Here is a 288358-nt window from a genome sequence, read left to right on the forward strand (position 1 = left end):
GCCTTTCCTACACCCATATTTATGGGTTGCTGTGTCAGGTTACACTCATGTCATAATGGGCAGCTCAGGTTACCTGGTCACTTGGTGTGTCAAGTTACACTCATATCATATTGGGCAGCTCAGGTCACCTGGTCACTTGGTGTGCCATTGTCAGGCAGTTGATCTTGATTAGGGCACAATGGCATTCAGTATATCCCAAAACCTAGAAGTCTACACTATGATTCTCCTATTGAGATTTGCCAGAGGCTTCACACAGCATTCTCATTTTCTACAGATACCTCCAGCATCACTGGATCTGCTGGATCACAAGGCTTGATTGACAATAGGGCACGCCAGCCCTGGACTTGCTTCAGAGACCTTTGTTGTTCTGGGCCTCACTCAAAATTAACAGCCTAACAGTTTACTCAGTCAATGAATTAGAGTAGCAGACCCAAATGTGGTATATGTTGCTTCTAGAATCCAAACGTGCCATGATGGTTAATTTTATGACAACTTGAACAGGACACCCTACCCAGATATTTGGTCTAATCTTATTCTAGATGTTTCTATGAAAGCATGTTTTAGATGAGATTAACATTTGAGTAAAGCAGATTATCCTCCATAATATGGGTGAGCCTCATCCAATTAGTTGAAGGCCTTAGTAGAGAAAGTCTGACCTCTCCCAGAAGAGGGAATTCTGCCAGCAGATTGCCTTGGGACTTGAACTGCAACATTGAGTATTCCCTGGGTCTCCAGCCTGCTTACCCATCTGCAGGATTTGGTCTTGCCAGACTCTGCAATTATGTGAATTAAGAAATCACCAATTCCTTAAAATAAACCTCTCTCTCTAAATATACGTACATCCTATTGGTTCTATTTCTCTGGAGAATGCTGACTACTAGAGATGCCTTTTTCTTACTTTCTTATTTTGTAGGAGTTGCAAAATGCAGCAATTTAGCCTTCACTAGGGGAACACATTATAATATAAGACCAAGGAGGGACGGCAGTAAGAAAATAGAAGGTTCAAGTCTGTATCCTGAGGATCATCAACAGAAAAATGATAGAGAAAATAAACCCACAAAGAGACGGAGAAATAACTTTTTGATAGGGAGAAGGAAAAGAGCCCTGTGGGTGTGTTCACTGAAGTCAAGGCAAGAGCACTTAGCGGTGTCATATAACAGGTATTGCTAGATAAAGACTAAGCAGCTCCATTGCAGTTAGCAGCAGGGAGATCCCTGTAACTTTGATGAGAAGCATTTCAGAATTCAGGTGTGGGTGCAGAAGCAGGTTACAGTAGTATGAGGAGTGAGTGAATGGGTAGTGTGAATAATAAGCAGTCAAGTGAGTGCCTCTTACCTAACCAATCAACAAACTGCCGTGGTGGGAGATCGGGTAGATGGGGTGGTCTGCAGTTTGAAGAACGCTTTTCCTTCTCATTTAAGTGGCTCTCGCCCTGAATGCACTGATAGACAGGGAACGGTTGAAGATACAGACAGAAAGGGCTTTGCTGATGCAGTGAGGTCCCCAAGGAGGATGAGAGGGCTGACATCCGGAGCTCTGTGTCATGAGAGCTGGCATCTAGAGGAAATATTCTATAGCCTTCACACAATAATGATTTGTAATGTACTGGCAGTCTGTTTACCTTTTCTCATAAATATTAAGTTTCCAAAACAATACATGGAAGTACCAAAAGGTGGGTTTTAAAAACTGTTGACCCAGATCAAAGGAAATTGGTAAGTTGGAGACATGGTCAGAAATAAATGGAACAAAGCCTGGGAAAGGTTAATTATAGGGTTGTCATACTACGGTACAGGGGAGGAAAAAGACTAGCAAGGACTGGCTGGGATCTAAGAGTTATCATTAGTTTATGAATATGAGCCAGCAAATAGAAGTGTGGTCTAAAAAGCGAGCACCATTCTGGAGGACAAAAAATTTTAAATGCACATTTTATGTTCAAACACCTAACATGATGCCATGCATGTTGCAACTATTGCTGACTTGGTTTGATTTGTTGCTACTGATCTGCCCTTGCCAGGTCATACTCTTAAGAATTATTTGGGCAGCAGTGGTGATGGTTTATGCTGAAATATCCATGTTCTCTTGCCTGATTCCTCAGGCCATGGTTCATTCCTGCAACATGGCTGGCTAGGGGGAAGCTGTGTAGGCAGTAGTGGTGAAAGAGTATTTTCTCTGCTTATGTGACACTTAGGCAGCCTGCATGTTGACATATTTTTAACTTAGGCCTCATTGAATAGCTAATACTAATCAACTGATCTAACCTACCTACTATACAAATAAAACTTGTCATGTCAGAACTGAAAAATGATGAATTAATATTTTACCCTGTGCATCATTTAAGTCTCTTATTAGTAAAAATGTAGCATTGACTATTAAAGAGTGCCATGAAAAATATTAAGAGAAAACCCCAAAGATGAGGAGAGAACCAGAAAATAAGACCTGGGAGTAACTGGGTTAGAGAAAGGAGAAGACTGCCAGGTTGATTTTAATAAACTCTTCAAGTATTTACCAAGAAATGTGACCATCACAAAAGATATAAGAAAATGTTTAAAACCATATTGATTCTGCCCTTATATTTTTCTGTTTTCTGCAAAATTTCTACAATAACCATATGTTTCTTTTGGGTTTTTTCCTTAGCGTTTTATTGTGAAAAATTTCAAACTTACAGAAAAGTTGAAAAATAGTGTAATACCTGTAACCTACCTCTTAGACTCAACAATTGTTGGAATTTTCCTATATTACCTTTATCTATGTATGTTTTTGCTAAATCGTTTGAAACTGTGTTACACATATTATGATTTTTACTCCTAAATACTTTCATAGTGTTTCTAAAAATAAAGGTATTCTATATATTGCAACCACATATATTATTACACCAAAGAAAATTAACAATAGTCCACTAATATTATCCAATATCCAGTCCATATTCAAATAATCCCAGTTTGTACCCAAAATATCTTTTATAACATTTTTTTACATGAGGATCCAATTGAGGATAACTTATCACATTTCTTTGTTCTGTCTCTTTAAATACATAATATTCCTGCCAACATCACGAGTTGATCTTACAGTCCAAAAAAATAGATGTTAAAAAAACAGGATGCTATCTAAAATTTTAGCACGTTACTTCATTTGGTATTTGCAATCATAATTACAATAAAAACATGCACAGATTTTTTTAAATGGAAGAAATTTAACAAATGTAACCTGTGCTTATCTCTAAATGACTCTATATGAATCTATACGTGATATATATATATATATATATATATATATATATATATATATATATATATATTCCTTCCATTTATTTATTTTTATTTTCCAAGTGTTTTTAATGATGAGCCTGCAATTAAAAATGTGTTCAAGGAAAAAACGAAGCTGCAAAGCTGTCATTCTCTGAAGCATTTGAGATCTTGCTCCCTGGCCTATGTGGTCAGTTTGACTCAAATAAACTCTTATAAAAATTCTCTAAAAAAAAAAAAAAATGTGTCCAAGATTGAGGTTAGAACATAGAATAATTACACAGCAGTGAGGGACAGTAACTATTTAAACACTGAAGTAGCTGTATGAGGAAGATGTTGAATTATATGTAAGGTTTTTGGAGATAAGAACGATTTCTATCTATTTGGTGGAGGGTAAGAGTGGTTTGGCCTGAGGTGAGAGGAAAGATGTCAATTCTCCCTTTTTTATGCTGTACAAGCAGGTTATAAACTAGCCCAGTGTGTGGGGCAATCTGGTAGAGTGGAAGAAGCTTGGGTTTTGCAGTTTCAGACTCAGCCCTGCTATTTACTAGCCATTTGGCCTGCGCAAGTTGCTGATTTTCTGATCCTGCTTTCTCAACTGTAAATAGGCATAATTATATCTCATTTGATAGTTGTTACAATTAGCAATTATATACAGTATGTGAAATTAGCTAACATGGTAGTTAGTATTCAGATATAATGTAGGTTTAATAATGTCTTATTTAATATTTATATTAAGAACCAATAATAAGGTAGTTAGTCTTTAATAATATAGTTATATACCATTTTATAGTTTATAAATATTTAAAAATACATGATCTCATTTAATTCTCACACTAACCCTTAGAGCTAAGTATTTTTATCCTCATTTCATCAGAGAGGAAACAAAAGCTCTGAGAAATGAATTGACTTGTCCAAAGTCACATAGCCAGAAAGAAGCAGAGCTGGGGAGCAAAACCAGATTCTGTGACTACAAATTCAATATTTAACAAAATCCTTGTAAGAGGTGTATAAAATCATGAAATGAAGAAACAAAGAAGATTTCAAGGTTGTTTCTTCCAATTGCTAGGTGTACTTGGACAAAATGCACATATTTTAATACTAACTTCTTTCTGTTAGGAGAGCACATGATGCTGGCAGCAGAAACTTTACAGGAATACATTTAACCAAAGAGGGGAAAGACTTGTACTCTGAAAACGATAAGACACTGACGAAAGAAATCAAAGATACAAATAAATGGAAGGATGTACCTTGCTTATGGATTAGAAGGATTAATATTGTTAAAATGTCCTTACTACCCAAAGAAATACACAGATTCAATGAAATCCCTATTAAAATATCAATGGAATTCTTTTCAAAATTAGAATAACTAATCCTAAAATTGATATGGAACCACAGAAGACCGCAAATAACCAAGAGAATCTTGAGAAAGAACAAAGTGGGAGGTATTACACTCCTTGATATCAAAGTATGCTACAAAGCTACAATAATCAAAACAGTATGGTATTGGCATTAAAAACAGATACATAGATCAATGGCAAAGAATAGAGAGCCATAAATAAATCCTTTCTTATATGGTCAATTAATCCATACCAACGGAGGCAAGGATACACAATAGGGTAAAGACAGTAGGAGTGTTGGGGAAACTGGACAGATACATGCAAAATAATGAAATTGGATTACTTTCTTATACCACATATACAAATAAACTCAAAATGGATTAAAGACTTAAATGTAAGACCTGAAACCATAAAACTCCTAGAAGAAAACATAAGCAGTAAAAGTCTTTGACTTTGCTCTTAGCAATATCTTTTTGGATATGTCTCCTTGATCAAGGCCAACAAAAGCAAAAACAAAAAACCGAAAAACAAATGGGACTACATCAAACTAAAAAGCTTTTGCACAGAGAAGGAAACCATCAACAAAACGAAAAAAAGACCTACTGAATGGGAGAAGATATTTGCCAATAATACAACTGGTAGGGGGTTAATATCCAAAATATGTAAGGAATTCATACAACTTAACAACACCAACAAAATAATCCAACTTAAAACGGGCAGAGGACCTGAATAGACATTTCTCCAAAGAGGACATACAGATGGCCACCAGACATATGAAAAGATGCTGACCATCACTAATCAACAGGGAAATGCAAATTAAAATGACACTGAGATATCACCTTATACCTTCTAGAATGGCCATTATCAATAAATCAACAAATAATAAGCGCTGCTGAGGATGTGGAGAAAAGGGAACCCTTGTATACTGTTGGTGGTATTGTAAATTGGTATAGCCACTATGGAAAACAGTATGGATATTCCTCAAAAAATGAAAAATAAAGCTGCCATATAATTCAGCTGCCATACACTTCTGGGTATTTATCCAAAGAAAAAAAAGAACACTAATTGAAAAGATATATGCACTCCTATGTTCAGTTCAGCATTACTAGTACTAGCCAAGATATCGAAGCTATTATATCTAGATGTACATATATACAATGGAATATTATTCAGTAATAAAAAAGAATGAAATCTTGTCCTTTGCCACAACATGGATGGACCTAGAGAATATTATGCTAAGTGAAATAAGTCAGAGAAAGACAAATACCATATGATTTCACTTACATGTAGAATCTAAAAAAACAAAACAAATGAATAAACAAAACAAAATAGAAACAGACCCTTAGATATAGAGAACAAGCTGATGGTTGCCAAAGGTGAGGACCAGTGGGAGTGGGTGGGAAAATACAGAAAGAAAAGGACTTGAATAAAAGAGCAGAGAAAGGAGAGAATGAGAGAGAGATGAATACTCTTTTGGTAGTGTTACACTTTATAGTTTCAATAAAATTTAATTTCTTAGTTGTTACAACTAGAAAGTTGCCTCAGATACTGGAAGTGCTAATCCTGTTTTGCAAGTTAGTTGCTGGTTTTAGTAGCATTGGAGGGTAGTAAGCAGCAACCAAAGTTAATTATATCTTAGATTAATTATATGTGTTAATTATAGTTAATGATATTGTTATACTATATTTCAAAATTTAGAGGTTAAGTCTCTATTCCTAATAGGGCTTACCATGTATAATAGTTCTAGTAAATCTTTTTGTTTTGATGTGAATAAATAGATAATTTCCCTTTCAAAAAGTCAATCACCCAGAAAAGTTGAAATAGCTGATACATTTATGCTTCTTTGTTTCAAACAATGGAACACAAAAATAAGTGACCTCTGACTGTAAGTAGTATATTTAGGGTAAACATGTCTTTAAACTCCACTTACTGTCTTATGTACATACCTAAATATTCCTGTCTCTAAAATGACACTGTGGTTTTACTGGTCAGGAAAATGACAGAAATTTTTATTCTAACCGAAAACTTGCGTTAGTACTAACCGGAGGAAATTAGATGTTTGTCAATTAATCAAGAGTCCTTAAATTCCATTACAGAAATGATACATTTCCCCCTTTGTACTAAAAGAATAATGGCTTCCCTCTTCACTAAAGCTGGATCCTCTGGCACATGCTCAAGAGATAGCCAGTGGTTTAAGAGATAAATTGCTTTGAGGGCACTGGAACCAAGAGAGGCTGAGTAACCCTAGTGAGAGAGGAAAAAGAGGACGCTTCTGGAGCTAAAACGAGGCAGGGTGTCTCTGGAGAACTCAGTGGCTGAAGACTGGCAGAATTCTCATCATCAGGCTACTACAAACTGTTCAGTTTTCATTTATACTTCAGAGGTGCTGTAGAAAGCTCAGACAATAATAATTAGAATACAAATGTATGGTACGCTTTTAGCTAGCCCATATAAAGTAAATTCTCTATTGGAGTAGAAACTGTTCTGCCGTTCATTCCTTAAAGATTGCTCCTGTTCCCCCTTTGTCCGGATGTAGGGGGAAGTGCTAGTGATGAGCCCGAGTTTCGTGTTTCTCGTATCCACAGTCCCAAAGCATTGGCATCATTTTGAGCTCTCATAACTTTTGAGGAGACCTTGGAGTATTTTGTGTATGTTCTGAGCAGTGCCTGGAATTCTGCGAGAAATTGATAAGCAATAAGTGATGATAATCAACATATCTCATTTGCCAGTGGACCAGGAAGACCGCTGCCATCCTTTTCAGCAAAGAGCAAACTAATAAGCTGGGAATTCTGGCCAGCCTCTCCTTTCCGGTGCAACGCCTAGTTATTTACCCTAGCTTAATGAATGCCCACCAGCTGGCAGACACACAGCTTCATAATATTTGCACACGATTTGTGTGGGTAGGTTTTTTATTTTCTCTCCCTTTTGCAGCTAGGGTTGCCTGAAGGAGAGAACTCAGAGAGAAACTCTGGAGACGGAGAAACGGAAGATTTCCAGCGATTTCAGGGGAGGAATCTGGGACGGGCAGGGTGAAATCGAGTACCATTTACTTAAGATTCAAAAAAAAAAAAAAAAAAAAAAAATTATCCAGGGTGGTGCTTTGGCGGCAGGGCCAAGCAAGACGAAACCAGCTTTGGGGGAAGGGGAGACAAAGTGAGAAAGAGCAGGGCTAACGAACGAATTCCGCTGAGCCTCCAACTCCTGAGCAGCCACCTAGCTGCGGAACTTGATCTCGGGAGGAAAGCCCCGGAATCCCGAGCTAGCGGGACTAGCAGGCTCACCAGAGCGCGCGGGGCCCGAGGTGGCGGGTGCCTGTCCCTTTAAGGGGCGGTCTCCGAGCACCGCCGGCCCAGACGCCGGGACGTGCGGGGGCCGCCCCGCCCTGAAGCCGCCCGTTTCCTGCCGGGCGGCGCGACGGCACCTGAGCAACTGCGGCGGCGGCGCCTTGGATCGGGGGCCCGGGCTATAGTGCCGACGCCGCCGTGTCTTCCCGTTCTCCTTTCTCGGCCGCGCACGGTAAGGGCGAGCCGGCTGTGTCGGGCGCCGGCGCCGGCCTCAGGGACCGCGGGGGGAGGGCGGCGCCGGCCTCTGGGTCTCAGGGCGGGAGGGAGGGCCGCACCGGGCGGGGGGCGCGGCCGCGGGGCCCGTACACCGCCCGCCGTGGCCGCCTGCCGGGTAGGCCTCGGGCTACGGCTCACCGCCGCCGGGCTCCGGCCCGGGACTCCGCAGCGGGCGGGCTGCAAGGGTCGCTCGGCCTCGCCGGGCCGCCCAGGGCCCGACCCCAGCTCTGCCGCGGCGCCTCCGAGCGCGGCCGAGGACTCCCCGGGGGACGTCTCCCGAGGGCGAGGTCGGCGGGAGAGGGCCCTGGGGTGACCGAGGCGCCTATTTTTAGCCGGGCCTGAGGGAAGGCGGATTACCGCCTCCTCGGACGGTGGACTGAGGGAGCGCGTCTCCCCCGGCGTCCCTGGGCCGGAGCTCGGCCACGCTTACGCCATGCTGGAATTTCAGTCCTCGCCGTTCTCTCTGGATATTTAGGGAACCCGCGTTGGCCCGCGTCCCGGAATCCTCTCCCCAGCCGTGTGTATGTCCCGGGGTCGTGATGGGGGGCGGTTGGGGATGAGAAAGCAGCGTGAGGGGAGACTTTTGGAAAAATCTGTGGACCGCCCTCGAGACGGGGGAAGTTATCCTTTCCTCTCCCTGAGGGGTGTGTCTTCTTTACCGATCCTCCCCTCACCCCCCTTCAGTTTCCAACAATGAGATTTTTGGCGTTGGGGACCTCGGCAGAAAACCAAACTGGCAGTCTAGAGAAGTCTTTTGGTAATCAGATACTTGGTGTGGGCTGTGCAGCCCCGTACGTCGGTCGTGAAGGAGCATGTGTGCACCGGGGACCCGCGGCCCCAGACGCGCGGAGCGGCGCTGACCTCGTCCAGCTGCACCTTGGTTAGGTTGGAGAGGGCTGTTTAACCTTAACCATTCCTTCTGGAAGGAAGGAGGAGTCTAAATTCGTTTGGGCCTATACCAGAAGAGGATTCCTTAGCAAGTAGTATCTGAGTAAGCACTGCTGAAGAAGCTACAGTTGAAGTTGACTGTTCAAAGTTGTGTGTGTGTGTGTTTTTCCAAAGATGCTTTGAAAAATGTAGACACCCATAGCCTGCTACAGATAACACCTTGGGGTGAACTGAACACTGTGAATTGTATAAGAATTGACCTAAAGTTTGAGTTCCTGCTAAATTAGGTTGCACTTGTTCTCCCTACCTCACCTAGCAGGCACATGGCAACACTGTCCCCAGTTTGGCTAAAGCAGTTGCTGATGACACTTGGAATGATCCTCCCAAGAATAACACTGGAGCACTATACTATTAAGTTGATCTGTATTTTGGGTGTACGTGCCGTACTATAGATTTTCATATTTAATGTGTTCTCTGACAAACAAGGCTCTCCCAACCCCCTTTAAGTTAAAGGATCTAGGAATAAATATGTAGTTTGTAGGTTTTAAGAAAAATATTTCTCCTTCCTGCTGTAACGTTGAATTAGAAACGTCTCATAATTTTGCAGCATCAGCAGTCAACATTCTCTAAGGTGTGCTTAGAGAATGAGGTGTTCTACCTACTTTACCTTTTTGAGACTCATACTGAAACTTAAAATGTAACAAAACCTAATGAAATTTTTTCTTAAATGTATTAGGAAATTTAAAATTATGAAGGATATTGAGTATTATTTAACCCTTGTTGACTCAGGATCAACATGAAGAGCCATTAATACATGATTCTATTTACAGTTTAATTTTCTCTGTTAATACATCCTCCCTTAATATCAATAGTCTCTTCTGCTTGTCGTGTTTTCTTGGGGCTCTCAACCCAAGCCTCCTTCTAGTTTATAGACTTTAATCTGCTTATAGTAGGGAGAACATGTTAATAATTAGATGGTAAATAACAGTCTGGGGCTTTTCTAAAGGACTTAAGAAGTGAAAGCTTTTTTTGAGGCTTAACATCTAAAGGACCTGTATTAGAATTGTAACTGTCGGTAAATTCTAAACTTGAATTTTACTTGAAATATACAGATGTATTTTCAATTTCATGCTTTTTTTTTATAGCAAAGGAAGTTTTAATCTAAAAGAGCCCAATACTTTGTAAAGATTTAAAAAAATTTAAATTTTAATAAAAATTAAACTGAATGGCTCCAGGAAACTTTTGGGTTTCCTAGGAATCTTACCTAATATATAATAAGAAAATGTAGAGAGACTATACTTTATAAGAATATTGAAATATTTGATGACATTTTTATAAACTGCTTCTGTGTACTGTTTGTTTTTAGTTATTCTGAAGGTAAATCCAGAGTTTACTTAGAGACTAGAAGCAATAACTGGTTCTTTAGAAATGATCATTGATGATCATTGTGCATAGAGTTGAGTTTCACTTCATCCTTTTTCAGTTTTGTGAACATGACTTTGAGTATTCTGATCTTAAAAATGTAGTTTATGTGCAAATTACAGTGAAAATGTTGGTGTAGATAGTAATATAAGCTTATTCTATAAACAAAATTAACTAGAGGGGAAAACCCTACGTACCGTAAACTAAGGAGTTTAATTAACTTGACCTTCTGTATCGGAGCTCTAGAAAAAGAAAAGCAATGACAATTTATAATTTTGCATGCCACGCTGTTGAATTGGTGTTTAAAATCTTTGAGTCAGATGATACTGTACACAATTTAGGCTTTTGTATTAAATGGTATATAGCCTTTTAATTTGTTTTATGTTAAAAAGATAAAATAGGCAAAATATGCTTTTAGTATTAAGAATACTTTTAGTAGAGACTCCAATAGGAAATATAGTATTCCTAGGAAGTATTTAAGAAAAAGTTCAGCTCTATTACAAAAAGTTATAATTTAGTATTTTACATATCACTTTGACTACTACAGGGTGATTTTAGAACTTTTAACCTTAACTTAAATCTGGGTTCAACAAAGTGCTTTGTACACTAAGTGGAACTTAAATTGTTTACACTCCCCTCCTTCTAGGACTTTGCTTTTTGGATTTCTCTCCTTACTAATTGCTTTGCTCATTCTATCTTGATGATTTGTTCTCTACTCTTGAAGTTGAAGTGCTTGGTCCTTGGTTCTCTTTTCTTTTTATACTTCCCTGGTGATCTCATCCAGTGTGGTGGCTTTAAATACCTATATTCTGATGGCTCTCATATTTATATCTCCATTCCAGACTTCCTCTTGCACTCCAGACAACCTGTTCCACATTTCTACTTGCATGTTAGGTAGTCAACTCAAACTGAACTTCGACATTTCTCTTTAAACCTGCCTAAGTTACTGTCTCATTTGATGTCATCTCATTTGATGGCAACTCCATCCAACATTCAGGCAGAAAACATGTTGGAGTCATCCATGATTTATCATTTTCACACTTGGCATTCTTGGCTCTGTCTCATCTTGAAAAGATAACCAGAATCAAATCACTTCTTACCACCTCCACTGTGCACGACGCTGGTCCAAGCCATTGTTATATCTCTTGCCAAGGTTTTTGCAGTTTGTCTCCTAATCTCCCTGTTTCTCTCCTGGCTCCTTCCAGTCTTTTTCAACATAACAACCAGATCCTATCACTTCTGTCTTTAAAACCCTGCTGTGACTTCCAATATGCAGAGTAAAAGCTAAGTGCTTACTGCCTCCAAGGCCTTCCAGAGGCTGAGGATTCTTAGTCTCCCCATCCCCCCTTGCCTCTCTTGATTTAGGTCTACTCTGCCCCCTGCTTTTTCCCTTCAGCCCCACTGGCTGTCTTTGGGAGGCACATTGGCTGTTGGTCCTCCTTTGATCATCTTTTCCTTAAGATATTTTCATGGTCGACTCCTGCCTCTCCTTCAACTCTGCTCTTCAAATGTTTTTCAAAAGGCCTTCTTACTACTTTACTATTGTATTTGAAGCTGCACTCCTCTACTTATGCTCTGTACCCTGCCCTGTTTTCTCCATAATACTTACCACTTTCTGACAAACTGTGTAATGGCCTTGTTCATTGTGTTGATTGTTCCTTCTCTCTAGTCCCAAACACACACTATAATGTAACCTCTATGAGGGCAGGGCTTTTGTTTGTTTTGTTTATTGATAGATCAAAGGGTTTAGGCAGTGCTTGGCATGTAGCATGTGCTCAGTAAAGACTTATGATGAATTAATCCTTATTCTGCAGTTCCTTACTGTAATGGGTACCTCATTCTTGGACACATGTGGTTTTCAGTTTTCTCCTTTCCTAGGAACAGTCAGAGAGTAGAAGAAAAGTGGTGGGGAGCTTTGGGGAACCCTTGGTGGAGGGAGTGATATTAGAATGTGGTGGAGACCTTACCAGCCCATGTGGTTAGAACCTTTGTTAGGTGATTCAAACAGTTGGTTAAAGCAAGAACTGAAAGTATCTGTACCTCTTAAGTGTTTTATTTTAACTAAAACATTCACTTTTATTTTCCTATCTTGTTATTTGGATCAATCTCGTCTTGAGTAGGGGGGGTCTCATGATTTTTTTCTCTATAAATCATACCCTAAAAGCATTGTTGATGATTTCTAGTGTTGGCTTCTTTAAAGTGGAATGAACATGTAGGCATTGGGAAACTTTCCTAGTTCAAAGTCATTCTAGATTCTTCCAATACTTCATCAAGGCCTTCCAAAGGATTTAACTTACTTTTCATAGAAATAACAGTTTTTGTCTTTATAGTCTCATATTTAATGGATTTACAGAACTGAGTACACAGGAGAGTAGGTTGCTAGCCAGAAGCATTAGCTTTCTGTAGACACCAGTCCATGTGTTTTTACCAAGGGGAGAAATGTCATTTAATTCTTTGAAATGTCCTTTAAAATAGCTTCCATATTGAATAGGTTTTATAGGGGCCATACGATCCTAGCTGCCTATTGTTATTAGAGGTGAATGTCATTTATGCACATTTCTTTATATTACTCCGAGTATAATCTACAATATGTTATCAGAACTTACATGATTTTCATATAATTGTCTATCAAGATACCTGATGTTATGCTACATGCTCATTGGAAAATGTGGGACAATCATTGTTTATTCTTACACATGAGTCATTTAAGTTGTCAAGGAAACAGTCTGGTCTGATGTGATAAGCTGGAAGTCATTAGTTGGGAGACCTACAGGTCTTCGATCTTATTAACTCTAAAGTTTTATGCAAGTTTCTATTGCTCAGTTCTTTATAGAATGTGTGACATAGTGAAAACAGCGTGGGTGCTAAGGAGTCTGAAGATCTTGGCTTTGGATTTGGCTTTGCTAGTTAGTACCACTTACTGTATATGTGAACTTATCTATCTTACTTAATAGGCCTGAGGTCCATTGCTTATTCAGAGGGTGCCAAAAAACTGTATTAAAATTATGTGATGGTAACCACTTTGAGCACCTCTTGTCATTGCAGAAGTCACACGTGACTTGTATTCATCTTTTGTTATCGGTATATATTGAATATTACAATTTTAGTACAGTTTTTTTTCTTTCTTAAAATGTGTATACATTTTTTTTGGCACCCTCTGTATTAGTAGTTCCTACATAAGTGATAGCTAACATTAGAGTGCTTATTTGCTGTAAGGCTCTGTACATACTTTATGTATAGTAGCATTTAATTCTCGCAACAACCTTACGAGATAGGTGCTAGGAAGGCAGGTTAAATAATTAGTTCAAAGACACAGAGCAAATAAGAGGAACCTGAATTTGAACTGAAGTGTTCTGACTCTAGAGCTCATTCTCACCCATTGAGCTCTTTTGTAAGAATGCTTTCTGAAGAAAATAAAGCACTGTTCATGTACAGTTATCTGATGTTAGGTATTAGCTACATTAAGGTTATAAAGATTTTTTACCCTGAGTTAGAGGATTAACTCTGAAAGGTAGTGACTTCAATTTGAGGACTTGAAGTTTTCCAAGTGGAGAAAATAGTAAAAGCTATTTAACACCAAGCGCTATAAGATGCTTTATATAGAAAGCAGTGGATAGACTATATAATCCTTTTGGTTTCCAAGAAATTTTTTCAGTTTCTGTTCTTGAGTATGTGCATTATGAGTTACTGCCCTGTGATCTTGTAGGCATTGCTCAGAGATTGTCTCAGAAAGGCTAACCCCAGTCACCCTACCTTAAATGCATATCCTCTCTGTTTGTCCTGGTCTTCACTACGTAACATTGTATGTGCCTGTTTATATGCTTGACATCTGAGTCACCTATAAGAATATAAGCACAATGAGGCAGGAATTTTGTCTTGTTTAACATTGTGAACTATGTTTTTGGCACGTTAGTGCTGAATTTGATGAATGAGTGACTTGCTTGATGTTTGAAAATAGGACTCGTTGAGCCTTTTGCTTGTCATTTGTGCCATCCTCCAAGCATGTCTGGTTGGTTTGTATGGAATGGCATAAAGTGAGATTTCAAGAATAGGGGTTTGAGGTTTACTTTTGAAAATGGAATGGAAAACAAAATTTAATACACGAATTTCAGCAAAATTCGTCCCAGTTAGTCTTATTGATCAGCAATGTAAATGTTCTGAGTGAAATATGTACATAAATAATTTAACGATTGATTGTGTTTCAATTTAGTTATCTTTGAAATAAATTTGAACAAAGCCAAGCTGTACATTTAAAGTTCCCAGTGTTCTGAATGCTATGTTGCTGAACATTTAAGATATTTCCTTCAATCTTTAATATCCACACACAGGCTGAATTCTTTTAGGTGCCTTTGACCTGTACTTGCTTTTTATTGGGAACTTGTGTTCATTTGAAATGTGCTCTGTAATTATTTTACATATTTTTCATAATTAAGATGTCTGAAGTTGGCTGAACGTCTTGATTTCTGTGAAGTGCATTTCTCAAGCTTGTCATATCATTTGGTACTCTCTGGATACAGTTTCAGATACTGTGGTGCATTAATCTTTGTATTTAGTACACTGTTGCTGATGGGTGGGCATAATTTCTCAAATGGCTTCCACTTTGACCTAGGTGTTAACTGTAATTTTAAGTTTAAATTGGATCCTTTGTAAAAGTGGCTTAGTTCTTTTGCTCCTTGTGTTTTTTTGGGGGTGCGGGTGGGAGGTGGAGGGATTCTTAAAAAAAAAAAAACGAAAAAATACTGCAGTTAGTTTTAACATGAAGGAAGTCTTTCTGAGCCTGTAATTTTTGGAGCACTTTTCAAGTAAAGTACATTTAAGATTAGCTTTGGAATTATATGTAAAGTATAACCCATGCAATTACCTTGTCTGATGGGAGAAGGAGAAAGAGAAATGCTTTATAAACATAAATTAGTTGTAAAATGAGAATGGCTGAATTCTTGTCTACTCTTCTAGCATTATTTACCTGGCATAAATAGGTGAGTAATTATATTCCATTTATTTTTAGTTTTAGTTTTATGTAGCCTTCGTTTAAGCAAAAAGTCCCAGCAATAACCTTCATTTAAGCAAAAATTTCCATCAGCATTTAAAATAACATACTGCTTTTGGTATAAAGAGGTTTTAGTTATTACTCTTGGATACTAGTCTATCTGATTTCTTAAAGTAACTTTGTGCTAAGTCAAGAAAATCCTGGATATTTTCTGTAAAATTTCAGTAGTTTCTTATTTTAAACTATTTGCTTTTATTTTCTTTTTGGGAAATTTGTTCCAAAGCACAACTTTCTAGATGTATTCAGCACTGTCATAATTGTATTTGTGTAAATTTAAGAAGCAGGGAAATGTATGCCTGTTTGCTTACCTGTTTTTAATTCATATTTACTTCTTCCTACTTATCATTTTATTTTTTGTTGAATGTTAAGTATTGAATGATTCAAGTGTACAAGAGAATGTAGAATGTGTCTGTACAGTTTGAAGATTAAATATAAAATGAATACCTGTGTTCCAGATACCTTTCAGTCAGCTTTATTTAAATTTTTTTCTTTTTATAGTTAAGTACATGTTAAATAATATTTACAAAATATGTGTAAGTTAAAGAGTAAAGATACAATGAACAGCCCTGTACTTAGTACCCAATTCAAGAACATTATCATAAGTTTTCATTTATCTGCTCCTTCCCCCAGAAGCAACCACCATCTATTATAGTTGCTTTTTTTAAAGTTTTGCCACATCTATTTGTATTCCTAAACTAATTTTTTTGTTTTTGTTTTTTAATTCTATAAATGGGATCCTTCTCTCTGAGTTTATTTGCAACTTCCTTTCCCCCCTCAACTTTATAGACCTGATAGCCCTCCATCATGTCATATATAGCTCTGATTGATTCATGTACTGCTGCATGGAATTTATTGTATGAATATTTTCCAATTTACTTATTACCTGTTGATGGTATGAAATTAAATCATGGAAACCTAATCCAAAATGGAGGTAGGAAGCAATGAAGAGAGAGCTCTCACACATGTACCACTCCTTGCAGCTTACTTTACGTACTCCCCAGCACGAAGGAAGATTTTTCTCTTTGCCCAGCAACAACCCAGCCAATGAGAAGCTGCAACATCCCAGTCAATGAGAAGCCACCAAAACTTTGAACCTTTGTTCTCCTCCTGTGAATTATTGTTCAAAACAGCTCCTACCAATTTCCTCCTTTCCTCTATAAAAGAGTATTCCTTTCCTTTGTTCTCTGGACTTGCCCGTGGTTTGTCATAGTTTGCTTGACCTGAGTTGTAATTACTCTTTTCTGCTGTTTCTGAATAAGCTCTGTTTTGCTGGCTGAATCACTTATCTTTTTCTTTTAAAAGGTTGACAATAGGTATTTGGATTGTTTCTGGTTTTCTTTTGCTGTTATAAACGATGGTGCTGTGAACACTTTGCATAGGTCTGTTGATGCAATTGCATACATACATGGTTTTAGGATCGAATTTTTAAAAAATTTTGTTACCACTTACAGTAAGAAATAAATTTTACATTATGAGACTCATTACATTAACAGATACATATATAATGAGTTTTTGGGGTATAAAAAACCCTGTGTGATGCTAGTCTATTTCATTAAAAATAAGAATCCTAATCAAAACACACTAAGTTGGTTTTTACTAACCCACTAATGAGATGTGCAGTTATAACAAATAGTTTTGGACCTTATCTCTAGCTAGGAGTGGAATTACTGAATTGTAAGAGAGGTACACTTTCAATTTTAGTAGTTATTGCCAAATTATTTTCCAACGTATTGCACCAGTTTATTTCTCTCACTAGTGTATATATGCAGTGGTTCCACAGTCTTGCCTGTACTTGATATTGGCAAATACTAAATTCAGACACCCTATTGGATATGAGTTGATGTCTTGTAGGTTTTGCACTTCTGCTTACTGAGAGGAAACGCCTTTTCAGATGTTTGCTGGCCATTTTTGTTTCCTTTTATCTGGAATGGCCGTTCAATTTTCTGGTTGATTGTTTTCAATTGATAGCAGTTCTTTATATGTTCTGAATAATTCTTTGCTGATTATGTATCACAAATGTCTTCTTCCACTTTGTGGCTTGTCTTTTTACTTTCTTACGGTGTCTTTGTTAATAAAAATTAAAAACTTTAGTTGAATTTATTATTTTCCTTTTATCACTTGAACTTTGTGTCTTGTTTTAGAAATCTTTCCTTTCCTCAAAGTTACAAAGATATTCTTGCATGTTGTCTTATAAAATTTTATATGGCCTTTCACAATTCTTTCCCTAGAATTGAGTTTTGTTTCTTCCCATTTATGCTAAAATGTGTGAATTTGGTAGCTGATTTGAGATAATGTATGCTCTTGCATACATACATGTTTCTAGGAGAGAGTTTTTTAATACTCTTTGAATTATTTTATGCATTGTCTGCACGTTGTCTTTAGAGTCATAAGAAAATAATTAGGTAAGAATGCTAAAGTATAGATAGAGTTATTCAATAAACTTTGAAGTCTAAACCCTCTTCCAAATCCCATAGGCTATTATGAAAGGTTTGTAAAGTTTCAGAGTGATGCCAGTGTTTGAATGTGGTTTTCTTAAGTTATGGACATTTGTTGTGAAACAGTCTGGTTAATTATTTCCTTAAGATAGTTACCGCTGGTATTTTTTTCATTAAAGTGCACTTGTGGGATGACCTATTACTGTATATCCAGCTAGTACTCAGAGTATACATTTAATCTGAGGAATAGATTTTCAATTTTGGAAAATTTTCAGCTCTTTAAATATTGCTTCTGTTATTTTCACATTTGTTCTCTTGATAGAACTGTGTTGGAGTCTTAGTTTATCCTCTATGTAAATATCTTAATTACTGTTTTCCGTTTTTCCCTCTGTTTTTCTAGGTAACTTCAGTACTGTGTAGCAATTTACCAACTTCTGTGTTCAGTCTAGAGTTTAATTCTAGTAAGTCTATGTGCCAGTATCTGCAATTTTAATTTCTTAGATTTGGAATTGCTTTTTCATATATACCTGTTTCATTTCTCTCTGTTTTTGTTTTATAACCTTTTTGCTACTTATAAAAAGACCCTGACCCCCTTATCTCTCTGACGTATTGAACGTATTCAAATTTTAAGAACTTTGTCGGACTGTTTAATAAAACTAATACCGTCTGGTGTGAATTCATGTTTTCGTTGATTTTTTCCCCTCATCACATTTCTTTCTGTTTTGTATTATTGGCTTGTTAGTCTCATTTTGAGGGGAGGTTTCTTTTTTTGTCTCTTTCTTGTGATCATCTCTTCCCTGCCTCCCAAATTATTTCTTTTTCAGCTGTTCCTACCGGGCCCGCTGTGCCTCGAATCACAAACTAGGTCTGTTCTGGAAGTTAAAAAAATCAAGGTTAAGAGAAGGGTTTATAGAAATATGCAGTCATGTACTAGTGAGAAAGAGGGAGCTGAGAATATATATATTTACATATAAACGAATATGTATATTTTTACATATAAACAAGTGTGTGTGTACATATGTGTGTGTGTGTGTGTGTGTGTGTGTGTGTGTGTATATATATATATATATATATATATATATATATATAGTTTTATTGTGAAAAGGTATTTAAAGACCACAATATGGTACCATGGTACTAAGAGTACTTTTTGCGACTGGGTTGGTTATTGTTTCTAGGTCTTTTTAGGCTACAGGGGCAGAATGCATATATTTTTAATAAGCTAAATTACTGCATGAGTACATACAGATGTTTCTACTCCAATTTAGTACTGTGGAGTTTTTACTTAATTTCATTGACCTTTAAACTACATCTGCTTTAAAAAGCCAAAAATCTGAGCTTCCAATTTTAACATAATCACTCATTTCAGTTAGCTCACAATACACACGTTACGTAGTACTGGAATAGCAATATACACATTGTCACCAAAATTATGATTATAATAGTGGAAGATTGACTTCCCTTTTTTTTGCCATTCTTCCTCCACTCTTTTCCAGTGGGGATGTACAGTCAAGTTACCATGTGTTAAAGTCACTTGGCGTAGTTTCACTCTGGTGGTCACCAAGTGAATACACGGAAGGTTCTTTTGTTTCATTTCACTTTTGATTTTTTGGGATTTTTAAAGATTTTTAAGGCAAATTCAAAGCATGTCCTTTAACCATTTTCCTCTTCGGTTCATCTTTTTCTCACATTTTAAGTGATATTCATGTTAAGGCAACCACCTTTTTCATTTCTTAAAATCATTTATTGTTTGTCATAAAATATTTCCTAGTCATAGTTCCCAATCTTTTCCTATATGGCTCTGGGTTTTACATGAGACATAGAAAAGCCTTTTATAAGGTAAGATTATTTTAAAATGCAAAGAAATACACTTGTGTCTTGTAGTTCTTTCATGGTTTAACTTTTTATCCTTTAAAACTTTGATCCATATGTAATTGAGGTAGGAGCTTAATTCCCACCCACCCACATGGCTGTCATTTGTGCCAGTACTACTTCTTAAATAGTCTGTTCTTTTTTTTTTAACTGATTGATTCAAAATGGCCTGTTGACTAAATTTTTCGTATGTATTTGGGATTATTTCTGTTGTGTTTATTTGGCTGTCCTTGGGCAAGTTTCTAAAATTCTTGTTTCATAAGTGAAGCTTTTTCATTAGTTCCCTTAGGGTCTTTTGGGATAGTATTTGACATTCTTGTCTCGTCATTTCCAGTTTATGTTTAGTTTGTGAAATGATGTTTTTAAGTATTATGGCTTTTCTGGGAATAGGCAAGAATAAATACAACATTTTATCATTTTAGTACTTTCATTGTTAGTGACCTAAGGGGATGTACCTAAGCTATTTTATCAAACTGTTGTATTCAACTTTTAGTACCCTAGCCAAACTTTCCTAAGGGATGACAGGTTTTGAAGTAGGTTTTCTGTTTGCTGGTAAATTTAGCTGACACCAGACATCAGTTGTTAGGACTACCTTGTTGTAATGGAATTGGACGTACTTGGTGAGGTTAGGGCAGATACAGGGCCACAGGGAGGAGTTACAGGAAGATAAACTAGGAAGACTCTTCTCACATATTTCTAAAGATACAAAAGGTCCTAATGGGAGGTGAGAGGTGAACATCGCTGGTTTCAGGCACAGGCTCCCTAACTGTTTAACTATGTCCAATCTTTGGGTGGCTAGTTGGATTAGAGGCCCTTTTCAATACAGAAATCATGTGAAAAAGAAAAAACAGGTCAAGATTGTAAATTTTAGGGGGAGAAAGATAAAGTCTCTATACAGTATACCATGTTTCCCTGAAAATAAGACCTAGTTGGACAATCAGCTCTAATGTGTCTTTTGGAGCAAAAGTTAATATAAGACCCGACTAGGTCTTATTTTCGGGGAAACAATAGCTGTTTTACAATTACTACGTTATTGGTGTGAATTTCATGTTCTATTGTTAATTTCTGAGTAATGTAAATGATTTTTTGTTCTTTGGAAACTGATTTTATGTATTGATTTGAAATACTGAATAGCAAAATGTGTTAAGTTTCTGGTATTAAAACTTTCAGTCTGTCAAATTATAAGTTTGATGTTTTTACAGAATAAATTTTTAACCATGTTATCTCCTGTGGAGGTATTTTTAAATGAGTAATGTCTTTTCCTGAGAAAATGAATTAGTTTGGGCTTGATGGGTAAGCAAAAGTCTGAAAGATAACTGGTGTAACTTTTAGCAGCTGCCTTTTCAATTTCTTGGAGAACCTGTTCAAATTGATTTATCTATTGTATTTAAAGGATAACAAATAAACTTGGTTAAAAAAATAAAGTTTCATGTGCTGTGACTTGATATCTAATGGAGAAATTAAATTTCATTAGTCATCTCTGGCATTAGATGGGTTTGTTTCAGATAGGGGTAGCAGTACTTTAGAATGGCATTTGTAAAATATCTCAGGGGTGTGGTAATAAGATGTAAGTCATAGAAATAACTATTCTAATTTAAAACTGGAATTGCACCACAACTTTGAGATTTTGGTATAGTCTCTAAAGTTAGTGTTAGAAAAGCTGTTGTAAGTGCAGTTCCCGTGTCAGGCAACTCAGTGTTTGATTTACTAAGTTATCTTGTCCTTTGGTTACTTTGAATCTTTTCCCTCTTATTTTAAAAGATAATTTTATAATTGTATTGTGGACCCTGGGACCATTATACTTTAAGTGTAGTGACTGACTAGAGAATGTAAATTTAGATGAAGTTTTATATTTTGTTGGCTGTTTCAGGAAATGATTAATGTTTTATCTGTTTTTTATATTGGTATTTTTTTCTCACTGATTTATAGAATCAGGTTTTAAAAATTCTTATTGCAGATGTAATACACTTGTAAACTTTTAAACATAAGTGTGTAAAATAATGCGAGTCTACTTATTTTGTGTTTTCTTCAAGTACTTTGTTTTCTTATGTTTAAAACTTTAATCTGTCTGCATGTCTTTCTTTGATATGAATGATTCAGCCTTTTGTGTACTGATTTGAAGTAACTTACAGTTAACTAAAATTTAAAAATCTTATTTGGATCTATTTTAGATTTTGAGTTCCATTGTCCTTTTTATCACACTGCAGTATATTGCTGCTTCCCAATAATTGTTAGACTGTCTCCTATCTCATAAAATGTTGTGACTGTGTATAGAGAAAATACTTATGCTTTAGGCTTTTAGGAGAAGGAGAACTAGCTGTAGGCAGGGTACTTGAGCTGGAAGAATAGGACCACACTGAGGCTCAGGTTAGGTATTTTTTCCCGCCTCTCTAGTTTATAGATACTATGTACTTGGCACCTCAGCTAGATTAAAAGTTCATTTAAAGTAAGTTAATCTATGAGGTGTGATTGAAAAATACAGTGAATGTTTAAAAAAGCATTTATTACAGTAAAAGACATATTGCCATTAATCCTTCTCAAAATACTCCCCCTCAAAATACCCCCCCTCGCTTCCAACACACTTACCCCATCGTTCTTGCCACTTTCTGAAGGCAAGAACTTTCAGAAAGTCCTCTTTCGTGAGTGTCTTTAGTTCTGCTGTTGTGGCTGCCTTGATATGCTAAATTGATTCAAAATGTTTTCCTTTCACGGTCATTTTGACTTCGGGAAAGAGCCAGAAGTTTCACTGTGCCAGATCCTGTGAATAAGATGCATGAGGACACACCGTAATGTTTTTGACAGAAATTGCCATGTACCAGAAGCAATGTGTGACATGGAGCGTGTCATGATGGAGGACAAAGTAGAGACACTCATGAAAGAGGACTTCCAGAACTACTTCAGAAAGTGGCAAGAACGATGGGATAAGTGTGTTTGAAGTGAGGGGGCGTATTTTGAGGGGGATTATAATGGCAATGTGTCTTTTACTGTAATAAATTTTTATTTAAACATTCACTGTATTTTTCGATCACACCTTGTATTTGTGCAACACTGCTAAGCATCCTGCATTTTCCATCCAAATTTTAAAATTTACGTGGAGTCTCAAAATGAACAAAATTTATAAAGAATAAAAAAATTGACAATATAGTAATTATAATGTGTTTTATGTGACCTCCAAACACCACCTTTTCCACCCTTAACTCAGAACTAATACTTTGTCTCCCATTTTGTTAAGAAAATAATAGCATTAGGAAGCGCATTTTCACAAACTTCTACACCATATCTAACTCCTTGCGGGCCTCTGCCTTTTTCCTTTTTTATGTTTCTATAGATGTCTGCTTCTGTCTAAGACCAGTCTCTACTTGTACACCAAATTCTAGTTCCTCTTGCCATTTGAAAACATTGCCCCTCACTCTCCTGCATCACCAGTATTTCCCTTTCTACTGGATCATATTTGTCAGCATATTAACATGATGTAATTTCCCGCATCTTTAAAAACCAAATTCAACCTTCTGTTTCCCTCCAGCTTCCATTTAATTTCTCTCATCCCTTCACAGGAGATTTCCAAAGAGTTGTCCATACCTGCTGGAGTTCTCACTTTTGAATTCATTTCAATCAGTGTCTGATCGCCACCGCTGTACTGCTGTGGTCACAGTCACCCGTAATGTCTGCGTTGCTAAATCCAACAGTCAGTGCCTACTTTTCATTGTGCTTTATTTACCACCGTCATTTGACAAATTGATCAATCTCTCCTTGATACACTTCTCATTTAGCAACATGTTCCTAATTTTCATTCTCCCTCTCTTTCTTAGTCTGCTCTTCCCTCGTCTCAGTTCTTTATCTTTCTGTTGTTGAATTGTCCAGCGGCTCAGTCTTGAGACCTCTATTTATACCCATTCTGTTAGTGGTTGTATCCAAGCAATGGCTTTAAATATGATTCATACGCTGAATACACCTGAATTTATATCTCCAGCCTGCATGACTTACATGTCCAAACACTCTTGTTTAGCTGTCTATGACAGCTCCACTTGTCTGAAACCTAACTCCTGGTGGTCAACCCCAACCATGTCTTGTTCACATTTCCCCCATCTCAATAAAGGGCAATTTTATTGTTTTTGGCTTAGTCTAAAATCTTTGGAGTTGCCTTTGTCTTTGCTTGTTCTCTGATACCCCATATTATAGTCTTCAGCAAATCATCTTGTCTTCACCTTCATAACAGATTCAGAATTTGACCACTTCTTACTATTTCCCTTCCTACCAGCTTGCTCTAATCATCTCTTACCTAGATTATTTCAATTGTCTTAACAGTTTTTCCTGCTTTTACCTTCTCCCTACAACCTTTTCTACTCAGAATGCTTACTAGTTTCCCATATTACTCAGAGTACAAGCCACAGTCCTTCTGTTTGCCTGTAAGGAACTGATTTATTCACTGCCCCTTTGCCCCCTTCAGATGATCTCTTCAACCTCATCTTCTGCTTATTTTCTTGTTCATTATACTTGAAGCGTATTGTACTTATTGTTCTTGCTCAAATATGCCGTGTACGTTCCTGTCTTATATACTGTATATTAATTGCTGGCCTGACTTCCTTTTAGTAGAATGTTAGCCCTGTTAGGGCAGGGGTTTTGGCCTTTTTTACTGCTGTTTCTTCAGAACACCCTAGAAAACAGTGCTAAATAACTGTTAGTAAATGAATAATAGACTATTGGGGAAGACAGTTGAAAAAATATATTTTCATAGGTATGATTTGAACTAGTTTTGAAGGATGAGTGAAGAACAGACACAAAGGACAAAGCAAAGTTTTTAAGATTTGATAGTAGGGAGGAGGCAGAATTGGACTTTTTAGAAAGTGGCTCCTTTTGGTCCTTAATTTAGAACCTGTAGTTGCCTTTTACTGCTGATTTCGTCGACTCAGCTGACTGCTGATCTCTAGTTGCTTGTATTTTATATTCTTCAAAATCATATCTGAAACTGAGACAAGAACCTGTCCCTATATTCTTGATCTTGACAAGTGGTTTCATCATTTAAGGACTCTTCCAAGTTAGAAATGTCGGCGTTGTCTCAGATTCCTCTCTCACTCTCACTATGCTCCAAAATAGTTGCCTTGTCCTGTTGGTGGTTCCACCCAGGCCTCTTTCTGCATTGAATTAATTCACTCTCATCAGATGTGGCCTATCGAAATAGTCACTTTAATTGGTCAGCTTGCATTTATGTTAACGTATCCATTGGCTTTTAAATTTTGGTTATATATTTTTTATTTGTAGAAGGCCTAATTGATTGATATCTACCAGTCACTTTTGATAGTTTCTGTTCTTTGCTCATTTTCCCAAGTCCCTCTTATTTCTTTGTGTGTATGTCGTAATCTGTATCTATTACTTTCAGTATCTTAAATCTTTAGGGATCTAATTTCTTAGTTTGTTTCCGTTGCCTCTGGCTCATGGTGACTTATCATATTGTGCCATTTTGGGTTGTAGGCTCTTACCTGGGTGATAGTCTTTGGCAATCTTGAGGAGCAAGGCTTGAGGGAGCATTCCATCAGAGGATGTACAGTTGCTTTTGCCCACGTGCACGATAGGCACCACCAACATGGGAGCACTTCAGTTTTTTGGCTTAGCATTTCCAAGATCATGCAAGTAGTTTGCACCTTAAAGTTATGTCAGAAGAGATTTTTGGAGCCAAGGCAGAATCTGCACCAAAGTTAATTTCATTTTAGTGCTTCATTGTATTGCTACTCATCAATCTTAAAATTCCTTTTTACTCAGGATATATCCTAGTTGAACAGGCTATGTAATCTATCGATGGTGATGTTAAAACAAACAAAAAAACCCCAAAAGTACAACAGGTTTCTGCTCCCTAAAAGCATTCCTGGTTGACCAGTAGCATTAAGGCACAGTAAAATATATCTAATCAATTAAAAACCTGGATAGTTCATGAATTATCAGGGAAATAAAAATTCTGTATAAAGTTTCTTTTAGTATTTTGTTAGCACACGATTCCTTTTCCCCTTCAACTTAATACCAGGGCTGTGCTAATACCATTTTTAAAATTGGTTATAGAAATGCAAAATGTTAACAAATGCCGTTTTAATCACAAATGTCAATAGTGTGCCTAATAAACATCTTTTTTCTCAGGTTCCATTTATGGCTGTTCTCATACTTGGGCCATTATTGGTATAACTTGAATAAAGTATATCTACATTTTTAAATGACATACAAAATTAGTTGAAAGACAAAGTTAAATTTAATAAGCTTGACTTTATTATGTTATCAATATAAGATTCCTAGGTCTGTCTGTCTTGGCAATTAACACATAGCTCTGACTGGCTTTATTTTGTCTTGGAAAATAGTCCTATTAAAATGATTCTGGTGAAACCTTATATTGGATAAACTCAGATTTATCCAACTTTAAAGCAGATGTTTTCTAAGATCCAAAATAATTCTTAGAATAATGATTCTTCTGTTTAGGTGGAATTTGGTTCTTTTACTACCCTTCAGATGAGGGATATCATGTCTATATTCAAGGCTAATCTGGTAGTCAGATCACACCTTTTATTTTCTCTAGTTATTGGGTTAATCTAAAAGTAGGGCTGATATTCTGTTGATGAGGCAAATTCTTTTTTAACATTTGGGAAGGATGATGGTGATGGCCATCTTTGTTACAGTGTAAAGTTTGCAGAAAGGGACACCTTGAAAAAAATGGAGAAAAACATCTAATTTGTAATTTATTTTAATGCCAAATGACACATCCTAAAATTTTGATTTTGACTTTATTTCCATATCCTTGATGTATCCCACCAATTATTAGGCCGTTAGTCACTGGAATAAAGGTGCTAGCAGTTTGTGAATGGGCTTAAATCTCTAAATGAAGGCATGAACTACCTCTTTTTTTAAAAAAAATGAAAGTATTTTATTTTCTTGTGCTGAACAAAAGAAACAAACAAATGGGGAGTAAAGTAGATAATGAAGATTTAGGAAAGAAACACAGAGAACTGCTTTTTATTTTTTTGGTCATTAAGAGTGTGGTACTTTTAGTGAATATCCAGTGTGTTGGTAATAGCTAATGCCTCTTTATTTCCACATAATAGTAGTATTTATGAACATTGGACAATAAAAGAAAAGCAAAATGCTATTAAAGTGTCAAAAGTGGATATTTGGGGAAAATCGTGGATATCTTAAGTTTTTTTTCTCCTGTTGGGATCTTTTCACATGATTTAAAAATAAAAGGATGTGTTATACTTTTCCTAGTTACCACAATTTTTTTTCAGAGTATATTTGAACTGTAGTTTGCAAAGTAATCAAGTATATGATTTAAAAAAAAAAAAAAAAAGCTAACCTGCTTAGATTTGTAGGTCAGGTTAGATCTGAAATACCATTTGAAAGAGAGAGGGTTTCTGTGTTTAATTTTTATAAGACTGACTCAGTTTTTTTTCTTTCTTTCCCATTTAGGTTTTATAGGATAACATTAACAAAAGCATGATGGAGTTTTATGAGTCAACATATTTTATTGTCCTTATTCCTTCAGTAGTTATTACAGTAATTTTCCTCTTCTTCTGGCTTTTCATGAAAGAAACATTATATGATGAAGTTCTTGCAAAACAGAAAAGAGAACAAAAGCTTATTCCTACCAAAACAGATAAAAAGAAGGCAGAAAAGAAAAAGAATAAAAAGAAAGAAATCCAGAATGGGAACCTCCATGAATCTGATTCTGAGAGTGTACCCCGGGACTTTAAATTATCTGATGCCTTGGCTGTAGAAGATGAGCAAGTTGTAACTGTTCCATTGAATGTGGTTGAAACTTCAAGTAGTGTTAGAGAAAGAAAGAAGAAGGAAAAGAAACACAAGCCTGTATTAGAAGAGCAGGTCACCAAAGAAAGTGATGTATCAAAGATTCCAGGCAAAAAAGTAGAACCTGTCCCAGTTACTCAGCAGCCCACCCCACCCTCGGAAGCAGGTGTCTCAAAGAAGAAACCAGGGCAGAAGAAGTCTAAAAATGGAAGCGGTATTGTAATCTATTTAACTTCATTGGATGATTGTATTTGTTTTAATAACTTTAGGGCTTGAAATTCAGGTATTTTGTTAGGTGTGCATGTAAAGTGTTAAATACTGAGTCTGAAACCAAGATCATTATCCTTTTCACTGTGTTTACTATTATTAACATTAATTGCTTATAGAAATAATTAGTATTGATCATAAAACAGCATTTAAAACTAAACTTCATATGACAAATATGACTGAACGTCATATTACAAAAGATGTTTAATGGAAATATATAAAATCTGTTTCGCTAACACCACTAAGGACATGTAAGTACCAGCAGTTAGAAACTTTTACATTTATTTCAATCAGTACTTTCTAATCATGTGATTGGAATTAAAGATGAAGAGGTAAATCAGATATTTTTTTTTACCCTTGATAATTCATTTTGTAAACATTTAGCATAGATCTGTTTTATGCTAGGCTTTATACTAGGTATGGGGACCACAGAGGTGAATTGTGCATTTTCAAGGTATTCACATGCTAGCTGTGGCCACAAACATAATTATTATAATACGTATAAAAAGTTTTGTATCATGATCTAGCTATGTCTAAACCAGTGTCGGAGTTCTAAGGTGGGCCACTTAGATCATATAATGCCTGAAATTAATCTGAAAGGTTGAGTGGGTACTAGCTAGTTTTTTTGTGTGGCTGGGAAAGGGTGGAGACAGGGTATTCCAAGGAGAGGGGTTAACAGGTGCAATGGAAAGGACAGGAGAAATGGCTAGTATGACGTATGGAACTGCACACAGTTTGCTCTGAATGAAGGGACTTGAGTGTACTTTGTACTTGGTCACGTATCTTAACTTGTGATGTGTTAAGTTAGTTATGTTGTTTTTTAAATATTTGCTTGCCAGCTGTGATCGAAGTATGGTATTTACTAGAGGAATAAGAACACACCGTATGTTTTTGTGGGGGAGAAGGACGTAAGCCAGTCATAAAATGGGACTTATACAAGAGATGTATCAAGTACTGGTATAGAAGTACCAAAGCCCAAACAACTACTGCTTATGGGGACCAGGGGCAAAAAGCTCTATGGAGGAGGGAGTGCCTGAGCTGGGTCTTCCAGAGTGAAGCCCTTCACCAGGCAGGTAGTGGGGTCTCATTCCACATTGGGAGGATAACGTGTAAAGGCACCAAGGTATACGATTACAGTGTATTGTTGAACCATAAAAATGTGAGGTAGGAGGTGATAGGAAACAAAGCTGAAAAGATACACAGTGGTTAGATCATGATGGTTTTTGTATACAGTGCTAAGGAGCTGGGATGTTGTAGTTTAGCCATTGTTGAAGATTTTCAAGCAGGTTAGTTTACATGGTCAGATTAATATTTTAGAAAGATATCTTTGGCAGAACTTGGGAGTACAAATTTCATGGGACAGAATTTGATGTAGACAGACTTGTTAAGAGGTTATTGTTTTCCAAAGTTAAGTTGAATGACTGAACTATGGTAGTGACAGAAGATACAGAAAGTAGATTAGAGAGGTCTACCAAGTAAAAATGACATGACTAACTTTATTGGCTATGGTATGACATAACAACTTGAAATGTACAGTGAAGACATTGAAATTGTTAAAAGATTTTGCTTATCTTGGTTCAGTCATCAATTAACATGGAGACCACAGCCAAGAAATCAAGAGATGCCTGAGACTCAAGGGCAGCAATGGAAGAATTAGGAAAGATCAGCAAGAGCAAAGACGTGTCATTAGAGACCAAGGCTAAGATCATCCACACCCTCATTCCCAATTGCTATGTATGGATGTGAAAGTTGGACAGTGAAGAAGACTGGTAGGAAAAAAATGGATTCATTTGAAATACAGTGTTGGAAGAGAGAGCTCTGTAGATACCCGAGACTGTCAGAAAGTTGAGCAAGTGGATTCTGGAGCAAATTAAACCTTAAACATCACTGGAGGCAAAAATGACAAAACTGAAGCTGTCTTTGGGTACATCAAGAGAAGGCAGGATTCTTTGGAAAGGACATTAATGCTGGGAAAAACAGAAGGCAGCAGGCAAGGAGGCAGAACAAATTTGAGACAGGTTGATTCCATAAATGAAGCCATAGGCATGAGTGTGCAGGAGCTGAGCAGGGCCATTGGGGACAAGACATTGTGGATGTCACTCATTCATAGAATCTCCAGGAGTCAGAGCCAACTCAGTGGTACATAATGCACACATAGCAGATAAAGGAGAAGGTATCAAAGTCGATTTCCCAAGTTCTCAGTTTGGTCAGGGTTAGCAAACTTCAACCTGTGAGCCAATTATGGCCTGCTTCCTGTTTTTATGGCCCATGAACCAAGAATAGTTCTTACATTTTAATGGTTCAAAAAAATAAAATAATATTTTGTTAAATATAGAAATTAGATGAAAGTCAAACCTCCACATTCATAAAGAAAGTTTTTTAAATGCAGCCATATTCATTTGCTAACACATGTCTATGGCTGGCTGCAACAGTAGATGAAGCGTTGTGACTGTATGGCCTGCGAAGCCTAAATTATTTACTATTTGACCCTATACAGAAAAAATTTGCCCACCTCTAATTGATAGATGGTTAGTAGCACTAAGACGGAATACTGGAGAGAGAGTGGATGTGTATGGAGAGGAGAATGCTTTTAGTTGGTGTTTTGGGTGCTTCTGAGGGCCATTCATATAGGGAGCAATTCAGGATGCAGTGGAATATGTAAGTGCAGAGGAGTGAGGTTAGAAATAGATTCAGAAGCCTGAAGCATGAAGGTTGTAGTTGAAGTCCTGGGTATAGATGAGATCATCCCAGGGGGAAGTATTTAAATAAGACACAACCCTGAGGAATACCTGCATATGAGGTATTTAGTAGGAGCAGCTCACAAAGGATATTCCAATATAAGAAAAGGATTGCAGTGGGAACTGATAGGAGAGAAGTTTTTATTTTATTGTGGTAAAATAAACGTAACAAAATTTACCACTTTAACCATCCCCCTTTCTTCCGCCCCCCACTCCGGTTCAAGCCGTTGTTTCTCAGTCTAGTTGTGTAGGACACAGCTCCCTGGCCCAGGCTTGTGTTATGAGCCTTGTGCTGCCCCTGGCTGAGGCAGTCGGCCGCCGGTCGTTGGTGGGTCCAAGGCAGCTCACGGCAGCTCTCGCCGGTTGCCGGCCACTCACTCTGGCTGCTGGCCGCTCCTGGCAGCACACAGTAGCCCAGGGCAGCTCATGCCGACCTCCAGCTGCTCACCGCAGCCCAGCTCCAGGGAGAGCTGTTGTTCACAATCTTAGCTGTAGAGGGCACAGCTCACTGGCCCATGTGGGAATTGAACCAGCGACCTCAGCCTTAGGAGCACGGCGCTCCAGCCACCTTGCTGGCCCAGCCATTTTAACCATTTTTAAGTGTGTAGTTCTGTGGCATAAAGTATATTCACATTGTCGTGGAGTCATCACCATCATCCATCTCAAGAACTTTTTCATCTTCCCCAACTGAAACCCTACCCATTAAATACTAATTTCCCATATTCCTCGCTACCCTTAGACCCTGGCAACTCCCATGCTCTTCTATGTCTCCTTGAATTTAATTATTCTAGGTACTTCATATAAGTGAAATTATACAATATTTGTCCTTTTGTGACTGGCTTATTCCACTTAGTGTAATGGAGAGGAGAGAATTTTAAGGAGGTAGAGACCAATAGTAGGAAATGCTGAATAGAAGTCTAATAAGGGTTAAAGGATATTATTGGCAGAGTATGGCATTTGGGACACTAGGGACCTTAGTAACTCCTTTTGTGGATATAATGGAGGAGATAAAAATCAGGCTGCAATTAGTTGAGAAATGACTGGTAGAAAAGGAAGTACAGACTATACGAGTATTTTTGTCAATGTAAGAAAAAATTCGGTTTGGAAGGCTAGGAATTACAGTGGTGGGAAGGATTTTATTTTTTAGGGTGATAGAGCTTTGACCATGCCTAGAGATTTGACCAGGCCTATAGGCTGAGTAGGGCTAGGAGTGGCTGAGAAATGGGATATAAAAGAAGGAGCAAGTACTAGAAATCTTGATGAAGTTAAGGAGCAAGTATAGCTGAGTAGGAAAATTAGAATGACAAGTTAGTAAGAGAATTATATATTAGAATTCAAACTTGGTGGTAAGGCATTCTGGGAATTATTCATTAATAATTGAATCTTTTCTTGTATGGTCATTGTTTTCGTTTTTTATTTTGATGGTTTTTCATTTATTTTTGATAAAGATGACCAGGATAAAAACGTGGAAACTCTTATGGCACCTTCAAAAAAGCAAGAATCATTACCCCTCCACCAAGAGACTAAACAAGAAGGTGGATCAGGAAAGAAGAAAGTGTCGTCAAAGAAGCAAAAGACAGAAAACGGTGAAATGTGTAGATGTGTATTTTATAAATACTAATTCTAGAGAAGTACACTACAATAAGAACCCTAGAGACCTCACATGCTCTTTAATTCTCAGCTTAGTGTGTACTATAGTAACTTTAATATTAATACAATTCCAGGGTTCTCTTTAGTCTTGTGACTTTGTAGTGCTTTGACAGATGGGCCAGAGTGTATATAAGTTTGTGATTAAGAAGCTCATTTGAAATTTAAAAAGGACAAAACATTTATACATATTCTTAACTGAGTTTTGAAAATGATGTAAATAGCATACAAACTCTAGAACAAAAGTATTCCTGAAATATTTATACTTTTTAATATCACTTAAAGATTTTGCTGAGGACATGAGCTTGATCTTTCATTATCCTACAGTCCCAATTATTTCCTGAACATAATTTGCATGTATATATGGGAAGCATCCAATTAAAAGTGATGGTGTGATTTTTGTACGTTCAGAATTGTCCAGGGAAAAGTTAACTATGAAATTTATGCAGTTTAAACAGTGATTTTCAAATAATATTGGGCAGTGGTATCAACTAGTGCTACAAAATAGTAAATAAAATTGGAAAGAAAAAATAAAATTCTATTATTTGCATTAAAATTATGATATACTAAGCAATCAAGTATAGAAAAGTATTACCCCAAATATTTGATAAGATTACATATTTATTATGTTTTAAATAGAAGAACTATGCACGTCCAGTTTTTTTTTTTTTAAAGTAGGAATATAGAGAGGTTTTCATACAGATATGGAAGTTCGTATTTCTAACCAACAGATATCAGGCTTTAATATTCAAACTCTTAAGAGTTTTTCCCATTAAAATTAGGAACAAAATGAGGGTTTCTTCCTCCACTTTAAATGTTCTGGAAGTTTTAACCAGTGTAGTAAAATGTGCCATGGCAATTAGAGGCATAACTCTTAGAAATGGGAAGATACCTGCAAGGAACAATGACTGATTTTTATAGCTAGCATCTCAATTAAAACATTATCAATTGCAATAAGAATTCAGTAAAATACCAACATAAATAAAAATTAAGTTTTTCTTGAGCACTAATTAAATGTGAATGGATTCTTAGTTAAAACAGGAGAAAAATGTAAAGGATGTATAAGAAGAAATTTTCAGATATTATTAGAAAAGACATGCTGCAAACTTTTAGATGATGGGAATGGTTTACTGTACTATGAAATAATATTAAACTGGTACTATGTTTTGACTTGTTAAATGATAAAATAGGAATTTACAGCCAAATTGAGCTGGTATTAGAGATTCGAAAATAACGGCATGTATCATTAAACTGAAGTGTGCTTGCGTGTTATTACTCTATTAAAAACACTGAATAATTACAATTCTCTTGAACTTAAATTGCAGTCTTGGTAGATGAACCCCTTATTCATGCAACTACTTACATTCCTTTGATGGATAATGCTGACTCAAATCCTGTGGTGGACAAGAGAGAGGTTATTGATCTGATTAAACCTGACCAAGTAGAAGGAATCCAGAAAACGGGGGCTAAAAAACTGAAGACTGAAACTGACAAAGGTAATATACAGAATGCGACAATCTATTGTATGGAAAAAACACGTTTTTGAGTTCTCGTAGAGTCAAGTATGTTCTCTAATAGAAACGGTGAATTGCAAAAGCCTAATAGAATACTTGTAGTAAAGGGCTTATTGATAATTTTCTAGTCCAATCCCATCAGTTTTGTAGAGCTGGATACTGGTTTTGACTTGCCCAAGCTCTCACAGCTATTTTGCTGTCTGGTGTTCTTTTCCCTTCTATGATTGTCTTCTGCAAGGTTTCGTATGCTAATTCACATTTGCCTTTTATTATTTTTTCATAGACTTTATTTTTGTTTTAGAGCAGTTTTAGGTTCACAGCAAAGTTAAGTGGAAAGTACAGAGAGTTCACATACACCTCTTGTCCCCACAACATGCACACGGTGCCTTTTTTAAACTTAAAATGTAGTTGGAGTACTAAAAGCCTTGGGCTGTTTTGGGTCTAATGGGTGGCAGTAGCTTTTAAGAAGAGGAAGTTGGTGCCTAATATGAGAGCATTGGAGGAATTGAGGTGGGTGAGTCAGCAGATGTTTGATGCATGGAGTTTTCAAATGTCAGGATTGCTCGTATGTATTTGATCTTGCAAAAATCAGATTTCCTTTTAATATCTTCAAGTTTGTTTTCTCATTTGTAAAATTTGGTTTATATGTCATGAGTATTAAGGTTAAATGAGAATCAGAACATACCTAGTTTAGATACTAGCATATACTAGACATTTGAATGATTTTTTGTTTTTAAAATGAAGGCGTATTGGCAGTTTAGTATTCTGCATTTTAGTTAATGTAATTATTCCTTATTACATTAAAGATAAACACGTTTTTCTCTCTTGACTATTTATTGTTGTTTGACCTGAAATGTAAGTCTGTTTTCTCTTGGCTATTGATATTCTGGGTGAAGAACTCTTGATGCTTATCTTTGCTGAAGTTATTAGTTGTGTATTTTAAATGCCAATTTCTTACTCCCCTTCCTTTTTTTTTTTTTTTTTTTTTAAGAAAATGCTGAAGTGAAATTTAAAGATTTTCTTCTGTCCTTGAAGACTATGATGTTTTCTGAAGATGAGGCCCTCTGTGTTATAGACCTGCTAAAGGAGAAGTCGGGTGTGATACAGGATGCTTTAAAGAAGGTAAGCAAGCATATTTTTGGTTTTGGGCATATGTAGGAGCAGTGATTTGAAGTTCACCAAGCAAGACTTCTGGTAGAGCAATAAATTATTATCTACTTCCATCCTTCATTCCCCAAAGCATATAGTTACATATAAAAGTTCTAGAATGTCCTCAGAAGTTATTTCATATACCCATACTAATCAATACACTTAATTAGGTATCTAAGTCTTCTGATGTTTTGACAAAAGTGCATTGCTTATAAGTAAGATGATTGACATGACTTCAAAGTCATTTGGCTCTTGGCTGTGTTGCACCTTGCTGTGCTGTGATTGGAAGTATTAAATGCAAGGTCAGGGGAGTCTGGGCAGCATATATGAAATGTTTTTGTGACTGAAGATAGCTCCATTCAAAGAACCTAGGAATCGTTGCATATATGTATGTGTAATATTACCATTCTAAACTAAGTGATTTGCATGGTAGAATCACTGCTATAACTGACTAAAATTTGTGGAAAAACAAAACAAAACAAAACCCCCCCATAAAATCCATGGAGTAAATATTTAATTTCTCATGGCTCATGCTCACTCTATTATCATGTACACGTATAGGATGTCATACTGGGAAAGGTGACACGTTTTGAAGTGTTCTTTGTGTAAAATAAGATGACGTGATGTCTGGTATTCACTATTAGGTGGTGGACTTAACTGTTCTAAACACACACACCCACCCACCCACCCCCCACCACCACTACCACTTACCTGCTTTAAAATCTTGAGTGGCTTCCGTTTTTTCTTAAAGACTATTCTAGTCTAAACCATCACTTCTTACTACCTTCAGTAGTCTCCTAGTTGATGTTTCTACTTTCTTGCTTAGCCCTTTTATTTTTTCCATACAAATTCAAGGTGACCTTTTAGAGATCAATCAGGTCATATTACTCATTGCTTTAAAAACCTTTTGTGCCTTTGTCTTTGCACCTAGAACATAATCCAAATTCCTTGGCAGGCTTCTGCCTATTTCTCTATACAACCTTATCTCATGGCACTTTCCCCATCCCCTCACCACATTTCACTCATACTAGGTCTTTTCTGGTTCCTCTGGAGCATACCAAGACTTTCTTCTGTTTGGACTGTCCCAACACTTTCCCCTCAATCCCCCAATGTCTTCCCTTGGTTAATTCCTCTTTCAAGTCTCCACTTAAATATCCTTTCCTCATATAAAGCTAATCTGAGTTCCCAGTTTAAATTGTTCTCCCTGTTGTTTCCTATGACTATTTGGACTTTTTTTCATAGCATTATAAGTCTGTCCATACTTCCCAGTATCTGTTGACAGTGTGTTTTACAAATCTGTGGCATCTTACAATGTAGTATGCTTGTTGGATGGTCTTCATTTGGTGCTAGCAATGGTCCAGAGTAAACAACGTGTTCGAGGGTAATCAGAGCAAGTGTGTATAGATGCCTCTGTACAACTTCAGATACAAAGTCAGATTATTCTGTGGCAAGGAACTTACGTGAAATTCTTGATTGATGAATTTGTCACTTGATTTACTTTATTTTAATTGGGTAAGTATAAATCTAAAAGGAGTTCTTAGTTATTGTGGTGATCGGAAAAAGCTCCTAGCAGGAAAAAGCCTCCAATTAAAATTATTATGTTAGTACCTGTTTGAAATTGTAGCTTTTTAAAATTAAAAATAATTGCTGTGTTTCTCTTCTGACTAAGGATTTTGGTGTGGCTGATGGGGGCAAGAGTAGTCATTTTATTTGTCTGAGATGGCTTTGAACTCTAGAGACTAGAGAATCAAGCTCCCCTTGATAGGTATTTTAGGCAGGCCAAAGAGGAAGTTGGGGACTGTTAAAGATAGTGTTTTTGAAATAGAGTAAGTATTTTGCAACTTCACATTTTCTCCCCTTTCTTGGAACGTTGAGCTTTTGACTAAAATCTTCTTGTTCTGGGTCTTTCATGGAGTGCTTCTATTATCTGCAGGGACTTAGTGCTCTTGTAGGTCCCCTGTGTCTGGGAAAGACCAGGTAAGTTTAATTTCTCCCTTTTTCTGGCATAGAAACTGAGTCTTGTTCAGATCTTTTAATAGATTTCAAGGTTCCAGATGGAAATGAATCCCCCCACGTAATAAAGACCACTTGAGAGAAATGGGAAAGATAAATGCAGGAGCACCAGCATAGGCGTAGGAGAGAGAGAAGTTAGAGGCCTTGCTGACCATATTACATAGAGTGGCTAAAGAAGAGTCCAGAATGAATGCCTGTGTTTGCTCGAGTAACTGGATACATTGTCATGACAGTGGTATTTGTGAACACTTTGCAGAGGAAGACAGAGTAGAGGATTGTGAAAAATTTTAAGAAGTTTGGATCATTTAGGTGAATGTAATCATTTCACAGTTGAATATGTATTTTTCTCTGGCGTTGACAAAAGATGGGAGTGATTTAGGAAAGTTAGCCACTATCACCAATACATGTGGTGGATGTATGTTAGACCAGAGAGGTTCTGTGGAGTGATAAGAAAGTTCAAGAATGAACTCTGAGAAGCATTACCATTTAGTAGGGAAAGCCACCACAAAGCAGGAGGAGAAACACCAGGAGACAGTGGAATCACAGCCGCTTAAGGAGGGTGGAGAGTTCAGAGGTTGGAGGGAAAAGTCAACAGTGAAGTGCTTTTAGAGAGATCAAGGGGATATGGATTGAAAAACTAGATTTGATATCCTTATTGAAAACAGTTTCATTGGAGAACTGGACGGTAAATAAGTGACGAATGGGCAGGAAATGTGACAGTAAGAACCTTAGCTGGGAGGGGGAATAGAGTAAAAGCTAGAGGTGTCACACAGTTAAGAGAGGAGGAGGAGGAGAGAGAGAGAGAGAGGTGTGTGTGCATGCACATGCCTTGTGTTTAAGCTACAAGACACTTGCGTTGTATATTTAGAGTGTAAGTTAAGACCCTGGGCTCTAGAGTCAGATTTCCTGCATTCAAATCTGGGCTCTGCCACTTTGTGCTTTGTGGCCTTAGATAAGTTACTTAACCTCAATACTTCAGTTTTCCCGTCACTAATTGAGAATGAAAATCAGGTTTTGAGAATTAAAATGAGGTAAGACAGTGTAGGTGCTTAGAGTTCCTAGAATACAATAATTCCTCAAAAATGTTAACTGTTAATGTTATTACTAGTAAGAAAATATTGAAGATTTACTTGATTATTTTAGTTGATTATTTATTTCTTAGTATTGACCTTTAAATATACTTGTTTCAATTATGTGATTGTTCAACTTTAAATTATTAACTGTTGTGACCCGATGCTATGTAACAGGAGGAAGCCTGCTTACTTACATTTTTTCCTACCTTCTCTCTTCCTTTTCAACTTTCATTAATTATAGCATTTGTTTATCAGATATTTACAATGTTTAATGTTTGTTTTGTGACTGTAACTTTCATGTTTGTTTTAGTCTTAATTCTACAGTTTAATGGTGGGTTCAAAGCTTGATACCAATTCTTTTGCCATAGCTTCTGTATTCATCTCTTGGTTGGATGAAGTTGTTTTTCCTGGAATTTCTTCAAGAAGGGCTCATGGAAACTGTATTTCCCAAATTCTGGCAAGTTAAAATGCTTCTTTGTTGTCTTTATACTTGAATAATGATTTGGTGAGGTATAATGTTTCTGGATATTTTTGAGAATTTTTTCATTCTTGCTTTACCATTCTCTTCATTCATACTGTTGGATAGAGGTCTGAGACCAGTTTGAATTTCGCATTCTTTTCATGTATTTATATCAAACTACACTCACAATAAGAACATCCTTTGGGCAATCAACCTAGTGTTTATTATTTATTGAACCTTTCCACTGTCCACCCTACTGTACAAACATCAAGAGATTCAGCTTCTTTGAAGTCCAGCAGGATTTTACTATAATATGGCTGGGCATTGACTCCTCTATCAGTATTACTTGGCATAAAGCGTGGTTTTCCATCATGAGATTCAGTGTTCCTTAAAATAATTGAAATAATGGGTGTCAATTAAACATTTGTTGGATCTTCTTTGCCTGTTTTTGTTGTCTTTCATATTTTAGTCTTAAAAAAAAATAAAAGCTTTTTTGGTTTATTTTTTGTTTTTTTAAATTTACTTCTCTTCACCCTGTACTTTATGTCTCTTACTGTATTTTCAGCAGCTTGTCTTTCTTAGATGGTGTTACTTTTACCTCGGGTTTCGCCAGCTCATATTTTATCTCATATTTTATCTTCTGCAGTCTTGTCTTTCCTCTCAGGTTTTTCTTGTGAGCTCTGTTCTTTGCTCTTGTTTTTCCAGAAATGCCTGCTGTATTAGATTTTTATAAATCACGGTGACATGTTTTTAATCACAATTTTTGTCTGCTCTTTGACAGTCATTTTTCTGGTGATTTTTCTTCACTTGCCATTGGTTTTTCTCTTACTGTTTTCTTCCTTTTTCTTGTATCTTGCATAGACTTTGTTTTATTTCTTTTTGATCAGTACTCCTTTTCCATTGAGGGGTGTTCCTCTTGGATCATCTCTGTGCCTGGAGATTGATAATAAAGGACCAAGGCTAACTGGTGTTCTCCTTGGGCTGTGTGTGTAAATGAGTTCCTTTAGCCTTTCCTTCTTCCCAGATAAAAGGTTTGCTATAGAGTGTTTCCCTATAGCGAATCTCCCTTGACAACTGCCTCACTGACTAGCTGCTCTTTTTAAGTAAAAGTTTGTATGGTTTTCTCTTCATTTCTACTTATTCTGCTTCTTGAGACCTCCTTCCAAGAAAATGCTTACCGTCTATCTTTGCGCTTTTTCCTGATGTCAAATGGGGGGTTGTTGGTTTTACCTCCCAAGGTATGCCTGTTAACTTCAGAGAAGTATGCACCCGTGGTACCTCTGTAGTTTTGGGTATATTCCGATAGTGTTGTCGAGCCACCTGTGTTTGATTTCCACTACTTTTGTCAGTCTTTCCTGATATGCTTTGACATGACAGACGACTATTTCATTTTGGTTCATTTTGCATTCTGGTTTCACACTATTCTTTTGATCTTTTAGGAGGAGAAGGGGAGATTGCTATCTTGCTCTGGGTTTAAAAATGTAAGATCTATAATTCTTAGTACAAATTTGTTTTTTGATTAATATGTATCTTATGCATCAGAATATATAATGATACAGTGACTTTCCTGAATGATATTTTACTGACCAGTAGTTGACAGTCATTGTACTTTGTATGTAACAGTGGACTCTGTATTGGCCTAAGAACACTTGATACTAGATACTTCATTTTCATAATTTTCATTAGTCCATGTTAAGTATTGCTAATTCTGTATTGATTTCTCAATTGTAGTCAAATAAAGGAGAGTTGACTGCACTTGTACATCAGCTTCAAGAAAAAGACAAATTACTTGCTGCTGTGAAGGAAGATGCTGCTGCTGTGAAGGATCGGTGTAAGCAGTTAACCCAGGTGAAGTCATTCTTCTATTTAAAGGAGAGATTTTCTGAATCAGAAGCAATGAAGGATTTTAGAAGTTGTCCATAATTACTGAGTTAATTGTTTGTGTAAAAAATTGATACCCAGTAAAAGTCATTTTCTTCTAGAGTTTTGGTGGTGGTGGTAGTGACTCAGTCTTTCATGTTATTATAGCTTACAGATGAATTATGAATTTAAAATAACAGTACTTATCGATATCCTAATTTCGGAATAACAGGAGCATTTGGAACATTGGGAACATTGTTCAGTTGGATCTGACCTAGAATTATTCTCTATAAAAGCATAAAACTCGGCATGATCTTGTTTAAATCCAATTTATAGGATAAATTGAAATTCTTATGTAGGTAATTTATTTGTGAAGGTTTTAGTGATATTTATAATTTTTAATCATTGAAGTTCTTCAAACCCCAGAAATGTTACTCTGAGAGGTAAAGAAAGACCTTTAGAAATCATGTCAAATGATACAAACTCGCAGTTATAAAGTAAATAAGTCTTGGAGATGTACGAGCAACATGGTGACTATAGTTAATAATACTGTATTGTATGTTTGAGAGCTGCTAAGAGAGTGGATCTTAACAGTTCTCATCACAAGAAAAAAGTTTGCAACCGTGGTGATGATGTTAACTATACTTACTGTGATTACTTCTCAATATATATAAATATCGAATCATTGTGTTGTATACTTGAAACTAATGTAATGTGCTGTGTCAATTAAATCTCAAAAAAAAAATCATGTAGATTGAGAACATAATTCAAACTATGGAAAATGTGGTCTCATTCCTCCTGAAGTGCTGTTATTCCTTTTAGGAATTAAATACAGTAGAGCAAATAAGGTTTATTTCTACATCATTCACATAGCTACTTGATGACTTGTGAATGGCCTCTTTTGAATATAAAAAAATCCTTTATATGAATTTGAAGTAAATAAAAATAAGTCATTGGAAAAACTTGGTCATATTAAGATTAATCAAAGTTGTTACTAAACTAAACATGTTTCCTTAAAATTAGAAACTTTAGTATATAGTTTTATGTTGCTATAATTTTCTGGACTATATTTTAAATATTTAAAAAGGTAACTACTTTATAATTTATTGAGCTGTACACTTAAGATGTGTATACTTTTTTCTAAGTGCATTATATACATCATATAACAATTTTCAAATGTAAAGAATTAACTTTTATGAGTCACCATAAATTACATAAAAATACTAAATTTTTTCAGATGGTTTCTTAGAGCAGGGGCATGGGCTGATCATCCCTGCACATAACTTTAAAGTTGCTTGGCTTTTTTGTACTTTGATAATTAATATTTGTTCTAGAAGTTCAAAGTACTTGCAACATAAAATGGAATCACCCTTTTAATGAAATTTGACTTGGGAAGATAATAAAATTTTATTTTCTTTTACTCTTATTCTAAACTTCCATTCTGCTAGAAACATATCCTTATCTCTTCCCCTAGGAAAGAGACTTATTTTTTTCTCTTCTAGGCTTTTTTTTTTGCCTTTTTCTGTACCCTAAAAGAGACCTAGTACCTGCAAATTATAGTGAATTAACTGTTTTGGTTTAAAAATCTTCTTATGTATCGCTTCTTGGCCTTTTGGCTAAGATCAAGTGTAAAAATCTTATAATCAAGTTAGAATGTAGGATTTATCCCAGGTTCAACTCTTTAACTCAGACTAGAAAGTACATTTGAAATAAGAGTAAACAAAACAGCAGTGTTTACGAAGGGTACTGGGTATAAAGACAAGGTAAGATGCAAAAGACAGTGGGTGTTTTTTTAACCTTTGACCTTGCTTTTTAAGTAAGTACTTATTTTAGAATTCTTGGTTGTTTTACTGATACCATATTTTCTGATGTTAAAAGTGTTTTATTATTAAGGTACTCATTTTTTTAATAACAAGTTTTTCATAATTTTTTTCTGGTTTACTCTTCTAGGAAATGATGACAGAAAAAGAAAGAAGCAGTGTGGTTATAGCAAGGATGAAAGATCGGATTGGAGCATTAGAAAAGGAACATAATATATTTCAAAACAAAATGCATGTCAGTTATCAAGAGACTCAACAGATGCAGATGAAGGTATATTTTCATTCTTTGAAAACAAAATGAAATGTTTGCGTCCATTTAAGTAGCAAGGTTTTAACTACTTAATATGTACAAAGCCCTGTGTTGGGCCATGGTACAATGGCTAGTTAAACTGGCTCCCTCCTAAGTTAGCAACTTTTGTTGGTGGGGCAGCTGGAAGCTGACAAGTAAATACTCCATTACAGTAGAGGTAAGCATTGGGTGCTTTGGAACAGTGGAGATGGAAGGTGGGGAAGAGAAAGATTGATAGGGAAGACTTGTTAGAAATGATATGCAGACTGTAGTTGAATCTTTTGAAACAGTTGGGCTTTGGCAGGTAAAAGAGTGATGGAGTGGGCACTGGGTATGAAAGGTTATTACTTGGTGTGATTCCTTAGTCCCATCCCTAGAGATGGTTCAGTGGGTTTATTTTGGGGCCCAGGATTGAGCTTTCTAGTGAGTACACACAAGGTGTTTCCAATACAGGTTGTCTAGTGATAACAGTTTGTGAGAAATACGGTCGTACTTGTGGTGTTTGGGAGTCAGGGCTGGAATGTAGAAGATCCAGAGGAAAAAAAAAATAGAGGTCCTGTCTTTTTTTTTTTTAAGATTTTATTGGGGAAGGGGAACAGGACTTTATTGGGGAACAGTTTGTACTTCCAGGACTTTTTTCCAAGTCAAGTTGTTGTCCTTTCAGTCTTAGTTGTGGGGGGCGCAGCTCAGCTCCAGGTCCAGTTGCCGTTGCTAGTTACAGGGGGCACAGCCCACCATCCCTTGCGGGAGTCGAACCAGCAACCTTGTGGTTGAGAGGACGTGCTCCAACCAACTGAGCCAATCAGGGAGCTCAGCGGCAGCTCAGCTCAAGGTGCCGTGTTCAATCTTAGTTGCAAGGGGGCGCTGCCCACCATCCCTTGCGGGACTCAAGGAATTGAACTGGTAACCTTGTGGTTGAGAGCCCACTGGCCCATGTGAGAATCGAACTGGCAGCCCTCTGAGTTAGGAGCATGGAGCTCTAACCGCTTGAGCCACCGGGCCGGCCCCGAAGTCCTGTCTTAAAGGGCTTTGTATAACTGAAGACTGAGGAGCCAGTGAAGTATAAGCAACCCAGCAATGTGATTATATTAGTATTCTTAATTATTACTCTGGCAGCATTGTGAGAATGGAACACAGGATAGTTGGAAGGCTTTTGCAGGAATCCAGGAGAAGAAGGGCCTGAAATCAGATGTTGACAATGAAAGGATGAGTTTGAGTGATACAAAAAGAGTTAGTAGGTAGAGCTTGGTGACAGTGAAGGAAAGAAGGAGAGAGAAGTGATAATGAAGGAAAACTCATAAGGTTTTGGCCTAAGTGATCTTTTGTTTCTTGTTCTTACTTTCACCAGTCTTCTTTCAACATTTCAGAAGGTTCAGGTCTTACTGTCTGTCTTTCTATGTATTACCATTTTCATGATTCCGGTTAGGTCTGGCCCAGTGATATTTGTTTGTGTTCTTTTTTTTGAGATTGAAGTATTACCTTTATTACTGATAAACAGGCATTTGAAGAATATAGTTCGGGTTTGCTTGTCAAGTGAGCTCACTCCCGCTAATTGAACTTTCTGGACTAAGGATTCTTTTTTTTTGCAAATTATTTCCATTGCTGGCTAAAGCTTCAATTTGGAAGCTCTTTTCATCACCTCAAATTTTACATATTTCTAAAGTCATACTCTTATTTTTGATCAGGCTGTGTTTATTTTCCAGTAGTTTTAGGCATTATTGTCCTTTGACTTTTCTCTCCCTTACCCAATATATAATTTATTCTGAAATCTTAAAGATACTTTATTTCTAATTATTCTTGCATTCAGTTCTTAGACATCACCTTAGTTTATTATTTCATATTAACATAATTATAGCGCCTTCTTAATAGGTCTCTCATTTCCATTCTAACATGTAATTAGTACCAGATTTTTATTTGTAAAATATTACTTTGATCACATTGCTAGTCTGCTGAAAAATTTTAAATTATTCTTCATTGCTATCAAAGTCCAAATGTTTTTCATGGAAATACACTAACAGCAAAAAAGAATTGAATGACTCCGTTGTCAGATTCTTACGCCATCCATGGCTGCTCCTATGCTTTCATTTGGCCAAGTCCTCTATCTTCCCAAGCCCTAACCATTTGAAGTATTCTTCCCTGGAGATCAGGTTATTGAAGAACTGATTTTTCTAGCCTCAAGTAATATTTTGTTAGGGTTCATTTGAAAATTAACTAAGTACATGTAGCAACTTCTTTTATTGAGTGTGAAGTGATTCATCATTTTTTATTTTATTTGTTATTTGTTTATAGAGGTCAAGATACAGATTTTATATAAGTTCTTGGAAAAATAGAATTTCTTTTATTTGAATAGGTTTACTAAAAATTAAGATTATTTCACATATTTAGGTAAGACATATCCTTATGGGGATATAAGATTCAGTGTTGTTTATCTTTTTGATGGTATAATTCTGAAATAAAAAATTAGAGGCCAGAATATTTTAGCAAGTAGATTACTGTTCAATGAATTTGCCATCTATTTGAGTATGGCTCAATTTGTAAGTTAATATAAATGTATTGAATATATTTTTAAACTTGATCACTAAAATCTTTCATTAGAAAATACTAACATAAAATTAACATAGGATCAAGACAGGCTTAATTCTGTATGAGTCTAATGGGTAGGGAAGTATCCTAAATCATCTTTCAGTTCTGAAATAGTATCTATGTGTATTTATTTTTCACTTCAAATATGATAGCAGCTGGCATCTACTTGCTTTCTTGAATGCTGTGGCAGTTTGTATTAGGTTTGTGCAAAAGTAATTGCGGTTTAAAAAGTTAAAAATAATTGCAAAAACCGCAGTTACTTTTGCACCAACCTAATACTTCGCATTCATCACTATCAAAATGTAACTCATCGTTTAAATTTGTTTATATTTATTTGAGAAGGATGATGTAAACTTCGTTGTCTTGATGCTTTTTACATTCTCATCATAATAAAGTTTCTTTTAAAACTTAGCTTTGGTAGTCATTGTTTTCTAAATCTTATGTTTGTAAAATAATTTTAGTTTCAGCAAGTTCGTGAGCAGATGGAGGCAGAGATAGCTCACTTGAAGCAGGAAAATGGCATACTGAGAGATGCTGTCAGCAACACTACAAACCAATTAGAAAGCAAGTATGTTTCCAAATGCTTTATGTTTAATTGAATGGCAGAGTAGTTTCTTGAATCATCAAAATGATGTTTGATAGTAATTGGCTAAAGTTTTTTACATTTGTTTCTAAAATGAGTTGATTTTCACAAACAGTTCTCTTGCTGTGTGAAGAACCTTTTCAGCTAAACTGTATGGTAAATACTGTGCCACCAGTAGAACAGTCTACAAATATATGAGACTGAATTTACCATCTACCCTGTTTAACAGTAGTTCTCAAATTTCATTGTTCTGAAGAGTGTCTGCCATATTCGTTAAAAAAAAACCACATTCTTGTGTCCTACCCCTAAAAGATTATGATTTAGTGGCTCTGAGGTGGAGCCTACAAGTCTACATATTAAGACACATTCTTGTGATAATTATGTGGTTTGCTCTGGGCTATACTTTGAGAAACAGAACCCTAGAGAGGGGCTAGTAACATAGAATAAACACTGACTGGTTGACTTTAATAGATTTTCAGAACATCAGTTTGAGGGTGGCACTATTGATTCTGTTATTAGTGTGTGGTCATCCATTTCTTGATTATATTATAGTGACTTTAGAATTTGTGTTATTGCCGTCAGAATGATTCAGAAGTTACTCTCAACCATACTTCATTTTAGTAGTTACTTATAGCCTTTTCATTTGGCTATTAGTGGAATTACTAACTTAGGAAAACATGTAAAATATGTTTTATCTTTTCTTTCTATGAGTTTGTAATAATGGAAGGTTCCTAATCTAGTTACTATTTTCAGGCAGTCTGCTGAACTAAATAAACTGCGCCAGGACTATGCTAGATTGGTGAATGAACTGACTGAGAAAACAGGAAAGCTACAGCAAGAGGAAGTCCAAAAGAAGAATGCTGAGCAAGCAGTTACTCAGTTAAAGGTTATATATTTCTACCTTTATCATTTCATAAATAATGTAGATATTCAATTCAGTGACCTAAATGTGTATATATAGGTTTGAGAAATGGAGTTGGAGGCTTAATGGGACCTGTAGTCTAAGTGTTCTGCCTATGCAGAAGTGTGTGGACTAATGTAAGAATTGAATATAGGCTGGAGTTTGAAGGTGAAGACTGTTAGAAGATATGAAATATAAAATTAGCTGATTGACAGGTATAAGCAGTAGAATTTCATCTTGTCTGTGGAGGTTAAGCTCTGCCTGCATAGGGCAAAAATCATGTAGTTAAAATTACCTTCAACATAACTTACCATCCGTAAGTTGGATATCTTAGTAAGTTTAGTAAAGTCTATTTTTCTTCCAACATCAGAATAGATGATTTTCTTTTGCTTGAGTATAAGACCAAGTAATGCTCCAGTAGTTTTTACTTGAGCCATAGTATACATTGTTTTTTTAGACACTTGGTACCATGAGATTCTCATACTGAGAAGAGATTCATGGGGTTGCTCAGGCTGACTGAGAGAGGAGTAGATTCGTTTTTCTTGAACTTCATAGCCTATGCACATTGAGTGGAATGATGAGTAAAATTGTCTGTTCCTCCTTTTACTGAGGAGAGGATTTGTTGGATGTATACTTCAATTTGTGTAAGTTAAATGTATTAGATCAATTCCTACATAGGTATTTAATATAATCATACCTTGATACTAGTTCCAGAATAGTAGAGATTAAAGGGGCTTTGGGAATAATTGAATGTGGAAAATAGTGTAATTTTTGTTTTTGTGAAGTTCTCATGGCTCCTTGGGGGAGATTGATATAATTGTCCTTTCTTTTATTTAATATTTGACTTGCTGGTTTTGGTGTGCTTTCTGCTGGCATTTATAAATATGAAAGTTCTCTGTGGATATGGATAAGTAACTAAATGACGTTAAAGATTAAAGTATTGTACCTTACCTCAAAATACAAATTTTAGGTAGTACCTACTGAGATTTAGCAATAAAGATACCATCCTGTCTTTTGAAAACCTATCAGCTGAAGGAAGATGAATGGAAAACAGATTATAGCTGAGTGGATGAGATATATACATAGTAGTAGCTATATTGATCCACCAGCACAAATATTGTTTCTGAAATAATCTCCAATCTGTAAGTCCTGTATTTTTGGAGGGTAGAATGTCTGTGGCTGATAATATCAGTGCATGTTATCAAGCTAGGCATATTTGCCTTATTCAAATGTAGACTAGTCGTTGGACTAAGTGGGTTTATGACACAACAGTAAAGGTAGAGGATACTTTTTTTTTAAAGATTACGATCCTGTGTTTGTGCTGAATAATGCTTTCTCCAGGTTCAACTACAAGAAGCTGAGAGAAGATGGGAAGAAGTTCAGAGCTATATCAGGAAGAGAACAGCAGAGCATGAAGCAGCACAGCAAGGTAAACGGAAGAGGTGCTCATGTAAATTAAGTGTATAATTCTGGGTAACATTTTCTCCCCTCTCTGTATATGGAGAAAGTGTAATCTGGCATTTTGGTTATAGCTCAGTAAAAATAGCTTTTACATTTTGCAGTATCTGTGGTTATTTAATATTTCTTAGGGTTTTAAAAATAAGTACCAGCTTTGTCTGAAGCATTAAGTTGCCGATAAAATTATAGTCCATAATAGGGTAATGGGAGCCTATATGTGTTTCCTTTCTGTAGTTATTTATTCCCTTTGATTCCTTGATCAACTTTTCATTTTATATTTTGTTTCTAAGGAAGAACTCACTTCTTATATTATGAAGAGAAAAACAGCGAGAGCATTACCATCAGTTAGTTCATTTAAAACTGCCTACTACTTACACACTTACTTCCACTACTTACCTTAATTTGATGAATCCATCTGGGAGATAACGGAGCTTGTATCATGTGTATTATTTATGTCTTCACTATTCCCTTTCTCCCATAAAAGAGGCAGTAAACTAATAAAATAAGGTTTTAAACAATAGGAGAGATGGTGCAGATTTGGCTCTTTAGACCTTTAATTTCCTCTGATTTTTTTGTTTTTCACCCCTAGTTATTTCCTTTCGGTTCAATATTTAAATATACCCAAGATATTTGAAGACATTTTTCTTTGTATTATATATGAAGTTTATATTTTTGTTAAGATACATTAGCTTATTTTTAAAATTAGTATTTTATCAACAAAGTACACACGAATTTTGCCAAAAGAATTGGAACTGTAAACTATATATATAACTATAAACTATAACTATAAACAGTAAAACCTCACTTTGACCAGAAGCAGTTACTTTTGCTTTTAGTGTTTTCTATCATATTTCTAACTAGGCATATTATTTATACTGCTATCTCTTGATAGGCATCTGTTGACTTTCTGTTATAGAAAATGAGGGCGTGACATTCTTGCACCATTCCTCCCACCCTCTCATTCTCCTGATACGGTTCTGCGTACTTTGATTATATCAGTAGTCATTGTTTATATCATTATGACTCTGTACTCAGTGCTGAGCCAAGATAAACAATAAAATGGCAATTCTTTTCTTGAGCAATATTTTTTTTAAGTTTTCCTGGCGCTAATTATTGCTTTATGTTTTTAAGTTGCTTGATCTTTGTTTTATTGTTTAAAATTTTACTTGTGGTTAACTCTAACCCTTTCACCTTTCCTAGCCTCTCAACACAGTAGATACTGGAGAACCTAACTGTGTTTCCTGGGGCTGTCCCTCTGGAGTTGTCAGTCTTCCTGTTCCAGTACTTGTTGCTCTCTAGGTTGGCTCCATAGCTATCTTTCTGAGACTTTCTTTAGTCTCTCTATCCTGTTCTCTGGATCCTGTGTCACTACCATATTTCTTGCTTTCCTCCCTCATTTAATGGCATATCATTTAGTAGCTTCACAAGAGTATGCCTTGAAGTACATTTGTTGAGGCCTTTTGTATCTGAAAATGTTTTTATTCTTTCTAGTTTTCATGCTTGATTGGCATTTTGACTGGATTTAGAGTTCTGGGTTGGAAATAATTTTTCCCACAGAATTTTGAAGGCATTAATTCAGTGTTTTAACTTTTACTGTTCCTGGTAAGAAATATTATGCTCTTTTGAGTTCTAATCCAGGACATTACCATTATATGTTTCATTTTTAGGAACTCTTTTTATGAATTGTATTCCATTCTGATTTTAGTGTCTTGTTATGGAAGTAACATTTTACTTTTCTTAAAACTTCTGTCATATACACCCACATAGTGTACACGTTTCCTCTTTCTCGCTGTATTTGCCTCTCTATCCTTGAGGGTAGTGATCCGTGTCTCGTCCTCATCATGTGTGTTGTGTCGTCTCCCTCCCTCACCCTGCCCCCAACATGACTGTGTTATGGGGCCACGAGGCAGCTCTCATAATACCTGGTACCTCCGTTTCCTGCATCATTCTGGGTTTCTGGAATACTTTCCCTTTCCTTGTCTCTGCCAAGTTAGTGATCATCTTTCCATTCACTTTGTTTTAATTTCTTGTGAGTTGGAGTTATATTTGTTTTCTGATTTCATCAGATAGTTTGTGTTTGTTTCTCATTTTCTTTGTTGTTTTGGGGTTATTGCTAAGAGAAACAGACAGAGAAAAGTTTTACTTTATTTTATACCAGGAGATTTGTCAGCCTTCAGCATCTTTCTTTGTTTTCCAGGTAGAAGCGTACAGGGAATTGATAAGAAATTCACTAAATAACTTATTAAAATACTTACTAAAGTATCTGTGGGGAAATAAAAAATGCTTTCAAGAAATGGTATAACAGTTTTAAACATCCATGTACTATTCAGTTAACACATTTATTGAATGTGTTCTGTGTGCCAAGCCTTGGGCACAGCTCTGGATATAGAGAAAAGGTAATCTCTGTTTTCAGAAAGCTGGGAGAAGAGATGGATTAGTACAGTGTGGCAGGTACTATGATTAAAAGTAAGTATAGGCTCTTCAGGAGAGCCATATGCAGGAGGGGAAGCAGAGGAGAGATTCAAGGGGGGTTTCTAGAGGAGATAATGCCTCCACTACAGAGGAGTGGCAGTAACCAGGCGAAGGAAGAGAACTTTGTATAATGCAGTATTTTGTTACAGATTTACAGAGTAAATTTGTGGCCAAAGAAAATGAAGTACAGAGTCTGCATAGTAAGCTTACAGATACCTTGGTATCAAAACAGCAGTTGGAGCAAAGACTAATACAGTTAATGGAATCAGAACAAAAAAGGGTGGAGAAAGAAGAGTCTCTACAAATACAAGTTCAGGTATCTAATTTTCTTTTAAAAAGTGAGAGTGAACAGTGGTTGGGTTGGTGATGAGTAATTAAAACTTAATAGTTGAGCAGTTGTCACAATATAGTGTGTTTGAATATGTATTCAAAGATTACCTCACCCATAGTCTTCTGGTTTTTGTTTTAGATTAGGACCAGCGCAACCTATTCTTAATTTCTACCTTGTAAATTAAGTCTCAGAAAAGAATACCCAGTCTTTGTTTTAAAATGATGCCTTTCGGAACCTAAGAATGCCTTTTTAAAGAAAAACATATACCTGTAACTCATTTTGTTCACATGCATTGGTATATTTGTTAACAGCACACTTTTTCCCCCTTTCCTTTTTTGATTGCTATTTATGAAAGGATGTTTTGGAGCAGAATGAGGCTTTGAAAGCTCAAATTCAACAATTTCATTCCCAGATAGCAGCCCAGGTAATGGTGCTTTCTTATGGCTTATTATTACTAATAGCTTCCTAGGTGTGTAAATAACCATGTGAGTGCCAAGCATGGGATTAGTAGTTGGGAGACTAGTCAGTGAATCAACATTGATGATCCTGAGTGCTAAACATTTGATTATACACAGTGCTGTGGGAAAACACTAAGAAGTCCAAATCCAGCTAATGGGGAGGTGGGTTAGACAGTTTTTATCAGAGGAAAAAATGTCCACAATCCTATCACAAAACTGGAGGAATTAGTGAAATGGTGTCAAGAATAGGGGTTTATGTATTAAGTGTTCACTAAATATTGCTAGCCATAAAGGAAAACTATATATACCCTCAGGTAGTAGCAGTATGTTAACCATAACTCTCAGAGTATACATGCAAAAGGATCATTTCAAGATTTATATTTCAGTTTAGTGAGTGCGGAAACCTTCCAGAGTTTTGCAAGTGGTATTATAAGACCTGTTTTTCTTGGGCAATGTTGTTATATAACATGATAGATAGATACAGATAATAGATATATTGAGTCTTTAGAACATAATACAATGTTGAGAAAAAACTTCCAAGTACTTAACTTGTTTCTGTAATATAGATAGTATGAATTTCAATTTCAATTGCTGAACTTTAAGAATTGTAGAAAGAGTATTAGCCTAGAATAGAAGTCCCCTTTCTGTATAAAAAATAGTTTTAATATTAAAAACTTACTTTTAAGGTTCATTCAAGTTCAAAGTCCCAAATCTTTGAGATTGTAAACATTTTTTTTTTCTAATTGCTTTCTTTGTAGAAACTATAGGGTAAAATTAATTGGGGAAAATTATTTAATAGAGGAAAAGATGTTTGTGTGTATGGCTGTATATGTAAATCATCAATTCAAATTGGATAATTGGATTGAGCTCGAGTTATTAGCTAAGAGGTAGCTCTAGAAAATTTATCAGGAATTAAATACTTAGTGCTATAAATACCTTTTAAAAAGTAAAGATGAGCATAGGTATTACCAAACAATTTTGTCTTAATCATGAACTGTACCATTTCATTATTGGAAGTTCTTACTAAGGAAAAGAAGCACAGGGATGAAAAATGGACTTGGTGGCTGTTTTTTCTATGTTTTGTTGCTTGTCAGTTACATAGTTTCCAGACCTGTCAACTTCTTTTATTTAAAATGTCTTATAATATGTAGTTCCCTAATACTGGTTGTTGGTGATCAAATTTGCTTTCAGAATAATAGCTACTATTTATTGAGCACTCATCATGGGCCAGATACTGCTATAACAACTTTATATATATTAATTTCTTTTAATTTTTAAAGCTTTGTTGTGATAATTATTGTGCAACTTTTAAACTTTCTCTTAAGTGCTTTTTTGTTGACACTGTTTTTCTTTCTTAGACCTCTGCTTCAGTTCTAGCAGAAGAATTACATAAAGTGTAAGCCTGCCTTTCTACACCTCTCTTCTAATTGCTTAGTTACTATTAACTGATACCTGTTAGATTCAACACTTATGATTAACTTTATATTCTAACTTGTTCAGAAAATCCTCTCAACTAGATTTGGAGCAGCTTTTGCTCCTCTCCTCCTCCCCAGTGAGTTGGGTCCCTGTTACACATTCTGTGTTTTTCTGTCTTTATCGCAAAAAAAATTGGGGAAATTTGTTTTCGTTTGGCTTTAGCAGTTATGTGGAAGAGATACTTGTGATTTGAGATCAGTGTAAGTAAATTACTTTTTGTGTCTAATAAGTAGTTGTAGCTATTCTGTATCTAACTATACGGTGGTATGCCCAAAACAAAGTTCTGTGTTTTGTGTGTGTGTATCGTATAATTGCATAGACATGGATCACTTGAGTTCAGAAGCCCTGAAATCTGTTTTTGACATTGCCAGGCTTATGAGCTTAAAAAAATTACTTATCTGACCTTAAATTTTAAAATAGGGGTAGATAGTTTCAGGAGTTGTAGTAATGCATATGACAGTAATTACTACGGAAAAGGACTGTAAAAATGTAAAATACAGTTACATGAGAAACTACTAAGTAAGGATGACCGTTTTTAAGGCTTTTAATCCTTTGACTTGACTTCTAAATGTTGATTGAATGTACAAATTATTTCCTGTTAAAGGATTGCAGAAAAGGATAAGCAGATAAAACAGACTGAAGATTCTTTAGCAAATGAACATGATCATTTAACAAGTAAAGAGGAGGAACTTAAGGTACAGTAATTATTATAAGTGGCTGCAGTATTTTATAGGCATTGAATTACCCTTATCTTATAATCAGTTTAAGTTTCTGTGAAGAATGGAAAATACTCTAGAACTTATTTGAAAAGTGTCTCTTTTCTAAACTACAAAATCTTCTTTTACCTTTTAAGAAAAAACAAGGGTTTTTCTCACACAATATAATTCACAATAATTTGAAAAATATGCTAAATAACGGGAATTGATTGTTTCTCTTTCTGATTTAAGAAATTGTAATTTGAGACCTTTGCTCTGAGACCTTTGCTTAAATAGAGGAGATATTTTACAAATTTCAATGTCAGCTATATTAAATATTTCTAAATCTGTTTTCTTTCTTGTTCTAGGATATACAGAATATGAATTTCTTATTAAAAGCTGAAGTGCAAAAATTACAGGCCCTGGCAAATGAACAGGTAGATTTTTATTGCTTTTGATCATTTACCTCAGAATTTCAGTTCATTTGTACTTATTTTCATTGGTGTTACAAGCCCTAATTTATTCATGTAGATAGTAAATATAATGGTTACTTGTGTCTGGCTACATGTTGTGTCATTGAAAGCCTCTTCTATTTGACTATGACTCTCACAACCCACCTAGAAGTTAACTATTTTCATGTTGAAGTTAATGTTTGAGCCAATGCACTGATCACTTGTGAGATATCACAGGAACAATTAAAACGTTCTTAATGTACTGATTTGTTTTAGCCTTCTCTCATTTAAATAGAAAAGATGTATCTTTTTTTAGGATACAAATTGATCATTAAGAAGTACAAAATACTGGACAGAAAAAAATATTATAGCAATGTATGATATTTCTTTAACTTTACTCCCACTATATGAAAATGTAACTTTTTAATATGTAAAAATAAGTGAAAGAATAGTTTTGAGTGCTTCCTGAGAAATGATATAATTCTCATCTCCTTCCAAACACAGGCTGCTGCTGCACATGAACTGGACAAGATGCAAAAAAGGTGATTAAAGTATTGCTGTACAAGGAGCCATTCATACATTTATGTTCAAGTATAATTGCAGAAAATACTGCTGCTTTTAACTGGTAGTTGTACACGTAATTTGTGTAAGCTTTCTGAATAAATGAAGTATTCTAATTGATTTTTTTCCTCATAGCGTTCATGTTAAGGATGATAAAATAAGATTGCTTGAAGAGCAGCTACAATGTGCAATTTCAAACAAAATGGAAGAATTTAAGGTGTGTGATTAAGCTTTTCAACTCAGCTTTTTTTGAGCAACCTAGTATAGTTTTCAGTTTTAATCACTCTGAAATAGTGTTTCTATAGTTTATTTGGGGCTTATACAAAGAATGAATTTTATCATAAACTTTTGGCCTAGATTGTCTTAGTTTATCTCTTCTTATAATAAGACTTTTGAAATTTGTTTTGCCCCAAATGTTTCTCTATAGCTTTTAGTTGGTAGTTTGGGATGGTTTTATCTGCCTCTATTGTGGGTGCAGGGCCAAGTTGCATCTCTGCATGTAATATGATTTGCTTTTTTTTTTTAACCTTTTATTTAATAGGAATCCTATAAGTACTCACTTATAAAAGCAGGAATTTCCTAGAATTCCACTGACACAAACTGTTCAGCTCTTTGAAATACACATGAAACCGTTCCAAGCACAGGGTTAACACTGTTTTGGGAGAAACCACATGACTGAATTAGGGGGCTGGTAGAAACGATGGTTTTAGAGGTCATTGTACGTATACTTTATACTAGTACTGCATTCCTATACTCTGGAATATATTCATTGAAACTGTGAAACATGGAGCCATGTGAGATTTATATTCTTACGTCAGTATGTAATTTGCCTGTCACTTTATTGGTCCTTAAAGCAATAATATGGGTTTGATTTTTTTCAAAAACCCATTCAAATGATTGCTTTGTTACCTTTTCTAATAAAACGTTAAATTGCGATTCTTTCTTCCAGATTCTAAATGACCAAAACAAAGCATTACAATTAGAAGTTCAGAAGCTACAGACTCTTGTTTCTGAACAGGTAAGGCTTTTCATGAGTTACAAGGTAGAATTATCCAATATATAACAAGATCTGGTTCTCAAATAGTAACCAACTCATTCATTTTGAGAAGTTTGGCTTAAGTCTAGATATGTCTTTTAATTGCATTTCTATTCATCTTGTGCTTAGCAAATACCTAAATTACAGAAAATACAATTTTTCTTCCTGAGAGGAAGTTAATGCTAAACTATTTATAAGCACGTTCCACAAAAAAATTTAAAAAAGAAAGTGTAATAGGATACATAAACAGAATTTTTAAAGTCATTTTGATACACCTGGCTGTCAGGATAAGAGTCCTTAGACTTTTGCAGCCTCCCTTTCTCTAAGGCAGCATGATTTCTTAAAAAGAGAAGAATGGGTTTGAAACTTACTACCAGCACTTAAAGCAGAGTGATGTTGATCAAATTGCTTAACCTTTCTGAGACCTCTCGTTCCAAGTCTCTCACATTTTATTTACATCACAAGCTTGGTAGATTTAAATGGGGAATTTTATGTATAGTGCTTAGCCTAGTGCTTTGCATATAGCAGGCATCTTAAACCTTAATTCTTTTCCCTTAGAACATTTATGTTTTCTGTCTCATTTCCACCCCCTACTGTCATCATACTTTTTTTCTGTATTTATAGCAAACCATCAGAACTGTAGCAGCCTGAATAAGCATGGCTCCCTCCATAAACTAGAACTCCAGGCATTGTCCATTCTGTGTCTGTTCCTAAGAGTTGCCTTCATACCCTTCTGCAGAACTTTTCTAATTGCATTGTTTATAAGCATTCTAGAGACTCTTGATATTAGATGACACATTAAAACAGAAGCTTTGCATGTTTCTCTAATACCATTAAATTTTTGGAACATACTTTTATTAGAAGCTGAAATGTAAGTTATTGCAAATGATAGCACTTCCTTTAGCAGGTGCATGCTTTCTGTTTAATTTTAAAATTCTCATATATGCAGGTATTGAATTGGTGTAAGTTGCTGTGCCAAATACTGTGGAAGTATTTTGTTAACATCTGTTTACTTGTCAAAAAATAATCCATTCTTCTCCCCACTTCAATACGATATTAAGTGCTTTGCATAATCTTTTTTACTTTGTATGTGCTTTACCCTTGCAAACTAAAGATAATAGAGGAGAAAATGCTGAACAAATGATATTTAGAGCAATAACATGACTTCATGTCACTGTAATCCTAAAATGGTATTTAATTTTTAAATCTTATTCTTATTTCCCTTTGTTACGGTGTAGCTTGTAAGAGAGATGATATTTTATGAATTGTAAGCTTTTTTCCTACCCCTTAATTTACCATCTCTGAAGTCTTGATATATCTTATAGTCTCTAGTTACAGTTAGTTGGCAGAATTTTTACTTTCTAGTGTTACATAAAATACCAGTTGTGAGATAACATTGATGAGTTGGATTAGATTAAGTATGGTAGATGTTTTTTGGTTGTGTTAATTCTTACCCAGAAAAGCAGAATGTAGTTTTTGTGAGTTTGTGATCAGCATTCTGGAACATCTATTCCAATATATGTATACAGTTTTAAACTTTGTAAAACTAACTTCATGGGTAATAAAACAAATGCTTCTGAATCTGTCTTTAAATTCCAATATTAGAGGTGCTGGTAACGCGTACTTAGGTTTAAAATTTTCTGTTCTTTAAAGATAATATGATGCCGTAAGAATTGCCATTCTAATAGCTTATGCAAAACTATCACATGTGGAAGTTAATAATACAAATATTAAAAAGAATTTTTTAAAAATCTTCTAATTTCTTGACTTTATTGAGTCAGCCTTTTATCCACTGTGAGGTTTCTGTGTACTTTTAGATACTGTTAAAATAACAACTTTTAGCATGAGATGGATTTTTTAAATGAAGAATAGTTGTATAAAGTTTTATAAATAGTCCACAGAACAAAATATTATAGCCACATTTTTTTTTCTGGGTTATTTGTTGTTTTTATTCCTTTTCATCAGATATATCAAGAAATAATTTTATAATTATAGCCACATTTTTTGATTTATTTAAATGAATTATTTGGTAAGAGTAGAACCTCATTTTGTGGCACTAATTTAATATTTGCTCTTTGGTAATTCTTAGAATTTTTCTCTTTTTCTGAAAGCTGTTTTTTGTTGTTTTTTTTAAATAGTATAGAAAACATATGACTGATGTTTTGATTATAGTTCTGACTTATCTGTCTCACCTGGGCAGACCAAAGAACCATCTTTTTGCCTTTTTTCTGGTCATTTTTATTGCTATTACTAATGAAAGAAGAGATAAAGATTAATGTACTTTTAATTTTTTCATTTCCACCTTTATTTAACCCCTCCCCACCCAGCATTCAGAATTCCAAGTGACAGTTGAGAGATGAACAGTTTAGTTATCTAAAACCATTTAGTCCTTTTTCCCCATGGATTTTTATCCTGGAGGAAAAGATTGAGTTTATTGAAGCAGAAACCAATAATGGTGCCAAGTTGTTGTTTCTTGAGATGTAGGAAGCAGAAAGAAAACAAATACCAGGTAACATGTTTATACACTAAAGAAGGGAAGTCTTAAATGAAGACTTAAATGTAAATGCATATAGGCCTGTGGATGGGTGATACACATAAATCAGTTATTAAAATCTCATTTATTTAGAATAAAACATTTTTGGGGGGAGGGTTCTTAGATGTCTTTTTTTTTGGAACATCTTGACTTTTTAGCAAAGGAGCAGCATGCCTTTTTTTATTGTCACTCTGGTAGAATTTTAAGATCAAGATTATTAAGTAAAAATTACAGGAGTAGGAAGTTTTTTCTCTGCCCTGCTGCCTGGTTGTATTTTATTGCAGAAGAATAAATGATTATATAAGACGTAGTTTTAAAAATCACCTAGGGAGGAAAAAATTGGATTAGATTAGACCAATAATGTATAAAGTAAAAATGTTGGATAGATGATAAGCTGGTCAGTTTTGTGCAGTTGGATATTCAATGAGCAACTGACCAAAGTGTATTTGTTAAAATATGACCTTGTTAAAGGAAATCCACTTAATTAAATATTTACTAATGAGCATGCTAGGAACTATGCTACATGCTGAAGCTACAGAAATAATGAGACTTGGTTCCTGTCGTCAAGAATATGGCTTAGAGTGGAGATAGATGTGTAATACAGGAAAATGTGATGAGTAAAATTCTTGAACTGTTTGTACAGGTTAGGAAGAAGAGATAATTCTTTTGGAAAGAGAGTGAGGGTAAAGAGGCACCAGAGAGAGGGGACAATTAAACCTGGTTTTGAAAAATGGCCATGAATTTCCCAAACAGCTAAGGGGCAATCAGGCTGAAGTGGGGGATAGTGTTAAAAGTTATGGCAGTGTGTGGCAAAATTGGCATATTCAGAGCATTGCTAAAGTGCAAAGTATGAAGTACAAGGAATATAGGTTCACTAGGGCTAATCATGAAGGACTTTGTATGCTGTGTAAGGACCGTGAACTTGATTTAGCATGTGGGTGAGCCACTGAAGGGTGTTGTAAGAAGGAGTAAGTATGTTTTGTCTAGCATTTTAGACAGATCACTCTGGTGACAGTGAGCTGTTTGTATTTATATAGTGGAGAAGTATGTAGGACTAAAGGTAAAATACAACTAAATGATTAAGGTGCAGATAAACTTGGACTTAATAGTGTTGTCTTTTTTTTTTTTTTTTTTTGCTATAATTGACATATAACATATTAGTTTTAGGTTTACAACATAATGACTCAATTTGTGTATATTGCAAAATGATCACCACAATAAGTATAGTTAACATCCATCACCTTACCTAGTTACAAATTTTGTGTTGTATTTATGTGAGATGGTATTTATAAAGATGGACAAAAACCATCTTAATGGAAAATTTATAAACCTGTTGCATGGTTTATTATTCAGTTTATAAACCTGATTTAATGTACGTTTGACAGCTCCTATCTCCTTTCTGATGGTAGGAAAATTTTTTCCCATTTGGAAGTTCTAACTGTACTCACAAAATAATCCTGTGGACTAGAGGCAGTGGGAAGAATTATAAGAGTATTGTGATATTTGAAATGAGTAAAGCTGAGAGCCTAACTTCGGGCATTGAAGAAAAGGGGGTTGATTTTAGAAATATGTAAGTGGAATCTTGGGATTTGGATTTGGCAATGGAAAAATTAATAGTGTTTGTGAAAAATAGTTCAGATAACATTGGAAATAAATTAAGAAACTAGTGAAATTAGGAGAGAGCAGGTGGGAATGGATGGAAGAGAATGTTCAAGGAAAAGGACCCCAGGTCTGTTTTGCCAGGGTGCTTAGTTGCCTGAAAGCCTGGGAACGCTTAGGGGAAAGCCCTGCTTCTGGACACACAATGAATTATGACAGTGGGTACTTTTGTATCTGTGGGGATGGCAGGAAGGGGTCAAAGGCAGGGTTATCTTACATGGCATGTTTTAATGCTTTGCAAGAAGAATGTGTTCATGTGTTGTTTCTGCAATTTGAAAGTATTCTATGTATTAGTCTTGGTGGTGGTTATATAATAATTCATTGAATTGTACACAGGATTTATGCACCTGTCTATTATATATGTTACACCTTTTGAAAGTTTTGACAATTAAAAAAATCATTTTATAAAAAGAAAGAACAAAGCCTCCTTCCTGATCTGTGAGGCCTTAGAACCTCGGAATTTTTATATTTGAAGAATTGAATTAATGTAAAGGAAGTAAGGCAGATTCTCTTCTTATCCTTAAGATTTTCTTTTATAGTAATTAAAAAATTATTCATAGCATACTAATTCATTTTGCCAGCTTATTTTATACTTTTTCTGTCTTTTGTATAGCTGCTTCTCTTCTGTCTTGTGTTATATAAATTAATTCTTTAATTATTAGCAGTCTTCAACTATGGATCATCTTCCTAAATTTTGGCTCTGATGAAAACTAAACAATTTTCATAGTAGCATTCTATTTCTAAACTAGTTTTATGTCATGCAAATTTGGTAAAATTAAACTTTTTTTGGTGATTTTTATTTTAGCCTAATAAAGATGTTGTGGAACAAATGGAAAAATGGTAAGAGTTTAAAATTTTCTTTTTTATGTTTTAATGACACTTCTACCAAATTTGAGGTAACAGAATTACTAACTAGGTTAATCTAGATTTTTAAAATTCTTTTTGCATTTCATAATGGCAGAGTGGTACCGTTGATTAGGGATTACATTAGGTTTGTGGGTGTCATGTGTGACAATGATTTATTTGTTTAGGCCAGCACGTAAGCATGCATTACTTGAATGCATGTGTGCATTTACTTATCGGTAAAGAGTAAATAACCCTTAGATCCTGAGAAACGTTTCTAGAATTACAAGTTTGTTATGGAATGATAGACACAGGAGTTGATCCACGGAGAACATTCATGAATGATACCATTCATTTATTTACCTTGAAAAATAGTTCATACAGTTTTTAAAATTTATAATTTCAGCATTCAAGAAAAAGATGAGAAGTTGAAGACTGTGGAAGAATTACTTGAAACTGGACTTATTCAGGTGGCCACTAAAGAAGAGGAACTGAATGTAAAGCATTTTGTAGATTTGTTTTTCTTGTGGTTATTTAATGAACATGAAGGGGTTTCACTGTAATTTGTGTAAGATTTTTCCCATAGCTTTTAAACTTCATGTTAGTTATTCACATTTTGTGACTTTATATGATTTTTTTCATTAAATTTAAAACTTTATTAGAAATACAAAAATGCATAGTTGATTGTAGCTTTCATTCCCTTAATTAAGCAGTTACTGTTGTTAAGGTTTGTAGTATATATTTTCCCACCTCCACTCATGCGCAAATTATAACCAAATGATAACTAGCAGACTTCATAAGTTCATGAAATAGTATTGGAGGCCAGAGAAGGAGAGACTGCAGTTCTATTTTATAATTATCATTAACTAACTTGATTAGGATAGATAGGGTTACTGGAAAAAAATAAACGATGTATTTGAGTTTAAAGTGACAAGTGGTATGCTATGTATTGGGAGGTTGTGGAAACAGAAATACTTGTGGGGATAATTGAATTAAAAATCCGTTTGGCTAGCTCTAGAAGTTACACAGCTATAGACATATGAAAGAAGTGAGATTTCTGGGCCTTCCAGAGAGAAAGAAGCAGCTAAAGAAAAATGACAAGCTAGTTTGTTTTGAAGCTAGCTATTTTTTCGGAAAATAAAAGTATGTTGTGTTTATATGTCTTTGAAAAAGGCAATAAGAACAGAAAATTCATCTCTGACCAAAGAAGTTCAGGACTTAAAGGCTAAACAAAATGATCAGGTAATGTTTTTAGTAGATCCTGCAACCATTTTCTTTTAAACAATGGACAAACCTCTTATATTCAGACTTAGCAAGTCTGTTGTTTATTCCTCCCTTCTCCAACATGTTAATTTTCAATTACGGATTTAATCTGTGCATGATTAGTGACTTGATTATCTGTAATAGAGACTGATTATCAGTATTGGATGCTGATGTATCCCAAGCACTAGGTGGAGTACTCTGGCTAGGATGCCATTGCTTCTTACAGCAATGATGAAAGGTGTTGAGTATACACATATCAGATAAGACACTAAATAATAGTAGAAAGCACTGTCTGAAATTAGGTAATCTTTTAGTTGTATTTTCTCTTTGGTTAGAAATATTAATTCAATAATTTCAACATCTATCTGTTGATTTTTCTTTTGGCCCACACTTACCATGATAGCTTTGAAGCTGCTTACTTTCAAAGTGCTTTTCTTTTTCATAATTATGACATTAAAAAAATCTAGAGAGAATTAATACCTGGGTTTACTTTTCCCATTTGGATTTTGGTGTAGTGGAAAATTTAAAGAAAACATACATCCCTGTTTCTGACTCATTTATATTTTGAGCAAATTACTAAGCAGTATACCTTCATATTTCCAGGTTTCTTTTGCATCTCTAGTTGAAGAACTTAAGAAAGTGTAAGTAATGACATTATTAAACTTGATCTTTCTCTTTTGGTCCATTTTTCTTAGTGTTGATAAATCTGGTGTTGTGTAGTTGAGATAGCTGATGTATGTTAGGTTAACCTTCAGCCAGATTTTTCATTGACGGGTTAAGTTGTGCTTTTCCAGTGCAACATGATAGTTAAAAAATTTATTTTCAGAATTCCATTTATTTTCTTAACTTGCGGCATTGAATTATTAATTTTCTGTTTCTGTGGTAGGAGCTGTTAAAGAACAGGTTTTATTGAATAGAGAAGTCAGTTCCTTGCTTGCACCTCTTTCTGAGGCATCTGTAAAGTTAGATGCCGTAATTGTGTGTAAGTTCTGCTACAGCTTTCAGAGCCCTAGAAGCCAGTATTATTGAGAGGAGCTTGATTCTCCTTAGTGTTCTTCAGGGTACAGATCTTAAATTTCCTGTGTACTTTTGAAGCACGTCACCAGCTTCTTGTGTGCACAGGCTTCAGCCATTTGGTAGTGACTGATTCTCATTTAGGAAGAGCTTTAAGTATTTTTTCCCCGTGTGTCTGCAAGATATATTGCTATTTTACTTAAATGGGGAGAGTTCATTTGGTGAGCTTATTTATGATTTGGTGCTATTTTATATTGTAATTGGTGGCACTGGTGATTTCTACTTAAGTTTAATACTGTGTTTATCTAAGGATCCATGAAAAAGATGGAAAGATCAAGTCTGTGGAAGAGCTTCTGGAAGCTGAACTTCTCAAAGTTGCTAATAAGGAGAAAACTATTCAGGTATTGGGAGATAGAAAACTATGTGTTTGTTTTTTTGTTTATCAACTTTAGTGAATACCATTCAATTTCATGTGTTCATCTGTACATTGCATTTTATGTCAATTTCTGTGTTTCCATTGTCCAATCTTGTCTTGTTTTGTCATTGTCAAGGATTTGAAACAGGAAATAGAGGCTCTAAAAGAAGAAATAGGAAATACCCAGCTTGAAAAGGCTCAACAGGTAAAAATCTCAGAGCCATAGCATGATAGATTTGTTAGTGTATGTGAATTTATGAGCTACTTGGTTTTTTTCGTTACTCAGAAAAAAACTTTTAGTAGTGTGCTGTAAGTATATTGGGTTATGTGCTTATTTTTTTGCCTGATTTGAGAAAGTGTTCTTGATATTTTAATCATTATATCTTTTAACTGTTAAAGATTCTTTCCTAAAAAGTTTTCTGTATTAATGATTCATTTTTGTTTGCCAACATAAAAAAACAAAACACTTTGGTAAATCTTTTTTTTTTTTTAACTGCATGGACCATAATGTTTTGTGACAGAATATGTATTGCTCAACCTTTGCCTGTAAAACAAAGTACAGATTTCATTGGGGGATTTCAAGGTAGAAATGGTTACTGAAAACAGTTGGGTTTTGGTGAATTTAATCTGATAAGGCTTCATTAATAAAATGGTGAGATTGCATGGAAGAGATGATTAATTCATTCATCCAGTAGATTCACTCAACAATATTTATTGAGTTCCTCCTACTTGTCAAAGCACTATGGTAGTGATTGGAGATAATGTGTTGAACGAACAGGGTATGATGAAAAGATCATACTCTTTTAATACATAGATTGAGAGGTCATGAAAGTCTTCTCTTGGGGAATTGACATCTAAGTCAAGATCTGAAGGGACTATGAGAAGATAGTGGGGGATAAAAGGTACTATTGAACTGTGTGAGATTGAATGAGGACAATGGGGAGTACTGTTGAGTAGCTGGCCTTGAAGACTAGGAAGGAGAAGAGCTCTGATGTGGTAGGGAGATAAGTGGACAGTTTAATATTCTGATTTTCACAATTTTAGAGGTATCACATTATTTAGACTTATTCTTCATAACTGTATTCCTTGTTACCACCTCCCCTCCTACCTTACATTTTTAGTTTGTTACTCTTACTCTCGTTAGAGTCAAGAGAAGGCAAAAGCAAAACACATCTAATTTTGGCATGAATAATTCAGCTAGGATCTTTGTAATTGGAAGTGTACACATTTTAAAATTCATCGTAAAGCTTAATAAGATAAATTGAAAGGATTATGAATTGCTTTTTTTCCTGCCTTTTTCTTTGTATTTCAGTTATCTATCACTTCTCAAGTTCAGGAGCTTCAGAACTTGTAAGTAACATTTCTCTAATTTCCCTTAAATATCACTTTTCCGTAAGTTAAATACAATTACGAAAATCGTAGCTTTTTATTTGATTTCAAGTAATATTTTAGGGAATATCAAATTATACCTCAAAAAGACCTCAAGAACTTGAGTTTTTCATTAAGACTTAACCAATAGGGCTTTTTGATGGGGATAGAGTGGGAAGTTTTATGTTTCATGACTCATAATCTGAATATGACCTTAAATTGACATGTTGCTCTTTGCTCACTGTAAAACTTGGCTATGTATTCATACCCAAACCGTTATAATAAGCTGTCTATACTTGCTGGTGTTGAGTTAAACAGGTGATTTGGGGTGAGAGTAGAGCTACCCTAATTTACTCAATGTTTGGATTTTCAGTGATAGATGAAACTCTTTTCTTTAATCATCCAATGCTTCTTAATTTAACATCTCCAAAATCTTGTATGCCTTTATACTTAAAATATTTATTTTTTAGTTTATTTTAATCAGTTTCAGCTGTGAATGCAACTAAAATAAACTTTTCCATTCTTCATTATTTTTGCTTTGTATAGTCCTGTAACATTTTAATTGATAGCTCTTGTTAACTTATTGTCAGGTTAAAAGGAAAGGAGGAACAGATGAATACCATGAAGACTGTTTTAGAAGAGAAGGAGAAAGATCTAGTCAACAGAGGGAAATGGTTACAGGTGAGAAATTAAAAACAAAATGAATACCTTTTTTATACTTGAATATCAATTCAATTCATACCTATTCTTTTTCAGGATCTTCAAGAAGAAAATGAATCTTTAAAAGCTCATGTTCAGGAGGTAGCACAACATAACTTGAAAGAGGTATAGTATAAACAGATTAACAGCATATTACATAAGTAATGAAAAATCTTTGTTTTACTGAATTAGAAAGCAAAGTAATTAATGTTCTGTGAGTTTCTATGCCATAAAAATTTTGTTGTACTATAATTTTGTTGTTATTGATAAAACAAGTTAACTTTTATCTCTTTCAAGTCTGTTACTGCCTGATTTGTTAACCTAAGCCTAAAAGCATTTTCTATCCTTACATTTTCATATGGACTCTTAAGTTCATTCTTAGGTGTCTGTTTAATTGGTATATTAATCTGTAATGCTTTAAGAAGTGGATATTAAAAATTAAGTTAAAGTTCATGTCTTTGTTTTATACATAGCCCAATCTTAAATTTACCATACATACTTATGTTTTTATTTGATTGTGTGTGTGTGTGTGTGTGTGTGTGTTGTAGTACCTTATCTTTTTGATGTTAAAACTAAAAATGTGCATCTGTTTCTTAGGCATGTTCTGCATCACAATTTGAAGAACTTGAGACTATGTAAGTATACTTTTAGCCAGCATTTTAAAGAGGAAGTTCTAATTTTCCAGAATGTGCTTGAATGTTATGAGTTTCTTCTAAGTCATTAACTTTCTTGTTAAGTAGAATTATAGTCCAGAGGCAAATAAGCTAAGTCTGTTTGGTATAATAAAACAGAGGCCCTTTAAGTGCTTTCAGATACCAGGAGCCTTTATCCAGTTTTTTAAAAACAAGGAATGCAATTATTGCAAAGAGAGGTTAGATTTATTTCAAATTTAAATTATTTTAGTATTTGAAAGAATATCTTTGAATTAACCAGAAGATAATATTTAGCCAAAATCTTGATAATATGAATCTTTCTATAAAAGTAACCTGGTTATTGGGGAAAAGGGTACCTGTTATGTCAGTTATACTATGCTTGAATAGTAAAAATATGAATCTGATCAGCATAAGAAATACCAGTCTTTGTAGACATTTATCCTAGAAAATTTTTTATCCTATAAAGTCTGCTCCCTTAAACTAAATCAGTTTACAGTTGTGAGAAGGGTATCTGGACTTCATCTTTTTGGTCCCCTATACAATTTAAGAGATTTTTGCTTTGATGTGATGCCATTAGTCTTTATTGGTTTAAGAAGTGAACCTTTGAATCTGTGTCTTTAAAGTAAGATATTGCTGTGCTCGCTTCGGCAGCACATATACTAAAAAGTAAGATATTAAGGATATCTAGTTAGGTCATTGTCTTTACAAAGACAAAGGCGATGTCTCTGTTCTTGGCACCAAGATTGCTCATTTGTACTTACAACTGATTATCTCGTGAGCATTGTGTAACTGCCAAGGTGCTGTTGTCACATTTGCTAGTAGAAAGCTTAGAGACGTTTGTGGCCTATTTGTAGTAGGCATGCAGATTACTACAGTATATGCTTTTAGATTTATTTCTACCTCACATTTTTTTTTCTTTTTTAAAAAACTAATAGAATATTTTTTGGGGGGAGCAGTTTTAGGTTGACAGAAAAATATTAAAAATAGACTTTCTGTGTCCCCCATATCCCTTGTTATTTACGTCTTGCATTAATATGGTACAATTTATTACCATTGATGAACCAATATTGATACATTATTAACTAAAGTCATAGTTTCCATTAGGGTTCACTCTTTGTCTTGTACATTCTATCGGTTTTGACAGATGTATAATGACATATAGCTATCATTACAGTATTACAAAAAATAGTTTCACTGTCCTAAAAATCTCCTGTGCTCCACCTATTCATCTTTCCCTCTCTCCTTTCCTCCCTTCCCAACCTCCAAGTCCTGGCAGCTGCTGATTTTTTACTGCCTCTATAGTTTCACCAGAACACCATTTAATTTGAATCATACAGTAGCATGTACCCTGTTAAGATTGGCTTCCTTCACTTAGCCACATGTATTTAAATTTTGCTGTTTCTTTTCAGTTTTTAATACCAATTTTCATGTATGGTTTTTTTGTTATTTTTTAAGTTGACCTATAAACATCTTGAAATTCTTTCTATATTAAGGTGGGATAAAAATAACATTCAACTCAGCAAATATTTGAGAGACTATTATACTGGGAATACTGAAATGGCTAAAATGGGTTCCTGTCCTGAGGATATAGATAATTAAACAGATCATTTTAGTAGTTTTAAGTGTTATGCTAGAGAGGTCTGTATTTAGGATGACAAGGGTCAGTGGGATTCACTTGGGCTGGATACAGTAAGACATGTCTGTGCTGGGTCAGGGAGAACCAGATTAAATTTTATGTAGCATCTCTTCAGTACAAAGGGTTAAGAGTAAAGTTCCAGGGTGAACTAATTATGATTGTTATTTCAGATTTCCCTCCTATATACAGCCATACTTGCCTAAGAAATATTACGTAGGAAGTAAACTGTAGCAGTTTTATGATGTACTTGACTTTAAGTTGAATAATATTGGAAATAAGTGTCTTTTAAAACAAATTTATAAGTTGATATAATATGGGGAGAAAGTTGATAGGCATTGTTTCTGCCATCTTTTTTTTTTTTTTTCTTACATATGATATTGGAGTCTGGTTGTCCCTTTTATGTGTATAACTAAATATAATGTCTTTGTAAAAATTCTAGGTTGAAAGAAAAGGAAAATGAAATGAAAAGAGTAGAAACTATACTGAAAGAGAGGGAGAATGATCTGTCTAGCAAAACAAAGCAGTTACAGGTGAATATGTTTACTTAAAATTGTGTAAATCATTATCTTTGCATGTTTTTAACACTATTTTAGCTACTACAAAAGAAAATAGAATACAGAATGACTGTCCTTTCTACCCAGATATTGGTTCTTATTCCTGAGATAATTGACCGTCATACTATCATTTGTATATCTTTTGAGAAAGTGCCCATGCATAAAATGTGTTTGTGTATACTTGCTTTTTAAACATACGATATTTAACCGTACATACTTTAGTATTTTGCTTCCCCTACTCGCAATTAATAATGTTTTTGAGATCTTGTCAGTAAACACATTTCCATCTTTAACTTTTAATAGCTTCATCATATTCTTTCGTATGGTTGTATCATCATTTTACAACCAATTCTAGTATATGGATTCTAGTTTACAGATACCTAGATTATTTAGAGTTGGGTTTCTTGTTACAACACTTCTACAGTGAATATCCTTGGCCACACATTTCCAATACTTCAATACATTTCCTAGTATATCTGCCCTTTAAATTTCTGGAAGTGAAATTTTGGGTCAAAGGTTTATACAGTTTTTGTTCTTTGTTTTTTTTGAAGAGAGAGTTAAAATCGAAAACCGGCAACTCCTCACCTTCATGTAATTAATATTGAAAGTACTTGCAGAACATTCATTTGACATCATAGCAAATTTTAGATGCCTGCATTGCCTTGTACTAGTCTTGCTCACATTTCATGCTCCAATGGTTGGTTCCATCACATTTCCTCTCCCTCCCAACTAGATTTATTTTAAACTTTGTTAGATAATGCTAACTCACCCTCCAAAAGTGTTTTTACTAATTTATATTCTCACCAACTGAGGGCCATTTTATTTCATCCTCTCCATCACTGACAAGATTGAAAACATTTGGTATTCTTTACAGATGGTTAGATTATTTAATTTGCTTTTGATTGTGAGAAAAGTTAAGCAGTTTTCATTTGTATATGAATTGGCCTTAAATTTTCCCACATTTCTTCTGGGTTGACCTTTTCTTACTAATTTATAAGATTTTTTTTTTTTTTTAAAGATTTTATTGGGGAAGGGGAACAGGACTTTATTGGGGAACAGTGTGTACTTCCAGGACTTGTTGACTGTCAGTCTTAGTTGTGGAGGGTGCCATTCAGCTTCAAGTGGTTGTCCTTTCAGTCTTAGTTGTGGAGGGCGCAGCTCAGCTCCAGGTCCAGTTGCCATTGCTAGTTGCTAGTTGCAGGGGGCACAGTCCACCATCCCTTGTGGGACTCAAGGAGTTCAACCAGCAACCTTGTGGTTGAGAGCCCACTGGCCCATGTGGGAATCGAACCAGCAGCCTTTGGAGTTAGGAGCAGGGAGCTCCAACCGCCTGAGCCACTGGGCAGCCCCTATAAGATCATTTTTAACATAATAAAGGAAATTAGTCTTTGTCAGATGTTAGGTGGTTTGTTAAGTTTTTCTTTTGTCGTCGTTTGTATGTTTCCGCCTCTTTTGGAAGTTTGAAATTTTGATGTACTCATATATAAGTAATTTTTTGACTTTTAAGTCTTGGAATGAAATGTATCTCTCTGTGATCATAAAAATATTTTCACATGTTTTCTAACATGTGCATAATTTTTTTTGTTTAGATATTTTATTCATATGTAATTTAAGTTATGTAGATAACATTTCAACTTTAAAAAATGGCTAGCCACATTATTAAAAAATCCATGATAACTGCAGTAGTTCTTCCCCCCCAGGGGACATTTAGAAATATCTGGAGACATTTTTGGTTGTCACAGCTGGTGGGAGAGGGGTGCTGCTACATCTAGTGGTTGGAGACTATGGATACTACTAAACATTAGACAGTATGTGGAGAGCCCCCCACAACAAAGTAACATCTAGCCCAAAATATCACTAGAATTTGTCCTACTGGTTTGAAATGTCACCCTGTTCTAAATTCTCATAGGTAGTTGGTCTGTTTCTGTATCCTTTTTCTTCCATTGAGACATACCCACGCCCAGGCTGGTACTAAATAACTTAATTATTCTAATTTTATAATGTGCTTTAATATAGGGCTTATTACATCCTTTTAAAATTATTACTATTTTAGAATTTTCCTGATTGGTATGATACGTGTCAAAGTTTATGTGGAAAATAAAAATCTCTGTTTAGTTATTGATGTTTAATTTTTGTTTAAATAGGAGGTACAAGATGAAAACAAATTGTTTAAATCCCAAATTGAGCAGCTTAAGCAACAAAACTACCAACAGGTAGGTACTATTAGATGGCTTGCCTTTTATGTGGTGAAAAATTATATAACCCATGACTGTCTATAAATACTGTACCATAAATACCATTTTGCCTTTTCATTGAGAATAAAGTATGTGTTTTTATTTGTAAGTGTTTATTGAACTTCCTGAAAAACAAAGCAGTTTGCTCCGCCATATCCAAAATTTAAAATTTACAAAGTATACACAAATAATATTACTATCTGTATTCCAGCTCTGTATGTATTTGTGTGTGTATTTTTCACATCCTCTAGAATTGCTTTCTTAGCAAGTCAGTTAAAATCCTGTAGAGGTCAGTTTTAACATATGTGTATACCCTACTACCCCTTACCCCAAACAAAACATCAGTAATTGGAGAGAAACTAAGAAATGTGTGCTGTTATAAGCAATAGTTTACCACTATTTAAAATACTTTTTTGAGGACAGTTGTGTTTTGGAAAAAAAAAAAAATGTTTTTCTTAAAGATGTTACCAGAATATCCTTTAAATTAATTTATTTTATGAATGTATATGGATAAACTAGAAGGCATTTTGAGGGGCAAAAAAACTAGTTCTTGTTGCTAAGAAGCTTATAGTAGTTTAATTTGGGATGTGAAGGGCTATGTAACCTTTACATATTATGTAAAATTAACTTTTTGGTACATACAAGTTAACTTTTTCTACTTTTTCTTTTGAATTCGTTTATGGTATTTTTTGACTTTTAGAAACTTAATGTAGTCAAATGTGAAATGTGCAGTATGAAAATTTTAAGGTATTAACTCAGTGCTTTGCACATAGTAGGAAATTGATAAAAAGGTTTAAGTATGTAGTGACAATGAAGATTTTATTTAGCACTCAGTACCTTTCATAAATTTGTACATATTTTTATTAAAATTACTTGGTGACAGGCATATGGTATTTTTTTTACCTTTGGTGTTGCCTTAATTTATATCTGAGAAGAATTAATTTTTTGAAATCTTCTAGAAAGCTTTGTTTTGAAATAACATTTAACTTTTTTAATAGGCATCTTCTTTTTCCTCTCATGAAGCACTATTAAAAATGTAAGTAATAATTTTGATTCGTAATTTGGGAAGTGGTAACTTTTTATGTGCTAATTAGTTCTCAAATAAGCAATTTAATATTATGCAAATGGTCACATAATTTTTAGAGTTCTATTTGGATTTCTTAAACTGTAGGCTTAGCTGTGCCTTTGGCTGAGCTAATGTACCTTTTTGTGGCATTTGGATTTCTTTGAACATTTTGTTGAGGGAAATGCTGATTTTTCAGGCATTCCGAAAACACTAATCAAATTAAACTATACTTTGAACACTACTTATTTGGTTTAAATTATCTCTGTTATTACTTCTGACATAATTGTAGAATTGAATGATCCAAATTTTGGTTTAGCTTCTGCGTTAAGAAAAAACAAACTTATCAATAATCTTTATGGCTGCTCTCCTTTAGACTTTTACTAAAATATTTTTCTTTTATTGTTGGCCTTTATTTTTCTTTAAGAGGTTACATTTAAAGTCATTTCAGATAAATGTCAACCACTTTAAGAATATTAGGTGATAAAAGTAACTAAATGTTATTCCATCATGATTGTTTTTCAGAGTTGGTGGTTTACTAGTTTAGAATTATTTAATGTTAAATTGAATCGAGTTTATATAGAGCAAGGGTAGGCAAACTTAGGTCTCTGCTTCTTTTCTCTTTTTTTAAAACAATTCTTTAAAAATGTAAAATCATCTCTAGGCTTTTGGGCCATACAAAAACAGACTGTGGGTCAGACTCAGAGTCCTAGTTTGCCACCCTCTTATTGTAGAGCCTTATCCTTAGGGAACAGCTATTTGTTGTTCAACTTGCTACCTAAGCTATTTCAACGATAACAGAATTGAATTGTGAATGTTTCCCATTGCTTTCTACATTTCTGGGAAATAACTAACTCATTAGACAGGAGGAGAAAAACATGAATCCTGAGACTGTTATGAAAATGACAAGAGAAGACCCACCTCACATTAATAGCATACTTTTGTTGTGGGCTAGCCACTTAAAGTCACAACTGATTTTATTACCTCTGGGAGGAAAAATATATTTAAGGGATTGAATGCTTCTACGTCAATTTTCATTCTTTTGAAAATAGCTACTTCACTGCACCAGATAGAAATAACTACAGTATAGCAGTTCATGTGTTCATGAACTGTTTCTTAGGGGGTGATTTTTTTTTTCTTTTTTAACACAAATGTCAGCATGTCATATTGTAAAAGATTATTTAAAAAATTATTTCTATAAATTAGAATTCATGGATAAGCTTTCTACGGTAACAGCTAAGCTTAAAGAGTTTGCATTTTTCAAAGCATTATCTACTTGCTGTTTTTATTTTGTAGTAACAAGTATTATATGCACTGTTTACCTAAAATATGGCTATATGTATTCATGTTCTGGTTTAGAATTTCAGAAAGAGAGAAAGAAATAACTGATCTCCAGAATGAGTTAGATTCTTTGAAGGATGCGGTTGAACACCAGAGGAAGAAAAACAATGTAAGCAAATCTTTATCAGAGTAAAACTTGTTGTTTTTCTTTTGTTATTTCACTGAAATACCATGGTTCACAATTTTTTAAATCTACTTTCACGTTAGGTATTTTCTGAATCTTCTAAGAAAGTGCTCTTTTGTGTGTGGATTTTTGGGATTATTGGGGTAATTTTATTGGAGAGCAGATTTTTTTTTAAATGAAAAGACCAATTGGTACACTTCTGAATATTATTTTAAATATTGAAGCTATAATTATAGCTTCAGGTTTAAAAAAATTACGAAAATACTGTTGACTTTCTGTTGACCTTTTATTTTGAAAAATTATTCTTTCACCTCAACATTTTAAAATCAAAGTTTTCCTTTTATTTTAATTGGGCTAGCCTTTTTGTAAACTAAAAGTAATGTCAGTATTCAAACCTGCTATTTTCAATAATGTCTTTCAAAACCTTCTGGAATTTCCCTTTTTAAACTGACAAATGGTTCAAATTTTGGTAATTGAGAATGTTAGAGGTCTGAGAACCTGAATACATTTATGCTTAATGAGAAAGGAGAGTACCCTAACAAATACAAATCCTGATACTCTTACTGAACAGATAAATAGTGAATTAAGGTGAATTTCTTAAGTTCTCTATGACCGGAAGGTGATACCTGTGATTAGAAACATATTTGCTAGAGAAGGAATTTTTGCACATAAAAATATGATTGCTAAGACTGAGCAAAGTTAAAAATGTTATTGAAATCTAAGGGGATATTGATAGTAAATCGATAGTGTTTTCTAATGAAAGTAAAATTTTTCAAAGTTTGCACTAATTTGTTAATTTAACAAATCGAAATGTTCATGAACCCCTGAGTTTGTCAAAATTAGGTATGTTAATTTCCCTTGTATGTTTGCGTAATGTTACTGTACTAACAGCATCGCTTGGCCACAAAACCTGAGGTGAATTTGTGAAGATACTGCTAACATCTTAACTGTTTTCTTACCGGGATTCTGAGATAAAGGAAGGCATAGTAAATTCCAGTCTAATATAGCAGCAGCAGCAGCGCTGGAGGCATTGATGTGTGTGTGAAAAGGGCCAGGACACTGGAAACTAGCAGATTTCAGCGTCAGTCCATTCTAGTTCTGCCATTTCATTTGCTGTATACACTTGACCAAGTTTCTTAACCTACCTGAACTGTGGTTTCTCCATCTATAAAATGGGAATAAGTATCTCTTAGGGTTGTTCTGAGTGTTAACGAGAATTTGTGTGAAGCGCCAAGAGCATTATTGGGTACATAAGTCAGCATTCAATAGATGGTGATTATTGGCTTTTTATTTTTTGTTTTTAATATGTTTAGATTTTTAAATCTGAAGAAAGACTGAAATAAAGCAGATTATCCTTTTTGTATTTGTTAATGAAATGCTGTTATAATAGATCTTTCAGACCTCAGTTTCCAATGACCTCTGTTTATCTTCCAAGAGACTGTTTTATAGCTTTCCAGCCTCCCCCTTTGCCTTGATCAAGTAGCTCATACAGTTCATGTCAGGTTGCTTTATGGTATATACGTTTGACCGTGCCAAGAAAGATAAAGAAGCACAGTGAGTTACTATGTCATTCCTAGGTAGACTTGGAATGTGTTTATTCAGTAAAACATGTTTAGAGAAATGTTACGCTGCAGTGGAAAGTCCCACAAGTGATACTAGGCCTTGCTTAAAAATCACATGTAAAGCTTTTTGCAATACTTGTGTGTTTATTTTTAATCTTGGTTTGTGTGTTTACTTTTGAATGCTTTCTCCTCTGTCACATGGGCACAATAATTACTTTAAAGCTGGCATATTTGGTGGTGTGTAAACTAAAACATGGGAAGTGGGCATCTCTATTTTCTCATTCAAACTTCTAAACATTGCTTTTTATTTTTTTTGCTAATGCACATACTTTCCCATTGAAATGATTTTGCAGTAACCAGCATTTAAATGCAGTGCAAAATATTGATGAAGTAAAAAACAAAAAATTTTCAATAATGGATAAACTGAAATCATTCTTTCTAAAAATGATTAGGACCTTCGGGAGAAAAACTGGGAAGCAATGGAAGCATTGGCATCAACTGAAAAAATGCTGCAGGAGAAAGTGAACAAGACTTCCAAGGTTGTAATGCTGACTCCTAGAAACAATCCGTTGAACTGAGAAAATCTGCAGCTTGTTTTAAAATCAGACTAAAGCATTTAATTATACTGCAATTTAAATATAAAATCTCCTTATCATCCTCATTTATCATCTCTGTCATCTCTGCTTTTTTCATCTACTTGAAGCTTTAATTTTGGGCATGCTAGCTTGTTGTGATTACCTGATTGTTTGAGCTTTGGTGATGACTGCTTTCAGCTGAAGAGTCTTGGGAGACCTATCTCCATGTAAGCTCTTGTCCAGATAGTATATGCCACTTGGGTTGGTTAAGAAAACTGCAAAAAAACCTGAGCCAAAAAAATCTAACTGAATTAAGTACGTTTGAACATGTAGGGTGTACCTACAGTGTATAGTGAATTCTTCCAGGTTTTTGGGGACACACCCAGATGACTCAGACAAGGTGGAAAATGGTAAAAGTCTTAAGTACAAGGAAAGGGTCACTTCTGGGTATGTTATTGGGGATGGTTCCTTAGGAGAAACAGAATTAAACTAGAAGTTTTGGAGTGGCTGGATAGTAATGATGCATGTGTTATGTTTAGTGTGGAATATTAATATAAGGGATAATTCTCTTGGCCAGAGTATGTAAAATACTCCGGAAACACTTATCTCCCTGTCTTCAGTGTGATAAAGGATATTCTCCCTGAGTTCAAGTTCCACCCGTTTGAAGATTTCTAATGAATTATAAAGAAGTAGTTTTCTAAGATTGAGAGGAATGAATGTGCCAGTTCAGTCATGCATTTTGAAAATTCCTACCAAGAATAAATGTGGAACAGGAGTATTGAATTTTACAGATGGGTTAATAAAGTTCGTCAATTACGTGTTTCAGTTCAGTATTCTGTAAGTATTTTTTGTGCCAAGGTAATCTGTTGATTTTTAAATGCAAGTCTTAGTGACATTTGAAGGATATTTAGAGCTTTCATAATATTTTTAATCAATTATATGTTTATAGTTACATTTCCTCTAGTGTAATGGAAATTTACTTACATACCTATTCATCTGGCCCTAATTTTCACTAAAACCTAAACTTGAGACAACTGGCAGATATTGGGACCAGAGAAATTTAGGCCAGGTAGGGCATTGTTGTTTCACTGTGAGTGGTTGCAGTCAGTTCTGGCAGCAGTGGGCATAGTTTCTGCTTGTTTTTATAGCTTTGTTTTTCACTGGTAAGAGCTACCTTTTAGCTTTTATTTTGTTAAAGAGACTGGGTACCTAGGAAGTACTGATTTCTGAATATCATGTCATTCCTGCAAGAGGTTATGTGCCACCTGTGATAGGCATTCTTGCATATTATGATTCCAAAAGAAAGCTAGAATTTATCTGTGTTTCATCATGTGCTTGGTCATGAGTTTAAGAATTTATTCATATTTCAAAACTGTTCACCAAGTTCATGATAGCTTCTTGCATAACTAGTAACATACAGAGAACAGAATATATAATAAATGTAGTCTTTATTTCTAATGGGATCTATTAGGTTGGTGCAAAAGTAATTGCAGTTTAAAAGGTTAAAAATAATTGCAAAAATCGTAATTACTTTTCCACCAATCTAGTAGATAGTTCTCAGATAGCATAGGTGATATTGATTGACACAGGACCACAAGTTGTGCTGTAAGGAGTAAATATTCTTGAGAAGCTATTATAAATGACAGGTGCACATGAAAGATAATTTATATATTATTATATTACACTTAGATAAAAATAGTAAGGAAATTATTATACAATTTTCAATATTGGATCTTCTCCAGGTGTTAAAAGTGGAATGGAAATTGCTAACCACAACCAAACTACTATGTCAAATGAAAACTTTTTAGCTGAAATTGTTATCACAGACTAAAAGCAACTTTCTCATCTTGGTGCATTTTGTTTAAAAGTTAGACACTCAATTTCCTTTAGTTAGATTCTTTTTCCCTTGTGAAGTTTTCAAAACACTTCTGTTCCAATGTCTCTTTTTCACATTTTCTTTAGCGATTGCTCTACCATTTCTATGGTCAGATGATAAAAATTACCTCTTTATTATCTCTGAATTGGCATTTAAACATTTTCCTTGAATGAGTATATCTTATTTTATGCAGTTAGGTGGGTGTATTCCCTAAAAACAGTAGACTTTATTGAATTATTGACAGTACTCCATTAAAACATCCATTTTAAAAATCCTGCCACTAATGCTGAATAAAGTCACAGCTTTTTGTATATACAGAATATGATTAATCTCTAGCTTTTATTGAGTAACTTCAGATTTTCATGTTATTAGATTTTCTTAAATTGAAGTGTGTGCATCTTAAATCTGTAATAGATTTCCAAGATCATATTTAAATCGTGGGGGAAAAATAGGATTGAGATCTTTCTAGCTTGCTTGCCTTCTCATCACCTGTTGAACTCACAAATGTTGTTTTGAGATGATTTTCTTGGCTTGGTTTAGATGTGCATTTTTATAGGTGTCAGGTTTTTGTCTTGTAGAGATAGTTTGAATATTAGATTTTTATTTCGGAGTGTGAACAAGTCATTATCCTAATTTTGACAAACCATGGTTTTGAGTTAATAATTGATACCCATTAGACTTGAATTTAAAATCACTAAATTTAGACATGTGTTTGTAATACTTAACTTTAAATTTACAGCTGACAGAGTCCATACACAGTGTCAGAAATTGTCATCTTGATGGCTTGGCATTGGCGAAGTAATATGCCATTAGTTTTCCCTTCTCTTTTTTCCCATATGTACCACCCATCAAATTTTGTCTCTCTCCCCCCGCTTTGTTTAGCATAAGTAGCTTCACTTGACCTTGAAGCTGGAACTATGAAAGTTGCTATTTTAATCCTTTGGCATTATAGTCCATCAGTGATGTGTTTTTTTTTTGTTTTTTTTTTTGTAGAGAGATTTGCCAGCCAACAAGCCTGTTATGTTGTCCAGATGTGTACTTTAGTTTGTAGTTTGTTTCAGCTATAGAAAGTTTTTTTTCTGTTTGTTTTTTTGTACATGTAGTTTAAAGTTTCAGCTGCAGGAAGTGTATTCTGGGTTTTTTTTTTTTTTTTTTTTTAATTTGTCCCTGGAAAGTCAAATCACTTGATTTCTAATGGCAAGGAAAATGTCAGAATTGTCAGATGTTGCCTTGGCTTGATTAAGGTAAAATATTATTTGTTATTTAGGATGCTTTAGAGATTTTGCAGATTTTTTCTTATGGAAGTGTTTTGACATTTATAATGAGAAATTTTAATGTTCATCACTAGTAAGATGAAGTTTTTAAAAACTATGACTTTTTCCTCCCTTAGAGCTTAAAAGACCATACATAGCCTTTTTTAAATTTTTTTAAATTCTGTGATCTTGTAAGTTTGATTTGGTTCATCTTCTGCTTTAGGAAAGACAACAACATGTGGAAGCTGTTGAATTGGAAGCTAAGGAAGTTCTCAAAAAATTATTTCCAAAGGTGTCTGTCTCTTCTAATTTGGTAAGATTTATTTATTTTTTTAAACATGACATCTTTCTCATTGTTCAAGAAGTTGTGAATGAGCAGCATCTGTACTCTGTGCTTGGTTTCAATAGTGCACCAATTCCTTATTCCTTTCCATTTTTAATGTAGGGTGTTTTTGAGTAGTTAAGATCAATAAGTTGATTCAGAACTCATTTCTGTTTATTCAGCTGATACTTTTGTATTCTACAAAATTTACATGAGATATATTATTTAGAGGATAGTAAATGAAAGAATTATTCTTAATGGTTAATAAACCAATAATGTTTTTAATGGCTTTTTTCAAAATATAACTTCATTTTGAGTGATTGCTTCATAGTTTTAGGAACACTTTATTTTTTAAATTAAATGTATTTAATGCTATGAATGAGGCTCTTTTCATTTCAAAACTCAAGATTTTGGTCTTCAAGTAAAAGTCTTGATAATATAGAACAATTTGCTTTACTTGAGGTTATGTGTGTTTTAAGTAGGAGAGAACAGTTGCTTCGATTCAGAGAATTAACACAGTGAATATTTGAGGCCAGAGAAAGTCAGTGAGTATGCTTGTAGTTTCCTAAAATGATGATGTAGGTCTTTCTTGTTTTTAATGGAAAATTGTATACATACTCAGAGAATAGCATAATGAGCCTGATATGCCCAATATCCCACTTTAACAATTACTAATGCATAGCATGGATCAGTAACACAAACAGTCTTGTTTTACCTCCAACCCTGCACTTCTAGATCATTTGGAAGGAAGTCAAACATCAGAACATTTTTATCTGTAAATATTTCTGTATACATATGTCTAAAAGATAAGGATTCCTTTAAAAAAACTATTACCGTATTTTGCCGTGTATAATGTGCTCCTGTGTATAATGCACACCCACATTTTTGGCCTACACTGCCACGGAAAAAAACCTTTCGTTTTAATTTTTTAATTCAAACTTATTTAAAAAAAATTTTTTTAATTGGGGAATATTAGGGAACAGTGTGTTTTTCCAGGACCCATCAACTCCAAATCAAGTCGTTATTTTCAATCTAGTTGTAGAGGGTGCAGCTCACTGGCCCATGTGGGAATTGAACCAGCGACCTTGGTGTTTTGAGCATTGCGCTCTAACCAACTGAGCCAACCAGCCACCCCTAATTCAAATTTTTATTTGTTTGCAATTAGGTAGTTATTTTTTGTATTATAAAGGAATTTTAGCATTTGTGTTTTAATAATTGTGGTACAAAAAATTTTGTATAACAAATAATTATAAAACACAAGAACAGATACAAGGTCCCAGAAATTTTAGGTACCAGTAACAAATTTACGATATTTACACGTCATTGGAGGCCAAGAACTCTTTATCATTGCAAATTCGTTGTAAACAAAACTGATTATCATATTCCAGGGTATTATTTTGCATATGGATATTGCTACTGATTTCTAGAGTTACATGTTTAACTCATAAGCATAAATAAAAAATTAAAAACATTTATATAGATACGGAATTAGTACTACCCATATATAATGCATATCCTTATTTTTCCTTTGCAAATTTGGGCAAAAGAGTGAGCATTGTACATGGCAAAATATGGTACATTTTTTAAAAATCCTTAATTTTATACATTTAGTCAGTACTCACAGTTCTCCATTGTCATAAATTATCTGTTTTAATGAAATAATAACTACTTATTGTAGGTTGTTTTAGTCAGGACCCAAATAAGGTTAACATTTAATCCGTTTAAGATGTCTCTTAGATCTTTTTTATTACCTTCTATTTGTCAGCAATCCCCCACCCCCTTTTTAAAAAACCTGGTGGTTTCCTATGCATTTTCTCTGTCTGGATTTGGCTGACTGGATCCCAGTCATGCCAGTATGTACTTCTGTCCTGTGTGTATTCCATAAGTTGGTAGCCAGTAGAGGCCTGATTTGTGGGCAGGATGAGGTAGGGGCAAGACAACTTCATGGGCAGCGTTGTGCACTTCCATCAGGAGATCTATAAGGTCTGCTTGTCTTTCCATGGCCATTGGAGCTTCTTTAAGCTGGCTGCCAAATCCTTTGACACAGCCCTGCTAAGCTTTGGTAGCGTCTTTGTTTTGTGGTATGATGAGATGTTCCCAGTTTATCGTCTAGTATATACATTTCCTGCCCCAAACTTAGAATCAGCTATTCTCCAAGGAGCTCTTGGCTCTTTCTGTGGGCGATGGGTGTGGTGTCAGTAAACTTAATGGCCTGTTCTATATGTAAGTCTGAGTTTAGCTGCCTATTCTCTTAGATTATATCTCTGTATAGTCTGCATTTAACTTGCACAAGAAGCAAAGGATTTTTTGTTTCTGTCGGAACCACTAAGGATATATTCAGGTTTGATCAATTAGTAGATACCTACCGTTGTGGGTTGAACTGATGAAATAACTTGCATTGGGCAAATATATGAATACATTGCCAGGTCTAGTGTTGTTCTTATGTTAACCTTAGAAGAAGGGGTTGTTCTTCATATAGTTCATATTTTTTCCTTTGTGGCTATACCTGTTTTTATTTATTCCTGCTTTATATTTTATTACTTCATGGAAATGAAATTTGGGTATTTATTTATTTGGCAGTATTTTATGAACCAAGAGAGTTAATGATTTATAATTTGTATTCTTTAAAGATTGGGTAAGGTCACCAGCATTAAAATTTCTTTCTGATGTAACAAATTCATTGTTAACAGCAATGTTACCTACCCTCAACATCCAAATCTTTTCGACACTGTAACTATTTATAAATCACTGTAAGACATAGGTGATGATAATGGCTTTTGTTTACCTACTTGTTAAAAGTTGAATATTGCTGCATGTACTCTGTATTTAAGAAATACATTATACTTCCTATGTGCTACGTAGGGTCTAGCAGTTTAGGTTTCAAAGATATGAAAGGTAATGAGCTATTTACCTTGAGATAAAGTGATAATTAAATTTAATATGACAAGATGATATAATTAGATATAAAAGGGCTTTTATACGTGAAGTAATTTTTTTATTATAATATTTCCTATTGCTTTTTTGCTAAGCAAATCAGCAAAGGGGACATCTAAATTATATGACCTAGAAGGTTTATAAACTTTAAAGAACTAAATCTGTTTTTCAGCTGACTAATTTATATTGAATCCCAGTATTTGAAGCTAAGTGGGATTTTAATAGTGTCCATTTAGTCTTGGTTCAAATTTATATATGAGGATGTAATTTTTTTTTAAATAGGAGAGGCCTTTTTGACTAATTTGTGCTATAGGGTATTATACTATTGTACTATGGGGTGATTTCAGGATCTAATTTTTTTGTTTTCTATTTTTATTTGATAGAGTATAGAAAATCATGATTCAGCTACATAACTAAAGCTTTAAATTAGAACAGTTAATAGAAATTTCACTGTGTTCTTTTTTCTTGGATTAAACTAAACCAAGGACTTAAAAGAGGAATAAAAGGAAATTTGATTTAAAGTATCTAACAAATACTCTGAGTTTAAAATTCAGAGAAGTATCAAAAATATAGACTAATTTATTCCAAAATTTAGAATAACAACTTATGTTTGCATCACCTAACGTATCAAGACAAACAGAGTTTTTGTTGGTTGAAACAAGTAAATGTTTTTGTAGTCTTATCATTTCCCATTATGAGTTTAAAAGCACTGTATAACACATATTTCTTTTGAAGTATTTTCAGAATCCCTGCAGCACCTTCATAGAATTTGAAATCTTCTGAATAGAGTATCTTCAGTTAAACTGTTAGTTTATGAAGTCAAAATACTTGGTTTCAAGAAATGGTGAAAAAAAGTTTTGAAAAATTATTCATTCTAGGTGTTTTAAAGATCAAATCTATTAGTTCTGGTGCTCGTAAGTGGGTGAGGCTGGATTTGAGCCCAGATCATCTACCTATAAGTCCGGAATTCAGTTGCAAAATCCTTGATCTGGGTAAATAAGATTTAATTTTGATGGTAGTACATATGTATTTTTAGTGTTTATTTTCAAAGCTGGGTTATGTACAACTTGCAACTTACATTTTTTTCTTGAAGTTTCCAGAGGGGTGCTGTTTATTTAGGTTTCTTTAATAACCATCTAGTTTGGTTATTTAAAATTATTCACCTATTTCATTTAGGTATTTTCTGAAATTGGTTATTTTTATTTTTCTTCTCTACAGAGTTACAGTGAATGGTTGCGTGGATTTGAAAAAAAGGCAAAGGAATGTGTAACTGAAACTTCTGGTTCAGAGGAGGTTAAGGTTCGTTTAAGAAATGAAGTATCTGTATTTTAACCAAACTTGGAAAAAAGAAGTAAATCAGAATTTGTCTTTATGAGCTTGGAAAAAAAAGATGAAAGATATATTTTGAGTAGACTATGATTTTTTGAGAGTATAAGAAGGTGATTTCATTTTGTGTAAATTGTGGTGGAAATGTTGTTAGTCTTCCTTGCATTTGATTTGTATGCAAAGTTAGTGTTTGCCATTCCTTTAACTCTGTATATTAATCATTTCTAAAACTGAATATTTAACTATCTCTTACTCTTTTTTGCCTGGATTTAAAAAGTAAAGATCAGTTGAGGTAGGTGGGGAGAAACTGACTGGTTTGCTAAAGTATCCCCAAATACATCATTAAGAGTGTTGAGAACCTAGACGTGTTGCAATTCTTGACTACTGAAGTTTGGGAGATTAAAATCCCCTCTCCCGGGGTGGCCGCTTAGCTGAGGGTGGCCAATTAGCGCAGTTGGTTAGAGCAAGATTACTGGTTCGGTACCCGCATGGGCCACAGTGAGCTGCGCTCTCCTTAAAAACAAAAAAAAGAAGAAGAAAAGAAAGAATTATTTAATAAAATCCCCTTTCCCGTGGTGTAGCATAGGCATTAATTACACCCTTACTTCATATGTGAGTCTACTTTGATTTTACCATCCTGCTAAAGAGTAACAAGACTATTCATTATAAAATTGTCTAATATGTTTTGTAGTAAGCAGCCTTGGAGAATTTTATTAGCAAATAGCAAATGACCAACAATGTCATTGAGCTTCATTACTCTTTAAGAAGGTTGAAATGTAGTGTTTCATTATAAAATAGTTAGAAACCATTTGTTATAATATACCAGTAAGTACTGAAACAAATTTGAGGCACAGAACTCTCTGATAAAACCAGAGAATTTTTCTTTATTTCATTTTTTGCAGGTTCTAGAGCACAAGTTGAAGGAAGCTGATGAAATGCACACATTGTTACAGCTAGAATGTGAAAAATATAAATCCGTCCTTGCAGAAACAGTAGGAAATGATTTTTAATCTATGTTTGGTTTCATTTTTAAATAATTAACTTATTCCTTAGTGGCTTAAATAGTTTGTTATGGCAATAGAACATGAATTTTTCATTACAACTGTACTTTTGTCCATAGGAAGGAATTTTACAGAAGCTACAGAGAAGTGTGGAGCAAGAAGAAAATAAATGGAAAGTTAAGGTCGATGAATCACAAAAGATTATTAAACAGGTATTTAAAAAAGAAGAGCTTAGAGCAGTGATTCTGAGTGTGGGCCTTGACCTGCAGCATCAGCATCACCTGGGCATTTGTTAGAAATGCATGTTCTTGGGCCTCACCCAAGACTTACTGAATCTGAAACTCTGGGCGGCCAGCAATCTGTGTTTAAAGAACCCCCCAAGTGATTCTGATTCCCACTCAAATTGAAAATCACGGACTTAGAGTATGACTAAAGGGGTAATGATAAAAAGTGTGAAGTGCTTTGAAAGCTGCAGAACTGTGAGATAACATGAGGTAAAGAATTTGGGGGTTCAAAATGAATTTTAAAAAATTGTATTGTGGTCCATGATACAATAGTCAAGAAAAGGTACATAAGTCCTACTACTCTTCCTGAAACCAGAATGTTATGGTGCAGTCTTATTTTTCTCCCATTTATTTGGGTGGGGTAAAAAGTGTCATCTGTTGCTCCTTTATGAGGTATGATCGAAAGGTACAGTGAATGTTTAAATTTAAAAAAATTACGGTGAAAAACATGTTGCCATGAATCCCCCTCAAAATACTCCCCCTCGCTTTGAACACACCCCATCATTCTTGTCACTTTCTGAAGCAGTTCTGGAAGTATGAGTGTCTTTACTTTGTCCTCCATCATGACAGTGCTCTGTGTCACACGTTGCTTCTGTTATACAGCAATTTCTGTCAAATAAAAACATTACGGTGTGTCCTCATGCACCTTATTCGCTGGCTCTGGCACCGTGAGATTCTGGCTCTTCCCCAAAGTCAAAATGACCATGAAAGGAAAACGTTTTGAATTGATTCAGGACATTGAGGCAGACACGACAGCACAACTAAAGACACTCAAGAAAGAGGACTTCCAGAACTGTTTCAGAAAGTGGCCAGAACGATGGGATAAGTGTGTTCGAAGCAAGGGGTAATATTTTGAGGGTGATTAACTGCAGTGTGTCTTTTACTGTAATAAATTTTTTTAAATTTAAACATTCACTGTGTTTTTTAATCACATCTCATATTTTCCTGTGCCACCTGTGCAGAATTTAGGGTTGCTGACGGTGTTATATGTTGACGCATTTGGAGATTAAATATAACCAGTTATCAGTTTTTTTAAAAAATTGAGCCCTTTTAGCTGGGCCTAGTATAATGCCATGCAAATGGCATAGTTTTTGACCTCAAAAATCAAGTTAAATATGATTCTTTCATTTTTAAGCTCTTTTAAAATTTAGTATGGCTTTAAATGAGATGCATTTCAGAAACCTCTGAAATGTCTAATTGGTTAACATTCTAGAAAATAGAAGCCTCTATATCTTTGGTGGTTTACTTGGTTACATAATTGTTTCACATTTCAGATGCAGTTGTCATTCACATCTTCGGAACAAGAGCTAGAGCGATTAAGAAGAGAAAATAAAGATACTGAAAATGTATGTTATTTCATTGTTTGACTTAAAAACTATGGCCTCATTTTTAAGGCCTCATTTTGTCTTAAGTTCTTTGTTTTAAGATTTCTTTAATCTGCTGGTGCAGTTGTTATGCATTTAAGAATATCTTGGGTAGTGTTTGAAATGATACAGTTTTATATTCATAAGTGTCAGAACTCCATTGTGAGGAAGCACGCAAAGAAATCTTAAATGTGTTTGTTAACTTTTCCTTCTTTGTTGCGTTGCTAGTTGAGACGCGAACGAGAACATTTGGAAATGGAACTAGAGAAGGCAGAAATTGAACGATCTACCTATGTCACAGAAGTCAGAGAGGTACTTACAATAGAATTTTTTCATCCTTTTCAATTTAAATGAAGTTTATAACAGAGTGATACAATATTTCAATATAAGTTGTTTGTGGCCGAGCTTCCACGTAGCATACGTAACATGGGCTATCACAAGATCAATCTTAAACTCTAAACTTCATTGCAGCTGAAAGATCTGTTGACTGAATTGCAGAAAAAACTTGATGATTCATATTCTGAAGCAGTAAGACAGAATGAAGAGCTTAATTTGGTAAGAAGCTTATTCTCCACTAGGTATCAAGTAGGCTCTGGAAACACTTGTGTTGATGTGGAGAAACCATGCAGACTTTACCTCCTTGCTAACATCTTTAGCTTGGCATTTTATAAGTATAAGATGATCTTCATATTCTGGTGACTCTTAAGATGATCTTTCTTTTCTTGACTCCTAAGATGATTCTTCCTTTCTTAGCTCCTAACAGTGGCATGTTTGGCTTGCAACTCTTTTTCAAAAAAACTGTCTGTGTTTTATAAAACCTAATTTCTTGAACAACATTATTTTCAGTGAATAAATGAAACAAACAGGTAAAGATTGGCTGAGTTATGGAAATTCTCAGAGTTACCATAGTTAACTGGATCTTTCATTTTTTTAACCTGGAAGATTATTAAAGGTTGAAGATGTGTACTCCATTCAAGGGCAATAATCCAATTTTATTGGATTATTTTAACTGGTCTTTCTATAGATAATAGATAACAAAAAGCTTGTGAAATTTTTTATCGTCAACATATTATTTAGAGTGTAGTAATCATACAACTGTAGACTAAAGTTAGCTAAATGTCTTATAAAGAAATAGAGTATCCTGTATTCCATTCTTGTTTTCTGGAAATTTATACTGACTGTGACAGACTTAATTGTTAAATATGACTATCTTGTAGTATATTTAGAAAACAATCATGTCTTTCTGTGACTTAAAAATTGTTATAGCATATGATTAAATTTTTTTAAAGTATGTGAATAAACTCTAGGAAGATTACAGTAAGTTTTCTTCTTACCTCAAATTATCTTTGCTCAGTTTGGAATTTTCTTATTAGTACTGCTGTTACCCTGTTTCCCCAAAAATAAGACCTAGCCAGACAATCAGCTTCTAACATGTCTTTTGGAGCAAAAATTACTATAAGACCCGGGTCTTGTATAGTAAAATAAGACTGGATCTTACAGTAATTTTTGCTTTAAAAGACGCATTAGAGCTGACTGTCTGGCTAGGTCTTATTTTCAGGGAAACACGGTATGTACCAAAGAAAACTTATTAACGCATTCATTTGTGGTTGGTCTTCTGTGTTATGCAATGATTTATGGGAATCACTTTTCAGATTAGGGCTCTATGAAATGTAGACCTAGAGCCTCCCACACTCCTGTTTATTTTTTAAATAAAATTTTTGTTTTATTCACTTTCGTTTTGCCTTAATTGAATCATTCCCACTACAGTGTAAGACTAGTTTTATACATATGTTTGCTGCACATTATGCAGATCAGGACTGTGCTATGCCACCAGTATAAACTTTATAATTTGTTTTAAAAAAATAATTTCTAACTAGTTATTGGGAGATACTACTTTTAACTTTGGTGCTTGGTGGCTAACTCAGTAGCATCAAACCCACAGGATTCTGGTTGAGTCTTCATTCAGCCTGATGTTCTCTTTGCATTTGTTGTTCCTTGACTTCTGTCAGGAGGTCATTTTGAGTGGACTTCTTGTTTGTTTCTTTGTGTTTTTTTGCCTTGAGTTTGTAATCTTTATTTTAGGTTTTCTGTTACTCTGTTTGCTTGGGAAAACTGTTGCCACATTTTAAGATAAAATAGTTTTGTTTGCCTACACATACATTGTATGTTCATAGGCCAGAGAATAACTTCTCTGTTGTATCAAATTAGAGTTAAGTAAAGGAGCAAAAACGGAAGCATTTGGGTATTTAAATAGAGTTCTAAAAATAAAATTTCCAAATGGAATGTCCTCCACTAATTCTCTCTCCAGTTCAAAATGTCAGCATCTTTTAATTCCCCTTTTTGGGTCTCTAGAACTGTTTGGAATGTCATGCCTATGGGTGGGAGGCTGAATCAATTAACTTGATGAGTTTAATAAGAAAGTTGTTTTTTTCTCAGTGTAGTTCATTTCCCTTTTTCATGTTTAATTGGAACAATTATCAGGAGAAGAGACATATTGGCACTAGAGTTTTATAGAGCTTTATTACTGTTTTGACAGATTATTGAGAAGTATATCTTAAGACATTACTTGTAGGTATAATTAGGCCAGTGTAAGCTTGCACTGATTTCTTCAGCGATATCTTAAATGATAATCAACCTTTAAATTTTTAAAGTTTTCATTTTACTAGATTTGTAACCTTCTGTTCAATGTCTTGAAGTATTAAACAGTTGACTCTTAACTGAACTGTATAGGTCAAGAAAACGTAAAAACTAATTAGTAAAATTTCTGGCTACTTGCCTTTTAAATATGAATGTACTACTTTATGAATAGTAAAAGACACTTTACTGGAATTTGATGCTTTTGTTTTTACATTCCTAGCTTTCTACTCTAAACTCTAGTTCTGTTTTATAGCTTTTCTGATGTTTAGCTTTACAGATGGGAACCTCCACTGCTTCGCTTTTCTATACTTCTGGTGCAGCAAATTGGCTAATCCACTGTGCATAATAACTGTTAGAGATCCCATTCTTTCTCATTCATTCTTTACTCCTAGGGATCTCTGCATAATCAAAGAAGGATGCAAATTAAGTTAATTGTAATGTTCCTTTATTTTTACAGCTAAAAACACAGTTAAACGAAACAGTCAAAAAGCTTAGAACTGAACAAAGTGAAAGACAGAAGGTAGCTGGTGACTTGCATAAGGTAAGACACTGCTTGTCTAGAAGGTGCCATATCATCGTGCTGTGTTGTGCCTTGAATCTTAAGCAAACAGGGTGCTAATTCTGGATTTATTCCTTTGCATCATTATATTAATTTGTTTATAAATTTAAGCTGTTACACAATTTTTAGAACTAATTCTTTTGGGTTCTTTTTCCATTCTTAATTTACTTCATTGTTTCATAACATTTGTATAATTAATTTCTTTATAAAGTATAGATTAAACTTTAAATTTAATTGAAGTTATTCTTTTTTAAAATTTGGTTAACATTCCTATTTTTTTATTGGGATTTGCTTAGTTAATCAATCGTTTGTGCTTATGAACCTAAAAGATATGTATAGATAGACAGACCTCTGATGTTTCAGAAGTGTGTTCTTTTCATTTATTTGTAGAAATACATTTTTCTTAATCTCATATAATAGGCAATTTTTAGGATTGCATTTTTTATTCTTTACATTAGGTTGAAAAATATTTGTTAATCTGAAGTATATTTGATAGTGTAATTTGTGTATGCTTATATTAAAGCTGCTTTAGAGCTATGATTGTGTTTATGGGAGATACAGTCATTAGCAAAACAAATACGTTACTTTTTCAAAAGTTCGAAGAAATATTTTTGTTGATTCTGTGTGATTATAGCTTACGATTGTTATGCATAAGTCTAGGAATCCAGAATTGCTTTGCATTATTTTGGTGTTAGTGTTACCAGTAAATAAAATGGAAACTTAAGTTTGTTTTAGAGCTCAAACTTAGGTACATGATACACTGTCAAGATTGAACAACCTGATTTTCTTTGATAAGTGATTTTAATTTTTGACCTTTTGATCAAAATATAAAACATGCAGTTTTAGCCTAGCAGTTTAGTTTCTCAGAAGGTACTTTAAGGATACTAAACAGGTGCTCAAAGGTAATGGATATGCCGTGTGTTGAAAGTAAACTGACATCTTAAGACACTTAACTATAGAGAAGGGAGGACTATGGGTCTGTGGGTGGAGCTGGACCCCTTGCTGGCTCTCTAGTCTTGACTTCCTATTGAACTCTATGGTAACCTCCGAGGAGGGGGTGGGTGGAAATAAAGGGAAGAAGCCATGTTGGGTCTGCACCCGCCCACCCCACCCCCCTTTTTTTTCCCTGCTTGCCACAGAGGACTGCCCTCCGGGCAGGAGTGTGGTTGCACCCCTTAGTGGTTCCATTTCTTTTTCTTTTCCCGAATAAACTGTTTTCTTTTGGTGGATTATCTGGAGAATTATTTTGGCCAGACGGCTCGTTATGTATGATGGCTAAAATCACCAATAGTAGGTTACAGTGAACCGGCCCATATCTGTAATAGAAATACTGTGCAACATTTGATTGGAAACACACATAATATTTATTGACATAAAAAAGTTAACAAGCAAGTATAAAACAGCATGTATGTTAAAAGACCATTTATATAAAAATTTCTGCCAATTTATTATTCACCCATATATGTACAGAACAGGGATCTAATAGATCCAAACTATTTTAGGATTTGTGGCCCATATGTGCTTTCTCTCACATACTCTTCTTTGTGTCTAACATGAGTCTTTAAATATGTAAAAACCATTCTTATGAGCTGTACAAAAACAGGCTGTGGCTAGATTTTGCTGATCTCTGATCTAGACTAACATTAACCTAAATATCAACTGTATATTGTTTGAACTTTCTTAAATAGTGAGCCATGTGTTTTGTAATCTGGTGGGGGAGAAGCAGTTTTCATTTTGGAGAAAAAAACGGAATAGGTTGGCTTTACATTGTATTGTTAGAAGACCTTTAATTTTGTACAAAATATGTAAGAAAATCACTATTTTTTTCTTGTGTATATTTGATTATCAGTTGTATTTGGAGGCTACCTTATTGCTTTCCTTACAGGCTCAACAGTCATTGGATCTTATCCAGTCAAAAATAGTAAAAGCTGCTGGAGATACTACTGTTATTGAGAATAGTGATGTTTCCTCAGAAACGGTATGCATTTTCTTTAACCTCAAATTTCTGAGCTCATTACCTTATAAATTATGTGAAGAATAAAATATGTACAAGATCCATCTCTGACTTAAAAATGCCTTTGTGTTGTTTCTATCAGTTGTGTTGCATTCTTAATTGAAGGTCATCTTTTCCTTGAGATACTCTCTCTCTTAAATAATAACACTTAAAGAAGTGTTGTTATTAATGTTTGTTTTCACTTTAGCTTAGTGAGATATGTTAATTTTAAGGTTTGTGTTGGGAAGTATTGGAGTATACTGCTCAAGAGTATAGACTCTTGTTAGATGGCTTCTGTTAAAATTCCTTGCCCTGCTACTTAGTAGCTGTATGACTTGAGGCAAATTCCTTAGGTTCTTTGTGCTTTAGTTGCCCCTTTTGTAAATGGCAATGATAACAGTACCTATCTTGTAGAATTGTTGAAAGGAATGAGTTACTATATAAACCGCTTAGAATAATTGGTAACACAACAGTACTTAGCACTTGGTAAGAGCTCAGTCTATGTTTACTCTTATTTTTACTGTTATGAATGTGCTCTCCTTTGATGCCTTGCAATTCTTTTTCTGAAAGGAGGAATGGATTTGTATCTGATATTCATAGATTCTAGATTTTCCCCTTTGTGGCCCAGTGACAAAATTTATGACATTGCTTTCTTTGGTGCAAACTAATTTGCACCACTAGGTAGCAAACACTATTTATGTGGTTTTTATTCCTGATTTTCATGTCATTTTCCAGATTTTTCACGTTAGTATTTAAAACAACAATAAATTACTTTCAGTTTTTGGTTGCAAATGCCCTTTCCTTGTGTTTGGAATTTTTCATTACTTCCATCTTCTTTTTAGGGGTCTACTGAGAAGGAGACAATGTCTGTAAGTCTAAATCAGACTGTAACACAGTTACAGCAGTTGCTTCAGGCAGTAAACGAAGAGCTCACAAAGAAAGAACACTACCAGGTATTAGGTAAGAATAACTGAAATATTGCTGTCTGTCTGTGGGTAATTGATGTAGTGTATGCACGAGAGGTGTGTGCAGTGTGTTTACCATTAGTATAGGACCTGTCATTGCACTAGTGGAAATATTCAGTCTTATCACTCTCAGAACTTCAGATGACAGCTTTCGCTTTCTTGGAGTTTTATTTCCATCTTGTATATATTTTGGACTTGTAGCTTGGAGGAGGAAAAAAATAAACAAAAATCCCTATAGGCTTTGCCTCTTTTGCCCTTTATATAAAACAGATGCTCTTCTAAGAAACTTGTTTACCTAGGTTTTGTTCATTGCCATGTCTGCAGCTGCTTCTTTAGTTTATCCTGATCTTAGTTCTGGTAAAGTATCACTGTGACGGTTGTTTTTGTGGGTTTTTTTGTTTTTGTTTTTGTTTTTTTTTTGGACTTTGTATAATAAAGTGATTGTAAAGTTTTTACCAAGTTAAGATGCTTAACTGAAAATCAAATCATCACAATTTCTTTTAATTGGAAGCTGGGTTGTGTTTGCTTATAGTTAATCAAATCCATTTATTTTACTTCTGAAGTAAGTCTTAATTGAAGATAAACCCATCATTAACCAACCCATGTTATGAAATTTTGTTGCCCATATTACTTGGGAAAGTTCAGATTTGTTGGCATTTAAAAATGACTTGTGGGGATGTAATGTACAGGCAGAGAGAATAGAGTCAGTAATACCTCTATAATTGTTCGGGGACAGTTGCTAGATTTATTGTAGTGATCAACTTTGTAAGGTACATAAATTTTGAATCATTGTGTTTTACATTTGAAACTAATATAATATTGTATGTCAGTTATACTTAAAAATTGTAAAGAATGTTAAAAATATTCCAAAAATGACATGTATTTCAGCTGGTGAATATAGATTGATTGGTTGATAGAGTCCTGGGTTTTACCTGTTTTAAGGATGACTTAAATCATACTGCCTTGGGTAGTTAGGATCTTCCAGTATGCACTGACTGCTTCCAATAGTCTTCTTTTGAAGTTCTTTGTTTTAAAATAATCATGGTATCCTGGAGATCAGTAGAATGGCCTGTGCAACACAAAGGGGGAACTCATCACTGAATTGTTCCTTTCAGAACCCAAACTTAAGACTCATAAGGCTGTAGAGAGGCCTCAGGATAGGTTATATGTCCTGGAAAAGTTGGGATGGACCACCGTTTTGATTACAGGGGCATTCTGTCTCACTTTTATAGACTAATTGTCTTCTGGCCTGCTTTAGCATACGTTGTCCTTTAAAATGCTGTTTCACATTAGTTACTTCTAAGAATTTTCACATAAACCCAGCTCATTTTTTTTAACCTGTCAGCAAAAATAATTATACCTTAGTCTTCTAGCTTTAGTAAGCTGACCTTTCAGTTGCCTAGAAGTTACACTTCTGCCACTTTATTCCCCTTCCCCCAATTAGGAAATAACTGCCTCCTGCTTCACACTGAAACACCTTTTCTCATGTCTTCAGCTCTACTCTCTTCTCTACACATGCTCCTTCTGTTGAGTCTTGAAAACATGCTCAAATGTCTTATTTTAACCACGCACTTCCTTTAGGTTACCACCCTATATTTTTTACTTGACTGTTTAGCAAAGATTCTTTAAATAAACTTTCTCACAATGTCTACTTCTTTACTTGCTATTAACTCCATCATTATTCTAAAATGGCTTCTCTTCCTGCCGTTCCAATGAAACCGTTTTTTGCTGAGGTCATTAGTGATTTCCTAATTGCAAGAGCTAATAAATGCCCTCCTTTTGCAAATAAGATACTGAAAATAGTTATGAAATATGCTAAATATGTTGAAGTCTGTCTATAGGCCTTTATGTTAAAAGGGAAGGGGGTCATTTCTGAGAGCTTAAAAAATTATGAGATCTCCTATTACCTCTTGTCATTAGACTTCGTCGGTAGTATCTCTCCAGCATCTCAAAGGAGTTCTTTAGTATTTTTCTTGCCAAGCACATGGGATGCTCATAATAAATCTTGTGAACCATCCTTGGCTTGCCTGTTTCCAGATTTGTCTTAATCTTATTAAAGTTGACATTTACATTGATCATTGGTAATAATACTTTTATTTTTCAGGTGTTTTTTTTTCCTACTTGATGTACAAAATTATGGTCATTTGTTAAAATAAATATATATATACTCTGGCAACACAGCTGAAACCGAATATTGTTTGGCAGGCAGCTCCCTAAGTGATAACTCGGCATTCTTTTGTCAGCTGATGACCATGAGCCCAAATTTGACAAGTGAAGGGGTAGTTGAGCGTCAGAAGGATGGGATGGATTGTGTGAAGGTAGAGGCTCACCAGGCACTTGAGAACGCTGTCCTTCCATAGGTTTTACCCAGCATTGACGATGCTAACCCTTCCTTACGGATCCCTTGGTTCCCACAGCTCTTCATTAAATGTTTGTGTTCCTCTCAGGTTTTAACTTCAGCCATTATTTTTGCTCAATATATTCTTCCTCTTGTGAACTCTTAAAACTCCTACTGGATGATTAAGTTGTAAATATAAATTTTTTAATCAGAATGTAGGGAATAGGTTAAAATCTGATATCAAGAAACTTCTTTTTAGTATACACTAAGTACATATGAATTGTTTAAGGTGATGTTGTACATATTCACAAAGGGAAAAGCTATTTTTAAAGACAAAAATGAAAGAAGGGATATGCAGTAATTTAGTTTTCTAAATCCTAATATACAGATACTCAGTACTTAGCATTTCTGTGAACTGTAAGGGTAAGTGTATTTATCTTCTATCCTTAATTTGTAAAACCTTAACCTTCCTTTTCTTATTTTAAACATTCTTTAAATTTTTATATTGGGGAACAGTGTATTTCTCCAGGGCTCATCAGCTCCAAGTCATTGTCCTTCAATCTAGTTGTGGAGGGCGCAGCTCAGCTCCAAGTCCAGTCGCCGTTTTCAGTCTTAGCTGCAGGGGCACAGCCCACCATCCCATGTGGGAATTGAACCAGCAACCTTGTTGAGAGCTCGCGCTCTAACCAACTGAGCCATGTGGCCGCCCCCAGCCTTCCTTTTCTTTTGGAAGTCTTCCTACTCATCTCCTATCCCTCTTCCCCCCTTCCCCCAAAAGAAAGTGGTCATTGCCCCACTTTTTTTTTTTTTATTAATAATTTGTTGTAGCTTTGGACTGGCAACACCAGTATTTTATAGTCTACTTTCCCCCCAGGTATCTACTTTTCCTTAACGTTTCATATTTGTCTGGCTTCTTAGTGTTCTAAGTGTATATGTGACTGTATCAGAAAACTTCATTATCCCAGCTTTGTAGTCTGTTTGGGCTGCTGTAACAAAGTGCCGTAGACTTAAACAACTTACTTCTCACTGTTGTGGAGGCTGAGGAGTCCAAGATGAAGGCGCCAGCAGGTTCTGTCTGTGTCTGAGGAAACCTGCTTCCTGGTTTAAAGATAGCCATTTTCCCGCTGTGTCTTCACATGGCAGAAGGGGCAGGGAATGTCTCTGGGGTCCCTTCTACGAGGCCTCTAATCCTATTCATGACTGGAGTCTTTAGACGCCCCACTTCCAGATACCATTACATTGGGGGTTAGAATCTCAACATACGAATTTTGGGGGACACAGACATTCAGACCCTAACAGTCAGGTTCCCTCACCTTGGCCCCAGTTTGTAGAATCCTGTGGAGGGAAGACGATGATTTAGATAGCTGACACTTGATGATTAATGCCTCTAAGCATGAGCAAGTTCTAACATGTAGTCATTACCATTCAGTCTTCACAAGAACCCAGGGCAGTAGGTAGGTGGTGTTATTATTCAGTTTTTATTCCCATTTTACAGTGGACTGAAAGAGGTTCTGTAACCTGCCCAAGGTCACACAGCTAGTAACTGGGTGAGCTGGGATTTAACAAGGTGGTCTGGGCCCAGGGCCTGTGCTCTTCTTAATCGGTACTTTTCTCTAATTCAGACACTGTGCTCTGAACCCTGTGGCACTGCTTTCTGTTTTCCCCATACTGCCTAAGCCTTTGTTGCCAGCCTCGTACACTTTCTTCAGTCAATTCTGACTTTTCCCAAAAGTTGGTATTCAGTTTGTCAACAGTGAATTGGAGAGGCTCTTGATGTTATACAGAAAAAACAGGTGAAGTTTTGTCTGTGTGTTTTGTATGTATGTGCTCTCGCTACTCCCTTTGACAGTTTTTTTTCTTATGATGCAGCTGTCTCTCTTTTCTGAAAGAAAAAAGTTCTTTTGTAAGTGCTATTGAAGTATAAGAGTTAACGTTCCAGATAAAATCTAGCTTTTATTTCTACACTTGACTATCATATGGATCAGGTTTTTATGTTCTGTAATGTGTTTACAGAGCACTTCATAGTTTAGTGTACTAGTGGGCTATGTAGACTTTCTGGTTAGCGGTTAATCTGGTTTTATAATTAGAGATCATGATAGCCAGTGATAACTTTGCTTTTTAACTTTCTAATTGCTTCTTTTCTCCACAGCTTTTTATTTTGAAAAATTGCACACACAAAGAAAAGTTGAAAGAATAGTGTATTTACACACCCCTAACCTGCTTCATCTCTCTTTATCTGTATACATACTTTGTTGATGAGAAACCATTTGAAAGTGATTTTTGGATATCATGACATTTTATCCCTGAGCACTTTAGCTTCCCTGTGCATCTCCTAAAAAAAGGCATTCTCTTACAAATCCATAGGACCATTGTCACATCCAAAAAATGAAACAGTAGTTCTATAATATCATCCAGTATAAACCCATATTAAGTTTCCCAGTTACACCCAAAATATCTTTTTATTTTTCCCAAACTAGGATCCAATCAAAATTCACATGCTGCGTGTTTTAGTCATTTTATCTGACTTGGAAAGCTTCATATGACCTCAGAAAAATCTATGTCTGAAACTTAAATTATTTATTCATGGGTGGAGAATTATGAATTTCAGTCTCTCCTTTCAGAGCTACTTACTCACTGTAATAGTTTACAGTTCTTTTGAGTAAAACTAATAAAAATAGATTCCCAATGTTGTTCTTGTAAATGTTTTTAATAGGATTTAAAAATCCCTATATTATTCTCAATTTGGTGAGGTTTTGGCTCACATATTTTAAAATCCACATAAAAGCTTCTTCTGAATTCTGAGGTTTTTCTCTCGTTTTAGATTATCATTAATATTAAGTGCTTTGATCCTAGTTGAAAGGGCCATGCTAGATCAAATGGAATATATACTTTTGGTGTTTGACCGATGTCTTCTGATTGCCTTGTGCTGCTTTGTTTTAAAATGAATTTCTTTCTTTCTGATCTTTTACAGAGTGAAGTAATTGGGAAACCATTCAAGGATAACAGGAGGCATTGTATTATATTTTGCCAAATTAAAGCCTTATTTATGTTTTCACCCTTTCTACTTCGTCAGAAACACTGAACAGAGTTTTGTCTTTTCTAATCCTTGTTAGACTACTGATTTAAAGAGAGAGAAAAAAAGCCAACTCTGTAGACACCTTCAGAGTTTAGTTTTATAATAAAAACTGTTTGAATAATTAGACCTTTACATTCCTGAAGATAAAATAAACATGTAATCTTTTATCTTATTTTGCTCAATAAAATTGTTCAGAAGATCAAAAGTGGTAAAGACAATGTAAAATTTAACATTTTAATACTGATGTTGTACACTGTTTTACTTAACATTTTGGGGAGTAACTGCCTCTGACTTCAACTCAAGAAAACACTTTTGTTGCTAATGTAATCGGTTTTGTAATGGCGCCGGCAAATAAAAGGATGCTTATTATTCAGACTTGTTTTAATTTCATTGAGCTTTAACAGATTTCATTAGCACTGCAGGTCAACATAACTTAGAACACAATTAGTAATTACAACTTTCGGACAAGATGAGATAGGTATTGTTGCTTGTGTAGTTAACTGGAGCTCTTGGTCTTCTGTGGTTCTGTGCAGTGTAAACCTTATCCAGAAGTGCTGTGGGTTACAGAAAGGACGAGGCAAGTGTTTAAGGTGGCAGACTTACTACCCCCCAGTTCAGGTTGAGGAGCTCCACTTTATTATTACCATTAAGTAATAATTAACTTTTTAGTTTCCTTCTTGTCAGATACTATGTTACACAGTTTACATGCATCTTTTTTGTTGTTGAATAAAGTTTTTTTCTTTTTAAAATAATTGGATGAAAATGCTGAGCCCTTCTGATACGAAATAACCACTGACAAATATCTTGTATCACTGAGTATTAAAGTACCTATTAGGCCATATAGTGGCCCCCTGGCTGTTTCAGTCATGCTTCTTCCATGGAGCCTTTCCACTTTGTTCTTTCTGCTTAAAACTCTTCTCTTGAATATATCAGTCTTGGCTTGTTCCCTCACCATCTTGAAATCTGGTTCAATGTTGCCTGTTTCATCAGGTTTTTACTGATCATCCATTATCCCCCCGCCTCTCTATCCCCCTACCTATTTTTGTCTATAACATTTATAGTCTTCAATAGATTCTAATGTATTCACTCCTAGGCCCCCACTGGAGAATAAACACTGAGGGCAGGAATCATCTCTTTTGCTCTTTGTTTTATCCCCGCCCCGAGAAAGTGCCCGACACATAATTGTGCTTACATATTTAAATGAATGAATGGATGAAATTCATTCTAACAGCTTGAGGATTATCTAAAGTGTTGCCTCCCAACCTTTTCACCTCACCGCAGATATACCACATCATATTTCCGAGGTACAGAGAGAGAGAGAGAAAAGGCTGCTCAGGGCCAGGGATGCTGCCTGGGCACCGGGGTTTCCCAGGCCTTACCTGGCTGCTTTCAGCAAAACTCTGGGGATGATCTGAGGCCAGCCCCTGGATCAGCATCCTCTCACTTTTCCCTTTGCTGTTGCCTATAAAGATACTTAGGGCTCTGCCATCTGAAAAAAAAAAAAAAAAGAAACATCCTACCTTCTATTTTACAACCGTTTCTTGCTTTTCTCTCCCTTCAGAGCTAGTTCCTCAGAAGAAGGATATATAATTGTATTATTTTTCAACCTCCCTCTGTGTTGGAACTGAATTTTAAAAAAGTAAAATAATTGGAAGAGACTGAGGACTCAGTCCAGTCTCATTACTTTGTGTTCCTTTCCTCAACATCTCAACCAAATACACCTTCACCTTTCTGTCTCTGAAGTGGCAGGAAGTTCACAACATTGTTCCAGTTCGGGACAGTTGTCATTGATAGTGGTTACTAAGTTATTAAAAGTTGTGTTCCCGTTAGTTGCATCAGTTTGTCCTTCCTTACTCCAGAATCACATAGGAAAAGCTCACCACACTCCCATTCAGTTATCCTAAGGTGCCATGATAGCTCCATGCTCCCTGAAGTCCATTCCCCTCTAGGGTGAACATTGCCAGTTTCTCAGTTGCCCTGAATGATAAAAGGCCACAGGTCCACCTTTCCCCAGTAGTTTAAGGAGATGCTGGGAGAGGAAGGGAGCGTCAAAAGTAAGAGGGAGCCATGTGTCCTCATCTCTAGTGGCTCCCCTTGCCACTATTGCAGCCAGTTGAGGCAAGAAGCCCTAAGAAAACTACTCAGATTGGGGAGAACCTACAGGAAGAGAAAAATAACCATTGTAGTTGGGAGCAGACTTGTTCCCCCAAAACAAGGGAGAGATGTGGAAAGGAGAAGTGGGGATGCCTGTGAAGCAGGCTCTACCCCTCAGTTTGGTGTGGTAACACTAGTAAGTACGTTTCCTGGAGGTTTGTGACATGGTGTAAAGCACCCAGGCTTGAGTGCCTTGCAGGCATTCACCCCAGCAGCAAGAGGTTATGGGGTGTGCACTTGTGGGCAGTAGCTGTGTTGCCCACAGAAAGTTTGAACCAAGGCCATGGTTTCCACGTGTCTTGCATCCCAGAACGGGCTGCATATGGGCACCTGCCACTCATGGGATCTTTCCAGATGACATGTATAGGAGAAGCAGTGACCACCAGGAAACGGCTGCAGTTGCACCCTCAGTTGATTAAAGAGATGTTTCTCCCTTGATCCTATTCATCTGGGTCCCTAGAGAAGGGAAGGCCAAGAGGAGTTAAAGAACAGACTCCTAGTCACTGCCACTCAGGCCAGTAGTCAAGCCTGAACTGGGGGAGGTGGGAGACGGTTATTAAACTGGGCTGGGCTGGACTCGCGTTAACCAAGATTGCAGGACGGCTATGGGATCTGCTCAGGATGTGCTCACCGGAGGCGCTGCAGAGTGTGGTGGAGATTACCGTGGGGAGAACACGACCAAGTCCAGCATGTTCCACTTGAGTCAATTTGGGTCATTTATGTTTTCCTTGAAAAAGGGGCCGTTTCATATTCGTTGGCAGGATTCTGTAAGAAGCTAACAGCTCTTGCACAACTTACAACATGCCAGACTTTTTAAGCATACTTACATTAACTCATTTAATCCTCACCAAAATTTATTGGGAGTGCTTTTGTCATCATTTCTATTTTATAGATAAGGAAACCGTGGCATAGGGAGGATAAAATGAAATTGTTCAAGTTCTCACAGCTACTAAGGAGCCAGGACTCCAGTCTCCAACTTAAGCTTTCTGGTTCGATTCACTTATTCAGACGTGTGTGTGTATGTGTATTCACATATATGTGTATATAATTATATATAGTCATTTTTAAAACTATGTGTCCTTTTTATCCTACCCTCATTTGTTCCTGATGTTAATGTGCCTTCTCAGTTTCTCCTGGTTGTACTTTCCAAGGGATTGTCAACCTCAGTGGTTCTCAAGTTGAGGTCTGCGCAGAGCCCTGGGCATTCCTCAGACCCGATGCTGGAGTCAGCAAGGTCAAAACTATACTAAAGATGTTACTTGCGTTTTTCATTGATGGTGCTAAAGCAGTGTGTGTAAAACTCTGGTGCTTCAACAAGAATCAAAACAGTGGCTCCAAACTGTTAGTATTGTATTTTCACCATTGTACTTGGAGTACAAACAATATCAGATTTTTTCTGATGAGATCAGTAGTGATATTATGATTTTTTTTTTGGTATATATAATGAAACACATTAACATTTGGAAAGTCTGGATAACTCAGTGAACCAGTATTTCAATACACAATGTTACAAAAGCATGCATGGGTAAAAGTTCCATTTAAAAGCAAGATAAAATAATGGATTTTAATGTATCAGAGTACAAAAAGTTCACTGATTGGGTTTCAGACTTCACATTGCAATTAATCTTTAAGAAATCACTTGTTGAGTTTTGCTATAGTATCAAAAGAATATCCACAATTACCTGGAAGGGCTACTCATGTTTTCTAAGACACATCTGTGTGATTTTCTTCATATACTTCAACCAAAACAACATACGACAACAGATGGAGTGCAGAAGTGGTAGTCTTCTATTAAGTGAGATATTAAAGAAATTTGCAAACATGTAAAGCAATGCCAGCTCTTTTTTTTTTTTTTTTTTTTTTTTTTTGCAACGGGTTTGCCGCCAGAACACCAGTGTAGTGAAAACCTCCGTTAAGTCTAAGCCAAAATGGGAAAGGAAAACACATAAACATCGTCGTCATTGGACATGTAGATTTTGGCAAGTCTACCACTACTGGTCATCTGATCTACAAATGTGGTTTGATGGACAAAATAACCATCAAAAACTTTGAGGAGGAGGCTGCTGAGATGGGAAAGGGCTCCTTCAAGTATGCCTGGGCCTTGGATAAACAGAAAGCTGAACGTGAGCGTGGGATCACCATCAATATCTCCCTATGGAAATTTGAGACCATCACTGATGCCCCAGGACACAGATTTTACCAAAAAACATGATTACAGGCACCTCTCAGGCTGGCTGTGCTGTCCTGATTGTTGCTGCTGGTGCTAGTGTATTTGAAGCAGGTCTCCAGGAATGGGCAGACCCGTGAGCATGCCCTTCTGGCTTACACAGTGTGTGTGAAACAACTTGTTGGTGTTAACAAAATAGATTCCACTGAGCCACCTTACAGCCAGAAGAGATAGGAGGAAATCATTCAGGAAGTTAGCACGTACTTTTAAGAAAATTGGCTACAACCCTGACAGTAACATTTGTGCCAATTTCTGGTTGGAATGGTGACAACATGCTGGAGCCAAGTGCCAACATGCCTTGGTTCAAGGGATGGAAAGTCACCCGTAAAGATGGCAGTGCCAGTGAAACCACGTTGCTTGAAGCTCTGGATTCCATCCTGCTACCAGCTCATCCGACTGACAGGCCTTTGCGTCTGCCCCTCCAGGATGTCTACAAAACTGGTGGTATTGGTACTGTCCCTGTGGGCCGGAGTGGAGACTGCTGTTCTCAACCCTGGCATGGTGGTTACCTTTACTGCAGTCAATGTTACAACTGAAGTAACATCTGTTGAAATGCACCATGAAGTTTTGAGTGAAGCTCTTCCTGGGGACAGTGTGGGCTTCAGTGTCAAGAATGCGTCTGTCAAAGATGTTCATCGTGGCAGTGTGGCTGGTGACAGCAAAAATGACCCACCAGTGGAGGCAGCTGGCTTCACGACTCAGGTGAGTATCCTGAACCATCCAGGCCAAATCAGTGCTGGATATGCACTGTGCTAGACTGTCACACAGCTCACATTGCTTGCAAATTTGCTGAGCTGAAGGAGGTTGATCATCGTTCTGAGAAAAAGCTGGAAGATGCCCTGAAGTTTTTGAAATCTTATGATGCTGCCATTGTTGATATGCCCTCGTGTGTTGAGAGCTTCTTTGATTACCCTCCTCTGGGCCATTTTGCTGTTCATGACATGAGACAGACAGTGCTGTGGGCGTCATCAAAGCAGTGGACAAGAAGGCAGCTGGAGCTGGCAAGGTCACCACGTCTGCCCGGAAAGCTCAGAAGGCTAAATGAATATTATCCCCAATATCTGCCACTCGAGTCTTCTTCTTTTATTTCCTTTTTATTTTTTAAAAGATTTTTATTAAAAATAAGCTAACATACAATAGTATATTAATTTGGGGGGTACATCATAGTTATTCAACATTTATATACCTAAAGAAGTGATCACCATGATAAGTCCAGCAACCATCTGACACCGTACCATGCTATCGCAATATTATTGTCTATATTCTCTATGCTGTACATACATCCCTATGACTTGTTTTATACCTGGAAATTTGGACCTCTTATTCCCCTTTACCTTTCCTCCCCCCTTTTAATTTTTCAATTACAGTTGACATTCAATATTATTTTATATTAAATTCAGGTGTACAATGTAGTGGTTAGACATTTATATATTTTAAGAAGTGATCCCCCCTGATTAATCTTGCACCCATCTGGCACTATACATAATTATCACCATATCATTGACCATATTCCCTATGCTTTGTATCTACCATCCCCATGACTATTTTGAATCTACCAATTTTTCTTAATCCCTTCCCCTTTTCACCCCACCCCCCATCTATCACCTTGGTAAATCTAGTACCCACCTGACACCATACATAGTTATCACAACATTATTGACTATATACCTTATGCTATACCCTACATCCCCATGAGTACTTTGTAACAAACAATTTGTGCTTCTTAATCCCCGTTTCCCCCCCACACACCCTCAATCCCCCTCTCATCAGAGCAGGCTTGGGTCACCAACTGCCTGTGACCTGCTTGGGACTACCTGTAGGAAATAAAAAGCAATCTGAGGTGGTTCATTGCCTGTGCTAGGTACGTGTGTGGAGGTACGTGTGTGAGCCCATGCTGTGAACTGAGGATGGCTGCTACCAGTATTGGGCCTGGGGTAGCTCCACAAAAAGCCAACCTCCCCCAGGCTGCTGCCACCTGCTGACTCCCTTAAAGTTCAGCCACTGATAAAGCCTCCTGTGGTACATGAGTTGGGTGAGGCAGGATCTCAGGGAGCCACTAGAGTGGAGTCACTAGAGTGGGAAGAGTTGTGGTCACCAGATTAATGTAGACTCTGGTTTGGTGCCAGTGCTGAGCCTGAAGCTACTAGCAAAAGTCTCAGGGCACACTGAGGCCAGTCGTCAGCTTCCTGGGGCCCGTGGACTCTGGATGGTTTTCCAAGAAAGCGTGCAATGGGTGGGGCTGGCTGCCCTCGAGAAAGTGCCTCCAGCATTGGGAGAGTTGGGTGGGGAGGGGTCCCAGCGAAGCTCACCAGACCAATCAGATTCAAATTTGGCCATGTGGGGGTGGGCTCAACACAGGCAAGACGGCGCCTGCCTGGCAGCTGCAGGGAAGAAGGGCCTCTACAGGGAAAATGGCAGTCTTCCAGCCTTGCCTCAAAGCCGCACACCTCAGTCTGCCCCACCATACGCCTCTGATGCCCCTGAGTCACATCCCTCCGCCAGACCCCAGGGTGAGTGCCTGGGAGTGAGAGAATCTGTGCGTGGGCTATTTAATAGGATGTTTGGGTTTTCCTCAGCCTTGCATCCCACCTGGATGGTTGGAATTGCCTGTTTTTCACAGCCAGATATTGTGGGGGCTCCTCTTCCCAGCACCAATACTTCGAGCTGGGGAGCCTGGTGTGGGTCTGGGGTCCCTCATTTCTCTGGGGGGAACCTCTGTGGCTGAGATATCCCTCCTGATTCTCACCCACCACATGGAGGTTTGGCGCCATCTCGTTTTGTGTCTCCGTCCCCCCCTCCCCCCACTAGTCTCGATGTGGCTTCTTCATATCCTTAGTTATAAAACTTCTGTTCAGCCGGACTTCAGGTGGTTCTCCAGGTTGATTGTTGTATAATTTAGTTGTAATTTTAATGTGTTCATGGAAGGAAGCATACACAGTATTTATCTACTCCACCATCTTGGATTTTCCCCAAGGCAATCAACCCCAGTGTTAATCAGTGGTGAGAGAATGGTCTCAGAACAGTTTGTCTTAATTGGCCATTTAAGTTTAATAGAAAAAGACTAGTTAATGATTTCAATGCATCGTCAAACCTTTAGAAGGAAAGGAGAATATTTTGTGGACCATTTGTTTTTTTTTGGGGTGGCAGTTTTTAAGTTACTCGTTTTTAAAATCAGTACTTTTTAAAGGAAACAACTTGACCAAAAATTTGTCACAGAATTTTGAGACCCATTTAAAACAAAATTTAATGAGAAACCTGTGTGATCTTTTGGTCAACACTGTAACTTCCTATAATACTACTCAGATAAGAGTCTAAGAGTTGCCCATAACCTATTTCTGGTGTTACATCTGCTGAAACTTTAGAATTTGATAATTTTGGTTTAATTATTTTCTTGGTGGGAACTTTGGTTTTTTTCACCTTGTCTTAAGGGGAGGAATCATCTGTTTGCATAGTACAAACTATGGGAAGAGGTCTGTTGGTGCAACTTCACAGGTTAGGATGGATAAAGAGTAACCTTGTTGATGTGTAAGCTAGTTTACAAAGGCCAAATTGTGTAATATTAAAGTCCACATGTTGCATATAAAATTTTGTATAGTTACATCAATACTGAGTGAATTTGTTGGTATGTCAAATTTTAGTTTTCCAGTTATTAAAATGTGGATTCTCACAATTACAAATACTGAGGTAGCTCAAAGAACCTAAAATGAGGCTTCAATAGTATTGAACACTGTCTTGCTACAGTTAATTGTATCCAGATTCTAGGAAAAATAAATGTTACTGGAAATTGAAAAGAAGAAAGAAATGCCAGCCGTCTCACTACATCTTTTTGGTTAATTTGTTTTAGAAAATGACATTATATTTCACAAAAACATGTTCATTGTGTTGGTATTTTAAAATAAATTAAGAATTGAACATTTAAAATTTTTCTTGGTTTTAATTTCTAGTACATTGAATATTGATAGAAATAACAAAGACAAAAGATTTTATAAGTGTAAAGGCTATACAGTGGAATATTATTCAGCCTTCAAAAAAGAATGAAATCTTACCATTTGTGACAACATGGATGAACCTTGATGGTATGCTAATGGAAAGAAATTATCAGAGAAAGGCAGATACCATATGATTTCATTTATATGTGGAATCTAAAAAACAAAATAAATGAACAAACAAAACAAAACAGAAACAGACTCATAGACACAGAATAAACTCGTGGTTGCCAGAGGGGAGGGGGCTCGGGGGATGGGTGAATAGGTGAAGGTGATTAATAGTACAAACTAACAGTTATAAAGTAAGTCTTGGGATACCATGTATAGCATAGGGAACGTAGTCAGTAATATTGTAATAATTGTATGGTGACAGATAAGTGCTAGACTTACCATGATGATCATTTCGTAAGGTATATGAATGTCGAATCCCTATGTTGTACATTTGAAACTAATATAATACTATATGTCAAAAAAAAAGTGAAAGGAGTTCTGACACCAAAAATTTGAGAGCTACTGGTCTATTGGAGTGTTTTTTTCCAATGGCTTTTAATTATACTGGGCAACTCTATCAGCCCTTTTGTGTTGTGTTAGGTTGGTGCAAAAGTAACTGCGGTTTAAAAGGTTAAAAATGATCACAATAACTTTTGCACCAACCTAATATGTAGTTTTATGTTTAATGTTTTTATCATTTTCATTTTTTTTTACTTTTTATTTTGTTACACTTCACCAACTTCTTGTCTTTAAATTCATATATTTTCAATTCTTATTTTTTAATAAATTCATTTTAAGCTGTAAGTTTTCCTTTGGATGTCTTTATATCCCACAGATTTTGATATGTAGGGTTTTTGTTGTCTTTCAGTTAATTAAAAAAAACCCAGGAATTTTCAAACATGCAGAAAATCATGGAAAAATAGAAAAAACTTGTCTACCAAAATCTATCAAATATTAACATCTTGTCATATTTGCTTGAGGTTTTTTTGTTGTTGTTGTTGAAATAAAAGAAACTAAACACTCGCTATAGTTGAAGCATCTTGCATAACCCTCCCCGGTCCCCATTCTCTCCTTGTTCAGAAGCAGCCACTGTTTAAGGTGACGTTTAGCATTTAATTTCATATTGTTATGCAATAAATACACATGCATGTATCCAGAAACCAGTAATAGTGTTTTGCATGTTTTCAAACATTATATAACTCACTCTCCATTTGCTTTACTTGTTCAATATTAGCTTTCAAGTTTCTACATACAGCTTTTATTCTTTTTTAACTGTGGATATATACCACAATTTGTACATTCCACTGCTAAGGGACATTTAAGTTGTCAGCAATTTATAAAAATTTTATGTAACTTTCATTTTGATTTCCTATAAAATATTTTTTTGGAGTGTGTATTTGTATTTTTCACATTATGGATTTTTAAATGTTTTCTAATATTGTTACATTTGGATCAATGAACATGACATGTATAACACCAATTTCTTGAATTTGTGAAGACTTGAGAAGAAAGAAAAAAGTATAAACCACAAAAAATTTAGTCTCAGTTTAGAATAAATGAGTTTATCAGCAAGAATGCTCAGCTTTGGCAGGAAATGATTTTATGATGTGAAGTAGTTTAAAATTTCAAGTTTCTTTACCAGGCTGGTTATTACCCTCTTCAGTTAGAAAATGAGAAAGAGTTGGGGTATATTTATTTTTGATGACCTCAGACACACAGGCAACAGAGTCAAAACAGGTAGGGAAAGGGCTCATGTACATTTATTTACCTTTATGCATGTTTCTTCCTTTTGCTATGAAGAATCAAGAAGCTGTGAGGTTTTGAGTTCAGAGCAGGTTCTTCCTGAGCTATTCAATACAAAGTTTTGCGATTTTATTCAATGCCAAGTATAAAGTTTCTGTTTAATTGCTGAATGTAGTATTCATTTCAAAATTTCTAAAACATGGTATTGTTGATTTAATCCAGACTATAGTTGTAGGAAATGGAAATTTGCTTACTTATGTTGATGAATTGTGTTCATAAGTTCCATCACCACCTAAATTGTGCAGGCTCTTCTGATGCCTGCATACAGTTCTCTCCTTGCTAGCTGTTCAAGTAAAATAATGTGGCCAACCCAAGTGCAGCAATGAGTTTTCTTCAATTCCTTTGTTGCCAAGTACATGGTCAATATTTGTAAATATTCAAAGCAATGGAAAAGAATGGATATTTTCTATTTGTTAAATTCAAACTTGTTAATTAATATTCTCCCACAGCTTCCAGACTGTGTTTCTGGTTCGTTAGGTCTGGGATGAGGCTCAAGAATTTGCATTTAGAACAAATTTTCAGTGATGCTGCTTTGGGGACCGCACTTTGAAAATCATGCATTATGGTTTTCAATTTGCTTTTCTTCTGCAATTTTGTCACAGTTTCTTGTCAATAAGAGTTCTTCTTGTCTTCAAACATTGCTCAATATTGACTGATTATTTTTCTATCATTTCTATAATTTCTACAGATTTGAGGAGCGAGGGAGGGAGAGAGATTGTAGCATGTGCTCAGCTACTACCTTGAAAACTGAATTTTCCCAAAATAAACTTAAAGGGACAAAAGTGCTCCCTGGCGGTTTTCTTGGTGTTCCTTGATTATTTTCTGGTGATGCTACACAGGAGTATTTTTTAAAAACAAGTTTTTCTTAAGCTTTTTTCCTCTTTGACAGATTTCTTTATGCCACCCCAAACCTGAATAAGCATGAATGCTCTCCTATTGACCCATGTTATCATTTTTATCCCCTTAAAGGAAGAATCCGTTGGAATAAAATCAGATGAGAAAAACAGAAGTTTTTCTCACGTTTGATACCAAAGACAGGATAATTTATGCATCCAACAGTGTGAGGACAGTATGGAAACCCAGGGGTAGAGATTCTTACAGCATCTTTGCGTCGCTGTTCCCTTCGTGGACAGTCTCTACACTTATTCCTCTGTTAGGTAAACGTGTCCAGTCAGATGGAACAGGGATTTTTCTACCAATCTTTTTGCCCTTAATTTGATAACTATTTTGAATAAGCTAACTGCATTTCCTACCCACACTTGCATAGGAAACAGAAAACTTTCTTCCCTATGTGCTGAACACCTGGTTTTCATGTTACAATTAGCTGTAACAGACAACTGGCCCCATCCTCTAATCTTTCAGAATGGCTTAAGAATGAAGCACCCGAACTATTTCACCACCTTAGAATATATCACCCAACATCCTAAAATATATGCTTACTTAGAATATCTCACTGAACTTTTAACTAGAATATCTCACCCAACTTTCTATAGCTGATGCCCATATAAAGCAACCAATTAACCATTTATTTGGGGTCATTGCATTAATGATAATAATACAAAATAGTGGGACTCAAAATAATTGTAAAGTTTATTGAGTGCTATGTTCTTGGTGCCATACTAAGTGTTTTAAGTGCATATTTCATTTTTGCTACTGATTTACTTTTGAAGTTATCTAGAAAGATGTGTTGCTGTGGGAGTATAGTCTTTGGAATCTTTATAGAGCTTTCCAGTACCTAAGTTGAGTTGTTGGTAACTCAGAGACTAGACTTTCTAGAAGCTGAAAAAGACAAGGAAATGGATTCTCCCGTAGAGCCTCCAGAAGGAACCCGATCCCCTCAACACCTCGATTTTACACCAGTGGGACCCATGTCAGACTTCTGACCTCCACGACTATAAGAGAATAAATTTATGTTGTTTTTAAGGCACTAGGTTTCTGGTAACTTGTGATCGCAGCCCTAGGAAACTAATACAACCACGCTTGGCTGCGATTTCCTGCCATCTGCACCCTGGATGGGCATTCTGCCTGTCTCATGACTAGACCAGTTCTGGCCCAGAGCAACCCAGTGAACTGTTTGTTCTCCCATCACTGGGCTGCAAGCACACCTGCTTCAGGGAGGTTGGACTTTCTGCCAAGTCTATCCTTTTCTAGGTCCTCTCCCTCAGCCCTACGGTATCATTTACAGTGATTTTCACCTTGTTACAGGCCATCCCTATTATAATTAATAACTCTTATTATTAGATGTTCCCTGTTCATATCCCAGATTTTCATGCCCATAGTGCCCTGTGCTTTCTCACCACTGACTCAATCTCTCTCCTTGCTTTCTTCTTGCCTGAACCTTTCTACTCCTGCCCCTGAAGACTGTTTCCCTTGGATAATTAATACCGTTCTCCCATTCTTTAAAAAACAAAACAAAGGCTCCTCCTTTGAATCTCATGCTATCTGGAAATACTGCCTCTCCTTGCTGCCAACCATATAGCTGCTGGTCATCACTCCTCCCCTTTTTAAAAAACTGGCATCCACCTTATAGCTCTCTCTCCATGCAGTTTCACAACCATCAGAGGCAATTTGAACTTCCATATGCATCTCCCACCAGCATTCTAAGCTCACGATATTTAGACCTTGACTCCTATAGGGTATTTTTTTTGGCTGCCGTAACAAATTACCACAAACTTTGTGAAAACAGCACGAATTAATTTTCTTACAGTTATGGAGGCCAGAGGTAGAAAATCAATTTCACTGGACTAAAGTCAAGGTGTCAGCAGGACTGGTTCTTTCTGGAGGCTTTCGAGGAGAATCCATTCCCTTGTCTTTTTTACCTTCTAGAGGTCGTCTGCATTCCTTGGCTGGTGAGCCATCCTTGTGTCACTCCAACCTCTTGCTTATGTTGTCACATCTCCTCATGCCTACTTTGGCTTTCTTGCCTTCCTCTTATAGGGACACTTGTGATTATATTTAAGGCCTACGTGGATAACCCAGGATAGTCTTCCCATCTTAGGATCTTCAGTCACATCTGCAGGTCCCTCTTGCCATATAACGTAACATAGTCACAGGTTCCAGGAATCAGGATGTGTCTGTCCTTGGGGGGCCATTGTTCAGATTACCACGACCCCACAGACCTTCGTCTCTCTCACACCTATGGCCACACCTCCATCCTTGTCATTTTTCTCCCGTATTCTATCCTCTGACACAATGTCCCATCGTGACAGGTCTCTTGGTCTCTACTTCCCACTGCTCCTCTCATTCGCGCTCATGGAGGCTTTAGGCCTTTGACAGCCTTTTGGTTTTTTAAAATTTATAATATCTACTGGTGTTATCCCTTTCTCTATGGTCCATTATATCTACATCTTTTTTGTGAGTATATTAAATTCTGTCACCCTTTGTCCCTCACACATGCTCGCCAAAGAGCTCCACATCCGAATCTGTATGAGACCAAATGGGGAAGTGAGGTGGGGCTCTGGAATACGCAGGACTTGGAAAAGGGAAGACGGGGCAATGGTGCTGCTGCCCTTCATTCCTGCGTCCACACTGAGGAGCTGAAAAGGGAGTTAGTAATTAGTTGAGGAGAAGGGAATTTTTCAGAGATTGCTGTTATTGTGCCATGACTCCTTCCCCCACCAACGGGGAGAAATGGGGACATCCTCCGTCTCAAGACGAGAGGAAGGGCCTTCAAGGGGACTGTCTCCAGGGCTTGTAATGCATCTTCTATGTGTGTGGAAGACAGAGTGGACCGTGATTGACCCACTCCCTCCTGGAGAATCCAAAGGCCGAGAGAGACAGCCACTTTGATGGCAGATTAGGGGAGAGGTGGCTGTGCTGGATGGCTCCCATGGCCCCGGTTTTTCAGAACTAAGCATCTGTGGATGTCTGCCATTGGCCAGACGTGAGCCACGGGAGGGAGAAAGCCAGTGAGATTGTCTTGGATTCTGTCCAGAAGGACCATCTGGAGGGTGGAAAGACCACAACAGGCAAAAGGCAAAGGCACCATGAGATACCTATGAGTTGAGGAAGAAGTAAGCAGAAGGTTGGAAGAGAGGTGTTCTTGCCCTCAAGGCGAATGCAGCTGAGAGGTCTCTGTGGCTGGGAATGAAGGACTCAGGGTGGAGCCGCACCCCGGAGCTCAGCTCCCGGTCACCGCTCAGAGGAAAGCTGTGTGGGAGCGTGCCCAGCCCATAGCACACTGTGTACGAGACACCACCGGTAGCCACTGGGGCTCAGTACCCGTTACCCTAGCATGTTACAGTCTTGAGCATGTTCCCACATATAGCACAGGGCTGTGGTGAGAAAAATGCGAGCAGGTGTGTGAAGTGGCCGGCAAAGGTTAGGCCCTGTGTCACGTGACCCTCCCATGGGAAACTAGAGCAGTCCTCATACACGCTCAGGAGGGGCCGGCATGTGTGCCAAGGCGTGTCTGTGGAAGGGGAACTGGCCCCTGTTGCCAAACTAGGTTCTTGGGGCACCATCTCTCGGCCTAATTTATTGGTTTGTCTTATTTTTAATTTGGGTTCCAGTGTTATGACTACACTCAGATCTCAGCATGAAGTAGCATCTTGGTATTGGGCCATGTCAAGGTCAAGCTCATTCCTTATTCACTTCACTTCTATGGGCTTTTAAAAACATTTTTCCTTTCTTTTTTTTTTTTTTTTTTTCCTTTCTTTTTTGTGTGTGTCTTTACTGGCTTGCTTTTTGGCTAGGAATAAAGGCCCTTGCCTGAAAATAAGGGTATGCTACAATATCTTATGGAGGACGTATGACTTTCATTCGATAAGTTTGTATTATATGTCTTCTCGCAGCCAGGCACACATTCTGGGGCAGGGATGCAGCAGAGGACAGGAAACATGATAGACAGGAGACGGGGGGTTTGCAGAGGGTGACAAATCATAGAAATCCAGTGGAAGGGGCATTGAGTCAGGGACAGCTCCCAGGGGGACACACATCTAAGCTAAGGCCTGAAATGGGAGGTACAGGCAACGATGGGAATGTGGAGGTGGGCGGGGCAGTGGGAGGAGGGGTGGGGCAGGAGGGACAGGAGGGGGTGATGGATCATGTTAGGTGTGTTTCTACCTTTGTCTAAACGGCTCGCCCCTGTTATTGTTGAGCAGGTATGTGATAACGTGGGCATGACAATTCCGTACACGGACCTTTAAACGCTCAAGTGTTTCTGAACAAGAACCATAACATCAACCGTGACACTCGTTTGTGGATTGTGAGCGAGGAATCGAGACTCAGCTTAAGCACGTCTCAGTCTATTCAGGCTGCTGTAACACAATCCCAGTCTGGGTGGCTTATAAACCACAGAGGTGTATTTCTCACAGTTCTGGAGGCTGGAAGTCTGAAATCAGGGTGCCAGCACGGTGGAGGGAGGGCCTGCTTCCCAGTAGCCGACTTCTTGTTGTTCCTCCCGTGGGGGAAGCAGGAAGGGGGGCTTTCTCAGGCCTTTTTCGTAGGGGTGTTATCTCTCAGGACCTAATCACCTCTCGAAGTTCTCAGCTCCTAATACCATCATGTTGGGGGTTGGGTTTCAACACAGGAATTTTGGAAAGACACATTCCGGCGATAGCAAGCATTGTATCTGCTTTGAAATCTTCCTGACCACATGTGGCCTGGCTACCAAAAGCCATACCAACCTCCTCCTTTGCTGCCTTCCACTATAGGGGCCGAAAAGCCAAATGCGTACTTTCCCTGCTTTTTTTGCAACTAAGGGTGGCCATATAACCCAGATCTGGGCTGTGAACCCAAAGTGGAAGTCTACAGGAGAGGCTTCTGGGAAAGCAAAAGCTCTCTTGATTAAAAAAAAAGAAAGAAAGGAAAGAAGCACATGAGCTGGATTAGTCCTTTTGCCTTTCTTCTTTTTCTTGCCTGAACACAGAGGTGATGGCTGGAGATGCAGCAGTCATCTTGTGACCATGAAGGACAAGCCAGTATAATTGCCAGATAATAGGCCCTGAAAGCATTGGGACTCTGGCCTGCCCCTGCAACTTCTCACCACCAAACTGCTGAGTATGTAAAACAAACCAATAAGCAAAACTCCATGATTTTGTTTAAACCTCTATAGTGATTTGCAGCCAAGATCAATCGTGTTACACCATGCGAGACAGAACCTAGGAATCCTTCCCCTGAGTTTCCATCTTATGTCTTGCACTGTCTTCCATTCCGTTATCACTGAGTATTTATTTGTTTTGGTTTATCCGTCTGACGTTCCCAATACTGGGAGCTCCTGAGGTCAGGGTCTAGCTTGCCATTGTGTGATCCCAGAAGCTACTACAGTGCCCGGCACATGACAGCTGCTTAGCAATCCTTCATTGAGTGAGAGAAGGACTGAATGGTTGATGTGGTTGTGTGGACGGTGCTGGGAGGAGACATTAGTGGCAGTGAGACCAGCAAAGAGGTTGTAGCGGCTCAGATCCAGGCAAGAGGCAATGAAAGCCTGAGCTAAAGCAGGACCGTGCAGACGAGAGAAAGGGATGGATTCGGGGGTGATTGAGGAGGCAGAAGGGATAGGACCTGGTATAGGCTTGGGAAAGAGAGGGAGGGAGAAGAAGGCCTCAGGGATAGCTGAGAGCTCCTTCGTGTGCGGCAGGTGTGGGCGTCCACGAGTTCTGTGATCTTGGGTCAGTTACCCAGACATGGTGGTGCCTTAGCCATCTCAGGTGAAAAGTAAAGATAACAGTCGTACACACTTCTGAGGCTTGTGGTGGGGAGTAAATGACAGCACGTGTACGTACGTCACTTATAACAGTGCGTGGCACATAGTGAGCGTCCCATACGTGTTATCAGTTCTCACCATGATACCACTACCGGGACAGGAGAGCAAGAAGCTCAGGGGTGTGTTGAGAGAAGGGAAGATGAGAATGAACGGGAGAGGCGTTCAGGAGGAACAAGGAGGAAGAGCCAGGGGGCAGGGCTACTTCAGGGTGCTAACCACCCGGGAAGGGAAGACTTTATTTATAGGGGGACTGCAAGTCATTCAGGGAGCTCAAGAGGAATGGGACTAGAGACAGCCTGTTTTATTCAAGGCTGATTCAGCTGGTTATGCTGCTTTGATTATTGTTTCAAACATACCCCAGGGGACTTGGGTAAGACATGAAGACTTGGGGGTGCTCATTTTTAACGTGAAAAATTGAAAGCTATTCTGAGGCACAGCAGGAGTCTCAGGAGGGTTCTGCCTCAGAGATTTCTGAAACAATGAATGAAGCCCAACAGCCAGAATAGCATCAGAGGCAGTGAAGGATCCTACATGATCCGGCATGGTGAGACGGCGGGGCAGAAACCTGCTCTAGCTGCTGCATCCCGGGGCCTTTTATGAGGGAACAATGGGAACAATGACAAAAGCTCCCCGTAGTCCACTTACCCTCAGAGCGTCCAGTATTTTATCCTCTTTAATCCTCTTGATTTCCCACCAAGAGCAGGGGATTATGATGCCCATTTTAAGGATAAGAAAACTGAGGATTGAAGAGATGAACATTTCCACGATACACCAACAGGGAAGAGGTAGAACCAGGGTGCAAACTAGGTCTGGCTGCCAGGATTTGGCTATTTTCTTTTCACTGTGTGGCAACTCATAACCCTGCTGCTCAGGAAATTTGATTCGAGGAGTTTTTGCTTCTGTATTACAGGAGATGCTTTTCAGCTCATACTCAATATGACAGTTTACTCGCCACCAGGAAGAGTAGAGTATAAACACTTATCATGGCTAAATCATGGGCAGAGATGGAGGAGCCAGGGAGAGACACAGCTACAGCTCAGAGAGGAGCAAGCTCACCCTGCATGTGATGGTTAATTTTTTGTCAACTTGACTGGTCTATGGGTGCACAGATATTTGACCAAAAGTTATTCTGAATGTTTCTGTGAGGGTGTTTTTGGATGAGATTATCATTTGAATCAGCCAACTAAGTGAAGCATGTTTGCTCTCCTTAATGTGGCTGGGCCTCCTCCAATCAGTTGAAGGCCTGGATAGAACAAAAAGTCTGACCCTCCCGAGAGAGACTGGGATTTCCTTCTGCCTGGCTGTCTCTGGGCTGGGACGTGGGTTTTTCCTGTCTTCTCACTTGAATTGAAACATCAGCTCTTCCTGGGTCTCCAGCCTGCGGACTCTTGGGACTTGTCAGACTCCATAACCATGTGAACCCGTTCCTTACAATAAATGCCCCCTCTCTCCTCTCTCTCTCTGCTCATATACACACACATTATTTGTTCCATTTCTCTGGAGGCCTCTGATGAATACTTTGCAGTACCCTGCACATACGTGCTAACAAATGCTGGTAAAGCAAGAAAGAATCTTTCCCTTCAAAATGCAGTAGAGACTACACGTACAGTTATATGTGGATTTGGAGCACATATTAGTTACTAAGGACTGACTCCACGAAAGGGACAAGTCACTGTGGCGAGGCATTACTGAGCAGGGCAGTGGGCAGCTCTCCTGCACGGACCCTGGGGAGCCACCACCAGGCTCCATGGCAGCCCCTGTGAGTGCTCTAATGATCACACTGGTGTCCACTGACCAATCTGGAAGCTCTGCCTTCCCCCAGGCACAGGGGTGAAGAGGAAACGAGGCGGGCATGTGTCACACAGAACAGAATCAGCACAAAATACAAAAGCAGAGGAAAGGAAGACACTCCCTTTAGCTGGACCTGAATAAAGCTGTCCGTCAAGTCCTAGCAAGGAGAGGTTGGAAGTTACTGTCAGAGCCCACCCTACTGCACATTCGTCATCTTTCGTTGTGTATAATTCTGATCACCTGGAATGACAATAATAATAGCAGTAAAAGTTAATTGAATGATTGCTATGTTCCAGCTGCGGTGCTAAATACTTTAAGGATATCATTTCACTTTCACACTAAATGAAGTAGATTTTATCATTGCCTGATTGTACCGATGAGAAAAGAAAGACTCAGAGAGAGTCACTGACTTGCCTAAGGGCACAGAGCCACTGAGTGTCCCAATCAAGGCACTGGCCAGGCAGAGTGAGGTCGAGCCCATGTTGTTCACTCCCTCCCCGAGGGGGACTGTGGTTTCTCTGGTTGTGTTGGCCTCAGAAGGTTCAAGATCCCCTCCAAGTTCCTGAAGGGAGTGGTCCCTCACCTGACAACTGCACTCGACCTTTGTGCCCAGACTGGGCTGAGCAGGTACACAGCTTGTCTATTAAATATTGCCTTAGCCAAGCTGGTCCCTGACGGGATGTGCCATCTGTTTAGGTGACAATTCTCACCAATAGCAACATTTACTGCCTCTTAGGATGTCAGCACTGTACTTAGGTCACTTCCAAGCACCCAGGCTTTGGTTCTATCTCCCTGCTCTGTCCCTCACGCTGTGTGGCCACGGGTGAGTGATCTAAACTTTTAGAGCCCCAATCTTTGTGTCTTTCAAGTAGGAATTCTAGCTCCTTCTTCATCGGGTCATTGTGCGGATGAAAGATGAACATGGGCCAAGCGTCTGACAGTGCCTGGCACTGAGAAGGTGCTCACTGAGTGCCCGTCTCCCACGGCAAGAGCTACACCTTCTTAGCCCTGCGTCCTAATCCATCATCACTTACCACCTACAGGCCTCTTAGGCTTTTTCCAATACACATGAATAGAACACTTCAGTCCAACCTGACAGACACTTGTTGGGTGCAAATATGATAGTCTCTGATTCCCCCGTGTCCCTGGCTCCTAAGAGTGGGTCGGCAGAGTGGGTCCTTGGTTTGTTATGTCCTGTCGGCCGCCCTTGGTGTAGACTTGGTCGGCCCTGGAGGCTTTGACAGAACTGAGACTGCCATGGAGTCTCCTGCTTGGCCTTCCTGGGACTGCAGTACGAGTTCTCGGACTCACTGGAGAGAAGCACGTACAGTCCTGGTTGTGTGGCTGATGTCTCTCACCCCAGAGTAGGAATTCGGGAAACTATCTTCCTAGTGTTCCGTAAAAGAATTCCAGTCCTCTGCACCTTGGAGACGGCAATAGTGGTAGTTTCTTCAGCAGGAGGAATGAGGCATTGGGATAAAGAAGTCTCTGTGATCCCTGATTTCCCGTTTTACTTTCTCCCCATTAGTTTTCTCCTAAGACCCCAAAAGGACCTGGTGGAGTCTGATTATCGACTTCTCCATGAGGTGGGATAGAGACCAGCGCCCGTTCTGAGGGTGGGCTGGGTGACTCCTGTTGTGTCACAGGTGTCTGCTCAGGAGCAAGCTGCTTGCTCGTCATCCTGACATCTGCTTGGTCCAGGTGCTGGAGCTATTTTTGGTGGCTGACTATAGGAGTTACTTCCCACCATCCCTAAGCAGATCTCATGAGCCTATAATTGCTCTGAACCTCTGTGGGTTTGTGTGTGTGTGTGTGTGTGTGTGTGTGTGCCCACGCACGTATGTGCACTTGCTTTATAAGCTTGCTCCGTGATAGTAAGTCTGAGTTAGCATCATAAGAGCTCCCTATGGAGTTTTCTGCCCTTCCTCATGACCACTGATTCCTCTTTATTCACTGGGGATAAAGTCTCTGAGGCAGAGAATCCATTCTGAACAAAGCCTGGTCTGGACGTGCTCTCCTGGTTGTGCTCAGCTGCCTGGGTGCTGGGCTGGAAGGAGACGCTTGTAGGAACTGAGAGAGCAGCAGGGAAGGGCATCCTGTGGGTTTGTACATGGCTCTGGGCTTGAGGCAAAAGCTGAGGGACGGAAGGACGAGACCCTTGTCAGGCCATGGTTTTTGTCCTTTAGAAGTGAGCTGTACGACAGGTCATAAGCCAGGCCAGAAAGGGAGAAATAACTGGAAGATAAGGAAAGCCAAACAAAAGAAAGTCAATGTAAGTAGTTACAGCAACACATTTTTCAGTTAGATCCAAGGAAGAAAAGCCTCTTAGCAGTTCAGAAACCGTAAGTGGGTTTCTAAGGAAGTGGGAACCCCTCCTCAAAGGTGCTGTGAACAATAGAGTAGCAGTAGCAGCAAAAACGCTCACGTTTTTACAGGCCTCACCTCAGACCAGGCACTGTGCTCAAGCCAGGACTCCCTGAGTCCTTCTTGCTTCTCTGTGATACATGCAAGCTCAGCCCCGTTTTACCCAGATGGAGATGGAGGCTCAGAGTTCCAGCCATAGGCTGGAAATCACAGAAGGACGCATGGCAGCACCTGGCTGCAAACATGTAGGTCTGACTCTAAATTGTTCTCTTTCTCTGGTTTGGATTAATAGGATTTAAAGCAATGTCAGCATGAGGGGTTTGGTGGTAGAATACACCCTGCCTGTTTCACAGGGCAGTTGTCAGGTCACAGAGGTTACATGTGTGAAAGCACTTTGTGAAATGTCCAATAATACTGTAAAAGCATTAATACCAGGAGGCATTATTGCTGTTTGCATTGGGTCATTTCATTTTCCAACTCTGCCCCTGGATTCTTAGTGCATATCACACATGCAATCACTAGGGGGAGGCAATAGACAATGCATATAAGCAAACGTAGTCTTGGCAGGAAAGTGTATTTTTCTTGTAAATGATGCTAAGGGATTTAAAATAGAAAAGCAAAGGTTTGCATTAGGGACTGGCTGCCATTCTCATCAAGGTTTGATTTTGTGCTTTTGGTGAAGTGTTTCCACGAAGGCATCTTAGTCTATTATGTATAGTTTGCAGAGTGGTTACTGCCCGACGAACGGAAGGTATTCAAGGCTAAGCGCTGACTCTTTCTCCTTGTTCTTTGGCTTCTTGCCTCTGTCTCCTTTGGGATCATTTCTGTGTTCATTGAGGTTCGGTTTCCCTTTCATTCTTTCCACTTCATTTCGCTTCAGACCGTGTTCCGTGGTGATCTGAAGCAGAGCTAGTGAGGCATGTTCCTGACCCTTCCCATCTCTTTAATGGTGAGCGAGCTGGCCTGTTTGGCTATTGGATACAGACCATTCTATGGCTATTTCTAGGTCACTTTCATCCCCACTTTTCTCGCTATGGCAAGTTGTTCTCTTCTCTGTCCATTCTTCTAGAATTCTTCATTTCCCTTCTGCTACCTGCAAAGACTGTTGGCTGAGAAGGCCAAGCCCTGTGAATACCACTAACTAGCTGGTTGACCTTGAGACACAGCCAAGCCCCACTGAGTCTTTGTTTTCAGGGGTAATTATAATCTCCATGTTTACCTTCCACGTATGGCACTGTTTATTTTGTAACCCACCGTTAGCCTGACTTTCGCCTCTGCTCTGCATGAGGAATGACCCAAATAGCCTGTCTTCTCTCCCACTTGAAGTATTTCGAGGGGTCAGTCCTCGGTACTCATGAAGCAGCCTCTACCTGTGGTGTCTGCTCTCTTACGCCAGGTGCACACGGTCCCCCAGCCTCAGTGGACCAAAGCTACAGGGGGCTCTGTTGCCAAAGGAAGGGTGGCTCTCTTGCTTGTGGGTTGCCACCTGCTTCACGGATCCCAAAGCACCGTTGTTGTGTGACAGAGTTTTACAGTCATCACGGTGGCCTCTCTCACATTCAGGACTGGCTGGAGGTGGATTCACAGCATAATAGCCCCACACGCTCCCCTTGAGAACCTCTGTTCTCCTTTAACAACCACGGCTGAGTCAGTTGTGCTGGCCTCCCCATCCCCTAGGACAAGGCCTGCCTTTCTGCGCCCTTCTGGAAACAGGTTATTTGTCAGGCATCATGACATTTTTGAACCCATAGGGACAAATCTTGAGTTCTTCCACCAAAGTCTTTTCAAGCACATAGATCGTTGTCAGGCTTATCCCTATGGCTTCTGAAAACGTCTGACTCTCTGGTGACAAATGGGAAGCTCTGGCTGAAGATGAGATTTCTGTTGTAGTCGGAAAAAACCGCAGTTTTCACCAGAACTATCCTCTTGTCCAGGCCCTCATAGCTCTTCCTAATTCCATATTTCCTTTATTCTCTTTCTTTCATTTTAAATACCATCACAATGTGTTCAAAACTGAAGGGGACATGTCAAAAGGACACAGGATTTGCTTAAAGGGGGCTATACTAACCACATTTAGGACAACTTGAGCGTCAAAATTAATAATAACACTAATATATAATAACACATTGCATTGACAACAGAGTCTACCAGTCTACATTTATACTAAATAAAAGAGGGAAGGGAAAAGGGAAAGCCTTTTCTGTTTGTTTGTTTGTTTGTAGAAGAATGCCAATTAATAAACATGGAGGAATGATACAAAACCATCATTTTTCAACCACCATAGGAATAATTAATTCAGGTAAGCGTGTGTAATGGATGCTGAAACCACTGGGTGAAGGGTTGTTGGGGAAGACGACATTCACACAGTCTCAAAGTATCATCCCCTAGATTACTTACTAATTAAAAAGGGGAAAGGTACTTTTATGATGAAGATCGCTGGCAGACGTCACCTTAACTAAGTGACCAAACAACATCACCAAGAAGGACACAGCAACATCCTGGCATCTGGTGTGACTGACACATGAGAACACACCACCACCTGCAAGAGATGCTTGCCAGGAATGTTGAGCTTGAATCTAATCAAGAATCAACAATCAAACATATCCAAATCTGGGGACATTCTACAAATCTACATTGCCCTGGATTCTTCAAAAATTCAATGTCATAAAACATAAAATGTCTGCGAACTATCCCAGATTAAAGGAAATTAATGAGACATTTCAACTAAGTGCAATGTGCCGTCTTTGGCTGGATCCTGGATGTTGGGGGAAAATCAGACTCTAAAGGACAGCATTAGGACAGCTGAAGAACTTCGAATATAGACAGTAATAGTTTTACATCAGTGTTAGAAACCACAGTTTGTATAATAAAGGAAAAACTTAAATGCAATTAGAAATCAAGTATCATTTATTATGTATGCATGTGTGTCTCAGAAAAATAATCTCTTACGTTTTTCTAAGTCTCCAAATTTTATGGGCTGGTAAATAGTCCTGGGATCCTTACTCGCTCCTTTCTGCTCTTCTCTCTCGATTTTCTTTCCTTTAGTTTTCGGTTAGAGGAATCTCACAAAGAAGAGGGAAAATAATCAAGAAATGGCAGTTGAAGGGCACCATTATGGCCGGTGTTTTCCTTCGGGACAATTGTGGGACAGCCACAGCCTTTCACGGCAGGGGCCATTTGTTTTTGTTGGACAAGTGCTTGTAGAGCACTGGTTTGGGGTAAGACATTTTTACTTCCTTTGGGTTCTAAAAGGTTGTTTATTTGAAAAAACACAGCACTTCCTTTCTTTGCTCTTTCTAGCACAACACCCAGGGCAGCCGCCTGGAGCAAGGGAGGCTCCATCAATGGGCCACGTGGGGTGTGCAGCTCCTTGGGCGACACCAGCGGCAGGGAAGCCTGCAGCTCCTTGCCAGGAGGAGAAAAGTTGTTGCTATTTAAAAATTATTATCGTTACTATTGCTGTTATTGTTATTGGAGTTCCCAAAGCCCAAAAACTTAAAGGAGCATAAGGTTGACTTCATAAATAATAGAATTGGAAAGAATGAATAATTAAGTAGGAACAGCCTTTCCTGCCAAATGCAAACTTTTTCTTGGCTTTGGAGACGGGTTTTTTGGTTTTTTTTGTTTTTTTTTTGAGTTAGAAAAGGAGATAAGTTGAATTTGTTGTCAGGAGTATGTCAGAGAAAGAATCATACTGTCAGAGCCAAGCCCTGGTTTGGGCGGCTGTTGATAGAAACCTCAGGTAACTGTGGGTGACCTGTGTTCCCTGTACGTGGTGTCCACAGAGACAGAGAAGTCACAGGGGACTGGGGAACAGCCAGGGGGCCCTGAGGCAGCCTGGTGGAGACCTGGCACCCATTTTAATACAAAGAGAACACGCAAAGGTCCTGTGCCCCCTGGAAGGGCAGGGAGGGGCTGAGAGAGGCCCTGAGTGGGGATGGAAAATACTTGATTTGCATGGACATTTATTTAATTTTGACAAGATTAAGTTCACTACCATCACAGAACAGGGGTTCAGATATAAACATTAAATCGATTTATATAAAATGAACATTATATTTTGACAGTCTGAGTCAGAGTCTGTGAAATTTGAATGGCTACACCTATTTTGTTGGGTTTAGCTGGGGCCTGAACAAACGAGCACACGTTGTTCTGGGGTTCCCAAGAGTGGACTGTACCTGAATTTCTTTGCTTGTTTTGATCTGGTTGAACAGGACTGTGAGGCCAGGCCCTTTATTGTAGCCCAGTTCTCCTGGTCCATCTGGGATTCTGGGAACAGAGGACTCCAGTGGTTTTCAGCAAAGTTTCCTCTGCTTTTCCAGGCCTTACTTCCCATGTTCAGTCTGCATCCGATGGCCCGAGATGGCGGAGATGACTGTAAAGGCCCTGGGGACCCAGGAACCCACAGGAGAATCCCATCCTGCAGCTCCTCTGAAGCAGGAGGTTCCCTTCCACTCCACAGGGCAGGAGCACTTGCTACTGTTGTTCTTTCAGCCGCCCACATAAGTTCCTGGCTGGTGGGGGTGGTCAGATTTGAAGGCAGCTGGGAGGAGGCGCTAGTTGCAAGGGGCACAGAGCACCCAGGGGTAGGAGGCTTCCCTGCGGCTGTGAGCTCCCCGCCTTCTCTCCCCAGAACCTAGGATGAAAGGTCCTGCTGGGAGACCACCAGCGCAGGGAAGCCACTGAGCTGGGGGGGCATGTTGGTAGTTGTGAAGGGATCACGCAGGTGAGTGTGACTTTTGGGGACCCAAAGAACTTACACAGAAATCTGTAGCTTTAGGAGCCTCGAGGAAACTGTATTCTGAGGTTTTAAGTTTTAAATCTCAAGTAATAAACTGTCCATTACCCAAGAGACGTACTGTTCTAGGAAACAGAATGTACTGCTCGGGGAGGAGAAGGTGGGGTGGGGTGGCTTCTCTATCCCCAGAGGAATGTTGACTGGTACTAAATGGCTCAGCGATGGTCATGGGCCTTTGGAAGTTGCACAGTCTGATGAGCGATTTTGTCTGTTTTAAAGGACTCTTGCTCCAGCTCCGTCTCCTCAGCACTTTGCTGTCCCTAGCACTCCAGATGGTGACTGGATCCTGCCTGGCTGCACTCACCTTTTAATGGAGGGAGATGCCCTTTCCAGACCCAAAACATTGAAGGGTCAGCGCTCAGTCAGGCACCTACTCCGAAAAGGTGTTAAGTGCAAGACACAAGCCAGCTGCCAGTTTCTGTATCCGGAAAAATGGGAAAGGGATGGGGCTGGTTAAAGGAGGGAAGGAGGTAAAAGATGCAGCTTATTATAAAAGATATTCACATGGCAGTGCAACTACAATAAAGCAGGAACTCAGGAGGAATAAACAAGTTTGTAAACAATGAGGGCAGATGCAGTCACAATTTACCTCCCACCTTTTCGGCAGCTAGGACAAAAAGGTTTAGTATAATAATGGGCAAGAGAATTTCGATTTCCTACTAATAATAGCTAATATTTTATGGCTTCTAGGTAGCAGGCACTGTTCAGGCACTTGCTAGGGAATGGCTCATTTCATCCTTACATCCTGACTTTATGCCCATTTTTACGTATGAGAGAACAGAGAGAGAGGGGTTATATCATTGGGAAGTGGTGGCCCCAGTTACATTAGGCTGTCTAACTCCACAGCCCAACTTAAAACCCTCAGCCTGATGCTATGCTGCCTGAGTATATGGAAAAGGGGATGTTTGGTTCTGTTTGACTTCTTGACATGCGTCATTAAACCAAGAACTAGTGAGAAGTCCGACAATTGGCCAATGGGCCAAAACTGATTCCATCTGGTCAGTAATATGTCTGTGAATGGTGAGCGCAAAGCCTGCCTCAGGGAGCAGGTGCAACAAAGCATTCGGTGTCTTCCATTCCTGAAGGTCACTGGGAGAGGCAGAGAGCCCTTGCTTCACATTAGGCTTCTTAACCTTCAGATGCTGCCGATTCCAGTGGTGGATTCAGAATTGTTGACAGCTAGGTTGAAAATTAGGAGCAAGGGGTAATGGTTTCCTTTAACTAAATATCACGTCATTTTATCTGACACATCCTCGGTGCCCCTTATTTTCGTGGTCTCACTTGTCTCCTAGATGTAGCTGCTTACTCCATCTCAGCTGTTGGCAGTAGGGATTGACTGGCAAGGCTCTGGCGGGGTGCTGATGCCCAGAGTCACTGCTTCCCCCCAGCATTTCTGGATGTGAACGAGCATCATGCCACAGGGTGGGGGCTCTGGCTTCTTCAGGGGCCGGGGGCCATTCGATGCAACTCAGAGATGCATGGAAGTTCCTGAACCCCCATGGGCCTCATTTTGGCTGGTGAGGGTGGAGATGGGTAGCTACATTTCCTCTCCATTTTTTCCTGTGGTGGAAAGTGCTGAGGCACATTTTTTTTCTCTTTAGAGCCTGAGCAGAGATGTCTTGTGTGGTCAAACAGGTACACCTATTGGGCAAGGGCTGCGTCTTGTGAACACTTGTTGGGAAGCAGTGGACAGCACGGTAAGATTACAACCGCATTTGCTTTCCATTCTTGCCTGACTCACCCTCTTTTCCCCTCACTTTCACTGCCCTGACAGTGCACTTTCAAACTAAAGCGTTAGCCTTTAGACCTTGCCTAAGGGATGTAGGTTAAAAGTAAGCTAACGTGAGCTTTGGAGGCAAAGTAAAGTTCTTTCTGAACTTCACCTCTTGCTCACTGTCCTGTGTCATTCAGTCGTAAGGGAAGATGACTCTGTCCGTGGACCAAACTGCCCAAGAAACGCTGGCTGTGTGGGAGGTGTGGGCTCTGCTCAGAGAGCCTGATCTCCAGCCAATGTCTTCATGGCAAGTTTGATTGGGGTGGGGAATTCAGAGCCAGAGGACAATGACAGTTGCCACCATCTTTCATTGCCTTGCTGTTTACCTGGTCCTGCCTTTTGGTCCCATCTTCTCTCTTTTGTATTTGTACTGGTAGAGATGCCTTCAGCCTTCAAATCTCACCATACTGAGATAATCCAAATTCCTCTGAGCCCTGTCTTTCCTTCCTAGTCAGCTCAGTGATGGCTCAGCCCCCAAGGACTGCAAATCTCTGTTGTGAATTAGCGATATTAGAAAGTTACTGCTATGACTTTCCATTCCAGTCACTCTGAACAAATTTCCTTGCTCTGATGTGACTGCCAAATTCCTGTGGGACTCTTCACAGATGAATTCTAGACAGCTGAGCATCTTGTTGGCAAACAGAGAAATAAAAACTGGAACTGTTTCCCCGCGTGGTCATCTGTGGGGCCCTGGCTGTAGCGAAGTCTCACAATGAAACGCCATGTGGTCACCAGAGACACATATTTCAGATCCCTTTCTATTGGCTCTCACACAACAATGACATCACCTAAGATTTCATAAGCTAATGAATCTCTAAAAATCCAACTTAAGTCTTTAGGGTTTATAAAGTATCCCCAAATTCTTCTGTTGATATCATAATAAAAATACTGGAACAAAGCCTCTTCATAGCAAAGCTGCTGAACCTCCTTCTGAGCTACTGATGAGGGGCTGCCTTGGTGGGACTGGTGTGAAAGAAGCGCCTTATTTGGGGAGAGAAAGGATTAGTTCATAATTTCAGAGTCCCTTGGGCTGGGCCAGATTGGAGATAAGATGGAGGAAGTTCTTTGGGATTCACAGAAAGCAACCTACCTGTGTACAATCTACAGGGCTCTGTCCTTTTCCACCTCAAATCTTCAGGTAGACAACTCTGAAGCAGAGAGGTACATTGTGGAAACTATGCCCCTCAGACTGAGACTGGAACTTCTCCTGGGGTCGCTGCTTGGAGGAAAACTCATTTAAACTGACTCTTCCTGGGTTCTTCAGAGAAGCTCCATTTGGGCATATGGTGTCTTGGGGCTATGGCCTCAGAAGCAGGTGTTATCTGGGCCTGCTCTGAAAGGAGTTCCTCAGTGGGCAAGTGTTAGGGGTGGTGAGAGGCGGGGACTTCGGTAAAGGTAAGGCAGGGAGAAGTCCCGGGATGTCCAAAGAGAAAGCATCAGAGCTTCTGCATGAAAGAGCTGCTCTGGTCCAAGAGCCAGAAGCAAGCTGAGAGTGCTGAGACCCCGTGCTTAAGCCTTAGGTATCTTTCTCCATCCATCATGAACTGTGTCCCATTGTCCTCCCTGGCTAGTGAGACTCCCTACGCTTGTCTGGTTCCCCAGAAACCAAATAAGTGAGAGGGCATCATGGACAGGAGGGTCCCCACACAGGGGCTTCTGGGATCAACACGGGTTCTTCTGGGAAGAGCTTCCCGCTCTTCTACCTTGAATACTTTTTGCTGCTTAATGGATGAGTATTAGAACAGCACAGACCCATCTCAGGCTGTACACTTCAAGCCGTGCATATTGCAGGGACAACCAGCATGAAAACAGTCTGATGCATTTGGAGTCAAAGACTTTTTTGCTGTGGTTCTTTTGGGCTAACAGACCTGTAAACAGAGATCTTTTCCCAGTGTTCTCTTAGTCGTAACTTTGGTGCCAGGGTGTCTGACTGCTGTTTTGTCTGGAGATGCATCCAGAATTGACGACAGATGATTCAGCCTGGGGTCTAGTTTCTCTCTCTCCATAGACTCAGCAGGACTGTCAGTTGATAGGTCACCACAGGCCTTCTGAAAGCAGACTCGGCCTCTACTCAGCTTCTTTTGTCTTTCAACTTCCTTCAGCCTGCATGAAACTTCACAGCCGGTCTGACGGCTCCTATAAAGCAGGCTGGGTAAATTCCCAGGAAGCAAGGTAACTAGATAACATTTCCATGGCAGCGTAGTTCTTCTGTTTTTCTACTTGGTTTGTTCACGTCTCTTCTCCTTCCCGACACAACTTTTGTTTGTTTGTTTGTTTTTCAATGTTAATCAAATGGGGACCCCAGTAGGCTGTTGAGACACTCATGGTTGTTGGTTTTTCTTGGAGTGCTGAGGGGTAACTAATGTTCACTGTCGAGAAAGGAAAATGCTTTACTCTGGAACCCCAGGACACTGCTACACACACAGCTGCTTCTCTTTGATGAGGCACACTAACTACTCATTTTATTTTTCTGATAATCTGGGCATCTCCTTGATTTTCAAACTTCTAAAAGGGGCAGACCTTTCCTCAAGTGAAAAACCATAGTCCCGATAATGTTAAGTAGATAAATCAGAAGCCTTGGCTGTGGAGGTGGCATAGATGCTCCCCTCTCTTGACCTTTTCTTTCCCCCTTCCTCTCCTGGCAGCAGTCTACGAGACCCCTCCACAAGACCCTGGTGCTCTGTGGAACAGTGCAAAACTACTATGCTTGCAGGAAGTGTTACCTGATATATTTTGGTGCTTACTGGCAAGACCATATACCATTAAAGACTATATGTATCATCCATTTGACAAAAGCATTTTAGGCTATTAATGGCTACTATACAAGGCCATTTGGTAGCTAGAGTTACTTCCTGCCCAGAGGAAAGTAACAACTTGAATCCTATAACAGGCACATAGATATGTGTATGGTGAGTGCCCATTTCCAGTGTGGCCACCATGACCTTGCCCAGAACAACACAAAGGTGTAAGGGAGGCCACTTGTCTTGAGAACTACAAGTTTGCTTAGGACTCCAGCAGAAGAGATTCCTCCATCATTTCTGAATCAAAGCTCCTTGACCGCCAAAAAGCCAAAGGGCTTCCTTTTGGTTTACCTTGAACCTCTGTTGGTGCAGTGAAGCTGGTCTGTTCCATTTTACTTGAAGGTCATCAATAACAGATGAATAACTTTGGTGACTGTTACATAATTGTTTTAGGGCTCATGAGTTATAATTGACCTCCACCTTCCCGACAAGTTTTCAGTAGCTACATGTCTGTGATTCCCGTTGCTAGAGCATCCCATGGACCATTCGCCAACTTGCTGGCGCCGTCTTTCTCAACAAGCACAGCTAAGGAGACATGGAGAGCGGGTGGAAATGTGGACAGTCTGAGGTCGTACACTGATGAAGCTTTGTATATGATCCTAACCTACCCCAGCCAACGGCTGTTAACGCTGCAGCTTCCACTGAGCGTGATCAGAGAAATTGTTAGTTGCAGCCCACTTTGTCATGTGAAAGAAAAAAGGAACAAGGACTTGGAAATAACTTACGAGCTTATTCTGATAAATCACATCCTGTTAATTTCCAAATATTTCTGAGAAATCAGGAAGGTGGTTTTTTAGTTCATGACTGAGTGATTGCTAATTGGTTATGCGTTTTAAATCAGACAAAGAATTACATTTCATGTTGTTGCCTTCATCTGGAGAGATACTTGTTTTGTTTCACAGAGCTTTAGCTGTGACATCTTGGGGTTGGCACACACCACTTGGTCCTCCCTGAAAATTCATAGATATGGAATTTAAAAAATTTCTTTAGGTGAGTGTAAAATAATAGGTACTAAATTCTCTGTCCAATTTATTAGTCCCATAACACGGAAATAGTACCTGTCAGGCCTGATGGAGTTCACCTGCTCCATCCAGGGGGTCTCCCCCCTCTCTCTGGAGATAGGCATGAGTTCCCTCTCCTGCCTTCACCCTGTGACACATCCCTAAAACACGTTGTTCCATAAAACTATCTTCCTTGGTTTATAAAAAGGCAGTGGTGCAATGACTTTCAATAGTCAGGTTCTGGCATGTGTGTCTTACGCGGTGGGGCTGACAAGTGTCATTTCCTACAGGGATGCTGTGGGTCTCCTACCACAGGAAGAGTTTCGACTTGAGTTTTCTTCAATCAGTGGTGATAAATTTGCCATTCACTCACTCAGTAAACATCAGTGGATCAGCTTCTCCATGTTCTGATCTGCTCCTTTTGCTTTTTCTTTACATGTTCAGGAGCTTGTCTGTTGGTGAATTGTCTGGTGCTAATGAGATGCTGAGTATGCTCGTGGACAAGAGTAAAACTGTCTGAATGAACCTACAGTTCTTAGCACAACCCTTAAACCTATGGAGCAATTAGATCAGCCACAATCCCCTTTTTCTGATAAGCAAGATTTCAAAATAATGACTAAATGCTAATTAGAGCCATAGTGAAGAAGTAAAGAACATGGGCTTCAGAATTGTCTAGGCTTGACTTCTGACTCTGCCACGTACTGCTTAGGACACTCTGGGCAAGATACTTCACCTCATGGTACCTCAGTTCTCTCACCTGGAAAATGGGGTAATACTACCTACTTACCTTCTAGGGTTAGTGTGAGGATGAACTGAGATAATCCTCTAAAAATTTATAGAATAGAACCTGACACAGGGCATTTAGTAAATGCTAGCCATTATTGTGGTTATTATTATTGTAATTATTTTTTGATCTCTTTAATTTTCTTAGTTCTTGTGGGAAATATAGTTGTGAAGAGTAAACGTTGCATATGACAATGACAATAACCTTGTGATTTACCGGATCCTTATCTAAAAACTTGCTGCCAAGATGCTCTCGTTCTCCCTTCTCATCCCCAGGCACAAAGGGAAGGGCATAGCAAAGGTAGTGCAAATCAGGAGACAGAAAGTTGTATGTTACATCTTCTTGACTATGGAACAACTTTGGCTCAATTCTTCATTCACCTCAGGTCACCTTTCCCTGTGTACAAAATTGACATGTTGGAAACCACAGTAGGTGGCAGTGACAGCTTTGAGAGATGTATACATTGTGGTTTGATACATGTTTTAAAAAATTGTGTGTGTAACGTGGTGCAAGTGAGCAAAAACACATCTGGCTCTTCGGAAGTCTTCTCATGTGGTGGGAAAAAAAAAAAAAGCCTATCATCTATTGAGCCCCAAGTATATGCTAGGTTCTACATATTTACTTTCTCATTTATTCTTCATAAGGAAATTGTATTATTCCTGTTTTTCAGATACAGAATCTGTGCATCCAAGAGTTTAAGTGACATGTTCAAATTCATGTGGTTAGTGAGAAGCAGGGAAGTGGTTCAATGCCAGACCTTTCTTAGCTATGGCCTCTGTTTACTTCCAGGCCAGAACATTTCGTTACCAATGCAAGATCCTCCTTCTGAAAGGACAGTTGGCTGTTCTGTCAGCCTGTGTCCTTGGGTAATTGTGATGAGCAGAATGCCCTGGCAGCCTGAGATCACATGTAGTGTGAGCATGAAATAATCCTTTGTGGTTTCCAGTCATTAAGATTTTGGAGTTCTTTGTTACGCAGCATATCCCCGCATATCTTGACTAACATATGCTCCAATTAAGGTAATTAACACTGATAGCTAAATTATCTCTGTAATTTTCCTATCTGTCAGGTAGAGCTAGCAGGCTGGATCATCTTGGGGACTAATGATTAAATGTTTCTTAGTGCTAACAAGGTAGGTCATGGGTTGAAAAGGATCTTTAATAATATTTTTTTCAGTGTTTTCTTTCTGATCAAATTCTTTTTCTTCTTTTGCTTTTTTCCACCCCACCCCCCAACACTCTCCACCTTTTCCATTCCTTGTCCTGGGTGGGTGTCATTTTGGTCTGTATAGAGATCGAATGCCTAGTGCCTGGTAGCACTCAAATATTTCTTAGGAGGGAAAATTCAGAATCCAGAAAAACAAAGTGTTGAATTCCAAATCCTCTTCTCTTTGTTGACAATTTGGTTTAGAAAATTATGTTTAAGGAGTTTACCTTTACCTTTAATGAAACAAAGCAGTTATAAGACCAAATTTTTCAGTTTTTACATATCTTCAAAGTTCCTTTCACCCTCATTTCTCTTGGTACTGCATCTGTGTGGCCTGAGGAGGACTCTTGGCTAGGATGCTTGTGCAAGCAGATTGAATTTATTTCTGGCTGAGCCCATTCCTGTCTGTCATCCAATTATCATTAATAAATATTTAAATGTCAGGCCAGCAGCCCCCGAATGGAGCCCTGGGTATTAGGTCTCTGTGAGTTCTAGCTGATCATTATTAATTCAATGAACGTCGTTGTAAATTGGCTAAGAACACACAATGGAAGCTTTTACAAGTGCTCTTATCAATGTGTGCTTGCTCCCTGGAAAGATGTTTTAGATTTGTTTTTGCCTCATTCCAAGAAAATATGAGATTTAATTTGCTTCAAACTAAATGCTCCTTTAGCTTCTTGCCCAAATATTAAACAAGAATCAGGCAGGTTGGAAGAGGTATCTTCATATTGTTCTGAGTGATTTGGAGGTTTGTAGGGTCACTTTTTGAGCTAATGTGAATTGGCAGGCAAAATGTTTTCCCCTGAGATGAATTATGTGCTCAGGGTTACCTGGGTTTTTTTTTTTTTTTTTTTTTTTTTTTAATCCACATTAAACAGAGAATTCAGAAGTAGATAGAAATGAAATGACCCATTATCAAATAATCAATGAAAAAGCTACACTCCTGCAATGTTTCTGGGTCAATATACAAGTTACCTTTCAGATAGATGAATTATTCTGGTATAGTTCAGAGCAGAACGAAGCCTACTTCCAGCCAGACTCCCCAAATACATTGTGGGTGAAAGCAGACAGAGAAGACATTAACACACCAGGGGCAAGAAGGAGGGGTGCTCTCTCCATCGGCCTTTACTAAGCAATGCCCAATGAAAGTGTTGGGAACATGGTTTGGGAAACATTGATCCAGAGGTATAAGCCACTAAAGGTTAAGGGAATAGCATAAATGAAGCTCTGGGGAAAAGGCATGTCCATACGTTTTGGGCAGGACTATAAATCAGCAAAGACTTCCTGAAAGGCAATTTCAGTTATCCATCAGAATTTAAATTTCTATATTCTTTGACCTAACTTTCCATTTCTAAGAATTTATCCTACAAGTGTTGTTGTATAAGCATAAAAAGATATTTGTGTAAGGATGTTTTTTTGTTGTGATGGTAAACAGATAACTTGAAAATATCCATCAAAAGGGGATTGTAATCTAACTAAACTGTAATCTATCAATACTGCTGAAGAGTATCAGCCTCATTAAAAAAAATGAGGTAACTATATTTGTGCTGACATATGATGTTGGGGACGTTATTCAACCTCTCACTGCTTGAGGTTTCTTATTTGTAAAATGAGTATAGTATTTAATAACTATTTCTTGAGTGACAGACTGAATATATTTGTGTGTATATATGTACGTTGTATATATACATTTTTATTTTTATTTTGGGGAAGACTGAAATTTAGAAAAGTAACTGAAAAACCCAGTAGATAGAGCAAAGTTTGGAATCCCAAGACCCTAATCTAGGAGTGGAGGGGTGGGAGATGGGGAGACAAAGGAAGAAGGAAAGTAATCTTTACTGAAAATACACACTATGCTAGGCTATCTGCTATATCCTTTAAACAATCATATAATTTAATTCTCACCATCATCTAAAGTAGGTATTATTGTCCACATTTTATAGGTGAGCATAATAAGGCTCAGAGAAACTTACCAAGGCCATACAGTTGTGAGTAGCAGAACTAGCCTTCCAGTCTAGGTCTAACATCTTCCCACCACCTCCTTGCGTGCTAAGACCGTATCTTACTCATCCCTGAATAGTCAGCGTCTAGTACAGGGCCTGACTCCATAATGCTTGTTACATTTAATTAAATATTTGCTGAAAAACTTTGAGGATGCTGACATAGATCACTCCTGGCTTTGCATTCTTTAATATATGGGAATAATTATTATGATACTTTCCTTAATGTGTAAGTTTTTTTATTTTTATTTATTTTTTTAATTTTTATTTATTTATTAGTTTCAGGTGCACAAGACAAAGCAAAACTTAGACGTTTATCATTTATATCCCTCACACTGTGTGAAGCCCCCTCCCCCCATCCACTATCCCTCTGTACGTTCCCCAAATTAATTTTCAAACCCCCATTACCATCTTGTGGTTACTGACTATTTTTCAAAACCTCTCACCTTCCCCTTATCCCCACCCCCCCGCCCCTCTAGCAACCCTCTGTTTTTCCTCCATGTTTCCAAAACTGTCTCTGATTAGTTCATTCACTTATTCTTTTCTTTAGATCTTAATGTGTAAGTTTTTCTGTATTTATCTTATCCCACATTTATCAGTTACTGTAGGCTAAGGTATGCTGCATTCACAGACAACTCCAAAAATCACAGCGGACTTACACTTTGTCGCATGGACTTTCGGTCACTCTGCTTCCTTGTGAGTCTCATGGGAGAGCAGATGATGGATGAAAAAATCATGCAATGGCTCTTAAAGCTTCTGCATATGTCACTCCCACTCACATTTTATTGGCCAAAATGAGTCAGCTGGCTGGACATGAACACAATAGAGTGGGAAGAGTATAATCTTCCTTTAGGAAGAGTCCCTGTTGGGAGGGCCCATTTAGAAGCTGGCAAGAGGAGCAGCAGATATTTTGAAAAGTAATGCAATATACCACACCACCTACTGCAAAATAAATTTCAATCCCCTTAAAACAGATACTGTGATTTCTACTTCTGTTTAGCATTGACTCTTCCAATTCTAGTGCTTTTGTCACTAGACAGTAAACTTAACTTAATTTTGCACTTCTGGGAGTCAGTCTTATCCAAAATCAGCAGTTCTCAAAATGTGTTGAGGGAAACCTAGTAATCCCTGAGACACTCTCAGGGGGTCCATAAGGTCAAAATCATAATACTAATACTAAATTGTTATCTTCTTTTTCACTCTCATTCTCTCTTGAGTGTACAGTAGGGTTTTCCAGATGCTATATAACGTGTGCTATTGGAACAGATTGCGTACAGAAGCAGATATGAGAATCCAGCTCTTTTCTAGTAAGCCAGGCATTAAAGAGATTTGCAGAAATATAAAACAATACCACTCTTCTCACTAATGTTTTTGTTTTGGAAAATATAATTGTGTTTTATAAAAATGTTAACATGGAACAGATCTTTTCTTAACAAGATTAACAAGTACATATTTAATTTTCTTCAGCTTTAATTTCTAATAGAGCAAAAAGTGATAGTTGTTATTTATGTACACAATAGCTCTTTGGGGTACTTAATAATTTTGGTAAGAGTGTAAAGGGATTCTGAAAACTATTTGGAAACTTCTGTCCAAATAATGTGGCAGGCCCTTTTGTCTCAATGAGAGTTTTAGTTGAAAGATCTTTAAACACAGTTCAAGTTTCCTTAGCTATACTGAAGATAGCATGGAGCCCAGTGGGTTTATATAAATACAGTTATTTTTCATAATCATCACTAGTGTTCCATATCTTGTACTTCCTGAAGGGGAGAGATGATTAGTTTGTTAAAGAAGATTGGTTGCATGAATTATTTTCAGCCTTGCAGAAGTTCACAGCTTGATGTTGCCTCAGTAATGAATAAGAAAAATGGCAGTGCATAACCCTGAAAAGAAAAATGCTGCTTTCCAATAAGAGGCAATAGTAATTTCACGTTGTCTTGGAACTTTATCATCATGTCTCACTAGCTTCCACACAGAAGAATTGAAAATAAGCCACACAGTTACACTGATGAATAACAATAATGAAGAATACTTTGTGGAAAGCCTTTTTTCAGGCTCTGTAGTGTTTTTCGCGTTTGAACTAATTAAGCCTACTTTCACATTTGTGACCAAGCTCCGCTAGTATTGTCAATCTTCCCCTTGATGTTTTCGTGCCTTTGCAGCATGCCAGTGCCCGCCTTCCCCAAGTAGCATCTCCCAATAAAAGGACTTAAATTTATGGGCCGTCTTTTATCTCTGTTGCAGAATTCTTAGCAAATAACTTTGTTCTGAGTGTTAGTTCTGAAAACACAGTTCTGAAGGAACATGTGGATGTGCAACGCTTGTGAGTGTGTGCCCGTGCATGTGAGTGTGTGTGTTTCTTGGAATTTAATGCCCAGAAGAACTTTGTTTCCTTTGAGAAGCTGACAGTGCCATTTATCAAGCAGAGAGAGGTATGGGACGCGCTGCATTTTGTTTTCTGCTTTGGTTTCCAGGAAGCTCAGGCCTCACATCATATTTACTTTCAGTGATTTTTATTTTATTTTTTCATTGCAAGTTACTTCCATTTTGGAAGCTGGCGAAAAATGTAATATTAAAGAATGAGCAACAACAACAATAAAAAACCCAGTCAGATGCAGGATGGCCTTTAAACAGAGGTAGAGGCAGTAACTGTAACATTTTGAAAGGCTCAGCTATGAAAAATTTCTTCTTGAGTACCATGTATCTACCCCTATTACCTGAAATTCCCTTCATCAGGGTCCCTCTTGTCAGGTAAGATATTTGGTCTGTAGAAAGGTGCTATGTTACAAAGAAAACATACTACTGGGAAGAGTCATGCCTCAACCCACTGGTCCTCATTAAGTTCATTGCAAGGGTATCTGAGAGCTTAGTCCTGAGGAGATGGGGCAGGAGCTGGGGATTCTTACAAAGGACTGGAAGGTTATGTGGGGCTATAGACATCCCAAGAAAGCATGAAGAACTGCTATTGGGCATACGGACTGGGGAAAGGGAATGAGCATCAATGTTCATCATTTCATGGTTGTGCTGAGTAAGAGGCTATGGCAGGTGTGGACAGAGGGTGAGAGTCTGGAGGAGGCCTTGCTCATTTGAGTTTAGTTGGGTATTCTGCTGGTTCCACAGAATGGTCTACTAGAGCAATAGCTAACGCTGGTAGAGAGCTTTGTAGCTGCTAAAACTCTTATTTGTGCTCTTGTTTAATTGCATTAACCACCAGACTACTGGCAAGACACTAGTGGAGATGGTGTACAACTTTCCTTCTTCCTGATTTTAACAAACATTTCTGTACTTATTCACCCTTAAGTGTTCTTTTGAGATCTACATACTTGTCTATTTGTCCTCCTTTCTCTAAATATACACAAAGTATTTATTATGTTACAAATATGATCACATATTCCTATATCCATATCATCCTACCTTATTAAGAATTTATATGAGAAATGGGCATTAAAATCTAAATTCCTTTTTTTAGGCATGCATTTATATGATTACATGGCTTTTTCTCTTTTGACCTATTAATGTGGCGACTCATATAGATATATTTCTTAATGTCGAATTCTTTTTGGAATAAAACGTGCCTGCTACATTACTCTTTTAATGTATTGCTGGATTCTCCTTGTTAAGGTTTTGTCAGGGTTTGAAGTCAGTAGTATTTAGACTTTTTGAAAAGAATTAGAAACCTTTGCTTCTTACTCTATGCTCTGGAGTAGGTTTGGGTAACCTTGAAATTATCAATTCCTTCAAAATTTAAGAGAATTCATCCATGAAGCCAGGAGGCCAGGTATTTTTTTTTCATGTGCAATTATTTGCAACTTTTATAATTGCTACCAAAGTTATTAATCTTTTTTTTCTTATATCACTTTGGTGAATTTTGATAAATATTTTTCTAGAAAAATTTTCATTTAATCCAGATTTTCAAATTAATTAACACAGAACTGTACATCATATTCTTTTATTAATGCTTTGCACAACATTTTTAAAGTTTCCTTAATATCCCATCATGTGGACATTCCATAATGCATGTAACCAGCCCTTAGTACTGGACATTGAGGTTGTTTCTGAATGTCTTCTATTTTAAATAATGACCTGAGAAACAAATTGGTAGGATAATCTTTAGACACATTTTACTAGTAGTTTTAAGTAGTTGACTAATAAGTGCAACTAGCATTTTCATCTTGAGTTCTGCCAACTCTGCTCCGCGTCTCCCCTCCCCCCATCTTGTTTCGGGGAGTGTAACAAAGAGATCTGGCCTTTGAATTGAAATCTTGTCTCTGCCACTTAATAGACTGGGGTCTTAGGGAATTAATCTCTCTACACCTTAGTTTTCTCTTCTGGTGAGTGGGGATCACGATCGTAATTCCTGTAATCAGTACAAGAAATAGAAATCCTTCTAAGCAGTTTCAGCAGAGAGGGGTTTAATACAGGCCTAGAGAGACAATCACTCCTCCGAACCTCCTGGAATGAATACCTGTCCAGAACTGACCCACCAGAGGAGCTGGTGCCTCTGCAGTCCCCGTGGGAACTCTTGAGTTCAGGGACATACAACTAAAGTGTCACTTTGTCACTGTTTCTGGTTCAGTTGCTCAGGGCTGGAGAAGAACTACAATACAATGCTGCTACAGAAAAATCTCCGGTCTCTACACCCTAGCTTGCCAGAATGAAACTTCTGGAGGGGGCAGGAAGTGGCCTCTGCCTCATTTCTACCTTCCCAAACTCATACAAATACTTATAATCAAGTGAAACCTAATTTACATGCAAAACCCTCGGGAGCGCCACAGGAAGCTGAGAAACCCAGGTCTCTGCTTTGTAGCCTAGAGCTTGAGCAAGTCAATCCACAGTATTTACCACAACACCCTTCATGAGACGGTTATGGAGATTAAATACAATCATTCATGTGAGTGCCTGGCAGAGAGTGTGATGTAATCAGCATTGTCATTTATTATTGTTTATTAAGAGCAAATTGTGTGCCGAGACTGCACTCATTTATTAGGGATGGAAAAATGAATAATGTTTCTTTGCTGTCCTCAAAAATCTTCCCAGCATAAATAGGTAGATATTAAAGAAATAATTATATCACACACACAAAAAATGCTATGAGAAGGTAGGGGGTGGGGGGCGCCTAATGCTAGGTGCTGGGATGCGGAAGTGAGGCTGACAGGTGTTGTTCCTATTCCTGGGTGGCGAGGGGTCGGGGGTGGGGGGTGGTGGGAAAGTCAGAAGGGAAGACTTCACAGAGGAGGGAACATTTGGGCTGGACCTTTAAGGATGAAGGAGATTTAGGCAGAGAAGGGTAAGAAGGCAAGTACAGAATCCACATCTATAAAGGATTTTAGGCATCAGCTTTGGGCAATGTTTCCCGAAGTGTGTTCTATAGAACACCAGTCCCATGTTCCTTGAAGGGATAGTTCTGGGGTAAGCCACCATGGTGATTATGAGCACATTACAGTGTTGAGAAGGTTGGTAGTAAAATATCATTAACTCTGTTTAACTCAATATTTCTTACATTTTTGGCCATGGAAACCTTCTTTGATGTAATATCTATCAGCAAAGAACACACTTTGGGAAACATAGCCCCAAGGTGATCAACCTTTTCATTCTATGGATAGCAAAATGAGGTGCATAGAGGTTAAAGGTCACATAGCTACCTTATAATCTCCAAGTATTCAGAGACCATGTTATTCTCCAGCATCTTTATTTCCCTAGCAATTAATCCAGTGTCTGTCTCAGAGTAAATATGCAAAAACTATTTGGGACGAAACATTGATGAACTAATAAAGAGAGTGAACCAGAGAACTCAGATATCTCAACTCTTAGACTTATGTTTTTATTAACATACACCTCTCAGCTAATGGGAAACATTTCCAAACAGACAAAGAGAGAAATGCTCTCCATGAGAATTTCATGCAGACACTTTCCCCTTTCAGGTAGGGTTGCCAGATAAATTGCAGAATGAATGCAATATTTAGGACATGCTTATATCAAAAAGTTATTCATTGTCTATCTGAAATTCAAATTTAAGTCGGTGTCTTATATTTTTATTTGCTAAATCTGGCAACCCTACTTTTAGGGGAATAATATGGAAATCTTTCTACTTGCTATTGTTGCTTGCTAACCACTTGAAAAGGGATTCATAAATAGACATGTATTTTACTTCTGTGGGGACAGTGTTCCAGAGAGCAGTTTCCAGGCTCTTGGCCTCACGTGGAAAGGTGCTGGCTCGGGTAATAGATGGCCGTCAGCTGTGGCTAGTTGGCCATCAGCTGTAACCAGTTAGCCAATTAGCCACTATTTAATTGCCGGCTGCGTTGGTTGGTCGGTTGGTTGGTTCGGAGTCAGAGAAGTGGACAGCAGGTTGCAGGTCGTGTGGATCCAGCCTCCAGTGAGACTATAGTTGTATGACTCCCCTATCTATGGCTCCGTGGGTGTTCCTTTTTGGCCTAGCCATATCCTGTGTTCTTATGTGGGGAGCGGGAGCTGAGACCCTGCAGGTCGTCTTGCATAACAAATGGCGCAGCGAGCAGGGTCCCCCCCCCCAGGACAACTTTCCAATATATCATAGAGTCAGTCTTTTTTTTAAGTGTGCGTAAGAAGATAAACCGATTATATACAACTTTGTTTCTCTCAAATTCCTGCTGAGAGGGAAAGCTTTTTTGTAAACAGGGAAGTGACAAAGCATGTATCTCATCAGCCTGGGCCCCAGCACATGTGAGAGAGAACCCAGAGCATTCTTCCAGCCAAGGTGCTGCTGCTGCCCAGTTATGACTTGCCCACAGCAGAAGCTTATGGACAGAGACACGAGATGCATATGAAAGAACACGGAAGACAAAATTCTAAATAATGAGGCTGTTTAGATTTGACAGAGGGAGGACTCTTGCTATTACACACCCCAAGCCAGGTTTATGCTTCCAAAAGGTGTACTTCTAGCCACAAAATTTCTGCAGCTTGGACCCAGTGACTCCTTTGTTTTGTGCAGTGCAGACGTGGAGGTAGGTCACAAATTATCACGCTTTTAAAAACCCTCTTGCTCCCCATCCATCTTTGTCCTGCTCCACAAAGATGCGCTGAGACCTCTCCCAAACCATTGTCACTTTGCCAGGAGGATTCTGACCTTAAGACAATGAAGCAATTAAAAGGAGCAGTAAAAAAAGAAAAGCAACCCGAAATCCCCAAACCTTCTCTGTTCTTTATGCTGTGAGTGGCTTAGGTTTTTCACTGTGCTTCCATCCTCAGCTCAGTGTGAACTACATGTGCTTTGTAAACCCAAACTTAAAACCCAGCATGTCCTTAGGTAGATTTTGGTGCTGCACTTCTTCTACTTCTTCTTTTTCTTTTTTTAACTTTTATTTATTTAAGTGTGTTTTTCCAGGACTCATCAGCTCCAAGTCAAGTAGTTGTTTCAATCTAGTTCTGGAGGGCGCAGCTCACAGTGGCCCATGTGGGGACCGAACAGGCAACCTTGTTAAGAGCACCGCGCTCTAACCAACTGAGCTAACAGGCCGCCCCTTCTGCTGCACTTCTTGCTCTGGGTTACTTCTCATGATACGCTGGGGTGATTCTGCTTCCACAGAGAAGGGCAATAACTTGCTTAAAGTATTTATCAATTGCACTGTCATGCATCGGTTTGCTTATTTAAAAATACTTAAAAAAAAACAAACCCAAAACAAAACAGTGTGTGTGTGCCAGGAACTGTGTAAGGCACAGGTGAAACAGGGAGAAATAAAGCAGAGTCCATGCCCTCAAGGAGCTGACAGGTTAAACAAATATTCTCAATTCAGTGTAAGTCAATAGAGGTGCTGCAAAGAGGGGCTGAGCTATCAACTTTGCCTGCGGGAGGCGGAAGGGAAGGAAGAGATTTATGAGCTGGAATCCTGAGGAATAAACAGTCGTTCTCTAAAGGTAGAGAAGGAGGAATAGAAACGCATGTGCAAAAGCAAGGAAATAGGCGGTATTATAACTTCTTGTGCAGTGAGAGGCCTCCCCAAGCCTAACAGTGACCCAGTGGGATCCAGGAAGAAAAGAGCATAAATTATTTATTTTTATGTAAGAATAAACTTTACTAATATTCAGTATATGATTTACAGTTGGGCATATGTAATTTATCAATATGTATGCAGGTACCCCCGCTTTTCGAAAGTTTGCTTTATGCCACTTGGCTTTTGCAAAAGGCCTACATTTGTACCTGTTTTTTCTAACCGAAAGAAAACCGAAGAGGATTTTTGCTTTTACCAATAAAGGTAAAAAGTGAAAATAACATTCAGCCTTTGTTTTGCAAGTGAGTCATTATAGAGACAGCTGAGCAGTAAGAGTGGCCCCGCTACGCTCCTTCCCCAAGAACCACACTTAGCATCTCAGCATCAACCACCATAGCTTTGACCTGTCTGTGAGTATCTGTGCTTTATCTCAATTTATTTTGTGCATTTGATGTCAAGATGTCTTCTAAGGTGATTGCTTCTTCACTTTACAGTTTATGAAACGTCTCCTAAGGAACGCTGTACTTTTGGATAGTGGGGGAAACCTGTACATTTGGCAGGCTGCATGCATGGTAAAGAACGCTTTCCCAAAAGGGGGCATTCGTGATCAAACTAATTTGGCTACTACTGCTGAAGTGGTAGATCTAGGGATTCAGTTCATGGCCCCCAACTTAGACTGCAACAGTGCCAACAAGAGCCTAGATAATTATGTTCTTTCAGTCCAGGGCACCTTTGAGTATGGTCCATGGAGATAGAATGCCTAGAGTGCTTGTTTAAAAAGGGCAAATTTCCTGGCCTATCCCAGATCAATAGAATCAGCATCTTTTAGGAATAGAATGTAACAACCTGTATTTCTAACAAGCTCCCTAGGTAATGTTCATTGCTCAGTCTGCTCAGGCTGCCATAATAAAATACCACAGACCGGGTGGCCTAAACAACAGAAATGTATTTTCTCTCAGTTCTGGAGACTGGAAAGTCCAAGATCAAGGTTCGGTCAGCGTTCAGTTCCTGGTGAGGGCTCTCTTCCTAGCTTGCAGATGGCTACCTTCTGGATGTGTCTTCACATTGTGAAGAGATTCCTGTGTTTCCTTTCCTTCTTATAAGGGCACCAGTTCTTTGGATTGGGGCCCCACCCTTATGACCTCATTTAACTGTAATCATTTCCTGAAAGGCCTTAGCTCTAATTTAGTCATGTGGGGGGAGGTGTGGGGGGGCTACAACATACGAATTTGGGGGGGACAGAGTTCAATCCATAGCACTTATGTTTGTTGAAGTTTGAGGACCACTCCTCCAGTCTAACCAATAAAGAAGCAGTAAAGCCCGTGATTGCTTCTGCTGTAGGCCCCTTTGCTCCTGTGGAATCCAGAGAAAGAGCCAGAGAAATGTGGGATTTCCAGCTCCCTACCTCATTTTTCAGACTAGTGCTGTCCAACAGAAATGTAATGGGAGCCATATTATGAAGTGCTTGTGTAATTTAAAATTTCCTAGTAGCCTCATTAAAAAAAGGAAAAAGAAGTGCAATTAAGATGAATAATTATTTTGTTTAATCCAGTAAGTCCAAAATATTGTCAGTTCAACATAGAATCGATATAAATGATTATTAATAAGATATTTTACAACTTTTTATACAAACTCTTTGAAATTCTCTGTGTATTATTTTACGCTTATAGCACATCTCAATTTAAACTGATCAGATTTCTAATGCTCAGCGGCCACATGTGGCTAGCAGCTACCATTTTGGAGAGTGGGTGCTGGATTACTAGAACCTTCAATTCAGAGTTGGGGAGGCAGGGCAGACAAGGTGTGTGGTGAACATGCTGACTGAGCAGCATCATTCCTAAGAGAGGCCTTGTGATTACGATTAGTCCTGAAATGTTTTTGTTAACATGACTACTCTCCTCTAACCGGCAGCTTAAGACGTCAAGTTTAAGCAAAGAACAGAAGCCCAGGGCTCATCCTGGCAGTTGCAGAAATTGTCACTGTTCAATGTTCTGTTTATCATTTACATAAGAAATCACAAGCTACCAGAGCTGGCTGGTGACTGAGGCAGGCTGATTGGATGATAGTTTTGCCCTTAAGTGAAAACTGAGCTGCATTTGATTTATTACCCTCAGCTGTCACTTCTCACCTCCACTGAACCTTTCCCAAGACCACAATAAATGTCACTTCAAAGGTTCAGGACTGGATTTCAACTGTGAAGAGCTTATTAATCCTAAAACAGCCTGCTTCAAACAAAGCAGCATCTGCAGTCAGTATTGGGGGTGGGGAGAGCATATGGAGAAAGTTCTTTGAATTTTATATAATGAAGAAAGCATTAGGCAAATCGTGAGGTTAACTGCATCCATATCCCACAAGACCAAGTGAGGGATCCTCAGGGGCTGCAGCCATGTTATTGGTGCTGTGTCTTTGGATCCACTAGAGCCCAGATGCTTCTAGTTACAAATTCTTGTCTTGTTGGAGGAAATTGGGGGTTTGGGGTTGGAAAAGAGAAAGTTCTGTGGGGAGGGCATAAGGGGTCACCCTCATATATTTGAGTGCTTTTTTGAAGAAGTTTAGAGTCATTCTGTATAGTTAAAAAGGGTAGAATTAGAACACATTTTTAGCTCAAAATAAAGAGGACGTTTTTAATGAGATCGTGGCATCATTAATAAGACACAGACATCAGATTGTGTTCTAAGGAAACATTTATCGAGTACCTACTTTGGGTCAAGCATTGTCACTCATATTATTTCAATTAAATTTCACAGCATTCTTGCAAGGTAAGTGTGGCACCCTGCTGCTCCAAGGCCATGGTGACAGCAGTCACGGGGGAGGAAAGTGTCTGCCCAGTGCCTGAAACCTGCTGAGTGCTCAGCTTTCTGGAGCAGGCTTTATGCCCCAGACAGGAAATCAAATGTAAATGTCATTTGCTTCTGGCGCTGGATTGGGAAAGAGACAACTTGTGTGTCCTGTACAGTAGAACTTCAATATAACAAGAGAGAAATGCATTAAAACAACCTGTACAAAACTGAAAAAGGTTTTTATTTAAACCAGTACTTCCCATTCTCACCAATGGTAACGTGTGCCATGGCAGAGTCTCAATTTTCTTCTCTATGTGCATTTAAAAGATTTTTTTCTAGCCTGTACAATTTGCGTGTCCATAATCAGTCTTTTTTTCTAAGGTACATCTTGCTGTGTCCATGAAAGAATATGTTCAGAGTACAGTTCTAAAGTGAATATTGGTTTTCCTTTTGTCCTACCAGTAGAATGTGTTGTGACTAAAGCTACGTGTCATCTCTAGTACCAGAAAATGAACATAAATATCTGTATGTGATACAAATGTATAATAAAATATTAAATGGCTAATATTATCAAGTACTTACTATGTGACAGGCATCGTTCTAAGGGCTTCATGGGTCTCAGCTCATTGTTTCTGATATGTCTCCCATAATGTAGATACTCTCAGTACCTCCACTTTACAGAAGAGGAAACTGAGGCACAGAGAGGTTACATAACTTGCCCAGGGTCACACAAGTAGTCAGTGGTAAGAGTGAGGATTTGAACCAGGCAGTCTAACGCCGGAGGCCAGAGTGTAATGGCTGTATTGTCTCTTGGTATATAGCATAGCATGATTTTTCTCCTACGCTACCAGAAAACAAACACACTAGTAAGGCCCAAGTGGAGCCCAGACTTGTATTGTCCAATATGGTCACCATATGTGGCTGCTGAGCTCTTGAAATGAGGCTAGTACAAATTGAGATATGCTGTAAAAGTAAAATAAATACTGAATTTTGAGGACTGAGTATGAGAAAAAGAATACCAAACACCTTATTTGTAATTGTTTAACATTGATTACATGTTGAAATGATATTTTAGACATATTGGGTTAAATAAAACATTGTTAAAATTAATTTTACCCTTTTCTTTTTCTTTTTTAAAACGTGGCTTCTAGAAAATTTAAAATTACACATGTGGCTAGCATTCCTATTGGACAACACTGGCCTCGAGTTTGCTTATTCATTTGTTCACTCATTCATTCAATATGTACTGAAACCACATAGGCACTCACAATGGCGTATAGCACTTAACCAGACAGATTTGGTTCCTGTTCTCATGTAGCTCAATATTCTGAAAAGGCTGGTGGGTTGGGGGTGGGACCCTAAGAAATAATTACGAAAGTAGTTAATTAATTACCATCATTATTGTTAAATAGGAAGATGAGTTTGCTATGAGAGATTACACTAACCCGTGGGCCACTCAATACATATTATTCATTCAATAAACATTTGTTGAGTGAAAGAATGAATCTGGGGGATTAGAGGAGGCTTTCCTGGGGAAATATCTTTCGGATAGAGTTCCAAAGGATGAGGAGAGAGCAGGTGAAATAATGGCAGCTTAGGCTGTGATCACAGGCACTGCCATGCCAGGTGGCTTTGGCTGCTCTCCCCTTTATTTTGGGGACAGTTGTCTCTGGTCAGGTGTCAGTTGCATATCCACGCCCAGGAGTTTTGTTGGATGAGCAGACGTGCCAGGAAGCTGTGTTCCTGGCAGGGAAAAGAGTGGTCCTCAGGCTCTGGGGGCATGTCAGGGAGCTGGGCAGGAGGGAGGTACCTTGGCACCCCTCTTCCAGCATCACGTAGCACCCAGCACCCCCAGCGTTGGGACCTCGGTTTCTTCCATGTGGCTTCGTGCTGCTGCTTTTCCCTTTCCTCTTGGCCCCCACTAGTTTTGCGTCTGCGGCGTTTTTCTTTATTGTGCAGTCCATTAGACAGGTTTTTATGTTGTTGTTTCTCTGCCCAGTATAAATAAGACTTCCAGTAGGGAGAATGACTTTTAAATCTTTTGTGACCCTGTAGTACAAAACGTTCCCAATTTCTTCCCCTGAGTAGTTTCCATTTCTGTGTCAAGTTATGATAGAATTATTCTTTCCTATAACAGTGTGGTATCCAGGAGAGGAGGAAGAGGAAGAGGAGGTGGGAGGGAGGAGAAGGGTGGAGGGACCTGTGCGTGGTGGCCAGTCAGCTGCCTGTAATTTGCCTGAAGCGGGAGGGAGCGGAGCAGGGCTGGGCTGGGGCAGAGGGCAGCTGTGGGCAGCTCATGAGGAGAGCTGGGCACCTGCCAGTGGGCTCCACGCAGTGTGGAGCCCCACCCCCAACCGTGCATGTGATTTTTGGATGTGTCTCCTTCAGTTCTTTGCATACCTGATCCCAGGTTGCCAAGTTACCCAATGAGCCAGAAAACAATAAAACCACCATAAACCCAGCTGGGGGTGATTTACTGGATTCTGAGCCTGTGTATCTCGCCTGGATCTTCCATTGAGCTTGAACACAAAGAGGGCTGTCCTAGGCTGGGGAACAGTTGCAACAGGGAAATTAGGCACCATGCCCTGAACATACTGGGCACCCAACAAATATTTGTTAAACCAATGAATAAGAGTTTGCGGTAAGGCATGCCATTTTTAGTGAATTTGCTGCATGTGTACCACCTGGGTGGAAAGTGAAGCCAGCAAAGCATTGTAATGTGGTTTGGTAAACACTGTGTAGCTTTGTTCGAGGATTGCCCTAAGAACCCACCTGGGTTTCTACTGGCCTAGCTGTCGCTCAGTCTCTTGCTGCTCTAATAGTCTGTGATTCTTTGAAATACGCCTGGTCAGGGCAGGCTTCTGACCTGGAGGAGGGTTGTATTCAAGGCTTTGTGTCTACTTTGTGGTGACAGTTGCTCTTTAAAGTGGGGTGTTTCAACTTTGGCATTTTTGCCCTTTGGGGCTGGATCCTTCTTTGTAGCAGGGGCCGTCCTGTGCATCGGACTTAGCAGCATCCGTGGCTTCTACCCGTGAGATGCCAGTAGCGTCTGCCCACCTGCTTGAGTGGTGAGAAGAAAAGATCATTCCAGACATTGCCCAGTGTTCCCTGGGGAGCTAAACTGCCCCTGCCTGAGAACCACAGCTCCACAGGAAGAAAGGGAGACTGCGGGGCAGACTACATGAAAAAGCCCATGAGACAAAAGCAGTTTCTACTGGAATCTTATATGGTATGCAGGGTTTGTGGATGTGTCTATCGAAAGCATTTGATGTAGCACACATTAAAAGTGCCTGATCTCAGTGACTGGGGTACGGGGAGAAGGGCCCCACAGCACAGTATGGGTCTGGGGATGGATAACTGACACAGGCAGGGTCTGCCCACTGTGGCTCATTCTGTCGGCGCCTCCCTCCTCTACTCCCTGTGTGGACGGTGGTTCTAGACCCGGATGTGGACTATCATCGCCTGGGGCCTTTCACAAAAATAACATGCCTGGTTACACTGCGAGGATTCTGATTTCATGGTGAAGGCTGGGGCATTGTCTCAGGTGATTTAACTATAAAGTCAGTGCTGGGAGACCCAGGTGTGGCAAAGAGCATGGGCTTTGCAGTGGGACAAACTGGCTTTAGTTTTGGTTGCTTCTGAGTTTACTATTGATGAAACTGGGGATAATAATAGCTCCCTCCTGTGGTGACAAGTGATGGAGGTAACATTTGAAGGTCTTACTGTGGGGTGCATAATAAGTGCTCAATGAATGCCCTCTCCTTGCTGGCCTGCCTTCCCTGATCTACTTTCGCTCTCCCTTTCCCACCCCCTTTTCCCTCTGGGTCCCAACCAGATCTCAGAGCACAGTGTGGTATCTCTGTGGGGCTGACGTGAGGTTGCCTGTCTCCACTCATGGTGAAGCCACTTTAGTTCCCTGCACCTGGAAAGAAGCAGTTTCTGCACATTTCAAGGCACTAGGCTATGGCAGGAGCTCAGAGGACTCTCTTAGTGAACTTCTGGAGAAGGTGATCTGAGAGCCAGCACTGAGCCGCCAGAGGGACCAAGGAACATATTCCTGGCCAGGGCTGAGTCAATCACAGCCTGTTGTATTTATTTCTTTATTTGAATGGGGCAGTGGGTGGCTGGGCAGAGCCTATACAGTGGGGAAGTCTGAGTCACAGGGGTCAGCAAAAGGTGACCTGAAAAGGAGAGGTTCCATTCATGCATTCGCTCATTTATCCGTTTAAGTTACGTTCTTTTTAAAGGGCCCCCTGAAGATGAAGCCCCGGAATTGGAACGATGCCTTGGTTATATTGAACTAGAGATTGATAAATACCCTTGGAAAGAATGCTCTTGTGTATGTCTGTTGGTCCTCATGACTGGTCACAATGTTTAACCAGGGACAAGGGGCTCCTGTGACGATCTTGAGGTTTAGAAAACCCCCCACTCTTTTATCAGGCAGAAATTCATAGTCACAGATATGTTAGCAGGGAGTTGAAGTAGCCTTGTAAATCAGTACAAAGGTTTACACACTCACCAAATTGTTTCCCCAGTTCATTTCCTCTTCCCTTGGAAAGCAGTGCTTGTAAAACATGTGAGATGAATGTTCTTCAGTGGTTTACTAGAAAAGGAAACCCTGGGCAGGAGATGTATATCCAGAAACTCCAGGTAGAGTCTCTGATCCCAACTCAGACACCCATTACAGACATTTCATTAGACCAGTGGTTCTCAACTAGGAGTGAGTTTGACCCTCAGGGAACATTTGACAATGCCTGGAAACATTTTTGGTTGTCACAGCTAGGGGAGGTTGCTTCTGGCATCTAGTGAGTTGGTGCTAGGGATGCTGCTAAACATCCTAAAAGGCACATCCCAACAAAGAATTAACCAGTCCAAAATGTCAGTAGTGTCGAGATTGTGAAACCCCGCATTAGGCAAACCAGTGTCCAGAGCTGGCTCTGTGCTGGCATTGGTATGTGAGGTTGGTGGCACCAACCAAAGCCCGGCTCTCACCTGATGAAACATCACCGGCTTGGCTTGGTGATAGTCAGGTTAGATCTGGGCTCACTGTGGCCGGACGATGACGACGACAACTGTATTCATTACTGTTTCATTAGTACTCATTCTGTACAGACATTATCTTAGTGAATTCTCACAACAGACCAGATTATGTAGATGAGGAGCGGAGTCTAGTGAATTGCTTGGCCAAGGCCACATAACTAGTAAGCAAAGGAATCAGGGTTTGTATTCAGGTCTTGTCCCTCCAGAAGCAGGGTTGCCTGTTTCCGAGATAACCAGAGTGAAGGGCGGTGGCTAAGCATCTGGATGCTTTCATGTAGTTTTGGGACAGATTTTGTCCAAAAGTTGGTTTTCCCCTACTTCAGGTAACCTGCAGTGGATTAAGTCTTCACCTTTGTTACTTTTTAACCCTAACATGTTTTATTTTTCATGAGTAGTGATTTTGGCCAGTATCCTTTCATAAGTAGCAGCAATATCATGTCACACAATGAGCAGAGTAACTTGCTGGAATCTGTCAATTTCCAGGCCAGCTAAGGAAAGTGGGCTGCAGTACTCCTCGGTGGTCTCTGGATGCCTCCAAGTGTTCCTTTTCTGGCCAGGAGGACGTGAGTCCTATCTGCATCAGCTGTGAGGACACAGAAGCTCAGCAACCTCCAGCTGCCCATGTCTGGGGTTTAGGAAGACTCTTGTCACCCATGTGGCTGGTGACAAGATGCCTCTGAGACCCCTCTGGGCATCTATGGAGAGGTCCCATGGGTACCAGGGTACATGGATAGCCAGGCCAGATGCTTCATTCTAAGACAGACTCTGGCAATCTACCTTGCTTCTTTCGGTCTCAGTTTCAGCCTCTGAAAGTGAGGAGATAAACTCTTTGCAACTCTTGGCACTTTTCTGTCTCTATAATTCTATGGCTCGAGGCAGAGAGAAATTTGAGTTCCAATCTAAGGAATAAAAGTGGAGGGAACAAGTCTGGAAAGATTTTCATGTGTAAATGAAAAGGGAGGCAGAAACTTGACTAGAGCTCCTATGGTTAGTCTTTAGTAAGCCTCTGTGACCTCGGCAACTTCTCACCTGGGTTAGTTTGTTTTCTATTTGTTGAGTAGCAGAAAACCCTGAAAGTGGGGTGTGAACAAGGAGGAAGGGGGCAGACTGATTCTGGGATCCCCGAAACATCATCCCTTAGATCTAACCCCATGTTTGTTGTGCCTAGAGTATCTCTCTTTTGGAGAAGGCCAGAGAAAACTTTCTCGAGTTCTTCTGGCTAAATATCCCTGAGGAACTGTTGTCTCCCCACTTCCCCCTATGGTCTGGCTTCCCTCCCCATCCCCCACATCCCCTTCATAGTGTGAATCTCAAGAAGGAATATATCTGCCAACAAGGACTCCTCATGGTTAACTGGGCACAAATTTATAACCAAAGTTTAGCAGCCATTGCTGACAGAGGCCTCTCACACATCCTGAATTTCAGGGAAAAGCCACAGACTGACCTTTCAACCTCCTGGGCTCTGGCTATCTGAGTCAACCCTGAGTTCCTGGGTTTCATCTTTTGACCAATGGATTGAGACCTGCTCCATCCAATCAGAACCGCACAACTATATCCTCATTTGCATGTATACCAGCCAGTCAAAACTACTCTATAATGACCAATCTGAATGCATGATACTATCAAATTAGAACTGTGCATGTTTGAATTCCTCATTTGAGTTAAAAATGGACCAATCAGGAACCAGAATGGGAAATTTATCTATAAAAGGCAGCCTCCCCTTGGCTCAGTAGAGCGTACTTTCGGTTTCTAATGAAGGCTGCTTTTCCTGGTTTGTGAACTGTTCAGCTGAATGAAGTTTCTCATCTTTCTAACCTGAGACTGGGAAATTTTGTTGATGGCAGAGAACAGAATTTGCCCTATTCACAAACTCTGTCACACAAGCAAGCATGACATAACTTTGTGTTGCCTGAATCCTACTGACAGGTGGGGGCTGTATCTCACTTGAGGGGAGGTTCTTAGACGTAGATTGCCCGGTGAGCAAGGTCAATCAGATTCCCTCTCTGGGAAAAGTTGACTTAAGACTCACAGGAGACATAGAACACTAAGGCTAAAAGATCCTGTCAGCTCAGGAGTTGAGGTGAGCATTAAGGTAACAGTCCACTTTCCCAGTGAGAAAATTGAACGATGAACGGTGCTCATTGAAGGTTAAGATTTGCACTTAGGACAAAACATGGGAAAGTCTGGCTGGGTCATTTCCTGCCCTGATCATCTGCTGTGTTTGTCTGCCTCAGGGTGGACAAAATAAGTTAAGCCCCCGTCCTAGCAATGTTCACTAAAGAGGCACAGCTATCAGGAGAGGCTCCAAAAGGATTTGTTTTCTATCTTGCTCTTTGCTTGCAAGTCTCTTAGTACAAGTGAGAATTTGGATTTCATGAGGAACTGTGCAAGTGTAAAATCCATTCTTTAAAGCCCCGCTCGGAGCAGGCCCCAGGCGAAATTGTGATGTCTGTGAAGTTTGTTTCTAGTTCCACAAGGCTCTTCTTTCTTTCTTCTTCCGTTGATTCCCCAGCTCCACAGGCACCTTTCCCTTTTACAAAATTTCCCTATATAGTAAAGAGTGACTGTTACTAAGTGAAAGAAGCTAAACTGAAAAGGTTACGTACTGTATGATCCAACTCTATGACATTCGGGAAAAAGCAAAGTTATAGAGACATAAAAATGATCAGTGGATACCAAGGGTTGGGGATGGAGGGAAGGAATGAATAGGTGGAGCACAGAAGATTTTTAGGGCAGTGAAAATACTCTGTAAGAAACCCTGATAATGGATACTTGTCATACATTTATCCAGACCCATGATGTACAAAACCAGGAATAAATCCTCAGGTAAACAATGGACTCTGGATGATATTGTGTCAATGTAGTTTCCTCAGTTGTAACAAATGTGCTCTCCGGTGGGGATGTTGATAATGGGGAAAATATACATGTGTGGGATCAGGGGGTATCAGGGAAACACTCTGTATCTTCTTGTCGGTTTTGTTGTGAAACCTAAAACTGCTCTTAAAAAATAGTCTTAAACCCCCACCCCCCAAAACCAAATAAACAAAATGACTGTTAAGACAGAGTGTTAATTTTACCTTTTGAGGACAAATATCTTCATATCAAAGAAAGAGTACAATGTACAGCAGAAAGAACTTTGCATCACAATAAAAATAGCACTTATTCTTGACCTTCTGTGGACCTGGTAACTGTGGTCGACATTGTTGCTTCCTCACCCATCGTTTCACACCACCTCCTCCTTCTTGCTGGCACAGCCCTGAGGTCCAGTGGGTCCCTCCCCATCGTGTGTTCCAGGAAGGTGACTGTACCCCAGTACCAGGAGGTACATGTTGCTTTAGTCTGAGCCAGTCGTGCCACCTGGATTCCAGTTGCCCGGGACTGGTTTAGATACAGGAATGCAATGCAAGCTTGGCCCATGAGACATAGGGGGCTTCTGGGAAAGGCTTTCTTCCTTGATCTAAAGAGTCTCTCAAGGGAGAATCTGCCCTCCTACTTTCCTGCTGGTTGTTGTTGCACAAGATAGTGCTGCCTGAAGCATCTTCTGCCATCTTGCATCAATCATGGGGACACATTGCAGATGACACAGCAGAAGATGGTGAGCATGAGTCCTAATGACATACAAATGGCTCAGCCAGACTTGGAACAGCCCTAATTCTGAACTTCTTATAATTCCTTATTGTTTTTTTCTCAATGATAGTTTTATATAAGCCTTCTGTTATTTAGAGCTGAAGACATCTTAATGGATGCCGTGCTAAATGCTGTAAATCATCTTACTTGACCCTCACTTTGTGTTGATGAGAAAATGGTGGCTTAGAGAGCTTACATAACTTTCCCTAAATCATACAAGCAGCAACTGGGGTCTCAAACCCAGATTCCTGCCTTCAAAGAGCCTAGCTCTCAACTACTATGGCCAAAAAACTGTCTCTTGCCTCTATCTGCCTTGAGCACCTTAAGCAAGTCCATTAACCTTGCTGGGCCTCAATTTTCTCATCTGTTACGAGACAGTACTGGATGGCCTCAAATATCCTTCCCAACTCTAAAATCCTACGAATAAAATCCCAACTTTAAAATTCTTGGTCCACTGCAGGGACCAAGTCCAGATGCCAATTGTGCAGGCATCGAGGTCTGTATTTTTTGGCTTCTTGGGTGCAGACAGGATCATCCAACTCTGCACAACGTAAAGAGAAAAGAAACGTGTTGTAACATATCAAGGTGGATCACAGTCAAAGTCCTTCCCCGGGAATAGCCTGAGAAGGAAGTCATCTCTGCCCTAATGGCTGCCCTCTGGTGCTGCAGTGAGTACCAGTGTTACCACCTTGCTGGTCACAGGGCGCCCTCACTATTGGCCTCAGAATGGATTCTAAACTGCCTCCAATTCTTCAGTTGCTCCAGGGTAAAAATCTCCGGTGGAAACATTTAGGTCAGATAGACGTAAGTTGTGTGCCCTGACTGCCAGGGGCTGAGATTCCAGGTCCAGGTGGGGTTCCCCTTTTAGGAAGCAATCCTGAAAGGATTTGAGTACAAATGGCTAATTTGGGAATTGATCCAAGGAAACCTTGGTAGTGGAGGGGGAAAGATAGACAAAGATGGAATAAAGCAATAAGGACTGTGTTATCGCGTAAGTTACCCCCGTGGGCAGCTACAACTTACCTTGCTCGGGAGTTCTGGGAGACAATATAGACATAAGGAAAATGAAAACTTGGAGGGCAAGGGAACTAGGGTGTTTATCCAACTCCTGACAGTCATTGGTTGAGGGCTGCTGGGTAAAGCACACATTTTTTGGCACTTTCTGCTTGTCCTGCATCCTGCATGAGCAAAGTGGATACCAGAGAAAGCTATCAGGCAATGAGCCACAGGAGCTGGCAAATGGATGTCTGTGCTCAAGCACCTGGCATTTGCTGCCTCTCTCCAACATTTACACAAACATAGGAAGAAAGTTCAGAAGCTGGGCAGCCAACATGATCAACCTCAGTTATGGGGCCCTCGTGAAATCATGTCAGGAGGGAAGTCACACTGTGTAGGGGGCCCCTACACAGACCTGACTCCTCTGGGTGCCCCCAGCAACTGAGGTCTGGCTCACTTGCTAGAAATGCATCCAGTGCATCCTCTGGTGTGTCATAACTTCCTATGTGTCATCTCATCTCTTGCAGGACCATGAGCTTTTTGAGAGCAGATACCATCTTGGACAGTTTTTGACTCCCCAGTTGTATTCCTTGCAATGCTAAGTACATAGTAGTCACTTATTTATTTAAAAATTAAATTCAATGTTTGTATAAATTCTATTTATAAATACTACGGAGGCCGATGAAAAACTTGACTCATAACTATTTGGAAGGAGCCTGTAAGTCACATAGAACACACCCGTCCTACCCCAAAACACCGTGGGCAGCATCCCTGTCACTGCTGATGGTCACAACTGCTGTCCAATGACTGCCAGACGGCCAGTGCAGAGGCCGGGTGCAGTGGGGCTGCAGCCACCCTTGCCACCTTTGGATCCTGGCTGAGCCTTTACTCTGTATGTACACTTATGAAGTGATTTGGAACTTTAGTTTTCTTATCTACAAAATGGGGATAACGGTAGTGTCTCCTTACATAGGGTTGTAAAGATTAAATAGAAAAAAATAGATATAGGCATAATTTCATACATGCACAACATATACACATATGTATTTTATACATCTCTAGCTGTACCTATAGAGACAATGAGTCGGCAAGAGCAAACACTCCATCGGGGTGGCATTATTATTATTATTCCAGAGACAGGTTATTCAGTCTCCCTGAAGGTAGACGTCTCCATTTGCTAACAGCTGCTATGGTTAACAAGTGCTTCCAAATATCAAGCCTGGATCTTTTGTCCTCTGACTTCCATGCAAAGATTCAATAATGAAACTAAATTATAAATTCCACTTCTCAAAGGAGTAATTTTTAAGCATGCACCGATTTTGTTTTGCCTTCTGAAACTAGAGAGGATAATTCTTTTTCATTTGCATGATTTCCCTTCAAATAAGAGAAGTGAGCTCCTAAGCCAGTGTTTCCCAAAGTGTCTTCTGAAAATTACTTTCCAGAGGAAAGTCTCTCTTCCAAATCACAAGGCCCATTTGTACATTAAAGGCTCTGAGAAGACCTGCAATAAATCATTTCCCAAACTAATTTGGGCATGGAATCTTTTTGTCATGTGACATTTATTAATATCCCTGTAATTTCTTGATACAGATTTTGATTTATTTGTCCTCTATACAACAAGGTTTTGGGTGTTGACTACAAATACTATAGATACTGGAAATAAGTGCCTTATTTTATTTATTTTTTCTTCAAAGCCTTATACTTCTCTTTAATGGCATAAATGCCTTATTTTCACAAAAATAATAATTTAATTTTTTTTTTTTTTTTACTTTAAAACTTCTTTTCCCACTTCTTTTGCTCTTTTCAGAAAGACATTTTTCACTGTTGGCAAAACTGGGAAGACGCAGAACAGGAGGCCAAAGAGTCTGCTCTTTCTGGACCTGCTTTCCCCTCTTCCTCTCATCTGCTTCCTCCCTCTCAGTAGAAAGCTACTGGTACTTGCTACCAGCTGTTCTCACCATGGTAGCAGATCAAGGAAGAGTTACACACAGCAGAAACCTTGCTGCTCTTTTTTTTTCCCCCCTCACTGTTCTTGGAGATGGGGTTTCCCACTATAGTGGGATGAAAGTGTAGCATGAAAAATTAAAACCTGAAAAGAAGGGCATGTTTTCACCAGAACCTTCTCTTCAACCTCTCCCCAATGCTCTGATCAGAAAATGAGTAACTGGGCTCCTCACCCAGTTAAAGCTTGAGGTTGAGAAAAAGGTCAGTTCCATGATTTGAATGACAATGGTTCCTCCTTACTGTTTTCCCCACATCCCTTTGCAGGCAAACTGTGTAATTAGGTGTGAGAGGCAGTGCCTTGGAGAAGCACAGAGGCATAGGCTCTCAGTGCTGAGTCGCTCAGTGCAGACTTTCCGTTTTACAGATGAATCAGTTATGGCCCAGAGAGGTTGAGTGTTTTGACTGGCGTCACAAAGCAGAAATGGCTTCTTCCTACGGATCTAATGATATCTTTGCTTTTCTGTCTGCTCTTTTCTGTGTGTGGGTTATGAGGAGGAGAGGGAACAATTGGCTTCACAAATCTGATTTTCACCTTTCCTCACTTGCAGCCAAGGAATATATTGCTGTGCTTAAGATCTTTCGTATTCATTCAATATGTATTTATTAAGTGCTTATTGGATGTCAGGCCTTGTGCCAGGACATTCTTCCACTGCATTTGTTAAACACACAGGATTTATTGACTCTAGTAGAATGAGGCCCTAGGCCAGTTGCCCGATGCTCAAAAAAAAATGCCATTTTGTATTTTCTCGTTCTTGGCACCAAACACTTAGGCCCCAGTCACCAAAGGTGGAACACCCCACTGATGTTCCAGCCCTTTGGTATTTCTTGAACTGAGACAGTCCATGTCTGAGACCCTGGGCTTAAAGCTTTACAGAGGTGGCCTGCAGAGTCTAGGCTCATCCACTTACTTATAGGGGACAGGGAGCTGTCCTCTTTCTTGAAGACTGTGGTAGTATGGGGTGTGCCAAACCCCCATCCTCAGTGGGAGGGACCTGGCGGCTAAGTTGATTGGGAGTGTTCCCCAAGTCCCTCCAGTTTCCTAGGGTGAGCAGACTGATGCTACGAGAAGGGGGAGGGAATGGAAGGCGCCTGCGTTGGCGTGTAGGAGGTCTGTACCCTCGGTCAGGCTCCACCCTGACGTATTAAAATGTCAACTCAACAAGTATTTACTGAATGCCATCTCCATGCCAGTCACAAGTCTAGATGCACGTACATCGCAGTGAACAAAACAGGCAAACTTTGCTGTCCTTGGGGGCATGTAGGTACGAACGTGGAATGAATGTGGAGTGGATTTATGAAAGTGGGATGTATACATGGCGGCTTCCTGGGCATGCACTGATGACTCAGTCCAGAGAAGGAACGAGGCCCAGGAGAGGCCACTCAGGCTGCTCTCCAGGATGGAGTAAGGGAGAGGCGAGGTGGGTTCCCAAAGAAGTACTTTATTCACCTCCCCAATTTTTCTGGGCCCTGACTTCTGCTGTGCTTTCAACATAAGCAGAAATTACCCACGTCTTGTCTTGTAGTTAAGAACTCTGATCTGACAATCTCCCATAGCGATGGGCAGCAGGAGGGAGGGGGGAGGGGGAGGGCCCCCCCCAACCCGCCTACAGGAGGGAGGGCCCCCCCACCCCCCTACCACACTGGGCCTTCATCATTCCACCTGCAAAGGAGGTGGGGCTTTTTGATGCCTGGGAACAGTGTGTCAAACTTGTTTCTGCTGTCAAGATGATGGAAGAATCCTGAAAGGGTGTTCCTGTAACATTCTGGAACTCAGAAACATTGAAGACCAGCATTTTCCTGCCTGATCGAGTCAGAAGGCGGAAGAAGAAGCTGTCCCATGGGAGCCAAGCTTTTCTAAGTATGGTCTTTGGACTGGCGGACTCAGTCAGCATCGACTGGTATGTTATCTATTGCTGCTTAACAAGTCCCCCAAAACTTAATAGCTTAAAACAACCAGCAGGTGTTCTCTCACAGTTTCTGTCAGTCAGGAATCTGGGCGAGGCTTAGCTGGGAGCCTCACGCAAGGTATCTCATGAGGCTGCAGGTAAGCTGTCAGCCGGGACTGGGGCCTCATCTGAAGACTTGACTCAGTTTGGGCGGAAATCTACCTGCAAGCTCACTCATGGGGTTGTTGTTGGGACTAAGTCTCTTACCACATGAGCCTCTTTACAACAGCTGGCTAAGCAATCGGAGAGCAAGTGAGTGATCACCCAAGATAGAAGCCACAGTCTTTACATAAACTTGGAATTGACATCCCATCACTTCTGCCGTTTTCTGTGTTAGAAGTGAATCATTAAGTCCAGCCTCACGGGAGGGGATTACCTAGGGTGTGGGTACCAGGAGGTGGGATGATTGCATCCCAGGAAGAAAAGGGGTGGATGCCTGGGACGATGCTGTGAGGTGACCTGAGTGGCTCAAAGGTCGTGTCCCCTCTTAGCTGCTGAGATACGGGTTCTCAGCCACAGACAGGACACAGCCTGTGAGTACACGGAGGGTCAAAGAGGACTTCAAAGAGAAGCAATGCCCCTTCGTACTAATCCTCCTCATTGCAGACCCTGGGTGGTCCCTTGGTTGGGAGCCCCTGGGGAGGAGCGTAGGGCAGGGCTGATCATTCAGTTCCCACTAGGACACATCCTTTTGGGAATGAGCAGCCCCCAGATTTTACAGCCGAAGAAAAAGGGGGTTGTATTTGGGAAGCTGATTTTAACTAGGTGTATAGGCTTAGCCCAAGTTAGAATATAGTAAAAGTTGCAAAAAAGGGGGCCAGGCAAGTAACCTGAGTTAAGTGGCAGGGTATGGCTGAGGACTAGGAAAAAAGGGAGAGTGAAGGCTCCATTAAAGGGGCAGCCACTATGTGTCTTTGCTGGTCGCCACCCTGGGAATTGTTGCTCCATCTTTACATTTTAAAAGAAATAGTGAAATCCAGACTTTTAATTTACATTTCACATTTACAAAATATTGGCAACTAATTTAAAAAATTTTAAATCATTGTGTTGGTACATTGAACACACACACACACACACAAACACACTCACATACACACACGTAAAGTGCCTCTGGCAGATGCCCTGTAAGAAATATAAGCAGGAGATTGCACACTTTTTCTTAGCAACATTTTTTCGTATTGTTTTAGCTTAGAGGCCATATCACAGAAGCAATAGAACAAGGGCAGGGAGGCACTGGGTATTTATGGAATGTTATGGGGCAAAATAGTTCTGAAAAAATGATACCAACTTTTATCCTTAGTAATTTAATCACAACATAATGATGTCACCTTGTATGAGTGCTGACCGCTCAGGAAATGATTCAACTTCGTTTTGATGAGCTTCATATAAAAGAGCAAAGAGATGTCCATGTCTTCTCCACTGGCTGTGTGAGGGTAAGGCGTGTTCTCCCGATTTGAAAGAGGAGCAAATATTCTTTGACGTTCCTTTAGGAACTGACCAGAAATCCTAAAGAAATCCAGTTCTTCAACTGAGACAATACTAAGACTATCTGTGCTTGCATCCAGTTAAGTCTCTACATGCATTAGCGAGAAATAGTTACATCAACTGGTAAAGATGGAAAAGCAAGAGGGATGTAGGTTAGACATAAGGAAGTACTTTGAGAATATGAGGACTTGAAGATAACTGGAACAACGTAGAGAAGCTCCAAGTTGTGTGTGTGTGTGTGCGTGTGTGTGCGCACATGTGCGCAAACCTAGAGATTCTAAAAGAAGAATTAATAGCTTGCTGCCTGATGTGCTCTGTAAGCAATCTTTCTCAGAAAAGGCTTGGCGAAGGAGGCACCCTCTGGATCCTTTTCCATCGTGTGATTTCCTTTTGGGGCCAGCAAACAAAGGCTCCCCCCCAATTTACCAACTCACCCAAATGATTTACCAGCTGTGTCTTCCCCCAGGAGGTAAGCAGGCAATAAAATAAAAGAAATTCCTATTCTTTATTACTTGACCCCCATAAATCATGACTCATTCTGGGTGAGCACTTATCTCTAAGGCATCACAGAATATTTCAAATGCCATCTCCTTTATTATGAATGAAATAGAAAAAATGAGCAAAGAACCCAGTGATGAAGTGTCTTAGTGCGAGGACAATTCTATCAGCAGTAAGACTCGGGGTGTGTGTGTGTGTGTGTGTGTGTGTGTGTGTGTGTGTGTAGTGAGGATTCTTAGGGGCTTCTTGGTTTCTTCCATTCTGTTTCAAACCTTTCCTAGGATTAGATTCACTTTCGGGAACTGTAGGTCCTCATAGAGCACCGATAGGTAAGATCATATGGGTTATTACTTTCCATGTTTGGTTTCTTATAAAGTCAATCTTGAACTAAAAGCTTATTGTGCCAAAATAAGGGTGGTGCTGATGGGGGGAGGGGAGGGTGCTGTTCTGTCACCATGACAACAAACATTTGCATGAAGGCAGCCTCCTCAGACCACATCACAGCCACTGGCCTGGAGGGACCCTCCTTTGAAACCCTTGTGATCTGTTCCCTGAGCGTTGATTGTTAACATCTCCTGAACATAATAATTAACCACGTTCAGGTAACAGATGATTACCTACTGTAGTTAGCATTTTCTATCCCTCGTGCTCTGTGAAATTCATAGAGGACAAGTCCTACTCTCATGTTACTTTACCCAACCAAGAAAAACAACGCAATTTGGCTTCTTGAAAACTGGGAAAGCTGGCATTTTACAAAAAAATATTGTGTTAATGCTGGTATCGTGCGTATCTTTCACGTGCTCCCTGTGGCTCTTCACCCCTGTCTTTTAGTCTTTGAATACCTCCCGCAGGCAGCTTCCCAAATGCCAGGGGTCCCTCCGCCAGTCCGAGTCTCCTCTTTTTGCCACAACATCTGCTCACATGTGGAACTTCGAGTGCCAATTTGTGCTTCAGATTTATTGGACCCGCTTGCCAGCATATATGGGGATTTTTTTTCTTTTCTGTTTATAGGTTTTCTTGTAGATCTCTCTTTATCATCTAACACCATTCCTTAAGACTCCCAAGGCTTGTGTCATTACCCAGAGAATTCATGTTTCTCTCTCGTTTGCCCAGGGAAGTCTCTCTTGCACAGGAGAAAGCCCCTGTTTTATCTTTGATGGGTAAACTCAGAATTTCAGGGAAGCCCAACAAAATGGATGTTAAAAAGTGAGCATATGAGAGAAAAAAGGGAAGAAAAAGAAAACTTCAAAAAATCTTCCTAGCCCTGATAGAGATTGATCTTTACTAACATCTCTTCAAGGTTTTGATTAAAGCGTTGTGTTATAGTACCTTGTTGTGGCACAAATGGGGTGCAGAATCGTTCTGATGACAGAGAATGCTTAGGTGTTTTAAATGTTACCTTGCTGGGGCACCTGGATTCTAAAGGTGCAACGCCTTTAATAACCTGTGCTGCCTCTTACAGGTAGGGGTGTGGCCATGGAGAAGAATGTGAATCCCACAGCATGTCTATTCTGTGCCCTGCTAATCTTTCTTTGCCTGTTAAATTGACTAAAATGAGCTTCCAGAGCTATATGGGTGCCATATTTTCTGAATGCCAAATCAGGACACATGGCAAAGACATCGTATTGCATGGATGGTAGAATCAATACCTACAAAGTCATGTGACTGAAGGAAGTAATCTAAGCTTACTCTGAAAGGGAAACGGGCCCAGCACAGGACACAAGAGGCCAGTCTGCTTAAAGGAGAGGATGTGAGGATAACTTGGGAAGGGGCTGTCCCATGCTGTATACACACACACACACACACACACACACACACACACACACACACTACTGAATACCTTTATACAGCATATAGTTTATATATAATTTTTTTTTAATGAGCCACTCAGGTCTTTAAAACAGCAGCTGGCTAGGCCACCTCTATTTCCTCCATTCGGTTTTGGTTCCAGCTGCTTGGTTCCTACAGCATTACAGCTCCCCGTTCTCCATCCTCCCTCCAAAAAGCACAGGAAGTGTGGCCAATCCCCTATTTGTGCTGCACTACAGGCAAAGCTTCTATCATAATGAGGTCTCTTGTGAGGCAGAAACCTCTGCCATAATGCCCCATAGTGAACCAAATTATACATTTCTTTTTTCCAGTTGAGGATTGTTTTATTTAATATGCTCATACCTTTCTAATGGTAGGCATAAAATTGTGATATGTGTGGGGAAGACATACTGGGCTCTGATTGTGTGTGTGTGTGTGTGTGTGTGTGTACACATGTGTGTGTTTGTATGTCAAAACTTCTCTAATTAACACTACGATAAGTAAAGCTTCTTTTTGGGTGAGGTGTTGAGATTGGGGGCACTGAGACTCTATCCAGTCATGTTTCCGAAGGCCTGAGGCAGAGGAAATTCTCGACATACAGAATATAATTATCCAAAATGGAAGATGGCCAAGGTGCTGGAGTTAAAGTTTTCTGTTCTTATACATACTGGGATATTTCAAGAACCTTCTTGTCATAACCAATTTGACACAATTTTCAGGGATGAATGACAATGTGCTGGGACGGAAGATAACAGCTGGCTATTTGACCAGTCCATTATTCTGCATTAATTTGACTTTTTTTTTTTTTGTTGGTCAGGGCCCTGGTGATGAACTCATTTAGAATCTCTCTGCTTGCCACATGTCAGTTCAGAAATATTCCAACGCAATGTGGCCTTACTTATGTGGTGTGGGATCTGGGCCAACCGATTGGAGCCGATGAATGTGGATAAGCTTTATTCACTGGCAGAATTAATACACAGGCGTTGTGATTTGAGCCAGTCAGAAGCCAGCTTATCATAACAGTTCAGTGCCTTTGGGATACACTGGCACAGTCCTTGATTGGCTTCAGCCACAAAAGAGTTCTCTTGTGTACACCAGTCAGTATGTTGGGGTCCACAGGGTCACTGTCACAGCTCTGCACTGATACCCATCACATAAACCGATTAAATCTGCATTCATCACAGGCAGCAATGCACGTGCTGTGGTGCCCTTGAATGTTGCCGGGAGGATCAATTGCTTTGGCTTGGAAAAATAAATGCGTTTCTATCATTGCTGGAAGCTATTACCTGGTGACAACATTCTAGTGCATTGGTGTTATCTTTTAATTAATGAGCACTGAAGAATAAATTCTGATCATGACCACAAGTCTATGCTCTTCAGAGAAGGGAACTGGTAGAAAGAGAGACTGAGTAACATGCAAAGTCCTTTCAATGGCAATGGCCTCCAGGACTTGACACTACGGACTTTCTGAGAATCCCCTACCCTTCTTCCTTTGCGCCCTGCACTCTCTGAATGTGCCTTCTTTTCTGCCTGAGGGTTTGCACTTGATATCCCCTGCCTGGAGTGCTTTGCCCCTCCGATATTTGTGTGACTGGCTCTTTCTTGTCATTCATAACTCAGTTTAAATGCCAGCTCAACAGGGAGACCTTCTCTAATCACCACATAGTCAGGCACCATTCCTTTACTTCATATTATTACCTCATCCTACTTTATTTTCTTTCATAGCCCTTGCTGCCATCTGAAACTCTTGTTGAGTAGATGCTTTGTCTATAATGTGGTTCCACTGAGTTTCCTACTGTATTCCCAGCGTCTAGCACAGAGAGCCTGGCACACGGGAAATGCTTAACAAACATTGTTTTGCGAATACATTTCTCTGGTTCCTGTGACTGTTTTTGGATAAGTCAGTGGGCATATGGTTCAGAGGGAAGAACACTTCACCAGAGGACTTAAATACTTCTAGTCTAGACTCTGCCCCTAACCTTGGGGTGGCTTTGGGCAAGTCACTCAAACTTTTTGGGCTAATTGACCATTTCGGAGCTCCTCAGTTCTAAGAGAGTGTTTCCAAATGCTGGTTTTTGGTGGAGAGGGGAGCAAGTTCGGTAATGGGTAGTTTCTGTTTTAGTCATTAGCGTTGTAATCCTGAAGGCGATGGAGTAGGCCACGCCCTAGAAGTTCATCCTAGAATGTGATGGTAAGGGGATACCAATTAGGGTACCAACCTGCAAATCATTTAATAGCTCCCCCACTATTTAACAGGCAACATTTCCATCAGGGAGTAGATTTTGTCTCTTTGGTGACCTGTGGCCCAATGAGTAGTTACAGGCCAGTAAAATTAGATTATTAGTAAATGAAAACGCAAACAGTCACCGTAGAGTAGCTTCTGCGCGGATCCCCCATGTCCAGCTCCTCTCATGGAGCATGTGACGAGAGCTTAGGCAGAGCTACAGGGAGACACTAAGCTGTGAGAAGGCGATAAAAATGTCACCGTGCTCCCCATGCTCCTCTCCCTGTGGGGACAGGAGCCTGCTCTTTTATCTTGGACTGGCCACAACCTTCGCCCCTTATTCTTACCAGACATTTTCAGGTTTAGGAAGCTTAGAAAGCAGGTTCATGAGATTGGATGGTCAAACTGTTCCCAGTTTTAAGAAGCACTGCACCTTCATGTGTTTTAAAAGGACCCAAGCAATTTGAAAAACAGCAAAATACAAGTGGCAGAGTACTAGTGTAAAAGTGGAGATATTATTTCTAAGGTTGGAGACTGATGGAAAAGATGGAAAATCCAGTGTTAGGGTCAAGCTAGGCTGGAAGCAGAATGGCCTCAGAGCTCACAGGTCAGTGAGATCCTCAAGTCCTTTGTTTAAGCAGGGGTGGTAGCCAGGGGTGGGGGCTTCCTGGACCCCTCTTCACCCTCGGCCTCAGCGGTCTGATCACCTCGCCAGCATATTCCATCCAGAGGGCCCAGGATTCTATCCCAGAATTTGTATTGTATCCCTTGCTTTTCATTTTCAACCTTAGAGTCAAAAGGAGAGTCTACTTCATTCTGAATCAAGACCGTACTTAACTACCTTTCCCGAATGGAAGGGGAAGTGCTCGTAGCCCACAGTTTGAATCTAAATCAATTCCTTTCCTAGCATGAAAAACAAACAAAAACAACTTCCCAGGAAGGTAAATGCCAGAGGGGACTCTGAAGGGTTCTCGGGGCACCTCCAATGTTTAGTAGTTGATGTTATACAAAGGTAAATAGGACTTACCTTGCTGGTTTCTGAGCAGTTTGTAGGGAACGTGTACCAGGTTTCAACAAAACACTGTTGTGAGGCCGAGTGCCAAATTTGTGTGAAGGACAAATTTGTGTTGTTGTAGGGTGTGTGGCCACATGTGGAGTAGATGCCTGCTGTTTGGAAAAAATTGCACAGCAATTAAAAGACTTTTTGAGACTTGGCAATATTGTTAATTCCTTTGCCATTTTATATGAGCAAGAGGATTAATTAGTGCTGGCTTTATAGAGTTATATCTAAATGCATATGTTTTGGGTTCGATATTTCTTTTTACTAGATTAGTCAGACTTGTTCCCAACTGTGAAAGCCACCTCTTGGGATTCATTTGTGCCTGCCTGAATGCTTCTTGTTTGCCAGAGTGTGTCATCCAGGGCTCACACCAGAACCACTGACAGTAAGGCCAACTCTGTCTTTACCTTGCAATATTAATTTTGAGGAAAAAAGCAGAAGGAAAATGGATGGGTATTTAGAATGTGGGGGCAGACTTGGTCACAAAATTTCTTTTTATTTTTGTCTGTTTCTTCCAATGACTTTTAAAAACACTCTTATTTTCCCAATTGAATATTTCTTTGTTTTCACACTTTTCTAGGGGAGAAAAAGAGACAAAACTCTTTGCAGTGGAGCATCTTTTAATGAAGCTCAGAATAGCCCTCCAGAACTACTTATTTCAACCTCTTCCGTGTTCAAATCTGAGCCCAAGAGGTTCCCAGTTCTTCCTTCTGTCAGTTAAGACATAATTAGTAGAAGAGTTTTTCTTGGATACTTTGGTGACCTTGGACATACAGGAAATTCTAGAAATAGATGTATTCATGACTATCTTTCTTATTGCCCATGTAATGAGGGTAGTATCCTTACTCATCTTCCAGTAGCCTACGACGTGGATGTGTGCAGTAACATCTGTTGAATGAATAGAAGTTTGGCTTGGTGCTTGGGCCATTGTCTTAGGCAGTGGTTCTCAGCTTAGCCTGCATGAGGTTCACCAAGATGGCTTATTAACAGAGTCATGCCAGGCTCCAGCCTCCCAAGATATGATTTGTTAGGTCAGAGACAGGGTGAAGGAATCCATATTTTTAACAACTATCCTGATGGATTTGGATGCAAATGCCCTCTGGGTCTTGCACACTGGGGAAAGAAACTGCTCTGGGGGATATGGCCTTTCAGAAGTTTGGAAGAAAAGTTTCTCCAAACCAGCTTAGGCTCCTTCCCACTTCCCTCCGTGCCCATGTTCCCCTCTGAGGATCTCCTGTGATGGTTCCCTCCCCCACTGTTTCTCTGGCAATCTCACCACGTGCCACTCCCCAGCCTTCCTTGTCCTGACCACTGCCAAGTTCACTTTGCTGAAGATCAGAATCTTGTTCCTCTGGAGGCACCTGAGAACGGCGTGACTGATCACACCCCTTGGTCTAACTCTGGAATTATACAAACATACCGAGTGGACAGGGTGCCCTACGCCCACTAGTCTGGCTTAGGTGACCTTTCTAGGCACCCGTGCTGTGTGTTTGACACAAGAAACGAATGAGATTAGTTGTATGGACTTAGATGTATGAAAGAGATGATGGATTTCAATTTCTTCACATGGTTCAGGGTAGATAACATATGTTCCATACATAGCAGTTGTTTTTTCCTCCCTGGAGTAAAAACTCCTTGATGGGTAGGACTATGTCCCATTTTAGAGAGTCCCTGAACCAAACAGACTTCCCAAGGGCTGGAACCAGAGCTGACATTCACCTGAAAGTTAGACATCAAACTGACATAGTCATAAAATAACTAAATAGCAAAACCCCAGAGAGGCATCACATGGGCAGCTTTGAGCAGCAGCTGACGCCTGCCACTGAGAGAGGTGTTGGTAATTCCGTGTAGGAAGTAGCCATGCACAGAGGCCTCCTAAGCAGACTTAGCAGGACAATGTCATCGTCATACTAAAAAAATGGGGATGCTTCAAACCCGCCACCCTCACCTCCTTCCCACCACTGCAGGAACAGGGAGGCCTTCGTGGCAGGCAGATTTAGTTGGGGTTCATGAATGAGAGTTATACTTTCTATAATAGCATACATATGTGCAGTAAGGAACAGGAGACGAGGAGCAAAACAGTAAAAATATAGTTACCAAAGACTATAGTTTAAAATCTAAACTACCCACGAGAGCAGACAGAGACTGAGAACTCTTTCTTGTTTTGCCAGCTCTGATTCTCTTGCTCCTTAGGGCACTCGGTAGCACAGCCTGAAGAGAAGAGAAGCCACGGGATAGCGTTTCAAAGCCTGTGGGAAATATGACGTCAAGGTATAGCGTGGGGTAGACCGCCTTCCTCAGCAAATCACCAGTCACCCTAAGAGTGCCTTAGAGCAAAGGAAAACTTACTCTTCACAAGGAGTTGGTGGTCAGCAGTTTCAGAGTTTGTTCAATAGGTCAACCCTCTGGGTTGGGGATTCTTGAATCCTTTTGGCCTTTTTGTTGAGGTCACAAGATGGTCATCACAGTTCTGAGGTTCCAAGAGGGCACCAAGAAGGAAGGAAATGGTTCTCTCTTTCTCTTTCTACCTCCCATCTGTCACTCTCTCCCCTTTCCCCACCTCTCTCCTTCTCTTCCTCCCTCTTTGCCCCTGATCCCCTCCTCTTTCTCTTTCCTCTCTCCCTTTCTTCCTCGCTTCCTCTTTCATCTGAGGGAAAAACCTTCAGAAGCTTCCAAAAGATTTACCTTATCTTTCTTTGACTAGAACCAAGTTACGTTCTCACTTGCAAACCAATCACTAGCCAATGCCTGTGGGGTTACCGTTTTAGTTTAGATCTATCATGGCTCCTTTCCTGGGTCCATAGAGGAGCTCCCTCTTCTGAGCCTGTACCTGCCCAAATGTATCAAGTCTCAATAAGCTAAGAAAGAAGGGAGAAATGACTGTTGGGTAGGCAGTTGCATTAGGTTTCTAGGGCTATCATAACCAAGTACCACAAACGGGATGGCATAAATTATAGAAATTTATTGTCTTGCAATTCTGGAGACTATAAGTCCGAGGTCAGTGTGTTGAGAAGCTTGGCTCTTTCTGAGGGCTGTGAGGAAGAATCTGCTCCATGCCTCTCCCCTAGCTTCTGGTAGTTTGCTAGCAATCTTTGGTGTTGCTTGGCAAGTAGTAGTATCACCCCAATACCTGCCATCAGCTTCATATGGTGTTCTCCCTGTGTGTGTGTCTGTGTCCAAATTTCCCCCTTTTATAAGCACCTCAGTCATAGTGAATTCGAGGCCTGCCCTACTCCAATATGGCCTCATTTAACTAATTACATCTGCAATGACCTTATTCTCAAATAAAGTCAGATTTTGATGTATGGAGGGATAGGACTTCAACACATGAATGTCAATCCATAGCAGCCATCAGCGGCGTCTGCCACACAAAGGAAAGTGGCTGGGTTGACCAAGACAGCCTTAGCTATTCTACTGTCTTGTTTGCATTTAGCATTTAATTCAATCTAAAGAGAACTTGTGTTCTTTATAAGTTACAGATTTTTTTAAAAAAAATGAAATTGGAAAGGGCAAGAACTAGGAACTTCAAAGAACATAAAAAATTTAAAATCTCATCACTGTCATTATCATCATCAACCTATCCATTTATGCATCTACCTACTTCCTTGCTTTAATAGCAGTAGAAAACCACAGCCACTCAACTAGCAAAACATATGAAAGCCCTCAGATAGAAATATAAGATGCAATAACACTGTGTAGTTACTAAACTCCACGCTCATGAGAATAGTTAAGTAACTCTAATCATTTATGAAATTTAGTCTAGTAGAGTCATAAAATCGATTTTTTTAAACATTTATATTCATTATTTAAACATTTTTTCCCCTAGACTTGGCTATGGCAAATACATAGAAAAGTCAGTTTTTTTTCATTTCAGACATTTTGGGATATGTCAAAATTTATAAATATTTAAAAATACCTTTTAGAGCTATAAATGTAGTTATATAATATTTGTCTCTTAAAGTAAATGAATCTATTTAGTCCAACTTTTTATTTCAATGTGACGCTCACTTCCAAGAAGACAAGAGCATGATATTTTCTACGCAAAATATTTTTGAAAAAGTTTTTAAGAGGCATCAAATAAAGCACCGAGATACGATTATTTTGAATTTGTAGTAATAACTGTTCAGGCACCACCACTGTTTTCTGGTACTTTCTGATGAGTAATCATGGCTTGTGGGGCAGACAAGGCAAAGGAAGTGCTTGGCGGGGGCCTGTATCTAGCGCAATAAGAGAAGACATGTGGGGGCTGGGAGGAGGCTGGTCTGCTGAGTGGTGTGCTATGTTCTGTGGGGAAAGGCCCAATCCAGGCAGTGCCGTGGCCCCACATCAGGAATCTGAGAAAGGGGCTGGGCTCGGCTCCACTCTGTGCACGGTCTTTCTCTTTCTCAAATGATCATATACTAATGAGATCTCTGTCTAGCAAAGATGTTCCAGGTGAATGACAGCAAGGGTCACCCCTTCTTTGGTTGGGCTGCCAAGAAAGGGTCTGGACTTTTGGCAAACATTTGTCTTCTCAAGCCATTCCTCAGCAAGGGCAGACCTGCTAAAAATCTCTTCATGGAATTTGCCCAGAGCCCTTTTCTGGACTGCAGCGCCTGGGAAATTTGTACTGAGCTCTCCTCTTCCCAGCCGCCTGCCCTCCGGTGCATGTAAGCTCATCAGTTGCTTTAATTGCTTCTGCTTCCATCACACCTCCCTCATCTGCTCTAGCAGCCACATGAGCACGGAAAGCATCGTTTGACTGATGCTCTGAATTTTTTTTTTAATTAAGGTGAAATTCAAACAATTAACCATTTGAAAGTGTACAGTTCACTGACATTTATACATTCACAGTGTTGTGTAAACATTACCTCTACTTAGTTCCAAAACATTTTCATCACCCTAAACAGAAACCCCCTACTCATTAAGCAGCCACTCCCCGTTTTCCCTTCACCTTTCACCTCCCAGCACCTGGCAATCACTAATCTGGTTTCTGTCTCTATGGATTTATCTATTCTGGATATTTCATATGACTAGATTCACACAATATGTCACCGTTTGTGTTTGGTTTCTTATACTTCACATAATTTTTTCAAGGTTTATTCAATTGTAGCATGTGGCAGTACTTCCTTCCTTTACATGGCTGAATAATATTCCATTGTGTGGATGTACTGCAATTTGTTTATGCGCTCCTCTGTGGATGACCATTTGGATTGTTTCCATCTTTCGCTTATTGCTACGGCTTTTTTTTTTTTTTTTTAAGGCTGTTTTCTTTGTTTACTTACGTTTTTTGGCAGAGAGCCATAGACTAACTCACAAGAGTCTTGAAAAGGTGGCACACAGAGTTTCTGGGCTCTGGGATGCTGAGCTTCAAGCGCTTCAGAAAGTGTGTGCCTGGATCTTTTTAAAAGGACCTTATGGCTTGTTAGCCGCCTGCGTGGAGCTAACAGCCCTCGCTACAAGGTGTTCTTCCTCATATTGCTAGCACTTGTATATCTACTGGGTCAGTTCGTCTCATCTTCCTTACAATGTGATTCAACATCTCTCTTGCCAGTTGTCTTTCCTGTCCCGTGAGCTTGCCCAGTGCTTATTTTCATTGTTCTTTGATTTTCCCAAGGATTCGGAGCTTTCCATACTCCAGGCACAGAACTAGGATGTGGACGTTACAATGGAAGGCCAGCAAAGTGGCTAGCTCTTTTTGGCATTTAAATTTCCCTCGCTTGGAAGTGGGGCTCCTGGGAATGTTAAACTGCCTCATGGTTTTTCAAATACCTAGGGCTAAAAAATTATGTGCAAACTGGAAGGCCTAGGTGAGTGTGATTTTTAAAAACCTCAGCTGTTGGGCTCCCTGTGGTTAAGGGCAATAAAATCTGCCCCCCTGCTGGGCTTTGACTGACAGGCCATACTTCTCCTTGGCCCTTCTGCTGATTCCACAAGCCACCGGAGCCCCGTCTTAAGTTTTATAATGTCACCTGGACCCCCACTGATGTTATAGCCCACATCTGCCTAAGAATTCTCCTCCGTCAGTTGCATTGAGTGTGCTCTTCTAAGGCTGTTGTTCCCTGGATGGCCAGTCCTTAGGGCTAACATGTGTTTTAGCTTACTTTCTATGTCAAGACAGTTTAGCATCGCCCAGAAGTGACCCTACACATTTATAAAGCCCTAATTTGCTGACATGATTAAGTGATAATTCTTTAAATGTACAGAATGTTTTTCTACCGTGAAGCCCAGACGGGCCTTGATGACAAGTGGGAAAACCGCTGCCAGCTACCTAGTGTCTTTGGGGGTCTTGCTGGCCACTTGCTCCCCATGTTACTGATGCCCTGTCTCGTTTGTACTTGTAGCATTACAAGAGTCAGAAGATCGCCGCACAAAGGAAATGATTTTAGCTCCCTTGTAGATGAAAGAAAAATCTATTTTACCCCTCCCCACCTAATGACTTAGAAACAAAAACCTATAAAGCTTTCCTGTCACTATGAAGCTTGACTCACCTGTTTATTCAGGCTTTTCCTGCAGCTGGGGTGACTGACGTGATAGGTGTGATGGAAGGGTTTTGTGGGTGATGTCTGGGCCACTGTGTTTCAGAACAATGCCTGTTAGGTCAGAGCTGAGCGGAGGGACGACTGGTTTTATTCAAAGGCTTTGTGTAGACTTACAAGGAAAGGAACTCAGGGAAAACTTCTGTCTCCTACGCTACTCTGAGAGCACAGATCTGAGGACAGCACTGTTTCCTCCACTCCCTCCTGCCCACCCTTGCTCCATCAGCATTGCCCCAATTTACTTTAAGCAAAACCAAGCAGCAGTTCCTGCCTCCCTCCATGTCATTCACAAGGCACCTTCGGGAAAGAACTCGTGGCCAGCCTCCAGAATTCCAGGGCAACATGCTTTACAGGGCCCTGCACCTTGTGACCTGCCGTGGAAGGAATTTTGGACCTTGTGCCCACAGGCTGATGGCAAAAATGTTAACTAGTGTTGAAAGCAGGATGGGGAATCCTGTCAATAAACAGGAGTTGTAACTGCTTTTTTTTTAAATTAAAATTTATTGGGGTGACATTGGTTAGTAAAATTACATAGGTTTCAAGTGTACAATTCTATAATATGTCATCTATACATCACATTGTGTGCTCACCACTCAGAGTCAGTTCTCCTTCCATCACCCTATATTTGACCCCCTTTACCCTCTTCTACTATCCCCCTTCTCTCCTTACCCTCTGGTAACCACTAAACTAGTGTCTGTGTCTATGAGTTTTCGTTTGTTTGTCTTATTCCTTTGTTGCTTTTAGTTTTATATCACACATATCAGTGAAGTCATATGGTTCTCAATTTGTAACTGCTTTCGCGGCACGGTTACATGGGGACATCTGTACTGGAAGCCCACGTGGCTTCTCCCGGCGTCCACAGAGCAACATGATCCTCCCCTCCCATGTCCCTCTCCCACGACGTGTGCCTGTCGGCACCTGTCTTTCATGGATGATAGGTCCAGTATTGTCCAACAAGCTCATATCCTGACCTTCTATTCTGGATAAAAGCAATCAATGAGAATCGTTTCTCTGTGAAATGCGATCTGAGTCCCCAAAGCCCTTAGGCCTTGGGTGGAAGGAGGCAAAGTTGTTGTTGTTGTTGGTGGTGGTGGTGGGCCCACCTAGCACCTGTGAGCCCCTCCCTGCACAGCTCCAGGCCCTCCAATGGGCCACTGTGCAGGCTGACTTCATCTGTCCTTCCCACTATCCTGTGAAGTTCGGATCATTGGCGTCTTTTCTAGATGAGGAAACACAGTCTCAGAGAAGTTAAGTTTATTTATTTTGCTCCCTGCTGTTCTTTGAAGGATTTGAGGCAGTTAACAAAAGTGCTTACAATTCAAAAAGAAACCAATAAAAACTTGATGTGGAGACGTGGAGTGAAGGCAAAGCATGGGAGGAATAATAAGCTGCCTAGAAATGCACACCACATGGGCAGAGTTGCTAGAGGAGGCCATAAATTTGGTTCAGGGTTTCTTAGAAGCCAAGACAGGAGGAATAACAATATATAGTTAGAAAAGTTAAATGATGTACGTAGTAGTGGAGGAATCAGGATTTGGACCCAGTTTTGTCTGTTGCTAAAGCTCATTCATTCATTCATTCATTCATTCATTCATTCATTCATTCATAGGGTGGGACTTCTGCTGTTGACGTAAATGATGTTGGATCTATCGACAGTTTCTGGGTGAGGGCCGGGATTGTGTCTCATGAAGCCAAAGAAAGGACATACGGACCAGGGAGAGGCAAAAAGTAGTACAGGAAGATAGTTTATTAGAGGCAGGAAAAGAGGTTGCAACTCCTGAGTGGGAGGGGGCACCCAAAACTGGGAAGCCTAGTGACTGAGGCAAAAGCTCTTACTTTTATACCTTCCCCTGCCTGCTTGGGGAAGGGGGCTGGAGCCTTCTAATGGAATTCATCTATCAGGTTTGTCTTGTTTGCTCATCCTGAAGGGATTAACAAACTAACCCATTCCAATCTATCAGATCTGCTCTTTTGTCCAGCCAGAAGGGATGTGAGATTATTTATTAACCTCAAGGCGTATTCTCATGTCTCTGTCCTGGAGTGAAGGAGACATTCCAGGACCTGGAGTTACAGGGTATGGATGCTTTTTTGTTTATTCCACCAGGAACCCCCCCTGTCTATCTAGCGACATACTAACTAACCTGTCTCACTATGGTCATGAATGATGAATAAGGCCCAAGTCTGAAATAAGGAAGTAAGCACCACATCCTGAATTTCTGGGAGACTGTCCGTGCAGCAGGATGGGGCCTGCCACCACTGCAGCCTTCCATTTGTACCACCCACCTCATGTTGGAAAGGACTGGGAGGCGAGGGCAGGGCGGTCTTCTTTGCATTCAGGCTGTGTGTGTGGTGAGAGGCTGGTATCTGCCATGGGGTAGAGGCTGTTTTCCCTTCCTCTACACCATGTGCAAAGCCTGGGGACTCATGAGCCAGGAAACTAGCTGCCGGAGGTCTGCTGAGCTGTAAAACGTACACGCTTGTCCTGTGTTGTCAGCAAAATTCTGCACGATGAAGGAATCCTTTGAAAGGCCAACCTGGGTCTCCTGAAGGTGAGGAAACAAGGGCATAAAATCTGGTGCCCACGTTGGCCTGGAGAGTTCTGAAGACAGAGACCCACTGGAGTTGCTGGTGTCAGTAAGTCTTATTCCTCGTAAGTGGGGTAGTGTCCCTGGGAAGAGGAGGTGGCAACTCCCACCCTATCTTGTTCTTCAAAGCCTTGGAGGATAGGAGAAGGACACCTAATGCTTGTCTTCTTATTTGTTTATTCTTACCTGAGCAGGTAAAAACAAAACCAAAAAACACAAAAACCCTTTAACTTGGAGACTTTGTGCACGTTGCTGAAATCCACCGTCTTCAGTTTTGTTGGCTATAAACTGGGCACAGGCTTCACTGAGATACATAGGATGTGTCTCATAGGCCTGGTTCATGCAGGACACTCAAAACATGAGGTGGAATCTGTTCCCTGTGATCATTCTTTCATCATTTCCTTGCTTCTTTTCTCAGAGTCTGTTCCATTTTGAGGAATCCCCAAGATGTCTTGTTCCTGCAGATTGCAGCCCTCTCTCTTAAGGCCTATTGACTAGAGTCTTCAGGAGAATTTTAAGAACAGATTCCCGAGCCCACTCAACGTGCTACTGACTCAGTAGCCTAGAGTGAAGCATAAGAAACTGGTTTCAAAAGCTCCACAGGTGATTCTGCTTCGTAGCCAGACGCAGCACTTCTGCCTCAGGCTATACTTGAAAACTGAGTTTTGTGGCCTTTTGTATGGCTTCAACAGGGTGCCACCTACCCTTTGTTCAAATAGCACTCCTCTGGTTCTACAAAATGTGTGAAGTGTTCATGAGGTTCTCACCTTTGCCTGAAAGGCGAAGTTATTTCAAAAGGCAGTTGCAGAGTGCTCCGATTAACTGCTAGCACTCCGGCTCAGACTGCTTTATCAGAGTAGCTGTCGTCAACCTCACATGTCCCTGAAGGCATGGGACTGGCATGGATTCCTTTTGATGAGCAAGAGGGTGAGGACAGTTCCAAGCCCAGAAATCCTTACCAGAACGTGGCCCTGAGAAGCCAGGGAATAGCCAGAGAGAAGGAAGAAAGGGGAATGGGGAAGGAAGGCAGTCACCCCGCACTTAATACAATATTAATACATCATTAATATTTTTTTAACGCTTATTTTGCTATAATTTCAGACTTACAAAAGAAGTTGCAAAAATAGTATCAAGATTTCTTATACCCTTTACTGAGCTTCTTCAAATATTAACCTCTTAGAAACCAGTCCAATGATCAAAACCAGGAAATTGACATTGATATGATACTATTAATTAATCTATAGATTAATTCCGTAGAATTAAATTCACATTTGATTTCAAACTAAATCATTTAAATTTCTTCGGTTGTCTCCCTAATGTTCTTTTTCTGGTTCCAGATCCAAACCAGGATCCCATAGTGCATTTTGTCGTCATATTTCCTTAGCTTCCTTGAACACTTAGCTTCCTTGAATCCATTACAGTTCCTCCGTCTGTCTTTGTCTTTTATGACTGATGCTTTTGAAGAGTGCTAGCTAGTTATTGGGTAGAATGTCCACCAGTTTGGATTTCTCTGATGTCTCCTCATGACTAAATTCAGGTGATTCATTTTGGCAAGAATATCACTAAATATGATGTTCCCAGGACGTCATAGGAGGTGGTACATTAGAAGTTTGTTTTTTAAATTTTTTTCGCCCAGTAAAGCACCTTAGAAAAACATAGACCCATTTTAACATTTAACAAGCGATTTTAGCAAGAGAAGAAGGGGAGCTCCCTCCTGCACCTGTGCTCTGTGGGACCTTGCTCTGCTGTCCTGCACCATCTCTTAACCTCAGGGTTCAGCGTCTCTTTCCACATGCTTCCTCTGTCACGCTTGTCTGCTTGCCCTGTGAGGCCTCTTAGGGAGGCAAAATACTTGGGGAAATATCTGTACGATCTCGCTCGAAAGCAGGTCCAAAAAATAATAAAGTAGCTACTGATCTACTTAAGCACAGTTTTCTTTGGGAAGAAAATTGGATGCCATAAAAAGAATTGGACTGTGGTTGAAAAAACAAAGATATTAACACTTCTGTGCGTGTGATATTTGCCAGAAAAAAAAAATTAAAGTGCAGAAAATGTAGTTGTTGGTACAATATTAGCTCATGTTCCAAGGAGGTAGGAAAGAAATACTTCAAAATAGTATAGGGAAGGGAGGAAGCCCATTGGATCTGTGAATGAGAGAAGGAGAGCCAGAACATTCTTCTATTTTTTTTTTTTTTTTGCCTGGCCTGCACAATTAGGGGTCATGTAATTTTAGGATGACCTTTGCTAGAGTGACACCATCCAGAATGTGCTTTGTTACGTGGATGTGTCTTTTGCCTTGCTTCGGTCCTTTTGGAGTAAATTAAGAGTTTTAACAGAGGAAAAGTACTGAGGGCATCAAAAATGAACTTCAGTTTATAGCTGTTTGTCCATTTGGTGCTGTGGACCTACGTGAAGAAAAAATAACCAGAGAATAGGAGGCCTTTATTTTTAGGCTTTAATGCCAATGACCTTATTTTTGGAGAAAATCACATTTGCTCAATTTAAAAGAGGAAAACAAATGAGAAAAAGGCAACATATACAGAAAAAAGAAACTCAGAGTTCTGAGATCAAACACTTGTAGCAGTTTGGCACCTTTTAAGATCTCTTTTATCCACATACCCACATAGAGGTGTATCATTTTCTAAAGATGAAATACTGCACATTCTGATTTGTATTCTGTTCCTTTCTTAGTCTTTATCTTTTCTGCTTAAAAATTAATAAATATTTATTGAAAAACAAATCTAAACATTTCAGAATATGTGATGCAGAATGTGGAAGCCCCCCCCGCCCCCGCCCGCCATGATCGTCATTTTAATAGTCTGGTGTATATTCCATCTGAATTTCTCCATAGTGTCTTGGAACTTAATTTTTTCACTTCATGTAGTTTTGACCCAGTAACTTTCTAGCTGATGTTGGTGGGGTCACTTGACTTTTTTGGAAGTTTCTTTTCTTTGGAATGTGGTGGTGAAAAATGTTCACTGGTCACCTGCCTTGTAAGAATTTCTGTCATTTCTTATTTTGTTCAATATTTTGGGGACTCTCTGTCTCCACTGACTACCACATCCCTCTTCAGAATTCTCCTGCTTTGACTTCATGACACTACCCTCCATCATGCCACCTACCCCAGCCATCTCCCCTCTGTCCCTGCAAACATTTTCTTCTCCTCAGGCCAAAAGTTCCTTCCTGTTTCCTGATTCCTTGTCCAGGGTCCCACTCTGGCTTCTGGCTTGCTTCTCACATTCTCTTTGCCCTCCTTCTGGTTTGGCTCTGTCCTCCCTTCTCTGAGCTAGAAGGATGACTGTACACCTCCTACCACTTGAGCTCTCATACTGACCCCGGTTAGGAATCTGCCTGTATTCGTTCCCTAGGACTGCTATAGCGGAGTACCATAAACTCGTAGGTTAACACAACAGAAACTTATTCTCTATGAGTCCTGGAGGCTAGAGGTCTGACATCAAGGTGTTGGCAGGCCCATGCTCTCTCTGAAGGCTCTAGGGGAGAATCCTTCCTTCCTTATTCTGACTTCTGCTGGTTGCTGGAAATCCTTGACATTTCTTGGTTTGTAGACGCATCAGTCCGATCTCTACTGTTGTCTTCACAAGGCCTTCTCCTCTCTAGGTGTCTGTGTCCAAATTTCTATTTACTTGTAAGGACACCAGTCATTGGATTACGGTCCGCCTTAGTCCAGTATGACCTCACCTTAACTTCACAAATTACATCTGCAAAAGACTCTATTTCCAAATAAGGTCACATTTCGAGGTTTCAGGTGAACATGAACTTTTGGAGGACACTATTCAGCCCAGTGTGCTGCTCTAGATCCATGTGTCATTTTCCTTTTAGACCTTGCCTTGCGAATATACCACTGCTGTCTCCAAGTCAACATGTCAAAAAATGAGAACGGCATCTTACTGCTGTGGTCCTCTAAGTGGGAGGAGGGGACATGCTAACATTAGTTATGTGACCTGACACCAGCACCCTAATTGGGTCTCATGTGGGTCTGGGTAACCTGAGGAGAAGTTCAGCATGCCGAAGGGGTGGCAGCGGAGTTCGTTTTCAGGCCACAATTTATGTGAGGCCAGGGATGAGGCGTTAGTACCTAGTTTTAATTCCATAAACCCTGTAAAATGGACAAGAAGCTTAGACAGTGCTGCAAGCTCTGAAGGGGATGCTAATGATGAAACACAAAAGAAGCAGCAGGTGGTCACCTCTGCTAGGTTTGGTTTGAGCCCTTTGTCAACCAGATTCTGAGGGAACAGCAATGACCATCTAAGGAGCCCTGGCAAGAAGCTGGCTGAGCAAATGGAAAGTTATCAAGAAGACTCTTTGGAATGTAAATTTTACATATAATTTTTGTACATTGTGCTTTGAGGATGTGCTCCTGCCAGTATGAAGCCATCACAATCAGGAAGATATTTAAATATTATCATCTCATCCTTTTCAGTTTATATTTTCCTGTGTCTTTTATTTTATATATATAGTATGATATGTTAATATAATAAGTATATATGTAAATAAATAAATATTTAGAATAATGCATGTAAATATGTAATATCTATGTAAATAAATGCATATACCTGTATTGGGTTGTATGCTCAGAGATTTTTTTTTTAATGAGTGGAGTGTGTGACCTAAAGTTTGGAGAACGATGGTTTTTGAAGTCAGGGTCACGTTTCTTAGCACTGCCTGTAAGGCCTACAGTTATAACCCCCCAATTTTTTTAGATTTTTATCTTTTTAGAGTAGGTTTAAGTTTACAGAAAAATTGAGTGGAAGTTACTTATGAACCACCTCCCCCACTATCCACATTTCCCACCAGAGTGGTACGTTTGTTACAACTGATGCGCCTACATTGCTGCATCATAATCGCCCAAAGTTCACAGTGTACCTGAGGGTTCACTCTTGGTGTTGTACACTCTATGGGTTTGGACAAATGTATAATGACATGTATCCACCATTATAGTATTGTGCAGAGTAATTTCACTGCCCTAGAGCGCCTCTGTGTTTCATTTGTTTATCCCTCTCTCCCTGAAACCCTTAGGCAATCACTTATCCTTAGGTTGGTGCAAAAGCAATTGCGGTTTTTTTTGCAATTATTTTTAACGTTTTAAACCACAATTACTTTTGCACCAACCTAATACTATCTCCACAGTTGCGCTTATTTCAGAATGTCATATGGTTGGAATCATGTAGTATGTAGTCTTCAACCTTCTTTTTCCCTCTATACCATGTGGGCCTATGCCCCATATGTCCTTTTACATACTTGGTTCTGTGGCTCCAGCTGTTTTCTCTCTGTCAGAGCTCCTTCTCATGATCCACTTTCCTCCTTTTGCAATCGTTCTCTTCTCCCCCCAGGTGGAGTCAATCCCATCTCCTCCTTGATCTTTCTTTATTCTCAAGCACACTACCGTGTTTCCCCGAAAGTAAGACCTAATCGGAAAATAAGCCCTAGCATGATTTTTCAGGAGGACATCCCCTGAACATAAGCCCTAATGCATCTTTTGGAGCAAAAATTAATATAAGACCAGGTCTTATTTTCGGGGAAACACGGTATCATTCCCCCTCTGTTATGCTACTGGCAGCCCAGTAGGTTTGTTTACACCACCATCACCACAAACACGGAGTAATGCATTGAACTATGACTTCAGGACGACTGTGATGTCCCAATGGCCATGACATCACGACGGCTGCATCCTCATGATGGCCTAGACGTCACTATGGCTGCGGCAGTCTTAGGCCAGAGGAATTTTTCAGCTCCATTGTAGTCTTACGAGAACACCGTCCTATATGCAGTCTGTCATTGTGAGACGTCCTCAGGCCTCACTTATGAGCCTTCCTTCTGACTGGACTCATCTCAGAAGTGGCGACTGAGGTGAGCAGTATGTGACAAACACCCGCTGGTTGTTGTCTTTCTTGTTTGCCTGCCTCAGTAGTTCTGAGGGCTGCTTAGAATGACATTTATTGTTTATACTAAGGCTGCGCATAAGAACCAGACAAAAAGGTATTTTTTGACCATATTTTATAGTGTGTTCAAAGCAAGTCTGAGGACAGGCATGTGTATCATGTTGTAAAAATAATAAAAAGATAATATCCATTTTTGGCTAAGCAGTAGAACAAAATATACTCTCAGATCCTGTTGGCAGGAGTTTGAGTTGGCATACTTTTCTGGAATGCAATTTGGAAAAATACATTCAAAATTCATAAAATGTGCATATCTTTGATCTAACAATGCCATTCCTACCAATGTTTTCTAAAGTTATCATTATAGCTTTGGACAGTAATTTAGTATAAGGATGTTCATTGCAGCATTATTTATAATAGTGATGGAAATTTAGAAATGACCTACATGTCCAACAGCAGGAAATAAGTTATGGTTTTCCCCTATAATGGAATATTTCATTGCCAGTACAAATTGCATTATAGAAGAATTTTAAAGATATATTGCTAAGCAAATTAAGCAGGCTATAAATACTATTTTTCAGTTTGATTACAATTTGTTATTTAAAAATGTATAACTTTGACTTTCCAGCTTACTCTAACCTCAAGAGGCTACTCTTGCCTTTAATACTTACATCCAGTGCGCTAGCCCCTAGCCAGCTTGATTGCAAGAGGCTTTTTTCTTCTAGCAGCTTCGTCTCCTCTGTCTCTCATCACCTTAACCTGGTACTTCACTCCGTTGCAGATTACCTCTTGCCCTGTCGAAGCCAACTTCTTCAGGCTGTCTCTTCGCTTATGAAGCTTTGCAGAAACGTGGGCAACAATTGGTGCCCTTAGCTCCCCAAACACAGGTAAGACTGAGCTGTGATGCTTAATAAAATTTTCCTGAGTGCTTGGGTATAATATATGGGGATGGCAAAGCCAAAAAAGGAAAACTTAAACTTGGATATTAAATATGTTTGTTCCCAGAAAACTTATGCTTGGGTCAGTCTCATCCATGTGTCCTCTATTGGTAATTTCTCTCATTTTCCTACAGCTAGTAACCATTTTGCAAGGACTAGCTTATTACTGCCCTGTCAACAGTGTCCTTAAGCTTATCTCCCCACCCAGGATCCCTTGCCACCAATCCCTCTGGAGAGAGGACAACTGATGTCCTAAAAGGAAACATAATTTGTAGAAGTTAATTCCACCCACATTGAGGATAGTAACATTATTATGCTGAGTGATTTAACTCAGTGTCTGAAATCCTCCCATTTCAGAATGGGACCTTATGATTGCATGTCCAAAGGGCATTAAAAAGACCTTTCCCTTTACTTCCCCTACTTTCCAGAACAAAGGACAATTGAACTAAAAAAGAAATACCAGCTATCATTGTGGAATGCAAGAATTTCTTAGAGTAATAAAAGGAAATAGTGTACTTCTGTCTGTGCCTTTGCTTTTTACAAAGAGTGTTTTTTAAAGAAATAGTTTTAACTAGAACACGTATTCTACATATATATGGATGTAGAAAAACTCTTGAAGAGCTATACCCTAAAATAAAAACAGTAATTCATCTCTAGGTGAAGCATATATTAGTTATCTATTGTTACATAACAAAATACCCTAAAATATGGCAGCTTAAAGCAACACACATTTATTATCTCCCTGTTTCTGTGGGCCAGGAATCTAGCTCAGGGTCCTCTGGGTCAGGGCGGGTCAGGGTCTCCTCCCAAAGCTGCAGTCAAGGTGGTGGCTGGGCCTTAGTCATCCCAAAGTTCAATTGGGTAAGTGGGGGGGGGGGCGGGGGAGAGAGGGAGAGAGAGGGAGAGACAGAGACAGAGCGAGATCATCTGTCAGGGATCCCCAAGACCTCTCCCAGGTTTGATGATTCTCTAGGACGGCTCACAGGACTCAACACATAGTTGTATTGTATATAGTCATGACATACAATCTATGATTTATGATGGTAAAAGGATACAAGGGATACAAAGCAAAATCAGCAAAGGGAAAAGGTGCATGAGGTGAAGTCTGGAGGAAACCAGACACAAGCTTCCAAGAGTCGTCTACCACTGGAGATTCGCCAGACACGCTGAATTCTCCCAGGAGTGAGTTGTGACAGTAGATGCAAAATGTTTTCTACCAGGGATCGTCATTAAAGGCTCAGTATCCAGGGTTTTTACTGGGGGTTGGTCATGTAGGCACCCTCTGCCTAGAATGTATCAAAATTCCAGACTCTCAAACGGAAGGCTGATGTTTACCAACCGCATATTGTTTGCACAAAATGTTTAGGCACAATGAACCAAGCTTATTAGGGAATTGTGGGAGCCTTTCCTCCTGAAATCCAAGTTTTCAGGTGCCAGCCAAGGACCAGCCTTACAGGCAGACCTTTCTAAGGATAACCGTTTCAGGCCTCCTATATTAACTTTTTTCTATACGCCTAATCTTGGAAGTGGTATCCATGACTTTTTCTGTATTCTGTTCATTAGAAGTGAGTCACTGGCTCCAATCCACAGGCAAGGGGAGGGATTTCGTAAGGATGTGAATACCAGGAGGAAAGATTATTGGGGGCATCTTAGGGACTACCCACTACAGGGGGTGATTTTGCCTCTTTCATCTGTATTTTCCATTTTCTCTCCAATGACAAGTAGTAGTTTTATAACAAAAGAAAGCTATTGAAAAACTACCGCAGTATGCACTGCTGGTGGAGGAAGAAGTATATTTCTTGGTGGAAGAAAACTGGGATTTCTCTAGGCCACATCCAGACTCATACATGTGGATTCTTATGGCCTAATAACTTGCTGGTGTTTGAGGCGGTGAAGTTACCTGGGAGGACAAATTGGAATGTTTCTAGTTATATTTATAAGAATAAATGCAGGATTGAAACAAAAAAGTTTAGTGTTTTACAAACAGCAATAGTAGCAACTGGAAGGCTGAAATAGACCATGATTTGTTCGTGAAATTGCAGAATGTGGAGGCTAGGGGAAACCACACCAGGTTCCAGGAAGCTTCAGACCAAGGCAAACATTATGCCTCGACATTTGTTAAGAAATCATGCAGATCTTTGAATGTGAGGGGGTGTGGAGAGAGTGAAGCAGGGCACTTCTCCCCTTGGCTGAGTTAATGGCGTTTTCAATGCTGCTCTGGCAAGTAAAGATGAGGGGAGGAGGAGGTTCTTCCCTCTTTTATAACAAAAGAAAGCTCAGGATTTCAGAGAGGAAGGGAGCCTGGCCTCGGGGAAGATGGACCTGTCATCCCAGAACAAGGGAGAGTTGTTGCCTGCTGGTCTATCACCATGATAGGAAAGATGCCCACTGACCTTCAGAAATGTACAATGGCATGGGGTCCAGGGTTACTGCTGCTGTCAGGCATCTGGAAACAGAGGGCGTTAGGACAGCACATCCTGGGTCACAACTAGAGAGAGAGAGTGAAAGAGAGAGAGATGAGAAGTGAGAAATGTATTGTGGAGACTACTCAGTCTTCCTCCAGCATCCAGGAGCCCCCAAACTGCTCTATCTTTTTCACACACGGTAATTAAGATATTCTAATAGGTTATTATTACTATCGCTCTCTGTTTCTTCCCACCATAATGTAAGCTCTATAAGGGCAAGGATTTTGTCTGTTTTGTGTCTGGTATATAATAGGCACTCAATAAATACAGTAGAATTGAATTAAAAAACATGTTGATGCCAGTACTTCAGCTTCTTTGCTTTGCTTCTGTTGCTTACTGGTATTTAAATAACAAGCGCATATGTTTGCCTTTCAACTTAGTGGGTTTCATCTGTAGAACTCCATGAACTTTAAAGCAGTTCTGTCAATATTATGCTAAGTGAAAGAAGCCAGACACAAAAGGCCACATATTGTATGATTCCATTTATATGAACTGTCCAGAAGAGGTAAATCCAGAGACAGAAAGTGTTTAGTGGTTGCCAGGGGCTGCAGGGAGGAGGGAACAGGGGGTGACTGCTAATGGGTGGGGATTTTCTGGTTTGGGGTGATGAAAATGTCCTGGAAATAGATAGTGGTAATGGTTGCACAACTCTGTGAATATACTAAAGAAACACTGACTTGTACACTTTAAAAGGTGAATTTTATGGTATGATAATTATATCTCAACAAAGCTATTATTGGAAAAACAGACTTTTCATTAATTTCCCCATGAGGCTGGGTGGCTGCTGCTTTTATTGCAGATAAATAAAACAAGGCTTGTTGCAGGCGGTATGATGTGACGCAATACTGTGGATGATAGAGTGAGACACACCCAGATTTGTATCACAACCTTACTGGGAGTGACCTTCGGCAAGTTACTGTGGTGACCTCCCAAAGCCTCATTTCCCTCCTTTGAAAACTGGGTGTGCTGATACCTAAGGCAAGGGCTATGGGACGGCCAAGTGCATTAACCCTTGTGAAATGCCCAGCCCCAGGCTTGACAACCTGACAATAAGCTTAGTCCTCTTCTTTTCCTCCTCCTACCTCAGAAGACCTGCTGCCTGCCCAGTTGAGTGGCAGAACCAGTAATTCAAATCTGATTACTGAGGTAGGATCCATTTTGTGGCATCCAGATGAATTTGTCTTTCGAAACTCATTTGTCTGCGGTGGTTCAGCATTGTTGTGTGCATTATTTGTCATGAAAGCTCACTGTCCCTTGGTCTCCGTTTTCATCAAATTCAGAACAAAAGCCCTACAGATTTGTCACTGAGCATACTCAACAGGGTCTTGTCACTACGTTGGAGGTTGGTGCTATGTCTCTGTCCTTTCTGAGAAGGAAAGAGGCAGCAAGGCAGAACTCATTCTATTGATTCTTGTTTGCTGGGAGGTTCTGCAGCCTTCCTCTTCATAAAGGGGTGTGCTGGTCAATGGTAACAGTTCTCTAGGACATAAAAAAGCTCTATTTGCAGCGTGTGCCAATTTCCATGGTGTCAATACTTTCACCAGGGCTGACTGTAAGCTATCAGTGTGCTATCACTGAACATGGAATTAAGGAAGAGATGTACCCAATCAGCTCTTTCAAGATGTAGGAAAGGGCTCTGGCATATTACTGCCTTTACAGGGTCATTACACCATCACCGCTCAGCAGAGTCTCTATTCATCTTCTAGACATGACTGCTTAAGAAGGGACGGGTTTCCTTGCATGAATTTTAGCAGCATAACAACTTTGTTGGGCCTTCTGCCTCCTGAGAACTCAGTATGTAAGGTACAAAATTGAGAGCTAGAAGCTGGAGTTGGGCTTCTATTTATTGGGGAATAGAGGTAAGGCCATAGGGATTTATTGGGGAATAGGGGTAAGGCCATGTTCAGAGTCCAAACTAGGTCTGTCTGCGAGATGTATTTTTTGATCATGTGTAAAGTTGTATTGGAGTCAGCACATCCAGACCACTCAGAAAGCCTCAGATACTATCATTTGTAGCCTGATGGAACTGAATGCATGCACATTTGACAAGACCAGAGTCACATGCTGATGTCTAAGAATTTCAGGATGCATGTCAAGGAGAAAAGCAATGGTGTCTGGCCAGTTGGCAGTCTTACAAACAGAAATTATTAATATGCAAACCCACGAAGCCCTCTTTCTTCCAGTGGGCTGACTTATCTCATTTTGGGAGGCATGTTACAGACAGAATATATTCTTGGAAGCAAAATCAAACATTGATCAAGATGATTGTGGTAATAATCTTGAATTCTCGGGCTGTTTAGAGTATGCAGGATGAAATGTGGGGTGGAAGTGTGCTGTGGCTTGCCATGAGAGTAATGACCAGGCTTATACCCTTCTAATCAAGTACAGTGGGTTAGTAACATAGCTGTTAAAACAAACAAATTCTAGAGATTTAATACAAACATTTTGTTTCTTAGGACTTTCTTCTGGTTGGCTAAAAGTGCAGTGGCTCTACTTCCTGTAAGCATTCAGGGATCCAGGCTAATGGACGCTCTCCTATCTTCAATTCCTGGCTCCCAATATTGCCCTGCCATCAATACCCAGTGAGCAAATGGGGGAAGAACATGTAAGTAGAGGAAGTATATCTGCTTTTTAACCACACCATTTCACTCCCCTTCCTTGGTGGCCTCCTTTTGCAAGAGAAACAATTTCTTGAATTGGGTTGGCATCAATTGAAGGTCCTATGCATTTATGACAAGTCCTTTGATTGTTGCCCCTGGCTGGGCAGCCACTTCCCAAGAACAACTCTAACTGTGGAAGGGAGCCAAAGCTTTGGTGGGCAATAAGCTCTATCTGCCACAGACAGGAATAATTCTGTGGGCAAAATGACACTGACAAAGAGTTTTCTTTTGTTAAGAGTATCTTAAACAGATTGGGCAAAAAAGCATTTTGTCTCATGTTTCCTTTCCAGAGGAAAGGAAAATATACGACTATGTCAAGAAAATATAGTACTATGTTAAGCCAGCAGGTCACCAAGAATTGCATTTGGTCTCTGTTCCCCTGGTGGAACAGTTCTTGAGGGTGCGGGTAGCACTGGGGAAGCATTGTACTGTCAGAACCATTGTTTGAGCACTGGGGAAGCCATTAACTGATGACCCCTTGCCCTCCTTCCATAGCAACTTCTCTGATTCTTAGATCCCTAGGCTCTTGTTAAATCTGCTAATTTCCTGATTAATTGCCCAGGAGATTTTAATTGAAGCCAGCATGAGTAACAGTTAAAGTCTACTGGCAATTATTGGGGCAAATAAAGTAATATCCCCTCCACACAGCAGCCTCTCCACACACTAAAGCCACTTGCTTTAACAATTCAAAATTCATCATTTCTTTTCATGCCCAGAGATTTCTAGATGTATTTCTCCAGGCTGATGCTTTAAGAGACAGTGAACAATAGATGAACACGTTGAAAACTGGCTTTCTGGCCAAAGGGGACATCTGTGCCTCAATGCTTTGCACATGTAGTGGGAAAGTGACCCACTTAATTCGTTCCCGTTTTACAGAAAGCAGACAGTTAGTTTAGCATGTGACAATCAGTGTTGATTTTAGATGTATCGCCAGGCAAAGGCACAGTGTCAGTGGCAACAAATGGTGACAGAGAAGGGTCATAGTCATGGCTTACCTGTATGGGTACCATGCAGAAAAATGCACATCCTTAGCTATCTTTAAGGTCATCTGTGTTCAAACATAAAGATCAGCAACTTCACATAGTCAGGGTTCTTTTGATTATGCTCCAAAAGCTATTGGTGAATTCTAATATTAGTGCCTTGAGCCAGTCTTTCTGGTTTCCCAAAGGGAATCACAGATTAGTGCTGCCAAGTCTTTCCAGGCAGCTCAGGCGGGGGTGGGGTGGGGGGGGCGGCTGAAAACATTGAAAGGTCTGTATTGAAAAGCCACTCTTCCCATCTCACTCTCGGTTGTGTTTCTGTGACTTCTTTTTGCTTTCATTGCTGTTCTTGATATTTGTTAATAGTTAATTTCATGTGTCAACTTGACTAGATCACAAGATGCCCACATATCTGGTTATACATTATTTCTGGATATGTCTGTGAGGGTGTTTCTGAAAGAGGTTAGCATTTGAATTGGTAAACTGAATAAGGGGAACTGCCCTCCCCAATGTGGGTGGACGTGATCTAATCCATTGAGGGCCTGAAGAAAACAAAATGGTGGAGGAAGGAATAATTCATGCTCTCTCCTTTCTCTCTCTCTCTCCCTCTTCCTTTCCCCGACCCTCCCTCCCACCCCCAAACTGCTTGAACTGGAACATCAGTCTTCTTCTGCCCTCAGTGCTCCTGGTACTCAGGCCTTCAGAGTCTGCCTGGGACCTACACCATCAGCTCTCCAGCTTTCAGGCTTCCAAACTGCACAAAAAGCTTTCTTAGCCCTCCAGCTTTCAGAGGACAGATCAGTGGAATTCTCAGCCTCAGTAGTCACATGAACCAATTCCATATAATAAATCTTTCTCTGTATATCATCTCGGAGTGGTTCTACTTCTCTGGAGAACCCTGTCTCATGCAGTATTTCACCTGTGTGAAGCTGGGGATAGAGCATGACGCCCAGATGACGAACCAGATCCCATACACTGGAGAATTTTAGAGTTAGCACTAATCAGAGCATCTAAGTTTTGGGGTGGGGATTTGCCTCAGAGCTGGTTTGCTTCTATATGGTTGGAATGAGAAATTCAATAGCTTCCACAAAGATCTAGAAGTGTGTATTTACCTGCAAAGACTCCTAGTGGCCTGATCTTATGGGGTCTTCACCGATTAAATATATTTCCTGCCCTAGTCAGAAGGATAACAATCCAGACTCTTATGTAGACTAGATTGAAATAACCAGTCACGTTTATATTTATCTTCTCTGAGTGACAAATAGTCTACCCTTTAGTATTTCTCTTACTACAAACGTTACATGTGAAAAAATCCCAGAGTTTGTCCGGGTATGGCAAATATCTATCATTTCACACACAAGACCCAGTAGATTGGTTGTGCCTGTCTGGAGTTATGATGCTGAGAAGAATTTTGACACTGCATCAGTTTCAGTATGAAACACTATCACAATTGATTGGTAATGTCTGCCAAGTGTACAAAAGTCAGGAGCAATGACATGTTTGTCACATCCATTCAGCCATCGAGTATTGAGTGCTTACTATATGAATAACACTGTTCTAGGGGTAAGGACACTGTTTTAGTTGCTGAGTCTCTATTGTAAGTGCAGGGACACTGTTCTTGGAGCTGACTCTATTTGCTGTCCCTGACGACCTGTCATTTCCCAGGTGTATATAGGTCAAATGATTCATCTGAGGCCACAAAATTAGTTAGAAGAGAGTCAACGAGAACACAGGACTCTTGACTTCCTAGTCATTCATCCTGCGACCCTCTCACCATCACCTGGGTGAGCTGATTGCAAACATTTTTATTTTAGGCTATAAGTTGCAGAAAATTCCTTGATCTTTTGATAACAATTTGACTCTCAACTTGGGCTGCAGCCCAGGAGTAAGGATACTTTTCCATCTTTCTTGGAACCTTCCATGCCCAATCACCTGCCACTTTTGAGAATGTAACAGAGGCAGCAATGCCTGTGGAAAATTCTTTGTTGACAAAGATCAATGTGGTATTCAGTTAAAGCAGGGAATTATCCAAAGATTCTATAGGGGTTACACAGTGCCTGAGGAGGGTGGGAGCTCCATGGATCCAGGTATCAAATGGTAGTTGGGTGAATTTTTCCATGGCTGAATTCCAGGAAAAATTTCCCTGATATGGTTCTGTTGTTCAAAGTAAGCCTGTCCCTGCCCAGGGCTTGTGAGATGGATGGGTGGAGAGGCACTTGGGAGGAGAGATTATTTTTTTCTCATTAGGATCCAGTTTATTCCACCAGTTCCTGAACTCACTTTTCCCCATAGTTGGGGAAAGGGTGTGTGTGCCTCCCTGCTGTGCTTTTAATCTGAACTTCAAAGCTTTGCAAAGCAGGCTACTCTATCTCTTTTCCTGCTTGGTCTTAATGGAAAACTGGTGAGATTTGACCTCCTCCCAAAGTGTCCAAAGCAAAGCGTCAACTCAGCGGTCTGTGGCCCTGATTTCGATTCTAAGGAGCACAGAACTTGGGTCAGTAGTGGTGAAGGCTTTGCTTCATGTCCATGTCTTTCGTTCAAAGAAATCATAGAGAGGCTGATTTATATAACTATGTCTACTTAAGGGTTGTTGAAAGGATTTCTAGGAAGTTATGACAAATTTGAATAGCTGTTCTAAAACACCTCTACCCATGGGGCATTGTTCTAAGAAGCTCATTACTGGTTAGTGGAAAGCCTGATGTGGTAGGAGTTATCCAGCCAGGTTCAAATTCCTTTGGCACACCTTGAACATCAGCCATGGGCAAATCCTGTATAGGCCCAATGGCAACCTGGGCTCTGCCTGAGAACATTCTCGGGCAGTGATGGCTGGGGACAGTGCTGGGGAGTGAACACCCAGGAACAACCCTCAGTCAGTAAGTGACAAGAGTTGGTGGGTAAATCCCCTAGCTTCCTTGCCCCACCATGACCAATTAATTCTGAGGTGGGTTCTATGCAGTTTGTTAAAAGGATCCCAGTGTGATGGAGCCCCCAGCTCTCTGCAGTGGTACGTTTCTTATTCATGCCTCCTAATTGGCTTGCCTCCCTTTCCTGTCTCAATTTCCAGCTCTGTCACTGTGCATTCTGGTCACCTCCAAATAAACACTTGTGCCCAAATCCTGGGCATCAGCTTATCAGGAAACCAAAATAAGACCTGACAAACCTCCATGTCTTTTCCTGCCAGAGCTAGAGTATCCGGAAGGTGGAGGGGTGTTATTCATAACTCTGGAGACCTGGCAATGCCATGGTGGGCTGAGCTGTGAGAACTTGCTGAGGTCCACAGCCTTCTCTTCTCTCTACTGTTGGTTGGTAGAGAGCTGTTTGCCCAGAGGGGAGTTGATCTCCAGGGTTGGGGAGCACAGCCCACAATGTAAACAAAGTAAGAATCCCACGTGATGGGGAAATCAGATTGATCTGGAGAACTGGTATTATTACTAAACACAGCATTTGCCCTGGCAGTGATGAAGGACGAGTGCTGGACCTCAAGGGCCACTGGACTGATGCCCACACCACTCACTGAAATACGAGGTGGTGTCTATGGATCAGAACCTAAGAGCATCATCTAGATCTTAATGGGAGGTTCAAAGTGGGCTAGTTTGGGAAGGAGGGGACCTTGCATTGTCCTCTCTGCTGGGGTGGGGTGTGGGGAGAGGGTAGGACAGAATCTCTGGTCTGGAGGAGCACACACTCCCTCTTCTTTGTGAAAACCAGTGACCCTATTCCCTTTGTGTAGTCAGGTAAACCATCTCTTAGGAAATGCCAAGTCCCAGGGCACAGTGGCTTTGTTTCCCTGGTTCATAGAGTATCAACAGCATCACAGGCTTGTGCCCAGACTGAACTGTGGTCACAGCTAAAGGAGACTGACCTTTCTTCTGTTCTTGTCACATCCAAGGTTAAATAGTGTGACTTCTCACACAATTTGCCTGCCCTATTTTTAGGTAGCACCACTGGAAGTGAACTGTCACTTGTCTCCTAATGTCGGGCAAGGTGGTAGAACAACCCAGGTTGGGGCGCTGAGCTGCCCTGTCTGTGGAGCCTCACACTGACCACTGGCCTCCGCTGTTCGGTGACAGGGCCAGGCTCAGTCCTGTGGGGTTGGCAGGGACAGGAGGAGATGGGTACGAGCAAAGGAAAGAGCCCTTCTGAAAGGAGTAGCTCTTATTTGAGAAAGAGAAAGTATTATTTTCCGGCCTGATTCCACGAGCATTTTTGTGACGCTTCTTTTTTCTGGTGCCCGTTCCCGTGATGCCTACCCTCTGCCTGTATTGCTCTGTGGTCTGGACCCCTCCCCATTCTTTCAGGACCCAGCTAAGCTGGGAAACTAATATGTACTGGGAGGTGACTAAGTTCTACTGGGTTAAGAAGTTGATAATGATTATAGATAAAGTTTTTTGAGTGCCCATTCTGCACCATGCACTGTGCTAAGACTATACAAGGATTGTCATGTCTAATCCCTTTAACAATCCCAGAAATTAGGCACTATGATTATTCCTATATTTTAAAGTTTTTATTAAAATATAGCTAACATGAAATATTATATTAGTTTCAGGTACACACAATTCAACATTTGTAAACCTAAAGAAGTGATCACCATAAGTCCAGCAACCATCTGACACTGTACTATGCTATCACAGTATTACTGACTATATTCCCCATGCTGTACATTACAGCCCCATGACTTACTTGTTTTATACCTGGAAATTTGGACCTCTTATTCCCCTTCACTTTTCTCCCCTTTTTAAAATTTTCAATTACAGTTGATAGTCAATATTATTTTATATTAATTTCAGGTGTACAGCACAGTGGTTAGACATTTATATAAATTAAAGAGTGATCCTCTGACTAGTCTAGTACCCACCTGGCTCTATACATAGTTATTATGTTATTGACTATATTCCCTGTGCTTTACTTTACATTCCTGTGACTGTTTTGTAACTACCAATTTGTACTTCTCAGTGCCTTCACCTTTTTCACTCTGTCCCCCAACCCCCTTCCCATCTATTACCCCAATAAATCCAGTACCCATCTGACACCATACATAGTTATTACAATATTATTGACTATATTTCTTATGCTATACCCTACATCCCCGTAACTACTGTGTAACAACCAATTTGTACTTCTTAATCCCTTCCCTTTTTTCACTCACCCCCAACCACCCGCCCATCTGGCAATCATCAAAACTTTCTCTATATCTATGAGTTTGTTTCTGTTTTGTTTGTTTGTTTATTTTGTTCTTTAGATTCCACATATAAGTGAAATCACATTGCATCTGTCTTTCTCTGTTTATCATACTCCACTCAGCAAAATACTCTCCAAGTCCATCCATGCTGCAGCAGTGTCAAGAACCCATTCCCTTCCATAGCCAAGCAATATTCCATTGTATATATGTACCACCTCCTCTTTATCTATTTGTCCATCAATACACCCAGGCTGCCTCCACATCTTGGTCATTGTAAACAATGCTTCAATGAACATATGGATGCATATGTCCCCTCAAAGTAGCATTTTGGATTTCTTCAGATAAACACCCAGAAGTGAGATTACTGGGTCCTTCCTTGTCTCTTGTTATAGCCTTTGTTTTAAAGTCTATTTTGTCTGGTATAAGTAGTGATACCACAGCTTTTTTGGTTTGTTTGTTTCCATGTTCATGAAATATCTTTTTTCCATCCCTTTACTTTCAATCTGTGTGTATCTTTTGATCTGAAGTGAGTCTCTTGTAGGCAGCATATGTAAGGGTCTTGTTTTCTTATGCCTATCAGCTATCCTATCTTTTGATTGGAGCATTTAATCCACTTATATTGAAAGTAATTGTTGATAGATATGTAGTTATTGCCATTGTATTATTCATATTATTGATTTTGTTTTTTTTCTGTCTTAAAGAACTCCCTCTCACATTCCTTGTAATAGTGGTTTGGTGGTGAGGAACTTCTTTAGCTTTTTCTTGTATGGGAAGCTCTTTATCTGTCCATTGATTCTAAGTGATAGCTTTGCTGGGTAGGGTAATCTTGGTTGCATGTCCTTGCTTTTCATCACTTTGAATATTTCCTGCCAATCCCTTCTGGCCTGCAAAGTTTCTTTTTGAGAAATCAACTGATTGTCTTATGGGAGCTCCCTTGTAGGTAACTAATTGCTTTCCTCTTGCTGCTTTTAAGACTCCCTCTTTATCTTTAACTTTTGGCATTTTAATTATGATGTGTCTTGGTGTGGACCTCTTTGGGTTCATCTTGTTTGTGTCTCTGTGCTCCCTGGACTTGTATATCTATTTCCTTTGCCAGCTTAGGGAAGTTTTCAGGTATTATTTCTTCAAATAGGTTTCCAAGTCCTTGCTGTCTCTCTTTTCCTTCTGGTACCTCTATGATGCAAATGTTGGTACTCTTGATGTTGTCCCAGAGGCCCCTTAAACTGTCCTCATCTTTTTTTATTCTTTTTTATTTTTTACTGTTCTTATTGAGTGTTTTCTGCTACCTTATTTTCTACATCGCTGATTCAGTCCTCCGCTTCATCTAATTTACTGTTGATTCCTTCTAATGTATTCATTTCAATTATTGTAGTTTTTCTGACTTTTTTTTTTATCTTTTCTATCTCCATTTTTACGTTTCCTATTTTTTGTTGAAGTTCTTTCTTAGATCATTGAGCATCCTTATAATCATATTTGGAACTCTGATTCTGGTAGATTGCTCATCTCCATTTTGTTTAGTTCTTTTTCTGGAGCTTTATTCTGGTCTTTTATTTGAGACATGTTTCTTTGTCTCCCAAATTTGGCTGCCGCCTGGTGATTGTTTCTGTGTATTATTATAGGTAGGGCCACTATTTCTCCTGATCTTAGTAGAGTGGCCTTATGTAGTAGGTGTCCTGTGGGGACTAATGGCACTATCTCCCTTGTCACCAGAGCCGGGTGCTCCAGGTGGGTCCCTTGTGTGGGTTGTATGTGCCCTCCTATTGTAGTTGAGACTTGATTGCTGTTTGCACATCAATGGGAGGGATTGACCTTCAGGTTGATAGCTTCTAAGGATTGGCTATGATTGGCAGTTGAGGATCTGTTGTACAGGGGCTGACCCTACAGAGCATAGTTCACTTTAGCAGGGCTATGGTGCCTGCCCAGTCTGCCCTTTGGGTGTGTCATCCTCGGAGGTGGCTTGGCTATGCTCCGGCCCTGTCCAAAGCTGGCCACTGGGCATGCCAACCTCAGGGCCTCCTGGGATGGATCCGCTGCAGGCCAAGTTCAGCCACAGTCTGTGCCCTGCCTGGAGCCACTTGGCATGAGCCACAGAGCAATCCAGAGATGGTCACTGCGCATGCTGTGCTTGGAGATGCCTTGAGAAGGCCAAGCTGTGAGCCAAGGCCAGCTATAGCTAGTGCCAAGATTAGGGCTGCTCAGCCAGAGGGAAAGGCTCAACAAAGAAACAATGGCTTCTGCCAGCTTTCCCTTGGAGAAAGCTGCCCCTCCAGGCTTCATGCTGAAGCCAGACATTCAGTTCCTCCTTGTATGACCTTGGGCGTTTCAAGCTGCTGCCCCAGTGCTAGAGCTCAGAGTGATTGAATCCCTCAGTGAGTAAGTCCGTGTGTGGTTTCTTTAAGGGTCTGGGACTGCAGCCACATGGTCTGGGACTGCAGCCACCCTCGTCTCACTCAGCCACAATCTCCACTGGTTTTCACATTCAGAAGTTATGGGGAGTTCTCTCCCCAGCACTGAAACCCTGGCCTGGGACCCCTAGCTCTTCAGGGGGTACCTCTACAGCTAAGATATCCCTCCCAATTTTTAATGGTCACATGCAGCTGTGGGACCAGCTCCTTCCACGTCACTGTCCCTCCTACGAGTCTTGAGGTGGCTTCTTGTGTATGTCTATAGTTGCAGGGCTTTGATTCAGCTAGACTTCAGGTGGTTCTCAATAATGGTTTTTCTGTGGTTTAGTTGTAATTGATGTGATTCTGAGAGGAGGTGAGCACAGCGCTTTCCTACGCTGCCATCTTCCAATTATTCCTATTTTTAAGGTAAGAAACCAAGGCACAGTGAGGTTTAGTAACTTAACAAAGGTCACATGACTAGTAAGTAGTGGAATCAGTACATGAACTCCATGTTTTCAACAAATATTTATTTGCACCTACTATGTGCCAGGCACTTGTTCCAGATGAATAAGGCAGGCAATGTCCCCGTTCCCCTTCCACCAGGTAAAGTCAGGTGAAAGTACCAGGAGCAAATCTATTATCAGACTTTTAGATAATGATTAGTGCCATGCAGAAAATTAAAATAGGCTGGTGTGGTGAAGCCACTGGGTGGCCATTTTAACCTGGGAGGTTAGGAAAGGCTTATTAGAAGAGGTAACATTTAAACTGCAATCTGAAGGGCAAGGAGGCCGACTCCAAATATGATGGGGAAGAGAAGTTCTGCAGACAAATAGCTAGAGCAACACAACAGTCAAGGCAGAAACAAGAAGGGGAGGGGGGGAGAGAGAGAGAGAGAGAGAGAGACTGAGAGGAGGGAGAGGCAAGAGAAACCCCTTCCAGAGTCTCTAGTTAACATCCTTCATTTGAGCAGGATCTTTCTAATCTCAAAGGGACCCTGTGGCTCCCCTGTAGGAATTAGGGGGCCTTTTCACCTTATAATATGAGCCACATGGGTAACACTGTGACTAGGATCAGGGTGGGAGTGGGTGTACCCCCAGCCTACTGCCCTGCTTGGAGTCCTCGGACCTCATCTGGGAAGCCAGACTGAGTTGCAGGGTGTGAGCCCCCAAGAGATGTGGGGGGAGGGTTTTGTGTCAGGCCTGCACTATCTCCACTCCCTGGCAGGACAAAGCCTGTGCAGTCACCTCTGGGCTTAGTGCCAGCACCTCTCATTGAAAAACAGCGGGACTGATTGCAATGATGTTTTGCAAAGGAAATAGGGCAGAGAACGTGACATGGGCTGAGATTACAGCTCACAACATTTCAGGCCCAGGCCGGTTCTAGTAGTGAAGGTTCAAACTCCTCCCTGAGAATGTTTCCAGGAAACCCTAGGGTATGAAACTATAGTGCCAAATGTTCTAGTAAAAGGTAAGCATTCCAGAACAAATAATAACAATAACAGAAGGACACATTAACCCTGCAGGTAGACGAGCAAGAGGGAGAGGGAGAGAGGAGCGAGCGCCAAGGCTGTAACTGGTGGGCATCTGGGTGGTTCTGGACGAGTTCCATATGCCACATGCCTTATTTCTTCTCATTCTCTAACTCTCTCCTTCCTGTGATTTATGGGACCGATGCTTCTGAATGGCTGAGGTACTAGTCACAGAGAGGCAAGCAGCTCGGAAAAAGAGGATTTGCAGCCCCCCATGAGCAGCACATTTCATATATTAAGAAAGATACTACTACTGATGGCATGTGTGGATCACATGGCCAGGGCAAATCTCACTCTGATCCTGAACTAGATAGAATTCTGCACTATGAGGGGGGGATGTGTGGCATGTTAAGTCAACAGTATCCCCGGGTGCTTGGATGGAACAGCTGTCCCAGGAGAGACAGAGAAGGGTGTGAGTTGTTTTGAAGAATGCCCAAAGGAAAGCTAAGAACACACATGGGAATGGAGGGGATGTGGAAAGCATTAACCAAACCTCATCTACCTTAGGTGCTTTAGAAATAGGTCCAGAAAATTGTTATGTTCACACTAGTCCCGGTACAAGGTGTGATCGAAAAATACAGTGGATGTTAAAATTTTAAAAATAAATTATTACAGTAAAAGACACATTGCCATTAATCTCCCTCAAAATACTTCCCCTCGCTTCAAACACACTTATCCCATCATTCTTACCACTTTCTGAAACAGTTCTGGAAGTCCTCTTTCATGAGTGTCTTTAGTTGTGCTGTCATGGCTGCCTCGATGTCCTGAATCAATTCAAAACGTTTGCCTTTCATGGTCATTTTGACTTTGGGGAAGAGCCAGAAGTTGCACAGTGCCAGATCATGGTCATTGCTGTATCACCATAAACTAATTTTAACATTTTGTGTATTTCTTTAGCACTTTTTTGCAGTTTGAAACAAAATTTCATGCATTGTTCATGACGCATGATTTACGGCACACTTTAAAACACACCTTCTCTCAACCGTAGCTCACATTTGACTGACTGCACAAAACAAGTTGAAACTTGTCACACACTGTTACTAAGGTTTGAAGTGCCACTTCCCATATTGAGGATCGATCCCTGCCTTTCCGTTAGATGGCACTCGGCAGCAGCTTTCAATGTATCTTTTGATCACACCTCGTATAAGCCTGCATTTTCGTTTATGCCAAAGTCTTAAAATATTCTGAAAGAAACCATTGCAGTTTAGGCAGAGGTTAGGGTTTCAATGGTTTGAGTTCTCCTAGTCTCCGTGTTTTTGGTGATGGGGAAGACAGGGAATGTGTCACAGATTGGCATAGTGTCAAGTAGGGCCTCCATGCACAGTGGTGCAGGTTGGATCTTGCACACGGATGCTTGGTCAAGGGGGTGGGTGTATGTGAAAGGCCAAAGTTCAGCGAGCTCTACCTGCAAAACTGTTTGTCCTGATGTGCAGCTGTTTTAGCCCAAAGAAGGGAAACATTTAAAAAAATTGGTTCTTCTAGCCGGATACCTGTTTCTAATTCCCAGAAAAGTGTTGTGTAAGTTCTTGTCTTGAAAGAAAATGATCCTTATATCTCCCTTTTATGCTCCTTCACTTCCCGTTTTTCCCCTGAAAACCTTTCTCAAAATGTCTTCTGGGAAATTGGCAGGTGATATGTAAAACAAGAGTTCAGTGGTAAGATAAATTTGAAAATACTGGGGTAACCACAGACAGATTTCTTTCTCAGAGCATTTCATATCTGACTTGCACCATGGGTCTCCCAAAGGTGGTTGGAGTGAACAGAATTTCCCGAATGCATATGGCCACAAAAGCATCTCGGAGGACTAATGTTCTGTGAACCCATATAACACTGTTTTAAATGATCAAGGCTTCATTCCTTCTATTTCCTTCCAGGAGAAGGTTGCCTTGGGAACAGACTATTGTTTGTTTTATCAAATGGGGGCATAAATGTCAGCCTATTGCCTTGCCTTCCTACTGGAATCATGGCCTCCTTGGTGAATGAGCCTGCAAGCTTTTCTGCAAGAACTGATGGAATATTTGGGGGTGTACACAGCCTTGAGCACATGGGGGGGCACCTCCTTGCATGTTTATCTTTCTTATCTTCCACAGACAGGATCCTTCAAGTAACAACAACCATAATGGTCCCTTGGGAGCTAAGGAATTTGGGTGCTATCATTCAAGAAAGAAAATAGGAAGAGATCGTAGACTAAGGAAGGCATTTTGAAAAACCCCCAAGTTTTAAGCTTGCTGGGAATAAGGCACCATCCAGACAATATCTTTGATATAAGTCTTCCCAGTGTAATGTCTGTGCCCAAAGAAACAAAGAAACAAACAAACATCAGGATGTTTTGTGTTCTTCTACTTCTTTCACATGTACTTTATTAGAGTCACCATAGCGTTGAGAGAGGTATAGAACGGACTCAAAAGTTTCTAACCAGACCCATGGACCACAGTGCTTCTGTGGCCTCTAATTGCAAATCAAAAGGCCTGGCTACCATGAGTGTCCTGTCCTCATTGATACAAGCTGTCTGCCCCCCTCTAGTTAGTTGAGGGGCCAGCCCAGACTCCAGCACAGAGTGGAATTTGAGGCTATGCTCTGTAGGTACAGTTACTGCACCTGGAAAGCAGAAGAAGAGCAGGTTTGCAAGGCCTCTGAGGGTCTGGAGGCTGAGCTGAGCCTTCAGCTCATGCCAAGGGCATGTGGATATCATTTCTAAATTCAGATACACTTTCTTGTTGTTTATTTTGCTCATTCAACTCTGTGATTCATACAAACTGGAAGCAACCTGACCTGGAAAAATCACCATAAAATAGAGCAGCTACCACTGTAATTTTTTGCTAAAAATATTTCATTCTGGTTTGTTCTATGGGTCTGGAAATAGTCAAAACATTTTGAAGGACATCACAGAATCATAATAATCACAGCACACCAATGAGAGGTACGTCTGCTTTTGTGCTTGGAGAAGGGAAGACTCCTTACCCTGACTGAAAAACAGATGAATTCAAATGCAGGCCCCCTTGCTTGCGTATGGGATTGGAGAGGCTGTACATTACCACGGTTTGAATACCCGTTCAAATATGTCTGTATTTGTCTTCCCAGATTTTTACTCACATCTATCCTCTGTGTATTTGCCGACCAGATAATGAAGAACTTGGCAAGCTTTAAAAGTAATTTCCATTTTTTGTACCCTGAGCTAGCCTCATGGAAGAAGTTCTAGAGATTTTGGAATAGGATGACCACACCTTTTGGTTTGCCCAGTCTGGCAAATTCTTGTTGATTGATTCACGATTATTATTTATTTTCAGTCCCCAATTTCATTGTCCTAAGTGTTCCATTTGGATGATACATTATATGGTCTCCCTACTCCTGAGTGGGAGAAGAGGGCAGGTGGGAAAAAAATGCTACAGTTGCTAATTCTTCCCTTTTAATAATTTTGGCAACCACTATAATTTTTTAAATACATACTTATATATATACTTTATATATATATAAGTATATATATATAAATGTATACTTTAAATACGTACGTATACATTTATTTCTTGAGTGACCAACTTTAGACAGTATTTATAAATTTCCTGCTGTGTAAAATGAGGCTTATAGAAGATTCCAAATGTCCTCCACTTCTATTACCTTTTCTCTCTCCAAATTTTGGTCAGTCATGACATTACTTTCACATTGTCAGGATTTACATTTGTTGCATGTATATTCTGTTGCATAATTGCAACCAAATAATTACTGGAAATAATATATCAAATAATTATCTGAATTACCAGATTTCTGAAAATGTCTTTTTTCCTTATTATTAGTTTCAGGTGTGGAAAACAACATAGTGATCAGACATTTTCACACCTCACAAAGTGATAACCCCACCAAGTCTACTACCCATCTGACACTGTACATAGTTATTACAATACCATTGACTATATTCCCTATGTTGTACTTTACATACTGTGACTATTTTTTAAATTATAGTTGACATTTAATATTATTTTATATTAGTTTCAGGTGTACAGCACAGTGGTTAGGCATTTATGTAATTTATGAAGTGATCCCTGCCATAAGTCTAGTACCCGTCTGACACTATACATAGTTTTTACAACATTATTGACTATATTCCCCATCCCTGTGACTATTTTATAACTACCAATTTGTACTTCCTAATCCCTCTCCTTTCTCACCCATCCCCCAACACCCCTCCCATCTAGCAAACATCAATTTGTTCTTTGTATCTATTTCTGTTTTGTTTGTTTGTTTATTCTGTCCTTTAGATTGCACATATAAGTGAGATCATATGGTATTTGTTTTTCTCAGGCTGATTTATTTCACTTAACATAATGCCATCTAGGTCCATCCATGTTGTTGCAAATGGTAAGATTTCATTCTTTTTTATGACTGAGTAATACTCTACTATATATTTGTACCACAATTACTTTATCCAATTGTTTATCGATGGGCATTTCAATTGTTTCCATATCTTTTGTGAATAGCACTGCAGTAAACATAGGGTGCATATATATATATATATATATATATATATATATATATATATATATATATAATTATTATTTTTTTTATTTTTTATTTTTTTCAAATTAGTGTTTTGGATTTATTTGGCTAAATACCCAGGAGTGGAATTGCTGGGTCATAAGGTAGTTCTAATTTTAGGTTTGAGGGACCTCCATACTGTTTTCCATAGTGGCTGCACCAATCTGCAATCCCACCAATAGTGCACAAGGGTTCCGTTTTCTCCTCAACCTCACCAACACTTGTCATTTGTGGATTTACTGATGATGGTCATTGTGACAGGTGTGAGGTGACATCTCATTGTGGTGTCTCTCCAGTGCCATCTACTGGCAAACCTTCAGTGTTAGCAGTCAAGGAAAAATATTTAAAGGGCCCAGATCCATTCTGATAGAACAAGCAAAAAAGTATAACTTGGAGCCAAGAAGCAAGAAATAAAACTGGCACATCTAGGTTTAGAAGCATGTCATTATCATGTTGAAGACTTTGCTTTATTGCCTTCTGATAACTTGTGGTGCAGATGAGAAGTCTGATGCCAATCTGATTATTATTCCTTAGTGGGTGACTTGTTTTTTAACTCTCTGTGAGGTTTTAATTTTTTTTTTTTTTAGAGGTAAGAAATTTCATAGTGTTTCTAGATGTCAGTTTGTTTTTTCCAATTCACCTGTTTGAAACTCTGTGGATCCTTCTAATGTAAAGTTCTGAGTCTTCAGCTCAGAAAATTCTGTATTTGTTTATCCTATTATTATTTCTTTATGTCAATTTCTGTTCTCTCTCATTTGAGCTCCTACTCAACAGATGTTGGATCTCTCTGATTGCTCCTCTCTGTCCTTTCAACTTTCTTCTCAAACTTTCTCTTTGCCTTTAAAAAAATTTTTTTATAAGAGTTTATTGCGGCCAAAATTGACAATAGCCAAGAAGCAAGAACTTAAATGCTCTCTTCTCTTTATCCTTTGGTTTGAAGTTCTGGAAAATTTCCTTGGCTTTATATTGTACATTAGCAATTCACCCTTGGCTATGTCTATGTTAGTATTTCACCTCTCTATTAAATAATTTTATTTTGACAATTATATTTTAAATTTCCATGTACTCTTCCTTTTTTTCCTAATGTTTCCTTTCCATAACAATGTTCTTATTTTATGAATGTAATATCCTCTTGCATCTCTTTGAGGAAACAAATTTAGAATTCTTTTAAGTTTTCTTCTATTCTTTGAATTTGCTCTTTCCTCAAGGGTATAATTATTTTGTATGTTTATTTTGGTCCTTCTATTTCATATTGCTGATTTTCCTCAGAAATCTAGCTTCTCTGAGATTCTTTTCATTTATGAATGAAGGAGTAGCCAGATTAATAAAGGGACTGATGTGAGCTCCTCTGTAGTTGGGTAGGAAAGTTTTCCCATCAGATCCTTTCCCTGAATGGGATTTGTGTGGGTAGGTGAGATGTGCCAGAAGCCAGGCTGCCATGTCTCCCACTGCAGGGGATACAAATTGAGTCCTGTGAGATACGGGGCAAGTGGTGCCCATCCCACCCTTAGTAGGAGATACGACTCAGCATAGCAACAGCTCTTTTCTGAGATCATTCAGTGGAATCTCAATTTAAAACCCATTTTACACTCTCAATGTGCATGAAGGATTTATGAGTTGATTCTCTGGTTATCAGCCACCTACTTTGAAAATTGCTGTGTCTTGTTTAGTATCCTATTTTGAAAAGCAATGTCTAATTAAATCTTGTTTCTGACAAAATCTTCACTTTAATATTATGTTAGAAATATCTTTGAGTATTTATAGAAATACACATGTAGGGTAATTTTCTTAGAAGTGTGTCGAAGGGTATTTAATCTTAACTTGGAGAATTACTGGCATCACAGGTGGGGGTAGCTGCAGCTGATTCAATTATTAGCCATCTCAGGGCTTGTTAAACAATTGTAGTTATTGCCTTCCTTACCTCCACCTCCTTGAGTCACTGCCAAGTGGCAGCTATATGGCAGGGGGAAGGGAATCTCATGCCACTTTCAGCTTCACCCCAAATGTACTGTCTTAAATAACCATAGCTGCTCCTGCTGGCTTCTTATTGGTCAGGCTCTGTGTTAAGCCCTCCACAAGCATATTCCTAATCACTTCTCATAATGACTCCATGATGACAGTACCATAATCACGCCCAGGCTTACTGAGCCTCAGAGAGGTATACTCTGATGGCTCTACAACTCTGTGAACATACCGAAAACCACTGAATTATCCACTTTAAATGGGGGAATTTTACGGTATGTGGATTATATTTTAATAAAGCCATTATTAATTTTTTATAAATCTAAGGTAGAAGTGTTTAAAATCATGAATGAGGCCACGCATCTTTTCTTATACATAGTGGTAATTTTTTTCCCCTTTTCATATCTTTCATTCACTTAAAAATTGGGGTTGTTGGTCTTTTACTTACTGATTCATAAGAGCTCAGCATGGGTGTATCATATATGTTGTAAGTATTTTTCAATATTGTTATTTGACTTTTGACTTTATTAATGTTCTTTTTCCCAGCAGAACATGCTAACTTTTATTGAGATAAATTTATCAATTTTTCCCTTATGGGTTTGAGGTTTTATGTCATGGTTATAAAGGCCTTTTTAACCCCATCACCAGCATCAGGATGACTGGGGAAAAAAAGAAAAAAGGATCTTCTTTCTTATAGTACATTTATCATTTCTTTTACAAATGTTTCATGTTTTATCCATTTGGAATGGGAGTAATGTGTAGAAATCTAGCCTACTTTTCTTCCAGATGGTTGGCCAACTGTCACAACATCATTTAATGATGAATATATCTTGGCGTCATCCTTTAGAAATGTCACCTCTCTCATGTACGAAACTCCCCTATGTGTTTGGTTCTTTATTTCTACCCTTTATTCTATTTCATTGATGTTTCTGTCAACTTATTCATCAGAACCAAACTCTTGTGTTGCTGTAGCTTTATCATCAATTTAAAACATGGTAAAGTTAGTTTTTGTTCCTTTTGCTTTTGTGTGTGTTTGGGAATTTCCATGCCTTGTCTCTTATGTTTAGTTTTTTAATTGGTGACTTTAGTTTAAATAATCAAGTTCCAATAAAAAATTTCTTGGGTGTTTTATGTGATAGCATGAAATTTATACTTTTAATTAGGAGCCTATTCCCTACATGGTTAAAGATCACCTTTCTAGTTTCCTCCCACCTTTTAGTATCTCTTCCCATCTCCTTCGTTCTTTGTTTGATGGTCCCCAGGTTGGGGTTATTGGTAGGGGGTGATATAATTTATCGTCCAAACTGGGACAATTTTGAAATGAAACAGGTTGGATAATTATATTGGGAAAACAGATGTAACCAGGACTGCCCTGGGAAAACCAGGATGAATGGCCCCCCTAGTCATGGGCCCCTTTCTGATTTAGAGGTTTCCTTTCTGATCTTATCCATTGCCATGGTATCAATGGCAGCACACAGGTTAGTGATTGCCAACGTTGTGTTCAGCTTCTCTCTTGAGCTCCTGATCCACGTCCCCAGCCCTTTGCCAAACAGCTCATCCATATATGCCACAGTCATCTCAAAGTCAAGTGGGACTTAGCTTCACTTCATAATTGCCTCCTCCCTGCTTGTCTCCCAGTGGAGTCAGCCATCCAGTCTTTTGAACTGGATGCTTGCCTATGATCTGGAATCATCCCTCTCCCTCTTTGCCCCATTCATCTCCAAATCCTTTCAATTCTACCACTGAAAGAGCTTCTGAATCCAATCCTACTTTTTATTGCCGCTGTCGTATCTTTATTAGGGGCTTCGTTATCTCTGCTAGGAATATCACAGCAGCTTCTTTTCTGGTTATCCTGCCTAAGGCTTCCCTCACTTCAGTACCGTTTCCAGTCTCCTATCAGATTGAAAGCATAAACCTCATCTTGCTATTCATCTGCTACAAGATTCGTAGTGGCCCCACCTTGCCAAATTCCTTATCAAGGAATTTATGCAGGCCATCACTGCCGCTTCTGTCCTCCTGTTTCAGTCCTCACCTCTCCTGATACAGATGCCGCCCAGCCACACGGAAAGTCATTCCATTTCTCATGTGCACCATGCCTTGTCGACAACTCTGACTCTGCACAAGCTGAGCCCACTAAAGTGCCCTTCCTGCTCTTCTTTCTCCAAACACCCCTCCTCAAAGACTGAGGAAAAGCCTTGCCTGCTTTGTCAAGCCTTCCCTCGCTCTCCCAGGTCAGGAACACCATTTCCAGTCCTCCTGCAGCTCCCCCTTCATACCTTCCACCCACTCATCACACTGTGACTTTTCTGTTTACATGTCTTCCTCACTGTCCCCATTGGTCACTTTTTAAGAGCACAGACTTATATCCCTAGAGCCTGGCACTTAGCAGATGCTTGACACATTTTTGTTAAACAAACCTGTGAGTGATACTGTGAGTTAATGCTTTGTGACTGCTTGTGATTACATGCAAATTTCATCGGGAATGCAACCAAAGACAAGCTTTCTTCTTTTTCTCCACTTTCTTCTCCTTCTTCTCCTTCTCCTTCCTCTTCCTCTTCTTCTCTCTTCTTCCTCTTCCTCTTCTCCTCCTCCTTCCTCCTCCTCATTATTATTATGATTATAAATTACAATCATAAATTCAAATGATTAATAATAGGAGTTGTATAGGAGGACCTGTCTTATCTAGTACTATTATAATCTTCAAAACAGCCCAGCAAGATACGTTTTTCTCTACCCATTTTACTGTTAAGGAAGCTAAGTTTGCAAGTCAAGTAACTTTTTTAAGGAGCAGTAGTAGCTAAGAGGTACGATTAGAACCAGCTCTATTTGACTCCAGAATTCATAGTCTTTCTCTTGTCCTAAATTCATTGGGAGGCAGGTTTTCCCTCCTCATGATATTTTGGGATCACGTCTTTTTCTCACTGTCCCTGACCTCCCCTTGGCTCTCCTTTGTTTATTGTAGGAAAAAGAAAATTCAGCAACCACAAGGGAAAAATAATTACTCATAGTCTTGCCATGGTGTATATACTCTAACCATTTTTCTCTGCATGCGCCTCACCCCCTACACACACACACACACACACACACACGCACACAAACTCTTTTATGTTTATTATAAAGATAAGATTACACGCTGTCTAAACTTCGCCATGCATATTTCATGTTATTGGACCGTCTTCCTCCACACATTTTTGTGGCTTGCCGTGGTTTGGAAATGAGCGAGCAGGCAAGGTGGGGATGAGGAGGCAAATGGTGGCACCAAGGTTTAAATGATTGACCTGAGACTACCTCACCAACCTGTAACATCTGGCTCAGACACTATTATAAGTTAGGACAAAAGGGAAGTTCAGAAATGACCAGCTTCATGGGGGTGCAATGAGCCGTGCCTCACCTTAGGCCCACCTCCTATATCTTTCAACACCCCCTCAGATCTTTATTGATATCTCAGCTGGGGATTCCTCAGATATATGGCAGGCTTTCAGGCTGTGCCCTCCAGATTGGCAAACTCCATAAAGCAGCCTTCCTTATTTCACCCCTCCTCCGTCCATCTCCCTGGGATCACACTTACCGAGTAATTGCTTGCTTTTAAGCCTTTGTCTTGGGCTCTGCTTTCTGGAAAACCTGGGTTGGGCAATCCTTAACAGTGCAAAATTTAAAATTTCTGACTACTTTCCCCCATGATTGCTCAATAAGAGAAATGTAAAAAGCAAGAGTTCTTAAATTGGGGTAGGTGGACCAGGCTTATGGCGGTCTAAAAGCGTAGGCAAAATTGTGTACGTGCATGCATTTTTTTCTAAGAGAGTCCATTACATTCAACAGGTCATCAAAGTAAACAATGAATAACAGAGAGAAGAGAGAAAAGGAAGGAAAGGACAAGTTTCAGTTCTAAGGCAGTATTTGAAAGAGCAGATAGAGATGAGACACTGGGGTGTAGACTTCTGAGTAGCTTAGGGTGGAGTGTGGGGGTGATAGCACCAGGGAGAGGAAAAGGGTGGAAAAAAGGAAGTCGGGATAGATGGAAAACACGTTTCTCAGATTTCACAGCTGGACCTCTGTTGGAAGCTGCCTCTGACGTTCATTCCAGGCCTTCACCCACTGTCCAGATAGCCCAGGATGAACATTCACATCAGAACCATTCCATCTCTGCAACAGGGGTTCCGTGTCCTGATTTATCAGAGAAGGGGGTTGGCATTAGTGATATGTAAAGAACTTGCAGCGATGACACACTCTCATCCTCTAGTTCATCTCCCATTGGTTCATTTCTAGTAGCTGTTCCCTCAGAAAGACCTAGCATTTCCTGGTTCTGCCACGAGGAGAGGAGCTCCAGCCCAGTTCTCACTAGAAGACCCTCACCACCCTAAGTGCCACACTGGAATGAAAATTATTTTAATTGGATTTGGGGGGTGGGGTGCTTTTGGAGTAGGCAGCCAGAGTCCAATCTAATTTGCATATTGATAAGAGTTGAAAAATGATGCCTTCTAATGAACAAAATACCTGCACTGGTCTGGCTTGATATTAGCATAAAAGTGTTTATCACAACTAGCATATACACTTACAAGGCTGGGTAAATTTGCATCTAAAATCCATTGAAACAGAGGTCTCTCTCCATGTTTGTTTTGCTATGCAACTTATACGGTAGGTATTCTGACAGGCCTGAAAGCAGAAACCAGAGTCTGATTAGAGAACAATGTTTGATCCTGTCCTACTGGTTGGTCTGTTTTTTTGGCTGGTGAGAGCTCTGAAGAGTAAAAAGGGAAATCCCTGATGTCTGTCTTCGAAGTGGCAGCTCATGATGGCCTTGGCAGGAAGATCTCAGCTTAGAGAGGACTCAGTTCTCCTCCCCACCTTGAAATGTAAGGCTCAACAGCTCTAGGCTGGCCAGATTTCTACAAGCTTCACCAGACTGGCTGGCAAGTAAAACTTTATTTTCATAATGCCACCCAGCTGCTTTGGTTGGATTCTACCACCACCAGAATTGACAGGTTGTTTTAGCCTCAGGTTTTGGCCTTCCCAGTTTCCCCATCTTCTGTTGAGGGAGTGAGGTTGTGATCGGTGTGTGTATGTGCGTGTGTGTGAATTTGTATATGAATGTTCATAACAGCTCTAGTCACACAAGCCAAAAGAGGAAACCCCCCAAATTCCAGCAACAGATGAATGGATAAACAAATTGTGGTACGTCCATAAAATGGAAATTAGTCAGCTATAAACAAGAATGAAGTACTGATACATGCTACACATGGATAGATCTTGAAAACATTATGCTAAGTGAAAGAAACCAGATATAAAAGCACAGATATTTTTGGATTCTCTCTATATAAAATGTATAGAATAGGTAAATCCAGATTGACAGAAACGGATTCGTGCTTGCTAGTAGTTGAGGAGAACTGGGGAACAGAAGTGATTGTTTAATGGGTATGGAGTTTCCTTTTGAGATGATGAAAAGGTTTTGGAACTTGATGTAGGTGGTGCATGCACAGCGTTGTGAATAAGCTAAATGCCAAAGTACTGTGAACGTTAACATGGTTAATTTTATGTTATGTGAACTTCACCTCAATAAAAAATAAAACCAGATTGCTCTGAATGCAGTGTGGAGGCTGCTAGAAGGGCAGGGTTCAGGGCTATTGTAATAGTCCAGGTGGGGAATTATGACAGCTTGGACTAAGGTGGTACCCAAGAAGGTGGAAAGATGTGGATGGATCCAAGAGATTTTTAGAGGTAATTGTAAAAGACTAGTGATCAACCCTCACTCACAGGAACACCAATGCGATATCAAAATAAAAGGGAAAAGGGAAATGGGAGGAATCGTCTCCAGAGTGTTCCAGTTGAATTCCTTGCTCTATGTATCTAGAACTCTTTGACTATATAGGAGCATGTGCAGTAAATTAGGTTATATATGCAGGGGGTCTGCAGCTATGCCACTGTGGAGAATTTTAGGCTTTGTGCGGGACGACGTATTTAGGAGCTGTGTATTGGTCACTTCTCTGTTATCTTATTGTGTCTGAGCAGCTTCTCTGGAATTGAGGAGCAGATATACCAGAGACACCCATCCAGCCCTGGATGTGTGTATCACACACACACACACATACAAACACACACACACACACACACACACACACACACACCACCCTCCCCCACCCCCCACCAGGAGGCGAACAGCATGCACTCTGATGTTCAATTGGTACAGATGAGTCGATAAGCTTGTTGACACCAAAAGAGAAAATCTATGACATGCTTTCCCTGGTCACTCACAGGAAAGTACAAATAAAAGGGAAATCATTTAAAGCGACCATACGTAATTAGACCAGGTGAATTCTCGGCCTCTCTAACCCCCATATTGAGCCTCTCCAAGATTAGCTTTTGGGGTATATATTTAGATATTTTCCACAGTAGGAGAAACTTGTCTTGAGTATCTTCTGTTTTTATTATAAAAATAGTCAGATTAATGGATCATTGACTGGCAGTGGAAGAGTCTAGCAGAGTCCATTAATCCGAATGTATCACATCTGAAATTGTTGTTCAAAAGTCCTCTTCCCCCTCCCTACCATATCATCTTTCTCCATAATAAAGATTATTATTTTTGAAAAGTTTCCAAAACAAGGAAGTTCCCAGTGAGTGTTTTTGTCATGAATTAATCTCCTTCTGGGAGACATAAGGCCCCCTGAGTGAGCCTTGCTGCTAATACCATCCTGAGTGTTCAATTATCTTCTAATAAGCACAGTCTCCCTCACCGTTGCTCAGTAGCTGAATTACGTTACTTAGGATGAAGGCTGTCTCAGGTCTAGTCAAAGACAGGTCAGACAGTAAACCCTAGTCTGGGGGTTCCCCTCAGAAGAGCTGGACACCCAGAGCAGGGCGGCAGTCCTGGGCATGGGATGTTGAGGACCTACTCTGCCTGTAACGCACTTAGTTCTTGGGCCAGGGGCTGCCACCGCTAAGGGCACGGCACCTGCCTCTGGTGGCCTGCCACGTGCGTGGTGGGGTGCTCCTGACTGAAGTTCTCTCATGTATGTTCAAAACTGCTGTAAGGTGTAGTAAGGGGCACATAATAAAACAAATCAGAAACCAGCTCTGAAACCCAAATAAATATATTTAAGAAAAAAACACGATAGGGCAGGGATTTTTAAAGTACATCTTTGGAAAATTTTAGAGAAAGTATATTTTTTCTTTCTTTAAATACCTTTTCTTTTTTTTAATTACTGAAGTTATGCATGAATAAATCATAGTTATAAAAATTTTAGTCACCACAGATGTAGCTAAGTATTTGCATCCACTACCGATATAGAGGTCATGCTATACTCCTCTCCCCAACCCCCATGATACCCCAATAACTTCACTAAGAATAGAATTGCTAAGCAAATTATACATGCATTGAAGCAACGTGGGCTTGGTTTGAACTTACCACCAACTGAACATTTTTTTCTGAAAACATCATGTTATTCCACTGGCTTAATGTTGTTGGCAGAGAATTTTATAAGACTCTGAAGCTTTTCTTTTTTTTAAAACTTTTATTTATTTAAGTGTGTTTTTCCAGGACCCATCAGCTTCAAGTCAAGTAGTTTTTTGAATCTAGTTGTGGAGGGAGCAGCTCACAGAGGCCCATGTAGGGAATGAACCAGCAACCTTGTTGTTAAGAGCACATGCTCTAACCAACTGAGCCAACTGGCCACCCCCAAGACGCTGAAGCTTTTAAAAGAATAGTAATGTTATAGGAAATCCAATGATATGGTTAGATCATTGAAGTGATTAAAGTTAAAGTGGAGAAAGCAATTCAATTCTTAGATCAAAGCAATACAAATAATAACATCCTGGCTGTGAGAACTGGAATAAACCTTTGGTGCCATCTGCCCCCTTTTTATGGATGAAGAAACTGAGGTCTTTCCAACATAAAGATTTTAAACATTGACACTCCTGTTGCACATTTATTGCCCCTAATATTTAAGTGGTGTTTTTGCCAATCGAATCCAATTTTGCTTTACCTGCTGATTGACTCGGCTTCTTCATCATCCCATTGACCTCAACATACCCTGCTCATTTATTCAATAAACATTACTTGGGAACCCATTGTCGCCAGACTCTGGGGGACCAAGCTAGGGAGCCCAGGTCTCTCCCCTCAAGGAGCCCACCGAGTATGTATTGATGATATTAAGTCCCATAATAAAGAAAACGATGAATGCATACTTCTTTTTATGCTTTGTGTGTGTGTGTGTTGTTTTGCTTTTTTCTGCCTTTAATTCTCTTTCTACTGCTTCCCAGAATATTCTAGTCCATATGGATTTCTGCCCTCTTATGTTCCGATTAGGCTTACAGTTAAGGTACCAAAATTTTAGAAGTGAGTTATTGTATAAGTAGCGTACGCAGTTATTCTTGAGTAGCAAACAACCTCCAAATCTCTGTGGTTTTACATAACAAAATATATTTCTCATTCACACTAATCCTTCCATGTAAGTCAGCAGGGAGCCTTTGTTTGTCATAGTCACTGAGGGATCCAGGCTAGTGGAAGGTCTAGCCTGACGTATGTACTTACGGGATGAATGCCATAAGGGAAGGGAGTTTAGAGCTGAGCGTCAGTAACTAAATGCCTTTACTGAAAAAGTGAGACCATCACTTTTATTCACATTCCATTGCCCAAAACAAGTTACGTGGCTATACCTCTCTTCCAGGAATGTGGAGAAGGATAGTCCTTTCTTGTGTATAGAAGAAAGAGAATCTGGACATTTGTGAACACATAATGATTATAATTATGTAGTCTTATGAGCATGCTAGTATTTCCAGTATATTTTCCTTAGTTTACCAAATTATGAACATTTTGAAGGTAGAAGATTGTCTTTTTTATGTTGTAAAACCATGGTGTCCAGAAGAGGGCACAAATCCAGGCACTTAGTGCATTTATGTTTGACTTGAGATTTTGTGAAACCCTGTTTAATTAAGCCCAGTTTGTTTTCTTCAGATTCTGGCCTTAATGTGTGGATTAAAAGCTTTAGAGACATCTAAGGCTCTGGCCTGGTTTGTGTTCCTTGCTATCAGAGCCAAGTGAGGGGTTCCAGGCAGGAAACCTGAACTCACTGAGGCCTTTTCTAATTCTCAGACCTGTCTAAATGTTCCCAGTGATTGTCAGTCATTTAACACCACTCCCAAACAGTCATTTGTTCAGCTTCTAACAAACTGGGCAAGGTGACAACTCACATTTATCAAGTATCAGAAGGAGTACACATACCAGATGACTTTTGAGATTCCTTCTGAGATTCTTTAGTTTCTTTCAAGAAAGAAGATGATGAGATAGAGCCTGCCTCTTTAAGCTTGCTGAAACACCCCTGAGCCCCAGTGCCAGCAAGCAGTTTGGCACTCAGCTTGATGAGGAGTCTGTATCTTGAGCACTTGAGTCCCATCTGTCCTTGCAACCATCCACCTAGATCTGTTCACAATCACCCAATTCCTGAGCTCTTGCTTTACCCCTGTCTGTCATCCCACCCCAAACTGTGGGTGCTTCAAACGGACTGGTCATTCAGTGCTCTTTTAATCTGATCCTTCAAGTTTTTGTTCAATAGGTATTTTAAGGAGACACTGCATGGGGAAGAATAGGGCAGGAGGACGACTGATGACAGTACTCACATTCTCTTCTGTTACCCTAAAAATTTTAGCTCTGGCCCTGCATCAGTTACCTGTGGCCAACATGATATTGTGTAACAAAACACCCCAATTAGTGGCTTAATACAACAGCCATTTATTATTTCCCATGAGTCTATGGATTAGCTGGGCTCATTCACGCATCTTTTCATCTGGTGAGTCAGACAGAGACTGCCTGGCCTAGAGTGGCCACAGCCAGGATTGCTGAGATCTCTTCCATGCGTCTATCACATGCACATGTCCCACACACTCCCCTGGAAGCATAGCTCAGGCGTGTTCTCAGCTAGCCTGTACGTGTTCTTATGACAATCACAGAGAAAAGAGAGGAGGCAGAAAGGCTCCAACCCTTTGTAAAGCCTCTGTGTCAGGTTTGTTACTGTCCCATTGGTCAAAGGAAGTCACATGGTTCAGCCTAGAGTCACAGTGTGTGCAGCCTGCAAAACTATAGGACAAAAAGCATAGATATAGGGAGGTCATTAATGGGGGCTGTTAATGCAACTGGTCTACCATAGGACCCAAACATGCATCTCCCACATCGTAAACCAAAGCCCTACAATGATCAGGACCCACTAGCTCAGAAGCCAATTTATTATAAAAGGAAATTTAGGAAATGATGCGGATTTCAGGAAACTACTAGGATTTCACTGTGAATGCCTGGGAGACAGCAGGGAGAGGTCGGACCAGGGAAGGGAATGGGACCACTGGGTACCTATTTCATTTATGTGTGAGACTTTTGCTCCTTTGAATTAATAGCGCGCTCTTGTTGAGTGATCAGGAATTGGTCAATATTATCATAATAGTCATGCATTTGCAGATAGATGACGAAACTGATGTCTTTCCTCTTGCCAGCACTTGAATTTACAAGGGAGTCCAAAGTTTTCCATATTATGGCTCTATCCTCTAAGGGGGTGCTGTCAGTTTTGGAGAACCAAATAATGTCCTCAGTCAGAATTCAAGAGCCACTAAAATGATGTAATGCAAATAGTTTTTTATCAAAGGCTGCAGAAACCAATTTATGTGCTGAGCCTTTCTGACCTTCTCTACCTTTCTAACCACAGGAGATAAATGATAAATATTATTAAAATATTACACAGTTCCTGAGAAAGCCCACAACCTCTTCAACACTGCCTTTATATCATGTTATAAAACTTCTCTTTAATTTGGCAGAAAACGTGTTTGGGTTTTTAATTTTTTTTTTGGTAGTTTTTGGAGTTTGCAAAGAAATGCTTTGTTTAAAGTATGTTTCTTATTCCATCTGAACTGGGATCTGCCTGACAGCTAGGCGAGCCACCTTCACTTCATCTCACACGCAGCATCAGGGACAGGCAGGCTGTTGCTTAACAAGGATGCATAATAGCTAATTGCATTTTAGGGCATTGGTTTGTCACTGTGACAGTGCCAAGTAACAGTTTCAAAAGCAAAGCAATGAGGCCAATTCTGATTCACTTAGGAACCTGAAAATCATAAAACAGCCTGCTCCCCAGAAATATGGTATGCCCAACGATTTTGGCTTGTACTGTAGTATATCCTGTCCATTGCTAAACTTGAGTGAAATCTGTGTCTGGCATATACATATTATGGATCCTCAATGTCAATCATCAATTGTCATAATCCTCAAATGCACTTGCTTAGTTTTCCTACCGTCTGCAGCAATTGCCTGTAGAAACCAAGCCTGCATATGAAGAAAGCTGTGTTTAACCTCCCTAATTAACGGCTTTGGATGAAAGAACATCTCCAAGGTGCTCAGAAACAAGAGGTTCTAAGGAGATTTATGCATTGCTGTTTGGAAATGCTTTGCGTGCTGCTGTATAATTGCACGTACGTGAGGACATGGATGCCCAGAATATAATACCCAGAGTTCATTTATTTATGTTTGTATTTATTAAGTTCTTTGTAAATCTCAACTTAGCAGATGTCTTCTGACTCAAAATAAAGCTCTTCATGAGGGAGTCAGCGTGGCTGTACGACAAAAGTCACATTATCATTTGAGTACAAATGTTTGCAAAATAGAACAAACTGGAAAATTGAGGGGAAAAAACCCACTGGAATTTGTGACTCATTAAATTCACATATTGTGAAAAACTTTGTTCAGTCCTCGGTTCCAAGTATCCTTTCCCTCCTCCTTTCTTGGCTTTTGGCATTAATAAAAGCTTTATGGGAGTCTGTGTGTGCGTGTGTGTGCATGGTGTGTATGTACCCTCTCACAGCCCTCTTCACACTTTCATAGTAGAATATGTTTCTAGAGGATGTTATAGTGTGTGTGTGTTGCATTTCATGTTTCAAGATCCAAAAAGTACATGAAAAAGTTACTGGTCCATTGGCAGGTGTTATCTCTGAAGGTATACCATGCTTTGTGCCCATAACAGCCTGCTCCTCACACATGGCCAGGTCCTTGACCCCAGACAAGGTTCTATGTTTGAATCACAAGGCATCTCGCCAGTCTCCACCTCCTTCCTCTCTTCTGAACTTGCTCGTTCTTTGTGCCACTAAATGCAATTCTGTTACTGCACATGTGGCATTTGAATTATCTCAGTTCTGGTTTTAGTCCAAGATGTTGACATTCAGATGTCCATCAGCTCCATGCTCTGAAATCTGTGGGCAGTCTTGGCTTACCTCTGCATTTATCTGAGGCTTAGGGGTTCCTGGCTTTTCCAGGGAGTGTATTTAGGCAGAAAGTGACATCAAGATAGTATTTACAAATCTCTTTAGGGTTTCAGACTTACAAAACTAGTCGTGGTCCCCCAAAATAAAAGTCCTTTGCTAACATAGCTATGGTGTCTCTACCAAGGAAAGGATCCAAATTATTCTCAACGTGACTTATGTTTTTGGCCTCCATTACCCCTAGAGCTAAGAATTTCATAAGCTTACCATCCACTGTGTAAAGTAATATTTACTTTTACTTCCTCTAAGACAACATCCTTCAAGCCTTAATTCTGGAATTCTGAGGCTGTGGACACTGATAACTCCATCATCATTGTTCTGGATTTATAAGTATATGTGGGTCTTTGCTTTAGTCTTTGAGTTTCTGTGTTTGATAATCTTATTTATTACCATTATTTGACAATGTTCCTATTCTTGGATGCAGATATGACTGATAAGACAGATGGATGCCCGGTCAACAATTCTTTCTGCAGGGTATTCAGAAAAGAATTGCTTTACTTTGTAGTTACCATCAGCAGGAAATGCCTTCGTTTGAGGTTCAGTCTCCTCATTATCCTCTCTGAATAAGCCCCCCATGTCTCATGTACAAGTTTCTTACCCAGTTAGTATTTTTTCCCTCGACATTATTTCCCTTAATGTTGGCACTTGGTTTACACTGTCTGATACTCTATCCTGTTGAAGCATTTTTTTTCTGTACTGCCAATTATTCTCTCCCCATGGGCAGGTTGATTGGGGAATTCACATCTTATGATCACATCCAGGTAGAGATGGGAAGTGGGCAGTTGGATAATTAAGTTCTGGAGCTCAAGGAGAGATAACAAGTAGAAATATAAAGTTGGAGTTATCAGCTAGATAGTATTGAAGCCAGAGGCATGGATAAGATCCTCCACGGAGACAACGTAGAGGGTTGAGAAGACCATGTTGGTATAACTCAATTCACAATGACATTTCAGTTCTACACAGCTGATGTTCTGCTCATCACCTGATCATACGCATTTGTTCATGTCTTCCCTTGCACAACTCTGCATATTGTGGTACAAAATTACCTAGTTGTCTTTAAATGTTTGGTTTTTAAGTGTGATTGGTTGTTTCTTTCTTGGTCATTACTATTAATTGAAAATGTCCAGAAAGCTTTTTTCTCCCCTCTGGGAATCAGTTCATGACTATGTCTCACCAAGAACTTCTGTCTGTCTGTCTCTCTTGCCTCTCTCTGTTCTGCCCACCACAACTTCTTTCCTCACCTGATTCAGCCGTCCCGAAGAGAGTTGCATGCGAGTCACCAGTATCTCAGGATTAGAAGCAAGGAGGCCTTAGTAGGCAAATATTTCTCAGGACCATGGTCAGCAGTGCACTTGTCCTGATTTCCACTCCTCTCCCTAATTTTGTCATTGCTGTACCTATAAGTCTCCACCATCAGGCCCTGGTTTCAGCCATTGTTTCTGTCTTCGTAGGGGAAGAGAACAGTCTGCATGGGCAAACTATGTTTCTCATAGCTTTCTCTCTTGTTCTTATACCACCATTACGTCTTTCTTGACGTAAATCAAAAGTCCATGGAAAGTTGAACATGAGTGACCCCCAATACAGTGAAATGCCAGGTGAAATTGAGAAAACTATATTTAAGAGTATATAGGTGACCAAGATTTATCTAAGAAAATGGTTCTTCTGTATCTCCCAGTAAGTCTTCAATTTGTGTGAGAGAGACATGGAGAAAGACTCTTGGAGATAAACTGCTATTGAGAGATGGCCAGGGAGGGAAAAAATGCTTTTCGGACATTATTTTCAAATAAGTGATTTACCAAGAAAGAACGATACATCAACCACTAATGAAATATGAAAATAACCCTTAGGAGAGTTGAGAGAACACTCAAGAAGGAAAATGTGAGACTTGTAGTAGGTTCTGCGAACAGAGTTTTTCTTAGTCCCACCCAGGTGGGGGTAGAACTTGAAGTCACACTGAGGTCCCCAAGAACACTTAGAATTTCTTGAGCTTGAGCAGTGTGGTGTGTCAGAGGACATATTCAGCAATACCTTCAGCTTTCAAGCCAATGGAAGTTGTCCAGCTGCTCTTAGGATTGCCCTAATGTGGAACAGTACTTAATCTTAGCTTTTGTGTTTGTGTTATAGAGGGCCTGACTCTGCGAAGGGATTCATAATTGTGTGCACGCTGTTTTGGGCGTTCCTCTGGAGGTATGCTCATGAGATCACAGAAGTTTCTCAAGGACTCTAGCAATTTGGTGAGGCTAATGGGTCAAAAGATTTGATTGTGTGATAGCTTCCTGTTCTATTCCTACACACTAAATTAGAATATGTACTGATCTATTTTTAGGACATTGCCGTGTGTGTGTGTGCGCGCGTGTGTGTGTAAATTTTTATGGTAAAATAAGAATGCCTATTTTTAATTTGGTAGAAAAGGCCACCAAGGTTTCCAAAAACAAAAGGAACTTTAAATTCACGTAGTAAAAAAAATATTCTTATTACAGTTTAACTCTGGTTGAAGGATGAGGGATAACAAGAAATCTCTTGAGTTAGCAGGATTGCCCAGCAAGCTTAAATTCATTGCCAGTATTCACTACCCAGATCTCATAGGATTTTGTGGAAGTGAATAGTTCCTATGGCCCTGGATCCTGGCACTCCGTGTTCTCAGTTGATGTCAGTTCCTGCTTGCTGCACCCTGCTCAGCTGAGGATCCCGCGATGTTCGTCCAGTGGGAGCAGACCCACCCTGTAATTGAGCATAGCCAATCAGAGCCGACTTTGCAGTTCTATCAGCGTGAATGTCCACCTGCAGGTGATGCCTGGATTTAATCTGCTATCTGAAGGGGTAATCCTTTAGTTACCTAAAGGGTACTTGGTGCCCAGGAAGCTATAGCCTTTTCCCCTGGTTACCCTGTCTGTGTAGGGAGACTTCTGTCTCAGTTTCAAGTGTGCCCACTATAGTGGACCCAAGCCGGCCCACAATATACCACCAACATGTTTGAAATAGGACATTCTTATTCTTATAAGTCTTCTTGTATTGCTGATGAATTTCATTGGTAGGGTATGTTACAGGCTAAACTAGGCTAAACTACGGACCCCTCTAAATATCCATGAACAATTTTAGGTGGGGAGAAAATATCTCTGATAGCGTTATATTATTAATAGGATAAAATCAGTTTACTGGTCAGTTTACTGATCGATTGCATGAAACAAAATACACAGTGGGACAACAACAATGATGGATTTTCTTAAGTGTGGCTTCCGTCCTCATCCAATTCCTTTTGGGGGGAGGCATACTGGGGTGGTTGGGCCAGCTGCCCTTATGATATCACAGTGGCAGTGGAGGCGTAAGATGGAAAGAGCTTAGCCTCTCTGGGCTGGGTCATACACACAGTCTTTAAACCTGGGAGCCAGGTTATAGGCACTACACCTAATTATTACCTTACAAGGATTAACTAGGCGTGTTTACCCATCTCTGTATTCCCTCCTATCAAAGATCACCTGCCTCTTTCTCCACAGCTCTGCTCCTTCCTTTGCATCCACTCTCTCCTACATCACCAGTTTCTCCCCCTTGCCTGACAATTTTTATTAACATATAAATATTCTCTAAGATCTCCCAGGTCAAAAAACTTTCCCTTAACCCCACTTATCTGCTCTCCTGAATAGCTGAATGTTTGGAATGCAGTACTCACTGCCTCTGCTTCTTCACCTCGCATTTGTACTTTTATCCTAATCAAGTTTCTGCCTCAGCACTCCACAAAAACTAGTTTCCTTTCACTAAAATCATGCTCCTTAAGGATATCAGTGTCTCCCGTGTTGCCAGTCCAAAGGGCTGTTCTCTGCCCTCATGTGATTTGATCTCTAAGCAGCATCAACCACTGCAGTTGTTGGCTGGTGACCATCCTCTCCACTTACCAACGCTTTCATCTCTCAGCTTCTAAAACACTGAACACTCTTGGTTTCCCTCCAACATCAGCGGCCATTCTTTCTTAGTCTCCTTTGCTCGTTACTCCTCCTCTACCCAATTTCCAAATGTTGGCATCTTGGAGTTCAGTCCTGAGCTGTGTTCCTTTTCCACCCATCGTCTTCCCCAAGATTTTAATATATTCCCTGGTTAAGTCTAACTTAGACCTATCCTCTGAGCTCCTTACTCACATAATCCAGTTACCTAGCGTTTCTTCCCATTTGAATGTCTGACTTCTCAAACTTAACGTGTTCAAAATAGTTTGTGTTCTCTGACAAACTTAATCTATCAATACTAACTTTCTTAATAAATGGCGCTACCAAATTCTCAGTTGCTTAAGTCAAAAGTATAAGAGTTATATTTGATTTCCCCCTTTCCCTCAACCCTCCCCACATGCAGTCAGCAAATCTTGTTGACTCTGCATCTAAAATAGATTTAAAATCTATGTACTTCTCCCCATCTGCATTATTACCACCGAGGTGCAAAGTCATCATTATCTTTTACCTGAATTTCAGTTAACTTGCCTGTGAACTGGTGTCCTTGAGTCCCTTGTCATTCCATTCTCTATGTACCACCAGAGTGATTTTTATGTTATTTAAAAAAATAACACAAATTGGATATGTCATTTCCATGCTTAAAATTCTTTAGTAGCTTCCTATTTCTCTTAGAATAAAATTTGAACTCTCAACCTTGACCTATAAGGTTGTGCCTGATTTGGCCACTGCACGTCTCTGACATTGTTGTATCCCATGCTTCTCTCTCTGTCACTGTGCCCTGACCACATTGGCCCGTCTGTGACTCAGATAGACGGAATGCTCTCCTACCTTCAGTCATTTTCATTCCCCACTTAGGAATCCCATTCATTCATTTCCTCACAGCCAGCTTATTCTCATCCGTCAGGTCTTACCTTGCTAGGGGGCCTTTTCTGATCTTCCCTCTATGGGGGCCTTACCCCCCCTCCCCCGCCCATTACTTTCTAATCACCTCACCTGGCTTTTCCTTCCTAATTCCTATTCTAAGCTGTGAATATTGTATTTATTTTGCTATTAACTTGATCATGTTTGCTCCCTCTGTTCCCCCCACTGGATTGCAAGCTCTGTGAGCAGGAAGCTTATCTGTCTTATTCATCAGCATAATGTCTGTCATACAGTTGGTACTCTGTAAATATTTATTCAGTAAACGAATGAATTAATACACGAATAAGTGAATGTCTCTGGAAATGACACTATTCTGGAATCTCTTCAACCTCAGCTTTTACCCTGCTCAAAGGTTCTTTTCCCACACCTGTCACTGACTTCCACGTAAGAAAAGCAAAGTATTCAGTGTCTCAGTATCACATTCTGTATAAAGCTTGAAAGCCCTATATTTAGAAAAAGTTGGCAAACATACACTCTCAAGTTCAATTAAATTCTGGCATAGTGAAATGACTAATGGAGACAGTGGACTGTAGTTGATATCTGGACAGGGAGTTTCTGGCCATTTGTAGTATAGACGTCTATTAATAAACAGGCAGTTCTTGAAGAATAAGACATAGCAAATAAAATTTAGAAAATTAAAGGAGACTAACTCTTTTAGCCATCCTGGCTTCAGTCTCTGTATTATGAAGAATATTGATTATAAAATCTAATTTGATTTGGCCCATCACATCATCAAGGAGTAGCCTCATAAATGTCTCTAGACAGCCAATCTTACTTGTGATAAATTAGACTTCTGCTATAAAATTCTCTAAGGTAAGCAAACAAATACCAAGTAAAGATTGTGATTTGCTTCCTTACCTTAGGCTAGTAAATAAAACTCAGTCAAGTTCATGCCTACATTACCATGTTGTATCCAAATTTGCATTTTGATTCTGGACACTCAAAGCATTACACTGTAATATAGTTATCAAATCCCAAGGAATTTGGTCAAAATGATGACATGTTCTTACTTTTCTGTTCTTTTTTTCAAACTTTTATTTATTTAAGCGTGTTTTTCCAGGGTTCATCAGCTACAAGTCAAGTAGTTGTTTCAATCTAGTTGTGGAGGGCGCAGCTCACAGTGGCCCATGTGGGGATCGAACAGGCAACCTTGTTAAGAGCACCGCGCTCTAACCAACTGAGCTAAACAGCTACCTCCATTCTTACTTCTTACTACTCTTATTTCTGTTTTTTAAAAATTATTTCTGAAATTAATATACAGTAAAATTTACTTTTTTGTATGTATGGTTCTGTGGATTTTGACACAGAAAATTTCATGTAACTACCCTCGAAATCAGGGTTGAGATGGCTGCACTGCCTCCCACAAATTAGATTCCATACATATTTAGCTAGATTTATACCTAAATATTTCATTTTTGGAGTTATTGTACATGGCTGTATTTTTAAATTTTGGTTTTCAGTGTTCATTGTAGTATATAGAAACGTGATGGATTTTTGTGTGGTGACTTTGTACCCTGAGGCCTTGCTAACTTACTTATGCTTTTCTTTTTTTTTTTCAGATTGCTTAGATTTTTCTATGTAGACAATCATGTTATCCATGAAGAGGGGCAGTTTATTTCTTCCTTTCTATTTGGTGCATCTTTTATTTCTATTTCTTGCCAAATGCACTGGCTAAGACTTCCTGGTATTGAATAGGACTGGAGAGAGTAGACATTCTTGCCTTGTTCCGAGTATTAGGGATAAAGCATTCAGCTCACATCATTAACTATGAAGTTAGCTGTAGGTTTTTTGTAGATACCTTTTATCAGATTAAGGAAGTTCCTTTGTATTCCTAGTTTGCTGAGAATTTTTGTAAAATGGATGTTGATTTTTTTAAAAATGCCATTTCTTCATCAGTTGATAGGATCATGTGGTATTTTTTTCTTAGAACATTAACATGGTGGATTACATGATTGCATTTTAAACATGAAACAGACTTAACATTCCCTGAATAAACCCCACTTGGTTGTAGAGTACTAGTCATTTTATTTGTTTCTGTATTCACTTTACTGATATTTTGCTGAGGGATTTTATATCTATGTTCATGAGGGATATTGGTCTTTAATTTTCTTTTTCTGTTACTCTCATTGTCTGGTTTTGGTATGAGGGTAATGACCCCTGGCCTCATAAAATGAGATGGAAAGTATTCTTTGCTCTTCTATTTTTCTGAAAGAGATTTATAAAATTTGTGTAATTTCTTTTTTAAGTTATACATTTATTTTTACTGAAGTATAATTGACACAGTAGTTTTAGTTGTATATCATTATTATTTGGTATTTGTATACACGATGAAATGATCACAACATGAAGTCTAATTACCATCCATCATCAAGCATAGTTACAAAACTTTTTTCTTGTGATAAGACTTTTAAGATTTATTGTCTTTACAGCTTTCACATATGTAATACAGTATTACTGACTACAGTCACCATGCTGTACATTACATTCCGTGACTTATTTATTTTATAACTGGAAATTTGTGCCTTTTGACCCATGCACGCATTTCCCCCACTCCCCCACCCCCTGGCAACCACCAATCTGTTCTCTTTATGTGTGAGCTTGGTTTTTGTTGTTTTTTTGTTTGTTTTGTATTTTAGATTCCACATGTAGATGAGATCATATGGTATTTTGTCTTTCTCTGTCTGACTTATTTCACTTATGGGTCTATCCATGTTATCACAAATGGCAAGATTTCATTCTTTTTTATGACTGAATTTCTGTTTTTATGTACACACACACACACACACACACACACACACACACACACACACACACGAGGCCCGACAATTAAGTTCGCGAACCCATCCTCGAAAAAGTGCTACATACCTCATTGCTGAGTATCACTATGGTCACCTTCAAAGTACTCCCCTTGGGAAACTATGCACTGATGCCAGTGCCTAATCCACCCTTCAAAGCAATTTTGGAACTCTTTTTCTGGAATGGCCATCAGAGCTGTCTTCATATTACCCTGATGTCCTGAATGTCATCAAAATGTCTTCCTTTCAATATTTCCTTTATCTTTGGGTAAAGAAAGAAGTCATTGGGGGCAGGATCAGGTGAGTAGGGAGGGTGTTCCAATACAGTTATTTATTTACTGGCTAAAAACTCCCTCACAGACAGTGCTGTGTGAGCTGGTGCATTGTCATGATACAAGAGCCATGAATTGTTGGTGAAAAGTTCAGGTCATCTAACTTTTTCATGCAGCCTTTTCAGCACTTCCAAATCATAAACTTGGTTAACTGTTTGTCTAGTTGGTGCAAATTCATAATGAATAATCCTTCTGATATCAAAAAAATATTAGCAACATCATTGCAACAAGTTCGCAAACTTAAGTGTCAGACCATATATATATATATATATATATATATATATATATATATATGTATAATATATATGCGTGTATATATATATATGTGTGTATATATATGTGTGTGTGTATATATGTGTGTGTGTATATATATATATATATATATATATATATATATATATAGTGCCAAAAACGTACACGTTTTAAGAGATGTTATCTATGTACTACTTTTTGAAGTTGAATTGAATTATGGCAGCAATGTGTCGTATGACATTCACTCAAAAGATGGTGTTAATCAAATGAATGCTAGCGTCACTCATTGTATTGCAATTTTAATGCAGGTTTTCCCTTTCTTAAAATGTGTACACTTTTTTTTTTGCATCCATTGATGGAACTTAGGTTGTTTCCATGTCTTGGCTATTGTAAATAATGCTGCAATCAATGTGTGATTTAAAAAAAATATTATTTAAATGTTTGGTAGAATTCACTAGAGATGACATTAGGGCCTGAAGATATGTTTTTGAAAGGTGTTTAACTATTAATCAATTCCTTAATAGTTTTTATAACCTGTTCAGGTTGTCTGTTTCATCTTGGATAATTTTAGTTTGTGGGGTGTTTTGGAGGAATTTGTCCATTTTCCCGCAGTTGTTCAATTTATGTGTGTAGAGTTGTTTGTAGTGTTCCCTTATTATCCTTTTGATGTCTGTGTGGCCTGCAGCCCTTTCATTTTTGGTATTGGTAATTTATATCTTCTCTTTTTTTTTCTTTGTGTCTTGATAGAGTTTTACTAATTTTATTTATCTTTTCAAATAATCACCTATTTCTTTTACTAATTTTCTCTATTCGTTTTCTGTTTCAATTTCATGGATTACTGCTCTTTATTGTTTCCTTCCTTAAGGTTTGTTTTGGTTTTATTTTCCTGTTCTTTTCAAGTTACTTAAGGTGGAATCTCAGACTGTCTATTTGAAACATTTTCCCTCCTTCTAATATAAGCATTTGGTGCTATAAATGTCCCTTTAGCACTGCTTTAGAGGTATCCTACGAATTTTGATGCGTTTTATTTTCATTTTCATTCAATTTAAATAATAAAAATATTCCCTTGAGACTTTCCCTTGGAATCGTGGATTATTTAGAAGCAATTTCCAATTGTTTGGAGGATTTTTCGATTATCTTCTATTACTGACTTCTAGTTTAATTCTGTAATCGTCAGAGAACTTATTTGCATGATTTCAAGTCTTTAAAATTTGTTAAGGTTATTTCTAAATAATTGCTGGATGTTCCATGTGCACTGGGAAAAAAATGTTTATTTTGCGGATACTAAGTAGAATGTTTTCTAAATATAATTAGATCCAGTTGGTTGATGGTATTGCTCAGTGCTTCTACATCTTTGCTGATTTTCCATATACTAATTTTATCTATTACTTAGAGAAGATTCTTGAAATCTCCAAACATAATTATGGTTTCTTTCTGTTACCTTTTTCAGTTTTGTCAATTTCTGCTTTAAGTATTTTGAGACTGTGTTTTTAATTGCATACACATTAAGGAAATATGTCTTCTTGGGGTAATAACCTTTTTATCATTACATAATTCCCTCCTTATCTCTGGTAATGTTCTTTGCTCTGAAGTTACCTTGTATGATATTAATATAGCTATTTCATCTCTCTTTTGTTTTTCATTAGTGTTCACATGGTGTATCTTTTTTATCCTTTTTTTAACCTACCTATAGCATTATGTTTGAACTGAGTTTCTTATAAATAGTATGTATTTGAGTAGTTTTGTTCTTCCCTTCTAACAATCTCCATCTTTTAACTGGTACGTTCAGACCATTTATAATTAATGTAATTATTGATATGTTTAGAACAGGTCCACCATTTTATTATTTGTTTTTTAAATTTGTTCTCCATGTATTTTGTTCCTTTGTTTCTCTTTTCCTGCTTGTTTTGGGTTATTTGACTATCTTTAGCACTCCATTTTAATCCTGACGTTTTTGAAGATGGTAATCTTGGTGACATTTTTTTGAAATTTTGCCACAGAAAATATTGTTTGTTGATGTTTTAAGAGTTTCCACTCCTTTTAATTGAAATAGTAATATTAGCAGTTATGATTTAGTGAGCACTTGATATTTGCTTTTTCCACACCTAATCAATAATCTTATAATAATGCGGCAAGGTTAAGTAATTTAAACATTTTTTATAGCTTAATAAAACTGAGAATTAAGAAGCTTTAAATGTCTTGCCCAAAGTCACTTTAATGGTATGGAGTCAGGAGGCCAACCCCTATCTAGTTCTAAAGTCTATGTTCTTTCCATGGCAACTTTCACAAATTTGGCATATATAACTTCAAGATATAGGATTTTACTAATTATCATGGCTATTGATATAAAATATGAAATTACCTGACTGTTAAAATGATCAGTGTGAGACACATTTTGTGTCATGGCAGATAATCCATTTTTCCTCAGCTTCATGCCGTGTGCGGGAAAGGCTCCCCCCCACCCCCCCGCACCGTGATTAGGAAACTCACAGATCACAATACTTTAGTTAAGGTTCTCTGATGATCTGGTGATATCACACTACTAGTTTGGATCTACTAGAGATAGTTTAGTTAAACTCGATCATTCTGCCTTCCTTTTGCTCCAGATGGTGTGTCCCAGTGTCTCTTGAGCCTCATTATTATATTGGGATTGTATTGTCAATGAAAAAACATCCAGCCGAAGAGAAAGCTCATAAGAGTTTATTTGAGCCAAGCTGATGACAATTGCCAGGAAGCAAAGTCTCAATGGATTGAGAAAATGATCCACAAAATGGTAGTTTGCAGCTTATTTTACACATAGAATCAAAGGAGGAGAGGGTTACATGAAACCCATTGGTGGTAGGTTAAGGGGGTGGGAGAAAGAAAAGCAGGGAAATCTCTGGGATTGAATAAAAGTAACTTAGTACTTCTTTCACATAGGTGAGTACGAGGATAGTTAATAGTTCACTTTTTACTGCACATAGAGATGGTATTCAGAGCACAGGAATAAAAGTGAGGGATTCTATAGTTTCCCACTCTGGTGGGGGTGAGGAGCAATTACTGACATTCCAAGGTCATGTTATCCTAGATGCACAAAGACAATAGACAGGCTCACTTAAGGTAAAGACTGACCTTTGTCAAGGAAGCTACAGGCCATGGCTCACCTCAGTTAGGATTTTTTATGTTCACACCGTTCATGCCATCCTATGGGGTTATTTTCAGTTTCCTGAGTTTGTCAAGTTTAACATGTGGCCCCTTTTCCATCCACAGTATATTAATGCAATGATCTATTGTTTTTTCCATTTTTATTAGATCACAAAGCCCCATAAAGAGTGAATGGTGTATATTTGCTTTTGACACTAGTAGAGCCTTAGGACTCTACTAGTGTCTCTTGTATAGTATCTGCTACATTTATCAAGTAAACAGTGTTACCAAGAATCACCACTTACTGTTTATGCTGGGTAGTCAGGCTCTAAGAGCTGCTATAACTACACACTCTGTAAGTTTTGCATTTTTTAGGAACTTTGGGTTATGTAGTAGCGATAGCCTGCACTCAGCTCTCCACTTGCTTATCTCTAAACCCAGGGTGGTTTCTCCAGGGGGGAGGAAAGCTGTTTCCTGCCACCAGTATCTACCACTTTGTTTTCTTGCAGGATTCCCTGCAGGTTTTTTCTCTCCAACAAATCCAGACTCACTGCCCTTTGGCACCTCTTTCAACTCAGAGACTTGGGTTTTCTCTATACACAGCAGGGCGTGTTCTGCATGTGTATACATGGGGTGGCAGTGCGTCACCCGGATCCTATCAGGTCCTCTCTTGGCTTCCAGCTTGCAACTGCTTAAGACTGAACCGCATTCATCTTGGTGTCCTGCTGAGACCCAGTACAGTGCCTCTGTATAGTAATACATCAAACTTTTTCAAATGAATGCTTAAAGAAATGAGGAATTTCTTGAAAGCCTCAGGGAAATGTCCTGATAACACGATCCCTGCTACCTCCCAGAGACCCAGCCTTCTGCTGGAAAGTCGGCCCATCCTCCTTGTAGCACTTCTTGGCTGCTGGTTTTCTAACTGTGGCTTTGCACCTGTTTCGTCTTACAATATTTACTGGGAAAGCATTTTAGCCGCTTATTATAGTCAGATATCATCCGTGACAAGCCATTTTCCTTGAATTAGCCCAGTAAGAAATACTTCTAAAGGCGTTAAATGAAATCATCCACATGCTTCCTGGGGCCAGCTGGACTCAGCAGCCGCGTTCACTCCCCAAGTTTGAATACAGAGTGGATTGTGGTTTTAGTCTACTGCAAGCCGCAGAGCGGCTGCTAATTCTCATACTTATATATGGAGCTTGAACAAATTCTACTAAGCGAAAGTAACAGCAGAATTTACAACTTGTGTTTTCAGTGAATTCAATGAGATAATGTAATGCCACGCACTGAGCAGCCAGTAAATGCTAGCTGTTGTGACTCTAGACTCCACTCCAAGAATTGTTGCAGAAAAATAGCACCAAGGAAAGATGGGGGCTGAGAGGAAAATATATTTTCAAGGGTTGGTAGAAAATAAGGTCATATAAATAATTGCTTTGTTTGAAGTTAGGAATAGGAAAATAAAGCTGAAAAAAGAAAATCACTTTAATAAAAATCAAAGGTATGAAAATAGAGGAGTAAGGAGAGTTGACAGAAAGCTAAATAGGCAATGTGCATTTCATACCATGGGTTTAAAAAAAAATTCCATGCTTGTGCACTCACCCTGGAAAATTTCACACAGTTAATCAAATTACATTGTCTTCAACTGCTGTTCCCCAAACTCTGAGAGACACCAAAACAGCATCTCCAATAATGTGGGAAGTGGAAAATTGTGATTACATCCCTATATAATTATTTCAAAGGTTTTGGGTAAATGCAGAAAGCCCCATTGAAACTTGAAGTTATGGATCGCATACTACATAGCTCTGTGATTCCATCTTGGCTTTGAAATACCACCTGTGATGTTAGCAAGATGCTTAAACTTGTGGGATGTGTGTAGAGAAACTTTCATTAACTCCAAGAGCTGGACTCTTTTTGCAAAATACCTTTTCTTGGCTTCCTGATGTCACTATTTCTTTGCTTTTGTTACTAATAGGAAATATTGATCTTCACCAACTTTAAACTACATTATCAGCTTTAGTTTCAATAATGTCTTTTAAAGTACTACTTCATTCATATTAATTTTGGATGTATCTGTCTTTCATAACTTGAGTTTATAAGCCAGGAAATAGAATTTTATAGCACATGATGCCTGTTGGTGATTATCTTTTATTCCTGGGTAAATACAATGCAGATTTTTACACAGCCTGTGAGCAGGAGCAGTGATCTTGGTGGAAGAAAAATGGAGCATAAGCTTAGCAGCCAGCCATGCTGGGTCATCAGCTGAGAGAGCAACATGGCTAGGATTCGTTTTTCAAAAAATTTAAAAACCTTTTATTTTTTTATAAACACTCTTTTGAGGTGTGATTGACATGCAAAAGGCTGTACATATTTAATGTATACAACTCAATGAATTTGGGATCTATCTGTGAAAACATCACCACCTCCAAGACCATAGATACATTCATTACTTCCCGAAGTTTCCTCTTGCCCCTATTATCATTCTTTTGTGTTTGTGTGTTTTTGGTAAGAGCACTTAACATAAAATCTACCGAGCCTCTTAGAAAACTTTAAGTATACAATACAGTATCATTAGGCACGGTGCTGGAGAGTAGCTCTCCTGGACAAGCTATTATTAGAACAAGACGGAAGGAGAGTCCAAATGGAAGCAAAGGTTAAAACCGCAGCACAGAATTCCCCGTGGGGGCTGCTTTAAAGGCGGTGGCCATGAGGTAGTTCTGGCTGACCCTGCACGGCCCCATCAGGTTCAGTCCACCTGAATGAGGACCACAAGTTTGGGGGGCAACGAGTTTGGGGCTGATTTTGCCCTGGGTTGGAGACAAGTGTGGCAGGATAACACGTCCCCACCTCCATCCAGCCAAAAGCTAGAAAGAAATAATATTTTTGCTTTAGAAGTAGACCTCTGAGGTAGTTTAAGGGATTTTTCAAGGAACACATCCTAAGCAGAGGCAGTTGTCATAGAGCAGGATAATAGTAAACTTTCCTGGATAACGGATTCATAGTACAAGGAAAAGCCTAAATACCACCCTCCCGCTCGAATTTATTGACTTGCTAGATCCAATTATATTTACATTTATAACTCACAGAAAACTGTCAGTAACTTTTTTTCTTTAATCAGGGAAACAAACAATGACCATACAAATTCAGAATCATTTTTTTCAGAAGCTGGCAAAAGAGCAGTATTTTTTAAATGAAAAGAAAAGAGTTTTATAGTTTACCTCCATGGATTAAAATTACTGTGAACTTGCCTTTTTGACACTTACCCTATCATAGCAACATATTATTTAGCACAAACAATTTTCTTCCTTTGGGTTTAGAAGCAGTGCTTAAACAGACTGTTAATTGACACTTAGTGAAAAACAATTTATGGTCCATTTTATTTTCTCATTGCTATAAAACTGGTTTAAACTAATGAAGTTCATAAAAGGATATGACCTGGACCATAAAAAATATACTTATTAGAGTTGTTTGATAAATCATGAAGGGGAAATTCTCACCTCTTGATAAGCGTAAGACACTACAGTTAAAGAGCAGGACGCAGATGGGATGTGACAAGTCTCCTGGCAGTCTCTCTCTCTCTCTCTCTCTCTCTCTCTCTCTCTCTCTCTCTCTTCCCTCCCTTCCGCTTTCCCCCCTCTTCCTCTCCCTCCACCCCCATCAACCCCACCAGGTGTCAGAAAACAGCGTATTTCTGAGTGTTCAGCCTCCCTCACGTCTCCTGCTCTTCAGTATCTAATCTGGTGTCCTGACACAGTGAAGCTATGTCAAAGTAGGACCAAGATCCTGTCCCGGGATCCTATGTGGATTCTGACAGACGCAGGATTATAGCAGTCAAGTTCTAAGCTGGAAATGCCCCTCCCAGGGCCACACTGGTGCAGGATCCTCATTTATGTATCTATTCAGTCACTCATTCTTTCATTTGTCCGTTCCTCAAATGTGCCTTGAGCATCTACAATGTTTCAGGCCCTAGGTAGGGCAGTGTGAACTCAGCAGTGGAGCTTGCAGGTGACAAGGGGAAATGTGCTCAAACCCTTGATAGAGAAATATAGGGTACAGTGGGAACCTGATACCATGGGAACGCAGAGCAGGAATAAGACTCCAATGATTGGATTCCACAAACCCTGGATTCCACAAAGGGTGGGGAGGCAGGTGATGGGACACCTGAGTCTCCCAAGGGAGTTGCAAACACAACTGGAGAGTATTTTACTGATCTGCTATCAAGGGGGTTCTGGGTCAAGGAAGTACCACCAACCTCAAGAAGCGATGGAGGTGTTGAGAGCCCCGGTGACTGAGCAGGGATTTGGGGAAGGTGGAAGAGGCTGTCAGAGTTGGAACCTTTGAGACCAGGTCAATGGACTGAGACCACGACAGACTTGTCCCTAGGATGGGATAACTGGGCAGCCACTCTAGACTAGCAAAATTTCTGTCTTCACAGTATCCCAAGGGTGCAATGGAAGATGCCAACGGTAGCCTGCTTTCAAGTATGTTACCTTGAGCAGCCCTAACACTGGTTGAATTGCCTGGGAGCCCCACAGCTATCTGGGATGACCTTGACCATATAGTGGCATAGTGGGTGCTATTGTAGCTGTGTTTTGCTCATTGCCTGGACGAAAACAAGATGGCCAGTGGCACCACAGCAGTCTCAGTTCAGGAAGCAGGTAAAACCCACCACATCACTGGAAGTTCCAACTATGGCCCATAGGACCAGGCAAGGGAAATCCATCTCTGAGAATCCATCTCTCTTGTCACGATGATATCATTTTTTTTTTTTTTTACATCTGTATCCTTTCCTGCCATACAACCAGACACCTTCTTAGTGAGAAGCTGTGGGAGAGAAATGAATATGAGAGATTAAGCATTTTGCCAAGAAAAAATATTATCCTTCAGGAACAGTTCACATTATGGATTGTACTGAGACTACAGAATTGGACTAAATTATTTTTTCCCACTAGCTGGTGAATGGGTCCACACATGACTCATAAAACTAGCCATATTTCTTCATATGTATGAGTGTACTTAAATAATTTTGTGACCCCCCCACGATTTGTAGAATGGAATATTATGCATCTACGTTAAGTAATGAATTAGGTCTATAAATCAATAACTTAGAAAACTGTCTATGATATGTGAGAAAAAAAGCAGGTCTGAAATCTTTAAGTCTGCTCTGATTCTGTTTATATACAATTGTGTGTGTGTGCTGATGCATACAAAGAAGTCTGTAAAGCGTTCACCAACATATTAATATAAGTTACTTCTGGGTGATGATATCAGGTGACTTTTCTTTTCACTTTCGCGACTTCATGCTTTTCTGGATTGCCTTCATGTATTTCTACAATGAAAATGTTGTGTTTTCTATGGAAGCTATTTTCAATTTAAAAAACAAAACAAAAACTTGTTAGTAACTTTTGTGAGTTGGGTCATTATTTAGTAAATTCTTTACTGATTATCTTTTTGCTTGGATAGGAGCCAAAATCCTTTTGAGGTATGGATTGCCTAGTGGAACAGTTTCTTTCTCTTTCTTTCTTTCTTTCTTTCTTTCTTTCTTTCTTTCTTTCTTTCTTTCTTTCTTTCTTTCTTTCTTTCTCTCTCTCTCTCTCTCTCTCTCTCTCTCTCTCTCTCTCTCTCTTTCTTTCTTTCTTTCTTTCTCTCTTTCTTCTTTTTTCCTTTCTTTTTTTTACAAGCTTTCAAAACAAACTCTTTGTTTTTTCTAATTAAAACAAGAAACATACATACAGGGAACTTCTGAACATCTGAAGAAAACCGTACTTTTGATTATTTGTGGAGGAAATATGAAGATTTTTTTTTGAATTAAAGTTTATTGGGGTGACAATTGTTAGTAAAGTTACATAGATTTCAGGTATACAATTCTGTATTACATCATCTATAAATCCCATTGTGTATTCACCACCCAGAGTCAGTTATCCTTATGAAGAATTTTAAATCCCATATTCTACTGAGAGACATTTGAAAGCAGGACATAGAAAGCAAATATGAACAAAAAAGGGCTTCTAAGTAATGAGGAGAAACTCATCCTAGTTATAATTAACACAGAAATTATTATTTTCCCTCCTATGGTTCCACTATGGTTCCAATAGTGAAACCAATAGTGATAGTACTATAAGAGGAAAGAGGCATTGTATAGGAGTTTTAATATATTTTTAAAATTTTAGCTAATAACCTTGAATGGTATTGCTTTATAAGCAGTTTTTCTCTCTTGCCGAGATGTTACTTGATTACTTCCTATAACCAATCATGCTGCATGACTCTAACTACCCCATATGAAGACATGATCTTTCTTTGACATTACTCTGGCAGACGCTCCACGGAGTACTGAGATACTGGTTCTTCTCAAATACTAGTAACTGAACTCCTCGGAGATATGAAGGGGCAAAATAACTCCTGAAAGTTGTGGGTGTTGTTTTAATTCTTTCAAGTGTAGGGTAAAGGCTAAGTCATTAAAGGAAGAGGTGAGAATTTGAAGAACACTGCTCTTTGGGTAAGGAATGACACTAGGTTGGGTCTAATTTGTTTCCTAGCCTATTCACATTTATTACGGGGAATTTGGAGGCCAGTGTCAGAGCATAACCTTGCCAATGAATATTGCATACCAACCTGTCAGCAGCTGGTGTATCAGAGAACCTTCCGGGAGCTGGTGGTACAACCAAATACCTAACCAAAAGCAGAGTGGAATTCAGTGTGTGAGAACACTATCCTTCGTCTGTAGGCAGCACATTTCTTCAGTGAGAGAGAATCATTGTGTACCATGTCCGGCTTGCCATGGGTATCCTGGTGTAAAGTTACAGGATAATGGAAGGAAATTGTTTTTTAATCTAAAATGTGTTTCGCGTTCCTAAACTTGGTTTAGCATTTTATGATTGAATCTTCCAGAAGAGTCAGGGAGATTCTGAGTCCTGACTATATGATGTGCATATTGAGAACTATTCCAGAACAAATGCCTGCTTCAGGCAGTTCAGACATACGCCCTGGCGCGTTCTCCAGCCTCATATCCTTGCACCTTCACTGCTCCCCTGTGCTGGCCCATCTCCAGCGACAGGACCGAGCCCCCTGTGCTGTTCTTCAGACTTAAGCATTTGCCCTTTTCTTTCCTCTTCCTAGATCTTCTCAGCTCACATCACCTAGCAGAGTGGCCTTCCCTATAAAGACAGCACCTCACTCCCTACCTAGTTATTCCAACACCCCCTGTACTCTGCTTTATTTTATATACTGCATTTATCCTGACCTAACATATTGCATATTTACTTGCTATTTGTCTTCTTGCACCAGAAGTTCAGCACCGTGAAAATAACTATTGTCTGTTTTGTTCACTACTGTGTCCCTAGCACCTAGAGCAGTACCTGATGTAAATACTCAATACATTTTTGTTGAATGAATGAATGAATGAATGAATATTTGAATTCATTTTACCCAGTGGACACGTTTCTGAGCAATGGTGTATAAATTGTTATAAATGGAAACATATTTTAAATGCAGTAGGAGAAAGATGTTGTTCAAATGAATCCTATCTGTCATCAATCCTCTAAAAAGAATTAGAATTCCCAGTTGGCCTTTTGTTTAGACCCAAGTTTTAGAGTGAATTTTTCTTTAAACAAGATCTACTTGTATATGGCTGTATGCATGGTGGAGAACATTTTCAGGGCTATCCAGCCTCATCTGGGCTTTCCGTATAGATGATCAGATGGTCACTGTTCCTGGGACTGTTTATTGGTTGTGGATGAAGAACAATAGAATTGAAGGGCTTGGTAGAAAAGACTATTTGAAGGAGGGATGACATAAAATATTAACAACCCTCATGGCTCCCATCTCTCGCTGTTAACCCATTAGTTGATGGATCTTGGGGAACTGACACAGTAGGGTGGCACGCCCTGGTGTCTCTAGGCCGACCTTTGGCCCCAGGGTCAGGAGTTTGCAGATTGCTTAGGCAATTATTTATAAGTGGGAAAGCCACAGTTTATAAAGAAAATTTAACTAAGTAAATTTGACAGTTTAATTGGCTTTATTAAATGATTCATGAATTGGGCGGCATCTCAATGGGAAAGCAGAAAGATACTCCACAGATTTTATAAGATGGAAGGCTTCCATAGAAAGGAGGGCAGGGTAAGGAAGTTATCAGCAAGGAAAAATAGAAGTTTATTGGAAGAAAATAGTTGTTCAGTTGAGGTCGGCTTCTCATTGGCTAAGCTGTAGCATTTTCATCGGCTTGGCTTGTTGCTGGGCAAGAAGAAAACCTTTTTTCCTCCTGCTGGAGTAGTACAGTAGTTGCACTGTCTTGTTTTGGGGTGCAAGGTACATCTCTTCTGGGGAGGGGTTTGTAACTGAATTAACTAATGCTGTAATTGAGTCGGCTTCCTGTTTGATGCAATTGACATTTTCCAGTTTGGGGTAATTGACCACTAGTGGTAGAGACTGAGAACTCCCTCTCTCGGCTTTCCCCACTCCGATTTTAGTTGAGGTTTCCTTAATTAATTTTCATACGTATCCCCATCTTGGCTGTAACTTCCTCCTGGCACGGGCCTGCATTTGGTGGGTGCTTAATTAACATTTGATCAATGAATTCATTACCTGAGAACTTGGTGTGAAAATCTAACTTGAAAGTGCTTTTTAAAAAAATCAGTGGAGGTGCTTTCATCACTGCTTTAAGCACCTGAGTGGAGGTGCTTTTAAACCCTAACCAAGTTAGGGTTTTCTCACAGTAGCAGCATGAGAGGCCCAGATCTTTCAATCACCAGGAAAAAGTAATCACCAAGAATATTCAATCACCAAGAATAAGGTCTGTACGTAGTAGATCCAGGTGTTGTGGAGTCCAAACTGTTTACAATTTGGGTGGCCCTCTTTGAAAGAAAGAAAATAAATTTAGGCACAGGGTCTGGGAAGCAGCCTGGAAACATGTTTCAGTAGTTTGACAGCCAGTATGCTTCCGCAGCTGGGTGCTCTCCTCCCTCTGGGATCCGGCTTTATGAGGGGACTTCTGGGTAGGCTTGCTTACAGGGAGGAAGGCGTACTTCCTGGGAACAAACCTGTCCTAAGGAAGGGTCAGGTCTACTAATAACAATGTCCCAGTAACCAGAGGACCGATTCTAAGAAGAGTGTGAGGACTTTTGCATTAGGACTGTTTTCGCTCTGTCTCTAAGATATTGCAGCCCAGAGCAGCACCCCAGATACCCAGGGATAAAATACAGAATATGACAGGAGGCAGATCCTCCCGCCTCTATGAGAAGGGGGCTTCCATGCCCAGAGAGTGCCAGTGTCACACAAAGGTAAGGACAGCTTGATGCAGGCCCAAGAAAGCGTAGTCTAGGCATCTTTTCATCACCTCACAGGCAGCAGTGGAGGCTGGCAGACTTTATAATAACAGTAATAGTTGCCCTTCACGGGGCACATACGTGCTGGGTGACTTTATGTATATATTCTCTGATTCGTATGGGAACCCTGCAAGTTAAATATCATTAACCCCATTTTACAGTTGTAATAAGATGGCATATCTGCTCACATGACACTCAATGCACAAAGACAATGTAGACTATTTTCCCAGCTGACTTGAACCGCCTTATGAGTTCCCGCCCCGTTGGGTAGCACAAAACTGAATCTTGCCAATTAACAACACCTCAATCTCTTCTGGTTTACAGCCTCTTTCCTTTAGTAGTTTAAATAGTCAGGGTTTTCTAAGTTAAATCCCCCCTCAGGGCTGTTTAGTATCTTGTGGATGACTCGTTCTCCCTAATGCTCAGGTATTCTTGCAGTGGTCCTCACTTTCACCTTCTAGCCCAAGATGGTCCTAGGTGTCATCAGGACTCACTGGGGTCCCACAGTCAGGGGATGGGGCTTCTGAACACTCAGTGCTCTACTGCATGGGCCTGGTGACCAGGGATGGGAAATGGACCTGTCGGGTCTTCTGGGGTCACATGTGCCTCACCCTGCTGCGGTTTGATCATTTGTGCTGTCCTGAAGTCTAGAGGGTTGATTACTCAGCACCTTCATGGCAATGCTGGCTCTTATGGATACTTCTGGATCCCTGATTGCCACACATGGGCCATGCGGAGCCTAGAAATCAGCCTCAGTGCACCTGTCTGAGAGGACATCACCTTGATTTGCCACTCTCTCTAGCTATCGCTTACACTCGATCCCTGTGGGCTGGAAAAGTCCATGGCTTCTCCTACCCCTGTGTCACCTTATGTATTCTCTCCCCCTTGACATGTGGTAAAGCCCTATGTTATAGCCCAGTGGTCTTCAAACTTTTTCTGTGTGCCCCATTCAAATCTTCTAAAAACCTATGACCTCCTTTTCAAATTGGTATCAGATGTTTTCTATCTGAATTAAATAGTTGCAATGGAGGTAATTTCTGGCATATTGTAAATATTGACATTTTAGAATGAGACTTATAGCATTCTTTTAAATTTACCCAGTGCAATCTAAATATCATAGTTATTTAATACCTATGGTTCAAAACCCACATGAACAAACTCTTTTTCAGCCGTTGGAAGTTTTACAATGTTTCTTTTTCTCTTTGAAATTGCATTTCCATTTCACTTCTCCTACAGAACTTTATCCTAATATTATATATTTTAATCCTCAAAAGTTTTTTTTATTAATACCCTATCATTCTTCTTTCCAACAAAAATATGTATATACATTGAAATTTTTTAAATTGTTAATTTTTTTTGGCCACACAGTACTCTTTAGAAATGTATTATGGATTAAATTCTCATTAGAATTATTAGTACACAATTGATCAAAGCAATATATATATATATGTATATATATGTGTATATATATATATATATATATATATATATATATATACACACACAGTGACATGTTTTTATGGTTGATTATTAGACATAAAAATAATTTTGCTGGAAATGTATCTCTTCATGAAATGGATGGTTGCGTTGTTATGGCAATTCAAGTGTTGCTTTACAGATGCTGATATGTCAAAATGCCCTTTTGTTTGTTGGCAAGAGGTTTTGCATCTCAAGAAAATGCATCTTAGTAAGATTTGAGGTGGCTTCCTTTCATTGAGTTGTCTACCTCTGTAGAGGGAAGGAAAAGGAAGATAGGAAAGTGTAGCAGACACAACACTGATGATTCCCTTATAACTCTCCATACCCTGGGTGCCTTGGAAAGTGAGAAGTTTCTGGAAGTTTGAAGACCACTATCCCTAGCTCTGGCTCACCGTGTAGTAAAATGGGAGTGGCCCACAGGCTCTGATCCTCTCTTTCTCTGGGATGCTAAATCTCCTGCAAAATGCTGAGACTTAGAGGGCAGCAAGAAAATACAAATAAAAATCAATGCTTTAAAAACATTAGTAGATTACCTGTACCACAGAGATGAGAAAATGAAGGCCTGGAGATGTCAAAAGAGCTTGTCTAAATATGTAGTCAGTTGGTGGCAGAGAAGAAAATTGTCTTCAGGCCTGGAATGCTTCCTACTTACAGAACTGTGGCCTCAAATCTAGCCTGTGGATGGACGGCTACATCAGAATCATCTCAGTCTCTTTTGAAAATGATTTATCACTATGCTGTACACCTGAAACTAATGTAATATTGTATATCAACCATACTTAAATTTAAACATTTGAGTTAATTTAAAAAATGATTTAAAATGCCTGGGCCACACGTCCAGTGAGTCTGGAGGTGGGACCTGCATGTTGATTTCTCTAAGAGCTCCCCACACGATTCTGAAGGGCTGTCAGGAGGGAAACGTGGAGCACCCCTGAGGCGGGCCTGCGTTTGTTCAGGAGCAGAGAACATCCTTCTCCCTGAACCCGCATTTGAAACCTAAGAGAGAGGGACTTGGCAAGAGACAGAAATGGAAGGTTTCCTAATGGTGAGTGGCTGTCAGCCAGGGAGGCACTGTCTTGGTGTGTGGGTGGGTTTGTTCTTACCACCAAAATGACCCTGCTCTGAAGCCCAGGCTCCCAATACCTGGGAATGTTGGGTCACAGGGTGTCAGGAAGGAGCAGGAAGCACCTTTTTCTTTTGGCAGCTTCTGCACGGGGCTGTTTGTGAGGCACCTGCTCAGGACGCTGGGGCTGTCTTTCTGATCTGTTGTGAGAATCTCCGTGAGCCTTGAAAGTCAGCCTGGAGCTAATTCAAGGTCTTGGGGAGACTGGTTGCCATCTTTCTCCAGTACGGAAAACATGAAGGCCCGCTGTGAACCCGTTTCTTTGTTAAATTTAGCTTGAGGACATGCTGGGCACCTGTTGACAAGGTGTCATATTCCCCTGTGATACTCTCTGGGCCACATCCTGCATCGTGTTTTCTTTGCAGACATTCTGACTTGGACCATCCTCAAGACTAATTACCCATTTCACAGGGAAGCTGGGAAGGGAGGGTTACACTGTATACTGACAATGCACGAATTTTCTTTTGGGGTGGAAAGACTTCAAGGAAAATCTGGTTTTGTCAACTGTCACCAGCCTCCAAATCCAGCTCTGTGCCTACATTCTGCTTCAAGCCTGGGTTGGGAGAACAGGGGTAATACATACCTCTGTCCAGCAAGGTGCTTCTGGAAACAGTTTTTCACTGTTTCCCAGCAGAGCCAGAGGAGTGAGCATTTCTACAGAGGGAGAGACAGGAGAACTGTTTATCCCTGTGTTGTCTCTTTAAGGGAAAACAAGCTTTATTCCCGCTGCAAACAGGGCCCAGGTGGATGCCAATTGAGTTAGTAAATTTCTTCCTGAAAAATTGTGCCCAATGCAAGAGGCTTCAGGAGACATTCATGATGGGGAACAGCAGCAGAACGATAAATATCGGGCTGCAGGTATGCCTGGCATGCTGACCGACTCGGGCACCGATACACATGCTATTGTTTACTCATCTTCCGGAGATGTTCCGCAGGCCTGGGAGGCCGGGGGTCCTCCCCACAGTCCTTCAGGACTTCCTTTAGGCCTGTGCTGCCGAGCGCTCATGAGGCTGAGCCCCACAGCAACGGGCCGCCGCTCCCTCCTCCTCAACTCAGTTCCACTTGCTCTCTGCCAACTCCGGCAATTGACTCATGAGAAATCCTGTTAAGGGATTTTTTTCTCTCTCTTAAAACACACTCACTCCACACCTCATAAAGGTGGCAGAAAGGTACAGTAATGGTCTGGCAGACATTTTACCCAGTGAGACAAATTTTCCGCTGTGAAAGCTACCACTCCTCAATTTAGTCCGAATGTAGCAGGCGCAGAAGTCCTTACCTGATGTCCTGAAAGGTGCTAAGACGTGACATAGACATTGACTCTGTGGACCCCAGGAGATTTGCCTCATGAATGGCATGGAAATTTATGTTGTGTCAACATTTCACTGGGTGTTGAAGAAGAATCATAAGGAAGATTCAGGGTTTGAACTCTTACAGCTATGATTTCCTTAAAAGCACAAGGCACTAAGTATAATGGATGCTTTTGACCACCCAGCCAAAATTTCCCATTCTCCACCGGAAGGGGAGAAGAAATTCTTAGGTATTTAATTTCAGCTCTTCTGCCTAAAGACAAGGGAGTGACCTTTGGCTCAGAATAATCACTGTCCCTAACATCGCAGGGAAATAAAGATGTAACGTCTAATGCCCTTCACTCCTCCAGGAGAACAGCTGCTGCCAGCGTCTTCCAGAATGCCTCATGCAAAGAGCAGCACACAGATTTGCAGTGTATTTTGGAGGTACAATGAATAGAACTCAATGAAGAACTGGAAGTGGCAGGATGGTCCCCTACTTTCCAAGGAAAGCAACTTAGGGGATGCAGGTTTATGAGTGAGGCAGAACACACACAGACACACATTCTTCTTCTTGCAGTTTTAACCATTCTTTCCCAGTTCTCTTTGTGAGTTTCTTTGTGAGTCCTTTAAATAGTGAGGTTCTCAGGCAATTTATCCTTGGTCTCCTTCTCACCTTCCTGTGTAATATCTTCCACAACGATGGCTTCACTGTAAAGCCGATAATTCCTACAGCCATGCTGAGGGCTCAGGCCGGTCTATTGAGCTTCATGACTGTATTTCCCACCAAACGTTGGGGTGTTTCTTAAGCATTTGGAATCCCACGTGTTAAAAATTGAATTCATCTTCTCTCCCAGCCATTTCCCACTACACCACTAAGTCCCTGTCTCTGAACTTGTCCTGCTTCTGTATTTTTCTACATTGGTCATTGGCCCACTGGTCCACCTGTGACCCCAATCAGCAGCCTGGCAATCACGTTAGATTCTTCTTCCGCTCTCACTGCACTCCTGTTCTCACTATATTTTAATTGTCTCTCTAGCTTATATATTTCTTGTCGCTGCCTCTACTGTTCATTTTCCTCTCCAGCTGCAAAGTTTAGGTCCTTATTATTTCACACCTAGGTACCACCGTGTCGTCCAGCTTGTCCCTCTGTCACAGTCACGATCCCTTCCGATCCACCTTCGTGGTGCTCCCAGAGCATCTTACTCTCTCCCCTGAAGCTGGTGGGTGGTTTACTTCCTTCAGAATAGAGCTTTTTTGCAGTATTTAAATCCTTCCATAACCCATCTCCTGCTAACAGACGTGTGTCCTTTCATTTGGCCCTTCGCGGGAGTCATTCCCACACCGTCCTTCACTCCCATCTCATCACCCTCCTTTTATGTGCCCCATGGTTGAACGGCCTCCTCCTCCCTTCTTCACTTGATTTGTACAGACTCTTCCAATTCCTCTAAAGCCTCACTTCTCCTGAAACTTCCCCAAGCCCTCAGGCTGACATGGGTACCCTTCCCTGTGTTCTTACCTCTCATCAGGTACTTTGCACCTTGGGCTGTCACTATTAATTCTTCTGTCTGCCTCCCCTATTAGGCTGTCAGATCTTTGAGAACAGAAACTCTTTCATGTTTTCTTCTGTATCCTTAGTACCCAGCACCAATGTATTATTAACCATCAATAAATTTCGTTGAATCAGTGAACAAACTGGTTTTTATGTACTTTGCAGGGAAGATCTATGAGAAAAATCTGTAATCTATGGTCCTGATTTTCTTGTTTTGACAAAGTCTATTATTTATTCATACCTCTCAAATTGATTATAATAAAAATATAGAAAGCCTTGACTGAATTGGAGTCTCAGCTGTGAAGGGTAAGACTATGAAAATCAAACGTATTTCTGGAAATCACACACACTCATTAGCTAGTATCCGCTCTTAGTCTTGGAATAGCATCCTGTTAGACAAATGATTTACATTCACTGTACAAGTGTAAACAGCATTCTAAAGCATGAATATTAAGCAGCATCAGTATGGCATGAAATAAAGGAATTACTAGCTTGGGAAACTTAGGAGTAGGAAAGCAGGAACAAAAACAAAAAAAGGAAAGAATGAGGGAGAGCTCAAAATGTTTGTTTGCCTTACCTTTCCCCAGGTAAGGGGTGGGGATAGGAGCATGGTCTGGTTCACTCTGAATTTCCGATGCCAAGTGCCCTGCTTAGCACACAGTATGTGAAGAAGGAAGGAAGGAAAGCAAATAGGAATGAAAAGTGATGGAGATTGGTAGATATGGGAACAACAATAGATACATTTTTAAGTTACATGTGCAGCTTGCTCTTACACAAGGCACGCCAAGGATTTCGGTTGGTGAGTTTACCTGATCCTGTGGTCGCTCAGGCCCGTGCTTACCCTTTTTTACCCGTCTCTTTACTTCTGAGGCAGGACGACTGTAAATTATATTTCCTAGACGTGCTAGCCAGCTGGATTATTCAATTCTGCCAGTGGGAGGTACTAATGGGAGAATAAAAGGTGGGAGAGAGGGAGAAGCTATTGTATTTCCCAGCTCTGGGCAGCAGCAGCAGCAATGACAGCAGCATCCCTGGGCAGCAAGTGCCTCCCTGGTTCCCGCTCGGCAGCCAGATTCTGGCCGTGGCAGGGAACATGAGCCTTGGGATGCAATTTCCCCTTTCTTCTCTACAGGTTTTTGTAGTTACTTATCTTTGAATATTTTTGCATTTTGGGTCCCTCAATCCCTCTACCACCTTTGTAACCAATTACCTGTAACCAAATGCCCTCTGAAATGTCTGGAATACTTTCCGTAGTCCTGATTAGATACCGGCTGCTACATAGATGCTGACTGTTAGACATCAGGAAACAAATCAGTATATATACACATGCATATTTGGTTAAAGGCATATATATAAAGCCCCCTTGAACTCTAGAATGCTTTTGAGATCAAATAATAAATGAAATAAAGAGACAACTGACTAGCAACAGGTATATTAAATATAATCTCCATTCAGTAATAGGAGATGTGCTAAAAATCAGAAGAATATAATGATAAGAAAACGCAGAGAGATATAGTGGAGTCAGAAGTCTTCCACAGCAGGACATTTGCTAGCCAGCTGGCTGCATTTGGCAACCCACGTCAACCCCTCTGACTCAGTTTCACTTCCTGTAAAATGAAAGCGTGAGATTAGATGAACTGTCAGGATGCTTCTAAGGCTGAAATTTTATGGATGTATGCCTTTGAGTGAAATCTTCCTTGGACAGCTGGGCAGGAAAATCCCTCATTTATGTGGGAGCCTGGACTTGGCTGGAGCTTCCAATTAGTCTGACCCTGAAATGTGGGTCTGTGTGCAGACCTCCGTTAGCCATCCGAAGTCCCACCCATTGCCAGATGTTTACCTTCACTGTATGCACAGGAACCATTTCAAAAGCTGTGGATGCCAAGTCATGCCTTGACAGTGAGTGACCTCTCATGACCCTTCACATTATGCTCATAAATGCAATAAAGCAAGTTCACGTAAGGTGCTATGATGAAATTAATAGCCCTGTAATGAATAGGAGGATTGTGCCAGGAATCTGTCACATTAAGAAATACAAAAGAATAGTTCTAGACATGGCCAGCCTGTTTTCCACTGGTGAGTTTGCTCTGCTGTATTACCTTTGATTTATGGTCCTTAATGTGTTCCCCCATCACCATATATATTTTGTTAATATTAATGTATTTATGCACCTTGAAATTGCCTAATTAATCCCTTGCTTTCCCAATGAATTATGTACGTTAGTGGATTTATATGACAAATATTAAAATGAAGAAAACAACATGGAGCATGAAACCCTAACTTAACCTACCATACCCGTAGTGGAGAAGTTTAGGCAATGATTTCCCCTCTGAAATTAACTAATATTTCTTACTGCTTTTCCTAATGAAAACGTATCTCTTCCCCACATCCTATGGGGACCATTTTTATTCCTACAAATATTTAGGAGCTACCGCGTATCAAGTCACTATGCTAGGTGTTTTGGAGGGTACTAAACTAAACAATAAACAGCACTTCTCCCACCCCAAAGTGCTTTTTCAAGAAAAACCTAATATAGGGTCTCTCAACCTTGTCACTATTGACATTTGGGGCCAGATAATTCTTTGTTGTGGGGGCTGTTGTATGTTTTGTAAAGACTAGTTAGCAGCATCTCTGGCCTCCATCCACTAGATGCCAAAAACACCCCTCTGCCCCCAGTTTCAACAAACAAAAGCGTTTCTAGACATTGCCAAATGTCTCCTGGGGGGGATTGCCCCTCACCCTATTTTGAGCACCACTGTATACTCAGCACTTAGCACAGTGTTTGGCATATAGTGGATTCTGAATAATAACTTGTTGAGTGTTGGATGAGTAAAGATACACATAATTCCATTGTTAAGTAGGCCCAAAGAGAGGTACAGATAAAATACTGCAAGAGTCTAGAAGAGGACAGAGCTGCTCCTGAAGGGGTGTGGGTCCAGGAAGAAGGATTCTTGGATGAGATACCATGGGGCAGTGGGATTGGTGGGGCATCTAGGCAGACACGCTCTGGGAGTGGACGAGGACGAGCTGGGAGATCCGTTTCACTGGCATGGAGCATGGGCAGAGGGGCGGAGGAGATCGGAGAAAGGAAGGGACTTGGATTCAGATCATGGAGGAGCTGAAATGCCAGATTTGAGTGGGAAACCATAGCAGTAGTTAAACAGGGACGTGGCACGCATTCTACCAGCAGGAAGCCAAGCCTGGTGGTGGTAGGTAGGGTGGAAAGACAATGCAGATGGAAAAACCAGGTGGAGTATTTTTACAATAATTACAAAAGGGAACGAACTAGGCTTGTAACAGGCACAAGAGCTCCGAGGGCGACAGAGTTGAATGGGGAGGACTTGAGGTGGTGTCTGGCTGCTTCCCTCGTTGGTGGTTGGTGTGCCGACTGGGTCCTTAGCAGGATGTTTACGACACTTCTCAACTCTCCAGACTCTTCTCTCACCTATCCTCTTCTAGTCGTCCCACCCTCCAACTCCCATCCTCTTTTTAGGATGATGCTTATTCCCCACAGGATCAAATCAGAGTCTTTCCAACAATATCTGTTCTTTGCAATCTTTCTGGAACGCTCTTTCTACGTTTATCTGCCTGGAAAATTCTTGTTCAGTCTTCAAAATGCTGTTCAGGTGCCATCCCCTCACAAAACATGTTTGGGCCACTCAGGGTGGGGTAAATGCTCCTCTATGTCTTGTGCATATTTAAGTTTTCAGACAGATTCCATTGTATCGCAATTATCTTTTTGCAGTCTTCCACTAAACTGTTAGCTCTTTGAGTGTAAGAATTGTGTAATTTTCTATTTGTGTGTGTGTTTTTTTTTTGTGTGTGTGTGTGTTTTTTTTGCACAATGACTAGAAAATAATGTTTGTAAATAACGTTCTTTAGGTTTAGGTGCTTAGGAAGTCACTGGTAATTTTCCAGAATAGCTTCGGTGGAATGGCAAGAGTAGAAGTTTGTTACAGGAGAATGGAGGGTTAAGGAGTGAGTCAGAGGCGAGAAGCAGAGACACTAGTGGAGAGGACTCTCTTGAGAAGTGGGGAACAAGGGTGATTGTAGTCATCAAGCTTGTGTTCAAATTCTGGCTCCATTATGTGCTAGCTGTGTGATCTTGGGCAAATCACTTAACTTCTCTGTGCCTGTTTCCTCATTTGTAAATCATGGGCAAGATAATATCAAACCTTCTTTATAGTGTAATCAGGAATTAAATTACTTAATCCTTGTAAAGAGTTCAGAACAGTGCTGGACACACAATGAGTGCTCAACAATTATTCATTTACAGAAAGCCAACTAGACAACCATAAGCTAACAGCATCAGGGAAGTATGGTTGGTTGTTTGGTTGGTTTCTGGCTTGGCATACTTTGTGTATTTGTAGAGTGAGGGGAAGGAATGAGTTCAGAGGGAGGGATTGAAGCAGCAAGCAAAAAGGGGGGAGGATAACTGATGGAAAAAGACATCATTGATGCAGCCAGCTTTCCTCTGAGACTGAAGAGAAGCAGGAGATGAGTGAAGAAGCCATGAGAGATGACAGAAAGGAAGATGAATGTTATGTCTCTTTTGTGAGATATGAGACCTGCTACATCTATTGAGCTTTGCAAATAGGTTCTGTTCCCCCTTATAGCACTTACGATTTTATTTCAAAAGCCGTTTTTCCCTTACCCATATGTGAGATGATATATGTATAAAATACTAATTTATTATAGCTTATAATAGCATAACATTGGAATCAACCTAAATGGCCCCCTTTTGGAGAATGGTAATGTACATTATGAAACTTAAGAGAATACTATGCAGCTGTAACAAAGAATGGAGCGTCCTTTATGTACTGATGTGGAATGACCACCGAGAGCTATTGTTGAGTGAGAGAAGAAAAGTGCCTAATGGTGGTACAGCATACTACCACTTAAATGCATTGTAATAAAAAAGAGGAAGGGTGAAATCTATAAGGATATGTTTGTAGATGCCGAAAATATCCTTTACACACCATATTAATAAAATTATTTACCCTTGGAGGAAGGAACTCAGTGGTTGGAGGGGGGGTACCAGGATCAAGGAAGATACATATATATCTTCCTTTATATATGTACATATATATATATATATATATATGTATGCATATGAACTCTTTGAATTTAGAACATGAAAATGCACTATCCATGCAAAAGAATTAAGTTAAAAATATTAACACTGTCCACAAGTGGTTCCAGTTCTATTTATTTTTTAATTAAAGTTTATTGGGGTGACAATTGTTAGTAAAGTTACATAGATTTCAGGTGTACAGTTCTGTAATACATCATCTATATATCACATTGCATGTTCACCACGCAGAGTCAGTCAATTCTATTCTTGATGTTTGGTTTGGTTTCTTGGGGGTTATAGGTATAACAACAATCAGAAGAACCATAACAGCGATATCAACCAAACCTTCTATGTATAAGCCAACAGGCTTCTAAGGAAAACGACTGGTGTGGGGAGCAAGTTGCCGTGTTCTGCTGAGCACCCCAATCGTTTTGTAGGTGTGAATTTGGAAGGAGGTGCTCTAAAGAAGCAACACTTTCCTGCGTAAGAAGAGGTTCCTATACTGGTCCCAGACAGAAAAAGTGAGAAGGAAGTTTGGGATGAGAGAGAATAAAAACAAACAAGATGGGGGTACAGACGGGGTTGCTGCAGGGGTTAGAGACAGCCTGTGAGAAACTGAAGACCAGGGCAGCCAGACTGACTGACACAATCTTATCTTATTTTTCTTTTATGCAGAATGTGATGTCACTTTCCTGTGATCTCCAAATCTTAATTCTGTTACAGGTAACAGTTCTGAATATTTTTCAAAGGGTTGTTGAGAGGATCAAATGAGGTAATGCACATTGGTGCTTTGAATAACCTCTGATATACAGCAAACACTCAATAAACCTTAGTTGTTAATAGTAAGTATAATTATTTGAACTAGGTTTGAAGGTGGGGATTTCGGTGAGTGGGTACCAAGTTTGGGTCAGTTCCAGAGTGGAGATCAACAGATGCAGAGTGAAAAACAAAATTTTAGCAGAAGCAGGGAATTGGAGGCCACAGAGAATAGAAAAATATAAGCTGTGGAAGCTGAAGGATTTTGAGGAGGGGGCTTTGAGCTTGGTACAAGGGTGTGCACCCATCTCATTTAGATCTGAAGTGGCTATGAAACCACAGCTAACATCTGACTTACAGAGCCAACTGGCATCCCAAGTTCATATGGCTCCGGTGATTACAGAGGGACAGCAAAAATGTTCCCATGTGCATTACTTGATCTCAGCACCTGCAGTGACCTGGGAGTGGGAAAAGTCTGTCCATGCTGCTCGTTTAACTTTTTATAGCTCGTTTCGTAATGCAATCCATGCTAATAAAAACAAATAGCATACAAACTGGATTTATCCAAATTTTATACGGAAATTGTTGCTGTGGTTTGATAGCTTAAAAATGAATGTCACTCCAGGAGGAGCCCACCTAAACATACTTGGCACTTCTGGGTATCTGTAACATATAGAAAATGGAGGTCTGATTAGCCTCAAGGTCATTGCTGATGGCCAAAAGTCACCAGGATTTGAAGCAGTTATTTAAATTTCTGTCTTCAGGAGGATGTGTCTCTAGGGAATTGCGTAATACTACCAGCAGCTGTTGTGTAGATTTAAACTGAATTTGGGTTATAGGAAAATGGTTTTGTGAGTCAAAAAATATAGTGTTACCCCTTCTCAATTGTCTGAATGTTGCTGTCATTGCCCCCAAATTATTTAACACATCTTTGGTTCTACAGCAGGTTTTGTGTCTTAGAATAAATTTTTTAAAGCAGTAGTAACTCATTATCTGTATTTCCCTAAGGCTATATAATGCCATGTACAAGTGCAGGATGACGATTTGGAGTCAGAAAACCTGTTTCAGGGCTGGCTGTGCCACGTAGCTGGCAAATTTGAGCCGTCTCAAGCATTTCCACACAGAGGTCTTTCCTTTATAAAGGATTTTGTTTTGTTCTACTCTATTCTGTTCTGTTCTATTCTACTCTATTCTAGTCTAACTCTTAAGGCTCTCATTAAAATGTTCTCTGCCAATATTTCACATTAGCTTAAAATTCAAATCAGTGTTTACATTGAGGAGGGGGCTTTGAGCTTGGTAAAAGGGTGTGCACCCATCTCCTGTAGGGCCCCACCGCAGCATGTCACATAAACACACCTTCTCCAGTCATCAGTGTTGCCAACCTCCATTTGGTGCGCCCATGTTCAGCCGCTTTGTTCCCTCAGTGAACCAACTAGGTGTTAATACTGCTTTGCTTCAAGGTAAAAGCTCTCAACTCAAGCTTATTGGAAAAGGAGTGAAACTTCTGCAAAGTGCAATTTGAGAAGAGGTACTTTTTGCTCATGAAAAGAAAGGAGTGAGTCCTCTAAGAATAATAAAAGGGAGTATTGTACAGTTAAGCACATGATCTGGCGGGAAGAATTCAATGTTCCTCCCGTGGGACCCTTTCATCAGGTGTCACAAAGCCACCATCTGTGGCATCGAGAATTTCCACAATCCTCTGCAATACAGGGTTGTTTCCGCCGTTGTTCTCCTGGCGAGTCAATTCAGTGTAAGGAGAAATGTCTCTCTTTCTCCAAGTTTTCGACGGTGTTTCGATATGTTGACCTGCTGCACCAATTCGGCAGCTTTGTCATCCCCATCGCCCACGCCAGGATCCTGTCACCCCACACCCGGGCCAGCCTTAGAGGTTGCAGCGGCTCTGTGCGTCACAATGGGCCTCTGTGGAGATGCAGTACTAGGGCTGAGGGGTTTCGTCAGTTTGTTCAGAGCTGGAGCAACAAGGGACAGGGCCCCTGCAGTTTCTGGACCTTGTCTGGCAGCTCCAGGGTCATATAGTCTTTTCTATCATAGTTTGCATTAAAAAACTTCTTGGACTATTGAACGAATTCAAAATTGTCCTGAAACTTTCCTTTCACTAATTTGTCCACAGGAATTATTTTGTCAACACCCATCCTCTTAAAACCTGCTTGTAGTATTCTGAAGTTCTGGATGTACTCGTGTTCTAGCTTAGCTTGGAATGTCACTTTCCTCAAGGCAATGCCGCTAGGGAACAGCATGTCCATAAGCTGACAACAGGCAGCCCCTGAGCACAACTGTTTGATCTTTGCCAAATTCAATGCAGAGACTCATTGATCCAGGCCAGCGTGTCAAGTCGACTTAGGTTATTGCTGGTGAACGACGTTGAATATACCTTCACTGCCATCTTTGGTTCTCAGGGGAACCACGTCCACTGCCTGAGCCCAGGTCCGGTTCTGTCTTCATCTCGTTCAAACTGCCCGACCGCTTATATTTTATTTTTAAGTGTTCATACCCCTGGGAAAGTGTCATGCCTTAAACCTCCACCCCATCTCTATCTCTATCTCTATCTCTATCTCTATCTCTATCTCTATCTCTATCTCTATCTCTATCTCTATCTCTATCTCTATCTCTATCTCTAATCATCTCTATCTCTCTATCTCCACCTCTATCTCTTTCTCTATATCCATCCATCCATCCATCCATCCATCCATCCATCCATCCATCCATCCATCATCCATTCAATCTATCTTTTACTGTTGATTATATCCCTTTTTAAAAGCAATTTCTGGGTAAGGAGGGCAAGTAGATAAAGTGGCTGAGACCTAACACCACGCTTCAGAGTATTTCTGCCTTTACTCTGGTTTGGTACTGACCTTCTTGGTTTTTGTGTGCAGGCTCTGATCCTCCTTTTAGAGCTAGGCATATCCTGGCAGCAGGAGACCATGGTAAGGACATCTCAGTAGCATTGGTTGCTTACTCCAGGCTAAGACTCACGCCTTTCAGCCTGGGCAAGCTCCTCCTGGATGCATCCCTGGTCCATCCTGGAACATGTCCACGATGGCAGCTTCCTCTCATTCCAGTTCAGGTTCCAGGCATTTGTCAGAATGAACTTCTAGGCTCCAAGATGGCTCAGTGCCTCTGCTGCAGCTGTGAAATCTGATAGCTGGCAGGCTCCTGGCAGAGTGGGTCTGCAAAAGTCTCCTTAAGCTGGGCGATTAAGCTCTGGTCATTCCCAGCTTTGGGCTAGGCTTGTATGCAATGGGTGGCCTGCATGTCAGATTCATGCATTTGTACCTTCCACATGTATTAAGCACCATCTCTGAGCCAGGCACTCCAAGCCACTGCATATGAGAAGATGCCCAAGACCCCCTCCAATCACCCCCTCTCAGTCCTGGAGCCCTGCACTCATCTGGAGGTGGGCCTGAGAGCTCCACAAACTTTCCAGAGCTAACTGGGCACTTCGTTGGTGGAACGAGCTGGTAGGGGACCCTCAGAGGCTGACTTGGAATTGGCCAAATTCTTGTACTTCTTGCTTCCAGCTAGAGCACCAGGGCCTTCTGAGCTGTGTTCTTCTGCTTCCTGGTGGAAAGTACTGTGGTAAGGTGGGGGAGGGAGTGAATTTCCATGCTCTTTGTCAGGGTTAGGACAGTTTTACCTGAGCCCCTACTGGGCTTTACTCTGTAGGCCTGAGCAGAGGTTCTGCTGGGCAGCAGATGTTAGGACATGGGAATTTGCAGAGAAGAGGGATGAATGTGGCCCGAGAGACGCATTCAGGGCTAGTGAACTGATCACAGACCAGGGCATAATAGAGACAAAGTAATAGGTGGGATGAGAACCAGGAGGATGGGCAGAAAGTGTGGGCACAGGGTCAAAAACAAGGTGGGGGGATTAGACTTTCCCCCTTATAGTCCCTGCATCCAGCACAGCAGTTAATACAAACATTAGTTTATGTGAATTAAATTCCATAAAAATCCTCTGTCTTTATATCAGAATGTGTATTAAATTCAGCTGAGGCTGACACGCCATCACCACTCAGGGCGTGAAGAATGAGGGAAGAGGGCGTCTTCATGCACTGCTTTCTGCCGTGCATGGGGCTAAGCACTTGACATTTACTACCTCACTCAAATCTTTAGGGAACCCCACAAAGTAGAGGAGATTATCCCAATGTAGATGAGGAAACTGAGCTTCAGAGAAGTTACTTGCCCAAGTTCCCGTGGCTATGATGTGGTGAGGATGGGGCGACGATGTATGGGAGTTCAGCATGGTCTGATGTTTAAAGCCCAAATCTACTCTTTAAAATCACTCCTGAGACCTACTTGGGGCTAGAGGTCATGCCTGGGTCATCTTAGTGCTTCTGGCATTGGGTCTAACCATGGAAAGCAATCGATATGTTTTTGAGCAATGAATGAATGAATGATGAATGAATGATGGAGTTGCATCTTTGTTTATGAATATGTTTGATGAGTCCTTGACCATGATGTTCACATGTGTGGTCTGGATATGGACACTTGGTTTTTGAGACAGGGATCACATTTTCTATTTCTTTGAGGTTCTATATTCAGTAGGTGTTACATTAATACCCTATTGATAATAATGCTGCTGCTGCCTGACCTCTATCAGAAATAGCTGAAGTCTCTGAACGATAACACTGCCATTGTTCAAACCCAGTGGAGGTTTTGAGCATTTGATCAACTGTTAGAGGAACAGTTGAGACTTTCTCTTCCTTTATCTGAGGCATCTTTACTGCCTCACTGAACTGAAGATTACAGGGTCATTTCTAACTGTTTCTGGGACTTACTGCTGCTCCTTTCTTAAAAGCAATTGAAAATCTGTCTATTTAAACACACATTTTCTACAAACAAAATTTATTTGCTATATATAGAAAAATGCTACCAGAGGACTAATTGGGCAGCTTTGTTGATTACCCATTGTAATGAACCTTATTACATAATTAAAAGAATTTTTTTCTTAACTGCCAATTAACATTTTACATATTCTGCAGTGGACACTTTGGTTTGAATCAGAGATATAATTATGTCATTTCTATGCAAAGAGCAGCTTATGAATTATTAATTAATATTAAATCTGTTGATTAAAGGCTAATTTATAAGTAAACATATTATAGCTCACCATGTATTGCTCTCTAGAAGCTTTCCATTGCTATTTCTGCTAAAGATCAGGAACTAAAGAAAGACAGAAACTGGCCACACAGATTCTAGGGAATAAAGTAATCCATTTTGAACTCTGAATTTTCAACTATGATTAAGCTTTTTGCCTTTTAAAGTTGAGAGGCACAAACAGGGTGCAAGCAGGCTATGGAAAGCAAATCACTCGTTTCATTTATATTTTCTTAAACTCCAAAAGGGAGAATTGTGTCTTACAAGGCACAAGCAGCTCTGCTTCCTGAGGCCACACCAGCCTGGAGTACTCTGAGGAATGAGGGTCTCCCTAGTTCTGGGCATCCCCTCCCCAGGAAATCACTGGGACCCCAACCAGCCCTCTGTTGGGGAGGAGTAAGCTCATCGGTGCTCCTGAAGGGAGGTTCTCTTTGTACCTGAGTCCGGGCTTTCAGTGCTCCTGTCTGGCACTGGTGCACCCATGCAGGCTCATCTCACACCATGGATGGAATAGCTGTGGGCATTCTTCTCCCCAGTAATCAGCTGGTGCAACTGAGGCTGTGTCCTTTCCTTAATTACACTTTATTTTAGGGCACCAAACTGTTTTACTTCCTACTCTTGGTTTCCATCACACTTGTACCAGGCTGCCTGTCCTGGAATCAACATCCTCGTTTTAGGGCACTTGCTAATATTTATCAGTTATTTCTAATTTACTTTAAGTAGTGAGTTTATATCAGTTATTTCTATGGGAGAGTTTTTTTTTAGCTCACCAACATAAATTTTATAAATGCCTACCTGACAATTTTACTCATTAACCATGGTTTGGGTTTGATGTGTAGCTTGGCCTGGCAGCCCTATCTCTAACCTGAGTTCCCTGTCCTACATGCACATTCTGTGTTATTGTGTGTGTGAGTGTGTGTGTGTGTGTGTGTGTGTGTGTGTGTGTGCGTGTGTGTGTGCACTTTCCTTGGTGGAAAGATTTACTTTCTACTGCTTGGAGTGTCCAAGCTAAGAATGATTGGGTAATACTGTATTACTTTCTCCATCACAGTGTAACAAATACACACACACACACACACACACACACACACACACTCCCATTGTTGGCAACATTCAGCACAATAATATGTTTGTATTTGTATGTATTTAATTGAATTGTCCACATCTATCATCTTATTTGATCCTCATAATTCCCATGTAAGAACAAAAAGTATTGTTATTCTAATTTTATCCATAAATAAGTATGTCACAAAAAGGCGGAATGGCTTGGTCATTGTCCTGCAGCTAGTTATTCCTGAAGGCAGGAACAGACCCTTGTGCTTAGCTTGTACTTCATTGCTCTTCTCAATAAATAGAATCCCATAAAGCTTCACCCCAACCCCTCCATCTGGTGAAAGGGGAACATGTGGGAAAGCCCAGTTATTAGACTTACATTCTTGATCTCCTAATACTTTTCCAAGCTGGTCGATTCATTCTTTGGGATAAAGACTTCTCATGGCTGGTTAAAGTATAAACATCCCTAGAATGTACACCATATCATATCATCAAGTCACTTCCCCTAGAACGATTGAGTGTAATGATTCCTTTCCCAAGAGCACATATTTTTAGAAGTGAAGAGAGCATCATTAACCTGGGCCATGCAAATTTGGGGGTCCTAGATGTCTCGTCACAGTGGATATAGAGCTTCTATCTTTCGCAGGGCATGAAGTTCTGACCTGACATTAGCTGGTTACAGAGCTGAATGACTTGATTTTGCAGAAACATTGCTGGCAAGAAAGCCCCCACTTGAGACCCAGTAATAGATGGAAGGCGTCAGATATCCCTTTCTGCTGGCTCTGGTCGTGTGTGATGGCCCTCCTTCATCTCCCCCCTTAAGTTCCAGACAAAACATTTCACTAGCTTCTGACTTGGAGGGCCAAGGCCTTGTCATTAAAACTAGAATTTTAGCTTTGGTCTGAGGACACCAGAGCCTTTGGCCTTATGCCCAGGAAATGATGCTGTTCATTAGCTCTGTCTGGATTTCATGTTGCCGATCAATTTGCTACAGTAACAAGACTCTTTATTTAAGAGCAATTCTTAGCTCTGTGATCTGCCTTACTAGCTGCCATATTAGAAACCCATATGATAATAATTACACGTGGATATCCTGGTTGGGCTTGCCCCTTCCCCATAGATTATGGCATTTACTTGTGCTTTTTCTTTCCTGCACTTCATACCCTTCCTAGCTATGGGCTGGTCAACATTGGAATCTCAAAGTGTCTCAGTCCAAATATTTGTATAAAATTTCAACAAGGGAAAACCTTGTGGTGGGGATATCAGATATGACCATACACTCTGCTCTTAGTTTCCATTTGTCTTACTGAAAAAATGGGTTTACTGCTTCTCTATACTCTTTCGTAGCATCAAAATTCTACATGCATAGTTCCTGGAACTTAATAGATATTCTATAATTGTTCATCTAATGAATGAATGAAACTGAAATCTACAAATTTCAGCTTCTCAGTGCCCTAAAGACCCATCCTACCTCCACTGCTTTCTCCTTTGCCTTAGTACACTCAGTGGCAAAATGTTTCTCCAGTTCACCTTTCCACCAGCCTCTGAGATAGTTCCATGCCCACTCAGTCCCTGGAAGGGGTCTAATCTGGAGGTCCAGGATGGAGTTTCTCCAGCCTTCTGCCACTTAGCCTGCCCTGAGCTGGCCTTGATGATGGGATGAAGTTTAGGTCCTGGCCCAAAGCCCTGCTGTCAGAACTCTAGCCCATTCTAGGGCCCAGGGGAAAGAATTCAGGAGAGTTGTCATAGAGATTCAAAAGACTACTTGACTCAACATTGTGTTGTCTCTGGGAGATGGCACAGATAAGGAAGTAACCAGGAACCTGCAGAAATAAACTCCCAAACGTTTACCAGGTAAGATTGGAAGACAAGCCTAAACTCTTCTAGAACAGCATTTACTGTTCCTCACAGACTTAAGAACCAAATCCAGTAAGAATGATCCCTAGGGCTATTTTAATCCACTATCTTAGCTTCTGCCTCATTGGTCTCCAGTACTGACCACACATGAATTCCTCTAATGTCTTCCTCCTTGTCTGTGTTTCCACCTGCATCCGTACTCATGAGGAATCCCAAAGCTCAGCCTCGCCCCCTCCTGCTGGATTACCTGGACCTGCGCTGAGGCATTTCTGCAGCTCTGATTCTCATCCAGTTGGCGTCCTGACAGCTCATACAGTTAATTGGGCATTGGTGATCCAGTTGAGTCGTGAATTATTTAGGGAAGGCTGAGCTGCTGTGACAAGACCCAGCAAAAATTCAGTGGCCTCAGATACAGAAGTTTATTTCTCTTTCATATCCTCATCCAGGGAAATGTTCCATGTCAGTGGCAGACTCTCCTCATTATTTAGGGGCCCAGGCTGGTAGCAGCTATGCCATCTTCAATACCTGACTCCCAAGGCCACTTGCTCTTTGCCTTTCCCCACCCCTGGGGAGACAGAAAAGAAAGCATGGAAGAGGTATAGCCTGGTCTTACACCTCCACAGCCTGGACGTGGCCCACATCACCTCCACTCACTTTCCATTGTCCATGAGTTACATTGCTGCCCCTACCGTGTTTCCCCCAAAATAAGACCGAGTCTTATATTAAGGTTTGCTCCAAAAGATGCATTAAGGCTTATGCTCAGGGGATGTCATCCTGAAAAATCATGCTAGGGCTTATTTTCTGGTTAGGTCTTATTTTTTGGGCAACACGGTAACTAACTGCAAAGGAGGCTGGGAAACATAGTCCAGTTACAGGACCACTTAAATACAAGACGAGGGACTGGATTTGGTGAACAGCTAGCAATCTCTGCCACAGAGAAGGAGCACACACACACACACACACACACACACACGCACACATGTGAAATTGCAGATCACATATTTGCGACATAAACCCTCGGAAGACTGACACCAATTCTGAGCAGCAGCTGGCTGTTAAAGAGATCCATTTCCAGAGATTTTATGACTATAATTTGCCTTGACTATGGTGGTGAGGGACAGAGTTCACAGAGGAGAGTTGAGTTGTGGGCATATGTACCTAGTCAGTGTATTCATTCATTCACTCATTCATTCATTTCTTTTGGAATGCCAATAATAGGAACAAGCAACCAGTGTACAGGAGTCAGAACACAGATGAGCTTGGCTGGAAGACAGGACCCTTGTTGGGGGTGGGCCATACACAAGAAGCTTATGAGGCTGATGGAATAGGCAGAACAGATCTGAAGTTAAAACCCCACTATGGAAATTAGAGTTCATATGACGGAGAAGAGGAAAGTTCTGTCTGATGGAGTTGCAGCTGTCTGTAGAATAACTCTCTTGTCCTGATTACAGAAATCAGGACAAGATGGAAGGGAATTACCAAAAACTTAAAGGTAATGAGTCCTGGATTAAGAGTGGAACTGAAGAAATAAAAAGGAAAATGTTGATAGCAGAGAAAATGAGCGGGACCTGTTGGTTGATCTGACGTGGGCAGCAAAGAATGAATTTCTGAGCCTGGAGGACATAGTACCATTGATGGAAGGAGAAATTGGGAGAAGAGGGTGGTGAAGCAGTTCTTGGCTTGTAAACTTTTATATTCAAGTAGAAATATCCTATGGCTAACTGGAGATATAAAACTCAAGAGAGAATGAAAAATTAGGGCTAGAAATGAGAGGCCTGGGAGAGATCTGTATGTGGGCAATATTGAGATGTGTGTAGTACCTCAAGAATGGGTGCAGAGACAGAGAAGAAAGACGATTGCAGAATGGAGCCAGGTGATATGCACATCAGTGATATTTTTTGTGTCTGTTGAGGTATTGCTAAGATGCTGTTGCCGAAGAAATCCTGACCCCAGGAATCTAGCAAGAAGCATAAGAAGCCGTTACATGTTCCATTTTTATTGTCTTTTTTACACGTGGACACAAATGTTTTCTTAATTGAATGTCCTCGTTTTTCTAAATTCTGCAAGGAAGGTTCAAGGGAGATAAGGCACAGGGAGGTGAAGTCATTTGCTTTTAGTCACACGAGTTAATGGGGGGAGTAGTAATAAAACTAGAGATCACATCCATTAAGACAGTGTTCCCTGAGTCGGAGAATCAATAATCTATGGTTTCATTACAGCAAAAGCATGATGCTTCAAGACAAAAGCATGTCACTGTATTTCCTGGCCCCATAAAAATTATTTTAATATTGAAATTTTATCCCTATGGTTCAGAGAGTCACGCTTTATATGTATTACTGAGTGTTTGAATTCTGAAAGCTAGCATCAAGGAACCTTCAATTCAGCTGGATTTGGCTGTTTTTCCTCTGGTCAGGCTTCTATTCATTTCATCTCTGAAATCTAATGATCTAATCTAATAAAATTATAAAAGATTCTAAAATGCTCAGCACTTAATCAGCTTAGTCCAAAAGAATTAAATCAAAGCCCTAGGTATGCACACTTCATTGCTCAGGTGAAATCTCACCCTGGGAGACAATCTTATTATTTGGTTACTTATTATTTGGGAGACTGGAAGGTTGAGAGGGGATTGCATGAATTTCAAAAGCTATGCCAAGAACCTAACAGAATGGAGGCAGCTTTGTAGCTTTGTTGACTAGGGGCTTTAAATATTATATTTTAAAAAAAACTATCTGTGGGCCTAAAGATTGGGGCAAATGCTACTGAACACAGGGTGGAGATACATTTGTTCTGCTTGCGTCCTGACAGACTTCAGGAAACCAGAAGATGATAAATGTAGGGTATTTTGTTCCCTTCCTAGAAGAGACAATTGAAAGAACACAGCTCTGGTGATGACTCTGAAAGGTGAGCATCACTGAAAGTTTTGATTCTATCTACAGGCATTCCTGACAATGTATAGCTTCTGCAATTTAGCTCCTCACTCCTAGTGCCCTCTTAGTTCCCAGTGTGTAGCAATGGTTCTACAGTTCATGAGTCAGTTACCCTTAAGACTGCTGTCTACGAGAGAAGCACCATCTAGAGCTGTGTAGCGCACACCTTGCACAACTGGATATGACATATGGAAACTCCCTTAATTCAGGCAGTTTCACATTACTAAATGCAAATTGCTGAAAGAGAGACTTCTCTTTCCTCCCCTATCATGGATCAGGATTGATTATCAATACTGAAGAATGCATTCGACTTTTCTTCCAAGAACACCGCATTTCTTACTATCTTTTCTCTCCTTATCTATGATCTGTATATGAGGAGCCAGGCCATTTGGATTTGCATCCATATTCTATCTCTAGGATTTTGGGCAAATTACCGCACCTTTTCGAGCTTCTTTTGTAAAATGAGATAATAATGGCTAACACTTAATGAACTCTTACCATATGTCAGACAATGATCCAAGTGCTTTGTATGCACTATCTAATTTAATGCATAACATCTCAGTAAGGTGGAGTTGTAACTTTTCCTACAGAAGAGGTAACCAAGTCTTAACCCTTGGGATCTAGGTTTCCCCAAAGTCAACCAGCAAATAAGTGCAGGGGCCAGAACTTGAGTCCAGATCTGTCTGGCTCAGATGCCCATGGGTTAATATATTACAGTCCCCATACAAAATGAATTTGTCACTTAAATTAGCAAATTGTCACTCTGGTTCATCATTGTCTTAAGGTGGATATTATTGATGCTCAGATTTGAGGGCTTTGGTTAAGTGAACAAGTAGCAACACTTCCTCTTAGTACCTTCAACTTACTCGCTGCAGGATTCAATATTTCTAATAGAAATTTTATTTTATTTTTACATTACACTTTATATTAACACTAATCAATATTTAGTCGTCCTCCATCCTTCAGATGAGATTTGAATCTACTTGATATTTTTTCTCAACTGCTTGGCATGGTCAACAATGAATTCTATGAACTTAAAATGCCACACCTCTGTCTGAGCTGTTAATATTCTAGCAACAGCAAGTACTGAATCTTCCGGCTACGCACTTTGATTGTGTTCATCCAGTTGGACCGAACATCAGTTGTAGCAACTTGGGGTTTTCTAAATGAGAGATTAAAACTAATTTAATCAATTGTCAGGGCTGCTGTCCCATGAAGAACAGGTGTTGTAAAGTAATTGAGTCCTAATGTTAGCCCCAGAATAAAAGAGAAGACAAGTGAGGTTGGGTCCCCATACAGATGCCCACAGAACCTTGTATAGGAAGCTGAACACCCCGAGGCTGAATTTGGTGTTCAAGGCTTCAAGTTCAAGATCTTTCCCCAGGTCAGGGCCAGCACACTGCTGACTAGTCATGTTAGGTTTCATTTCTCATCTTCATCAATTTTCACTTAATTTTTTGAGTAGCTTTTTCTGATTATAAAAGTAATACATATTCATTATGCAGACTTTTGAAAGATAAAAGCACAAAGAGAAACATAAGGAGACTCACAATGCCAATCCCTAAAGATAACTATTAACATTTTGGGTATATTTTCCACTGTGTGTGTGTGTGATACACAGGTAGGAAATAATATATACAGTTATGAAATGTAATAGTATTACAGTTATGTAATATAGCATTTATATACAGTATGTACAGTATAGTATAATAGTATAAACAGTTATATAAGAAACATAATAGCATATACAGTTATGAAATAGTTATATATATACATATACACACACATCTATATATATACACGTGTATATATATATACACGTGTATATATATATATATATACATATATATGTATATATATACTGCTTTATAACTTCTCTTTCCTCCCCTAACATGGATCAGGATTGATTTTAGATATTATACATATTACTTTCCTATTGCTGCCATAACAAATGACCACAAATTTAGTGTCTCCCAATGACGCACACTTATCCTTCCGTTCCGTAAGTCAGAAGATGTTAAGTCTCACAGGCTAACATCAAGGTGTTGGCAGGATGCTCTTTTTGGAGACTTCAAAGGAGACTCCATTTTCTTGCTCATTCAGGTTCTCGGCAGAATTCAGCTCTTTGTGGTTTAAGACAAAGATTCTCATTTCTTGCTGGCTATACTCTGAGGGCCATTCCCAGCTTCTAGGACTGCCCATATTTCTTGGCTCGTGCTTCCTTCCCCCATCTTTAAAGCCAGCAACAGTCGATCAAGTTCTTCTCATGGTGCATCTCTCTGATTGGAGCTGGAAATTCTTCTCCATTTTTAAGGAGTCACGTGATTAGATTGGGCTGACCTGAGTAATACAGTATACACGCCCCATTTCAAGGTCCATAGCCTGCAAAGTCCCTCTTGCCCCACATAGTCATAGATTCTGAAATTAGGTCATCTACATCCTTGGAGGCCGTTATTCTGGCTGCCAAAATAACCTTGGGAACATCCACTTATTGAAGTGGTTCTCAAATTTTAATGTGCATAAGATACAGCTGTGGAGCTGTAGGTTTGAGATAGGGCCTAGGAAAGTTCAGTTTAGCAAACTCCTCCTAGGATTCTGGAACAGGTGGTCTATGAGTCACACTTACCAAAGCTTGGTCATGGCATCAACCATCCTTCTAGCATATGTATTTTAACAAATAGATAGCATACTGTATTATTCTCTTTTTTATAAGTGAGTCTTTCATAATCCTCTTGGTAATTATATATTTAGACCATCCATGATGATTTCCTTATCACACTGTCCTTTAAATGCAAAACACTTTCACATTTATGAGCAATTCTATGCTTGGGTGTGTAGCGGTTTGTTTTGTGGTGGAGGTATTTGTTTTATTCATTTACTGGAGTGTTGACGATCCCCTTCCAAAACTTAAGAAGAGGCTGACAGCATTACTGATCGCCTGCCTGTCGCAGTGACCGGCCACATTCTGTTCCTGCAGCATTTGACCATTGCATTTCTATCGCTGGAAGCGGCACTGATTGCTGAGGATGGCAGGGAATGCATTTTGCCAAGTTCATAACCCACCCAAACCTTCTGGGTTCAGCGTTTTCACATGAACTGGAAAATTTTGATGTCTCAGTTAATTTACCCTTAAGATAAAAATGTTCTGTTTCTAAGAAAAAGGGCTTAGAAAAGTCCTTACAATGGCTCCCAAAGGTATCAAAGATTTGGTGGCACACAACTTTTAATGACTTAAGTAGAAATGAATAGTGGCACAAACATCTTCCTTAAATTATTTAATTTTAAAACTGGAACAGTATTTGGCAAAAAAAAAAAAAAAAAAAAGAGGTTTGTATTTTCTTCTACTTAGGGTTTGGAAAATAATTATAAGCTACTCAAGGAATGTAATCTGGCCATCAAACATGTTTAGGAGCCTCCAAGTCTGACAGACTCGGTTACTTCCCTTTCTTAAGAATCATTTACACATCTTTTTAAAAGATCTTGGTATTTATGTCACAAAGATTTGATATTTCTTTAATATTTTTATCCTAGAAAAAGCTTAGTTATGTTGAAATCTTGGAAATTTAAAGTACGTGAGGTTCCCCCGCCACCCCCCAAGTCAAAATCTTTGTAATGAAATACCTTGTGTGCTTTCTTCATTCTGCTACAGATGGAGCTCTCATTTTCTAAGACAGGAATTAATAACACTAAATGAAACACAGACCAGACAATTTACATTTCATGAAGCAATGAATCTGTTTATAGAGACAGTGGTCGGTTATCATGAAATTAGTGAATGGCATATGATGTGGAGCCCAAACTGGGCTCAAGAGTGACTGGAAACAAGCCCAGAAGGAAGGACACTGCAGAAGATGACAGGCAATTCCATTTTCTGAGGAGTTGTTTCTTTCCTTTGTCTGCTGTAAATGAATTATTCCAGGGCCATATTTGCCCAAAGACATGATTCTAAGTGTATATATTTACATGTGTGGGTTGTAGTGAAATAAACAAGAGGAATCTGTTATGGAAGAACTTTCTCTGGCAGATGTACTTCTGATATCTTTTGAGCACTTTTATTTTATTTTAATTGAGACATAATGGACATATAACATTGTGTAAGTTTAAGGTACACCACATGTTGATTTGATACATTTATATATTGCAATGTGATTACCACAGTAGTGTTAGCTAATACCTCTATCACATTATATAATTCTTGTGTGTGTTTTTTTTGTGGTGAAAACATTTACAATCTAGTCTCTTAGCAACTTTGAAATTTATAATACAGTATTGTTGACTGTGTTTACTACGTTGTGCATTAGATCTCCAGAACTATTCATCTTCTAGTTGCAAGTCTGTACCATCTGACCAACTTCTCCCCAATTCCCCCACCCCCTGACCCCTGGTAACCAACATTCTGCTCTCTGTTGCTGCAAATTTGACTCTTTTATAGTTCACATATAAGTGAGATCATGCAGTGTTTGTCTTGTCTTTCTCTGTCTGACATCTCCTTTAGCTTAATGCCCCCAGGGTTCATCCATATTGTCACAAATGGCAGGATTTCCTTCTTTCTCATTGCTGGATTCTATATAATAATATTGTATAATATGATTATAAATACATATTATATATAATGTATTATATATTATATGTAACATCTATCTACGTATCTACCTACCTATAGATATGTGTGTGTGTATATATATAGATATATATAGATATATATATATATCTACATATATATCTATATATATATATCTATATCTCACATCTTTATCCATTCATCTTTTGATGGACACAGGTTGTTTCCATATGAGTACTTTAAAAATGTATTGGAAAGAAGTTCTGGTATTTAATAATAAACATTTTAACCTTCTGCCCTTCAGAGACACTTTAGTGGAAGGGTAGAGGTTCTAGAAATTAGAGAAAGAGGGGGAGAGAAGAAGAAATTCTAGAAAGGTTAAATGTAAATATGAAATGTAGTCACATTTAAAATAACTCCAAGTTGTTAGAGAATATATGGAGCTGCAGGAACTCTTATTGCTGGTAAAACAGTTTAACAGTATCTGAGATAGTTGAACATATACTTATCATATGATCCAGCAATTCCACTCCTAGGTATTTACCTAAGAGAAATGAAAATATGTCAAAAGACTTGTACGTGAATAATTATAGCAGCTTTAGTCATAATAGTAAGAAAGTGGAAACAACCCAAACTGTTCATCAGTAGGAACATGGATTTTTTAAAAGTGTACTATATTCATACTGCTTAGCAGCAGAAAGCAGTGTACTACTGACACAGGCAACCAAGTGGATAAATATCAAAAACAGGTTGATGAAAAGAGGCCAGAACTGAGACTACATATGGAATGTTTCCATTTAAATGAAACTCTAGAAAAGACATCTAATCTCCAATAGATGTGATAGTGGTTGTCTGGGGCTGGTGATGGAAGTAGGATTGACTGCAAAGGGGCCCAAAGGAAGCTGTTTAGAAAATTTCGACATCTTGATTCAGGTGGTAGTTACATGAGTGTAGACATTTATCGAAATTCACTAAACTGATAGAGTGTGTCTGTTTTATTACATGAAATGTGTGCCTCAGTAAAATTGATTTTTAAAATGCAGTTAGAGGAATTAATAAAATGATGATGGTGCAGTTCAGAAACACTTTACTGCGTTGCAAATAATTATGGCACGAAGTGAAAATGCGTCAGAGTGGTTTAAAAAGTGTTAATACAAGGCTAATTGCTCTGTCATCGTTAAGTGAGTTGTTAGACACTTAAAATCCCTGTAAGGGAATTCCCTCCATTTTTCAGGTGAATCATGCACACACATATACACACACACAAACTTACACACAGAGAGAAAAATGAAATGTTCAAAGGAGAAAATGAAAGTGAGACACACCTTGTTCTTATTTCTTGATTTTAATTCCACAGTTTCATTGAGCCAATATCTACTGGTTCTGCCAGGTACGAGGCATTCTAGGATGAAAACAGGGTTCTCACTGTCAAGGGCACACAGTCCAGCAAAAGACCCAGTGATCATACCATGTTTCCCCAAAAATAAGACCTAGCCGGACCATCAGCTCTAATGCGTCTTTTGGAGCAAAAATTAATATAAGACCCAGTATTATATTGTATTATATCATATTATATTATTATATAAGACCTGGTCTTATATTAAAATAAAACCGGGTGTTATATTAATTTTTGCTCCAAAAGATGGATTAGAGGTGACGGTCTGGCTAGGGCTTATTTTTGGGGAAACACGATAACAAAGACTCAGCCCAGTTGGATTAGTTAACAATAATGATAATAATAATAACTACCGTTTTTTGAGTTTTTATCCTGTGGTGCCGTGATTGATGTTTATCTCATATAATCTTCACACCAGTTGTACAGCATGGCTGCTGTCAGCTCCCTATTTTATAGACGACACAACAGAGGCTCAGAGATGTTACAAAACCTACCTAAGACTGCACAGTTAATGAGGAGTAAATGGCAGAGTTGAAGTCTGCTCATAACCACAATGTTGTAGCCCAACATGAGACTATGTATAATATTGATGAAGAGTGATTATTTGACTTGAAGATTCAAACATATTACAATTTGTCCTACCTGATCATAGCCCTATCACATTCCAAGCCACACAGGGACGCACCGGTTTCTTCCCAAATAGATGCTATTGTTACCTTCATCCAGTCTCCCCTTCTTTGCGGAGTACAGGCTGGCATTGTAATTCCTATACACTGACATTCTTCCACCAGGGAGCCTGCAGAGCTGAATAATGCTCTTGGATTTGTGTCTCTCATCTTGTCACTGATTAGTCCTAACTCTTCCTGGCAAGGCTCCTGCCAGGCTATTTCAGGAAACAAAAATTCATTACACACATCCTTATTGATTTTCCCTCTTCTTTGCTTATTACTGAAATGCTTTCCCCTCCCTCTCTTGAAGAAACAGCATTGCAATTACTGGAAGCTTGCTCTCCCTCCCAGCGTGCCCCCAGGTCCGGAGAGCCTGGCTGATGCCCCTGGGAGGCGGGGGTCCAGGGGCTGGAGAGCGTGTCCCTACTCTGTCCTCCAGCAGTGAGCTGGTTATTGCGTCATTCTAAAGTGGATCCTGGGTGTGCAACTTAGTAGTATCTTGTTAGATAAGCACCAGGACTGTTTCTAGTGATTCTCTGAGTTTGCTTGTTTCCTTGAGTTCCTTTCTCAGTAGTTTTGGGTGATAAGTGCCACAATGACTATCTCAGGAAAGCCACTCCGCTTTGGTTGCTAGCTCAGAAATATTTGACTTACCCACAGGGTCAAAATAAAAAGAGAAACTGAACAAACTAAATCATTTTAGTTTGTTTGTTTTCACTGAGCAAACTAAAATGATATTGAGAAACTTCTTATTGAATACCTACTAGGTGCTAGGTTCTGGGGACACACGTGAGCAAGACAACTATGTTCCGTGCTCTCATGGATTTTATAGTCTGGTAAGGGATATAAACAACAATAACAATAGTAATAATTAAGTCAAAACATAAAATAATAAAATAATTACAAGTTGCAATAAGTTCAGTGTCAGACAGTAGGTGGCTGAGATACAAAAAAAATAACTATTGTTTTAGACACTTTCACATGCAATATTATTAATCTACCAAAACACCCATGATGTAGGTATTTTCCCTGATCTTAGACACAGTAAATAGTTCGTTCCAGGTGATACAGTGGGAGCTGGATGGCAGGCCAGGTGCCTGACTCCAAGGCCAGTGGTCTTTCCACTCGGCTGTGTCCTTAAGGCACAGGAGGCCCCCAGCCCCAGGCACTGGGGCTGTGGTTGAGTTTCTAGGCTGCTGTCAGCTCTTGATGGAGTTCCAGTGTCCTGTCTGCAGGCTCTCTGTCTGCCAGAAGAATAGAGAAGCCCAAGTCTTCCAGATGAGTAAATGGTGGACTGGATATAATTTGATCCCTGGGGAAGGCCTGTACTGTTTGTTAGTGATCCAGCCCAGGCTGGGTCTTGGTCTCCAGTGGGTGAGTTCTACATGGGGCGCCTTGCACCTGGAGATGACCTCTCCAACCTGGGGCTGCTGTTCTAGACCCAGAGCTGTGTGCCCAGCCTGTTCCTCACTCCGCCCAGCCACCCCACAGTTATTGGCATCTCTGCTTGGGTCTCTCCATCCTGTCAGTGTCTCCAGCCCCTTCCTTCAGGCGGCAGTGCCATTAGTGTTAGAATCACAGATGTGTGCATGGGCGAGGGAGCTGTAAACCCTTTCGTCTCAGACCTCTGAGCCAGCATCCTAGAGAGGAGGAAGAAGAGCCAGGAAGCACCAGGAAATGTGCCCAGGGCCAGGGCCGACCCTACTTGTTCACGTGCACAGGCTCCTGAAGGGCACTGGAGAATCTCGGGCCAGGGCCAGGTGGAGGGAGTGTGGGTGGAAGGGTCTGAAAGTGCGTGCCAGGACGTGGGCTTGGGGAGTGTGCATGAGTCTGCCAAGAGAGGGTGATATCAGTGCCCTGCCTGCCTCCCTACCCACATTCCATAACAACCGACAGCTGACTCACTCCATTTGCTCTCTCCTTTTGTAGAATGCACACACATCCCCCCACAAAAGCACTCCATAGGTTACAATCAGACGTGCAAAACCAAACCAAAATCTTAATCACCCACGGCAAAAACAATTCCCAGCTCAAGCCCATGTTGGAAAACTGCGCTTGGTTCTTTCCAAATAGGGTTGGTCACTGCCATGGCTTTCAGTATTTTCAGGTTTAATCCCAGTAAATTCAGGATAGCTACCTCCGTCCCTCCTTTGTCCCATCGGGGGACCTAAGAGCCCTGGCTTTTCAGGATTCCAGGGATTAGGGGTGTGGTGGAGAGGCATAGTCTGGCCCTTGGTGGGGGTTTACCTGGTGCAAATCCTCTTGTCTGGTTTTTGATGACTCGCTCATGTTCCATCAGCATCTCCTGAGATGCTCACATATCCGCTTGGTCTTGGCCAACAGGTTCTCACAGGTCACTTGGCTGTTACAATGATTATATATATTACATACATTACGTACCTGTACTCACATATCACCTGACTATAATAATAATTATTGTTATAATTTTGGAGCTGTGGAAGAGGAATACGGGCCCGTAGCTGCATTAGCAATCTAGTCCTAGTTTTGGAACCCTCCTACCCCATTCTCTACCTGGCTAAATCCCGCCCGTTCCCCAGCCTCCAGTTGAAATGTTATGTGTCCTTCAACCTAAATTAGATGCTTCCCCTCTGAGCACAGCATACTTTCCTTTCACAACACTCATCGAAGTCTGTAAACATATATGTACATGTGTCATTCTATGTTCAAGGCTTATCTCCCTTCACGCCTCCACCCCACTCCATTATAGACCCCATAAAGGCAGGGATATTTTTGTGGGTTTTTTTGCTCCTGTATTCTCAGCATCTCGACAAGTGCTTGGTACACAGAAGTCTCCCCCGCCACACACACACACACACACACACACACACACACACACACGAAAAAATCAAAGGTAAAAGGAAAAGAAAAAGGATAACACTTGAGACCCTGGCTCACCCAACATCCTGTGGCTAATTAGTAGAACAGCAGCCCTTGAACCCAGGCCTCCAGTGGCCCGTAACAGGGCTCTGCAGTACCCCACGCTGAGGGGGTTGGTTACCTTTGACAAGGTTTTAAAAGTCGGCTCATTCTTTTTAGATTCTAAAGCTCTGTTTGTAATTAAGAAATGACAGACTGTAAGATTGTGGCGTGGAAGGGGGTGCCCAGTGAAAAATGGCTCTACCCTGGACTGCTTGGAATTACGTTCCTGCCTAACAGCGCTACCAAGAAACCCTGAGGGAGTCCTGGAAGTGGGACCTGCGGTGCTCATGTCAGGAGCCAAAAGAAACAGGGGGGAAAGGCAAAACCTCCGCTCACTGCCCTTGTCCCGTCTGCTCCCCTAGACAAGGGCTCTCAGAGTCTTTCTGGAGGAGGCCAAAGTCAGAGGTGCCTGGGCAGCGTGGATTCTAGGTAGGATGGTCTGCCCAAGCCTCTGATTGTGGAAGTTACCACCTTGGGCTCTGCTTGATTCCCTGGACTATCAAGGGGCTGTGGTGAAGGAGAAAGTGCCTCTGGTAAAAATACAATCTCTGGTTTATCATCCTGGTGATCTGGAAGATTCTTGCCCTGGGGTTTGGTGCAATTGTGCATGGATATGTAGATGGGTTGGGAAGGGGGAAAAGTAACTTCTTTTCCTTGCTAAATGAGGCTTCTTCCTTCTTCCCAGTTTGGTCCTGGCTGTGCGTGGATTTGTCACCAGCTTCCTCATAAGGCATATTACTGTGAGGGTGGTTCGCTTGATGCTAATTTGGGTGTTGGAGCTTCTATCTGATCCACTCCAATGCAGTCTGTGGGGCCTGAGTGTCCAGGTGTTGCATTTAGGCCTGGAAGGAGCAATTAAACTGCAGACCAAGAAGAACGTTAGCTACTAGGACAGACATTTGAACTTCAGCAGACCATGCAGTTGACTTTCAACCCAATGTTCATTTCCTTTGTTCTGTCGACGTCACTGCCTTGCATCCAACATGGCCACGATAATGTTCAGAATGGGAAGTGCTGATGTTTAATTTATCACTCTCACCAAATAGCTGTCGGTGTCTCTCAGGCTTTAACTGTTGATATTACAGTTAGCTCCGGATTATTAGGTGTTATGGCTAACTCGTAATTATCTGATAGTATTGGTAAGGATTAAATATGTTCTGTTGTAGCAACGAACTGCATATAGTAGATTAAGTGCACAGTAGCTTAAGTTCTTTCACTTAAAAAAGTCTGGAAGAAAGCAATCCAGGGTTCATAGGGCAGCCCCATGGAATCATTTCAGAGCCTTTCTCTTCTGCACATAATTTTCAACCCCAAGGTCTTCTTAGAAGAAGAAGGCTACCGAAGCTCTAGCCATCATGTCTACCTCCCAGCAAGCAGGAAGGAGGGAGGAGTGGAGGGACAAAGGGCTTTTTTCCCAGCAGTGTCAGATACCTTGCGTCTCTTCACACAATAATTTTGGAAGTCCCATATGATATTGCCATTTATATCTCACTGACCAGACCTTTGTCACATGGCTATAGCTAACTGCAAAGCAGACTGGGAAATGCCTTTCAGCTGTGTGCCTTGCTGGATTGAATAAAATCAAGGTTCTGTTACACGGAAGAAGAGGAGAGTAGCTTCTGGGAGGCAAGTAACAGTTTCTGCCACATTCCGTTTGGATTTCTTGTCTTTTCCTGTCTTCTTAATACGGGGGCTTTTCCAGGAGAGAAGGAAATAGAAAGAACTGAAAGTCAACTAATCCATTTTATTACTTGCTATCAGATCTGATTTCAGAAAAAATTGCTGGAAAAAAGATCATAATCCCTGTCTATCTCTGCACTAGTATGTAGATGTTTCCACACATTCTCGTTCCATGTTCTCTCTCACCCACAGCTGTAGAGGGAGTAGATGCTAAGTTTGGCTGTGGACACGTAGGAGAGAGGTTTAGTGGCAGGTGGACATATGGGTCTAGAACTAGAGGGAGAAGTAAGAGCTGAATACACAGATCTGGGGGACCCCAGGGTCAGATGGGGGTGGGAGCCCTAGAAGGTGATGGGTGAATATGAAAAGCAAGGATAAGTGGCCGCCAAAGACCCCAGGGCAACTCCAACATATATTCCTCCTATTGCTTACCTCCTACTTTTATTACTATTCCTCCCCATTGAAGAGTTTTATGAGGAAATACCTAGAGTGCGTTTGAACTCCCCAGAAGTCAGGCATTTGGCCAGCACACAGGGTTGGTATGGACTTCTAGCCAAACTTCAGGAGCTTCTCAGAGAGCACATGGTATTTTCCTTGAGGCACCCATTTACTCCATGAGAACTTTCATTTCTAATGACCCAGCTTCACACATCCACAGGTTTACTTGACAGTGTCCGGAAGAAGGAGGACAGTCTTGACTGCCAAGTGAGAAGAGCTAAGGAGAACAACAGGTTTTATTTTGGTTAAAACCGAGGTTCCAGCACGCATGTAGTGATAAATTACGAAAGCTTTCCTCAGCAGTCCTGCCCTGCCACCCTTCCTTCCATTCCATTAAATCTGCTGTGATCTGGCAGGAAGGGAGGTCATTCATAGCAGAGCTCTTTGAATAAAGTGCAGTGTCTCTCCTCCAGCACCCTCGTCCCTGCCCCCACTCCTGTGCTCCCATCTCTCTTCCTGCACTAGAGAACCAATCTGTGATTTGTCTGCTTTAACCTCTATTTTTCCTACTGGACTGTAAACTGTTAGAAAAGAAGAACTGATCTTATTTAAATTTGACATCTTCAGCATCCAGGACGGTGTCTGGCACTTACCGGGTCCTCATTAAATATTTGTTGAGTGAATGGATGAATAAATAAAAGAAAAATTCCAAATCAAACCATTGTTGGAGAAACTGAAAACACTGTGATTAACAGACCGAGACTGGCTGGCAAGTTTTCATACACAGATTGGGTTGACATGACATAATATTTTACTATTATATCTTGACTTCTGGTGCACTCATGTTGTGCAGACTGCCTGGTATGGGTCATGAAACTTGGCCACAAAAAAGGAAGTGAGAGCAAATAGGAGAGTGAGAAGAAGGAGGAAGAGGAGAAGGGGTGAAGGAGGAAAAGCAGCTTATGGATTCCAAATTTCTGTGCTTGTGGAAACATAGGGATGTACTTCATCTGTTGTTACATCTTACAGGGTCATAGTGTTACCGAAAAGGAAATGCCTAAAGGAATGAAACTGAAAACAAAGTGGTTTGGGGAGGAAAAAGGAAATAAAATGAATGTTTCTCTTGGAGGAAAATAAGAATTCATTTGTCAATGGCTCAGCAATGTGATCTTTATGGTGGTAACAGACAGCAAGTCGCTGAACTTGACTCTGGCTCCACCACCCTTGGCCAACCTACATCCCATCTCTTGTGTTCACCGCTTGTGAAACTCGCCTCTTCTCCTTTTGTTTTTGTTAAAGGATCCTTTCCCAGCCAACGAGCCTTTTCAGCACTGAGTCTCATTTTCTTCAGATATAGTCTTGGCCACCTGCACTCTGTCTTAGCTATACTCTGGCCATCTCTCCAGAATTCTTTCATGACTTTCCCTTTGGTGGTGTCTTTGTTTAAGCCATTACTACAGATTCGTGCTTTAGATACCAATGGTACTCTCTTTATCTCATGTCTTACTCTCTAATGAGATGAGAAGTTGTGTGTTGTAAGGACTGGGGATGGAAGGTGTGAGAAAGGCTGACCTTTACTATTGTCACCTCAAGTGGTAGACCTCAGCCATGGTTTCACATTAGAATCACCTGGGCAGCTTTTAAAACTCCTGATGCCTAACTTCTACCCTCCCAAATAATTAAATCAGAATCTCTGGGGGTGGGACCCAGGTATCAGTAGTTTTTAAAGCTTCCCAAGGATTCTGATGCGCAGCTAAGGCTGAAAATGATGCTCCACATTCTGGGCCCTTAGCCATGAAGCTATAAGGAAAGATGGTGAGCACAGCGTGCCAGGCTCACCCAGAACCTAGTGAGTGGTTTCCTTCTTTTCAGGTCCTAATTATGACCCCCTCCCCTCATCCTGTGACTTAGTATTGGTTTGCAGGCATAGACTTTGGGGAGACCTTGTCCTATTAGAGAATATAATGGTATAGTCAAAGGATCTTTCCTTTTCTCTGCCCTTAAAAATGTGCCTAGTACCTGCCATGCACCAGGTACTTGTGATAGGAAAGTGAACAAGCCCTGGCCGTACTTGCAGGGAGCTCACCCTCTGGTGGGGAAGACAGACCTGTGAGTGAACACTTGATAAACTGATATGTGCCCTGATAGGGGGAAGAAAGCTCAGGGTGACAAAGGACACAGAGAGGAGTGAGCAAGGTCTCCCTGGAGGAGACGACAGCTGAGTGAACTGATGGATAGAGATTAACCAGGTAAAGGGAGAGGAGCATTCAGGCCAGGGCACTGCAGAAGACAGCAGAAGCATGAGGTGGACTTCTGGGGGCTAGAACCACACGCGAGGCAAATAATTGAGGGAGATGAGGCAGAAGAGGAAGAGGGATGACCTTGAAAGCATGTCAAGGAACTTGGACTTTGTCCTGTGAGAGACAGAAAGTCACTGAAGTATCTCAAACAGGACAGTGACATGATCAAGAACCAACAGTTAAAGTGGTGATGGAGGAAGGGGAACTCAAGGAGAAAATGGAGGAGACAAAAGGCAGCAGCATGCTTTAAGGCATTCTGTTCTATCTTCCATTGGAACTTAAGTATTCCAGTGAGTGGGGCTGAAGGAATTGGACTGTCGCCCTGTCCAGGTTATTGAAAAGACCAATAAAGATTGGCTTGATAATAGCTGGTAATGACAAGCTCCCTTCCTTTTTGTCCAAGCAATCTTCTTATACATGAAAAAGAGAATGCTTGTCAGTCTAGAGAAAAGTTTTCATACATGGCTCCAAGGATCCACGAACCCTCTGAAATTGTGTGCAAAGTCCTGTGCATTTTTTCTAGGAGAGGGTTGTAGCTTTTATTGTATTTCCAAAGGCATTCTCAGGACTACAAACCCAGTAGCTGAAGATTTATAATTCAAAATTCTAGATAAAGAGTGTCTGTTCTTTTGGCTGATCTGGAGAAAGGCCCATAGATTCTCACAAGAATTTTAAAGATGGAATTTTAGGTACCAGACTCCTTGCGCTGCCTACATTAAATACACACATAAGCTCATATCTATGCATCTCTAATGTAAAAGCATACGTGGGACATTTTTCTAGGCAAGGTATGTAAGCCTGACTCCTGAGTCTACACCTTTAGAACTGGAAAAGACAAGTTGACAGGAACAGAGGGATGAACATTGCCCAGAGGGAATTCCTGTCAGGAGCAGCAGCTGTTGAGATGACTGGTTTTGCCCTGTGTGTGAGCCAAGGCCTGAGATCTCTGCTGGCTCTGAGGTCCGAATGGCCCACTGATCAGACTAAGGAACCCACCTTGCCGGGGCTTTTGTTGTTGCAACTGCACATAACACAAGCACATTTGTACTTTCTCCCTTGCCTCGATTCAAGTTAACAGAGTTCCTTGGGAAAGCAGGTTGGTAAGAATGATTCTCCTGCATGAAAAGTCTGCCTCTGCAGCTTCATGACCAGTTATCCTGTGATAATGAGCTTCATCCTGTGCCAGTGCTAAAGCTGCTGTCCCCTTCAGAAGCAGCCACATTAGAGAGGTCAATGCATTCACAATAAGCTGTGCAGGGGTGGGAGGTGGTATCCATGTGCGTGTGTGTGTTTACATTCAGGGTCTGGCAGATAGTTTTTAAAAGGTGATGGCACATACTAATTAATCTAATTAATTTTGTTCTCGCCAAAGACTACAAATTTATTGCCAAAGGTTTGAGCTTCATCTGGACTCTAGTTTTCCGCTTTGCAAAAGGAGGATGTTGCACAAACCCGATAATGTCACTCCTGCTTAATATCTCCATTACCCCCCCATTCCTTAGAGTCACAGAATCCTGAGGTTTACCTCCAGGCACTTCTAATGTTAACAAGAAAGGTCTTAGGTACTCCTTTCTCCCAGTCAAGGCAGACATGCCTTTATCTGTTTTATGTGTTGGCTTTCCATAAGATTTCTTTTGATGGGAGGATCCACTTAAAATTAGAAAGATTTCAAAAAGTAAAGTACGAAATCTATTGGTCCAGACACAAAGTCTGATAAAGGGTGGGCTAGCCTAGGAGCTCCCCAGGAAGTCCATCACTGAGTTACAAAAACGGTGCCAGATCACTCAGATTTCTACACTCAAGTCCTTACATGGCTGGGAAAGAGTAACTGGATTCCATTTCCATTGCAATGGATGGTAGCCCACATTGGAAAACTTAGAAACAATCCTCCCTGGCTGCTCTTTCTCTGATAAGTACTTTGCTTCATATGTACAAGGTTTCAATCACTGAGAAGTTGGCAGGAAGCTGAAATTTAGAAACCAAATATGCACATCAAGGTATTGTTTACCCCACAAGAGTGATTTATTTTATCACTGAAATTTTAAAACTTTAATATGGTTCCCAAGAAGATGCTCGATTTAGAAAAGGTCAGAAGATAACTGAAGAGAGAAAAAGAACTATGGAAAAGTGAGAACCGTTTAACTGAGTTCTTTCTAGAATTTAAACTCTGCTTTGGCTGGTAAAAATTGATTAACATAGGTACCTGTTTTGTTTATTTGCTTTATGCAGTCTTTATTAATACATTTTCAGTTCCACTCCCAACCCCACTGAATAATTGGCACATTGAAAAAATGTTTATAGACTACTGGTTTGAAGAGATGTCCAATTGTTAGTCTGCCCTAGGAGCTCATGTGTCTCGGTCTGGCTCTGCCTAGGAAATAAAAACTTATTCCTTAGTCTAGTTCATCAGGTCCCTCACAATTGGGGTTCAAATTCCCTTTCCACCCATTTCCACCGCCATCATATACCCCATGATCAGCTATGGATTCCTGCCTGATCCCCGGACCCACCATATGCATTCACTACTTCCCAACCTTCTCACATTCCATTCACTTTGTCAGGAATACCCTTTCTCCTCTCTTATACGTCTGAGAAACTCCAAAACACTCTTCAAAACCTGGCTGTAATATCACCTCTTCTTGGAAGCCTTCCATAGCACTCTCCATCATTCCCCCCTTCTTATAGCCCTTATCCTACTGCAACATAATTCTTTAAGTGATTTCAATTATTTTTTACTGAACCATGAACTCCCTGAGATTAGTGGCTATGTTTTATTTATCCTTATATCCCCTATGTATATCACAATGTGGCCCCAAATTTCAGAGTTCTGCAAAACCATCAAGCAGTCTATTCTAAAGGCTGTTATCTGGGAATCAAAACAAAAGGATCCAGATTAGTCACCGTTTCCTGGAGCTAGTTAACTGACATATGGCACAACCAGAGAAGTTCTGTCAATTTCCTTCTTTAGAATCCATGTATATTCTGTGAGGTCAGAAGTCTTCTGCCCTGTCACCAATGAGCATAGAAATAAGGGGGAGAGGTCTGTGGTCATCAGCTATCTTTAATTTCGGAAAGCACTCAGAGCCTCCCTGAGAGTCAACTGATAAAGCTTAAATGTGGTGATTTCAGTTTGCAAGAAATTTGTTAACAAGGATAAAGGAATAAATGAATATTTTTGTGATGCTATTATCATGTGGTCCAAGTGATACTTTTATGTTCGTTTCTTCATACCTTCTTTCCTTAGCCTTTCTCTTCTTGATGTTTCTAAGTTTGGCCTTTATAATAACGTGTTGATTCATGAATATTGTTATGTATGAGAAAAGCGCAGTTGGCTTTGAAAAGAGCTCTTCTAAACTGGAGAGCTAATTGGAGGTGCTACTGCAATGGGGAGTCGTAGATATTTAAATTCTGTTCCCAAGGTGTTAGATTCTAGGAAATCATGTAGGAATACAAAATGTCAGGCTTTCATTCTCGTAAGTTTTTTCAGTGAAGAAAAAGTGGATAATGGAGGTTCTGTAGCCTCTAATCCTCTCAGTGCACTTCTAATGGATTGGTCTAGCTAATTTATAGGTCTGGCAGCTGTAACAGAGACCCCAAAGCACTGTGGCTTAAAGGAGATAGGCGTCTGTCTCTTATCTAACAGCCCAGTCTGAGCAGCTCCTTCGTATCAGGGACCCAGGCTTCTTTAGTGTTGCTCCTCTGCCATTCCTAGGGTATCCCTCTTGCACAGCATTCAATTTGGCTCACAACTTCGTTTGCACTCCAGCCAGTGGAGGTAGAAAAGGGCAAATGGAGCAGCTGCCCCCTCCCCTTTGCAGCAATGCCCAGCAGTTGCACATATCACTCACGGTCATTTCGGGTTGGCCAGATTTTACCCATATAGCTAAGAGCTAGTCAAAAATCTAGGTTTTATTACCATAGAAGAAGGGAACAGGTGTCTTAGGGGGCAATTGTCAGTTTCTGCCATGTTGTCAATTCATGCATTTTCCTCAAATTTGGCCTTATTTACAATTACATCTATTTTATAAAAACCTCTTTTTCTTAGTAAGGGAAAGTTTCTTTGCTGGCATCTTTGGACATATATGGGTTCCTTCCTAGTTGCTGAAAGTTTCCTTGATTGATTTCCATAAATCTCTTAAGAATGACATCATTAGAATATTCACATCTAAAGGTGTAAGAATCCACTGGGGCTTTATGCCCTAATATATGAAGAGGGAAACTGACCTAAGTCCCACTGACATCACATTTAAAATTTTACTTTGAAAGAAGGGTGGGAAATTCTTTTCTCAAGTGATAAGGGTCCATAGAAAAATACTTATTGATCATGGGCCTCCGTGTTTTCATTTTTAAGCGGAGTTGCAAGCTACAAATCTTATAGCAGGGTCACTATTATTTCCTTCCTAACCGCGCATTTTTAAATTGCCTTACACTTTCCGAGGTTCTTTCACATCATTTCTTGTTTGTTCCTTTTTCCCCCCCTAGTTCTCTCCGTTTGCAGGCTCAAGCCTTCTTTGACTCTTTCCTGGAAAATCATATGTTGTCCAGTAAATAACTAAGTGGCAGGCTGACTCCACTCTGCCTGCCTGTAAACTCTCTTTCTTCACTGGCTCACAACTGTGCCTATAATTTCTACCATTGGAATGGCTTGTTTGGATAGGGTTGTGTCCTCTGCTATTTCCCCTCCAAGAAAAATAGCATCTGAGCAGCCATTAAAACATCAGGGTGGATTACATTTTCAGATTACCTACACAGAGCAGAATTTAAGGACAAAGCAGAGGTGCTTTCTGATGAGGAACCAGGAGTGGCATTTCTTAGAAAACTTCAGAACTGTGTGTGAGGCAGTGAGCAGGAAGTGGGTGCCTGGGGCAGGGTTACTTTGCAGGGGGCCCACATAATCTCTATCATGGCCCCTCTCCCGCAGCTCCCATATTCTTCAATATGGTCAACTGTCATTTTCCCAGGTGAATCATGTATAAATATGGCTTTATAAACTTTGATTCTGAGAACATGGTGCTGCTGTGGTTTACAAATGTTCTTTTCTCATGTCTTAATCAGGGTACTTCTGCTAATAATATCTAACCTGTATTGAAGCTCTGCTATATCCCAGGAACTGTGCTTATATATATGAGGTGTGATCAAACAATACGGTGAATGTTGAAATAAAAAAAAAGTTTATTACAGTAAAAGACACATTGTCATTAGTCCCCCTCAAAATACTCCCCCTTGCTTCAAACACACTTATCCCATCGTTCTTGCTACTTTCTGAAGCAGTTCTGGAAGCCCTCTTTCATGAGTGTCTTTAATTGTGCTGTTGTGGCTGCCTTGATGTCCTGACAGAAATTGCTGTACCAGAAGCGATGTGTGACATGGAGCCTTTCTGTTGTGATCGACAAATACAGTGACTGCCACTGCCGAGTGCCATCCAGCAGAAAGGCAGGGATCTTCAGTACTGGAAGCGGCATGTCAAACCTTAGTAACTGTGTGACAAGTTTCAACTTGTTCTGTGCAGTCGGGTGTGAGCTACGGTTGAGAGACGGTGTGTTTTAAAGTGTACCATAAATCATGAATCACTAATAACGTATTACCATGAAATGGGTGAAGGGTTTCATCCTCCATCATGACACGCTCCATGTCACACATTGCTTCTGGTATATGGCAATTTCTGTCAAATAAAAACATTACGGTGTGTCCTCTTCCACCTTATTCACCAGATGTGGCATCATGCAACTTCTGGCTCTTCCCCAAAGTAAAAATGACCATGAAAGGGAAACGTTTTTGAATCAATTCAGGACATCGAGGCAGCCATGATAGTGCAACTAAAGACACTCACGAAAGAGGACTTCCAGAACTGCTTAAGAAGTGGCAAGAACGATGGGATAAGTGTGTTTGAAGCGAGGAGGGAGTATTTTGAGGGGGTTTAATGGCAGTGTGTCTTTTACTGTAATACATTATTTATTTATTTAAACATTCACCATAGTTTTTGATCACAGTTCGTATGTTGTATCCATTAATGCTTACAACAAATCTTTGAGGTATATATCCTCTTTTACAGATGGGAAAACTGAGGCCCTTAGGGGTGAAGTAATATTTGCAAGGTCAGAAAGCTACTGAGTAACAGGGCAGTTTTCAAAATCATGTATGCCTGACTCTGAAGCGCATATGCTTACCAAGGGGAGGAGGGTCTTAAACCTTAAGCAATGAACACTTTGAGCATCTGACAGCCATGGATCTTCTCCTCCAGCATTCAGCTGTAGAGCCTTTAAAATTTCCATCCACGGACAATCTTGTCACCCCTCTGCTCCTCACCACTCCCGCAAAGTTAAGAAGCACATACTCTGCAAAAGAATTCCACACCCTGTAAGAATGCTCTTTTCTGCTCTGGGTAGCATGAGGTCTGGTTTCCTGGTGCCTCTCTTCGCTGTGAAATGAGAAAGACCCTACATATGGATTCCAAAGTACTTGTCCATTTGAAGAAAAAGGCAGGGATGGAGGAGGAAGCCTATAAGACCTGACAGCCCTGGGGTGGCACAGAATCAGTCACAGGCTGTATGAGGTCTGCCAGATGCCCCAAGTGGCCCCAAGAGGATGCAAATAAGAGTAAGACTGCTTATAGCCCAGGGTGTGAGGAGGGGCTGTGCTTTGTCCTGGGGGACCCAAGGCAGCCATTGGGAAGTCTGGCTTCTGACATGGAAATGCAAATGAGACCAGAGGGCAAAGGGCACTCCAGTGCCTGCAGGTGTCTTCCTGGAAAGGCTGAAAATCTCTTGCCCTGGGTCCCAATTAACCCTGCCGGGACTGGACCTGAGATCTCAGGAGAATCAATGGTCCAACATTGTCTTTCATGAATAAATGGGAACCTTTGGGAGTATATATTCCTCTTAACTGTGCCTACCATTTATTTATGTAATAATTTATTTATACTGTAAACACATTGTGGTTTACTCAGCCTTGTAGAAATTACCCTCACCTTCCCTGACTTTTTTTTTTTGCAAAAGATTTTGAAATTTTCGGTGTTTCAAAAGACCTTCAAAGTCCCAGATATCTTACCTTATTGTTAGGGTTACTCCATGCATGGCTGTAATAACCAGTCCTCTAGGTATAAACCATCTCGGACACCAATCACAGACTTTAAGTGATGGCATTGGAGTGACAAAGACTGCACAAAAGTCACCCAAGCCAGTCAAGAGAGGTTGCTGCCTTGCTGTCTCTGGAATATGGGTCACATCTGAGGGAAAGTCAGTGTGGTAGGTGGTAGGGAGGTAGAGCGGGGGGAGAGCAGCCAGGTTTCAGGGAGGCCCCAGTGTGGCTAACCAGAGAGGTCTGAATTGCCACCGAGAGGAAGCTAGTGTCTCAGAAGACAGTAGAGATGATTTTGAACAGTGTTTTTCTCTGTCTGATAGGAACTGGTAATTTCCACAGGAAGTTTTGTAGATTCTGTGTTTCCCTAAAAATAAGACCTAGCCGGACAATCAGCTCTAATGTGTCTTTTGAAGCAAAAATGGATATAAGACCCGGTCTTATTGTATTATAATACAATAAGACCGGGTCTAATATAATATAATATAATATAATATAATATAATATAATATAATATAATATAATATAACATAATGCCGGGTCTTATACTAATTTTTGCTCCAAAAGACGCATTAGAGCTGATGGTCAGGCTAGGTCTTATTTTGGGTGAAACAAGGTTGTTGCTTCTGGATCCTTAGAGTGAAGGAATTTATGGTTCTGTCACACTATACAGTTGGGAACAGAATAATAGAAGTTTAGAGCTTTTAGAGAAGTTAATTTAGATTTTTAAAAGAAAGACTAGGCCAAAGAGAGCCTTGTGAGGGGTGATTCCCTAAATGAAAAAATCTAAATCCTTTAGAGGAACTGGATTCAGAAGGTAAAAGAAAGCTTCACCTGGAAGCAGCTCAGGGGAGCTAATGTAGGAGGTCTAATTAACATCCTCAGAAGCAGGTGAGAAGGTTGCACAAAAATCATTAGCTTTTACGACTTGTTACTCTTCCTCGCCGAAAATTAATGGAAGAAGGTGGTCCTTGCTGCAACTATGGAATGACTAGTGGCAAATGTTGCACTCCAGGAATTACCGAGTGTTTACCAGGCAATTAGAGTGTATGCTGCCACTAATGCTTACTTGTTCTTCTCATGCTCCAAATGTCAAGGCTCATTGAAGAGCCACTTCATAACAATATTCTCTCCATTCTTATTTTATGTCATAAGTGCTTACTAAATCATTTACACATTAGACAATAGATAAGTCATAAATGTTGCAGGCTTATAAAGATACAAATGTCTAGGGAGAATCTGGTAGTTTTCCTACTGTCATCTCTTCTAAGTTCACTTTATAATATAAAATATGTTATACATAAAATAGAGAACACATATTGTAACATATACAATTTAAATATTTATAATAAAATTAACCTGTGACCACCCAGAATAAAACATTGCTAGTACATCTGAAGCCCTCTGTACACCCCTGCTTTCTCGCCTCTCTCCTATGCATCTCTCCTCTCTCCCATGAGGAAGTATCCATTCTGCTGAATTTTGTATTTACCATTCTCTTACTTTCCTTTAGTTTTAACCCTATTTGTATGCATTCCTTAAACTACATTATTTAGTAGTTTACTTTTATATAACTGGAATCATACTATATATTCCTATGTGTCTTATTCATTTCATTACATGCTATATTGACAAGTGTAGCTGTTGTTCATTCATTTTCACACCAGAATAGTTTTCCACTGTATGGTTTTTCCAGATTTACTTATTCCTTTACCTGTTGATAAATATTTGAGGTGTTGCCTGTTTTTGGCTATTATGAATAGTGCTGCTATGCACATTCTTGTTTTTAACTCTTGCTCACACTACCATCCCAACTGTATTCCAGACCGGAGGAAGGAGGAATGAGAAGGGGAAGACATGAGCCCACCCTTCAGTATGATTATCATTTCTGCTTATATCTTATTGGCCAAAATTAAGTCAGGTGGCCACATCCACCTGTAGAGAATACTGGGAAATGTAGTTCTTACTTGGAATGGCCATATACTCAGGTGAAAACTCAAAGAAGAGAATGATTCTTGGGAATTTACTGCCTGTCTCTGCTACAGTTCCATTTCTGTTTGGAAAAAATATATGGAAAGAATGTAATGGTTTGGTACAATGTTCTGATTATGTCCATTGGATCAGGCTTTTACTAGTGCTGCTTAAATGTTCAAATTTTTTTGTTCAATACAATATTGAGAAAGATATAACATTTTTCAGTATAATGGTAAATGTGCATATTTCTTTTTGTAGTTCTATACATTTTTTTTAAATTTTATGGAGGAATATTGGGGAACAGTGTGTTTCTCCAGGGCCCCATAAGCTCCAAGTAGTTTACCTTCAATCTGGTTGTGGAGGGCGCAACTCAGCTCCAAGTCCAGTCACTGTTTTCAATCTTTAGTTGCAGGGGGTGCAGCCCACCATCCCATGCGGGAATTGAACCGGCAACCTTGTTGAGAGCTCGCGCTCTAACCAACTGAGCCATCCGGCTGCCCCAGTTCTATCAATTTTTGATTTATATATTTTGAGGCTGTCCAATTAGGAACACACAAGTTTAGAATTGTATTTTCCTGCCAAATTGAAGATTTGTTCATATACAGTGACCCTCTTTGTCTTTGGTAATTATTTTTGCCTTAAAATCTATTTTGTCTGCTATAAATATAGCTATGCCAGATTTTGTTACTACTTACCTAGTATATTGTTTTCCATTTAACATTTTTAAATCTTACTGTCATTTACTTTACTGTGTCTTCACACAGCTAGATTTTAACCCCAGTCTGACCATCTTTTTCATTTAAACTTAGAAATGTTAGTCCATTTGCATCGATTGAATTTATTGATGCATTTGTATGAATTTTGACCATATTATTTTATTCTTTGTAGTTTTTCGAACTTTTTCTGTGCATTTCTTTTTTCCTCTTTTTATTGCCTTACTTTAGATTTGTATGAATTTTGACCATATTATTTTATGCTTTGTAGTTTTTCCAACTTTTTCTGTGTATTTCTTTTTTCCTCTTTATTGTCTTACTTTAGATTGTTTGAGTTTATAATCCATATTAAAAATGTTTCCTTTTAAGTATATACTTTATTTATATTTTTCCGTGTTTATCCTACAAATTTTAATATTCATATTAACTAAATAAAGTTTCAAGTTAATCAATATTTTCTTTATTCTTTATTCTCCAGAAAAAAGTGAAAACTCTTTTCTGAAAAATGTGAGAACTTTAACCCCTATGACCCTCTTGTAAATTGTATGTAGTTTCCCAGTATATTTGTTTTCTTTTGTAAATTCCCCAAATTAGATATTATTATTGCAATGCAAACAACAGAAATCTGAGTTGACAGTTATTTATCCTCAGCCCTTTGAATGTAGTATTCCATCTTCTATGTCTTCTTTGTTGTTGTTGAGAACTTAGGTGTCAAATTAGTGTATTGTTCTTTTATAAGTAATTTCTCTTTTTCTTTAGCAGATTAAAATATTTCACAATATAAGATCTTTGACTCATGTTCTGAAGTTTAACAACAATAGATCCAGGTATTTTTGTTCTGTTCTAATTTACCTTGTTTGGGATTCGTTGATCTTCTTGAAAATGAAGATTTATATCTTTTATTAGTCCTGCAATATTGTCATCTATTACCTCTTTGAATATTGCCTCTTCCTCTTTCTCTCCATCTCCTTCTGGAACTCTGTTTAGACTTTTCACTGTATGTTCTTTTTCTCCTAATTGCTTCCAAATTTTCCATTTCTTTGTCCCACTAGACTGATTACTGTCCTATTTTTTCAGATCTATATTTCACTTAATTAATTCTTTAGCTGTGTCTAATCTGCTTTGCAAATTACCCACTAAGTTTCCAATGTCATTGTGTTTCTAGCAGCTGTATTTTTTCGACTTTGCCTAATCTAATAATCCCTTATTCCTTAGCATTCTTTTTAATTCTTCTTTTCTGTCTTTAAACATTTACAATGCACTTATTTTATAGTCCATATTTTATAATTTCTCTATCTGTAGTCTTTGCTTGTATACTTTTATAGTTTCTGGGTTTGTTTGTTTCTATAGACTCTAACTCACACTGATTTGTGTGTTTTGTGATTTTGTGGTTGTACGTATGATTGTTTTGAGCTCACTGGAACTTTATCTGTGGGAATTATTTGAAGCCTAGATTTAAATGCATTCCTCCTGAAAGGATTAGCTCTGTGTCTAATGAAGGCCTGGAGACGCTGTATTCGAAGATAATTGTAATCTAAATTTTCAGTTTGAAATATTTTGGAAGTGCTAGTATAAATTTTTGCTTCAAATCTTCATGAGCGATACTCATGGTGACTAGGAATTTTTGGGGAAGACTTCTTTTTTCATATTTTCTTCTCTACTAATAGTCAAGGCCAAGACAAGTAATAATTTCAATCATCTCCCTATGGTCCACCCACTGCACCCCTGTTTACCTCTGAGGGTCTGTTCTTTTTGATGTCCTGAGTTTGTCGAGTGGAGGGGTTAGGCCACAATTCAACCTCTTATTGTGCTGAGGCCCCAGGCTTTTCTCCTCCCCCAGCATCTGTAGTCCACTAAAACCTGAGTTTCAGGCCACTGGGGATTAACAGATGCCACAGATAAGTGCTTCAGAGCTCTCTTGCCTCTTAGATTTGTGTATTCTCATTGATTTGAATTTCTAAGGATTACTCCTACTTTTTCACAGGCTCAGCCATGTTTGTAAAAGGTGTTTTCATGTATTTTTAGATGTTGTATACTGAACCACTTGCCTGCCATATTGCTGAATAGGGGAGTCATCCCTAATATTTTTTATTTTGAATCCTTAGAATTTAATTACAGTATTTCTTTGTAACAAAACACAAATCCTTAGAGTCATATTCTCCTAGGAATGGCTTACCATGACCTTCAAATGCTTTTAACCTGTCTGGTTCAGCTAGTCAATTCTTCCCATCATAGGCAATCTAACTGCCTAAACCAAAAAAGGCAAAAATGTGTCATCTCTCCTGCCAACTCTGAAATATCGGTGTGGTGGACAGAGCAACCCTCATGTTCCCCACTTCATGGTGTTCACACTCTTGTGTAATCCCCTTCCCTTGAGTGTGGGCAGGACATGTGACTTGCCCCCTATGATGTTGAATACCACAGGGCAGAAATACTTCTACTCTGCTATCTCACACCTGCCCCTTTGGTTCTGGCTCCTTCTTGGCCCTGCTGGGTGTTCCGATTTGGAGCATCAATTCTAGAGGCCCGATGCTTGGCAGCCAGGCCTGCTCTGGGCTTTCTGCTCTCTGCTTTTGCATAAGAGCACCAACATCATCTAAAATATCCTCTGTGATGGTTTACTCTCAGAAATGAGGACTGGTCAGCTGGGTGATGATCTTGCTAGGTTGGTGCTTAAACAGTAAGCGTGGGAAGAAAACTTGTCCCACATCTATAGAGCTAAGGGGATAAAACAAACTCACTTATTCATTACTTTAATCAGTTGCTCTCTATGGACTACCTATTAAATGCAAGGATCTGTTAGGTGCTCAGGGGAATAGAGATGGTTACTGTGTTGCTGAAGTTAGTTGTCTTCCAGTAAAGAACTAGTTGAGTTGTCTGAAGAAGAACAGTATGCAAGAAAGGTTTTAAAGACCCTCTGTCCCTGAGCCATACTCGGGTAGGGCAGGTGTGATGGCCCTGATGCTTGGGGAGGGTAAGAGATGACACTTCACAGCCACGGGGCAGGGCAGTGAAGGAATGGGGCTGTGTCCCAGTTTGCTACCATCTTGCCATGTGATGTTGGACAAGTCCCCTTACCCATCTGGTTTTCAGTTCGTCTATGTTCTCAGTGATAATTTGCAGTCAGTCCTCCTCCCTTTTGTCTGGCAGAAAGCTTGAATATGGGGCCCATTTCTGTCCCCACTGGCCACTAGCCCAGTTTTTGTGCCTGCTTCTCCAGGCAGAGCTGGGCCAAACACATGGGCATGGCTGAATGTTTGCTCTAATGAAAAGCAGTTGGTAGTGAGTAGAAGACCACGGCTTGCTCATTCCCTTCCAAACCACGTCAAGTGAAAAAGCACGTGCTCAGAAAATTTCAGAGTAGTTTCATGGCATACCCAGGAGTACTTGAAACTGGCTGAAAAAAGCTGGGGACAGCTTACCCTGTCTGGCTGCCAGGTGCCAGCTGTCAAGCCTAGGATTTCCCATCTGAGCTGGGTTGCTTAATCTTGGCTGTGGGCCCCTGGGTAGAAGACTGTCTTCATGCCTAGAAGACAGTGGATCAGTATCATGGCATTTGGTAGGAGAGGGCATGGTCACCTCTAAGGAGAGGACCAACAAGCTGGCACAAATAGGCAAGAAAAGCTTTGAAAAAATCAGAGGATTCAGAGATTAGGGAAGGAAACTTAAAGGAAACGTTGAACCCTGTTTCAGTTTCAACTTCAATTTAATTCGACAAATTATTTTTGAGTGCCTACTATATGTCAGACCTCTTGCAGGCACATGGGATATATCAGTAAATAAAACAAGTTTCCTGACACTTTGACAGTTATAGTTCACCAAAAGAGATAAATGATAAACAATAAACAATAAAGACATTTTATGGTATATCTGAAGACAAGTGTTTTGGAAACCAAGAAAGAGAGGGAGAGGGGCATCAGGGGGTAGGGAGGAAACAGTAGGTTGCAGTATTGTACTTTACTTACTTTCCTTTACTCTTCTTTTGTAACCAGTGGATATCTCCAGAGACGTTCAGGAAGCTTAAGCACTTAATAGATGGAATTTGGGATGGATCGAGGGACGATGAGCAAACTTCTGCAGGACATGAGCAAACTTCTGCAGGACATGAGCAAACTTCTGCAGGACATGAGCAAACTTCTGCAGGACATGACCAGAATATTAGAGAAATGTCAGAAGACCAGACCAAGGTAAGGGTTGTCTCCAGAAATCTCCCAAAATGCATTTGCTCTCATTGCTTAATCCGCCACTAGCTGCAAAGCTGGACCTTGTCCACTGTGCCAAGTAGACCTCTGGGGGAGTGGAGGTGGGGTGGGATAAGCACAATTATTATGTCCATCAGGGCTGTTTTAGAAACACACTCCTATCTTTTCTCCACTCTCCTAGCTATTCTGAGTTACAGAGCCATCTGCAAAGAATTGTCTATCTTCTGAAACTCTTGGAAACTAAACCTGGAGTTATCCATTTGATTTTCTTCCCATTGGAAGAAGAGACAAAGTTTTTTAAACTGACAGTTGCTAAGACTGCTACTGCTAACGCTTGTTTGAAGAGGTAAACATAAAACCCAAATTTGAAAAAAAAAAAAGCCCAAAATTCTAAGACTGAATATGTGCTTCAAACCTCAGATGCATTGCCCTGGGGGACTCCTCACAGAACCTACTGAAAGGTTTAGGAGACAGAGATTTAAAATAAACAGTGGTTAGTTTTACAATGGCCGGATGGTGGGGGAGGCGTGTAGGAACCTACTAAGCAGAGCTTCAGGCACAAAAAGTCAGCTTCTGAAGGCCACTTGCAGCCCGTGCCTGTGTCAAGGCCACTGCGTCAGTTCTGCCTCTTCCGTGGCCGAGTGCAGATGACCGCTTACCGCATTGTGGTGCCCGCCTTGTAGATTGGGGTGGGGGTGGGGGGGTCTGGCTCTTCCAGAAGAAGGATGATGGAGACCCTTAGGGGTGAAGTGGGAAGAGATGGAGGTCCCACAATAGTGGGTGGAGGTAGGAACCAGATAAATATTAATACATCTGTTCCTGTTAGTCTGATGATATGTATTTTTAAAAATGGATATCTGGATAATTAAATGAGAGGGGTTAAGAGCATATATTTCCCAAACAGAAAGAGTTAAAACAGAATTGTAAGATCAAGTAGAAAAGTCTCCGCTCTTGGTCAGCGATATGGGTGAGAGGATGTCGGGGCCTGGAGTGGCAGAGCCCTGGAGTGAACTTGGGACCAGGGTCTGACTGCTGAGGGCAAAAGCCCTGACTTGAGAAAGAGGTGAAAAAAGCAGGTGATCAGGAAAGCCAGAGGCCCTTTCTAGGATGGCTCCCTCCTTCCCTTAGTGAGAGAAGTTTAGCAAGAAAGCCACACCCCGGGTGGTCTGGAGACCAGCAAGCTCAGAAGACTTCTCTCTGGAACTACACCCAGTATCACCCTAGAAGAGAATTCACACAACTTAAATAGATGGAAAAGAACCCAGCCCCTCCTCAACCCAACTACAGCAACAAGACAGGAAATTTAAGCCATAGGAAGGGATGGAGTAGTTAACCAAGCCTCGGAGCTTGTCTGCTTGAGAGGCTTGCTCTAAGCACATGCCTGTTCTGAGGTTTGCTTAACTGGTGCTTCTCTTTAGCTTTCTAATAGGAAGCTTTATTTCTGATTAATAAAATAAAGGGGGAAATTCCTGGTTGTAAATGTCTGGGGTCTCAAATAGCAAGTCCCATTCTCCCTCTCAGGGATTCTAAATGACAGGTCATCATTCTGTGGGGATGAAACAATGACGAAAATTTTTGGCTATAGCCTCCTGCAGCAGGAGTGGGGGCCGGTGGGAGGAATCCTACTATGTCCATAGATGGAGTGGTAGCTCAGCAGGTAATTGTAGAGACAGGGGTGTGCCTTGGCTTGTGGCATAGAGCGGAACATTTGGACAGTGGAGTCAGTCCAACCTGGCCATAAATCCTGACTCCATCATTCTCTTGTGTTTTTCACACCCGCTTTACTGTATTCTTATTGAAAATATTTCAAAGAACACTGAAAAGTAGAAAGTTAAAGTTCTTCCTGCATACCTGTTCCCAAGGGGAAATACTGTTAAAATTTGGTGTTTATCTTTTTTCTTATGGCAGTGCCAATAACTATGGCTCCTGCTGTCAATATGGATTATGCAGATGCTCAGCTTTGAGCTTTCCCCACACAAATGGAATTATATTATATTCAGACTCTCTGAAATTCTCTTTTGCTTACCTTCATATATATATATGAAGGGTGCCAAGAAATGTATACACATTTTAAGAAAGGAAAAAACTACTAAGATGGTAATAATACGTACTGATAAAAGATGAATACAAGTCACATCTGACTTCTGCAATTACAAGAGGTGCTCAAAGTGGTTACCATCAGTGTCCATACACTTCTGATTATGGCGAACTACTGCTTGAGTAACGTTGACCAAAGTGTCCACTTGTATACATTTTTCTGGCACCCCTTCTATAACAGAGAGAAATGCTCTGTCTCTCTGACTCATTTCTTGTTGAAGCCTGCTTTCTTTCCATGGCCTTCAGGCTTTGTCTTGCATATAGACATGCTAATCGTTAGAGGAATTCTGCTTTTGGCTTGAGGAGATAAGGGAAGTATGTTTTGTTTCTCAAAGATTTGCAGGAACCTCATGACCAGAGTCACATCAACTAGCACCATCTTCCTCAGACTCCAGCTGGTGCCCGGATGTCTGTGGTCCTCAGTCACCTCTTGCCCTTCCCTTTTCTCATTCCCTTGAGGTAAAAGAAGCCTGAACTCTGTGCTTTCTTAAGATGGATTTGAAATACCACTAGGGATCCCATCTTCTCCATCGGCACTTTCTAGATCAATAAACCTTTCCTTACTCCAAACTCTGATGTTTTGAATTTTGGCCTTTTGAAGTGTCAGGCATAGAGACTTTGGACTGGTAACACTTCCATGTCCACACATATAGAAATATCTCCTTTTAAAAGCTGTGTTGTGGTTCATACTGAGTACAGGTCCTAATATATTTATTTGATAAGCCCTCTACTCATGGTTATTTTAATATTTCATTTTTTTTTTTTGCTATTAAAAGCCATGCTGCAAAAAATAATCCATAGATACCTATATATGTGTACATCTGCTGAGTATTACCACAGGATACAGTCCTAGAAGTGGAATCGCTATGTTGATGAGTATGCATCCTTAAAATGATTATTCCATTGCCATAGTTTCTAAAAGTTGGACCAATTTGTAGCCCCACCAACAAAGAATGAGTGGCCTTTGCCACGCACCTTCACCTTCATTTCTATTGTAATTACTCACTTTATATGATGGACGCATAGCTGAGCACCAAGTACTTGTTAGACATGAGGCCCCAGTATGTACTCTTTGCTGTTGTCACAGGAAGTTCCTGTAACACCAGCTCACGGCACCACAGCTTCAGACCCACAACAACCCGGGGCATTCTGCGTCAATGGCAATCATTATGTGCAGTCAAAGCCTGAGGCTATACTGGTTTACATGACAGCTGCCATTGCATAATTCTATACCCTAATTTTATGCCAGGGAAAATATGGGCAATATATATATGTTTTTCCTTATCTACTTTCAAGCCTGATAAAGATCATGGAAATTTTTAATTTTCTTGTTTGGCTCCAGGTGTGGCCAAAACATTGCCAAGATCTTTTTCATAAGACTTAGCATTCACATTTTCTTTTTTCTGGGACAAGACTAAGGGCAAACGATCAGAGGCAAGAATTTGCTAACTTCCTTAGATCTCTCTGAATGATCCTCAGGGATGGGGTAAAGATTGAAGGGAAGGTTGAGTGCCCCCCACCCCACCTACCCCAAATCCCAATGGTTAAAAGAGAAGCTGGGGTGCCTGTCTCCCGTCCCCAATGATTAAAAGGATGGTAACTAGACCTCTCCCATCTCCGGTAAATAAAGGGGAAGCCAATGCCCCTCCCCCATCTCCTCTTCGACTAATGCAACATTCCTTTATCTGTTATGTGTTGGTTTACAATTAAGATTTAATACTTTTAAAAATGTTTCAATAATTTAAAATGTTTGAAAATGATTGGTGGAACAAGGAAAAAAAAGCCTGCCTCCAGC

At 39.7% G+C, this 288358-nt stretch overlaps 1 protein-coding gene and 2 pseudogenes across 9 annotated transcripts; 2 read left to right on the top strand and 1 right to left on the bottom strand.

The window, feature by feature from the left end:
• Positions 1-7940: 7940 nt before the first annotated feature.
• KTN1 (kinectin 1) lies at positions 7941-97258 on the top strand. 9 transcript variants are annotated; one of them, XM_019725770.3, is made up of 44 exons: positions 7941-8098; positions 27247-27799; positions 32039-32176; positions 33563-33733; positions 34743-34873; positions 40178-40294; positions 42257-42397; positions 45460-45566; positions 46335-46467; positions 47824-47911; positions 50562-50728; positions 51099-51167; positions 52560-52597; positions 53282-53372; positions 53741-53809; positions 54329-54366; positions 54521-54602; positions 55335-55403; positions 60419-60453; positions 60863-60953; positions 61630-61698; positions 62323-62360; positions 63044-63134; positions 63285-63353; positions 64461-64498; positions 65107-65197; positions 65273-65341; positions 65813-65850; positions 67944-68034; positions 70203-70271; positions 71291-71328; positions 72715-72805; positions 74835-74921; positions 78310-78399; positions 82561-82641; positions 83571-83660; positions 83789-83881; positions 85228-85299; positions 85546-85629; positions 85789-85872; positions 88412-88495; positions 90399-90491; positions 91349-91466; positions 96781-96918. In XM_019725770.3, the coding sequence occupies exons 2-44, from the start codon at positions 27274-27276 to the stop codon at positions 96783-96785; spliced, it is 4074 nt and encodes a 1357-aa protein (XP_019581329.3). In that variant the 5' UTR covers positions 7941-8098; positions 27247-27273; the 3' UTR covers positions 96786-96918. The 9 variants fall into 9 exon arrangements, with proteins under 9 accessions (XP_019581329.3, XP_019581333.3, XP_019581335.3 ...); XM_019725772.3 differs by lacking the exon at positions 7941-8098 and adding an exon at positions 8556-8663; XM_019725774.3 differs by lacking the exon at positions 85789-85872 and having other exon boundaries at positions 96781-97258.
• A 3671-nt stretch (positions 97259-100929) lies between these two features.
• Positions 100930-102408, top strand: LOC148758691 (elongation factor 1-alpha 1 pseudogene; annotated as a pseudogene).
• Positions 102409-247184: 144776 nt separating this feature from the next.
• Positions 247185-247967, bottom strand: LOC109444433 (microtubule-associated protein RP/EB family member 1 pseudogene; annotated as a pseudogene).
• Positions 247968-288358: the final 40391 nt, after the last annotated feature.

This window comes from Rhinolophus sinicus, chromosome 3, assembly GCF_057876585.1.
Source record: "Rhinolophus sinicus isolate RSI-liver-muscle chromosome 3, RSI-T2T, whole genome shotgun sequence".
Taxonomy (NCBI): Eukaryota; Metazoa; Chordata; class Mammalia; order Chiroptera; family Rhinolophidae; genus Rhinolophus; species Rhinolophus sinicus.

Coding starts and splice junctions, on each gene's coding strand:
- KTN1 (XM_019725770.3), top strand. CDS start 27,274: ATGATGGAGTTTTATGAGTCAACATATTTTATTGTCCTTATTCCTTCA. Junction 53,810..54,328: donor AGGCCCTGGCAAATGAACAG/GTAGATTTTTAT, acceptor TTCCAAACACAG/GCTGCTGCTGCACATGAACT. Junction 54,367..54,520: donor CTGGACAAGATGCAAAAAAG/GTGATTAAAGTA, acceptor TTTTCCTCATAG/CGTTCATGTTAAGGATGATA.